General features: G+C 41.9%; 10 protein-coding genes and 3 non-coding genes across 24 annotated transcripts; 2 read left to right on the top strand and 11 right to left on the bottom strand.

Annotated features, from left to right (window-relative positions):
• Positions 1-12,799: 12,799 nt before the first annotated feature.
• On the bottom strand, positions 12,800-12,928 carry LOC116220911. The gene has a single exon (XR_004163948.1). It is a non-coding gene; the product is annotated as a small nucleolar RNA SNORA19 (small nucleolar RNA).
• A 506-nt stretch (positions 12,929-13,434) lies between these two features.
• rps13 (ribosomal protein S13) lies at positions 13,435-15,855 on the bottom strand. The gene is made up of 6 exons (XM_012814951.3): positions 15,752-15,855; positions 15,030-15,078; positions 14,837-14,915; positions 14,472-14,641; positions 13,968-14,068; positions 13,435-13,513 (listed from the first exon to the last, which is right to left on the bottom strand). Exons 1-6 carry the CDS (start codon positions 15,772-15,774, stop codon positions 13,480-13,482), a joined length of 456 nt encoding a protein of 151 aa, XP_012670405.1. The 5' UTR covers positions 15,775-15,855; the 3' UTR covers positions 13,435-13,479.
• Positions 13,673-13,801, bottom strand: LOC116220912. Its single transcript, XR_004163949.1, has one exon. It is a non-coding gene; the product is annotated as a small nucleolar RNA SNORA19 (small nucleolar RNA).
• On the bottom strand, positions 14,153-14,373 carry LOC116220885. The gene has a single exon (XR_004163923.1). It is a non-coding gene; the product is annotated as a small nucleolar RNA SNORA73 family (small nucleolar RNA).
• A 1,071-nt stretch (positions 15,856-16,926) lies between the features above and the next one.
• Positions 16,927-31,172, top strand: cstf3 (cleavage stimulation factor, 3' pre-RNA, subunit 3). The gene is made up of 21 exons (XM_031569499.2): positions 16,927-17,116; positions 18,111-18,212; positions 18,384-18,479; positions 25,145-25,177; positions 25,653-25,750; positions 25,954-26,020; positions 26,112-26,146; positions 26,278-26,404; positions 26,545-26,622; positions 26,738-26,900; positions 27,215-27,324; positions 27,607-27,723; positions 27,892-27,966; positions 28,129-28,272; positions 28,391-28,493; positions 28,911-28,980; positions 29,245-29,440; positions 29,527-29,677; positions 29,885-29,979; positions 30,222-30,282; positions 30,393-31,172. Exons 1-21 carry the CDS (start codon positions 17,090-17,092, stop codon positions 30,593-30,595), a joined length of 2,151 nt encoding a protein of 716 aa, XP_031425359.1. The 5' UTR covers positions 16,927-17,089; the 3' UTR covers positions 30,596-31,172.
• Positions 31,173-36,213: 5,041 nt separating this feature from the next.
• depdc7a (DEP domain containing 7, paralog a) lies at positions 36,214-42,975 on the bottom strand. Its single transcript, XM_012814729.3, has 9 exons — positions 42,866-42,975; positions 40,399-40,828; positions 39,673-39,800; positions 39,145-39,337; positions 38,034-38,254; positions 37,300-37,442; positions 36,940-37,065; positions 36,699-36,777; positions 36,214-36,535 (listed from the first exon to the last, which is right to left on the bottom strand). Exons 1-9 carry the CDS (start codon positions 42,879-42,881, stop codon positions 36,321-36,323), a joined length of 1,551 nt encoding a protein of 516 aa, XP_012670183.2. The 5' UTR covers positions 42,882-42,975; the 3' UTR covers positions 36,214-36,320.
• A 4,416-nt stretch (positions 42,976-47,391) lies between these two features.
• qser1 (glutamine and serine rich 1) lies at positions 47,392-64,134 on the bottom strand. Its single transcript, XM_012814876.3, has 13 exons — positions 63,355-64,134; positions 57,791-57,891; positions 57,530-57,691; positions 53,761-57,339; positions 53,176-53,450; positions 52,687-52,803; positions 52,241-52,374; positions 51,898-52,103; positions 51,572-51,709; positions 51,072-51,169; positions 49,925-50,071; positions 49,395-49,490; positions 47,392-48,677 (listed from the first exon to the last, which is right to left on the bottom strand). The coding sequence occupies exons 1-13, from the start codon at positions 63,459-63,461 to the stop codon at positions 48,537-48,539; spliced, it is 5,301 nt and encodes a 1,766-aa protein (XP_012670330.1). The 5' UTR covers positions 63,462-64,134; the 3' UTR covers positions 47,392-48,536.
• Positions 64,135-64,197: 63 nt separating this feature from the next.
• On the bottom strand, positions 64,198-68,414 carry prrg4 (proline rich Gla (G-carboxyglutamic acid) 4 (transmembrane)). The gene is made up of 7 exons (XM_012814879.3): positions 68,218-68,414; positions 67,829-67,944; positions 67,523-67,686; positions 67,256-67,280; positions 66,897-67,035; positions 65,585-65,767; positions 64,198-65,409 (listed from the first exon to the last, which is right to left on the bottom strand). Exons 2-7 carry the CDS (start codon positions 67,938-67,940, stop codon positions 65,382-65,384), a joined length of 651 nt encoding a protein of 216 aa, XP_012670333.1. The 5' UTR covers positions 67,941-67,944; positions 68,218-68,414; the 3' UTR covers positions 64,198-65,381.
• Positions 68,415-71,039: 2,625 nt separating this feature from the next.
• On the bottom strand, positions 71,040-76,204 carry eif3m (eukaryotic translation initiation factor 3, subunit M). Its single transcript, XM_012814877.3, has 11 exons — positions 76,053-76,204; positions 75,490-75,622; positions 75,191-75,329; positions 74,942-75,065; positions 74,232-74,326; positions 74,046-74,129; positions 73,078-73,177; positions 72,863-72,944; positions 72,007-72,150; positions 71,782-71,842; positions 71,040-71,235 (listed from the first exon to the last, which is right to left on the bottom strand). Exons 1-11 carry the CDS (start codon positions 76,098-76,100, stop codon positions 71,112-71,114), a joined length of 1,134 nt encoding a protein of 377 aa, XP_012670331.2. The 5' UTR covers positions 76,101-76,204; the 3' UTR covers positions 71,040-71,111.
• Positions 76,205-85,896: 9,692 nt separating this feature from the next.
• Positions 85,897-97,434, top strand: wt1b (WT1 transcription factor b). 2 transcript variants are annotated; one of them, XM_012814948.3, is made up of 9 exons: positions 85,897-86,651; positions 88,560-88,682; positions 89,785-89,887; positions 92,145-92,225; positions 94,085-94,193; positions 95,194-95,341; positions 96,111-96,200; positions 96,464-96,547; positions 96,721-97,434. In XM_012814948.3, exons 1-9 carry the CDS (start codon positions 86,246-86,248, stop codon positions 96,840-96,842), a joined length of 1,266 nt encoding a protein of 421 aa, XP_012670402.1. In that variant the 5' UTR covers positions 85,897-86,245; the 3' UTR covers positions 96,843-97,434. The 2 variants fall into 2 exon arrangements, with proteins under 2 accessions (XP_012670402.1, XP_012670401.1); XM_012814947.3 differs by having other exon boundaries at positions 85,898-86,651; positions 96,464-96,556.
• Positions 97,435-98,157: 723 nt separating this feature from the next.
• On the bottom strand, positions 98,158-127,532 carry kifc3 (kinesin family member C3). 8 transcript variants are annotated; one of them, XM_031569496.2, is made up of 24 exons: positions 127,263-127,532; positions 113,925-114,042; positions 112,503-112,645; positions 111,115-111,150; positions 110,326-110,539; positions 110,047-110,186; positions 109,812-109,877; positions 109,440-109,565; positions 108,777-109,058; positions 108,257-108,430; positions 107,578-107,664; positions 106,594-106,741; positions 106,380-106,510; positions 106,166-106,277; positions 105,894-106,075; positions 105,697-105,801; positions 105,475-105,605; positions 104,602-104,725; positions 104,099-104,228; positions 103,694-103,923; positions 102,267-102,413; positions 101,692-101,818; positions 101,364-101,410; positions 98,158-99,856 (listed from the first exon to the last, which is right to left on the bottom strand). In XM_031569496.2, the coding sequence occupies exons 2-24, from the start codon at positions 114,004-114,006 to the stop codon at positions 99,848-99,850; spliced, it is 2,973 nt and encodes a 990-aa protein (XP_031425356.1). In that variant the 5' UTR covers positions 114,007-114,042; positions 127,263-127,532; the 3' UTR covers positions 98,158-99,847. The 8 variants fall into 8 exon arrangements, with proteins under 8 accessions (XP_031425356.1, XP_031425351.1, XP_031425357.1 ...); XM_031569491.2 differs by lacking the exon at positions 127,263-127,532 and adding an exon at positions 122,254-123,494; XM_031569497.2 differs by lacking the exon at positions 127,263-127,532 and adding an exon at positions 119,847-120,155.
• A 627-nt stretch (positions 127,533-128,159) lies between these two features.
• Positions 128,160-148,637, bottom strand: cngb1a (cyclic nucleotide gated channel subunit beta 1a). 4 transcript variants are annotated; one of them, XM_031569487.2, is made up of 38 exons: positions 148,501-148,635; positions 146,327-146,414; positions 146,018-146,057; positions 145,817-145,865; positions 145,324-145,426; positions 145,061-145,080; positions 144,898-144,912; positions 143,655-143,760; positions 141,911-141,935; positions 141,738-141,810; positions 141,550-141,638; positions 141,384-141,438; positions 141,119-141,182; positions 140,954-140,978; positions 138,700-138,979; positions 138,308-138,448; positions 137,941-137,982; positions 137,627-137,683; positions 136,871-136,885; positions 136,207-136,369; positions 136,075-136,105; positions 134,595-134,721; positions 134,218-134,280; positions 133,842-133,996; positions 133,419-133,643; positions 133,034-133,242; positions 132,848-132,898; positions 132,658-132,744; positions 132,439-132,503; positions 132,183-132,305; positions 131,930-132,071; positions 131,642-131,801; positions 131,370-131,467; positions 131,175-131,258; positions 130,949-131,067; positions 130,654-130,800; positions 129,964-130,147; positions 128,160-129,824 (listed from the first exon to the last, which is right to left on the bottom strand). In XM_031569487.2, the coding sequence occupies exons 2-38, from the start codon at positions 146,411-146,413 to the stop codon at positions 129,606-129,608; spliced, it is 3,738 nt and encodes a 1,245-aa protein (XP_031425347.1). In that variant the 5' UTR covers position 146,414; positions 148,501-148,635; the 3' UTR covers positions 128,160-129,605. The 4 variants fall into 4 exon arrangements, with proteins under 4 accessions (XP_031425347.1, XP_031425348.1, XP_031425349.1 ...); XM_031569488.2 differs by having other exon boundaries at positions 138,308-138,445; positions 148,501-148,634; XM_031569489.2 differs by lacking the exon at positions 137,627-137,683 and having other exon boundaries at positions 148,501-148,634.
• A 36,343-nt stretch (positions 148,638-184,980) lies between these two features.
• Positions 184,981-193,150, bottom strand: LOC116220721 (trichohyalin-like). Its single transcript, XM_042708089.1, has 11 exons — positions 190,090-193,150; positions 189,347-189,853; positions 188,605-189,111; positions 187,889-188,368; positions 186,695-186,928; positions 186,346-186,402; positions 186,126-186,188; positions 185,537-185,965; positions 185,375-185,443; positions 185,164-185,231; positions 184,981-185,067 (listed from the first exon to the last, which is right to left on the bottom strand). The coding sequence occupies exons 1-11, from the start codon at positions 192,794-192,796 to the stop codon at positions 185,062-185,064; spliced, it is 5,127 nt and encodes a 1,708-aa protein (XP_042564023.1). The 5' UTR covers positions 192,797-193,150; the 3' UTR covers positions 184,981-185,061.
• Between the last annotated feature and the right edge of the window lie 14,715 nt (positions 193,151-207,865).

Raw genomic sequence — 207,865 nt, 5'->3', positions numbered from 1 at the left:
TGAAGGAATTGGGAGGATTTCGGTATGCACGCCCTAGGATGTAAAAGGCTTAACATTCCGGGTACCAGCTTCAAACTGCAGATCTCACGAGCAGTCTGTAACTGCCCATACTGCGGTAATATTAGTACATGGGATATCGGTCCATTTGCGTCTTGAATTATAAAACGTTAGTCTTAAAACAGCAACGACTTCAGCACGAGAATAATCGTACATGGTAGGTTACTCATTGGGTATGGTTTAAATTAACATAAAACTTTCAAGAAGATGGGAGTTTGAGTTGTGCCATGAGTGACCAAAAACAAAACAAAAGTAGACCTTCTAGTTAAGATAATTTGTACACTAAGTAAACATGGGCTATTTCAGATATTAGAAGCCTAACATTGATCACATATGTATATTTTGAAAAAAGTGTATATAACCTTAGCCATCGCCATTTGGTACAGCCTCAACAGATATTTTTTATCTTTTGTATGTTTTTTGTATGTTTTCATGTTGTCATGTCATCTTTTGTATGTTTTGTATATTGTATCCTCTGTCACACTCACCCAAAATTCTTCTTTTTAGAACCCGCTGTTTTCTCCAGCACCCTATCACTGCTCCGGTCTCAGCACAGATCTTTGTAGTGCTGAATTATTAATCAACATTCTAGGTTACACAGGTTTACTTTCTAAGAATCCTAAGAATGGGGAGATGATCATATTTAATGTCCACTGCCTGCTACTTTTGACGCTCTTTGCCTTGTCAAAACCTGCATGTGGACTTTCACTGTTTGAAAATGTTTGCCATACCAAGCAGCATTGCACATTTTCACTGAATGCATTCATGGTTCTGGTGAGTGTCACTGAACATTTGGAATGAAATCAGTAGTTCACAAAAGAACCAAAAGCAAAACTCCCTCTCTCAAGGGCAGGGCAAGGTTGTCACAAAAGAAAAACAAATAGGTCAACAACAGTCAGAGTCAGTGTGGTGGAAAACGTATTAACGGCAGGCCCCAATTACTTGGTGGCTCACGGCACACATGTGAAGGAGTGTGCACCTTCCTACCACCTACAAGACAAGGGCTTTGACACCTAAAGTGTGTGTGTGTGTGTTTGGCTTTGTGTAGAGGCATGTCAGTCGCTTTGACTACCATCAGTTAGAGTGCCTGTGACCAAGAGACAATTGAGGTGTGCAATGTTCTCCATGTCACCTATACCAAGGCAAGAACTAAAACAAATAACCACTGGGGACCATCAGGGCCAGAGGGGAGAGGGGTATGACAACCATGATAGTGCATTCATTCTTGATCATATAAATCTGGCTTATCTTGTGTAGTTTTTGTGTAATCAACAAAGATAAAAGACAAGCAACAAACAGTATTAAAAAACATAACGTCCTTGGCAGAGGTAACTACAGTAAACAAATGGACCGAAAAGTAGTAACATAGAAAATATTTTATTTAGTCAAACTGAGCTCTCAGCCACCTTTTAAGAGTGTTTTTGTTCAGTTTGACACATCATTTCACTAAAAGCTTAGGGTTGGGTAATGGTATATTACAAAACACCTCTACAACCTCCAAATAAATCTCAGAGAGGGAAATATTTACATGTGAGGCACATCCATCTTTGTTCAAAGCTGCAACAGACCATTTCCAAATTTCCAACATCAAACACCTCAGCGCGGTATAAATATTTGATCACTGAATCACACTCCTGAGAAAAGGCCCTTTTGTTTCCTTGTTCCCAGTTGATCTGAGAATTGCCTATCAAGGCAGAATGGGGAAAAAAACACGGAAGTATCTTTTAAGAGGACAAATGATATATACCATGATGAGTTTATTCACTTACAGATGCCTGAGGTAACACACTGAATCCTTTCAGTTAATGCTCGACATATTGGAACATAACCAGTATCATCTATAAGTAAACTATTATGTATACAGTTTAATACATAATTAGTGTATTTAGTATATGCATGGACCACAACAACCAATGCAGACTTTGTCTCAGTATCCAGTATCCTTACTGACTGCAATAAGACCATCAAATAAAGCCAGCAAAAACACACGCCCTGGCCTTGTGTTCTTTTATCAGGCATCCGTCTTGTCCACATTGCATTCTCAGCAGGAGTACCGTCCCAGGAACCGACTCTCAAGACTGAAGCAGTGAGGATGATGCCAAGTGACTTTGTGAAGTTCTTCAAAACTAAGTTTGGGAGAGGTAGGAAAAGGAATAAAACCACCCACTGAATTGTTATAAAAGATTGTAGGCCGTCCGTTGTCTCACACTCTCATATCATATTATTAGCTATGAAATGTTTGCATAACACACACTGCTAAGCACAAATACACACATACACACACACTTCACTCACTCAGGACGCTGATGCGCAGTCTGCTGCTCTGCAGTGTAAGTACTGTTGATTGCTGCCTGCACACTGCCAGGGGCCCACGATGCAGCAAGGCAAGGTGACTCAATGTTAACTTTCTCTCCTAGGAGAACAGCAGCAGCTACAGTTGAATCACTGCTTGCTGACTGAGCTCTGCAGTACACTTACACAAAGGGATTTTTTCAACCTCTTGCACCATTTCTTATCTTCAGGCCCAAGAAATCAAGAGCATTGAGAAACGGCTTTCCATTCTCAACCGTGGCCAAGCCCGGAAATGCAATACAGATGCTTATGAACTGATACACTTTACAATTTCTTGCTATCATCTTATGCAGACTCCTAATTAATAATGCATGCCTCTATTCCAAAGAAGTGCCCTCCTCAACAATTAAATCAGCAGCCAGGCCGAGAAGCCTATTCCACCCAAATGAATTACTGCAGTGAAGGATTGTTTCACTTTAATAAGCTGTTAAGCTTAAGGTGGAAGAGGGCCAGCTATAGTGATTAGGCCACTGACAACACCATGTAGGGCGTATCATTATTGATTGATGAGCTGCATGAAAAATTATCTTAATTATATAGCATACTGGCAATGCAGACCCTGAAATAAATATGTCCATCTTGGTGATGCACAAATCTATCCCACAATGATACACAAAAGTTGTATTAAACTGTCCATGATATATTTTCGAAAGTCCACAGTCCATTAAGCTGTAAAACTAACTAAGTCCAGTCAGTTGCTGACCTCTTGTGGTGAAATTGTTATATTAGGTTACAGTTTGGCTTCTATTTGCTTATCGAGTAGGCCTACCCTCAGCACATTAAATAGTTTGATTTCAAATTACATTTTATTCATAAATAGTTAAGCTAGAAGAAACTTTAGGCTTTGGTATTTTTTATTAAGTGATTAAAGTGAGTGCCTTTTCAGCCAGTCATTGTCAGTGTTGGGGAGTAACAGAATAGCCTATATGTAATGGTGTACGTATTTAGAATACAAAATACGAGTAACTGTATTCAGATACAATTCACAACAATTTAAATAGGTGGTAATCAGAATACAGTTACATTAATCACTCAAAGGGATTACTTTTTAAATCGTTATGTGTAGGCTCTTAGCTCTCAAACACAAGTAGGCCTTTTTTCCATAAGCCAGTGTTTCTCAAACCGACTCCGGTCTGCGACAAGGAAACTGCTGGTCTGCAGGGCCCCATAGCCTACCCCTCTTACAATCAATGCTCTGTGCTTCTGTCACTCACCAGTACCCCACACCCTTGACTGAACTTAATCAATGCTTGGTGCTTCTGTCACTCACCAGGTCCCCACACCCTTGACTGAACTTAATGCTTCTTAACATTTTATTCCTGTTACCCGACCTCAGTTATTGTTCAGTCATGATGTGTTCAAAGCAATTGGGAATGGATGCCATCTGCCAGCAGCTGATGCACATTTAAACAAAGCACCAGAGGAAAAGAACATCTGTTTACTTGTAATAAGTGTTACGTGCACGGCTCAATGCATGAAACATGAAGGGGAAGCCACGCAGTTTTCAATAGTATTATGAATAGTAACCAAAAATGTAAAGCAAAGTCAGTCTAGGGGTATAACAAAACAAACGACGACGGAGGTCCACAAAAATCCAACGAGCAACGGAGAACCAAAAGCCAAATGCTGGGAGGACCAGAGCTGCCTCGACTGCCGGCTGGTCAGGGCTTTTGTAGCCCAGCCAATCAAGGACGAACCTGTCCCCAATCACCTGCTGCAGAGACAGAGAGAGATTACGAAAACAAGGGAGAGAGAACAGGCATGCCAATATCACAAGGCGGGGCCTAGACCCGCCAGGGTCGTAAAACACAGGGCCCACAACCCATTTTATATCAAATTTCATTTTATTTCCAACGATAGCTTCCTTCCGAAGTGTCATTTACCAAACCATGCTGAGCATACGCAATGAAACTATTAAATTGCGCGGGCAGTAAGAATCAAAACATGCACATCTCAAAGAAAAATCGTAGGACTTCTGTAAATGGAAAAGGGATGAATTGGCTAAAGTAGGCCTACTGACAAAAAGTTGGGAGTTGTGCACTTCCCAGCCTGTGCAAGCAAGCAGCAAGAAGCTAGCGAGAGGCTGTTAAGTGCTCCATAGGTGAACTGGCATCACAGGTGAGATAGAATTTATGGGATGGGGGGGCTCTCAGTGTTGCAGTTAAGTAGGGCACAACTGGAGAGCTACAATTCAGTATCCTTAAAGCAGAGGTCTTCAACCGGGGGTCCACGGAAGTACTGCAGGGGGTCCGCCAAATTATTTCATCTGAAGCATTTTTTCCCTCTTCCAAAAATTAAAAACGTCCAATGGGCTACATAAACATAAACAGAACGTAAAAATTGCTTTCTATTCGTTAAAAATAATACATAGGCTACCCATGAGTCTTCACGTGATCATTTGATCACCATGGCAACATATGCACTTTTAGCTACATTTAGCTATCTGGTGCCAAAACACGTTACCTGCCTCAATCGTTTTGTAATTTCTCGGAACAAAAGCTCCACGTCAGACACCACTGATGGCGGTTCAGATGACCTACATTCAGAGGATGCCAACACCCCTTCCACGAACAGCCAAAAGCGCAAACGGGAGAAGACACGTAAATATTCAGAGAATTATCTGAAGTTTGCCTTCACCTACAAAGAGACCGATGGTGACGAATTACCAGTGTAACCACTACATGGTTTGTCCTTCCGTGCTATCAAACGAAACTATGAAACCATCAAAGCTGCAACGACACTTAAAGACAACCCATGCTCACTTGAAATAATTTTTTAATATATATTTCCTGTTTAAAATCTTTTGAGGGCCAGCAGACATTGATGAGACAATCAGCCAAAGTGTGCGAGCTAGCTTTAAAAGCCTCTTATCAAGTTGCATTACGTGTCGCTCAGACCAAACAGCCATACATAATTGCGGAAAGTTTAATATTGCCAGCAGCTATATGTGCAAAACAATGTTTGGGAAGGATGAGTACGTAAAAAAACTGAAAAGCATCCCAATGCTATTGATGAATTGGCAGCTGATGTGAGGGCACTACTAGTCGCAAAACTCCCAAAGGCAGATTATTTTGCACTACAATTAGTTGAATCCACCGATGTGTCAAACGACGCTCAGCTTTTAGCTTTTTTGTGATTTGTCGACCAAAATGAGATGCAGGAGGAATTTCTATTCTGTAAGCAGCTGCCTGGACGTAAAACAAGTTCCGAGATTTTCAAAGTGATCGACAATTTTTTCCGTGAACATGATATACCCTGACCCTGGTCGGGATGTGCACAGACGGTGCAAGAGCCATGTATGACGCACTGCATGCTTCATAGGGAGAATCTTGTTGCCAAAGACATGAGTGATGAATTCTCAAACGTCAGATCTCTCACTAGGTATGAGATATTTCATCCATACTTAAGCTTCTCAAGTTACTCAATTCTTTGTCCCACCCTAATTGAATACAGAGTGATGGCTAACTGTAAGGGAGAAAAAATGTCAATAATAAACAGAATAAATTGAAACGAGATGATCACAGATGATTTGCAATTATGTTCAAACATGTGTAGGGGAGTGTGTGTGTGTGTGTGTGTGTGTGTGATTGACAGTTCCAAATAAAATATATGAATATCAGGCCCAAATTTGGGGCGGCGGGGGTGGGGGTCCCTGCTCAGTGTCTCTCTCAGCCAAGGGGTCTTTGGGCTGAAAAAGGTTGAAGACCCCTGCCTTAAAGAGTAAAAGTTCGACCATGTTCCTATTGGGTGGACACAGTGATCCCTGCCCTGAATTATGAGATAGGAACAAGCAACCGATTCCACCGCCTCAAAACAATCTGGGGACCCCACTGCAGCCGTGCCATGACCAGGAACCGAGCAAGCCAACGAGCCCGCAGCAGATGAAGGAACCTGTCAAGCCGGGTCCAGCTGCTGCTAAGACTGCTGGACAGCCGAGGACCACCCCCGCGACTGCAGAGGTGCCACACCGGAGCACCGCAAAGCTACCATGCTTCAGAGGAGAGAAGCCACTGAAGACTTACCCCGTACAGGTTCAGCTGGCAGTGAAGTTCAATGGCTGGTCGGCTGAAGCGGTTGCGGTCATCTTGGAGGGCAAGGTGCTTCAGGCATTGGTGGACCTGCAACCGGGCAAGCTGGCCAGCCCTCAAAGGGGCACTCCAAGATTCCAGGTGTTCGCCGATGATGCCGGAGTGAGAGAAAAGGGCTATGTTGCCGACCTTCATCCAGGGTTTGCAGCTGGAGTGACTGGGGGAGCACATTCGCTTTAGTGCCCCCAGCTCTCTGCAGGGCATTAACCCTGGACGAGGCTGTGTGAGTGGAGCTTGTCTTGCAGTCCACCTGCCCAAATAATTGTGTGCGCCAAGCTGACCTGGAGGACAGGGAGGAAGGAGAAGTAACACACCAGCCAGCAGTGGCAGCTCCCCAGCGCCCAAGACAGAATCCCCAGAGAGCAACAGGGCAGTCTGAGGGGTGCTACAGAAGCAGATCATGTGCTTGTCCGCCCCGAAACACTGCCCGCCACCAGAGAGAGGGCACAGATGAAGGGAAAGAAGTCGCTGCAGGTGACAGTTGCTGGGCAGGCGGCCATCATCCGCTTTCGCTGGCCAGCTAAGATCTAAGATCCACGTATCATTGGATTGTATCTGCTGGCCAGGTGATGGGATACGGTGGATGTGTCCAGAGCACAGCTAATTCTGGTCACTAAAACCATAACTCTTCACGCCACTAAAGAAGACAACCCATCAACAAAAGGGGCCACAACATCCATGTCGACAGCCCAGAGAGCCACAACACAGCCCACTAGAGAAGAGCCACCACCAGCTGGAGAGAGGCCAGGAAATGGCCAAGGCAGGCGTTATCGAGCCTAGCAAAAGTCCATGGGCCTGTCCACTGTCCTGGTAAAAAAAAAAGATGGCTCCTGGCATTTCTGTGTCAAACTACCACCGCCTGAATTACATCACAGACACTTATCTGCCCCCACATATTGACAATGATCTCGACCTCTGCAGCAGCTACTGGCAGGTGGAGCTGACGCCAGAGGCACACCCAAGACCGCCTTCTACATCGGCCAGGGGCTCTGGCAGTTCAAACTGCTCCCATTCGGGATCGGCTATGGCCCAGCCATCTCTGAGCGCCTGATGGAGAGAGAGTGCTGTCTGGTGTTCCCCCGAGCCACTCCGTGGTCTTCCTAGATGACCTCTTAGTGCACGCTGGAGACTTCCAAGTGCCCAGGCCAACCTAGGGTTAGTGAAAAGGTTTCAAGTCAAGCACAGGTATTCGGTCCTCCTCCGGAGCCGGAGGTGAGTGGTGAGACCGCACTGGACTATTACCACCCTCTGTGAGGGCGGTTATGGGAGGTGAACGAGCTAGGTGGGCAAGCTGTGGCTCTCCAGAAAACGAGCATATGACACTTGCTGCAGTGGAGAGGACTACCCAGACAGGCTATGAGAATACTGTCCCGAGTGCAAAAAGGGGGTCTCTCTTAAACTTTCTCTCTTTATTTAATTTTTTTAATATATTTTTTTTGACGCATTAACAATGTGTGACTAGCTGAATGTCATTCCCGCCCTTACAACCCGTAAGCTTACACATGGTGAGCGCACCCTCAATTGCCTGCAGTCCCATTTGTCATAACTTTTGGCTATAATAACTTCACACAAGGCCTAAACAAAATAATCACTAAATGTAACTGTAACATCTGCGGTATCAATATAAAGGATCCTAGATCGACCCAATCAAATTTTGTCAGGCACCTGCAAATGCACCCGGATAGGTCAATCACTTGGTAATGTAATAGTTAATGTTAGAGTCTCTTGATTGATAGCAAAAAAATTCAGCTCAGCATCAGCTATCTAATAGGGATGGGAAGTTCGGATCATTTTACTCGAATCTTTGAATCTCGTTCAGTAAAATGAACGAATCTTTCTTCGAGTCATTCGTTCATTTCAACAGGCTTGGGGGGGGGGGGGGGGGGGGGGGGTGTTGCTAAAAATTTTATAGCCAAGTCCCTGGCCTAAATACATCCACTGCAAACACGTATCATATTCTCATGTTAGTGCATGTAAACCAGCAGATACTAATTTAAAAGACATTCCTGCATTAAAATAATATATCATGAACGTTTGGATGAAATGGTCATTTATTATCACACTAGCATTTAATTATCACGGCAAACAATTACGCTGCACTGAACTGTAAGTAAAGTAGCCTACAAAAAAGTTCAAATAACGAAACCTGTAATTATTACTTGTGAACAAATATCTTTCACGTCTTACTAAATCTAGTCACGCGAAAGTGAACGAGGTTAACAAATCCTTTCTGTTTCCTCTTCTGAGCCTATGCAGGTTACGTGAAAAATTATCCAAAGATCCGTATCCGAAGACCGAGTCAAAATGAACGAATCATTTCTGTTTTCTCTAGTTACCAGTGCTGAGCCTATGCAGGTCACGTGAAAAATGATCCAAAGATACGTATCTGAAGACCCAGTCAAAATGAACGAATAATTTCTGTTTTCTCTAGCTACCAGCGCTGAGCCTATGCAGGTCACGTGAAAAATTATCCAAAGACTCGTATCCGGCAGATGAACGAATCGTTCACCTCCCGACCGTGTCTTTGGATCAATGTTTCGTTCTTCTGACAACCGAGTCTTTGGATCAATGATTCGTTCTTCTGACAACCGAGTCTTTGGATCAATGATTCGTTCTTCTGCCAACCAAGGCCGTGTTCGAAATGTCTTAAAATGCCTCTTTCCTTTCTTCCTTTCTTCCTATTAAGAGAGCAGGGACTGTTCGAAATGTCTTAAACCTTCTCTTCCGCTTTAATAAGATACCTTGAAATACGTCACATAACGGTCATTTTTCAAGAGAGCATATGAGCTGCCTTGATGTCTCGATGGCAGCTGCTATTACCCATAACTCTCTGCGCCATTCCCTAACCAGAGACAAATAAAAAAAAAGATGCCGGATGAAATCGGCGAAGTTCCACAAAAGTATTCACCGATGTACGTTTCTTTGCTTTTTTTGGTAATTTTTTTTTAAAGTTACCGAGAAATAAACAGTGTACTATGTACTTATGTCATGATTGATTAACAAAAATAGTCTGATTTCGTTAGCGATGTATCCGTTAGCCAGGTCGCTAACAGTAGCTGCTAGCTAGCAAATAAGCGCACACAGCGTTTTTTGAGATACCTTCCCCCGAAAGGACCTGTCTCGTCAGACACCTGTCCAACAAGAGATCAAGGATTAAGACTGCTATCTAAGAATCCGAACACGGCCCAAGGCTTTGGATCAATGATTCGTTCATCTGCCGGATACGGGTCTTTGGATCCTTTTCCACGTGACCTGCATAGGCTCAGTACTGGTAGCTAGAGGAAACAGAAATGATTCGTTCATTTCCCGACTCGGTCTTTGTACGAGTCTTTTGGATCCTTTTTCACGTGACCTGCATTCAACGAATCATTTCTGTTTCCTTGGCTGAGCCTATGCAAGTCCCGATGCGCGGCCACGAGAAAATTAACGAATCTTTTTTTGAGAGGACTCGTTACTCTCGAGTCCTTGTAAGGATTCGTTCAAAATGAACGAATCGTTCACGAACGACACATCACTACTATCTAACGGTAGCTTGCTTCTAGCTTTGCTGCTACTGGGGTTAGACTAACTTGATTAGATTTGCACTCGCTGAATATTTTGAAAAGATGATTGAGTGTATATGTTTGCCTCTCACACTTGTTCAGTAACAGACAAGTGAGTCCTTTCTTTACAGTTTTTTTTTGTATCCTTGGTACACCTCTCAAATCATCCTTAAAAGTTTTAAAACAGTAAGTGCATTTTCTCCAAACAATTCGTACAAACAATACGACACAATGGATTACCTGCAAAAGCCCGCTACTCTCTCAAAATGCTTAGTTGATAATCACGTCAGTGACTATGTCAGTGCCACCAAAATGCAACTCCTATTGTCATGTTTTGTAACCAAGACAGTCAAAATATTTAATCACTCACAATAATTTATCATCATATCAGATGGATGTTTCCAACTAACTGAATATTATTTTCTAGCAAGTGGAATTTTATGTCACTGACAACAATTTCAATTCAACAAGGCTCCAAGTGATTGTTGAAAAATATTGTAGGAGGATGCAGAAAATCAGTTGAGACTGGACAGAATAGCAACAACTACAACCCGTTGAAAAACAGTGGGACAATGTTACATGCAACATACATTCTTAAGAGAAACAAGACATGATAGAGATAGTTGCAGCCTGAAATCCCTGATTTCGCAGGAGGTTTTCCAAAAAGTTGCGATGAAAGTTGCTGTGTTTTTAGGTGTTTGTTGCGATGAAATTGCCGGAGCAAGTGAAAGTTGCGATAAAAAGTTGCGAATTTTCCTCTTTGTAATTATAATTGAGTTATTTGTTGAAAAATAACTCATTAATAAACAAACATTCATTCATTAAGAACAAAATCATTGAGAAATGGTCCTCTAAATAACCTTACCAATATGCCAAACAAAAGATTACCAAGACTACAAAAATGTAGCAAAATAGGCTTTAAGCTTGATTTATACTTATGCACAACGAAGTGCACCTGTTGGCATTAGAAAAGGAACATTAGTAAGACTGAATAAAATGTTATGAATGTCTCAGCCTTCACATATGACGAAAACAAAAACAGCCTGTGTCACTGTGATCTGTCTCGTCGTCTGACGTCCTGCCTGAGTTTCTGCCGTTCTCATTCTATGCTTATCATTCTGTTTTGCTATCCTTGTTTATTTATTTTATCCGTATAGGTGTTGATGTTGTTCAATTTCATATATTAATTTAAAGTCGTCCAAGGAGCGCCTCCCTAATATAATGGTAGGGGACACACAATGAATAGATACTTCGATTTTTGGGGGACTAAACAGAAGACATATTGCATTTTGTATTGATGTGCAAAAGCATCTCCAAAATTTTCAAAAGAGTAATAAATTATTGTTATCTGCACAAGTAAATAGATGATGTGGAGGTTGAACAGTTTTGATAATTTTAATTCTTATCTAGAAATGTACCGAAGCAACTAAAAAAAACTGTAAGTAGGACCCCAGTACTTGCATACTGTATCTGTATATTCATGTTTGAAGGCAAAATACAGTTATAAACTTTACAGGAAAGCTTTTAGCGTGCATTGCAATATCCTGTTTAAAGTGATCATGTACCAAAAAACTAATCTATGCTGATATTGTATAGTAATACATCCATGAATGAGGCTAATACAGTACATGCTTTGAATTCCTTAGATATAGCTATGGCGCGTTCAAAGCAGATTGGATGGCATGCAGCAGACGATAGAACGCTCATTACAGCTAAGAGACTTGACTTGGACTTGAGCTGAAAGACTTGAGACTTGGACTCGAAAAAAATAGTTTCTCTGCATAGTCTTCAACATGGTTTAGTGCAGTGTTCATTCTTACATTTATATATGCTACTTACTCACCTTAGTTCCCCAGCCTCTAATAAAGACGTGTTCCTGCAACTTTATGGCATTGCAATTGTTTTCTTGAATTGACCTACAGTAAACAAATCAATGAAAATCCAAATCCCAATTGAAATTGAAGGCCGTACTTGAACTTCACCTTACAGATGAGGAAATCTAAGGACCCATTGCCAAGTATAAAAGTAGAGTAATAAAAATAGTCCTGGTCCTGCAAACTAATTTTATAATTCTAGCAAAAGCCCTTCAGCTGTACAAGCAAGGTGCTTCTGAGGCTAAAATTACATTATATACATGTAGGATTCTTCATTTGCATCAGGGAAGAGTATATTGAAGTGTTTTTCCTTTGCAACCTTGGTAGTGTCACTCAACAGTACAGATTCTTCCACAAGTTGCATTACTCATATCTACAGAAGTGAAATACTAACATTAAATAGCATTTCACAGCTGCTGGGCATCTACAAAGAGGCTGGAAGTTACTGAAAATCAAGTTAGTAAAGGCCACAGAATGTTTCCACACCAAAATTAAGTCCCGGCAATTATTTGCCTTGGACTCCATTGCATTAGTAACTGCTAGAATTTGAGTCAAAACATTTCAGAGTTCTAGATAACTTGACGATGCTTAAAACAGGTGGGTGTTCCTAGTGATCTAATATGCAATATATGCCCAGACAAACTAGACGTGTCAATAAAGCAGATCCACACAAAGTACTTCATCAGAAATCCTTTTATTTTCTCAAAATATGCCACCAGAGCAAAAGCTGTTGAGGACTCGCAAGTAGAGAAAGAGAGGTTAAATATAGAATATTAAAATCCTAACATTGAAAATATATGGAAACACCCTGCAGTAAAAATCTTCATTCAGAACATTTCGCAGATGAAGATGAACACTGCAGATACTAATTAGGTTAGTTACAAAAGAGTGTATGAAGGGGACTGGCAGTATTGGCACATCATAGCCACACCGCTAATTTACCTCCAGGGTTTATATAGCACATAAGAAATATCTCAGTTCTTATAGACAAAGAATGGGATAATGAAATGTGCATGTCCATAACTGATTACTTAAAATAAATCAGCAATCTCAAATAATTTAGATTCTTCCACAAGTTGCATTACTCGTATCTACAGAAGTGAAATTCTAACATTAAATGGCATTTCACACCTGCTGGGCATCTATAAAGAGGCTGGAAGTTAGGTGTGGTTCTTTGACAAAACTTTCCCAAGTTTTTCCATCTCACAAATGCATGACTTTATAATCTCAGAGAACATGGTTTGTACCTAGTAAATGTTCGAATTTAAACTAGGAAATGCTGAGGTTTTTCCCCTCAGAATATTACCATCCTTCCTGAGCTCTATACATTTTAACCTACATATGGTCCCAATACGCCATCGTACTTTTGTATGCAACACGTGTGCTCCCTCAAATACACACTACTGTGAAGATCAAAAGATTACTTGACGATGCCTAAACCAGCCGGGCGTTCCTAGTGATCTAAAATGCAACACATGCCCAGACAAACTAGCCGTGTCAATAAAGCAGATCCACACAAAGTACTTTAACAGAAATCCTTTTATTTTCTCAAAAGTTTTGTTGCATTTATGCCACCAGAGCAGATGCTGTTGAGGACTCGCTGCAAGTAGAGAAAGAGAGAGGTTAGATATAGAATAATAAAATCCTAACATTGAAAATATATGGAAACACCCTGCAGTAAAAAGCTTCACATTCAGAACGTTTAGCACATGAAGATGGAGAACACTGCTGATACTAACTAGGTTAGTTACACAAGAGTGTATGTATGAAGGGGACTGGCAGTATTGGCACATCATAGCCACACCGCTAATTTACCTCCAGGGTTTATATAGCACATTCGAAATATCTCAGTTCTTACAGGAAAAGAATGGGACAATGAAATGTGCATGTCCATAACTGATTACCTAAAACAATCAGCAATATCAAATGATGGGCCACACCAGGTTAAATTCAATATTTAAGTTGAATATTGTGGCATGTGTTGACCTAGGCCATCCTTCCTACTAGTTTTTAGAATCACACGTTGTCTTTGTGAAATACAACTTGATACATACTACTTCCAGTTGGGAGCGAGCACTCTCTTGGTCTTGTAGTAACGGGCCAGCCTGTGGATTCTGCTCTCAACCAGAATCAGACGGAACTTGGCATCCTTGTCCTGCGTAGAGAGGGAGAATTTTTTTTTACTGAAATTCTTATGGCCACAAACCATCACTACACCAAAACAGAAACTTTACTTAAGAGATGTGCACTGCATGGTTTTCCCCCCCAGTAATTGCCCATGGGCTCTGGAAAGGTGTAGGAATATGCAGGGCTACGTCCACACCAGCCTGAAAGCCAGGGAGCGTCTCACTTTACAACGTCGTGGAACGGGACTATACATCATTGCACAAAAAGTGCTAAGCTCCCATACGCCACACGGACAGAGCCTTATGAGAGCAACTCACAGGATGACCACGTTGGGCAGTTTAGTTTCAGTAAACAAGGCAATGCAGACAAATGTAAAAATGAGATGAGCATGCCTGTCATCAAGCGGACTTGACAAGACAAAATAAAAGTACCTTTCGGCTCCTCTCCAAGTGCTTCCTCACAGCGACAGCCTTCTTGATCAGGTGGTACAGATCCTCGGGCAGGTCAGGAGCCAAACCCTTGGATTTCAGGATCCTCAGAATTTTGTTGCCAGTGACGAAGCGCACCTGAGCCACACCATGGGAGTCCCTCAGGATCACACCTGCATGGAGCAACAACTCAGGTCCACAACAAGCATGTGTACAGCAAACAGCAACACACTGAAACTTAATATTCCTTTAAGCTGTTCCACCATATATAAAAACACTTATCTGCCCTTTATCTCAGCCATTCATCTTAATTAAGGCCTTTGCTTCATGCAAATGTCAATTTTACAGGCTGCAGCCAAGACACATACCAATCTGAGAGGGGGTCAGACCCTTCTTGGCCAGTTTGAAGATCTGGTCTTTCACGTCATCTGAGGTCAGTTTAAGCCACTATGGAGAAAAATACAGTAATTAATGCTACAGATATATACTGAACTAACAATTGACCTGGCATGAACATTAAAAAAAACAAGCCAGTTAAAGGAGGAAATCCTATACACTTACAGTAGGCACACTGCGTCGGTATGGGAGGGCGGACTGGGACAAGCCCTTTCTGTAACAGGGAACAAAACCAAAAAAAGATACATTATACACTATATGGATTGTCACTCCAGGAACGACAAGGTGCCTATAGGATGCTGTAGGAATATGAAACACGCCGTCCGCAGCAGCGAGAGAGCCAGGGAACATTTCGCGAGCCACGGTTCAATTTGCGGAGCTCCCATAATTCACAGACATAGCCTTACGAGAGCAACCTCATAGGCTGACAACGTTGAGTGAACAGTCTGATGTATTTGACGTGTTGTGCTAAATGTACGTTTGCCAGCCATGTTAACGTTGGCTACCAATAAGTAGCCAAACTAAGCTAACTTTATTGTTAAACATGGAGGCACCATCGCGAACTAAGGGCCAACTGCATATATTTAATGTCTCATCACAAAATCTTATTGAAGTTATTCCATGTGTCGGACAACGGGATTAATAGATATGTCAAAGCGAGTATTTAATACTCTCCGTCTAGTCTGACGCGTTCACATGGTCTGAGCTGCATGGGCGGCCATCCTGTTAGCTTACGTTGAGTATTGGGCCCTCGTTTAATGAGGTCGGTGTAGAAATAAAAGATTCATTGTATGACTCAAATGTTCGCTAAACACTAAATATACGTGTTGAGATTCGTTGAGAACCATATATTTAGGCTATTTTTTTAAATAAAACGAATTGCTTACCCGGGAGCGTGCATACGACCCATGATGGCGCACGGCAGAGCAAAGGGAAAGAAAGAGCAAAACGAGGCTGTGCGGAAGGAACTATTTCAACAGGAAATGACACTTTCAACAGGAAAAGAACTCTATCGGTTTTTTTCGTTTACTGGGAAGGAAAGTAATCGAGTCGCCCCCTGGTGGTAGTGTTTCTAACGCTGAGCGAAAGGAATGGGATTCTCCATAAAGACGTTTTTAGTGGAATGGCTTCCATGACATATTGTATGTTCTGAGATCAACTTTATTGATTCAGGTAGTCATTTTCAGCCACAATTGGAATTGTTTCGATTTTTTGGGAAACGAGGCATACATGATGTTACCGGTTTGCATGCCTCATGAGCCTAACACATGTATAGCTTGGCTGGGTGAATATTTTTTGTAATAACAAAAATGTGTACCGCCTGGTGATAACCATTACAGGTCAGGGCATCTGGAGCAGTCCTGCTACACACAGGGAGAGCTGACAGGTGGTGTCAGGGCTAACATGAAAGACAAGGCTTTGGTTTTGTATCGGCCAAAGCGGACACATGTAACTCCTTTGCTGGTTATTCTTCACTGGCTCCCTGTAGCTGCTAGAATTACATTAATATCCCTCACTCTCGCTGGATTGGTACTAGTTTATTTAAATACCATAATGTAGCGCTATTCACCCTTTCGACCACTTCACTTCATGATAAGCGCCTGTTGTCTTTGCCTTCTCTCAGCAGCAATAAATAAATGTATTTCAAGGCCAAAGGTTGTATTTTCAGTGCATAGTTATTGGCATATACATTTTAGTGTCATCAACATATACATGTATGTATCAATATGTTTTATTAAATGTATTTATTATTATGTTTTTTAACTAGGTATGCCTTTTCATACAAATGTGTCTTGTGGAATATTGCAGCGGCCTTTCTCATAACCCTCAAGTGCACACCAGTGTTAGCGTGCTGGAAGTATTATCTGGCTGTAGCAGTAGATCCACTGAGTGAGTCGTACTGACTGATATTTTATCATTCAAGCAAGACTCTACGTTGGTGTGACTACGTTGGTGTGACAGTCCCTGGACTTCCATGAAAAGTTGAATATCTATTTACATGCCAGCCCACTAGATGGCACATGCATCATTTGAAAATACCATTGTTGCAGGCAAACAGGCGAAATTCTGTGGTGCCGCCATTTTAGTTTGAACGGCCGCTGTAGAGCTTACAAAGGGAAAAGGTGGTAGTCTTGTGATGCAGATCTGTCTTTTAAAACTCCTGATATGTTATTAATCTACGTGTAGTCAGTTTTGTAGTTGCACTGTAAGAAATTAAGCTAATCATGGCTGCGGAAGGAGCGTCCGACCAGGTAATTTTATGTATTAACGTGACACTTTTTCGGGGGTTGATGATTTGCGGCCCTCATGGGTTTCATTCTAAACTACCTTTACTTGTAGCTAACGTTACATTTCAACGAATTTTAAGGTAATTGCAGCCTTCTCCATAGCTTATTTGGAGCAGTAACGTCTATGAACTCGTTAATTAGTATTTTGCTAGTATAGTTACATCTTCAATCTCGGCCTAAATTGTGTCTCGCGAGGCACCTAGTTTATGATGGCTAACTAGCTAGCTAACGTTACATTGAATCTAATATGTTGGGGCCGACTTGGTTCATATAGCTAACGTTAGATGGTCTGATAGCACAACATCTGGCTAGCTGGCCTAGCAAATGAGGCCTCACTGCAGTGTAACGTTAATCTACAGTTAACTCTTAAACTTCATCTAGATGAAAGTTTTCACTTAAATAGCTAGCTATTGACCTTGAGTTCCGGCTTCTGTAAGGCTTGGAGTCTGAGGCTTAAGTTACCAACTGTTGTACCAGCTGGCTAATGTGATATAACTTTGTTTACTGTGGCGCGGCCATACTCGCTAACAACCTCTGCCATTCTTGAGCCTAGAAGTCAGCTAACGTGAGCTATTTGGCTAATTAGCTGACTAGCGAGCGTTGCTTGTTCTAACTAAGGTCTCGATTTACGTGGTGATTCTGATTACACCTATAGCCAGGTGATAACACCCATAGCTGCCAAATCATAAACTGTTAGGCATAGCTATCGCTAAACCAAAAAGGGATTACCCGTTTGTATTTCTTTCGGGGAAGTTTATGCCAGAAAATAATACGACTTTCGTCTGTGAGTAGGGTTAAGGTAGATAAATGATTTCCTTAAAGTTGAATATTGAGCTATTTTGAGCACGTGACGTTGGGTAGTCATTTACAAACGAAGCGCACAACAGTACGCTGCCGATAGTGTCGTAAAAGACAAAGTTAGTGCCTAAGGTAAACATCTCGCTTTTGTGTTTTTCAGGCTGCAGAATACATCCCAGAGAAGGTGAAAAAAGCAGAGAAGAAGTTGGAAGAAAATCCTTATGACCTGGACGCATGGAGCATTCTGATTCGAGAAGCACAGGTTTAGTGACACAGGGTTGCATTCCTTCTACACGGGGTAACCAGCTTGGGCCAGAAAGGGAGGGGAGGGGTTTCTAATCAAAAGCATTTTGCCCATAATGTACTGTGCTCCTCACATTCGTAAGCAGTGTTCTCTTCATAATGTACATGTAAATGCATTCTACTTTTTTAGAATCAACCTATAGACAAAGCAAGGAAGACCTATGAGCGACTTGTCGCCCAATTCCCAAGTTCGGGCAGGTTCTGGAAACTATTCATAGAGGCTGAGGTTAATATACATTTTTTTGAATTCTCTCATATGTTTGCATGGGTGTGCACATCCTAACAAGATCAACAACATGAATTTCACACATTTTAATCTAAACCTCCAAGAGCAAAAGGTTGGTCTTAACCACTTTTTTTCCCAGCAGCAAATTGTAAATAACCTAGGGGGTTCTGTGCCCAAAATCACACTATTCTACAGCATTATGGGGGTTAAGTGCATATTGTTGCATGTTTGGTCTGCAACAGCATTAAAACTGTTTTAATAGTATTGGAGTGCTTTAGCCTTTTATTCCCTTGTCGTGTCAATTTATTGCCTCCTGTGTCATTTCTTTGAGGTCATCCTATTCATAAACAATACTTGATCAAATCTTATAGTGTTTAACATGTCTTCTTGGTTGTGTGGATCCCCTTTTGCGTGTCTTTATTGCACACTAGAACACCTGACTCATCACAAGTTTAGCAATTCAGAGTTCTGTCAAAACATTTGGTTCATGCATTCAGTTCCTCTACTGAAAGAGTATGGGCACAAACTAATAATGGTGGTGCATTATTAGTACATACAGTGGCTTGTATCAAAATATCGGCCTGCATTTTTCATACCACATGCAGCCGTACATGCACTGGTTTACTTGCAACCTTCCACTAGCCCACCAAATTCAATGACAGATGGCCGAAATTGACATTAAAATGTTGCCCTGTTTGATTTTGGTAAGTATTTAGCAGCCTTTCTGAAAGGGCATAGATTGGATGCTTTTCTCACACCGTAGCAAGTTGTAGGGCTTTAGATGTGCCACAGGGTCTCTGGCCAAAAACTGTAAACAGCAACAATGGGACACCAAAATCTCGTTTGGCACTACATTTTTGCTTTTGACCAGGGTTCCTCAATTCCTGAGTTTGGCCTGGATTATCAGATAATTGTTTAATTCACTGGCCAGTGTTGTCACTTTGAAGTAAGGAAGCTGGAAAATGTGCAGAACTATTGAGCTAGAAGAGTGCTGGTTTCTCATAAACACGATGGTGTTACAGTAGAAATCAGTGTTTGGCAGACAGCATTTTATAGCTTGCCTTGCAGTTCCAGTATCATGTGATCCTCTAGAAGATATGTGTTAGGTGTAGGCTGCCTCCCTAAAGTTGAGTTGTCTGGAAGTTTGGATTGAATGAATCCATGGATGTGCAGTGTTCTTTGCTGTCATAGTAACTGTTGAAATGAAGTCTTTTGATAAAATTATCCCTGGCTTTCCCTTGGTGTTCAAAGTAGAATGTCCTACCCCAGTTGTTAAGCGGTTTGCTGTAGCTGCAACAGAAGCAGACTTGCCAGAGTTGGCTTTTCTACTGTTCATTGGTTAAATCTTACTGTGGAATTCTGCTCATGTAGTCTGTTTCTGCACCGCTTCCTTAGTGGCTGTTCTATTACACCCATGCATTCTTTCCCACCGGCATCTATTGAAAGGAAGGAACAAACTTTTCAAAAAGTGGCAAATTAAAGGTTTGTCAGTTGAAAATGAAATACCCCTCCTTTCAATATTTCCCTTTTTCTCACTTATGTGATTTCATAGATTATAGCATAGTAGCCTTAACATCCTTCAGGCTATGTGTACAGCAAATCTCTGACGAAACAAACTGACTTACACACTTCATTGAAGCGTAGTGGCTTTAACTTTAAAATGTAATCTTGATTACATTCTTGTGAAGTTGCAAATACCTTTGGCAGCAGTACCATGTCATTATGTTTGGACTGATCACATTTTAGATTTCTAACAAGAAGTGATTCCTTACTTTTCAAGGTCTATTTTTCTTTCCAAGATATCTTATTTTACAACAAAACAGATCACCTTAGCCTTTTAAAGATCAAGTCCACAATTCTAGCGAGTTTATTTATTTTGATCTACAGCCAATCAAATTACACCCCTACTTTCTGAGCTCCTGAGGCAACAGGCTGGTTCGTGAGGAGTAATTCGCTGAACTTCACCAAAAGTGTATTGGATTACAATCACGGACTGCACCTTTAAACCATATTAGCATGGTATGTGCAGAAAATGCCAAATTTGTATATACACAAAGCAAAAAATACATTGCATTAAGAGATCTGTAAAATGCATATAAGTATAATGGTTTACTAATCCTGCTTCTATACAGCAAAATGTTAATTCGGACAGTTTCCATTAAAGGACAAAACTAGTTTGAGGTTTAAAAGGCCTGTCTATGTTAGTCAGGGTTTAATAAAAAAAATGCACCATAAGAACCAGGAGAATGTATATTCCTGAAGAGAGTCGTCTTATACATAACAGGTTGGTGACTGTTAGTGTGCTTTGTGTCCTTGTCCTTTTTTCTAATGTGGAAACTGGATAGTAAGAGACCCTTGCACTGCTTTTTCCTAAGAAATTGTCCTTTGCCCAGATATCCATCACCAGGGGTGTCTGAAGCACACCTTTTGTGTGTGTGTTCAGACTGATCATGTAAATACTATGAAAGAACTGACGATGGCAACAGATGGGATCATTTTCTCTGCTAGGTCTGCCTTCTTATTTATCCTTATTGACCATGTGGCTCATGGTAGAGGAATTTGGTCAAATGGTGCTAAATTTAGCTCGATTTTTATTCAGCTTGAAAAAACAGCAAGGGAGAGAGGATATATTTGTTTGTAATATTCCTTTTTTGATTTATTGTTTTTGTTTGTATTTTATGTATGTATAATTTCATTAGGATACTAAAAACTCCTTGTAGTTTGTGTCCTGCTACCAAAGTTATGGTCCCTACCCTTCCAAAACAGCATGTCGTATTCTTATTGTTCCTTCAGCTTTTATCCATATGTGAACCTTCAAAGGTTAGGAATTGATTACCAGAAGGTTTTTTTTTTTGCATCAGAAATTATTCAACCTAAAAGCCTTAGGTGTGCCACGGTTGTGTTCTTCAAGAGGAGTGTTCTTTGTTGAACCACTCCTCCGTGAAGCTGGCACCCCAACTAAAGAGAAATTGGATCAAGCAAGTGTAATGCTACATTTTAGGGAAAGCCCATTACGTGTCCGTCATGTTACACGTCAATACAACATGTACATTTCCTGTCTCAAACCTACAACGGGCAAAGATGTGCTTATTTAATACTACACAAGCAATTATCAGTGTCCTCTTTTAATTTCTCTTTAGATGGTTTAATGATACTAAAAAGACTTATCATTATACTCTTATAGATGGATAATAGTATATAATACCTAATCTACTGATTTGTGATGCATCAAACCTATAATCTGCAAACAAGTGGAACACCCAAGCATCCCCACCCTACCCCCGAGTGTTGCCTTGATTGACACGCAGATCATGTACTAAATGTTTTTTTTTAAGTATTTGAAATAAGTATTGTTTAGGTTGGGGTATGTGATTTTGAGTTCTGACACATTCACCAGAAGTTTGGCCAACATGGCATTTATGGGGTATTTTTTCATGGTCATATTTATATATTTGTATACACTCTGAATTGTCATTACAGTTCAATGACCATTCTAGATTTTTCTGAAGCCTGTTTTCTTTGTTTTAAAATGATTTTGACTTCACCTGCCCTTTGTGACTTGAGTGATTTTTCACATTAAATAATAAAACAATTATCATTTGAAATCTTTATGTATCATTTTCAGTCATTATTTGTGGTGTATGGAAATGCCCATAATTTTGCCTGAATGTGTGCTTGTTAACAGAGCGATGCATGTGATTCGGACAGCATTTGTGTATTTCTTATTCATTAGGACAAAATGATTCTATAACTCAAATGACACGTTGCCTGAATTGGTTAGAAAATAGCCCATGGTAATGTAATCCTGACTGCAGGTAATTCAAACAGATTTGTTTCCAAATGTCTGTTGGCTTAACATTTGCTGCAAGACAGATGTTCTGACAAGTTGGTCCTGTCCCCTCTGAGTCCTTTTTGCTGTTGTTGCCCCCCAGTCAGTCATTTAGTGAAATGGGACTCTTAGCTGTCAGCTCTGCTTTGTTGTATGGTTCTGTGAGTGGTGTGCACTTGCTGACTGTGTGTGATTGTTTCTATGGTTATGACCAGGCACAAACTGGGAATGAAAATGGCTGTGTGAATGGGGGGCTGTTTTGGATATGTATATTCCTAGTTCCCAAACCGTTGAGAATGGTAGAACACACTTGGTGGATAAATGAAGGTTCTAGTTTCTGATTTTCAGTGAGGTGTGCAGTGAGAGGTTGTGCTTAAAACAGGACTGTAGAGCCCATTAGTGTGAAGGTATGTGGTGTGTTGCTGAAATCCAGTGAACTGTGCTTAATTTGGATTAATGGTTTCACAATTCACCATGGTCTAAAAGGGCCATCTTGGATAACTAGAAAATGTGTGTGTGTGTGTGTGTGTGTGTGTGTGTGAGAGAGAAGGTGAAGGATGATAAAATAAATGTAACGCCATTGCTGTATAGGTGACCTTTTTACATAGTGTTATATGAATTGCATTACGGTGTATATCCACCCCCGTCAACCAAGTTTATTTGCTGGCATAGCAAGTTGACCTTTTTTTTTTTACTTTTATCTTGATCTAGTACCCTGTCCAAATCTGCCAGTTCCCCTTAGACCATCAGTTAAATATCAAAATGGAAAGTTGACTAATTTAAAATGGAGTCCAAATTTTGGATTTCATACAATTTTAATGAAATCATCTGAAATGCCTCTCATGCAGTAACATGAGTGGGCCACGAGTGACTTTGGTGGGCCAAATCAAAAGACTAAGCCACTTTAAAGGCATCCTTTTGTCCAGTAGAGTGCAGTGTAGCGCAACATGGACCCTCACATATTAATATACATATTTAAATAATATAAATATGATTCTGCTGTGTTGGTGTACATTGATGCTCAGGCCGAGCCCCAAATAGAAGATATGAGTAGTAGAGTAGTTACTGAAAATGAACCTCCGGTTTGTCTGACTCTTCAAATAAAAGTGCAAGCATAATGACAATAGAGTGGCCAGAGAAATGCACACTCATGTTTTCGCAATCGGAATTTGAATCCGTAAATGTTGTGTAATGCTGAACTGAACTTCCTTGCATGGTGAAATGTTCAGCTTTTCAGGCACAGGCACCAGCCAATCAAATAAAATTTTGCAAATATTCCAGCACAGGCATCAGCCAATCAAATTGCATTATGGAAATATTCCAAGACAGCGTTGCGTACACTTAATTAATTATAATTTTCTCATTTAAAATGTATCGTACAGAATAGCTACAGTTTTTGCTGTGCTAGCTAATGCATGATAACTACCCACATGACCGCTAAAGTGAACAGCTAGCCAGTGAACTTAAACAGATGTCAGCAATTCATAGCAGTGTGAATAGTGGTTGACTTGTCAATCTCACTATGACAACTGCGCCAGTAAAAGCTTTCTCAAAATCCCCCTCCAAACGTTGGGCTTGTGTCAAATGCTTTAGCACCGACACTTCTCATGCGCTGCCAAACTGAATTTTGGTTCTGTTGCTTTGCTAATGCTAAAAAGTGGAGTGAAGTACAGTGTTTCAAGCTCCAGTCATTGAAATCACACTATGCAAATATTCCAGCACAAGGGTCAGCCTATGGCATCCGTTCTGTACATTCAGGCAAATTTAAAATTCTACGCATGGAGCATTGGGCTAGATGCATCCTTGTGGCACCACTAGTTAAGTGCTTATTGGTCTCTGTACTGACATCTACTGGGCATACATTATAATTGGATAACATTTTAAATAGATAACAAAGGGTTAATCAGTACAATAGACTGTAAGGAAGTTTTATATGAGGAAGTGTAGACCAGAAAGAGAAATTAATGGGAACCGCATTGATGTTTGTTTGCAGTTTCCAATCTTTTGCCTCTTCTCTCATTAGCCCTTGGGAAGGCTAACCCATTTCACTGTAGTGACCTCATTTAATACATTTCTGTTTTTTTCTGTTTTTTTTTTCCGTCATTCAGTCCTAGTTGAAATTACACTGAGATATTGGTTTGCCAATGTACCACATCACTAACGCCATATAGAAACACAAGCCAAAAATGAGACCTGTACGCCTACTAAAGGGGAAATCCGCGATTCTAATTTAATACACTTTTTTTTTTAAATTCAGCTCATTTTACCTAGCAATCCTCTAGCTTTCCGTTTAGTGTGTGCACTCAAAATAACTCCGGTGTTAGTACACTGACCTGGCTCTGTAAATGGAAAACATAATGGCTTGGCCAGTCAGCATGTTCCCTTAGGAGCACGGAACGGCTGTTCTCAAATATCTCAAATATCACAAATCATTCACCAGAGTCACAGACTGTATCTTCAATAAATCGGAGAGTAGAGAGATACATTTTAACACTCTAAAGACTCATGTTACTCATGTCTTCAACAACAGGCGTATTGTGTCAGCTGAATCTTCTAAAGGTCTTTTCACACCACACTGAAAGGTGGTAGGCAGTACAAAATATCAGGTTATTTTTAGACTGTAATCCTGGATTAAACAAACCCACCTGCTGTTTGAGAACCCAAGTAGACAATTTGGTCAGTCTGTTCAAAGACATACATTTAAAAAGAAATTGTGTGAACTTCACTTTGTTGATCTAGTTGGGTTTGGCTGTGTAGTGTTACTGCTGATGAGTTTAACAGCTCATCAACTGTCCTAATATGTCTGGTTAACTGTACATTTGTGATCTGTCCCCAGATAAAGGCAAAAAACTATGACAAAGTTGAAAAGGTGAGTGTCAGCCATGTTGCCCTTAAAACCCTTGACTGACAGGGGGAAATGGTCAGCCATGTTGCCCTTAAAACCCTTGACTGACAGGGGAAAATTGTGTTGATAAAAAGTTTTAAAGGGTCCCCTCAGAGGGGAAGGTCATCTCCTAAATCACTGTTCCTGTGGCAAAGCCAAATCAATGAAAGTCTCTTAATTGACTCGTGTTTGTCAAGGGACGGTTCAGTGTTTTTCACTTTGTTTAAATTCAGTCCTATGAGTTTCTCAAACTCTTCTGGTTTTAACCACGTTTATCCTGTGTTTTTATTGTTTGCTATAATACACCCTATTATTAAGGCCAATTAATGTAACATGACATGAACATTAAATGTATTCCCAAACCACTACAAGTCTCTGTTGTTACTGTTCATACTGATTGAATTGTGTATTCAGTTGCTGTTACTTCACAGACCATTTTTTAATTATTGTATTGATACAGTTATTTCAAAGGTGCTTGATGAAGGTACTACACATTGACCTATGGAAGTGCTACCTGTCCTATGTCAGAGAAACCAAAGGAAAGCTGCCCAGCTACAAGTGCGTTCATGACCTCACTCAATACTTTTCCAGTCAGAGAATTTGTGTGCTTCTATACTTTTTTTTGTACTTCTGTAGTGTGTTTTATAGTTTTTTTATTGAAATAGTGTTTTTCAGTAATTTCACACATAAATTATATTTTTTTGTGTGAGAATTGAAGCTCTCCCCACCAGTTGTGTAATCACAGCTTTCTTGATTCGCAGAGAAAAAATGGCACAGGCGTATGATTTCGCACTGGACAAAATTGGAATGGAGATCATGTCATACCAGGTAACAATGTTTCTTCAAGCAGGTGACCTTGAATATTACACATGAGAAATTAGTATAATTTACATCACATTTACACGTCCCTTTTCCTCAGATCTGGGTGGACTACATCAACTTCTTAAAAGGAGTGTAAGTGACTCAACATGCTGAAGAATCCCTTTCATACATACTTCTCCATTATCTAACTGATGTACCTCTTCATTACAATGAATGCAGAGGGGGTTCTAACTGGGGTTTAAATTCACTGGGTTGCTCCACAGTGAGGCTGTGGGTTCATACGCAGAGAACCAGCGCATCACTGCTGTGCGGCGAGTTTACCAGAGGGGCTGCGTCAACCCCATGATCAACATTGAGCAACTGTGGCGGGACTACAGTAAATATGAAGAGGTGAGACCGCTTTTAATGGAGGCACATGTATGGCCTGCAATAGCGTGCTGGATTTAGGAGTCGACACAAATGAAGCAATCCAGGATTGATACCCTATTGTGTGTGTTACCCATGTAATACATTACCTGTTGCACCACCAGGGCATCAATGTGCACCTTGCCAAGAAGATGATTGAGGATCGTAGCAGGGACTACATGAATGCCAGGAGGGTGGCTAAGGTCTGTCCCTTTCTCACATAAGTTATGGTGTGGGAATGCAGACACGTGGTGATTTAAGACATGATTGGTCTTTTCATGGGCCATAGAACTGAATTTGTGTGTGTGTGTTTGGCAGGAGTATGAGACCGTGATGAAAGGCCTGGACAGGAACGCCCCCTCAGTGCCTCCCCAGAACTCCCCTCAGGAGGCCCAGCAGGTGGAGATGTGGAAGAAGTACATCCAGTGGGAGAAAAGCAACCCGCTGCGCACTGAAGACCAGACGCTCATTACAAAAAGAGGTGAGCCTGTAGTTCAACTGCCAGACTAACAGTGGTCAGCATTTTTCCCCTGACCACTACATTTATTTCTGAAACATCAGCCTTTATCCTTTCTGAAGCTGTTTTGGGTGAAATGATCCCCCAGCTGACTGGATAACGTGTGAAGATGACCAGTCCGTTTATTAAGACTAAAGCAAGTCTTACTGGGCAGAAATAGTCTTTTAGGGAAGTGAAACGCAGTCTTGTTGTCCACTGTCCTGTACTGTCATACTGATGCGAAACACACTTTGACCCTTACGCCTAATGAGAATGGTTTGTTTTCATCTGTCTTGCAGTTATGTTTGCATATGAGCAGTGCCTGTTGGTCCTGGGCCATCACCCCGATGTGTGGTATGAAGCTGCCCAGTACCTGGAACAGTCCAGCAAGCTGTTGGCAGAGAAAGGAGTAAGTGTAGAACTGCACACTTTCATCTACTTTATGATTGGAAGGGAAAGGGGAGACTTATAAACATAACTGTGGCAGAGACATTATGATAATTGTTACTGATTAGACAATATTAATGTTAAACACAACTGTGTAAAAGGTTGACCTGAAGAGTGCATGAATGTCCTTAATTCGCTATATCGTGAGTGTGACCTGACTACCATTAACATCAAACTGTACTAAAAGACATACAAATCTGAATGGGACACCACTTTAAACAAGAAGCCCTTCTGTCGTACGTAGGACATGAACAACGCCAAGCTGTTCAGCGATGAGGCTGCCAACATCTACGAGCGTGCCATAGGAACCCTGCTGAAGAAGAACATGCTGCTCTACTTTGCCTTTGCTGACTACGAAGAGGTGAGCTCAGTCAAGAGACAACAGACTTGGACCGTGAAATCAGGGGCCACTGTGGCAGACATCACATCACATCAGATAGATCGCGGCCCAAATTCAAATTTCATAATTTGCTTACAGAAAAGACTTTCTCCAATAATGCCATAATCTACTCCTTCTCGTGTCCCTCAGAGTCGAATGAAGTACGAGAAGACACACAGCATATATAACCGTCTGCTGACCATAGAAGACATTGATCCAACATTGGTGAGTTTCTACAGCTAGAACAAGCCAATTTGTTAGAGCTCCACCCAGTGTATATTGTAGCTGTCAAAGCAGACTTGACGTATTTTGAGGTAAGAGCAAAACTGACTCATTTTAGTGAACATGACCGTTTACTGGCTTCTCTGTGTTGTATTTCCTCCTTAGGTTTACATTCAGTACATGAAGTTTGCCAGGAGGGCAGAGGGAATCAAGCATGGCCGCACCGTTTTTAAGAAAGCCAGAGAGGATCTTCGCACACGGCACCACGTCTATGTGACCGCCGCACTGATGGAATACTACTGCAGCAAGGTGAGTGTCACTGGGCAGCTCAGAGACGAGAGGCAGGGTGAGCTTGATATACATGAGCATGTTTGTGCCTGTGGATGCCATTTATATTGGTCTCTTCTGTCATTTTCTCTCTCCACAGGATAAATCTGTGGCCTTTAAGATATTTGAGCTTGGTTTGAAGAAATATGGAGACATACCAGAGTACATCCTCGCCTACATCGATTACCTCTCTCATCTTAATGGTGAGGGTGACCCATCATGCTTGAGAGCTCCTCTTTCTATCCACCCCCCTTCCAGCTCATACCCAGAATCATCATGGCATTAATGGCTCTTATGCCAGTTTATGGAGGGTGTTGGCACAATGCTCGTAGTATCTTGTGTGGCATGGTGTTTACTAATGGATTATCAGAGAGAGAGGGAGAGTGAGCCCTTATCACTATCCATAGAGAGTGAGAGTGAATAACATGGAGACAGTGTTTGCCATGCAGTAAACAGTACACTGTTCATCTTGTAGCTAGGCTATTAGTCTGCAATTCAGAGTGGCTAGCGATTTGGTAGTTTTCAGGAAGGATGGATTGGTTGATAAATGGCCATGGTTTCTTAGTCTCTGACTCTGTCTTGTGTTGTTTTTGTTATTTCTCTCTTCCCGACGGTGACAGAGGACAACAACACTAGGGTGCTGTTTGAGCGGGTGCTGACCTCAGGCAGCCTGTCGCCTGAGAAGTCTGGGTGGGTGACCAACATCTGTCTGCAATCCAACCCGTCCACACAGAAAACAGCCACTGAATTTGAATATAGTTTTAATTATAAAATATATATGTAAATATATATATGTAGTTTACAGAGCTCAGTCTGCCATTGCATGTCTGCGACATAATTGCGTATGTAATTTACTTTGTGAACATCTGAACCCTGACCCACACCCTCAGCTCCATCTCCAGTGCCAGCTCCACCTGTGCCCCGCGCATACTCACCTGTGCCCATTGTCAACAGGGAGATCTGGGCCCGCTTCCTTGCCTTTGAGAGTAACATTGGAGACCTGGCCAGTATCCTGAAGGTGGAGAGGAGGCGATTCACAGCTTTCAAGGATGAATATGAGGGCAAGGAGACTGCATTACTGGTGGACAGATACAAGTTCATGGATCTGTACCCCTGCTCTACCAGCGAGCTGAAGGCCCTTGGGTACAAGGTAAGAACTGATTTGTAACTTTAACCGACTTTACTCATTGGAACCAATATAGAGCTCAGCCTAACCCTTCCCCTGTGTGTTGGCAGGATGTGTCTCGTGCCAAACTGGCAGCTCTGCTCCCGGAGACTGTGGTGACGCCCTCGACTCCTGCGCAGAAAGAAGAGGGCGACCGTAAGCCTGAGTACCCCAAACCCGACACTAACCAGATGATCCCCTTCCAGCCTCGCCACCTGGCCCGTGAGTACCAACCCCATGCTCATCACCTACTGACTACTAGTGTTTACTCTGTGTTTCACAGCGGAGCAAATCACGCTCAGAGCAAGCAGAGTTTGCTTTAGTTTCTCAGAAATGTAATATATTGTGAGTGCACTTGTGGCCTGTGTCTTCTTTGGCCATTCTAGTAGGTGTATGCGTGCGATGTGACACTCTCTCCTCTGCCCTCAGCTCCAGGACTGCACCCTGTCCCAGGCGGTGTGTTCCCTGTGCCTCCAACTGCAGTGCTCCTCATGAAGCTGCTGCCCCCTCCAGCCTGTTTCATGGTCAGTAGACACAACCCGTCCCACACAATACCCCCCCCCTTTAATCTATACTCTTGCACTCTGGTGCCACCTATCAAATTTAATGATGCAAAATCACAAAATGTGAAAGAAATGAAGGGACCTGAACACCTGAGCAACTCTGAATGCGCTATATAGTGGTATCCATATAGATCACGGTAGGAGATTTTTACATGAGTACGTTTACCCAACTTCAACTCTCCTTCATCCCTCTCTTCCAACAGGGTCCTTTTGTGCAGGTGGACGAGCTGATCGAGAACTTCAGAAGATGCACACTACCAGAAAGTATGTGTGTCACACACCTGACCCGACTCAACAGAGTTTGCTAGTTTACTGCCTAATGCCAGATGTTTCTCACCGATGTTCTCCTGCCCTCTTCTCTCCGTCTCCCACAGCTGTCGATGCTGCTGTCGAGCTGATCACTGGCCGACAGCCAGAGCTGACCAGCGAGGGCAACGGGCCGCTGGAGAACCACGCCATGGCCAACAAGTCCTTGAAGAGGCCCAACGCCGACTCAGACGAAGAGGATGACAAGGGCGCCGTGGCCCCGCCCGTCCACGACATCTACAGGGCTCGGCAGCAGAAGAGGATTCGATGAATAGACACACACACATGCAGAAACACACACACACACACACACACACACACACACACACACACACACACACACCTTTCTGAGCCAACCAAGGACGTTAATGCTCTAACATCCCTGTACACAACTCCGCCCTCTCCTCTGAAAGGTTCTCGATAGTAGCGTCTCGGCCCGATACAGGTGGGATGACGGTGAAAGGCACACACCTTCACCCCCGTGCACAATGGACAGGAATGTATGTATCCGTTTCCTCCCCAACTGCTCTTTATGAACACATGTCCATTGGGTTTGTTGCGAGCAAATCATTTTTAAGATCTATCCTTTGAGCCTATCTGCAGATCCATGTGTCTCACCGTCTTGTTCTTGTTTCGTTTTTGAGGGTTTTTTTTTTTTTTTTTTTAACAGTTTTATTTTTAAAAACTGAGTGGCTTATACTGTACAAAGTTTTTAAATCTCAACCTTGATTTGACACAGATTGACAATTGCCTGTGTATACCTGGTGATGGAGAAATCTATTCATTCTGTTTTGTAGACAAATGGAGAATACACAAGTTCCCTCCAATAAAAGGAAAAAAAAAACGAATGTTTTTGGTTTGTGACATTGCGTATATTAAAGCAAAGGATGTATATAGATAGAAGTGTAGAGGATGGATAAGATATATAGGTGGATACATTGATTTTAATTGTATGTACATTCAGTGTTTTGAATACCATGCACACAAACAATATTAGCTGCACTGGACCTCATTTATTTCCTTTTTTTAATAAGTTGAATCTGACCACTAGAGGGCACCACAGAGCCATATGTAGCCAGATATTTTGAGTAGAGCACAGGGAAGAGGATGGAGATGATTGCTTTACCATGTAGTGAACTACTTACTTACTAACCCATCACATCTTTTGTCACAGATGCATTCTTTTCACAGGCTCTTATGTTATTCTAAAATGAGGATATGTAAGAGAGAACGTAATCAGCCTTCCAGTTGCGGTAAAGATGTAACGCAGTTAGGCAGCTAAATTGTCAGACTCGATTTGTGACCTTGTGGATGTGTGTTTCTGGCATAAAACCTTGTTATATCATTAAGGCCTTAATGACATTATCTCTTTGATGGAAAATGACTGGGTGAATGACAACCCACTGAATTGCCTTTGTGACGTTTATCAGAGTCTCTTTCGCTGGCCTGCCCACATCATCACGTCACTGCAGTTCACAGAAAGTCTTTGACCTTTTTCCTGCATCTGTGAATGGGAGGCTAAATGCTAGGCTTTGCAGAGACAACACTGTCCAAACACTAAGAGCACAGACAAAACAGGCCATGGATAAAGCAGTGATCTTCACTCATACGTGGTGTTTTATAACATTAACCCCCATCTCCTTACACAGTTTCAGATTAATGTTAAGTGGTCATTAAACTGCCTTTAAGCAGCTTAGCTCAGTAACCGTGAAGGTAGAATGTATAAATCCATCATGGCAGGTCCCCCCCCCCCCCCCCCCATATGTGATACATAATTCTCCATTTTCTCTTTGGAGAGCTTCCCCGCTGGAGTGTAGCAGTTCCACAGTGCGAGCTGAGGTGCAGCCATGTTGGCTCTGCCTTTGATGTCTATATGCCACACCTCATCTGGCTCGAACCCCCACCCCACCTCCTCTCCCTGTCCTGGCCCCTTTGATGTGTCACAACGAGGATGCCTCCCAAGCACGCTCATTAGAGTGCACTTTGAAGCGGCTGCTAATTGGGTGACGTTGGTCTCTTGATTTTCAGTGTGACCGGGTTTGGACTTTTTTTCCGTGCGGGTCCTGCAATGACTGTTACTTCAAGTAATGGCCATTAGCTTTCAGAATTCCAGTCAGTAACACGGAAACACATAGCTGTCAAATGATTATGGGATCACAGTGGGTGTGGCATTTCTGATTTCTTCACATCCAGTGTTGCTAGTGACCCCCTCCTCCTCATCTTCTACTACACAGTGCTGTAACACAATGCCAGGCGAAGGGGTCTCAAAAGAATTCCATAGTCTATGTTGCCATGAACTGTGCTGTGCATGCCAAATAGGACATTTAAGACTTAATGTGCTTCACCTAATTAAATATGGTTATGGGAATGTTCTGTATAACAAAACCCTGTAAAACAATAGCCAGGGGTAACTTATCCGTTGAATTGCCTGTGTTATGAACTAGACATGCCAAGCATCTGTGATGCATTTCGGTTCAAAATGCTTGACAATGCTTATACTTTTCTTTAAAGATGCTGTTTGGGATGTTGGTGGTAAGTGTACAGAACACTTCCTAAGTCTGAAAATAGAAATGAACAATTAGTGTGTAAAACATATCTGCCTTCTCAGCAACTCACTCATGTTCAATATCAAATCAATAGTGTGTGGAATGTTGCTCCTTGACACTAAGATAGAAGCCACAAGACAGTTGGCATTTCTCCTGCAGTCCATGGAAAAAGTCACATTCCGAACAGTATCCCCATTACATAACTACAAAGAATATATTCATCGTAACAGGATACTGGGGAACTTTTGACCGTGGCGTAGCTGGCTGCAGACAGATAATGTCTGGGAGGGAGACAGTGTGCGTTTTACACACTGTGGGTGTCAAAAGATTGCTTCATGAGCACACAGCCGGGTATGGGAGGATATAGAAATATTACCGCGGTCAACTTTGAAGTTCATTACATTGGAACAGAAATACATTTGTCCCCCTTTTCTAAAGATTCATAGATGTATGATGAAAAACTGCTCATATACAGCAGGTACATTTCTCCAAGGAGAACTGTGAACATACTGTTACTAATATGTGTGCCCTCCAAGAAACCTAACCTTTGACCCTGGGACTGAGGGTGCCATGCTCTACCAGCTAAGCAGGAAGCGATCTGTCTTCGCTATTTTTTAATACATGATGTAACAAGCACAGTATCTTTTGATGTTAAACCCAATTTCCTCATGTGACCTAAACAGGAAAAATAACAAGACTTACAGAGCAAAGATTCAGGATGTGTTCAAATAGTAATCAGGGTGTGATATTTGTGATTTATAATGTCACCTTTAACTCAGATACAATCAGTTTTGGTCAGAAAATTTGAACTGAAACGGTTCTGGGGATTTTTTTCACACCACAGGTTTTATGTTGTGGCCAACCTTAACTAAAAGGTATGGCACCTGGAATTTATTGTGTTTTAATTTCAAGAGACGTTTTAAGGAAATAAGTTACACTTTAAGGAAATAAATATTGTACACTATTACAATATTGTTTGCCTATTCAGCTTTATAGCAGACGGCAGTTTCCCCACACTCACACTCCTCACAAAAGACATGACAAACTACACAATGTCACTATAGAAAGGATGTATAAAATACATTCTAAGACATTTTATATAGCCTAGTCTATGGGATTAAGCCTTGATATTCATCCAAATGCTTTATTTGGTCATCGTGTAACTTTCTAGCAAATGTTTAACATTGTAAGTATTCTTTACTGAGGGACCATTTTCTGCTGTGTTCAGGGGTGTTACACACAAAGGTTACTTGGCCCCTGTTACATGGTATATTATCAGTTTGTTAGGGTATATCTCTGTCTGCATTTGGATTCATATTCAGTGTGTGCATTTGACCAGCAGGGAGATCATGGCTCTTCAGGACTGCGGACTACACATGACCATAAAATCTCTGAGATCCATCCCCTATGCTGAAGGAAGTGTTTACCAGGCATAAGTATCAGTTCCTTCTCACAAATGTAGTCATGAATGAGCGGCCTTTGCCTTATGGATAATGTGTGACTACCAGCCAATAGACCTAAGTTACTATAATTATTATAATGTTATCTTTATAATCATTCATAAGTTAAATTAGTAATTTAGTATGGCAAAAGTTTGCTTAAAGGCAGGGTAGGCGATTTATTTTAGAAGCCTTTTTGTTACATTTCTTGAGATCCTCTTTACATCCTGATGGCAATGAAAAAAGGAAATGCTCTGACAACAAAAGGGGGGGGGGGGGGGATCAGTCATCTGTGACAGGCGTATGGCTGTAAAAAGCCTGTATAGTCATTTAATTCGTCCCAGATCAAATGGCTGGATGACTTACCTGCCTGTCTGCCTACCTACCTGCGTGCACTCATTGCACGTGTCTAGGCAGCCATATTACTATAAAAACTAGCAGGCTAGTCGCACAAGAAAGGCAGTGAAGCCGAAATGTCTAGTTCCACCTATACCCACAGCAGTTTGTACTGCTAAACCAAGCAAGAGCTGTGTACTGCTCTTGGGTCTGCTGTGACAGCTGTGTGGCTCTCCCCTCAGCCACAGAAGTATGTGGGCAGCAATGGAGATAAGGATGAAAGGGTCCAGAAGCCAAGCTTGACAGTTCATTAAAAGCGCCCACCACAGGGAGAGGAAGCCAGGCAGTTGTTGATTTGTTGTTTTTGGTAGTGTGGCAGTTTGCATAACAAGCTTCAACCTAACACAGCCCTAGGAGATCAGGAGGAGCGACAAAAGAGGGAGTTGAAGGGACTGAAAAGTGAGGTTGCTGTATTTCTATTGGACCAGTAATTATCTGTTTTGTTTTGAGGGAAATTTGATATTATTCTGAACTATGTAGCCAAGATAGCTAGCTACTTAAGTAGCTCATGTATTGGCCCAATGCTAGTTCCTTGTTTGTTATCTCTGTGTTCATATTCACAGGTGGTTGCATTGTAGTTGTGAGCAAGTGTCGTTTACTGGTATTTATCTTATGTTAGTGTATATTGGCTTTGATCGGGATTTTGGCTCAGGTGCTTGCACTGCCGCCTCACAGTAAGAAGGTCATGGGTTCGATTCCCGCATGGGGCGCTGTTGGCTCTGGGGGGCAGGTCCTCCCCAGACCTTCAGTGCTCAGGTGGGCTATCTCCCGGGCCTTTCTGTGTGGAGTTTGCATGTTCTCCCCGTGTTCACAAAGGGTTTCCTCCAATAAGAACCCCAACAGAAAAAAACATGCAAAAACAAAACATTCTCCTCTCCACAGGAGACACACACACAAACTCCACACACTCCACAGGACACACACACACAAACACTTGGTCCCCGGGTGCTGAGAAGCTGCCCACTGCTCCTGGGGGGGGGGGGGTCCTGGAGGAAGGACGGTCCGGGATGGGTGAAATGCAGAGCGTACATTTCACAGCGACCTCAGGCCTGCGTGTGCGTGTGTTTGTGTGTGTGTGTCCTGTGTCGCCTCCATAAAATACACGTGTGTGTTGCAGTGTGCCGCTTGTGGCAATAAAGAACTGACTGACGTCAGCCTTGTTTGTTGTTTGTTTGTTTTGTTTGTTGACTGAAGTCAGCCTTGTTTGTTTTACAAATGTGGTGATGTAACTTATTTGTGTGTTTTTGTAGTTGTGGTCATGAGGTAGTTGGGTCTTCTCCCTAATGCTGAACTCCTGCTCCAGTAGCCAGGCAGTGCACGTTCATGTTTTGAAGTTGTGGTTTTGGAGGGGTCTGAAGGAAGTGGCTGGGATTTCTTTGGATCTATACTTTCGAAATCTTACTATTGCTGGTTTCTCAAGGACTGTCTATCCCACCTTTGATAAGGTTTCAGTGATTGATTTGGGCTGCATAAAAAGAATCCTGAAAAAAGTTGTATTTATGCCATCACATTTATCAGTGCATCAGTGATTTATATACAAACATGTACACAACAATTTACAGTAACTTTACATTTTTTACAACATATATACAGAAATGATCATTTACAATTGTTTCTACAGATCGACAGTTGACAGTCTGGATCCAAAATACTCCACAAAGATCTCTGGGTGGCCTCTGTAGAACTGTCCGAGCAGACGTTTCTTCTCCTTCACCGAGAGTTTGGGGTTCTCATGAATGGTTTTGAGTAGGGCCCACAGCTCATCATTGGTAGTTTTCTTGATTGTCTCTGCGTAAGCCTGTCCTGGGATTCTCCTGCAGTAAGCTGACCCTATGACACAAAAAAAGAATGGTCACTCCCGTGTGTCCTACTTTTGTGGTTAGGTGATGAGACTAGTGTAATGGGTCATATCAGACGGAAGCTCTATGTTGTACATTCTTTCAGGGTAGATCACCTTTTATTATTTTATTATTTTATTCCTAAACTTCCTTACCCGTTATCACATCTGGGTCTTTTTTCTTGATGATGTTTGTCATCTTATCACTGACAAGCTTGTGCAAGGACACTGGGATCTGGAGAGGGATAGAACATAAACATGTGTGTTTTCAAGTTCACACTTTACTTCCTATACTGCATAAACATTTTGAATTCTGTGTCCACAGATAATACTGATATTTAATTCATTCATTTTCTGGTGGAATGAAATGAAATGATGAAATATTGGGTAGGCCTACCTTAAAAAGGTCACAGTGCTTGTCCACCATGAACAGTACCATGAGGTCAACCTTCCCCTTGGCGAGTCGTGAACTGTAAACAATGGCACTCGAGAAAGCCCTCTTCACTGCCATCCTGTTATCGATCTGAAAAAGAATGTATTGCTTGTATTGTAACAGTGATATATATTCCTAGTACAATGCTTTGTGATGTGCATCTCTGTCTTCATTGCATTCTGAGTTGTACTATATTTGGAAAGTTATTTTGAGGTCATGAGAAAAACTGCCTCACATTCTACAGCGGTCATGCAAATCTCCATTCTATGTCAATTGTCAGATAAGATAAGGCATCTCCTTGGTAAACAGGTTGTGTCTGCTCACCTCCTTGTGTAACTTCACCTCCTGCGGTTGGGAAGCTGCTGCCATGAAGCGTAGCAGTCTGCGTAGTTCCTCTCGACTGTGTGAGTCCTGGAGCTTCAGACACAGCTGCAGGGCCTCCAAAGCCTGCTCCTGCTTCCCATTCACTGCAATACACACAAACTTGGTCAATGGAGTGACAGGTACTCGTGTACAAAGCACGCAGTGATATTTTTAATTCCCACTGGTATGAAAAGTAAAAAAAAAAAAAAGGGCAAGGCCCTGGAGATACAGTTTTTAAGTCCTCTGTGTCTTTGGGGGACAGAGCTTTAGCAGGGTCCAGTAAATTTAGCTATCTGACTACATTTATTTATTTCCTCACATAAGCTAAAAGACATCCAGCAGCCTCATTCCCCTAGGGGAAATAAAGGCGATCGTGCACTGAAAGGCACTGAAGAGGATCATGAGGGGGTCCCATGGGAAGGTCTCTGTAGACTTCAGTCATTGGGTTTAGGCCAGAAGTGTATCATTTTGTACAATGACCTCACTGAATTTTATTAAAGAACTCTGTTAGATAGAACCAGTTGTATAACTGGCGTATGGTACCCTTTACGGAATAATGTGAATGAAGTGAAGATAAAACATAAAATAGGGCATTCTTGTATTCCTTCTTCATTCACGCAAGGCTTAATCGCACTTCACAGAAATGTCCATCCCCACTCCCATTGTGACTCCCACTGCCAGCTTCCTCTTCTCACCAAGTAGCTCCGAGATGCCGCTGTGAATGTCGAACACATGGTTGCTGAGCAGAGGCGGGTACTGCGGCTCGCCATAGTGCTGCACCAGCACTCTGTAGATCAGCCGCTTGCAGTCGTCTGGATCGTCCGAGCACTTGGGCAGCCCTCGGCTCACGTCCACCACCAGCTGATCAGGGAGGAACTCCAGGCAGTCCACAGCCGCTGAGAGCCAGTTATCCGCCCTAGAACAGGAGCAGAGGGGAGAGACTGAGGTTCTGCAATATTTCAAATAGGAATAGATACAAAGAAACAAACTGGGTAAAATTAGCAATGAGGAGACAGAGAGATGGCCAGGAAATACTCAGTCAGGCCATGAACCTGACCCTCAGACAGCTAGTTATGCTGCACACAGCTGCATGTGTCTTGCAGCCTGAGGGCTTTCTGAACAGAGGGTATCCATCAAGCATGTTACGTAAGAGTGGCGTGAGATGGGGAACTATGAGTCTGGCTGCAACATGTTAGACGGCAGGATACCCGCAAGTTGTTACTTAAAAAAGAGAGAAATTGCTGACTTTCTGGTGAGCAATGTCAACAAAGATGATTCACCAGTGGAGAGACACAGTAACTACATTCAAGCCAGGCCTGTCTTTGTCGTAATCCATCGATGGCGTGCTTTGTGTTGGGGAGACGGGCTGAAATCTCTAGATCATCGTGATGACAGCTAAAATTTCATGGCTTAATGATATCATGCATCTCTGGATTCTTCTCCTAATTCCAAACTTGGAAAAAAGCCTTTCTTCTAAAGATAGTAGGCTACACTCTCATCTGTTCCAGGAAGGTGGCTTTCATGGAGTTGACTCATTTTATTCCGGAAATGGCAAAACCAACAAGAACAGATTAACGTTCTGCGTATCCTTCCTCAACAAGGAAGTTGTTCTCCAATTCCCCCCAAAAATAACAGGTATTTTGGCTACAAGACTATGAATAAACTGTAGCTTTGGTTTGACGATAGAAACCGCAGCCAATATCTGACATTGTTTAACCCAAGGAATGTACAAAATTCAAAGAATTCTAATGAAAACATAAACTGACAGAGATAGCAGTGCGTTTTGGACGAAGTGGCTCCACGTACTGTGATTCGCTGAAGGCTTTGAGGATCTCACGGTCCACATAGTTGCTGGTGTAGAGCAGGTCGGGGTCGCTGTCCATGCCGTGGAGGTAGGGACGGGGTTTCTCGCGACCCTCCAGCAGACTCTCCAGTAGGGGGAGCTCTATCAGCTGCAGCAGCCTCAGCACGGTCTGCTGCTGCCAGACTTCATCCACCACTGGATGGAGGTCAAGAGGAAAAGCACATCAGTCACATTGCCTGCCACCAGGCCGCCACACGCAGGTGTTTTTAGCTGACCTTGCTAAGCAGCTACGTTTGCAGCTTCATTCATACTGCTTTTACTTTCTTTTAAACTGAATGTCTTTCCCGAACATTACCATACTGAGATAATGCATGCCAGATTGGCCAATTGAAAGCAAAGCAGCTTTGATCATTGAAAATATTTACCAAAACCATTATGTAATAATTAATAAACATGGCAATATTGTGTTGTAAAACTATGCCAGTAGCTTTAATTACTTTTTATTCAGAATAATTTATGAATATGCTCACACTCTTGTGATAACCCCAAATCAATCATTTGAGGTGTAATTGTTTTAAAGTTGAAATTTCCTAGAACATCTTCCAAAGTCTTGTCCGTTTTAACAGGGGAGATGTTTGAGCTCACCTGATCGTCCGGCCTGCAATGAAAAACTGACAATTATTTTCACATTATATAAAAATGGTTAGACTATAACAAACCCAGAACATGACCTAACGCACCGAAGACACACTTAAAACACAGCAGACATTAGAGTAGAGGTCTGAAATAATACACTTTAGTATAGCTGTAGTATCATATTGGGTCATATAAACTAACAAATACTGGTCTTTTAGTATTTTACTGAGATTTTTTTTTCAGGGCCATGATCTGCAACCAAATAAGTTAATAGATTGTGACGCATCAAACAATGTCAACACGAAGCAATAGAATCATATCATGGCACATTGCATCCTAGTACTGCAATAGACACATGGCTCTTAGCAACTGGCAGACATCTGCTACTGTTCACCCTCAACATAAGGACATTAGAAATGGCGGACATCAGTCTACTATTGTGAATAATTTGACTATTACATTTTAACCACAATGTATAAATTATTCTACATCCTAACTTCCTCAAACATTGCTTGCGCATTTCTGCACTCTTGCCTTTTTATGCAAAAGCCAAGAATTATAGCATAACTACAAAACATTTCATCAATGTATAGTATGTCACACTAAACAGAACTTCATACCTTCTCGATGGCGATATGTAACTGTCCCTCTGTTTATTAGGAGAGTGATATCCATTCTCAATAGTTTCAGAGTTTGTGGTTGGGGTTTGTGTATTCAGAAACCTGTACAGGCTGCAGCTGCTGTCTTCAAAGGTGACTTTCCTCTTCTCCTTTCCAAACACCTTCGTTCCAACCGCCTCGAACACCCGGGAGTCCATTAGAGCCTGACACAGGCGCACTGCCTTGGTCCGGGGAACCTCGGCATCTCCACAGAACTTGCTCTGGATGATATGAGCCAGAACCACATCCGCCGCCTCGGACCCCAGAAAGCAGTCCTCGTAGGTCTTGAGGTTGTGTCTCCTCCGTTTCACCTCCACACGCATCTGCATGTTGTTGATGATGCTGCTCCATATGTAGGTTGCCCGGAACGGCTTGCCAGCCATCCCCTGGTCTGTGGAGGAGATGGAGAGAGAGAAAGCTGAGTGTAAGAACTTGCCTGAAAATGAACAGCTACGCTCACTCAGTGTGTCTGTTTACAAGGATTACCACTAAAAAAATATGTTGATATCATCAACTAAAATGGTCTAAGTAGCACACCCTTTTTCTCTCAGGGGTCAAATTGAGAGACAACTCTCCAAAGTTTTAACTTGACATCCAAAGTAAAGAGACTATGCTGCCAAAATAAACTCAGAGCAACAGGGATGATCACACTTATGGGATTTATTACTTCATAAGGGCCCTTTTTACACCCCAACCTACACATCCATTTCTTATGCAATGAGAAATAGTGTTCCCCTCGCTTGTTGGATTCCCCCAACACCATCTACTTGCAGGGTGGTCGGCTGTCTTACATCACCAACTCCCTGCACATGCAGATACAATTATGCTGGTTTCTCTATTGCATTTACAACGCCTACTCATCAATACATAGGCCTGCTTCAAGAGCACAATAGTTGGCTGCAGCATAAAGACCCTCTTCTTGTCAGCCACCACAGACAAGGAGGGGAAGTGCGGTGGACGGGGACTTGCTGAAAGCATCTTCAAATCTGGCGGTGGCTTTTGGGAGTTTGTGGCAATGAGGTCTACGCTTGGGCACGGCTTTGATGAGTCCCAGTAAGAGAAACAGAATGTCTGGTACACAAATGTTTGCTTGGCCATAAGAAGAGAGGTAGAGTAATCATCTAGGGTTGAATCTTGACCCATTTCCAACAGTCTGAGACCAACCCTAAAAGTTGAGGACAGAGTGATAATGATTGTTGCCGGCTGGTGGGACATACTGTATCTTGATAACATCAGTTTCCTTATTATGTTCAGCCAAGAGAATGTCACGTAAAAACTATTTGCATACTACTGAACAATTGCATAACCTAATTGTGTGTGTGTTTTTTTTAAGGTGTTGAACTTGATTATTAGGTAATATCTGAAATCATGAGGCTTGTTAAGGAACCCTGTTCCTTATAACTCACATATATAGCATATATAAGTACAATTTCAGCTCAGGAGCAGAACAAAGCACTGAACATAAACTGACAGTGAAAAAGTAAAGAAGGCCCGTAGTGATGGTAATCTTCGGCTGCTTTTAGGTTTAAGGGCAATTAAACAGCCATCTGTAAAGACAGTTGGTAGATCTACTTTAATCCATTAAAAAGTACGGAGCTGAATAATCAAGAGTCTATAAATCAACAAAAGACAAATAAACCAATTCAATTAAGTCTGGCTGAGGTGGGGGTTGGATGCACCCAATGGGACTTCAGTAGGGGGTCCTACCCCCTCTCTTTATCAATGCCTGTGATTATTGTCACCTTCACCTCAAAATGGTGAGGTAATTTAGCTTACACTTCATTTCAGTGTTTGCCAACCCACAAAGGTAAAGGGTAACTCATTAGTGAATTCCGCCTCTCTAAGGGGAAACATTGCATTTGTTTCCACAACATACGATGCAAAATAATCGCAGAGGGAGTAAAAACCAGGGTAGCTTCTCAAATTAATACTCCTGTGCTAACACGGCCACTGATCGTGCATTTCAGACAGAGGGTCCAGGAAAAGCTTACATGAAAGTTAAAAAATAACCAAATTCAAAAAACGCACCAAGGAGGGGGAAGGCTCTGCAAGCACACTGCTGATCATAAACATGCAGACACAGGTTCAACTGACGCACCCTGGAGGGATATGTTAATGTCAAGTCTATAGGATAAGATTATCTCTATTTAAATATGCATACATTGGTATGCGCACGATTGAACTATCAGAACCGCTCACACGAAAGCTGAAGACTAAGAGAAAAGACACGAACATTTATATTTAAAATCTCGTACTCTTTTAGTAAATTACATTAATGTCAATGAGTGAAATCTCAGCCTCTCACATTTCTGTCTAAAACAACAAAACTGTTGCCCTTTGCGTTTAGATTGGGGTTTTAAAAGTGATCACTGTAATGTTAAACACAGTTAAGCTATTGATGCGCACCAAAGAGAAAAGTATAGCTTACCTGGGGGTCGATGCATGCGTAAAGATACTTTCCAGAGCACTGCCGCTTACTGTCCTACTATTAGCTGCGTGATAGAACTACTAGACTACTCCTGATAACTCCGATTTCTAGCCTTGTTCTGACGTGACGTAAGTGGGAAGTCAATCGTGAAGCCGCCACCCTCTTTGTCATACACTGTTGCTCATAAGGCAGTCAGTAGGATACGCCTGAAGACTCAATTAACATAAGAAATACACTGATGGCTTTCGACGAGAAGAAGCTTGTGTAGGCTATAAAACTCAAGAGAGTCAACAAGTGTTTTTGTTTAAATTGAGACAAGGGTAAAGTCAGTTTTAATATATTTTAACATTACAACAGTTATATTCAATACTTTTAGCAGACTTTTTTGTCTATATCCCTTTATTAAGCTAAACCCAGTATCAGGCCACCAAACACACACACACTCTCTCACTCTCTCGCTTTCTCTGTCTGTCTCAAACACACACACACAGTTTTTTTCCTCTTTCTCTCTCTCTCTCTCTCTCTCTCTCTCTCTCTCCGTCTGTCTCACACACACACACACACACTCTCTCTCTCTCTCTCGCTCTCTCTCTCTCTCTCTCTCTCTCTCTCTCTCTCTTTCACACACACTCACACAGACACACACACTTTATCAAACATGAACCACTGATTGCACTTGCACAGATGCTGATATGAACCATTATACTCTTGAGGACATTCAAAGCGTGTGGAAATGGCCCAGTGTGTGCCCAGGGCAGGCTGCCCTGGTGCTGGATAACACACGCCATGCTGTCACCAGTAATGCCAGCAACTTCCTCTTACAGGTAGATCTAAGCTTCACTACATGCACAAGTGGTTAAGGTTTGTCAAATTTCACAGAAAAGCGTGAGTGATGTGTTGTTCCTGTTTGGTTTTTTTGAACTTTTTCATGTGGTTTTAAAACCGCATAGATAACTTAATGGTATTTCTTATGAGGTAAAATAACAATCTCAGCATGGAACAGTCTAGGTAACTACCTCTGCTTTGACCTTTGTTAGGTCATAGATTTTTTATCAACTAAAGCCTACCCCATTGAGTTTATTCAAAAGCCAAAACCAAAAAACCAAGCCAAGAAACCAAAGCATGAATACGACTACCATAGGGGAAATCCCTTTTATATAACTTGAAAAAGTAATTTGCTATTCCAAATCTGATGTACTTATTTATTGATCCATCATTCTCCTCCCCTCTTAAGGGTGAGGGCAAATGCTAATGACTCAACATATCTTATACTGTATGCACTCTGTCAAGCTAAACAACATCCACACCTCATTTTGAAAGGGCAATGGGGCAACCTAATACAACTGGCAACTGGAATAAAAAAAAAGACACAGTTCTAGACACAGATTAGATAAGGAAATGATAATTATGTTTAAGACTGAAAATGACTAATACTCACTGACAACCAACAACAGTAAACAGACTTATATATCATCCCCTGAACCCATATCAGCCAAATACTGACCATGAACTTCCGTCAAATAAGCAGGGCCAGAAGAAATATTGCCTCTTGATGAGACTCAAGTAACACAAATTTAAAAAAAAACATGTAGCTCTTTGACAAAAAGTGTCACAAACTGACATTATCGAATGCTAGTGACCTCTGAAGATTGTAGTATATCCGGTTTTCAAAAGCAAAGACTACTTACTCGTAATAAATCCTACACACTCGCATCACGCGTCAGTAAATCAGGTAAAAGGAGATTCTACTAAGCCCTAGTGCTGCCCTTTGGGCAGGTGACGCAGAGACCGTAATGGAAGACCAGAAAGCATCAACTGCATCTCGTTTTCCCATGCCAGAGACAAGATGGTTACTTCACACTCACTCCTGTCGCTGTCTACTACATATGTGCATGTATTATCAGTTATACTACTGTGTGGACAGTGGTATTGCCTGTTGGCCTGTTCATCTTACTATAGCATGTTTTAATGTATTTACTGAAAGTGAACTGTGAATGTGAGACTATGGGGAAAGATCAGACGGGTTACATTGTATGAATCAAACATTTGTCTTGCACTTGTCATTGGATGTGTTGACCATCTACAGTAAGCATGACAAAAATGACACACATAATTGCTTCAGATTTTCCAGCATTGCTCAATCCTGCACAGCCTCTGTCACGCGCTGGGCAGACTGTGTGAAAGGAGAGTAGACGGGGAGAAACCGGTCAGACCAGGGGCCCGAGAGTAGAGACGAGGCATCTTCAGAGACTCCGCCCTACAGCCAGCACCTTGTTTCCTGCAGTGTGTGCATATTTGGTTTCACACTGCATTCCCTCAAAGGTCCCAGAATGGAAGCATGACGCACCCTGGAAGGTGACGGGGATACACATCATCATTATGTTATGTGGCGTAGTTCTATTAATGATTTTATTTGTCAATAAATATCAACAGCAGGCGTGTTCAGAAACGAGTTCTCACAATGTCAATTTGCCTTTTGTCTTAACCATTTTGTCTTTTAGGCTGAATTGAGTTACTTGCATTGTAGCGTTCAGTAGAAATAATAAGTATGTAATAATAAATATATATTTTTCAGATATCAAAAGAAATGTGAGGAAAAGAATACATTTTTTCTGATTTTTTGCTTTTAACAGTTGAACCAATAAGAACCAATAAGTCTCACCAAATGTCCCAATGCAGAGTGGTGAAAGAGATGCTTTAGAAAAATGCAGTCACTGACAGTCATCAGCAAGGAATCCAAGCTTACACATGGCTGCTAAACCAGTTTGTCTCCTTCAAAAACATTCCTAAATGTTTTTTTTTGTTGTCATTCTGTAAACCTGGGGCTTGTGTAATCAGGTAATCAGCCCCTTACCGGTAAATCTCCTTCTGAACACCATCTACAGAGTTAACAGGAATACTAGATGTGATGGCCCAGGGACAAGGTCAAAGCAATGTTTACTTTTCCTCAATGTTTCCTTATCCCCCCCCCCTTTTAATTCCCATACTGTCACCTCATAATTCACCTCCTGGCACTGCTTATCAGCAAGGTCTGCTCATGTTGCATGTTGACATTCTGATTTTAAACATGACCAACTAAACAGCATTCCTCCAGAGAATGATTATATGTTTTTTTTTCTTTACTTCCTATAACTTCACCACCGATACCAATGCCCACCTAAAAACAGTGAAAGAAATCAGAAAAAAAACCTGACAGCCACTCAACAGTTTGTCCAAGGTGTGTGCTGGATTCCTATAGAATGCATGCTTTCTGTCAGAGGAACTGAAAGGTAGGGCACAAAATGCCACTGCCTGGAAAGCAGCACAAGGTTTCAGCCAAGCTCAAAGAACCCTCTCAGTTGTGCTCCTACGTACAGTGTGCAACTATGCACTTATCAATATTCATATTTTTTTGTTCTCTCGCAGACATTTGTGTTGAACAAACATCCATTTCTCCTAGCAATGAGCGCCCTGGAATCCCCTCCGCCCAGCACCAGATGACATCGGACAGTGCCCTTTTATGAACAGGGAGCCGGGAGGACAGTTGTCGCTTTGTCTCAGTAGACAGAAAAGTTCCCGCCAGTGCGGTCTGCGACAATCATATTTTATTCAACAGGCTGCTGACCCTTTTGGACTGCAGAGGACATGATCTTCGCCACCCGTTCTACAGAACACTTGGTCAGTGAGGCAACAATTGACCAGCTGGGATGTCGCTCATTTCATCTGGGACACTCAACACGTGGACCCAGCACTCTACACCACTGGTTGGGTGTTTGATACAAACACCACACTGGGTTATGCCATGGCGTCTCTGTCGACCGTGGTACAGGTTTAACTGTGACGGTGGTGGGAGGAGGAAATGAGAAACCTGTATCTCCCTGGCTTACATCACCCATGACGTCTGTGTGTGGTTGTGGCATTGGTCTATCACGGAGAGCTAAATGTTGATGAACACAGCGGTCACTTCACAGAGAGAACCAATCTAAGGCCTTGCTTCTTTTATAAGGTCTATACAATTGTCATATTACACAAGAGATAAAACAATAACAGGTCTTTAATATTATTCACGCCAAATTTTACATTCTGGTTAAGCATACTTTATATTCTTTTTAAGAGTTGATGGATTGCCATTCTCCCTTTCCACTTTTGTTGGCAGACTACCACCAGAATGAGCCGCCCTCCTGTTTGCAACTTGCCACAGCATAGACATTTTGTTTTGAATATCAAATGCTTTCAGTACCAACAAGGATGCTTGGCCTGGCCCATCATTAAACCTCTATCCCACATGCAATACACCCACTAGCACTTAGCCCAACACTGGTCTAACATCTGACAATGTAATGAAGGCCTTTACCTTCAGTCTATGAAGGTCTCCTACAGTGAATCATAGGTGTAATGGACACTTATAAGCCCACTCTGTCTGTGAAGGGCTTCTGTGAATCATAGGTGAAACGGACACTCATAGGGCCACTTTTGTCACATGGTGCATCCAACAAAAGAAGAAAAGGTGGTCCGTGCACATGAAAACAGGCATAAAGTTCACTCACTCATTTAGTAAGAAATTTATTTCATTGTATCAGAAAATAATTGCAGTGTGTAACTCAGCTACACTTTAAAAGCAAAACTCTAGTCTGATGCTGTTGGCATAATATTCAGTTTAAAACCGAGGCAAACTTGTAATATTATAAAGACAGGAATTATCTTAGGATATATAGTGTACAATATGTAACCAACATATAAATGTATAGGGATTCTCTTCTGAAAACAAAAAAAGTCTATTACAAAGATGAACATGAAACAAATGACCATAATATTTCCTTCTGTGAAAAATACACCTATTAGTGAGATAAACTGTAGGTTTGTAAAGAAAACAAGAGTACAAAAGCAATGTACTTTTATATCAGAGAAAATAGTTATGGTAATACAATTTATTACAATAAAATATAATAAAAAGCAGTATTAGAATTGCACCAACTCCATGTTCAGATGTATATCCTTTGTTAAAACAGAGTTTCTGAAGCACAAAAGGTATTTAATCTATATTAAGTCAAATTCATCTTTGAGAGAATGTACTGACAAAAAGCTTTCTTTACATAATGTACAGTATTATTTATAAATGTGGCACTCCATTGTAATAATGGATGTCTTACATATATATATTTTATGTATAGATCTACTCATTTACTAATCATCCCAACCTTTTTAAAAAAAGTTGCTGACATCTGATTGGAAGTTTTCAAAGTCCTATGCAATTTGCTTTGTATCTAGTGCATGCTTATCAGTCCTGGTCCATCACAATTAAGCAAAAAAAAAAAAAAGAAAGAAAACAACAACCAACATTTGTGTGTACAAAACGTCAAACTAGAAGCAGCTTAACTAGCTGTAAAACAAATAACGTAATGTGCTACGTTCAAGAAGTGAAAGTCAGTCAATGTTTTTTTTGTTTTGTGCCACACTTCAAGACGGCCTCTCCACACAAAAAAAAAAAAACAAGAAAAAAAAAAAACCAGGTCCGAATTGCTAAGAGCTGTCACACTATGTACCTCAACCCTGTTTCTCCATCTGTATTTAGTGCTATAGAAGCTTACGGGGTGGCAGCTGAAGTCCCCCACCCCTCCACCGTCCCAGTCGTCTGGCCCAGATCACATCCATACGCTGATGGTAACTTCTCTCTTCTCCACCACCCTCTTGACTATAGGCAGGCCTGCTGCACCTGTGTCAGGAGCTCTCCGAACCGGTCAAAGAGGCCCTCCAACCAGACCCTGTTGCTAAGGCAGGTCTGCACAGTCTCCTCCTGCCCCAGGTCCTCCTCCCGAGAGCGCAGAGAAACAATCTGGAAGGGAGGGGAAGAGTGGCATGGCTATCCAAACTGCGCATAGACATGTTTTAACATATTCCCTTTAGTTGATGAAAGCACATTTCTATAAAGCAATCGAAAAGGGAATTTGGTATTCTTCACACATTATTCACGCTCCTTTGGTACAAGTCCAATGTACTGACAGCCACTGCACATCAAAACAGACAAATAGGGCTGTGTGTGTATGTATGTGTGTGTGTGTGTGTGTGTGTGTGTGTGTGTGTGTGTGTGTGTGTGTGCTCTATTAGGCTGTGCATTGGCAAGACTCTGGCCATACGATACGCATCATGATACAGGGGCTACGATTCACTACATTGCAACACAGTAAGCGATATGTTGCGTTTTTATAATCAAATTTTAGGAAAACTGTCATAGTATAAAGCCCTTATGCTACTTCCTGTCTCAGTTTATATTCTTATGTTGGCATTGAAGAGCTGAAGAAAACACAAAATGAACCACTGTCTGCCACGAATCTTTGCATGTAAACTATGAATTAAAAATCGATATAGTGTTTGAAAATTGATAGTTTTCAAAAAGGCAAGTTTAAGCCTATAGAATGCTAGCAGTATGGCATCCATTACCAGTCGGTACATAGTATTCCTGCAGAGACATAGGATGCAATCTGTCACTAAGAGACCCTCCATCATTTTACAAACAAACATGCAGATACAATATGTTACTGTTCTCTCTTACCTCATCCTTACACATAAGGTATGTATGGTACTTGTAATGCTGAAGTGAGTGATAGAGAGAGAACCACGGAGTCTTGTGCTGATCCACAGTATACTCCTACAAAACAAAGGGAAGGGAAAACTCAGCTCTCCACATTCATTCAGTTTAATTCGTGTCCTCTATGGGTATTATGCTGGTGACACACTGGCTGAAAAATGCAAACTATGAAAAACAAACCCCTGGACACCTGATAAGACAACAAAGGATGGATACCATCTAGAAAAACATCAGGGAGGACAATGTGTACAGAGTACAGCCGCACAAACATAGTGTGTAGTGGAAAGAAAGGTATTAGGCGCCCTCTAGTGGTCAGGTTCTTAAGTGCCCATTCCTGTCTGTTCTTGTTTGTAATGGATCACAAACCCATGACAAAACTTCAACTAAACTACAAGAATATCACACTATATATATCTTTTTTTATAATTAGCATTATTTCAGATATCACCAAAAGTAGGTGTACGTTGTACATTGAGTGACATTCAGATTCTTACCAATGGTAATTTGCTTGGGGATTTAGAAGGTTTCATAGTTTTCTTGCTGTAAGCTTTCCCACCTAGGCGCACTTTAAAAGCAGGAGTTTCTCCGTCCTTTTTCAGTTCCGTCACCACCGAGATCTCAGGAAAGCTATCCAGTGCAGTCTGTAGTCACAACAGAGAGAAAAAGGTTACCCAGTCAAAATCAAGTCAAAGTCAAGCTTCCCTTTCCACTGCACTCTTCTGTTCACCCTATGACCATTTCAAACAACCAAACACACAAAGAAATGTACCAGTGGGTTGAAATTCAGTAGCTGTCTAGTAGGGTCTTGTAAAATATTGTTTAGTGCTGGACAGGAAAGTGGTTGTTTTTAGAAAATGATGCTAGGATTGTATTGAGTTATGTGTGATTATTTTAGCCTAGAATTAAAAAAATTAAGATATCAAATTATAAAAGGGATTTAGACAGACGTTATGGGGGGGAAATAATGTACAGCAAAAGTATGCAAAAGCATGTCCTTACATGTTGTAAATAGATGCGCAAGCACAATCCCAACCTGACATATTTCCACATATCCACAGCATAAACACATGTGGTCCACGTCCTCCTGCTAACTCCACATAGATCTCAGAGGCATTGTCTTCCATTCATACATGAAAGAATTCATCGCAGTTGAAATAAAAAATAAAACCAATATTTGTAGATTCCTGAGGTATTTTGTAGTATCCTCACCAAACTACACTCATCAAGTCACAGAGAAAACCACCTCAGGGGTAAATTACTTTTATCCTGCCTTTTGAGACAACTTCCCAAGTGTTAATGGGTACACTGCTAGTGAAAACATGTTTGGCTGATGGTGTTCATTCATCCTCAACAGTTTCCATGTTGCTCCTTTGACAAACAACTTGAACTTTAACCTACAGTTGAAGGTTCAGGTCTAAGTTAAATCCTAATTGATTCTTTGGACAGTAGTTAATATTGAGCTAGAAATAACATTGCTTAAATCTAAATTAGGAAGTCAATGATTATTTGAGTCCATAACACAGGAAGGCAGCTATGGTGACTGTACGGGAGACTATGGTTTAAATGGGCCTTAGTCCGTGACCAGGCTTGATCCATGTGCAGGCACTAGCCTGATTTTCAACCGCTAAACGGTAAGCCGACCTTAAACAGCTGTCCCATGCGTAGTTTGGGGAGTAATCTTCTCCTGTTGTCTGTGATCATGCCATCCATCCTCTTCATGTGAGGCAGCAAAAGCTCATCTGATGAAGAGGAAGAAAAAAATGTCTTCAGTATTTTTAAGGCCATACATGTTCATAAACATGGTTATTAAAAATGGTATGTTGAAAAATGAATGAAGTGTATTAGTTTGGTGTCATATTTCTGTTGTTTCTCACAACTGGTGACATTATGCCAACACAGAAGACCATATAAGTCACAATTCTGACTAGTGTGATGGGATGCCAATGGAATTCGAAGTCGTTTAGCCAACATATTTTATCTATATATAATTAATGCGATGAATACACACACTCATGCATATTATCAAAAGTACTGTTGCCCCCTCATAACTACAACCAAACAGTACTGTTCAGGACAGGCCATGTTAATCTACGTCTTAAGTGTACTTGCATGCTTCCCATTTCATGTAATTTAATGCTCACCATTTTCCTTCTCAAGAGTATTCATGACCTCTGCATCTAAGGCAACGCTGATCAGCAGCTCCACATAGCTCCTGAAGGTCTCCTTCATCATCCTGGTGTTGAGGAACCGTGACGCAAATGGGATTGGAGGTGTGAACTCTGAGAGAGAGGCGAGGAGGGTGAGTGTAAGCAAGACAGGAAAGCAGACCAATCTTTCTCAAAGACCTTTTAAATGCTAGTGGTTATCTACATAGACTATACTGGTCTAGAGTGAAACCTTGACAAACACATCAGCACACTCCAGTAACCACGGGTTCATGCCGCATCACAAAGTAAAAGGTCCTCACCATCATCTTCACTCACTGCCTCAGGGGATGATGCGGAGGGAGAGGTTGAGAATGCCTCTTTCCATTTCTTCCTCTTCTTCGGTGGTGGCTCAGCCTTGGCCTTGGGCTGCTTTGGCCTGGGCTTGGAGAATGCCTTCAGCAAGGAGGAGTCAGAGACAGCAGCAGGACCCATCCGGTGGACGAGCAGAGCCTTGGCCTGAGAGCCTCTGCAAAGAAGAACACACAGAAATGTCAGCGTCACAGGTTTAGAATTAAGACACACAAGTGGGTCTTTAAAAAGGTAAGCTTTGACACGCTGTATACCAAATACTAATGAAGTGACAGGACACTGGCAACTCAGTACCTCATAGAGTGCATTGGCTTGCACCTTGGCTTTCTGCTGCAGACCCGGACATACTCTCTCTTGTTGACTGTGTCAAGGAACTTGACATACACTCTCCGATACATTGTCTTAGCATCTCCAAAGTACCCCAGGTACTAAAATGAAAACACAAACCACATTTAAAGAGCCTCTCCAAAACCATTCTTTAAAAAAAAAAATGGATGAAAGAGCTATTAAAACCATAAGCTCATTATTTCGAAGTCTTATTTCCACAGCATTTCTAATAAAAGTAGCAAAATGAATTGCAGTTAAGATCACAATTCTCTATACACAGTAACAGATCAAGCTAATCCTTACATTTCAATCAATGAACAGTGGTAATGTTTTCCCAGTCTAAGTCAAATTTATGCCCAGTCAGTATTGTTCCATTAATATTTCAGTGTTGGTTTTGGTTGGGCTCCACTCACACTGTTTGTGGCTGAAAACACTCGTCTTCCATCCCGCAGCTCGGGGATAAATTTCTGCAGCAGGGCCTTTTGTACTTTCCAGATGGCTGGAGGGTCCAGTCCTGCTTTCAATGTCACCTAGACCCAAACAAAAACAGAACATGCCACTGACCGGATCAAAAGCTGACAGAGACAAAAGGGCTTAAACTACAAAGTCACACAGATATTGCTCATTCCTTCCGAGAGACTGGAGCGGCAGGGATGATTCATTACTGTCTGATAGAACTCCCAGCTAAAGCCATTTTGGGAGCATTCTTAAGCGGATTGCATGACACATCTGTGAATTGCAGTCACTATTTAATATCTGGTAAAGCTGGTGTCTCACACTGAACCAATGGGTTGTATGAAAGCACTTTCTGGCTTAAGTGTCATGCTGACATTGCTAAAAGGAAGCAAATGCCTGCCAAAGAAAAGTAAACGAACACACGATTACCAAATATAAGAGCTTACCTTCAGGCTCTCGATGTCCTCATTTTTCACTACAAACTCATCCCGCTCACGATACATCCCCTCTCCTCCACTGTCTGACAACTCTTCGTCTGTCAAGCCCTCGATGGCAACAGTGACGAGCTGCACTGCTAATTGGTCAGGGGGAACGCTCTTCAGAAGTTCCTCTGCATTTAGTTCCTGTGGTGCCACTGACTGCTGTTCCTGTGGCTTAACAGCTGATGACTGCATGTTAGAAGATTGTTCCTGCTTTTCCATTGCACTCGTAGATCTATTGTCTGTGTGTGAGAGAATAGACAAAATATCTCTTACATTGCCATTTCCTAAAAATTCAGCTTAATGGAACCAGAACTTTGCAAATTAGTCTGCAATGTGGTTTAGTAAGGTTACATTTGAATTAATATTACCTATGTCATTGTTATGTTGCATTGGGTTTGAAAATAAAAAAAATGTGAATTATAAAAAACATTTGAACTAATATACATGAACTGAATTCATCTTTATTCAAACACACACATTGAATTTTTTTAAATAGCCATTACTTTGTATGCTGCCAAACTACTGAGATGTTACTAAAACCGTCCATACCTATCTTCTGCTTCTTGTCCGATTGCTCATCGAGAGATGAGAGTGCGGAGGTAATGCTCTTCTGAAGATCTTGGTTTTTTCCAGCCGCTTCATCCTCATCAGACGAGAATGATGGAAGAGTTTCCAGGTTTTTGTGTAGGTCCTCATCCAGCCGCTTTGTTGAGCTACCAGGGTGTGCACCCTGCGATATCAATGGAGTTTGGGGATACTGAAGTTTGGGCATGGCCAATGGACATGGGGGTCTTCTGGAGGAAGCAGGGGGTTTTCTTGTGCGATTAGGGCTCCTAACTGGAGGGGAGGAATAATGCTGCTTTGGACCAGACTTCAGAAAATCTAGAAAGGACCCGATGAATCCAGTTTTCACCTCTGGTTGTTTTTCCTCAACTTCCCTTATCTTCTGACGCATCCTCTCCTGCTGCTGGTAGCCGTCGAGGCAGCCTTCAGAGGCGGAGGGTGAGCTTGTGTCACTGCCTTTTGAATTCTGACGCTTAGCTTGGCTGTTTCGTCTCTGAGATCTGAGCTGACCATTTTCTTCATCAACAACCAGCTTGGAGGAGCCTTTTGACCTAGACTTTTTCTTTGGGAGCCCATCAGCAGGACATTCCACAAGGCCATTTTCCATTTTTATGCCCATCACTCTGTTGGACAGGGACACATCTCGGTTCTTGTTCATAAGCCCTGATTGAGGACATTCCTGGCCAGCCAGGTGAAAGTTGGAAGGAGCTCTACTGTTAATATTGCTATTTCCACTGGGGTTAAGAGACACACCATTAATGGGATTCACAGCATGCCCCTTGGGTAATGTCATGCTTCTGTCAAGTGCCTCACGGCCAACACCTCCTACATTCCTGAGGACATTTGTTGCTTCTTCACCAAGTTCCTGTTGGGAGTTAATGATACCAGTGCTGTGTTGTATGTGTGAGTTTGCTAATGTAAATGCTTGATGTCCCCCAATCTCATCTTTGGGGTACCTATGAATGTCTGTTGTGAGTTGACTGCCATTTACCGTTAGTGTCATAGTCGGAGTATTGGACACAATTGTGTGTTGCGATGAATAGTTGGAAGATTCATGCCTGCTCTCATTTGACTGATAGTGGCACTTGGTGTCTGTAGGGTTGGCAATTGAAGGCATGTCCCCTTCAGAGGAAGTGGCTTTAGCAAAGTCTTGTGGAGTCACTCCACAGGCAGCCACTGTAGCAGCCAAAATGTCATCCACATTGGACAGGATGTTCCTCTCGTCTGCCAGCAGCATAGATTCAGGGAAGCAGATGGAGCTAAGGGTAAAGTGTTGCTTTGCATCCTGCTGATTTGATTGGCCGAAACTATCTTTTGGTGACAGGTGCTGCTTGGAGGGGTCTCCTGTGTCAGATCCTTGGTGTGGTCCAGACTGCTGCTGGTTCGGGTTATCAACGTTGAGATTAATCCCATTATTCATATTGAGATAATGGACTGGCTGCATTTGGCTGGCCACTTTGGATGAACTCTGTCCTATGTGAGAAGGTGCTTGCTGAAGGAATATCATTTGTGAGGGTTCTAGAAGGATCTGGGCGCCAGGAACACGGACATACTGTGTTTGACCTTGGGGGGACTGACAGTGATCTTGCTGAATTCTGATGGTCTGTGTCTGATGGTTCTGTTGCTGTGACGCTGGCACCTTCAGCAGTAGAGTGTGCTGCTTGAGTTCCTCTGAGTTCATGGGAACGTGGGAAGACTGCATTAATGTCGAATTGCTTTTTGGGTCAGGCGTCGCCCTCGAATTAGCATTGCTTAGAAGTTGCACGTGTTGGTTCAAGGAACCCATTCTCCCATTCTGCATGGGTTCCATGTTGGAGATCCCCATGACCTGATCCTCAGATCGTGAATTGCTCCGAATAACACTCTGGGTGTTGTACCTATCATCCATTTTGGAGACCACATACACCACATTGTTCTGAGCTCCAATCGCACTACTTGCAATTTGAGTGGAAGTCTCCAGAGAGGCTTGCTGCAATGCTTGCACATCTTGAATGGGAAGCTCTCCACAGTCCTCTTTGGAAGTTAGAAAGGAGTTCTCATCTGGTTTGCTTTTGCCATAGGCTGGCTTCAATTCCACTGAGGGTCTGTTGTTCTGTAAGGCTTGGGCATGAGGGGCAGTGGAAGAGGGAGGTGACTGAACCGGGAGCAAGTATTTCTGAGGCTGCTGTAACAATGAATTCTCAGTCTTACCACTGGGAGGCTGTATGAGGCTGTAGTCCTGGTTGGAGTTTGAGTTTGGTAAACTTGAAGCATGGTTAGAAGAGAAGGAAGGGGTTAGAGTCACAGATTGTCCTGTCGCATAGCTCTGTGAGGAACTGGCAGTTGCTGGCCCTTGGGCATAGTAGCTAACACTTGGCAGACCCTGAGAGTGGCTGGAAGAATAGTTTTGAGAGGGGTTACCTATACAAAGTCCCTGCACCTGTGCGTACTCTTCACTGTGCACCACCAAGGGCAATGCTTGTTGTTGACTGGAAGAGCAAACTAATGACTGACTCACAGATGTCACGTTATCTGACTGGCTAGCAAATGAAGATAATGTCTTGTAAATGGAAGGCAGTTTCTCAGTCTGACTTGTAGAGAAGGTCTGTGAATGGCTGATGCTGTTGGAGAGGGCTTGAGATGTGATGTAGGTCTGTGATGGGTTAATGGACATCAAACTGGGCAGCTGAGTGGATGTGTACGGTTGAGAGTGGGTGGCGATCACAGAGCTCTGCTTCTGCACTGGAGATGAGTAGTTCTGCTGCTGAAGGTCAGACGAGTCTGTCTGTGGTTGTGGTTCAGCCACTGGACCATCAGCGGGATGCGGGGTGATTTTGGAAGCACAGTCTTTGGTTTTCGCTCCGGAGGAGGGCGAAAACACAGGGGAGGAAGGGTAGGCCTGAGTTTGCGTCAGTGTGGTTTGAGATGCTATTTTTTGCTGTGCTCCACCGTTGAGTGCATGAGCTGAATCTCCAACAGGGCTGCAGGGCACAGGGGTTTGGCGTGAAGGCTCTTGCTGGAAGGACACGTCGCTCTCTCCAGCCAGGTAGCCCTGTAAGGAATGCTGCCCACTGCCAGGCAGCTGTTCCTGAACTGACTGGGTACTGGAAGGCCGCTGGTGGTGCTTGATCACACTACATTCACGCTGAAGTGCTCTCTCGATGGAGCCCGAGAAAACTGGGCCACCATAAGGCTGGGGGGCCTGCTGGGAGTTCCCTAGGGCTGAATGCAGCAGGCTGAACTGAGGTTGCAAGAGGTGTGGGGCAGACTCCTGGGCTGAGCGATATGTGGAGGACTGGGGCGGGAGGCCAGCCCCTAAGGAGGAGCCACCCAGGCGGTCAAAGGCCAGAACGGTAGGCACAGTACCTTGGGAAGATTTGATTTGGATTAGGGGGTCAGTCGGGGACATCAGACCATTGGAAGAGCTATAAGTGACATCCTGGACTGTCAGTGAGGGTGTGGTGGTGTAACTCCGGGAGGGGAAGGCAGTGGGGTGCTGATAGGATGATAGGGCAGCTGTAGGGAAGGTTCCAGCTGAAGACAAGGCTCCAGTGAGAAACAGTTCTGTAGTTGAGGAGTTTGCAGCTATGAACACACACACACAAAAACAATTATTATATTAACATGTATACAGGAACATTTTTGTATTTTGGCATATTAAAAGAAACTAGATATAGGTGAAAGTAACACAGAGTAGTGTCTACACAGAAAACATATCAAAATACATGTTTACATAATTACAAAAAATAATTAAAATCAGATTTTCTCAGTATACCTGTCTGCCATGAGGGAGTCCTAAACTGGGGAAGGAGAGAAGCGGTTGCAGGTCCAGCCTGAAGGCTTCTGGACTCGAGGGCAGGAAGAAAATTCATGACCGATGTCTCAGTAGTGTTACTACCTGAAGTATGCAAACTGGTTTCAAAGACCCCAGACAGACCTAAATGGCCAAACAAACATACAAAAAGAACATGGTCAGAAACACACATTTCCAATGCGTTTTAGAGCGGAATCACATGTTGAACTGCCTTGTTCAAACCTGCTGGGTGATGCGTGGTGGTGTAGGCTGGGATTTGGCTGGAAGCATACGTTTGGCGCTGGAGAAGCTCCGACTCCAAGTGCGTGGCACCATAACTGGAACTAATCAGAGAAAAACACAACAAAATGGACACGGGCTTAGTGTGTTTCAACCTATATATACATTAAACTACTTATATGGAAAAAGGTGCTTTAACAGTCCATCCTGCCTCGTCAAATGCCAAGTATTGATGTTTAAGCATTTTTTATGGTATATCTCTCTGTTAAATTTGGGTTGTTGTCAGATAAAGATAAAGAACACTCATAAAACACCCATAAAACAGAAGGCTTTTCAACAGTAGGTCAACAAGGATGTGTACCATATGATGTGCATCGGAGTTGTGCACAGCTTCATTAGACAAATGACCGTCAGTTTGGGCAGATGCGTCTACTACGAAGATCAAACCATGTCCTTGGGTAGAATTCAAGGAAGGGCCCCAAACCCCATATAAGCCCATCAAAAAAGACACTGCTTGGTACATGTGGTAATGATGGTGTTGCAAATTTAAGATGGTGTGAAAATAACCTCCTTTTCTTGCACATTAGTTGATATAATGACAACTGTCTAAGTAATGACTTTGTAGGAAACTATGAATAGCTGTATGCAAAGCAGATGTACTTGCCACTTCCTGGTAATAAAGTTTGTTGACCTGTAGGCTCATAAATATTCTGCTGCAACATGACATTTATGCAGCCTTGGGATTCAACGCAAATTAGTGATGAGAAATCTGTGTGAAATGTAGTATGTGGAGAGGCAGAGGGAGTTAGACTGAGCTGAGAATAATGTATACGTATTCCCCACCTTAACTTTTTAGGCGAACAAAAAGGCTACTTAGAAATGTTGTATACCTATTATTTAGCTTATGGGGACAGACATGTCACTCGTCAGTTTGGAGACACTCGTCAGTTTGGTACATTTCATTGGTACACTCAAAAAGTATTATATGGTATTCCGACAATATTTCTGTTCCTGTTGTAAAACAAACTTGTATGGGGATTTGTGCAGTGCCAAGGCCATAGGTCATTTAGTCTGGTAGAAACTGGCCTGTAAAGATGGTTCCAGGATGAAAATGCATAATAATAATAAAGAAAATAATAATTTTGGACACATGGTACAAAAATCTCGAAGAAATTCGTACGAAGAACACAATCAGGTGTATAAATAATGTAAAAATTGATCCATTTTTTTTAATAAATTAAAGCAATGTGCTACTTTATTAACAATTCACGAGTTGGAATATACTACCCAAGTGCAAGCAAACTATACATTTTAAGGGATGTAGGGCAAGCTTCAAATCACCCATTTATTTCTTATTTTACAGCTGCATGAATACGTGTGTGTAATTTAGCAAATATGTATTTTACTCTCCTCTCTACTCTCTGCCCCTCCAGAGTTGATGTTGAGTGGCAGGTTAGGTCATATCCTGTTCAAGTGTACTCCAAAAATCTATAGCCCACTCCTACACCCCCACCGCCGTTTTGTTTTTGTTCGCATCATTTTTATTTGCTTTATAAGACTTGGGGCACATCGGGTGAAATTGTTTGTGCCCGTCACATGGTCATCGTTTGGACTGTTAGGGTGAAGCATGCAATGCTACCTGTGAGTGTGTGTGAGTATGTGCGTGAGTGAGTGTGGCGATTTAGTGTGTGTGAGTATGTGTGTGAGTGAGTGTGAGTGATTTAACGTGTACGAGTGTAAGTGATTTAGCGTGTGCGAGTGTGAGCGAGAGTTAATATTGTGAGACATTATACTTATTATGTCTTCATAGCTTAAATGTAATGACAACCAGTTCACATTTCCTAGCCTTGATGGAAAAGTTCATGTTGTAAGCAGTAGGTAGCCTACCATGAAAGATACATTTTATTCCACATTACAGGACAGGCAACATTGAAAGCTATGAAAAGGGATTTGTTTTCATGCACCAAATTCAGAATGTACACCGATTTGTTCACCAATAAATCCATTGAATTGTATTTTATTTTTGTAAGAAATTCTTAAGTTATAAAGCATAGCTATATTACGAGTTATAACTATTTTGGGTTTTCTTTGGAATAAAAGTTCTTACACCTTTACTAAATATTTTCCTTCCGTATTTTCAAACACAACATAATTTAAAAGGGTTCAATTCCAAGGTGGAATCCAGCCTTTAATAACCAGATTATTTTAGCCACGAAAATAATTTTGTAAGGAACTTCAATTGAAAAATTATACTTTTTGAAATGTTTACATTATTTATACACCAAACTGTGTACTTTATGGGAATTGATATGGAAGCCTGAAGCCCTCTTTGCAAGACAGATTCTGACAGATTAATCCACATATGGCCTTGAAATGGCACAGATACCCACACAAGTTTGTTATAAATTAAGAGAAAGAATATCAACTTAGTAGATCATTTTTAATACTTTGTGAGCAGTGGATGTTAAACTCATGTGTTTTTGTTCTGGTAGAAATCTGGAAGAAGCTTGCACACAACGTACATATCTGTCCCCATCAGTAAAATGATGATGATACAGCATTTCTAAGTAGCTTCCTAAACTCCCTCTATAATTCAGACGGAAATTACAATTTTGCCCTACCCCCCTTCTGTAAAAGTGGCTGCACTTTAAAAAAAAAAAATTACATCTCAATGGCTTTAATATTTGGGATTTCTCCCTCATATATGTAAGCCTTTGAACAAGAATTAAAAAAAAAATCCGAATACAAAATTGGAGGTGGGAACCCTTGGTTGACTTGTCTTTGAACATCCCTAATGACACCGAGGTACTAGGAACATCCCTAATGACACTGAGGTACTACTGGAACATCCCTAATGACACGGAGGTACTAGGAACATCCCTAATGACACTGAGGTACTAGGAACATCCCTAATGACACTGAGGTACTACTGGAACATCCCTAATGACACTGAGGTACTACTGGAACATCCCTAATGACACTGAGGTACTACTGGAACATCCCTAATGACACTGAGGTACTAGGAACATCCCTAATGACACTGAGGTACTAGGAACATCCCTAACGACACTGAGGTACTAGGAACATCCCTAATGACACGGAGGTACTACTGGAACATTAGTCTGTGCATTATAGCCATGAAATCTCAACTCAAAACACAATCAGGCCTACTTTTAAAGGACACTTGTAAATTAAAGGGTTTTCATGTCCTGAATTTTGAGGAACAAGGCACTTGCACACACTTGTGAAAGTGTAAAAACCACGACCAGATGACCCAGTCATTGACAGGGAAACACACTTTCTTAGCAACAAATCAGCACTATATGTAGAAGGTCATCACTTTTTCTTTACAAATAAGCCCTAAGTTCTGAACTTAAATTTGAAATGAACAGCAAACGGTGTACATTTTTGGACCTCTCCTATCTTTTGAGGCATTCTATCTATTCAGCCTGTTATATCTTGATCTGTACATCTTATTTTCTTATTCACTATAACCAGGGAGACACTAATTACTTTGCTGCCAGCTGGTCTGGGCCAAAGAGTCCTACTCCCAGACTGCCTCCTAAATAAGGACACAGTTTTTGGCAAGAAAATCACAGTTCAGCAAATTCATTTCAGAAAATGAATAACACAAGGTGAATGATTGTCACCAGGAACACATGTTTCCATGCCATGACGATATAACAAAACAAACTATCTAAATACACAACACACATCATCACTCAAACTACCTTGCCAAAATTGATGGAGACATAGTTCAGGTGAAGGATTCAGTGTATAGTGACTGATCAACATTGTGTTGCTTTATTAATGCCAATGAGAGGATAAGGACTAAATAATTGCACATTCACAAGTTCTTCTCAATTGTGCTGGCTTGAATCAGAAACAACTTAACAGGTCTACCCATTTGACTGTAACCGTGTCAAAGACAATTGTTAAAGCACTTATGTAAGTTCACATGACTGTACATCAAACATTTACTGTACATCAAAGGGATGCAGAGTAGAACAGTCTCTTAGTAGCAGGTACAGAGGGGCATGTTTATCAGATCCTGCTAAAAAGCATAACTTAGGTCCAAGCAAACAACTCATCCAAATAGATCATATACCTCGGAAAAACTAAAATAGTACCTAACTTCTGAAACTTTTCGAATGGTTATTGTGACACTATGTTTGGCCCGTTGTGCAAGTGGATTATACCTTAATGTCAATGGGGATTTACAGAGATTATGATTCAGAAGGAAATGGAAAAGTAATTCTGAGGCTAGGTAACTCCTTGAGGCAGGCTGATGGACAGCAAACTCCATGATTAACAGCAATTTCCAAAGACTTGGAAACACCAACACAAAATGACTGCATGCTGAACATTCCCTGATGCAGTTAGTTTCAAGAGACCAAGAAATAAAATGCCAAATAACCAACCAATGTTTAAATAGCTTGATCAGATGATCAGGAAATTCTTTAGACAAACAAAAGAATACACTCACAACACATAGACAGTATAAGGGGGAGGACTAGGCCTACTATTCAGCCCTGGACATATTACACATATTTGGCATTTTGAAAACCTAAATATAAAGAACAATGTATATTATAACTAGTTAATGAGACTACTCACTCAAAACCAATTCAAAATTGAGGTAGGGTATTTGCAATTGTGAAGATTGACACAAAATGATTTGAATGGTTCTCTGCTGAAGTTGACCATTTGACAAAACTTTTTTTTTTTCCAGGCACTACAATCATTGATAAATATTTGGTGGAGATGCCACTGACAGCTTCATGTGCAGCTAACGTCACATTGTAATGCTGGAGCAGGCTATGAGTTACTGTAGTAAACAGAATGACAAGTGGGTCAAGTTAGAAATTATTCAATCATAAGCACTTTCAACCAATGTGAAACGCACGTTGCTTCGAATTAGCCTACTTCCATGATGCTAAACCGCAAGTTCATTGACTTTTTGTTTAGTAAACTGTGGTTTGAGTGCACAACGTGAACAAAGCACTTACATTCGCACTATTCGTCAATACGATTAATAGTTTTCGACCAGGTACCCCGCATGACACGTAGCCCCGTGGTAACACTAACTATGTCTGTCATATTATCGGGAAATAATTTCCAAACAAACCAATCTACATCGTTCAAAATAGTCTAGAGCTATGCAGGAAGGGCTGTATAGTTTTCCAGACTGCCAACACTTAAGTCGTCTCCCTGCAACAGAGAGGGATCTCCACAAATCGAGCGAACATGAGCCTTTTTTCCAAATGCACCCATATGCAGATAATCCATTGTGTTTAATGGCAATTAACGTGCAACAGTGCAATAGCCTACGCATTGTAGCCTAAGTGACGTACCAGTGCTTCGTGGACGACTCGCAATCAGTAAAATAACATCCTACTTTCCTGATACTTTCTTAAGTTCAAAACTGATTTTGACCCATTGACAATTGTTAAGCAAAACGGCGCACACTAACTTCAAAAAACCGTCACATTTATGTTTGTTATGCTAGGCCTCCCATCACCGGAATTTTCTTTGGAAGGTGACCCGCCCTCCCCTTCATCTCTTACCTTGGTTTAATGCATGCGGTGCTACGCTCGTAGGCCCAAGCTGCGGTCTGTGGTGGAGGGGCAAGCGAGTCTGCGAAGCTTGGAGTCGGGTAATTCCTGTCCATCATCCGGTCGAGATTGGGAGTGATGCACTTCCCCGATATAGCTTTGTGAAGTACGCACACATTCAAGTAAGAGGCCGGTTAAAACAATCACATTTTCTCGATGCATACATCGGAGGCGCCGACGAGTTGAGATACCGGTGTATCTGCGGCAGTGACTTCTAGCGAGAGATTAATGTATGATGATTATCACTGTGCATGTCCCCTGAATCAAACATCGTCCTGGCTGTGCATGGTGGTATGGTACTTGGATCGGATCCTCATGTTGGTTTATTTCCCAAGATGCACTTCCGACTAGTTTGAGTTGGAAGTTTTCTGTCTTGATGTTTCCTTCAACGAGGATGAGCACAATGTATGTTTACGAAGTTTGACTGTGTACTATACGAATGCTCTAATATATATACATGTTACTTATGGACCCTACAAATTTGCTTTTATGCAAGGTTATTTCTCCAGTAACTCAACACAGGTAGGCCAACAACATTATCCTATTTCGCTTTCAGTCGTAACCTAAATATTCTCTACCTTACGCCTAATGTGTTTTGATGCAAGCTTTGGTACAAACTTGACCCCTTATCAAATGTTCATATTTTTCAGATGAAATACACATATAAAGTTGCATATTTTCAATATGTAATTTTTAACTTTGACAATTTACATAAATTCTACTTACACAATTCTATTGAAATTAAATTAAGATTGATTTACATGGCTTTATGCAAATATGAGACAGGAAGGATTATTAACAAAACTTTAAACGTTTATTGTAGAATAATCACAGTATCTTCTTAAGCTGATATATGGATCAATGGGGCTGTGCAACCTCAAATACCAAAATAGCTTAAACAGGCAAGAACTAATACATTCTAACCCTTGGTTTATTTGTAGCGTTGCAGAAAATTTCCTCAAGGTCTGAATGATAGTCATTAAATAAGAATGGAGTATGAGATGATTTTGGATCATTTTCAATATCCCCAAGACTAAAAAATCGAATCAAAATATACAGGTATAGATAGACATGCATGTTTAGCAGAGCAGTGACTGTATGTCCAGACATCAGTGAAAGAAGTTGTACATGTATACTGTCTCTTCAGTGTGAGACTATTGTCAATCACCATGTATCAAAAGCTTCATGTAGAAACAAAAAATGGAATGCCATTTTCAAAACATTTTGCTGACATACAAATGATTCAAAGATATATATTCACAAACATTCCTGAAAAATAATTGCACATATGGAATAGCCTCCTCCCAGATAAAAGTGCAGCATTACACAACTTATGGTATATTTAACTAACCTACATGCATGTTATAGATGGTAATGATATGGTAATTGCCTTCTACACAGCAGTTTAGTACCTGCTGTGCTTAAACAGTGCTTAAAGACTAGTGGTCTGTTATTCGGCATACAGCTTATAGGCACTGAAAGTGTTCTCTTCTGTGGAGTTTTAGTTTCAGAAAACAGATGTTTGTCAATAGATAATCAAGTAGATCATTATTGCACTCAATTCAGTCAGTGTCAAACATACTCTTTGTTGTCCGATTCCAAAAACATCCACTGCATATTAAATAATTAGTTATATGCCGCCTTCAAAACATGCTTCATATTGGTTACCTAGCCTCCTCATTCAATCCCTGAAGTGCTATGATTGGACCATGCACCAAGTATTTCAAGTATGCCATCAAAGTTAAAATGTTTAGAAAATTGACTTACACTGAAAAGAACTGGAAAACCGAGGCCAAATCTCTCTCATCAGCACAACTAAACATACAACACTCACAACAATCACAAAGTATCACATTAAATATCAGTGTAAGTTTGTCAAGCAGGTCACTCTGCAACAAGGGCACATCTATAACCCCAGCCTCCTGAAAGTGATCATGACTTCCTTCATAAAATCTTCCCCATTCCTACACATATTGATGCTACCGCCGAAGGGTGCCTGGCCTTGACCTATGGAGAGTCAAAAGAAGCATTTATAAATACTCAAACCTCAAGACTGGTCACATCTCGACATGTATTTTACTACTGGATTTGATGACCACCTGAAGAATGTCATTTGAATAGCGAGCTGTCGGTCCTCAAATGCAAAAGATAAGTGGGTAAAAACAAGTTGTGCAAAGAGTACCCTGGATACGGAGGAGGAGGAGCATCATGTGGTCCTGTGGTTGCTATCGCCTGCTGATATGAGGGCAAGCCAGGGGCATCGAGATCCTCTGGAGGGGATGGTCCCACTGGCTGTAAAGAAATCTCCTCCAGTCGCCGAATGATCAGAGAGGCATTACTCCTTCTGGTGCGCGCACGGCCAGGTCTGAAAGTAATAAACATTACTGTACAACACAGAATGCCACAGCAACAAGGGGAGTTGCTAACAAATCAGTGGACATGCACTACAGTCCAAAAATGAATAATGTCCTTGTTGTAGAAAGAAAATCCCAATTTTGTAACTTGCTGTTAACAAAAACGCCCATCATGGCTGATATTTCATAGAGTATTTAGATAGGTGTACTAAGGCCAGTTTTTTCACTGTCGTGTTTTGTAAAATTATGGCTACTCCATTCAAGAAATTGCCAAGAAACTGAAGGTATCTTAAAGGTGCACTACACTGAACACCACAAACTGTCTATGACCAGGATAGAAGTGGGAGGCCTGAGTGCATAACTGTGCAAGAGGATACAAATATCACTCCCTAATTTGAAAAACCGATGCATCACAGGTCCTCAATTGGCAGTATCATTAAATAGTACCCAGAAAACACCAGTCTGATCTTAAACAGTGACCTTTAAAAAAAAAGAAAAAAAAAAGACATATCTGAGAACATATACACTGGATGGAATAGATTGACCAGCAAAATCACAGGATCTTAACCCTATTGAGCTGTTGGGTGAACAGCTGGACTGAATGGTATTAGAAGATAGCTCATCAAGCCGATTCAACTCGTAGCATGCTTCAGAAATCATGGAATGACATTTTCTTTAGATTACCCCAAGAAATTAGACTACCAAAGGCCTGCAAAGCCATAATTGATGCAAATGTGCATTCTTTGATGAAAGCAAAGTTTCAAGCACAAAATAATTTCAAGTGGGAATCGTCATTTATAACATGGTGAATGTCTCCACTATATTTTCTATTCATACAATTAATTTGAGTCATTTTTGACTGTTAACTAAAAGTTACCTTTATTTTACCATACCTTTTTTTTTTTTTTTTTTACACTTTTTTGTCATGGAAAAAGTGACAGATATTCCAAACTTTAGAACAGTTGTGTAGCACTTACTTCACAATGTTCATCTACAGTTCATCAAAACATACCATACATTATAACACTAAAGAACACTCGCTCAGCAAAAGATTCCCACAAGATGGTGATTAACATTGATACATTTTTGCAATATAGATTGTGAAACTTGGCACCATGTGTCTGCTGTTTTGGTTCTCACCCTGGAGGACCACCGCCCTTGAACCTTCTCTGACAGGCGTACCAGATGAGCAGGCCCATTATAACAAGTGTGACTCCACCTGCTATGAGTCCGACCAACAATGCAGTCACGTCAAAGCGGGATGGGTGTTGTTCCTGGCCTATCAGTATTATACAGAGCAATAATCAGAGATAGCAGTGTGAGTCATTTTACAACTGAGACGGAAACAGCATTACGAAACTCAAACCTTTCTAAAACATTTAAGACTTATTATTCACAATTAACTTATAACTTATTTTAATGAGTGAATGAATGTAGACCAACAACCAAATTATTTTTAACTACCCATAAATACCAATACTAAAAATTATCAGACTTACCAGTGTACGCTTTCCAAAATGTATCCTGTAAAATACACGACTTTATATATTCATATACTCAAAGAAGCAGGCTTGCGGTGCTATCTTACTTAGACTAAATAACTATTAGTGTAGTAGGCATGAACTGATGCACGACCACTGAAAACCTCATGTGGGCGGAACGTGCTTACAGGTAGCCTAAAGCAAACTTATCTTCCCATAACACAGGATAAACTAAGTTCACACATCGCTGTGTAATTTAAAACAAGAGATAAAGCATTACTCAACTGTATCTGGTATGTTTTCGAAGACCTCCCGTGCTTCCTCGTAACTACATACTTCCTCCATACATTCTCTCTCCAAATTACCAGGGGTAAAGATTTCAAAGTCGAACCGATTAAGCAGTAGATGGCGCTTAAAGAATTTGTTAGCATTTTCCCCATCCACAAACACTGAGGAAAAATAAACGTAGACAAAAATACAACAGGATTGAAGCATTAGCCTACTTTTTAAAACACGTATCAAATGGGCAATATACCAGTTTAGCTTATCTTAATACATCGTAGAACGTAGGTGCCTATGTTCTAAATGTACCTGTGTTGGAAATATCTTCAATATCCTGTGTGTGTTCCAACTTTTTCGTACATGCAGGCAGTCCATATGGCACAAGGTGGCATAGTACAAACAAAACTTTATACATCGCCATTCGACTGAAAAGACAAACAATCAGACTGACTTAGCTTGGCATACAGATATCATATTCGAAACCCAGGCACGTTACAAAGACCCACACTGTGTTATCAGGTGGTAAGTACGCTACGACCTTTGACAGGCAACTCTGTAACGTTACATTTGTCTTGGATGTTTTTCCTACCGCTCTGAGTGAACTGAAAAAAAAAGACAACTAGGTAACAAATGTAAACGGGCGTCACCTAGTGCGTCACCCAATGTTGTGGTGCTGGTGAAGCAATGAAACAACCTACCTGGAGACAATTATTAAATGTATAGAGCTAAAGACTAGGATATTTGGGCAACGGAAGCCTTTTCATCGTTGTTGAACAATTGCAGAAGTGGAAATCCTTGTTCAATAGCCGAGCAGTAAAACCCAGGAAATGATTTCGGTTTCTCTCAACTTGCCACAGACCACTCCTGTTCAGTTTACCTGCCAGACCCAATAAATCGATCGGTTCACCTGGATTAGGGTGCATTTTAATGCCAATGCCTACAGCGTGTGGTTTGGAATCAAGGTGATTAAAACTGAAGGGGGGCAATCTGTCGGCAAGTGAAAAACACAAATGTGTCCATATTTATCAGCGACATTTACATTTGTTAAGTGGTCGTATTAATAGATGTTTTTGTTCAAATCGGACATTCAGAATATTGATTAGGCTACCGCACAAGAAAATGTGTTAATGGTTCATTAATAGACCAGTTTGATTAAATTGACTCCTGTCCTTGCTATAGAGACTAGTGCACATGATCCTCAGTCACTGATCTTGCCCCTTACTTTAAAAAAAGACCGTAAGAGAGCAACTTGCTACTCGATTTTGTATGTTGATGCAAGCATTTCCGCAATTTTCTCCATGGAAATGAAAGCAAAACGAATGCTGTGTTGAGATATTTTTTGGAAGAAAGCTTGAAATGAAATTGATAATGATAAGTGGATGTCTAGAACAGATTGTCTGTTCAATTTCTTGTATTTCCGGCTGGGTAAATGGTACAGACCAGTATTTGCTGTTTTGGGCAGTGTTTGGTTCTGCTGGTGTAACTGGTATTAGAACACTCAACGCCTTTGAGCAGGAGTAATGGCCCATGGCTGCCTGATTTGTACTAGCATACAACACACAAGCAGATCCTGCTCTAGCCATGATCTTGGGGAAAGATCCATATTCAGTACCCTCAAGTATAAATATTGATCGATGTTACAATATTGCAGCCTCATGGTAAACTTACCCATAGTGGTGGAGGTGTATGATTATATTGTGTTTTATAAGCAGGTGTCCAACACATACATTTGGCTGTGTGGTGTAACAACATAACAACAGTGTACAACCAAGTGAATCTTTTAACTCGGTATGATTTTCCTGTATGACATATATTAGGATAGCAGGATCTTGAGATCTTCCTCATTCAGTAGATTAGCTCACTGCATCTCTCACATTGTAGCCTATAATTTATAAAATTATCAATCATACTATGGTATTTTAGTAATGGAACTACTACCAAATCCAGGTGTTCATGGAAATCAAGAGATTTAAAAAACAAACTCAGGAAAGATGACAATGAAACTCCATCTAAACAAGCTTACAGACTACATTAATCGTATGTACAGAAATTAAATCTGTTCAGATTTGCAGAGGCTGTACAAGCTTTGGTTATTAGACTATTTTTCAGTCACAGTTTTATGTTGGCTCTTGCAACACTAAAATAAAGACATGAGATATAACCTAAATGAACTAGTAGAAAAAAAGAATGATTGTATTGTCAGTTCAGATGAAGCAATGTATTGTTACTTCCATCAAACTGTGATAAATCCAGGGTCACAGACCATTTATCCAGATTAGAAAATGGACCTGTCATTGCCAAGAGCTGGTGAATCTCAGACTACACATCATCTGAGTGTGAACTACTAACCTGGGCGTTGAGAGGTGAGGGAGAGAGGGGGTGGTGCCAGTATGATGGTGTGTAGCGTCAGCAGTCAGATTGTTTCTCACACTGTTTGTCATGCTCTTTTGTTAGGGTGTAAGCATTGTGTGACAAATTGTGTAGGAATTATGTAGGCCACTAGTTCCATTTAATCAAATAGTTTAGTTGAAGTTTAATTTATCTAACAAGTTCATTCAAATGTTGTGCTGAAATATATGTGCGACCCTTGTTTGGACTTGAAACAAGTGTTTGAGTGATTTGCTCAAATTCTAGGCGATGGGAAAGTTTACTCAAGGGAAAACCTACTCCTTTAATCTAGATCAGTGTATTGCATAGCTTTATACACCATAGATTGATGTGTGAGATGAGACTTTTATGGACTGAGAAGTTAAACCGCAGCCCATTATACCCATTACTAAAGCGACATCTGGATATTAAGGGCATTCCGTATCTCACATACACAAAGAAACCTTGCAGCTATGGAATTCCATTTTGGCTGTGTCCAAAGTGCATTTCACTATCACTTCCTATTTGTCATTCCAATTCCAGGGATTGCTGAATGAATACAGTTGCACTCTTTCCTTGTTTCTGGAGATGGAACAGGCAATGGAATGTTATCATAGTAGTGTCTCTTGTCCCTCCGTATTGCACAAAGAGAGAAAAGGAATGCAGAACTGACCTCCATAGAGTAACAGTAGCACTACAGATAACTGTAGACACATCTGTGCATCGTCAGAGATACATTCTCACAATTTCATGTTTTGTAACCCGTCGCTGTAAAAACACCGTATGGTGGTGTGGAGTATGTTGAGACGTGGCTTACAGGGGCAGCTCACTACTGAATTCATATCCTCCACAGATAATCTGAAATAATCAATTACTCCTGCATCACAAGATCTATTTATTCACGAGGTGGTGGTGTCAGACAGCTTCATGTTTTTAAACCCTGTGGACCGTCATTGCACCTTATTCATTGGAATCAGACCTCTACACTTCAAGTCTTAGCAGTGAGACAAAGCACTATGCTGTTTTATTTCTTATTTAAGGCTTTAGTCATTGCAGTAAATAGCTGAATAAGTTAGCAGATAAACCTACCCATCAGTGTAATGTTTCAAACCACATTCAAAACATTGTCTTTGACACAAAAAGTAAGAGCAAATGGTCTTCATTAACTTTTATTGGTGAATATAAAAATTCATAGCCACAGCTGATGTTTTTAGGAGGGGTTAGTTTAAGAGGAGGTGGAGAGGGCTTGAAGGCTGGTCTTCACAGTGGCCAAGTTTTGCTTCCAGGAGCTGAGGCTGTCGGACAGCTGCTGCCACTGCTGCTTGCCAAAGGTGCGATGTGTACTGTGGCTGTAACAGAGACCACAACGACACATTACAGATAAAGACTTACAGAATCATCACTTTTCCCTGGATTGTTTCTGTCTATCCAAACACTTTTGGGAATTGAATAGAATACTTTTAATTCACATTTAATTCAATTAGCATTCTCTTCATGAATATTTGTACATTTCATAACCCAATCATAATTCATAGTCTTTGTCGTAATTGAGTTTTTGGTCTGCTATTAAAAAAACTGTAAAAAATGTGAATAGATCATGTTTTAATAAAAGTGCAAGAATGTTGATATGCTGTTCATGAATTTATGACTAAGACTCATTGCTGTACACAAAAGGCCACTACTTTTGTCCTAAATCTCCAATAGTAACTTACATTACATAAGTACTTACATAGTAACATAGGAAGTAAGACTTAAAATCTGATAATTTCAAAAAATAAAAAACAATAAAATACTCTAGGGCAGCCTTGGAAGAATATGCAATTCAGATTACGACACATCAGATCATATTTGGGCCTCTGTAAACCTTGTAACCCCAATGATGGGCACAGACTTACCTCACAACAACTTTTCGCTGTGTCTGGTCAATTTTGCAATACACCATCTTGGTCCGAACAGCTAAAAAACAATATCAATGCATAATTTTAGCTGCAGCAGACAAAGATTGCAAAGAAATGCAAAGTGCTGCCAGAAACACAGCTTGTCTACAGTGAATGATAGTTGAACTATACATTTCATTGATATTTTCTTCTTTCACATTTAGAAAATGGAATGGACATTACCATCGATGACAAAGGCCTCCACATCTTCAGCACCGACCTGCAGCTCCTGCTGCATGGTGTCGAAGGAGATCTCCTTAAACTCCACAGCCATACCCATGAAGGTGAGTAGGCGCATCTTTGCCATGTTCTGCTCGTGTGACAGGCCTACAGCGAGAATACCACAGTGTGAAAATAACAGACATGCACTGCAGTCAATATTCAGCAACAGCAGCTTTAGTAATACAGTAGCATACAGTCTGCTAACAGTTTAATTTTGTTAATTGCAGTTTCTACAAGACAAAGATGCCTCCAATTCCAAGCATGTAAGGAGGAATTAGGCCACGTCATAAAATGTCCAACAAAAGTTAATTCTAAAAAAAAATCTAAGTGACATTAGCAAAACTATTACATAACTGAGTAGTTAACACCTGATAGCATCTTTGATTAGCTGTACTGTTTCATATCTGTTTAATTCTGAGTCGAGTCATCGCCGTGTGGTGCAATGACACATTACCTTTAGAGGTTACACAAAGGTCACCTCTGACAAGTTTATTAACACAAACTTTCCCTTTTGACCACTATGAATCAGTAGAGAACGGGAGGGCCCTGTGCTAATTAGCACTTCGGTCACAGGCCAGAGGAAAACATTCAGACTGCTGACACTCATATTCCTGCCGCCTGGCATCTGACTCTTCCATATATTAGTGACTTAATCCATTGGGCCTGTTTCTACAGCCAACAATCACATTTACTTTGACCTGAACAGTTTGAGTGAAGTGTCATGCTTCAACACCTCTTCAAATCTAACTGATATGAAAATGCTCAGTGAACATTTGTGTTCATACAGATTATAGCTATGCATAGAAGATGTACTTACCAAGAGAATCAATGAAATCTTTATTGCTCGTGTAGAATTTCACATATGCGATTAGTTTTCCACTGACAAAAATGGTGAGCAGCTGTGAAGGAGAGAAATGGGAACGGTCAAGTCAATATAAAGATAAAAAGCTTATGCATTTTCTGCATCTGTGTGAGGCTACAGAAATGAACCGAAATAGGCAGTAATAAGTCTAATACTCCATGGGCACTCACATCGTGGATGAGTTCCCCCTCCAGGAAGCGGACAGGTTTCAGAGCCAGGAGGTGGTCGAAAAGGAACGTGTTTTGGTCTTTCAGAGCACGGACAATGCACCTAAAGAGGAAGGCAGGATTGTGGTCAATATAAGAGGTATCCATACATGCTATATGGTAATTTTCAGGACAGTCAGGGGATATCCAGAGCTGTCATCATTTGATAAGATATTATTTGTATACATTTTATATTAGCCTTCATAATAAGGACAAATGATTTTGCGTCTATTAAATTGTAATACTTTTACATCTCTCAAAAGATATTGATGTCAGGAAGAATATCTTTTCAGATATGTTTAGAGAAGAATGACTAATTTGGTGATATCAGAATCATGGTGGTGGGACATTTTACATGTAAAATAGTATACATCGTGCAATAACACTGAATTTTGCTGTAGTTTCAAGACCAGATAACTCCACCATACATTGAACAGACAACTAGCATCCTCTGAAAGGGTGAGTCCTGCTGTTAATATTTATATGCGTTATTTCAGCTATGATGCAAAGGTGTGAAAATGGGTGAAGAAACGACCAACGATTGTGACTGTTGAATTTGATGTGCTTTTAAAACATGATTACTCCTGCCTGCTTTGTTCCACAAGCAGGCTACTAGTGTCATTGCAAAGCATAAGGCCCGCTCTTTCATTTGATACATGTTTGATGTGCACACAATAACGACTTTGTGAGTAATTCAAACAAGTAGAATATGTGTGTACCGAGACAGATGCAGAGCAATTTAATGTCATTTCAAAACCAGATTACTTCACAATAGTTCATTGCACAGACTAACAAGTTGTCATTGGAAAGGGCTAGTCCGATTCATTATGAGGCACAAAGACTAAGAGGTGTTAATTTCCAACCAATAATGGCACACATCTGACTGAGAAGCTGAGTGTAGAGGCAGCTGGAATTAGGCCTGTAGACCCTACCTGTGGGCATCCGTTCTGGCTTGTGAGGCATTGTCCTCTGTGTAACTGCCTAAAAGCTCCACCATCACCTTTGCCGCTGCTTCACTGTGAAAGGTAAAAACATAACAAAGACCAGAGATTCAGAGACCTTCACATAATATCACCATCTCATCCTCTTCAAACAGTAGATGTACAAAAATGGGGTACCTCTTCTTACAGTCCACCAGGGCTTCATACACAAGCCTCAACATAGTGTGTTTTTTGTCTGTGGTCAGGTTCCAGTCGATAATCCACTTCCGAACCTTGATTTGAAAAAAATTAAATAAAGACATAATTATTGACACAATACATAATGTTCTTGTGCCTAAATTTCATATGGGATACCCCACAAAATGTATGTGCCCGGGAAACATGTTGGGCTGTCGATGAGCGTCTGTGGCTCTACGTTTCTGCTGTGTGTCCTGCACCGTTGCCACTAATCGGGCCCCTGTATGCGGCTTTTCAGACAATTGAGCATGCTGAATCGGTGGCAGAGCCCATCGGTGAGAGAGATCACTCTGATTGGTTTAGCGAATCAGTGCAACTGGAACTGAACAGGAATGATCCGAGCGAAATTTTTCAGCTCCCTCACTTATCTAGTACGGTCTTTTCCTTTCTTCTTCCACAACCAAAAGACCAAGGGCTGACAACGCCATTGCAACTTCTTATCAGACACATTCTCAATTAGAAGTAGCTATATTACGAAACCATCAGTGGCAAGCAAGAGTGGTGTGAAAATCGATAACAAAAACTGATTTGTCTTTGGTTTGTCTCCTATCAGGCAGGTGCAGAATGTACGTACTAGTTGGCTGTAGTAGGCCTTTATCCCCATTAGTTCTCTGATGTTAGTTTGGTCTGTAATGAGAAAATCAACATACCTGATCGAGGTCGGTTGGTATGAAGGCAATGGCATGGGAGGTTGCGGCCACTTTAATGAGGCCACAGTACACAGTGTACCTCACGGGGGCGTTCTCGTCCATGCCATGGAACAGGTTACTAAGGCTAAGCCAAAACAAACATTGGACAATTAGAGCCATTATAGAGTTTAACAACAAGGACATTTTCAGTTTTGTATCAAAGAAGCAATTGTGTGACAGGCTGGAGAGCAGTGCACACTCAGGACTCACAGCTGCATCCTGAGGGAAGGACGTTCTCCCTCACGGAACTTCACCAACTTCTCTGCCAGGCTCTCGATTAAGGCCTCCTGTTTCTCCGTCTCCAGAATTAAGAGAAGAGAAACGATGCTGTTCATCACGCTCTCCACATCTGTAGCAGGAAGATAAGAACAAGTCAGACCAAGAAAGAGAACCAAGCAATTGATAACGGTAGAGGCAAATACAAATTATAAACTGCTGTTAGAACAGAAAATTCTTCAAACCAATGGCTGCCCTATGACCGATGGTCTATTGTCAACAACAGCACATACCTTTATCATCATCCTTGAGACAGACGTCACAGGCTTCAATGATCTGAGCCAAGTCAACATGAAGTCCACCCTCTGAGTTCTCCTCTGAGATCTCGGCTCCTTTAGCCTTGATGTAGGCTCTCAGTTCAGACGCCTGGAAGCGCGTACAAACAGTATGCAAACACAGGTACAACAGCTTGTTCAGTCAGTGGCTAGCTCACGTTAGCTCTTTGCCATCATTGCTGAGGCAGTTAACACTACCAACTAGTTTCCATACTACATTAGCTAAATATGACACCAAAACAAAGTAAAAGCACAAAGTGGTAAATGTAATTAACAATGGCAACAGCATAGGCTATTTTAAATTCCAGCTTTACCACTGACATGATATACTATCATCTGAGGTGGGCCCAGGCCCAGCGTGCTAACATCTCTTCCTAGCATTAGCGGCTAAGCTTCCAACGCTTTATTGCTAACAGGTTAGGGTTCCTAGCTGGCAAGCTAACGGTCCGGTTCGTGTATGTATTCGTGGACTTGGGTCATGCTAAGGTTAAATGTTGACATATAGATTACTAAAGTTTTACCTGATCCTCCTCTGTTATGTCGATAAAAGCGGGGACACTCATTTTCATGTATTTTACTGAGCCCAGATGTAATCCACGCTCAAACCACGGCTCCAGCCACCGGAAAAAAGAATGTGCCGACAGTAGAGATTGTATTTCCGGGTTATCTTTTTAAAGTGCCAGTGCTCTATTTTGCCTGTGCTAGTGATCCATGTGTTCTTGAAAGCTATATTCTTTTATATGTTGACACGATCTAGTAGCTTTGTCTTTGACTCACCCACTGCTTATAAATAATGTCACTGTAATCGCATTTTCTCTCATTAAACATTTCTGGTCATATAAAAAGTCTTTGCAAGATGTGCACCTGGCATGCATGCGTTATCATTGTTCTACCATTGTCAATGAGGCCCTATAGACTCACCAGCAATGTGGCTGCCCAAACTCTTGTTGGGCCACCCAATGTATTCGATCTGCTGCTCACACACCAAAATAGCCACTTAATTTTGTGCTCATCATATTTTCACTCTTCATTTCATGTGTAGGTCTATATTGCCCTAACACCAAGTCAAATAAACAGATTTGTGTCCTTTTGGTGCATGTAGGCCTACAAACATGTTTTCAATGTGTTTGCATGCATAAGAATTACCATAAGGAACAATTATAACAGGTCCCTATTTACACACATTACATAATATTGTTTAGGGAAAGTTACATTCTGATTCTAATATAATGTTCTTACTTAACTGTTCTGTTCTTTTTTTCAGTTTTTCTGTTAAATCATCAGATCCTGGTATGCTGAGTTCACTTAATGATTGCCTTTCTGATGTCAAAAACTGGTTGTCAGAGGATTTTCTTCAGCTGATATACTTGCCATTGGGTCCCAGCACAGGCTGGTTTCCTAGTGGATAATATCAAGTCTGTTGCAAAGAATCTGGTTTGACAGTATATCTATGTTTAGAGCAGCACATATATATATACAAATATTTTTAGCATAAGACCTATCTTAACTTTCAGAGAGACCATTTTGCAGCTGATTTACCTGCCTGAACCAAAAATCTATTCATCAGCTTCAGACTGTACAGAACTCAGCTGTCAGGCTTCTAGCCAAAACCAAGAGATATGATCACATCACTCCTGTTTTCGCCTTTCTACACTGGCTCCCTTTATGTTTTAGAATAGATTGTATTGATACTTTTCTACTTTTCTTCATGGCTTCTATGGCTCTTTATGGCCTAGCTATGGCTCTTCGTGGCCTAGCTATATCCCTGACCTCTTAGACTACTAGTACGCAGGTACGTACTTTGAGATCCACTGGCAGAAGTCTTCTGTCTGTTCCCATCTGAAAACTAAAGAGGACATAGCATTTGCACTCAGGGTCCTGAGGCTCTGAAACGATCTACCCAAGGAAATCAAGTTGGCTGAGTCAGTGACTTGCTTGAAGTCCCTTCTACAAAACACACTTTTATGGGAGAGCCTTTCCTGATTTTGCTTGAGTTTTAATTTCCTTTGAATTGTCTCTTATTTCCTTAAAGAAACTCTGTATTTCTGTTCTATGTATTGCATTTTATGAACCTAATTATTTGTATCTGTTTTCTTTTAAAACCTGATGATTTTTTATGACTGTTTTATTTAGCTGCCTCTGTGAAGCACTTTGTAACATGGATTTTGAAAAGTGCTATATAAATAAAGATTATTATTATTATTACTTATTGTGCAGGACCTGGTTTTCTAAACTAGACTATTGCAATTCAATTCATACAGGCCTTCCTGCATGTGTAATGAGATCTTTGCAGATGATTCAGAATGCAATGGCGCGTTTGGTCTTTGATAGGCTAAAGAGGACACATGTAACCCCTCTGCTGGTCACCCTTCACTGGTTCCCTGTAGCTGCTAGAATTACATTTACATTCCTCACTCACACATATAGGACTACCACTGGATCGGTACCAGCCTATTTAAATTCCATGATGAAGTGCTATTCCCGCTCTCGACCACTTCGCTGTTCTGATGAGCATCTGTTGTCTTTGCCTGCTCCCAGCTGCAAGAGATTTTAGTCAAGACTCTTTTCATTCGTGGTACCTCGGTGGTGGAATGACCTAGTGCTGTCCGTTGCAGTAATAGCCAGGAACTTGTTTAAAAAAGTGTTTAAAAAACTCTTTAATCATCTGTCTTATTAGTTAATTTGTTTGAGGCATACTTTATAAATATAACCATAGTTTTAGTATTATTTTTACTTGAAATGTGTACTTTATATTGTTTCTTGTATTTCATTTTTCATTATGCTTATTCATTTTAATCTATTTAAAATAATACATATATCTAATGTTTTGTAAGTTGCTTTGAACAAAAGCTTTAAATAATGTGACTATGACTATAACTATACTTTTTGTCAGCAGGGCTAGTATTTTGCAATTTACAGTACCTCTTCAATGAACATCAAATTAAAATGCAGGCTAGGACATCAGCTCATCAAACATTGAGGCATGGAATTTGGCTAGACATCGCTATTTGGAACCTGTGCCAGTTGGAAGAAGATCATGAACTGTAGGCTGAAGCCTTGATTCTCAACCATCTGTATAGCACTAAGGGCAGTCATAACTTGCTTTGACCATTATTTCTGTGGACCATCACTGTTGAGAAAACAAGCTTGTTATCTTTATGGTCCTCTTCAGTATAAGGTTATTGAAGGGACTTGTTCGGGTGAAAGATAACCTTAAACCAGTGGTTCTCAAAGTGTGGGGCAGGCGCCTCAGGGGGTGCGCAGGGTTACAGCAAGGGGGGGGGGGGGGGGCGAAGGGGGGCCTGAAGGGGGGCCTGTCATGAATAGTTTGGGAACCACTGCCTTAAACCATGTGGTGTCATACAGGTTATGCAGAGTTTAAAGTGTATGATTCACATAATTTGTCTGCCTTCCAGAGAGGCCAGGTTCAATAGTTGTGCACTTATTCTGTCTCTCTTTTAATAATGAGATAGTGCATGACAAGTTTCCTGAGTAGGCTATAAGCACAGACCAATACATTCTCTTGGACCATCATCATTGTCAGTGAAAGCAACAATATGTAGGTTTTACCATTGTAAGGGATGTTTTGTAAGCATTTAGCTTTTAGAACAACCTCATATTCATTTGGATCATGCTATCCAGTCATGTTTAGGAGAAATACACATCAAAGTCAAAGTCAAAGTAGCTTAATTGTCAATTACTTTGCATGTCAAGACATACAAAGGAATCGATAAAACGTTTCCCACTCTCCCACGGTGAAACATATAAAGTGCACAGACACAACAACAGATAAGACAAGACATGTCCTACATATAGATATACATATAGATATATAGATATACATATTGATATAAACATACAGATACACGTACAGCAGCATACGTTTTCTTTAAAGTGAGGTTATGGTAGTGCAAAAAAGGCAATTAGGTAATGGCAGCAAAAAAGACATCCTGTAAGATGTATTTGTTACATTAGCAGTGCAAGTATAACAGTAAGTGGTTATGGTAAACGTAAGTGATAAAAGTGCAAGAGACAGTTTTGTTGCAGAGCACAACATACCAGTTATTCACACATGTTGCCTAGGCCATTTGTTATGTAGTTTCCTGGTCCAGGCATAACACCCCATTCAAATGTAAGAATAGATTTTACAACACAACCTTGCAACATACATCAGTTAGCGTTTATCAATTTCAGTTGTGCTGTTGTTGGTACACAAGGCTAATTAGCTTGCTAGCTTTAGATGACAATTCCTTAATACCTCTTCAAATCTAAATCATTGGAGTGCAATACCATACATTACACCAAACTATCAATACAGTGTGTCATCAGCAGGTCAGATAGAGGTATCATTGTGTGTGATGGTGGGGAACTTTTTCTCTGCATTCATTCAGTGGGGGACTGTGGACCAAAACGACCACAAGTCAGTTTGATCTATCACACGTCTGGATAATCACGACCCCTTCTCAAATGTAGCTGTATGATCCAGTTGTTGTTTTTAGGTTTGTATTTTACACAGATGACATTGTAGAACATTTGAGTTTATTTGGATTATATTCCACATTGAAATAGAAAGGAAGTTGGGTTGGGCAATTCCCCTGTATCTTCACAAAGCCAGAAGCCACTTGTCAAATATTTGATGAAGCAGGTGCGTAGTTTGTGGAGAGTTTCACAATATGGATCACTGAGGTCAGCTATTGAACCTCACCGGTACACAGCGAGTGCATGGTACCAACATTTCCTTGCACTCAGCCATTTAATATGTCAGTGAGGGAAATGTACTTCTCCCTCGGATTGCAGGTGTTGCTCTGAAACTTCACTCTGCTGATTAACAGTTACTGTCAAGCACCCCTCCCATTTTCTTCCCTCATGTCTGGCATAGATGTTTTCCTTTTTATTTCCTTGGTGATGGTTGTCGACAGAGTTGCACAAATCAATTTCCTGTTCAAGCCAGATCCCCATAGATGATTGCAGGAGATGAGTGATGCAATACCTCAGGATGATCATTTGTATAGTCTTCAGAGGAGACATGGTCTCTGTCCACTCAAGTAATACAGCCTAAATGTAACTTGACCATTCCTATAAGTGTCCAGCACCAGGTTTCAAACAGTGTGATTCCCACAGTCCTACTGTGCTCCCTACTTACCTCCCATTACGATGGCTGGTCTCATCTATCAGCTGGGTCAATGACCTCATCAGAAAGCGCCTCGCCTCAGTGATCTTCATGTGCCCTGGGTGACTGATCTCTAGACTGAAGACCCAAATCATTTTGGGAGGAAAGCGGTTCATGTTTTGGGGAGTGCAGGTGAAGATAATAGGAAGTAAATAATCTAGTAGTCTCAGCATAAACCCTACACATGATGAAGTGTACTGTTTTGCTCTCTGTGTCTTTGCGGTCATAATGATAATAGTTGTACCTCCACAGGTCTTTAGCATATGGTCAAGAATGACAGTGGGATTGTGGTCTGCTTTGATGGTAGTTGATTTACTCAGAGTGGCTTATTGTCATATAATCCTGCAACAGAGATTGTGCATGCCTAGTTTGACCATTGTCATTGTCAGTACATTGTCATTTCTTGTTTTGTCTGAAAATGTCCAGCTTATTACAAATGTAAAATCCTGAAACACAACAGAAGACCTGTGATCCAAAACTCTAAACAGCATATTTAGGACATTAATGAGCAAAGTCATCCATCACTTGGTAGGAGGTGGTGGGCATGTGAGATAACATAGCTGTTCATTTTCCCACAGAGGAATGCATTGTCAGTTTTAAACTCACCAGAGGGGCAAAGACGCATGAAGCACAGGAATCCTTACACTTCTGAGTGGATCGGCCATGTCCAGGAATGATGCATTACCTCCCCATTAGCTGAGAAGGTAAAATAAATGCTCATTGCATGCCCTTCTGAGCCTTCTCTTTTCTAAACGGAAATAATACAACCCATGTGAAACAGTTAATTCAGTATCACCTTTTTAGAATTGAATAAGCAAGCAAAAAGCACACAAACAAGAATGGAGTGTTCTTCATGAGCAGATAATCCAGTTGTATACTCAAGCTTGGACTGTGTTATTATTGTTATGATCATTATTATTTTAAACCTTAAATCCTTGGATTATTTCAGTCACTGTAAATTCCCATTTGTGAGCTCCCTTTATGAAACGTTTTACTTAAACTTAGAAATAATAAGAGAGATATCATTCAGATGATTCAGCCTCATGGCTTGGTTAAATGGAGCTGTTTATATAAAATCTAGATACTCCATTAGTTATCAACACACTTGTGGGTGAACCATGTTATAGAGCCTCAGGAGTGTGTGTGTGTGTGTACTGGTGTGGGAGAGACAGACAAAGAGAGAAAAAGGTCAAACCTCTGAAAAAGAATGAGTCTGGGGTTTGCTCTCATGGAAACAGCTGAATCTTGACTGGACTGGAATTTGTGAAATGGACTTCACCTCCTTGTGCCTGATTCATAATTCACCTTCACCCTCTCTACAGGGATAATAGTAGAGTGATTTAGTCAGGTGTTTAAGCACTGGGTTTCCAACTAATACTGTTGGTGTACAGACCATTCCCCAGCAAACAAGTTTTTTTATCGTATTATCTCTCACTATCTTTGCCAATGATCACTGATGTAATCAAAAAGCATGTGGCATGCCTCACTACTAGAAACTCCTCCTAAAACCTCAGTTAGAAACTAGCGCTTCAACATTGGTTTGCTGAAGGTCTTAAAAATCCTATACGCATCAGTGTAACATATGAGGTTAAAATGTGATAACAAGAAGAGTTTAAAAAAAAGACACAGTGGGAGTGGCAGCTGTTAGTTAGTCGCTGGGTGTGGCAGGGTGAAGATACTGAGAGCACTTTTCTGGTAAATCTGCTGATCTTTTCACCTCTGCTCTGTGGCGTGACTCACTGGCACCTGCAGTGCATAGACATGCAATGACCACTGTCAGTAGAGGGAGTTAGAGCCGCGGAAAAACCACAAGAGCATTCCAGTTACACAGCCACAAATTGCACATCGCCGCTCTCACGGCCTTGATGTCGAAGCGCAACATTCATTTATTTTCAACTCACTGTCTACATCCGAGCATGTTTTGTTTCAACGAAGAGAAGCCTCTCCCATTCATACTTCCTTTGGGATAGATTTGTGCCTTGCATTAAAAAAGACACAAGACGTTCTCAAGACCCTCACTGTCAGGAGATAAGTGCCTGGGGTTCTGATTTGTGTTTGTGCTCTGTGAGTCCTTTCATCTGCTGTTAACAGTGTTCAGAACCAGAGCTTGTGAGAAGATAAGAACCTTTTGTCCGATGAACTAGGGCCAGATCTACATGCCTCAATGAGTAGATGGCGAGACTCTAACGTCGTCTCAGCGAGCAGTGCATAAATCTCGTCACTGAGGGGAACACAACATTGCGAGTTGAAAAAATGAACTTTTCCATGACTGTAGCACAGTTGTTATTAACTACCATAGTATACTGTTTTTTAACCACTATCACACTTTTCCAGGAATAGCCCATGTTTTTTTGAACCAGTAAAGATTCTCCCACATGCAATAGACGCAGCCCAGCGGGCTGGCTGTTTGACAGGAAGGCTCTCTATCTATCTGTCTTTTGAAGTGCGGCCAAACAATTCTGAGAGCAATATCCTATACTTATCAATGTTTCATTTGCAAAGAAAAGGTATTGTGATGAAGTATTGTGTTGAACAGCATTCATGGTTATGTATAGGACACACACAAGTGTATTTTAGCAACCTCCTGTCTCCTTATCTTTTCGCTCTCATACCCTGTTCACTTTCAAGTTTGGAAAAAGGATATGAGGACAATGTTTTGGCAGTGATGACCAGAATGAGTGAGGTCTTGTGTGTTTCTGCTTTGGAAGAGCAAGAACTGAAGAAGATAAACATTCCAGGACGTGAACGATGTGGCTTTTCACATGAGATTTGTTTTACATTGTGTGCAATTTGGGTTAGTCTGCAGCTGATAATTTGTGACTAATATGACCACAAACCCTGTGGTGCTGATCAAGCTTGAATGTTTTTTTTTTAACATGCCATTGCATATTGTCATCAGAAAAACACCGGCCTTCTTGACCATTTCATCATGATTGATATGTCAGATTACTTTCCCCTTGCAAGCCCCGAAAAGTTTTAAACAAGTTAAGTTATATATGTCTGTATCAGAATCTGAAAATGAACCTGTGAATAACTCCTAGAGCTACTGCCATGGATAAGCTGTGACATTATCCATTTCCCCCCGTCCCTGTCTAACAACATTGTTGTTTTAAACCATGTGCTCAGTCAGCAGAGAGCAGAGACTGATCAGGGGACAGAGAACGGATTGGACAGCTACCCTATCAATCCTCTCTATCTTGGAGTCTGAAAAAGGTCATGTCTCCTCAGCTTGGAACCTTTGATGGAGAATTGTAGTGTACCTACATGTTGAGAACCAGCATTTTGATCACAGTCACTCATATTTCACTTATGTGTATGTCTTAAGGTGGAGCAATATATAGAACTGCATTATGTGGGCAGAAATATGCCCTGAGACTGCTAGATTGGAAGCAATTACTTTTCTTTGCGGCTAGTTTGAAATGATTTGGATGTCTATGTGTTCCTTAGGGATAAACCAGTCTTATAGCAGTGAACTGAACTAAATGTTAAATTGGATGACACAGCTGGTTTGACTCATGGTTTGACTGACCACCACTAAATCCTCTTTCCAACAGTCTCCAGTTATTGTTAGGGTTAATGTGCTGAGTTTTCATTTTTGCTGCAGTGACTGTAATTCCAGATGTGGGGCATGGAGACAAGGAGGAGAGCCCATTCGGAAATCTGACAGGGGGTATATGACTGGGAGACATCCCAGCTCCTGGGATCCCCTCTTGGCTGTTCCCCCACTGAAGCTTGAGCCCAGAACAAATTGAGATACAACCTCCTTAATTGATTCCAGGAGACCACAGACCACAGTTTATGTTGAGGATCAAGTGGACTACCTTCGATAGTGCAAAGAGGTAGTCTGATTGCTGTCATCTAAAGAAATCACTGTATAGTGGCAGATTTGAAACAGGCACCAAGTGAACATGTATAGATGACATGACACGTCAGTCTGGGCCAGTACTGTTCTGGTAATTGATGCTTTTTGAGGTCAAAGATGCCATGCAAAGTTCAGCTCATTACTAACATTATCTGAACGTTAGCTGTTAGTTAGTTGTGAGTAGATTCCGTCACAGCAGCCTAACTACAGCAGAAATTGTGATGATCCAACAGGAAAGACGATAGATCATGAGAAAGAGAAAGGTTCAAGGGCAAACAGTTTTTTTTTTCTTGTTTAAGTGTTCTGGGTAAGTACTTCTACGATAGCCAATTGACATGTTTGTGTCATTTCCTTCAAACTATTCTAGATTCTGTTAAAATTCTGCCTGTTCTTCTACACATTAGAAACGTCTAACTAATAGTCATGACAAAATCATTTTATTTTATAATTATTTATTCAAATGGAAGAAAAGGTATTCCCTCTGTTCCCAAGAGTGTGGGATGTTCCTAAGTATCTTGTGAATCTTTTGGCTAAGCTTCCAAAGCTATGACAGTGCTCTCCCTGTGGAGAAGAGGGGAGTGATGTGTCAGCTTTGGGGGTGCCTCTGGCCTAATGTAGAAAAAGTCTGAAATTGTTGTGCTCCATAAAACCAAAGTTTTTTTGGTTTATTAACTTCAGCACAGGTTTATGTCAAATGTTATCATCCCTTGATAACGCAGCTAACAGCCTAATGGAAAAATAATAAACCTCACAGCTGAAATACATTTGTCATGGGCAGGCGCTTGACAACAGGGATCTGTGGGATATCACCAGTCTCTCTGAAATCTATGAAAAGTCAACTATCAATCTCTGACAGGCCTTATTGTTGATGTGAGGTCCATCAAAACATCTCAGATTAACACCTACTGTCATGAATTATTGTTATCAGGATTTTTCACATGATCATCATGAACACCATGATTAGTATCTGTTATAAAATATGATTAGTATCTCTTATAAAATACAATACATATGTACGTATTATAATATATTGTAAAACTCTACAACAAACTCAAAACTCACTATTTTACAAACTCAAATTATTGGTGAGATTATTTCATCCGTCAAATCTGTAAATGTGCTATCATGATCACGTCATTATCTCTAGTGTCTGTATGTCGAATGAAGATGTACTACTGACCCCTGGCCTCATGTAACACACACCCACTTAAAGGGTTTCAGCCGGTCTTCTGACATTAGTCAGAGGTCAGCCAGTGTTGCTTAAGCCCATAAGTAAAATTCAAGGACTCATCATTTCTCCTCACTTACTCCAGACTCCTCCTCCGAGGTTGACTGGGGCTGTATTAGAGTCTTCAGAGGAGCCTTCAGAAGCTCCAGTCACAGTAGGAAAGGAGAGGGACTTCTCTCCCACCACTGCCCCATCCTTTTGGTTCTGTGTGGCTCCCCACTACCTCTTGACTCTTCGTACTGTGTTCTTTCCTCATACAGGAGAGAGACCTCAGGGCGCGGCGTTTTATTACACTGGACTATTACAAACGTTTTTTTTTTTCTTCTGAATTTAGTGTTGTCTGGCCACATACTCCTTCTCCTGAGGCAGTTATTTGGGGCGTTCCTCAATTTTTTTTGGAAAGCGCCATTTTCAGGACTGGTTTCTGCGTGTGGAGACAGACGACTGTTTATAAATGCTGACAGAATCAAGTGGGCTGATGGGGTCGGACGTTCGAGACCTAGCAGCCTTGCTGCCCGCTGTTCCTACCCTGCCAGGTGGAAGTGGTGGCTGCTCGCTCCCTGTCGCTGGCGCTCCTCAGTGGAGCCCCATGTTGGACTTCCACCCTAGCTCGGCATATGGTGCCCTGCCCTCCCACTCGCTCATCAAACAGGAGCCGGGATGGGGAACGACCGACCTCCACGAGGACCCCCACTGTGGCCTGGGAGCCTTTACCGTGCACTTCTCTGGCCAGCTCACGGGGGCTGGTGGCTACAGGCATGGGGCGTTTACAGATACCGCTGCCAGCCAGACCAGGATGTTTCCAAATGGGTCTTACCTGCCAGGCTGTGTGGAGAACCCACCAGCTCCTAAAAACCAGGGTAAGTCTGTGCCACCCATGATCTACTCTTCCGTAGTGTAAAATCCTGCTTGACAGTTCAAGGAGTAGTTAGGATGCGTGTATGTGAGGTGGGCTTAAAATTCTTTATTTTTCTATGCTTGCTTGATTATACGTTTGATTGATTTAGTACTCAGACTCTATTGACAAACATCTAAAACTCACATACTAGTTACTTTTAAAGATAGTTTATCACTTCTCAGTATTCTTTAAGACTTGAGAAGATAATACAAGTATTTCAGAGCTTCTTCATTAATTGTTTGATGGACAGGATATTGCTGTGATTTGATTTGCTACTTTTTCAAAGTAATGTATTATTCTTATTGAGTATTTGCCAACTGCTGAACAATATGAGCAACATCAATACATCATTTTTATAGCCCCAAAATATCATCAGGTTTTTTCCCCCCACAATACACGTGTTGGGGCTAAGAATAGTTTTGACGGAGAAAAGCAAACAGTGGGAGTTTTAATAAGAGGGTTTTATTATTTATAATTATATTGATTAACTAGTAGATAACAAGTAGTCTTTTACAAACACTCTTCATAATGTAAGGCCAGGTTACTCAGGAAATGCTATTGTTACAGTTCTCCTGTTACACTGTATTGAACTCTCACTTGTTTTTCGTATAGCTTTTTAATGGAATCGTTTCATGAACTTGGTACATTTCAATGCCTGTTACAGAATGTGCATATGAGGATGAGTGTTACAGTAAATTACAATGCTAGTTTTCAATATGTACTTACTACTGTTTTAAAAGTATTTGTTGGCCCGGTAAAAAAAAAAAATTGTGTTGCTACGACAACTTTTTTTGAGAGTGTGTTTGGATGAGCATGGGTAAAGGAGAAAGGTCACTAAAGATACAGAGCCCTGGGTGACTCACTGTGTTAAAAACTTAGTGGCAATGTTCTTGATTGAGTTTACATAAACTTTTTTGTAATAGATATTGTATGACCTTTCAAAGATTTATGCAACTAAGGTCATCATGAGTTCACATTATTGTTTACACTTCCTGGATTTTACATTTGTCACTACTTTAAACGTAAATATTGAAATGCCAGAATTCCAGTGAATTACAGCGAAGGGTTGTTGCTTGGATAAGTGTTAGTCAGCTCACTATTTTCATGAGATAATTTTGTTATTTTCATATGTGTGCTACAGCTGCATTTCTCAAGGTTTACTGGTTCATTGCATAATCCTTCTCCACCCCCCAGAGTATTTACTGAAGGTGTGATAAGGCTGGAAAGCAATATGGATAAACAAGCAAAACTGGACTGTTTTACATTTGAATAGATATCGTCAGGAAAACAGCAACAGAGTGCCAAGTAGAGGAAACAAGGATGAAGTCATTATGTCCCTTATGGCATGGTGGAGTCATCACACTTGGCCCTAAGTGACCAACTGAGCAGGGTCAATGAGTAACATTCAAGTATACTAGTCAGGTTCAGCCACTGAGAAAGGGCTAAATATTCTGCCCTCTAACACCAATCCCAGAGGTGAGAAAAGCCAAGCTGGTGGTTTCCCTGAAATGACTCCCCTTTCACCTTCATACAGATTTGGCCGTTGTGATAGAGATGTTGTCTGGGGTCACAGGCTAAACTGTAATAGCAAATCATAGGTTTTCGGATCATAAACTTTAGTGGATATCTTTGATGATTCATGCCATGTTTCTATAGAAGCTGAAAGATCTTTTCCTTATTTGAAATTTACATCTTAATTTATTGTTCTGTGAAAGCAAACTGGATGCCAACTTTCCACTCCTGAATGCACTGTTAGCAGTAAATAACAAATTCCTGGGAGATGGATTCAGTGATCCTACCCGGGAATAAGGGATTCGGACAAAAACTCAGTCCTGTTGAAAATAAGCTTGGCTTCCTCTTTTTCACCCAGGATACAGCACTATGGGCCTGGATGGGCCACCAACTTATGGCCACACTCGCTCCCATCTCTCCCCACAGCCCCCCTGCCACCCTTTCAAACATGAAGACTCCATATCACCACCATTAACCATGGGTATGGACACAACTTAAATCTCTCTCTCTTTTTCTCTCCCTACCTCCCTTTCTCTCTCTCTTTCTCTCCCTCTCTCCCTCCCTCCCTCCCTCCCCCCCTCTCTTTCTCTCTCTCTCTCTCTCTCTCTCTCTCTCTCTTTATATATGTATGTGTTTGTGTCTAAGAGGCTTTTCAATTTGTTTGTGTGTGTGTATGTTTGTATTTACCATATCCTTAGTTTGCTGTAATTCCTGTGTGTAAACAAACATGCATGCACACACATGTGTGCGTGTGTGTGTGTGTGTGTGTGTGTGTGTGTGTGTGTATACGAGTGTGTGTGTGTGTGTATACGAGTGTGTGTGTGTGTGTGTGTCCCTTTTTGCATGGGATTACACATCTGTGAGTGTGTGGGAGGGTGTACACAATTTATTACTGTAGAGTTAAACGTCCATTAGTTCCCCAAGAAACTCGAGCCATTTGGTGTGAAGTCACATTAAGGTTAGGTGTCATACAGTTTTCAAATCAAGACAGTAAATGATGGTACCTCTCCATACACAAAGCCATGGGTGATTCACGCTGGTCACTTGGCCGTTGTAAATTTTGTGAAAACGTTCATTTGAGGAAGCAGCCCAGCGAGAGCCTGTTTGGAATGTAATGAGCCACCAGGGGACAAGGTTCCCCGCATGAACTGCTGAGAGAGATGGAGGGAGCGTTCACTGACGCTTTGAATCTGATTCAAGAGGGACAGGTTTAATGGCGTTGGTGTAGACCCCGCTGTTTTGATAACTTAACAAAGCAAGGGGTCGCAGTCAGTTATCCGTGCTCCTCCGAGTCCTCTGTTTGTTCTGTCGTAAAATGGCCTGTTTCACATGTAAACAGTGCTAGTAATTACACTCTCCTGCTACAGGATTGGGGTTTATCAAAGACTAGAGAGTTCACTGAGCTGGTCTGAATTAGATCACTGAAATATTTTACTTTCTTTATTACCATGACATTCTGAATGAGATAATCTTAGGGAATCATGGTTTATTACCTCAATTCGATCTAATCAAAATAGAAGTAGGAAGATAACTAATAACCTCTGTCTTAGTAGAATGCCTGTAATATCTGTTTTATCTGACAGGAGACCCACAGTATTCTGCCCCACCACCTGTGTATGGCTGCCACACACCCTCGGACACTTGTGCAGGCAGCCCAGCTCTTCTCTTAAGAAACACATACAACAGGTAATACTGCATGACTACTATGTCTCCATAAACCAACAGACAACATTTGTGGATAGCAGAATTACTACAGTACACCAGGCTACCTGCTATCTATCTAGCTACCCTATGCTATGCTATGCTATTTTATGCTATGTTATGTGTACTACTGTAGCTGAAGATGAAGTAGTCTGGACACCAGGAGTAACAGGATGTCCTCTCAGCTGCACTGTATCAGACTATGACCTTTGCACTCAAGCAGCAAATGGATGTTTCTATTCAGCATATGTTCAACACCAAACCTCAAACAGCTCAAATATCTGGCTACGATTGAATGGGGGGATATACAGCCAATAACAAAAAAAGGAAGTGACTACAGTTGGAAAGGAAATTCATTCTTTAAAAAGGCATTGGAATGAACGATGGAGTTCTAATAGTTAAACCCTGCCATTTTCTGTTGCCAGGTAACACAAATATAATCATGGGAAATGTTTTTGACCTAGGTATAATAAGTCTGCATGATACCTTCAACTAAATGAGCAGACACCTCACTGCTCGAGTTCACCTCAATCGCTATTTATATCTCAGAAAGTGAATCTGGCCAAACCTGGGCTTCGATTCCTCTCATGTGAGGCACTGCCATTGGGACAGCAGCACATCCCTGTCTGGCTGCCCTGTCTCTCCGTCGCATCCATCAGCAGCCCCTGAGTGCTGAGGCAGTGCGCCGATGGGTCCGATCTGGGCTGGATAGTCAGCGTAAATCCCCACTAAGCCCTGCAGCGCGCTGGGCTGTCTGCTCATAGGTTAAGAGCTGCACAGCAGCCATCAGCAGGCCAAAATAAACTCACAGTGATCTACTACCCGTTTCCTCCAGAATTCCTCATCTCTTTGCCTGGCTTTCCCAAGAGAAACGCAGAGCAGCCTGGAACTGAGGAGGAGGAGGAGGAGAGAGAGGAAGAGTGTGATAGAAAGAGTGTGTGAAGAGTGTGAGATGAGGTGAAGAGGCAAGGAGAAAGGAAAATCGAGTAGAGGTCAGTCAGACAGAGTTGGGAGAGAAGGGAGCGGCATAGTACAGCAACAACATGGCCTTTTCCATCATGACTGCAAATGAGCTTACATTCCATAAATGCTGTTCCCGTTTTGTTTTTAAGAAAGGGGGACACCAAGAACCCAAAATAACGGAACTGGCTTTGATAACAGTAGATAGCCCTTTCCTGCCCGGCAGAAGCCCCCCACCTCATCTTAACTCAAGCTGCTTGGCATCAGGCAGTTGATGGGAACTCTCAAATCGAATAGTCTCATCCTCCGATCACAGCCTGGTACCAGCGGCTGGGCTGAGATGAGTTAATGAAAACAACTACTGAAAGGAGGCTTAAATATGAAAACTAGGACATAGTTTACGCTGATTGTAAATGGCCATCTCACTGGGAAAGATTTCCCTGTAAGATAAATCTGACTTGGCCAGGGGGATGTGGCGCTAAATTAAATAGTCTTTCATAATTTATGATTATTCCCAGTATGGCCCTCTGACAGCAAAGAGACATAATAGCAAAACTAGGGTGATTTAAAAATGTTTTTTAATCCTTTGCAATTACCCTTCCTGGTCCTGCTATGCTGTCATTATAGTATTTAGTATTTAACAGATGGTTTGCTGCGGACTTTAAGTGAGTTTAGAATTAATAAGGAAGTGTCTTGACTTCATAATCACCCCCCCTCATTCAGAACAAACTGTCTCCATCCAAAAATTTCCCCTCCTTTTGACACCGTGCAGCAGGGCTGACATCATGCCTCAACCACTCGGTACCAGGCGCTGAACCGCCCGAGCGAGAAGCGCTCCTAAGTTATTGTGACACGGCAAGGATGTGGTGATGCTTGGCTGCCTGCGGTGACTCCAGGGCTATGAGTTAGTGTAAGCATCTGCCAGGAGGATAATGGACAGCCAACAATATTGTCTTTTTTTTTTAGAAAACGCTGTATGAAGCAGTCGTGATGTAGTTTTGGTCTGGCTTTGGTGATATGTGTTTAGCATTCAGCACTTCATACTCTGAATTCCACTGTGTGTAGAAGAAGCAGCGATGAAACAACTGAGTAGGGGGGAGTAACAAGAGAGTGCTAGAAGCAAGTCTCAATATAATAGTGAAGGAAAACGTATACAGTCATTTATTATTAAGTGTTTTATTATGTTTTTTACGGAATACTTCTGAGGATACAAATGCCATGACAGAGATTTAACTTTCAGTATTACTGTGTTTCATATTTTTGTTTGTTTTGACCCTGACAGTGATAATTTATACCAGATGGCCTCACAGCTTGACTGTGTCACCTGGAATCCCATGAATGCACTGACATCCAGCATCAAGAGGTATGTCACTAGCTTTTGTCACTACTTGGTCCAAATGGTGCCAATGTTAAGGTTATGCATCCAATTGTCAAAGAGCTCACATACTGTGCTGTAAGTTGCTTTGGGTAATGAAAGGGTCTGTTAAAGGGAGAAAATGTAATTGCTCATATTAGAAAAACTAGGTTGGCTACGTGGCTGCCAAGAGATGTTACAAAACCGCCTGTTACTGGCATGCTATATTTAGTCAGTTACAATGCAACAGTTCTCCTTCTACTTCCTTTAAATTTTTTTCAGAATCCACGCAATAACAAAGCCTTAAAGTCAGAGAATATACAGTCATAGTGTGACATCTCAACCCATTGCATTCTTGCTGATATTGCTGACAGCAGTGATAGCCTATCTTTGCCTGCTTCCTAACTTTATCACTTTGGGATTGATTTCAGCAAGTGCTCATGGAGATATGTCCACCACATACAACCTCATGTCCTTATATATATTTTTGTCCAACTACAAAGATCTCTGATCCTGCGTGTTCTTTTAAGTGGTCCCACTCTGTTTGTCTGAGGTGGGGGGGTGGGGGGGTTTCCTGTGCTATATTTCTGAAACGGACCGGTGGCCTTGGCCGCAGCCAAAGACATAATGGGGAAAGGGGTGGGGGGTGAGGTGGTCGGGGAGGATCTGGCGGTTTGTCTGTCCAGGGGAACGGAGGAAACGGATCAGAACACAAAGAAGGATCAGGTCCAGTTCCCCTCCGTTCACTGGACTTGTGCAAACATTGTCCAGAATCCCCTTTCAAAAGGCTGCTTGCTGGCGGAGAAGAGTGTGTGACCCTAAGATCTAACCCACCCACCCACACACATTCACACACCCACACACACAGTCATGCACACACAGTCATGCACACACACACACACACACACACACACACACACACACACACACACACACACACACACACACACACACACACACACACACACACACACACACAAACACACACACACTCAGTCACACTGATGCATGCGCTCAGACTGCATAAAGCAAAGCGTAAAACAGTGATGATTGGTCGACTTATCTACAGTTTAAAAAGAGTTTAGGGTCTTTTCTCTGTGTCAGTGCCTGGATTGTTGGCCACAGATGTGGCTTCTGACCCATTGATGTTGTGATGGGGGTGGTATGCAGTGGTGGGGGATAGATAGTGGGGTACATGGAGGCCAGGGAGGGAGGGAGAGAGGTGGGGGGCGGTTTTGGGTGGAGGGGGATGCTAGCCAGAATATTTATGCTCGCTGTCGAGATAATCGCCATGGTTCCCAACCCCTCTCGCTCCCCGTTGCCATAACCACTGAGGTGTTTATCTCCTAAATGAATGAATGGATGAACTGCGTGATGACTGGTGTGTGTTAACGGACTGTGCAGTCTCCAAAGCGTGGCTGGCAGGACAAAGGGAGCTTTATGGTGTGGTAATCGTTCATCAGGTGCAACCTCCAAGCTCGTAACATCTCTGACCCTGAACTTATTCTCTCCGGTCATAATTTATTCTCTCCGTTCAACACCAGAAACTTCCAGACTGGGGGATTAAGATTGAGATGAATCATGAATTGTAAGGAATTCTGATCATTTGTGAGAGTATAAAACCTAGTTCTGCGCATTTGGATAAAAAGTGACCTAATAACTACATTGCATATTCACGTTGGCATGAAGATAACATGTTGCCATTCTTTAATCGTGTATTGCAGTCAAGCTTTGTGTGAGGTTTTGCTCTTTGACACACATTCAACACAGGCATACTTATTCTGTCACACTTTAAAAAGAAATCAATGTGAGCTCCGGTGAGACTGACTCTTCTGCCTACTGTCTCTGTCGTCTTTCTTATCATGCAGCCAAGGCTCAGGATATGAGGCCGAGCCCACGCCTGCCACAGCCCCCATGGTGTACAGCTGCAGCGCCCAGTATCACATCCACACACACGGACTCTTCAGAGGGCTCCAGGTTTGTGTCGACACCCTTCTGCCTCCCCTTCCCCCTCCACACACACACGCACACACACACACACACACACACACACACACACACACACACACACACACACACACACACACACACACACGCACACACACACCCAAACACTCATTCAAACTCACACCTCTACACAAAGACATTCTTCCATAAACACACACACACACACACACACACACACACGCACACACGCACACACACACACACACACACACACACACACACACACACACACACACACACACACACACACACTCATGCACACACAGACATATGGTTCATCTGAAGGTCATTAACTCCCACTCCCCCACTCCATACCAGTCTTGCCAAGCGCTGGTCCAAGGCTGGGACACACAGGACATATGGCACAGACCACTCAGGTCATGCGTGGAGGAGGAGGAGGAGGAGGAGGAGGAGGAGGAGGAGGAGGGAGCGAGTCTTCAGCAGCCTTTTCAACACTCACCTCATTCTCCCTTTCTAAAGAGCAAAATAACAAACCCCTGCCACATCGGACTCAACCGCGCCATTTAATGAAACAGGGAAGTCGCCAGAACAGTGGAGGTGTTTTAAAACGGGTTATGTCAGACAGGAGGGGAGAAGAGAGATCACCTCTCACAGAGTCCATTAGCAATAAAGATTGAGTTTCCATGCATGGTCCTAGCCCACGCAAATAAATCATCAAGGCTTAATGAATGTCCGTCAGTGACTCAGAAAGGAGAGATTCTCCAGGGAGATGCATGGGGTATTTACTCAAGTTCCTCCTCTCTCCTCTGCTCTGCTACGGTGGCTTGGCTTGTTCTTCACGTAAACATCAGGCAGGCTGAAGGTGCAAAAATAAGCAACCAAAATGATTGCTTGGGTCCTTAATATAAAAAAAAACACATTATGTGGCAGATTGATGATTAAAATATAATTTTTATTGTATTTTAAACATTTAAGTGCATTTTCACCTCTTCTCTGTGCCAATGTTTAGGACGTTCGACGAGTTCCAGGCATCACCCCTTCTATAGTGAGGCCACCCGACAGCAACGAGAAAAGGCCATATATGTGTAATTATCCTGGCTGCAACAAGAGATACTTCAAGCTCTCACATCTCCAGATGCATGGAAGAAAACACACAGGTGGGAAATGCTCTCATTCGAGATGGCTAATGACTAATGATTGCTAATCAACTAATTCCTACAGGGATATTTGGAATATGCACCGCTACTACTACCTCTTGGCTCTTAGCTCAGCAAACCATGGGGGAAGCAAGATTTCCTGTAAACCTTGCGCTGGGCCCAGATTCTTGGGAAAGTGTCTGCGTTTGTCTGTGTTGGTGTGGTGATGGTGACGATTGGGTCTGGTAAATGTGATTCATAGTGTTACAGTCTCTGAGCCCACGCACACACACACACACACAGCAGGCTTCAGGGCTAGCAGGAAGCTGAGCTGTCTCTGAGGCTCTGCTGAAGCCGCACATCATGTAGGCACCTCTGAGAAATGACCTGATCACTCAGAGGCTTGTGCAAGACACTTACGCCTCATGAACTGGGGCACTGGGTCCTTGAGAGTTATCTATAGTACTTCTTTAAAAAAAGCGATGAAATCACACAGGGTCCTTGCACACCACATGCTGAATGCTAGTGTTCTACGTTAAATGGAGGGGGTTTCAGGAAAAATACCATTTTTACCAATGACCAAATTTCTGTTATCTTCAGTCAAAGAGTCTTTCACTCTTTGTTTCACAGTGTTACACTGACGTTGACATGTACAGATAGTTCACTTGACTTATGAATACACGAATCTTCAAAGTAATTGCAAGAATACCTTATATAAAGGACTGAAAGTTATTACATTATTACATTGTACACACTAAGTAATTATCATGGCTTCCCTATCCCTCCCCAGGAGAGAAGCCCTACAGTTGTGATTTTACAGACTGTGGCCGGAGGTTCTCCAGATCTGACCAGCTCAAGAGGCACCAGCGCAGACATACAGGTGAGTTCCTCTCTCTGATTTCTGTTTTATCATTTGTCTCTGCTTGTCTCCCCATACTGGGGACAAACCCTCTGTCTCTGTACCTCCGTCCACCAATGCACCCTAGTGCCCTTCAGTAGTCTCAGCAACACGATGGTCCCTATCATGTGTCCCACTGCTCAACATTAACTGCTTTTTCAGCTTTCCAGTGAGCTACGCTCATACCTATCTCGTCTCCATCTCCCTCTTTCACACCGTATCTCTCTTCCCCTCTCCATATGTAGGAGTGAAACCATTTCAGTGTGAGACGTGTGAGAGAAAGTTTTCACGCTCAGATCACCTTAAGACCCACACCCGGACTCATACAGGTAAAACAAGTGCGTATACTTTTATTACTCAGATTGACTTCTTTCATGCATTCATAAGACATCATCAGCGATGTATTCATTCTTTCACCTTGACCCAAAGTATCGTTTGCTCTCTTTGCACTTTTCTCCGGAGTCAATGCCGTGTCATCTCTCTGTCTTGCTCTCGGTCCCAGGTGAGAAGCCCTTTACCTGTCGCTGGTCCAGCTGTCAGAAGAAGTTTGCCCGCTCTGATGAGCTTGTGCGTCACCACAGCATGCACCAGAGGAACGTCAACAAACTGCAGATGACCCTCTGAGCGGTGGAGTGCTACTGGATTCAGCACATCCACAGTCACCCAGCCCGTATGTGTAGTAACAGGAGAAGGCTCCCGCCATGTCTGAGAAGTCATGAGTGTGTGTGCGATAAGATTACAATTCACTTACAGACCACACAAACACACACACACACACACACACACACACACACACACACACACACACACACACACACAGACACACACCTGTCCACTGACAGTATGTTGCATGAGAGTATTGTATGGCGAGGTTGCAGCATACAGACTGTTTGCAGTTCAACCTTCTGGTGCCTTACGTTTGCGATACGTAAAAGTCATCTCAGTGTTTGATACCTTGTGACTCTATATACAGTTCATATTCTTTTACTAGTTGCACTGGCCATATTTTTAAGTAGATGATATGATGTAGATTACTTCACTGTGTGCTGGGTTTTACACAATAACTATTAAGTAAACACAGAGGTAAAAGTTATAGTTTGATTGCTGGAAGAAAATGTTTTATGAAAATGACAAATTTGGATATTCTACTGTATATATTGCATTTTCTACCATATAACACAAACAGTACATTTTTTATTAAAAATACGTTATCAAAGATGTCCTGATAGTGTTATTATTTGACTACATAAGCATTAATGTACTTCTTGAGGCAATGATAAATAACAGGAGATCTGACACATTAGACCCACGTTACTCATATCTGTTAACTGTGAAATAATGTGTAATATTTGACAAATATTTCAAATTTCCACACTGAAATAAAAGTAAGTCTCTAAAAAAGCTCTAAAATTACAAGTGGGCATAACTAATGTTTAGACTAGTCCTTCATGTGGTAGGTCAAACCATTGGAGGCGTGTGTGTATATTTTCCCCTCACAGTGTCATGGCTGTGAATTATGGAGCAGACCAAATAGAGGTTTGAAAAGATTAGACCCAAAATGTAATGTTCGCCATCACACCTCCTTTAAGTAATCCTTTGTAGGTTCCTTAAATCCTGTGTTACTCATCTTTCTAAAATTGGTATCTATGAGTGAATTTGGTGCCATCTAGTGGACATTGATTCAAATACAAGTAACATCAGGGTAAAGGTCTGACAGTAAATAAGGGCCTCTCTCTAGTGATATCCCAGTAGGAGTAAAATCATTCTACTAGAATGTTCTTTAACTACCAACTTATACTTGCTCCATATCAACTCCATGTCAGTTTCTGACCATTCCGGAATTTGGAGATATAACCTGATTAAGGGTTTATGACATTAAGGCTCTGGACAAACAGAAATTGATGGATACGCATTAATGAGCAACCAATCACTGTGAATATCATTTTCAAAATATTTAATCAGCAAATCATGAAATATCAGCATCAGCGTCATTACCAGTCTGTATGATTTTTGAGCAAAGACAATATAAATGTAAACAACAATCTTATTCATTTATTTGGACATCAAACATTACATTGTATGCAAGTATCCACCAGAGGGCAGACCTGTACTATAGTAACAAGCCTCAATTTAAAAGCAATGTGAATCACACCACTGAATTTGGAAGACGATTCATACTGCTACAACATCTCACTGATTTGCAAAGATCCCTCTTTACAGTTATGATCAATCATGTCAGCTGATGAACTACCACCACGCCTTCAACACATCCAATCACACTCCATAAAGAATCAAGATATTTTGGATTTAGTAAGGGGTGTTTATTAAAAACAGTGTACAAAAACAAAACTGCATCGACATGAACACAAGCAAGCGGGTGACCCACAAACCACAATGACCAAAAGGCTTTCCCCCAAATCCAACGGATGTTGCAGGTTTGGCTACATGGAGGGGTGTCCATCATCTTCACTAAGACAGAGAGCATTCATTATTAGCAGTGACTGTGGGAAGAGGGGTGGTTTAGGTTGGCATGATGAGCCTGGCATTGGAGTGTGGCCAACCCTGTTACCTGCGTGTGTGTGTGTGTGTGTGTGTGTGTGTGTGTGTGTGTGTGTGTGTGTGTGTGTGTATGTGTGTGTGTATGTGTGTGTGTATGTGTGTGTGTATGTGTGTGTGTATGTGTGTGTGTATGTGTGTTCGGTTGTGTACCATGATCACCGGTAAACGATTGTCTTTGAAAGCATTACGCTGCAATGTAAAAACAGAGATTTGAACATCAAAAACACATGCATTGATCAGGAAGACTGGAAAAAGGAAAGAAAAAAAAAATACACAAACACACGAGTTCCTCTACATGAGCAAAGAAATGTGGTCTGGCCTGTAGTTTTGCTTGGGGTTCCCTGCATTGCACAGTTACTCCCAGCTTCTTGACAGAAGTCTGAATTGTCCTTATGCCTGATGGCGGGGAATCACAAAGAGGTGTGTGTAGGGGGAAGGACCGGGGTGGTAGGGAGGGGGTGATAAGGAGTCCTGTATCAAAGTCTTGAATCAAACGAAAGCAGTACAGAATCAAAACGTCCTCCTTCGTCCTTGCCCGTCCTCACACGGATGAACACACAGATTTATATATGATTAGGGAAGTCAATCAGGAGCTGAACTCTGAGTGGCAGGACCAGCAGGGGTGACTGTGGCAGCCTGGTCTAAAGTGCTTCTTCGCTGTCCAGAAATACTGAGATCCGACGACCCACCGCTTACACCCACAGTTCCTTTGTCGCCACAGGAACTGGGACAGGAACTGATGAGTGGAAGAGTGTTCTTCACCTGGGGGGTTGTGGGTAAAGAGTGTGTGAACCAGGCTGCTTTATTCGCTGATCAGAGTCACACCCCACTCCTCTCACTGAGCTCTGGCCCTGATAGGTTGATCAGAGTCTCACACCCCACTTAGCTCTGGCTCTGGTCCACGTCCCTCCTCTGTTTCTGTCACGATGTACGTCACGTCACGTCTTTCAGCGGAAACCCATGGAAGACTGTTCTTCATTGCTGCAGAGGGGAAAAGGTCCACCGGTGGGCACAGGTGCTGGGAGACTCCTCTTAAACTCCCTGCCTGCAGTGCCATCAGGCAGTAAGCTTCATTCGTCCTGTGGAAGAAATGGTGAAACATGAGAGAGAGAGATGTTAGGGATATGGCTGTGTTTTTGTATTTCAGTCCCATGGCTCAACACTCAATTCACAGGGTGAGACAGTTAGTGTGTGAACGGCACAAAGCACTCAAACTGTATCATTATGTCAAACTAATGGCCGAGTGAGTCCTACAAGCAGAGCAAACAATCTACCAGACGGGTTAATATTACTTCCCCCCCTGACAAACAAAGCATGTTGTTTCCACTAGTAATAATGGCAGCTGTCCCACATTCAAAAACAGTATTTGAAAACCACAATAATCTTACTTTGCCCACACCCATCCACTCCTCAAAAACAGCCAGTCACATTATTACTAAATGGCCAACATATGCAAAGAGTTACTCTTGCTTGAAAAACAGCTTTGCTGTTGAGGGGTTATTTGGACGATTGGACTCAAAATCCTGATAAAAAAAATATTTTTTGTTGACGGGCCATTCACTGACCATTGTCAAAGGGTCACTGTAAGTATTTTCAGAAGTACTTAGAAACATAATCCTTTGCCAAATCACTTTAGCTCAAATAGCTCCCAAGGGGCTGTTAATTACAGAGTAACACGCCACCACACATCTCTAGTTAGGGTCCTGTTAATGGCTCGTCACACAGCAAAACATGAAATGTCCAAAGAAACTGGCTCATCATGTGCAGTTTGACTGAACTGCACTAAACTACTGAACTTCCACATTCAAATGTAAAATCAATTTCATCTTAAAGCATCCGGGGTAATCCCTGCTCTTTCATATGCAATGATCTGTAAAGATCACATCCTCTTTGCTGAGTCTGTTGACAATCAAGGGTGCAAAATGAAACAGTGAGGTAAAATTCATACTGTGATTCATCACATCACAACTAAACTAAAGAAAGTGAATGAATGCATTACTAAAGAAAAGTGCACTGTACAACTGTGCAAGAAAGTGATACAACCAGTACTCTTTCACACTTCACACTCACACACACACACTCTGATATATATCCATTAGACTGTTAACATTACCACACTCAGACTCCACACATCCCCCTGAAACTTCACTGCTCCTCTGCAGCGCACTATTCACCACCAAAAGCAGCTCAATCACACACTATCCCAGCCATAGAGCAGACACACACACACACGCACACAATTACACAACAGCAGAGTACAAACAGAGTGCACAAACAAAAAGCACCATGTGCGCACAAAGACACACACAAAAGGCACACTCAACACGTACAGACATACAGCCCTCCAAATACCAGTCAGTTTCACATAGCTTACATTAAAGATGAAGACACACACACACACACACACACACGCACGCACGCACGCACACACGCACACACGCACACACACACACACCACTCCAGCAGCTGCCTTTGGTTAGTGTGTTAGACGGGTGGGCATCGACCAGGTGTCACAAGGGCACCATGCCATGCTGAGCGTTTCCATGCCAAGCGACCAACCAACCAATCAGATAAAACCCCACCTACCTGCCCACCATCCCCAACCAATGGGCTCCTTCTGTCTACCTGTCTATCTGTGAACCAACCAATCATTGAGTCACAACACAGACCATTCAAAGGAGGGAGAGAGGATTAGGGAAAGTGTCAGAAAGACTTATATTAAGAGTTCATGTAGAGGAGATGCAGCTGCAGTGAATGTTTATAAGCATATTTGCCTCTTTTATATTTCATTGCATAATTGCTCTTAGAATGACCTCGTATTTGTGTGTGTGTGTGTGTGTGTGTGTGTGTGTGTGTGTGTGTGTGTGTGTGTGTGTGTGTGTGTGTGTGTGTGTGTGTGTGTGTGTGTCCTCACCGGTGGCAAGCTGACTGTGGGAACGGCGGCGGGTGCTGGGGGTTTTGGAGGTGGAGGAGAGCGTGGAGCCTGCGCTGCTGGCCCTGGAGATGGGCAGTGGCACTGGTGTCACCGGAGGGGAGTCCAACTGTGGGGCCAAAGGACAAGGGTTTTACTCAAGGTCATTCAATGTTCTTAGTGTGTGTGTGTGTGTGTGTGTGTGTGTGTGTGTGTGTGTGTGTGTGTGTGTGTGTGTGTGAGAGAGAGAGTGAGAGAGGATATTTGTAAGTGTCTGTATGTGTGTGTCTACAGAAAACACTTCCTATTAAAAACACAAACTGCATACCTTAATGTGTACGGGTGTGTAAGTAGATTAGCAACAGGTGAACGGTTGAGCAGCTCTTGATAGGGGAACTACAGCCGCAGGGTAAGCTGGCGGCTTAGTGGCCACAACAGACCATGACCTGAATCCCCTGCCTGAGACCTCAGCACCTCAGGCTCAGTGGCTACATTGTACTTGTACAGTGCTTGTGCGTGTGTGTGTGTGTGTGTGTGTGTGTGTGTGTGTGTGTGTGTGGTCTAGAGTGGGGCCTTACCTCCACACTGTCGTGAGTTGGTGAGGAGGAGGTGGAGGAGTTCTCGGTCTGTTTCCGTGAAGAGTAACCCAGCTCCACGTTGCGAACACGCTGCGCAAACTTCAGAGAGCAGACGGACTCACTGACGTTAGTGTCCAGAGGAGACACCTGGGGAGGCGACATCATCAATAAGTCACCGAAAGATTCCAGATGAAGGAATCGAATGGACAAACATAAAGGTCACAGAAAAAAAGGTCCAATAGATGACCTTTAGTTTAGTATCGGAGTTATTATCCTTCCTATTTCTTCAAAGCAGCCTCACTCAAGTCTGCCCTTGTGGCAGGGCTGCCATATAGCTTGCTCAACAAAATGGTTACCTACGGCCAATCAAAATTCAGCAGCTAATACATGCATTGTGAGAATGGCCAATCTTAATGGAATTTTGTAGGCTCATTAATAAAAGCATACAGAAGCTATTTACTCAATTTCAAACATGTCATCCATAAGATGTTGCTACAAGTTACTCCATGTTTTTTCTCTGTTCCTCTGACAGGGTTTGTTCTATTAATTGGACTTTAAATCCTCACAAAACATTTACAAAATCATTCAATCTTCGCTACCTGGGGCAGTTTCCATATTGTGCTTAGAGCCCAATGATTGCTGCTTAAAGCTATTTTAGCATGCACAGGCAGTCATATAGTTTTACTGCTTCACACTCTTTAAGTGAACAGCAGACACAAAGTATAGTTCCTTAACCTAGGGATCTTTCCTATTAAGTGCTATTTCTGTAAAAAGCCCTGGTTTATTGATTCAAAATATTGGTACGGTCTGAAATATATGAGTCAAAATGTAGGAAAGGTAAGTAACTGCAGATTACTTTAAACTACTATTCACTGTGTCTTTACAGAACGATAAAATGGCTTAACCATAACATTTTGGCCTCTTGACACATAACAAATGTAAATGCACCCTGTTGTGTTTACCCAATGTATGGCATGTTTGTTTAACTCAACCCTGTTACAATGCCTGTTGTATCATATTTGCTATATGAGGTTGAGACATCTGTCATCATGATCAATACTTTCCTGAAAAAACTGTCGTAAGCAATCTGACACGTCTTCTGCCCTCAGGTGGATTAGTATTTGGTAGGGAAATATATAAATATATATAATTCTTTTCATACATTTTTCAATACCGTTTTTTATTTCCTAGTTTCATTCAACTGTCACTTTATGCTGTGGTCATATTATGCACCGCTATGCAATACGTTTAGTTCTATTTGAAATTAACTGACAAACATCAAGCAATTTAACCATAATTATAAATTTCCAATGGGTGTGAAGACTGCACTATCCAATTTACCTGGCACCTCTGGTTAAAGCTGAAAGTCTGGTTGACCTACACTATTCTGGCCTGGACTACAAGGGGTCGAGTGTGATCAGGCTGACCTGCACCATCATGAGGGTCTTGCTGTCTCCGCTCAGTGAGTCCTGCAGCAGGTACGTGAGGCGGGAGTTGCGGAAGGGCACGTGGGACTGGCGAGAGCGCAGCGCATTGATGACGTCGCCCAGGGCCGACAGGGACTTGTTGATGCACTGAGCCTCTCGCAGACGGCTGCCCTCTGCGCCGGACTTGGTGATCCGCTCCGAGCCCGCCAGGTCTACCAGGTTCAGCTTCCCTAGAGGCGGCACACATTACAAAAGAAAACAACTTAAGCGTGAATGTGAAACAGGGAAAGGTAGAAATAGATAATGCTAGACCTAAATAGGCGATGAGAGGAATGTGTGGATACATGATGCCTCTGTGTGTCTGTTGAGATACACATCTGTGTGTATCTGTGCATATGGGGGTACCTGTGGTGCGGTGGCCAGTAGAGGAGTTGAACCCAGCCACTGTGACTATGAGCAGTGCGTGGGAGCGGGAGCTGTGGTCATTCAGGTTGGTGCAGGCTGTGGCTCTGTTCATATGGCCCAACTCTAACACCTGTAGGCATCATGATTAGCACACAGCACACAGTTAGAAATATCACCAGCATGCATCGGAAATCAGCTTTCCATGGCCCTCAGAGGATTTGCATTCAGTTACATCTTAGAGGCAATTTGCAGTTTGAATTACAACACAGTACATAAATACCTGAATGAATGCAATACTGTGTGCAAGAGAAGGACTGTACATCCACATCTAATCATCTTAAATCAGTCATTTCAGTATGTTGGGTCACTGAACAAACAGGCAATATACAACCTTGAGCATTAAACTCTTATCCACACAAATATGCAGCCTAAATCCCCACACCTTGCTTAACAAAGACATTTGAGTAAAACACTTGTGTGGAGTGTCTCAATGCTGCCCTCACCTTATTGATGTCCTCTACACTCTTCACAGCCTGGACAGTCAGGCCTGGAACGTAGAGCTGACCGCTGCCATCTGGACACATCTTTATCTCCAGCTTGTCATTAAGGTTCTCCCCAAGCAGGTCCCTGAGGCCAAGCACACATCACAGATCAGATTACTCTCTGCACTGTTGCACAACTCAGTCACGATGGGCGACACGGGCACACAGTGCCATCTCACTGGGCCCAAAGGGCCTCTGGCGAATTATGATCTTGGTAATAGTGTGTCCATTGACCTTCCCTAAAAAAAATCTCGCCCCATAATCCTCCAGAAAACACAGGCCTTTTGACCACGCAGATGTGCAGTGGTTATATAATCAGGGAGAGGGAGGGAAGGAGAGAGAGAGAGAGAGAAAGACTGAAAGACTGCCCATTTCTATTCCACAGATGGCTGTACTTATTAGATGGAATCCATTTTTACGTAATGGCTGACCTGCCCAGCTTAACACGGAACAAGGACACAGCCACAGCAGCAAGGAACACGGAGAATGACCGTCATTGGTTAGGGGATGAATAATGGAGGCCGAGTTATATAAAAGGAGTGATAGAGAGAGGGAGAGGGGGTGGAGTGTGTTTTTGGCAGCACCTGGAATCTTAAAATTGCTTTAGTGTGGCTGGCCGGCACAGCCACTGCCTGTGACTGCACTTTGGCAGTGCCCCAGAGAGGAGCTGAAATTCATTACTGTCTATCTGACTGATGACTGGCTGTTTGTATTTGACTGTGTGTGTGCTGGGTAGGGCTGACAGAATGCTCTTTTTCCGTTTGCCTTTACCATTCAGAATGTAAACAGTGTGTGTGTGTGTGTGTGTGTGTGTGTGCGTGTGCGTGTCCTCACCGTAACGTTTCATTATAGATCTCCACCATGCTAACGGATATGTTGTAATCCCAGTCTGGTTTCTTCTCTGACACCTCAGCGAATAGCAGTCGTAAAGCACGTTGGTTGATGCCAGGGTCCTCAGATATCCCCTGAACACACAAATGCAAGTAAGATACCAAACCAACTGCCTACACAAAGAGCCATCCGATCACAAAACTGTGTTTAAGAGCAGGGCCATACCTCCATGGTGTAAGTCTTTCCTGAGCCAGTCTGACCATAGGCAAAGATGCACACATTGAAACCATCAATACAGGAAGTGACCAGAGACTGAACTTCCTGGAACACCTGTAATAAATAAAGAGAGCGAATGTTATCCACAAGATCACTCTTCTTATCACTCAAATCTTATCTGTTGTTCAGCTAGCTGGAAGACATACCTCTTCTTGTGTGGCGTGAGGGGGAAAGACTTTATCCAGGTCAAAGGTCATGGGCTTGCCCTTATTTGACAGGTAGAGGATTGAGTCATCGTCTGAGTCAAAGGTCACCATGTTCTTTGCATCCACTGAATCCATCTCGTTCTGGCTGACAGGACGCACTCGACAGAATACCCTGATGTTGCCTGGAAGAATGTATGGACATGTGATTTATGGCCGTTACCTGAATGACCCTGATGAAAGACTACATCTCCCAGGTTGTGTGTGTCCCTCACCTTTGAGTCGCACAAGCTCATTGTGACATTTCTTCCTCAGGTTCATCTCTCGTTTGTACTTGCGCAGCAGCTCTTGGTTGGCACTGCTTACCTCCCCAATCACTTGACAGATCTGTGGATGGACACACACGAGGAAAGTGAGGCGTTGATAGCAAACACATTACATGTTGGTGGAAACTCATACATCTTCTCATTAGCTTAAATTTGGACTGACCTCTTGCTTAGCCTCTGCAATGGCCTTATCCAGCAGGAAAGGGAAATCTTGCACTTGCCTCTTTAAGCAGTTGTAGTCACAGGTGAGGGTGCGCAGAGCTGGCTGCAGGGTCAACAGATTCATACGCACACCTGCCCAGAAATGGCTGAGAATCAAACAAACATTCCTTGACCACCAGAAGTAAACTCATTCCTCCTTCCACACTCCAACTTACCTGCTAGGTTCTCGTGCACAGCCTTCATCTCGCTCTCGGCCCGGATGAAGGCATCCTCAATCACCCGGTTCTTCTCCTCCTCCAGACTCTGCATCTCTGCCTCCAGCTGCCCCTGAGCTCTCTCCATCTCCCCCTCATAGACCAGGATCTGGTCAGAGCCAAACATCAGTTAGACCCCATACTTAAAGATGAAAGCACTGTGGCATTGCACAAACACACTCCTCTTCTGCACGCACGCACGCATGCAAACACACAACTGTTTACATTCCACTGGTCTACCATCTGTGGAAACACAAAGAGCTTTACTTCTTCACTCCAAAAACCACTACTGAGCATCAGCTTTGATGCCTGTAGCTGTTAGGTTACGCGTGGATGAAATGTCCACATCACAGATGGTGGGAGATAAACAGGTGAGTCCCGATGCAATCGACACCCTGCCACAGCAGTTTCTGTTAGTCACTCAAAGACTGATCTAGTGGCAGGAATGCTACACTACACCTCTTAGTGGGTCAAAGGAATGGCTCAGTGAGCACACTAAACAAAGAGAGGGGTGAGAGGGTCAGTGACACAGTGATACTGAAGCACATGGGAGAACTATGGTTACAGAACTATGAATCTAGAAACTGACTATACGTTTTCCACAACATACAGTCATTTACTCCACAACATTATGGGATCCAAAGGTGCAAAATGGGCATCAGTATTCCCTAAACTGTGACTTCTGATCATGTTTCAAATTGCTTACACTGCCTAGCCTACAACTGTAATAGAACTGGAGATAAAGCAAAAAAAAAAAAAAAAAAATCAGGTAAAACTGACTAAACTAGTTGATCACACTGTGTGATGTAATATATGCATTATTAGTAATGATGTCTTCTATTTTTATCTCCTGTGACTTCACTCCGGCCCTGTTCTGTCTCCATCACACTGATGACCTCATGTTTGACCTCTGACCCCTGCTAGCTGCAGAGTAAAGTGGCACACCTTCGACAGCCTATGGATGACATCACTGTTGTGCCAGCCGACGGCCTTGGAGAGCAGGCCACACAGGCGGCCGCGATCAGCCCTCAGCTGCGGACGTAAGCGGAGAGAGCGGTTAGCCGTGCTGGGATCACCACACAGCTACCACAGGGTAGAGGGGAGGGCCAATCATACAAGCACCACCACACACGCCAACACCACCATACTGGGAACTAGGGCCAACCACAATCCACAACACTGAGGAAGGGGCCAATCGCAGCTCAAAGCACTGGGAGGTAGGAGCATCCAATAACTGAGAGATTGGGAGAGAGCTCAAGCCGTCACGACAACACTCTGATAGGGGATGGGTAAATCCAAAAGCTCTGTGGCTTAATTTTGGGTCTGCTGCTAAGCTTCCATCACAATTGGAGGATGAATGGTCTCAATTCACAATCCCCACACAGAGCCATGGCTTGAATACACATCAATCCAGTATGTTCACAGTACACACTGAACTCGTCAACACGCAGGGGATTGTAAAGCAGAAGGGAAAGAAACTGAGAAACAGAAAAGATTGAGAGAAACACAAAAAGAAGGGAAAGGCAGATAAGAGAGAGAGAGAGAGAGAGAGGCAGAGAGAGAGGCAGAGAGAGAGGCAGAGAGACAGACAGACAGACAGACAGACAGACAGACAGATGTGTACCTGTTGTCTCAGCTGACCACTGGTCTTCTGGGACTCATGAAGATGGTTTTCCAGCTCACGCAGGAGCTGCCTCTGGACACTCAGCTGCTCCTGCAGGGACAGGTTCCGTGCCTGACACTCAGCGAGAGCCTGCTTACACTGGGCCGACTCCACCTCCACTGTCTTAGTCACATACTGCAGACACAGAAGGATTTGAAACATGACTCGAATAGAACAGAACAGATGAGGTTATGATATGTAATGTGGCCTTATTCCTGAATGTGCACACAGGGTCACTAGACATTACAACATCTTATCAGTTAGATACAAATCTAAAATGATTCGTGATTCATGATTAGCATGGTAATCTTAGTCTTATCTGACAGGTATCTTAGTTATATCTATTAGTTCATCAAAAGAGGTCTTTCTGATGCCATCACATCACAGCTCAGTCAGATTAATTGCTTTTTTCAACTAAACCTGGTTTAGGTTGGTCTAGGCTACTACAAAACACAGAGAAAAACAAAAGTGTACTGCTGACCTTGACCTGCGGGGGCATGGCGGCCTGGCGGGTGAGGGCTTGCTCACACTCCCTGAGCTTGGAGGTGAGCTGCTCCTTTGTGTCCCGTCCATGGCTCGTGGCCTCGTCCAGCCACAGCTGGAGGTCACGCTGGCGCCGCGTGGCCTCTTCCAACTGCTGCTCCAGCTGGGTCACCAGGCCCGTCCGCTCCCTCACCTGCAGCTCCAGTCCCGCCAGGCGTCGCTCCCGCTGCAGACACTCCTCCTCCCGCCGGCACAGCTCGTCCCGCAGCCGCTCCACATCCTGAGGGGGCAGCGGCGAGGGACAGAGGAGACGGAGCAGACACAATGAAGGACAGAGGAAAAACATAAATAATGAATAATGTGCCGTATGTACAAAAAGAAACGTATAGAAATAAAATACAGGCAGACCGACACAGGGGTGTAAGACAAAGTCAAGGGAAGGTGGAAAAGGAACTTGCATTCCTTATCCAAGTCTGTTTGGCTATGCTGTGGCTCACTTGGCTTTACTGATTGCAGGCAGAGTTAGAGCTCTCTGTATGTGTGCACTATAAGTGGTTTACAGTTGCTGTGTGCGGTGTTCATTCTGTGGTTGACCTAGGAGAGTGATTGGATGCTGCTGCTGACGTGGCTCCGGTCTCGTGTGAGAGAGTGAGAGACTGACCTGGCTGTGTGGGCAGTTGCTGCAGGTGGATGGAGAGGCCTGGGCTTGGCCGGCCTTCAGCTCCTGTTTGAGCCGCTGGTTCTCACTCTCCAGCACCTCCAGCTGCTTCTCCAGGTCGGTCGCCCCCTACAATGTAACGGGAAGACACACACACACAGAGTTATTTAACAAAAAATGTGCTGGGAAACCAAACCAGGTCAGTCTGAGACACTTAATTCCTTTCCGTAATAAACTAGGTCAGGACGATTCACAGAATTCAAGACCTTCTCAAATTCTTCAGAAGAAAGTATTTCACTGTAAAACCTGTTTACTGACATTAGGCCCGAATCACATGCTCCTTCAAGCAGCACACACACACACACACACACTCACCAGCTCAGAGCGCAGTCTCTCCACCTCCTGCGTCTGATCCAACAGTTTCTCCTCCAGCTCCTCAATCTGTACGGGAGAAGGCCAGGTCTGAGCTATACACACAGTTATGTTCCCAGGCTCATGTTTTAGATGGCGAGTGGCTCTCGCATCATGCAAACAATGCCACTGTATGGTTCTTATAATGAAAAAGACACTTATGGGAGTAAATCTGACTGTGGTGACTTTGTTTACCTACCTGTGTGTGTAACCCTTTGAGAAGTACCAGCTGTTCTCCTTCCAAGCCCTTCAAGTCTCGTTCTAGTGGGCCTCGGGCGTCCGGCGAAAGGCTTAAAGATTGGGCCAGTCTTTGTGAAACGGAACAAGGCGATCTCCCTCCTGAAACACACGCACACACACACACACACACACACACACAGTTAAGATACATTTTACATAGACAGCCAGACATGTTCGCATCTGGCTTTGTTTTCCATTGCTCCTTCATTACATTCTGCGGTTACTCCATGTCCCTCACCGGTGTTAGTAGCTTCCGTGCGGATTTGGTGGTAGTCTTGCAGCCTGTGCTGGTCTCTGAGGTCCTGTGTCTGTTTGAGGTCTGGGCTCACCAGGCCTCGGTGCTCCCTGCTGAGGCTGTGTGCTTGGTGGCCGCCCTGCTGAAGCTGTAATCTCTTGCCGGCCTCCTCGCCACGCAGACGAGCCTGGAACTCACACACCCGCTCCTGCAGAGTCTGCATCAACATTACACACAAAATAAAAAACACACGGTCATGCTGGTATGTTATGTTTATCCATATCTGTATGGAACTTCAGAAGACATGACATCTTCTGTACATGTAATGGGATCAGGACAGCAAGATTCTAGACAAGAACAAGTGAGATTCAACTACATGATGACACTGTAAAGTATGGTATTAATGTCTACAAAAGTCAAATCCTCTTTAACAAATGTAGTATTGTTAGTCAAATGACTACAAACCACTGCACTGCTCTGATAGCCAACTACTTACATCTCTAGCTAGCTAGCTTGCTACAGTAATCTACAGAAAACACATGCAGACTATCCAACACACTCAGACTAGTATCTCTGACTAATCCCAATAGTACAGACTACCAGTGATGTGCCGCTCATGTAAATCCTTCTTTCCCAAACATGCTCTTAGTATCTGACATGATACAAGGTCATTTATAATGTAATGTAAAATACAGATTGATTTATCATCAACTACTGTATCATTTGATGGATATCAAGAGGCACATCCCTGCCACCCGTCCCCTATACACAGAGAATCTTTGAGAGAATTACATATGCAGATGTCCAGGAACATGACCAAGTAACCTTCTGTAGAGATGGCCAAATGAAAAAAGAAAGATCCAGTACACACAGACAGTGAGAAAGAGAGAAACAGAAACAGAGAGAGAGAGAGAAACAGAGAGAGAGAGAGAAAATATGTTGAAAGAAATGTCAGACGCTTGAGCTCATGTGAAATTCACATGATGCACAGCACAAACGGTAAATAATCTGATTTAGATTAACCAATAATTCCAGCCTGCATAACATGCTGTTGGTTTGCGTTGCAGGCACAACGCCAAGCCTGTTATGTGCCGGCAGAAATACACAAACACTCAGTTTCTTTACCCACATAACTAGTCTCAGAGAAGCTATACGCAATCCAGGTCACATGACAGCCTCTGCCAATCGTGCGTGTGGTTGTGACGCACAGAATGTCGCAGTGTGGGCTACCTCTGCCTGAGCCCTGTCTGAATTTTAATGTCTCCTAGCAGAGCCTCTTTCAATGCCACACATCACTGCTGCCTTTCTGGGCTGCAGTTTTCACATTTGTGCTTAAGAGAGGATTACAAATGTGAATACACTATCTTTGTGTGTGTGTGTGTGTGTGTGTGTGTGTGTAAGAAAAGACAGAGAGACTGTGTGTGTGTGTGTGTGTGTGTGTGTGTGTGTGTGTGTGTGTGTGTGTGTGTGTGTGGGTATGTGAGAAAGAAAGAGAGACAGACAGAGAGTGAGTGACAAGAAGAGAGAGAGAGACAGAATGTGTGTGTGTGTGTGTGTGTGTGTGGCTTGAGTGCCGTCACAAATTATATCTGCCTGGCTATGAAGTTTTAATGTTAGCCTCAATGACTCAGCAACCTGAGAGGTTGAAGCAAACAGTGGGAATTGCAAATAAAGTGCACTAATATCATAGCCTGTTATGGAGTCACACCTTAGAAAAACAGCAAGCCTATGAAATGCTTTCACCTCAAGAGATGGAAGAAAATTTGTGTGGCACTGACCAAACTCAGCATTTTCTCAGAGGCTTGCGTGCTAAACAGTCTTGGGTTCAGCATTGTTCTGCTGTATATGCAGCGTGTGTGTGTGTGTGTGTGTGTGTGTGTGTGTGTGTGTGTGTGTGTGTGTGTGTGTGTGTGTGTGTCTGGGGGGGGGGGGGGGGGGGGGGTGGGGCATGTGATGGTTTTGTCGGTCAGTATCTATGGCCTCTAAAACAACTTGGTCAGAGGCTTTGTGCTAATGCAGAACACTAAATGAAAGGGGACTGGCAGGTCAGTGACCCGATTAACGTCTGCCTGACATGATCGACCAGTTAACAAGTAACATTACCCAATAGCAACACCCCGGCAACCAAAAGAACCAGCTGAGCAGGCTTATCATGAGTCAGAGGATTTGGCGGGACCAACCTGAATAAGCAACTGCTGGTTGTCGGTGGAGTGGGTCTCACTGAGGTCGGAAGAGAGACGGTGGCGTGGGAATACGGAGGGTTGCAGCGGCAGGAAGGAGGTGTCCTCCTCACCATCACTCATCAGGAAATCCACTGAGCTCGCTGGAAACAGCACAAATCAAACAAAAACACAAAGGAGTTGCACACCCAGGTCAGTCAGCAGAACAAGCCTCTCAAAATCACCTCAGGCATAAAACGGCTCGTACATGTAAGAGCATGTGCGTAACCAAACACACACCCACACTCTCAAATGCACTCATTCACTCTCCAAACCATCTCATGCTCTCTGGCTCTATGCCTTAAACTCAGGACAAGGCCACCCCTCTAACCCTTATTTTCCACACCACCATCAAGGTCCTCTGGGCACCATGGCAACCAGCGAAGCCCGATAAGTACACGGATAACAGCCCTCGGCAGGTGACACATTAACCTCACACTGCACAGCGCGAGCGTGTTCACCAGTCAATACATGTCTGTCAACAGAAAGCAACCAACCCTGCTCTGTGTAGGTTCCAGCTGAAACCACAAGACAAAACCACCACTAGCTCCAAACTACGTCCTCCAGCAAACAATCCATAGAAAAGTAGTAAGAGTGCCCATACAGGTGGGTCCTAGGTGACAATCCCAGCAGCAGAGAAAGCACAGTACCTTACCAGCAGCTCAGGGCTCCGCTCGTGTTAGGGGCTTCCGATGACACAGCAGTCGCGGTGGCAGTGTGAGACAAACAGGCTCCAACAGCTGACGTTCAGCCCAGTGCATGACTTGTCACCATGTAATTACACAGCAGGCAACTGCACAGGCAAGCACTTCTCCCACACCTCCCTTCCTGTCCCTTCAGTTTGTCTCGGTAACAAGTGACTGTACTGTCGTTCTTCTTCTCTCATGCTCTCCTTCCCTCTCTCTCCTGCGGCAGCAAAAATCTCAGCTCTGTTCTGTCTGTCACCTTGAGCCGTCCTGCAGCAGTGGTGCGCACACACACACACACACACACACACACACACACACACACACACACACACACACAACACGCAACAATAGTGGCAGTGTTAGAGCCTGGTCTGGTTCTCTAAGTGGATTTAGTGCTCTGTACCTGGTGGGACCTACGTGCCATTCAGTCAGCCGAAACCCCCCTCTCTGTCTTTCTCTTTCTCTCTCCCGCTCTCATTCCCTTCCTGTCACCAAGAATGTGTTCTTTCCCCTCTTCTCATCTCCACTCCTTCCAACACCACTCCTTCTCAGCGTGAGAGACAGCCCTCCCTTAACCCCCCCCCCCCCTCTCATACACACAGGCACACTCACTTTCTCTCCCTCGCAATCTCTGACATTCCAAAAATGTTGCAACGCTGGTTTCTGTATGCAAAGCAGTCAAGGGTCCCCTCACCGTCCAAGGAAACGTCTTTCTTCCAGAGGTCCTGCAGGCAGGGGGCGTGGCCAATGTCCCAGGTCTTGCGTGTGCCGAACATGACCGCAGGGCCCAATGAAGCGGACCGCTGGACCGGCTAAACAGAGGAGAAGAGAGGAGGAAGAGGAGGAGACAATTGGATAAGGACATTTACCAAGGGAAGGAAAAATAGGGGTAACCATATTACAAACTTGTGTTGCCATGAAGACTTATGAATATATATACATCATATCTTCCACTAAACACAGTTTCCGATAATCATGGGCATAGAGGAGGGCATGCAACATAAACTATTAAAATAGTTGAACAAGAAGTGGCCTGTATCGATTGATGTATTATTTGTTTGTAATCCATTTCAACTTGGTGTTGTCTTAATTGGGTTGTAACAACCACAGTGGAATGTTGAGTAGATCATTGTGTTCAACTATGTAAGATATTTACCACCAAGAGCAATGTTGTGGTTAGTAAGACATCACTTAAAATATTTTGCTAACATTAAAACGGCAAAGTGGCAATCACCAAATTAGTTAGAGTGGAACATTTTGAAAGTTGAATAGTGAGAGTGGCTAACAATTAATTTTAATCGCTAAGCTTAAAACACATACATCACACACACAACTGGCATATTTGATAAATAAAGTCACTTAAAGGAACACTGTTCCACTGCCACTTTTTTAGGTATGTTTTTATGAGTATAACTACTTTTGGCAGTAGAGGTGTGAAACTTCACTGGCCGCACGATTCAATTACAATTTAAAGGGTAATGATTCGTTTATAAAATTATTCTGGGTTTTTTCCCATTAATACAAGCAAAGATGATTACCCAAAAGGCCTCTGTCCAAATACTGGATTGGAACTTCAATAGAAATTACATCGTTTTCCCATTAAAGCAAATTCTGCCCTTCTATTAGGCCAACAGGATACAATGCAGTATAAAGAGAAATGCATATGTAGGCCTATATGTGGCCTATAGTAAAACATATTGAAAGAGCCATGGATTGTATTTGGCTGATATGACACCGCAAGAAGAGGTTGCAAGTAAGTATTCAAATATTAAGCTAAGCAGCAGAGCTATATCAAAGCTATGCGTTCTGTGATGTGATGTCTGCGCAATCAGGGTAAAATGCTTTTAAAATATGATCAAACTAAGTTAGCCTTTCATTCACTGTTATCTTGGTCGTGTTGGAATGATCTGTTCAGCTGTACTTGGCCAGCGTCCCTAGACCCTAAGGAACTACTTTCCCTTTCAATGGAAGGTCACTTCAGACCCCAAACAAATGACCAGTGAGATTAGAGGGCAGGGGACACGACTCTGTAGAACTCTCGGACTAATGAGATTATAAGGATGGGTGGGATGCGGTCGTGGCTCCGTAAAGAAGCCGATTATATTTTACACAGACAGACGAGACGAGACAAGGATTCAGCTCCCTGATAAAACCACTAATGCCCTCCGTAGACTCCTCAGCTCTCTGTTAGTGAAACACACATGTACGTAAGCATGCGGATACCACACACACACACACACACACACACACAAACACACACACAGCCCTTAATTAGTGAGTCTACAGTTGGCTTCTAATCAATTAAAATCTGGCAGACGAGATTCCTGAGCACTCCAAGAAACAACCTATTCATTGTATTCGCTTCCATTTTATGTTGTAGTGCAAGACAAACATGTCACTGCCAAACATCATACACACAAACACACACACACCAGGGGAAGAACTTTTGATTCTGTCCATATAATAAAAGGCACAAATGTTGGAATGTGCACCAAAATTGTCACTTACTATCAACTGCCCAGGACCATTCCAGGGATCAATCAAAAGTTATGTTTGCATTTACATTGAGACTGTGTCAGGGTGTCACTTCTGTAGTTTGGCTTTAGGAGAACAACCTGTTCCGGGCAGATAACCCGCTTTAGCCTCTTAGGACTTCAAACAACTCCTCTGCTGGGGTGATCACACCGTGTCCACGTGCATGTGTGTGTGTGTGTGTGTGTGTGTGTGTGTGTGAGTGTGCACGTGCCTATGTATACTTATGCCCACAAAGTCAAGATGTCAATCTTGATGACCCCCAAGATGATAAACTCATTGAACGCAATTCAATATTTGTGAAAAATAAGCAACTCTGAAGTCTGTCTTCCACCTACAGTCGTATTTGTCAAATAACCCAATCAATCAGTTCTTGCCAAGTCCAGGCTGAGAAATGGCTGGAGGGACAACAGTCTGATCAGAAACGGCTCTCCTGTGCACATTGACCTTGATCATGACCTGCTGTACCACACACCAAGGCAGTGCCAAGCGTCACAAGACCCTAAGGAACTACTTCCCCTTTCAATAGATGGACACTTCAGACCCCAAACAAATGACCAGTGCCACACAGTCGTCCTTTCCACACAAAACATTATAACACAAGTGTACGTGAGCCCATCACAGCAGATACAAATATCACACACACACATATATATATTAATATTATATATATATATATATATTTCCCCCCCCCCTGAACCATTACCCTGTATCCTGAGGTCCTACGATCCATCCTGTGGATGTAGCGCTCACGTTCATGGTCCCGGTCCAAGACACTCTTGCTGAGGAATAATCCCATCCATCCCAACATTTTACCACCAGCACCACAATCACCCCTCACTTCAATCACCGACAACAATCCCAACGCCACAATATTTCCATGTCGCGCGGCTGAATTAGGGAAGCGGGAAATGGGAAACAGCGGCACAGGGGGGCGAGGTAAAGGTGAACAGAGGACGTGCAGCGTCTCTACACTACCTGAGGTGTACTGGGACTCTCCAGCCGGTACTAATCCCCTTAAGCCAGTCAGCAGATGGCCTCTTTCTCTCAGACTTCTTCTTGTGACGTGAGAGGCTTGGGCACACTCGGACAGTCCGTGTTGGTCACTCTAGTCTCTCTGGCCATCTGACCTCTGATAGAGACCAAGGACCAGACTTTGGCACATAGTTTTCTCTTTCTGGCCAGAACGTATTTTGATGTAGAGGACACATGCCATTACTAAAATACCTATCATATCATAATATGATAATATTGATCTGCAATAATTCTACATAACCAACAGACAAACAGGAGGCTTAATGACAGTTGATGAAATTAGATTTGAGTGATTGTTCAGTTTTCATTAGCGCTGACTTTCTCCCCAGGCCAGTAGGGGGAAGTGTAGATCTCTGAAGTTGGTAAAAACAGAACAAGCTTAATGAGACTAACTGGTCCGTTTACCAAGGGGTTTCATGAGAACACATGCTGCTGCGCTCTCCCTCTCTTAACACACGTTCACCTCAGACATACACATGCTACTGTGCACACAGCTGGTCAAGAGCCCGATCTGTGCAACCATTCAACGAGTAAACAAACCGAAGGATTATATTTCCTCCCCCTCTGCAAAATATCAGACAATGCTGTGACCTCCCCAGTGCTATCCATTTCAGGGGGGATGAGTGGTCTTTTTGTTTTGGTCTGAATGTGTGATGGTAAGAGGCCAGGGGTTCAACAATGCAAATGTTGCTACAGTACAATCTCCTCTCTTTAAACTGCTTCACACAGACGTGTCTAACAGGATCTGCTTTTAAATGAGCACCAGGCTCCTCTCGCTTGCCTTCACTCTCCCTCTCATGAGGATCCTCTGATCATTTTCATGGGTGTAGAAACGCTCCTCTCTAGAGACGGCTGTTGAATCTCATTAGCCCACTTCTTCCATCTCCCTCTCTCACTCCTCACAGCTTCACCTGGCACCCAAACACACAGCCAATCAACACGTTCACGCCGAGCGAAGACTCCACGGATGTGACGGCAGTCACATGCTCATGCCGTACTAGATCTCCTCTCTATCCAGGACTTCCTACTGGCCTGCGCTGGCTAGTCAGGCTACCGATCTGCATGGAGCCAGCACAGAGCAGGAAATGCGTCAGTTGCATCGTTTTAAATTCATAATGCGCTAAGCTCTCTGTTTGCGTCCACAGGCTGGCATGCTATTCTTAGCCTGCTGATTGTAATAAGTGCATGAGTTGTGCCAATCAGCAGAATTGCATGATAATACTGTTTGCCTGGGGGGAGTAGTCACATATTGCAGCCTTGTCCGCACAATTAGTCATATACTTCAGTACTAGTGGCCTTCAGGGACATAATAGGAGAGAAATAAGGCGCTTTTCCACTGCAGGAAATCGCAGGGCGCCCCTGTAGGACCTCTTTGCGAACTGTGTTCAGGACGAAATAAGTACCTACTCAGGGGGTCTGAAACTGCAGGGAAGCGCTTGCAGTGATGGTTGCCATTAGTTAAACGTGACAGGAGTTTTAGACAACAAAAAGCGCCATTTTTTTAACCAGCAATATTTACTCAAGGTCACGCAGTGAATACAGCAAAATAAATAGTTTACATAGTTAGCTTGCTGAGATTACAGTCACTTAATGAACACAAGCAAAACATCGGCGGAAATATTGGCTTTAATTAATCATAGTGGTGCTGGTATGTTCATTTATCAAGTAAATACAGCTGCCATGAAGCCATTTAATTAAGTGTTAGCCATGGCAAAATTCAACCGTCAACTCGGCCTTGAGGTAATCCTAATTATAACTAGAAAATGTCTGGTGTAACGGTCTAATAATGGTGCTGCCGCTGGTGAAATAGATCATTATTTTGTTGTGCATGGAGATAGTCACGTCCATAGTTCCTGCACCGCAATGGAAGGGCCGATTACGGGGCCGTTCCTGTAAACGTTCGTGCTACCTGGGATGTGCCCAGAGTTCCTGCAGTGGAAAAGTGCCTCTTACATCTCTCCATAATTATAGAGTGAGAGAGAGGAGGAGATAATATGATGACATGGCCGTGCTGTGAGTGTTGGAGTGTTATTTCTCCCATAGCCTGTGGAACATGAGAGGGGCATTGATAAGCTACAAGAGAGCCATTTGCTGAGAAAGACCACTTCATTACCCCACCCCCCATTACTATGAATAATTTAGACATAGAGACACACACAAACACACACACACACACACACACACACACACACACACACACACACACACACACACACACACACACACACACACAGTCTGTCACTGGAGATCAGTATAATGGATCCTGTGGTCAGGCAGTCTGTCGAGATCTGCTACTGTCCCACTCATTTCGCCATCTCCCATATCAAACACACACACAGACGCACACACACACAGACGCACACACACACAGACGCACACACACACAGACGCACACACAGACACACAGACAGACACACATCTATAGCCGTTCTCTACAATCCCAATTTCTAAGCCTTTCCATCAGGCCATAGTCAAAATGGCATAATTTATGCCATTGATTCATGATTCAGTTTCTGCACTGTAACAGTAAGAACATTTAAATATTGCAGTCTCCCCATCCCCCCCCCCTACCCCCATGTACAGAGAAGCATGTCCCTCCTTCCCTCTCTCTCCCTCATCCTCTCGCCATCCCTCGTTCAGTGAAGGTTAAATCTCTCCCTTCCTCTCTAGCATAAACACTGAGGCTTCTGTGTCAACATCTGCCGATGCTGGATCTCTCAACAACCTTAAATACCTCTGGAAAAAAATATGCACACAATGTACTGGGACCACAGTCATACACCAGCAGCATGTGCTCTGCACAAAGATACCAGCAGAGTACTGGTAGGTGTGTGACTGCTCAACTATGCTGGAGCTTAAGATCTGACTTTAAGCCCAACATCAGCTTAATCCATGAACAAGAACACGGCATCTGTGATCTTATTGACACAATGGCCAAACAGCACCATAAATGGTGGTGAGCGACAGAGAAAAACAGGAAGAGAGTCTGCACTTGCAGACACACACACACACACACACACACACCTCCCTCTCCCTTTGGTGTACTCACCTCCCTGCCTGCGGTCCCATGGCCCCGATCATCCCTGCATCGCCGTGTCTTTAACGAGCACCTCCAGCACAAGCACTCCTGCAGAGCCCAGGGCTCTCGCTGCAAGTTACGTGTCGGACTGTGTCTGCCAACCAGCCCTTTCTCCCTCCCTCTCTATCCCTCACTTGTTCTCTCTCTCCCTCTTTCATACACACACTCATAAGCGCATTCCTCTTTGAGATAGCGCTCCCCTCACACAGGGTGACACAAACTCTCTGCTCACGCTCAGTTCCTTAGTAACGGTGGAATCTGAGCCAGCATCGCAGCCCCCCCCTTCCTGCATCTCCCCCCTCCTCCTTTCCCCCTCAGCTATCCTCTCCTCACCACCCCTCCCCTCTTTGCTCCCTCTCTCTCTCTACTGTTTCCCCCTCTCGCCACCAGTGAAATAAATATTTCAGCCACAAATCAAGCGTAGAGTTGCTCTCCCCCGTCTTCCTATGGCACTAGTTATTTGTGAGTGACTGCTGCTCTGTGTAGGAATTGCAGTTGGCTCCTCCTACTGTCTGAAATATTAACCAGAGCACTCTCTAAGCTGTCTGTGTGTGGGAACATGTGCGAGCGAGCGTGCGTGCGTGCGTGCGTGTATGTAATTCCATACTAACGGGTGTAAAATTCACTGCTCCTCCCACTTACTGTTCTATAAAAGAACATTAAAGGAGGATGGCCCAGAAAGTAGTACAGTAAAAAACCCAGTGCATTCAGGCCAGCAAGCACCCTCCACCAGTCCCTTTGTTGCTGTGGGAAAACAATGTGCTTCATCACAAAAGAGGGTTCTCTCTAATGATCAAAAATAGATGTTTGTAAGGAGTTGTAAAGATGATTTGATTGACGGATGAAGCCTGGTTCAGATTCGGACTAGTACACTGACACCATTCTTCTGCTCAGACACCAAACACCAGTGTGAGAACAGAGCCTCTCTCTCAGCATCCGAGGGGCTGCGGGGGAAACTGGGTGTCTGTGCAAAAGACAGACAGTGGGCTTTATGGAGATAGTCATTTACTTTTGCTCTCTTTGTGCTGTATGAGGGTGACAGTGATCTAGTGATCTAAGTGAATCTATTACAGAAATATGAATGTCCAGACTAATCAGTTAGATACATGAGTAAGCCTCAGTGTTCAAACACTCATCACCCCACTTCAATGAAAACCTTGCCATTATGAAAATGCTAGCATTAATATATTTCAAAACAGTGTTTTGGATAATACTGAAAATGGATGATACTCTGCCATACAATACAAAAATGACATAATCCTATTACAGTATCTTGACTCATCTATCTATCTATCTATCTATCTATCTATGACTCCTCTTGACTCAGCACAGGAATATAATGTTCAGGTAACACCAGGTCCATCAAAGGTCAAACGGAAGTCATTACATCGAAGAGGTTTATTGCAGAGGTGTGCGTCATGAATGATATTCAGTCGGCACTGAGGGAGTGTTTGTGTTTGTGTGTGGGTTTGTATGGCTAAAAGAGAGATAGTGTAGGTGCATGGGCACATATGGGTGGGTTGATAACGCATCCAGGTTTGGGTCAGGAGCCAAATGGATGGCCTGAATTAAAGTGGGATTAGAGAGAGGAAGAAAGAGAAAGCGAGAGAGAGAGAGGGGGGGGGAGAGAAAGAAACACTGTGACAGAAACAGGAGTCGAGGTCGGGGAGAGATGGAGGGAGAGACGGAGATTAACGAAGCCCTGTTTACATAACCAATGATCTGGGTCTGTTTACTGTGATGGCACGCTAACGGGATTTTCACAGGGGGCAGCGAAACAGGCCAGCACTCAACTCAACAACTGGTACATCTTTCACTTGAAGGACAAAAGGGACAACATCATGGACAGATCCAGACAGGAAGGAATGTGCGTAGTTTGCACGCAAATACCAATAATCTACATACAATACCCATAGCCACCATTGTCCTGTAAGAAATCAGCATAAAATATCTGATTAACCAAATACACAAAGATTGTTGAATATGCTGAGTGTGGCAGAACTGCAGCAGAAATGCTTCCACAAACCTTAGATGACATCCGGCCATCTGTAGATCTGCTAATCAATAATACATCAGCTATACATTATTAAACTATGACCTGTTCACAGTAGGGTACTGGAAGAGTTGCTGCTCAAACTAGATAGCCATTGGAAAAGCATTTCATTTAATGCGTTTTATAGCAAATTCACCAAACCAAAAACCTACCGTAAAGGTTTTCCATAGGAGTCAACCACTTTGCAGTATTAAAAACATGTTACTAATGACTGGTGCTCTCTACCACCAAGTCCATTACTCTGTATCTATCTGTGCATCGTCCATCCAATTTCTTATGTTCCTCTGTGCTATCTGATAAGACCCTACATTCTCTCTCGCTCACCTGTACTTTCTTGCTGCTGGTGGGCACATTGCCTTTGCCGTAGTGGGGACTCTCACTGCGCTGTTCATGCTGGTGCGACTCAGAGCAGTGATGGATCACACAACCGTAGGGGCTCTGTGATATACCGCCCTGTGTCGGTGCCGAGCCTCCATGCCAGGGGGGCTTGGCCCTCTGCCCTTGCCCAGGCTGCACCGCCTCATCACTGGACTGCTCGGGCCCCTCGTTGGCCCCTGGTTCACCCAGCTCCAGTCTCTTTAATAGGTTCTGGAGGGTCAGCAGCACCAGCGTGCACAGAACGTACATGATCCGCCACACGCAGATGGTCTCCCCTTCCTTCCCAACACACTCAGCCCGAAGAAGAACGGAGACGGCAACACACAGACATCCTGAGGGGTCTCGGTTTCCAGTCTGGGAGTCCAGAGAAGTGTCCTCTCAGTGCACAGACGCCTTTAACACAACATACAACCCATGGATATGACTAGAAGTCATTCCGGCAGTCAGTGTGCACATCCTTATCGGCGTTCTACATCAAGCAAAAGCTCTTCATGCTCATATGGAAAATCCCCAAATGAGCCAAAAACACAAACTTGGAAAAACTGGAAAAGAAAATCAAAACTCTTCCGAGCAGTATATTGCCTTCATGTTTACCCAAATCATACCAAACATACAAAGCCTAGATAGCAGGGTGTTGAGTCTCTTCTCAGCAGTCCACTAGACTAACTGTATGTGTAGTCTGTCAGACAAGGGTAGTGTTCTAATGCTAATTTAAACTGATAATCCTTTAGCTCTCAGCAAATGAGATGGCTTCCTGCCTCTCTCTTTCTCTCCCATTCACTCTTTGTATGTAACTTGTAGGCAATCCACACCTGTTTATAGACAGAGTTTGCACATTGACTTTCCAAGCCTCGCCCATTTTCTTGATAAACTATTAATCTCCTGTTAACGGTCACGTACACACTTCCCATGAAAAGATACAAAGTTCAACCAGGAAATCCCTGTCTAGACAAACCCCTGGAGACAAATGTGACACAGCCAAAATAAATTAATAAAAAAGATAACAGAATTCAATGTGTCTAATTCTGTGTAAATCCAAAAGGTCTGCGTGGTTACAGCTCTTCACTTCCTCCAAGAAACACATGGAAAGTCCCTCTTCAGTCCCCGTCCCATTCCTTCAAAAGAGTTCCTGGACCAGTGCTGGAGAAAAACAGAACAGACTCACTGCCCTCCGCCCACCTTGGGGTTTGTCTCAGAGTGTCCGGAAAGTCCTGAGAAAAAGAGCTATGGAGTTTGCCATCCTCCCTCTCTCTACGTTGCCCATCTGTTACACCAAGGGACAGATAATGCTGGATCATGAAAGCCCCTCCACGCTGATGACGTAATATTTTGATTTGAATTCATGTAATGTGAAAAGAAAAATCAACTAAATCTGCCGCTGCATCTGCTTAGACATGCTGCAGCGGAGAGATGCCAGGCTGTGATTGGTGGTCACCATGGCGAGACGACCTCATTATTTCGTGTCCTGAATGCCTTCCCCGTTCCACCCGCTGTGTGTCCGTCCAGCGTAAAAGCAATGGCAGCAGAGCAGGGCATCATGGGAATGTTTCCCAGCAGGAACATGACAATGGTGATAACTGGGGTTCAATGATGATCGGTGGCAGTCACAACGGGAACTTTTGTGTGGAGAGGACCGCAGCTCTCCATGCTAAAAACATGGCTAAAGCCCTCAGTGATAAGGACATTCAGTCAGTGATTGGACAATGGGGTCACCTTCCAGCTCATTAGTTGCTTTGGACCAGAGACAGAGGGGGACAAGAAAAGGCAATGACAGGACAGACTATGCAGAGGGCCAGCCAGAAGTCCAAAGGCAGGGCCCTGCAGCTTCATGCATGCCATCATGTTGCATAGAGACCACACAATAACAACTGTGATTCTAGGCCCTGCCCGAGAATAAATAAACATACAGCTATGGGTGGACAGTCATAAGAGGAAAGTTAATATAAAATCTAAAGTCTCTAATCTGAAGGAGGTAAAAGAAGCGATAAGGTTCCAGAGAACATTTTATAGTCAATCATTAAGACAGTTTAGTGAGCAAGAACTTTTGATGTTAACCAAAACCAAATAAGTTTTTTAATTGGGATCATGGGGTTATACAATATGTTTTTCCTGAAAGGACCAACACTATTTTTATTTACCTCAGAGGGAATGTGCATTTGACCACTTTAACTCTCTCTCTCTCTCTGCTACATCTGCCACTGGTGGCAATTGGTGACTCAATATTACCTCTTTTTAAGAGATATTATTGCATTAAAAGTGTTTGCATTCCTCTCTCCTTTTCTCTGTATGTTTGTGGTCACGCAAGAGGAAGACGGGTCTATTTAAAAAGCTAAGACCACCACGTAATCAGTTTAGCACTGAAATATGCACGTCTTCACGTTAGGCCATTGACGATTTAAGCCCGTCATCTCATTCAAAACATGCACTCAGTAGAAGTGAGTGAGCCTGTGTGTGTGTGTGAGAGTGAGTGACTCTGTGTGTGTGTGAGAGTATGTGTGTGTGAGTATGTGTGTGTGAGTATGTGTGTGTGAGTATGTGTGTGTGTGTGTGTGTGAGAGAGAGAGTAGGTGTGTGTGTGTGTGTGTGTGTGTGTGTGTGTGTGTGAGTATGTGTGTGTGAATGTGAGTGAGAGAGTGAGAGTGAGAGTGAGAGTGAGAGTGAGAGAGAAGCAGCAGCAGCTAATGTCCTCTGACCGCCCACTGCCCACAGCACACTATACACACCCATCCCATAATTCCTTATGCAGACTATTTTAAGAATAAATTATAGTGCTCATAGAAGAGCTAGAAATAATGGTAAAAGTAAAACATGGGGTTGGTGACAGACAGCAGTGTGTTATATTGTAAAGGAGGCATCACAGAAACTGCCCCCTCATGTCCCAGGAAAGTGAGAGGGTGAATAAGTAAGAATATAGTAAATGCATGAAATTGAATAAAAGTCCAGTTGTTACATTGTTTTTTTGCAATTTTTTCCTGGACCACTCGGGAAACAAACAAAGCATTTTACAGTGGGTTAGGAAACAACACTGTCTATAACACGAAAAACAGCCATGAGGATGGAGGCATGAGGCGCAACATCTGGTATACACATGTTCCAGCTGCTAAAAAACTCCACTCGCCTGAGGTCTCTCACTAATGCAAATTTAGCTGATTTAGCCTATTAGCTGACAACAAATTAAAAACAGTAGGCCTAGTAGACACACTGCTTTCCATCCACAATGTTGCCAATGGTAAACATCTTTACTGAGCCAATAGCATTCCAAGGCAAAATGGGTTTCCTTTTTTTCTTGGACAGTGAAAAAGATGAGTAATGATCGAAGCCATTCTCGAACAGCTGCCTCGAAGCGTTTCAACTATCTCTCCAAATCTGTGACATTGGAAAGAGTTAGTGAGTCCATCTTTCACACAGAAACAAAAAGCAAAAATGGTATAGCGCGCCCTCTGCTGTTTGTGTCTGGGCCTGTTCACTCGTCACGGTCTGTTTTCAACTATGACTAGAAAAATCCGTCATGGTTTTACATAACATGGTTCATGAACACGTGGTGAATAACGCGTCCCTTTCAAAGAGGGAGTTTGGGGAACATACTGCACTTTCATTGAGTAAACATACAGATCGATTTTGGCAGCAAGACAGATCAGTACGTAGAGCTTTGACCTATAAAAAAGCCTATAGGCATTTATTGGCAAAAGACCACATTAATGCGGCAGAAGAGTGACTGGGCTATGAAAAACAAACATCTCAAAGTACTAGACGTTTCTCTATGATAGAACACCATGAATATGAAAACCTTATATGCTAAATCTATAGGCTTAGCAGTAAATGGCCTATATCCTATAGTTGGCTAATGATATTACAGGCCACTCACGTCTCTCCTGTGAAATTCCATAGCCTCTGCGTCTAGTAAGAATATCCTGACAAGTCAAGCTCGAATACTTGTAGTAACTGTTGTCTGTTTGATGTCATAGGCATAATGCTTTTAGGGTGATTGTGTGTAAGGAAAGTTGTGGGCCCCACTGGCTGTTTTCTGTGTTTTGTTGGTTACGCCTGTATACTCCATACACGGGCCCCATTCCATACAAAACAACTGGTAAGCATAAAAACAACAGTGGTTCTGTCAAAAGTCAGAAAGAACCATGTCGAGCTTTCTACAACCTCACCAGAGCGCAAGTGAAAGCCCTGGAGGCTTTATCGTTTGGTAGCCTAACCCCGATTTCTTACTGCCTTCCCAAAAGTTGAGATATGGCTACACTGTTTCAGAGACGATTGTAGCAAGAACATCTCGCCTCAATCGGTTACGCCGTTATTCCGAAATGAGTAGTCTTAGCCTATTCACTTGAGTATTTTTAGAACATCCGCCTGACGGACCGCTCTTTTCTGGACACACCCGAACCGCGGAGTTTTTTCAAATAATAGCTTAATAATAATAATAATAATAATAATAATAGTAGTAGTATGTTTGTATTATCTTGCATTCAGCAAATAAGTGGCGCACGACTAAGTTTAAAATAAACCTCGAGTTCCATATTAAGCAACTTAGTATGTAGAGTGGGGTAGAAAAAGTCACTGTAGTCTACAATCTCCGTCTGAAGTCTTGATTTTCCATTTCCTTTCCCAAGGGCACTTCTTTAAAACACCAACACCAACAAAGACCGACAACACGGCCTTTGACATAAGGGGTAATTAGCATAAAGCTCCGAAGTTGCTGGATGTTGCAGTCCACAATTCGACAGATACACATTTGTGTAGCTTTGTAAGTTATAACAAAAGGGCACATTCCCTTTGACTAGTTACTGGTCTAGTCAAGTCTAGGATGCCTAGAGAGCTGGGCATCACTACAGACAACACATAAAACGTAAACGTTATCTGTGTATGGGGTAAAATAACCAATTGTAGAAATAAAAGTAGTATTGCCAGCCACAGCGAAGTCGCAGGCTAACATCAGATCAAGCACTTACTTGAGGTCCAGCACGCCAAACTTCTCGTGAGTTCTGGCTTTTTCCACTTCGTTGACGTGTTTCTTGTACTCCTGACAATACACTGAACTGCTCCTCAAAATCCTACCACGAATGTGATATTGAAGTCCTTGTACCACGTTCACTTAAACGCAGTAAACCATGCCAGGTATGAGAGCATGATGATTAACTAATGACATTAAAATCTGTGAAAAGCAAGAGCGGAGACGGACGGATAAAACATTGAGTGGACCCTGCCGCGCGCACAGCTGACTGGAGTCAGAAACAGTGACGTATTCTGATCTCCCATCAAGTGAAAAAAAGAGGCGCGAGGTGGAATCAGTCCAACAAAGTTTCAGCTACCAAAAATACAGCAACGCATGTGAGCCCATTTCATTAAATGTGAGCATGAGAAAGAGACATTCTTCAGGAAGACAACTTTGGTTTGTTGAGTAGCCGACAGGCTCCGGTTGTCAGTCGTATGGATCAGCCTAATTGACAGGGTGATGTGCGTTATTGTTTACTTGACGTCTTACATTAACATTAACCAGTACGAAAGACCTGTCACGAGTTATAGAGAGTGAATCTTTTATTTTTTCCACCATATTCTTACTGTCGGTGAATTGCGCAATGACTAATGAAAAAATGATGGGCCTTCTCATGGACCGCGGAACTGATGGTAGGGCCGATAGGATCTAAGCCTGTTTCACATATTGTGTAGGCTATATTGTAACTTATATATGGTAATGGTCAAAAACCATAAGTAATGTACTCGTCTCTCCCTTGTACGTCGCTTTGGACAAAAGCGTCTGCTAAATGACTAAATGTAATGTATTCTGATTTGGCAAGGTAGGGATGGAAACAGGGTTATGTGTCAAATGATCAGAAGAACAGCAATTATATGGAACAACACATTATGAGATTTATTGCGCACAAAATGTAATTGTGTGGAAACATTACATTTTCTCTCTGCCTCTGTATGAATTAGGCCATACAATGTAACTGTGCTTTAAATGCCTTCAGTGAATATATATCCACTGTCTGTCTGCTGCCTACATTGATTGGGCCTGCACTGACTGGATGTTGCTAATGGTTGGCTCGGGCCTGCCTAGTGTGCGTGGTCTGCACTGCTTCCGAATCAGTGCATTTTCTCACTTCCTCCCTTTCGTTTGTTAGAGGGAATTACAAACAATGTGAACCTCAAGTCATCCTGTCCTCTTCCTGTGTGTCATTCTCTGAGAAAACGCTCCATTCCTTCTCTCTCTTTTACACAGAGACTTAAAAAGAAAAGTAACGTAATGGATATTTGAGGTTTTAACTGAATATAAAAAAAAGTCTTGCAGTGATTTGCAGATGCTGATGCTGTAATACTAATATAGATTTAAGTACAATTTAAAAAACAGTAAATAACATGCTATGTAGCAATGTATTACTTATTTATTTCCATTTGAGCCATACCAGATGTACTTTCAGTAAGCCGTGTTTTACAATGAGCTGACCTGAAAACTCTGTTATCATGTGATTGACCAGAGAGAGAGTACAGGGACTGATCACAGGCATTGATTCTCACTCCCATAGTGGAAAACATTTGACTGAACTAACATCCTGTTCCATTTCGGCTGCTGTCCTAATGGTATTGTCCTCTAGTCAGTAGCCACTAGGACATCCAATTAAGTCTCTAGAACACAATGACAAGTAGTATCATAACACATTATTTCTATGAGCTTCTTTAACACTGATTACAATTGTAGACTAGAGTAGAGATACATGCAATCACAATCAATGAAGACCCCCTGTGGGAGGAGTTGTAAAGTGATTGATGCTTCTCTGTAATGCATATCTACATTATGTGTTAACATGTAGTGTGGTGTGTGAGTGTGTGGGTGTAGATCAGTTTTGTGCTGTGAGAAGAGTGTTAGCTTTTTGAGTGGTGTGTGCAATAGGCCTTATTTTTTGTCAGTAAAGGGTACAGCTAAGGCCATAGTGAAACTGACACATATCCCTAGAGTTGTGTCAGTGGAATAAAAAGCAGAGTAGTAGACCTGGAGTTAGAGCCTGGGCAGTTTATCAATCCTGTGCACTCAGTTGATGGCCACAGGGCGATAAAAGACTAATAGATATTCTGAAAAACACACAAAATATAACAGGGTCTTGTTATGTTCATACAACAATGGATCCCCCCCCCCCCCCAAACTTGACCATGGTGAGGACCACTGTTTGCAAGCCCTGTAGTGGGCAGATGCACTGGGGCTATTCTCTGGGGTGTGATCTTGAGATTAGATTATGTCATTTCCTGTGTTTGAGATCACTTGTGACAGAGTTCTACTTCTACTTCCTTCCTTTGCTTTATTTCCCCTTCCCTTTTGCATCGCCACCCTCCTTCTCTCCTGCTCCCTGCTCCACAGAGAGGACCTCCTCTCCTCCTTGTCGCGGGGTCATACGGATGACCACACTGCTGTCGGCTGTCTCAGATACTGTGTCATCCACGTCCTGGGCCATAATCTTTGGGATAGGAGAGCGCCGACGCACAGGCGTGGAGGGTGGCATGGAAGTTAAAGAGGATGGCTGAGGTGGAGGGAAGGAGGCAAGGGGAAAGAGAGAAATGAAGATGATTGCTTGAGTTTGGGCTCTGGCATGTTCAGCGAAGACTTTCTTGTGTCTGTCACAGTTTTTTCAGAGATGTGTTTGCTAATTGAGTAAGTACCTCCAGCCCAGGTTCTTTGTATGTTTCCTTTAGCTTGGCGAAGGTGCCTTTGATGCCAGCGTGCTCCGTTACGACCAGGGCAGCTTTGAAGAGCTTGGGCGTCTCTGGGCGTGTTGGGATCACTTCTTCACCTTTTTTGCCTGCACCTCCAGCTTCAGGCTTCTTATCCTTTGTCAACATTACCCTGTGTGGCAACGAGAGGGTTAGGGGAATGTGAAGTCATATTTGATAATCAAATACAAAAACAAAAGGCTAAAAGGAAAGCAAAACACAGTCACCATTAGTTCATTTACACCCCTCCCCCCCCCCCCCCCCCCGCCCCCGCCCACACTCACACACATGTTATTCAGTTGTTCATAAATTGGATCCACGAGTAAAGAACGGCCAGAATCATGAGACATACATCTAATGCCATCGCACTCATTCCCCCCTCTCTCTCAGAACATAGCAAGGCTCCAGCACAGTTCGAAAGAGGAGGAGGGACAGAAACTGGCACACACACCACTCCATACACACACACACACACACACACACGATTTAGAGATCTGGAGGTGTGATGGAAAGCATAGGGTTAGCGTGTTCTACTCCCATGCTGGGTCTGTAAGCACGCGTGTGTTTGTTAAGCTGTGTCAGTAGGTGCGCTGGAAACTCTTGGCCGGGATCAGGGGGTCGGGCAGCCGTCTCCCTCACTTGGCCTTCTTGCGAAGCAGCTTCTGGGACTCAGGATAGTGCACCATGATATCAGTCAGGTCCTTTTTATCCAGGATCATTAGGTTAGCAAACCCGTGAGCCTTGACATTCGCGGTACGTCTGTTACCTCCACCCCCTGCCAAGAGGCTGAACAGACACAGGGAGATATCATGACATCACAGGTAGATATCATGACATCACAGGGAGATATCATGACATCACAGGTAGAATGACTCAAATCCACCCACAGATGCAACTCCCCAAAAGCTGTGTGGCAATGTGTCACAATGCTCACCTGATTTCTCCAAACACAGAACCTGCCCTCAGTGTCACAAACACAGTCTTCAAATCAGGACCACCCACCACTTGCACCTCTCCTGCTTTTATGATATACATTTCACGACCAATCTCTCCCTGGCAAATGAGATGGGCACATGTCCTGTCAGCGTCAATTGACAAAACTGAGGAAATAGCAGGATGGCAAAATAATGGTGGCCTGAGAAGGTAAGAAGCATATTTACCTTTTTACAGACAAAATCTCCTGGTAGATAGACTACAGACTTAAGCCTTGTGAGCATGTCAAATATCAACTGTCTGTCACAACCCTAAGGAAGCAGAAAATAGAGAACTTGTTAGTCACCTGAATTTAGATAGTGATTATGATAGTATTTCCAAAAAAACCTTCTATTGAGAGATGCTACAATTCAGTGCTTCACCTGAAAGAGGGCAACTTTGCTGACAATGGAATAGTTCACATCCACTGCCATATCAAGCCTCATCTTATCTGGCAGCTCTATAAGCAATTCCTGCTCATCTACAGGTAGAAACAGACAAAACAAGAAGGAATGAGGGCCATTTTTGTATTGATTTAATACAGAGAGAGAGAAATACTGTTAATCCCTAATGTCTTCGCCACAGCCATATTTGTCAAGTAACAGACTCCCTTATTAGAGTTCAGCCATTTGGCTGTGTAGAAGCCGATACTTACCCAGCATGCCTTGAGCTGTGTAGGTGTAGTCATACCAGGTTTTGACCCGGTTCTGAACTTCACTAGGAATGCGATAGGTTGTCATGTACTTGATGGTGCTGTCCATACAAGATCTATAGTATGTCTGTCCTGCTGTAGCTGCTCCGATGACATCTCTCATCTGCAAAATAAATTAAACAATCAGTACAATCCACTTGCAGAAACACACATCATAACTAATACTAAGGCCTAGGGTTACACTACATGTCATTAATTATACAAAAGAAGAGAAACAAATTATTGACCAACCTGACCAATCATGATAGAAAAGATGAACACACCCACAAAGTAATTGACCCCTTGAAAGGTAATTTCAAAAACTGAGGTGGGATCTGGTAAACCACCGATAGTGATCAGGGTCTTCACTGCGAAGTAGTAACAACGTATGTACCTGTGTGGGAACAAATACAAATAGAGAGGGTCACAGGAGACAGGATTAAACAGGCGGACTCATTATTGATCGTAATTGGCATGCCATATAATACAATTTGGGATCACTCACTTGTTCCCTTTGCCATTATAAACCCACTTAGTGGAGCCCAGGCCTTGATAGTCTGAGCCCCAATAAAACAGACATGCATTGATATGCAAGGAGTACAGCAGGTAGGCGGTAGTCCTGATTACTCTGTGAAAATGAAAGAGAATGAACATGGGTGAATCCAAAGAAAGACACATTGCAGCCTGTCCAGTATCCAGTACAAAGTTTCTCAGAAGTCCCATGTGGCCCTTTTCCACCTGCTGGTAGTATGTGGTATTACCTGTAAATGTAGGCTTTACTCATGACCGCCTCCAAGCGGTCATTAAACTCGAAGAATGCCATGTACTGTCATTGGAAGAGAGAGGAGAGACATAAATAGAAGATAACATAACCCAACAGTACCAAATTGAGTCCAAATCAACCAATGGTTTGACGCACGTTTCTAGGATGGATGGATCATTGATACATGGGGTTTCATATCAGTGCCATGCTGTCTTACCTTAAGCATGCGAGGGAAGCGCAGAAGGGAGTTAACACCTGTTTTGAAGTACAGCAGGTCCATAGGGAACAGACTGATCACATCCATCTGAAATATCCCAGAGGATACAATACCAACATATGGTGTTAATGCTGAGGTAGATCTGGTGTAATCACAGGGTAATGAAATGTGTCCTCCATTTTCACCTCACCTTGAATCTCAAAGTTGACATGTAGTTCTCTCTCATGTCCTTTTTGACACACTGAAATGAATAAATACATTTCATTATAGGATCGCTATTCAAACATTAGAAGACTATGCTTTTAATATCTGAGAGTAGCCTGTGTTGTCTGCTGGGGTATGTGCATTTTATTCATGTAATGAGTCTCCCACACACCACTATGTCTCCAGCACGGACAAACTGGAGTCTGGGCTGGAAGATAAGAATATCCAGAATGTAGATGAGGTCGCAAGAGTAGTCAATGAGTAGCCACCAGTGAAGATTGTCTGAGGTCTGATACGGGAAGGCCCAGCGAACGGGGATAAGCCAAACATTCCAGTTCCAAGCGCATGTCACAAAGAACAGCCACAACACGTAGACCAAGTCTGGGGTGGTAAAAACAGACAAGGCCCTGGTTTGTGTGACATACAGAAAAGTGAAAACAAGGCCTCACTCCTGCAATATCCCTGGATGTCCACCTCAAACTTTCTTTAAAACTTAAAGTATGTAAACCTATTCTCTCTCCCTGTGTTTGTCCTTAATACTAATACAAAAAACTTACTGGTAACAGGGTCAATACTGTCAGGGAAGCGGTAGTCGACGATGGTTCTAGCCCAGCCTGGCAGTGGAGGAAGTTTGAGTTTGGGTAATTTAATTTGATGGCCCATGAATTCAAAGAATTGCTCTTTCTCCTCTTCCTCCACCGCCTGTTCAGCAGGGGCATCTTTTGTCTCCTCGGGGGGTGGAGGAGGAGGAGGATCCCCTGGTGCGGCCTTCTTCACAGGAGCTACAGAGGGCAGACAAGACATCAGAGGAGCCAATTTGGCCTGGGTACACTTGGCTCTGCCCAAGGTTTAGGCAACTCGACCCCACTCATTAATGCAATGATTCAATAAATGTTTTAATTAGCATTCAGGTTACAATGCTCTTATCTAGAAACCCACACTTGAGGACTCTACAGTTGAGTTTGGGGTGGGTGACTCACAGGAGGATGGACTCTCTTCGTCAGACTCATCTGGGTCTATGAGTCTATCTCGGGCGCGTTCTGAACGCTCCTTGAACAGCTTAACCAGCTCCTGCAGCCGTTCGTTCACATCGATGCCGGTGTGGCTAGCCGATGAGTGCGGCCGCTCCTTCATTCTGTTGGAAACCACATCAAAGCACACCAGACCAGAGTGAGCTGCAGCAGCAGCACTGCCCAGCAAGTCATACTGACATCCAACGTCATATACTCCTCCCTGCATGCTCTCACTGCCTTGGCATGGTCACAGCTGCTGTAATTACTTGGCGACATTCTTAAGTTTCCCCTTCACCATGTTGGGTGTGGCTGGCAGAGCAGTGGCACAATGTGTGTTACTCACTCGTCATCCAAGCCGAGGAGACTCTTGGTCTTTAGCTCTCCATCTTCTGGGTCGACTGTCTTTCTAAGAAGGGAAAGAGTTAAGAGGCATGCGGTGTTATACAGTTGAGTAGCTAGAGATGTACATGGTTGAAAAGGTTAGACATATAGTGCACATTACTGCATTCAGTAGCTTACTAGTTGTATTTTTAAATGTTTTATTGGGTACTATAAATTAACTGATCTTTTCTTTATTCACTCTGCAGCTTTGGCAAAACAAAATGCAGTGAGGGTAACAGACACAGTTAGATTTATTTTGTTATTTTGTCTGCATTATCTTGCACCAGTTGTGTTTACGGCATATCTCCATCTTGAGGACAGGAGGCACCATAAGCTCACCCATTGGCTGCCAGCATAGGCACACTGATGCCCATTAGCTCAGGGTCATCGGGGATGATGATCTGGGGAATGGACGGAGCTTTTACATCCAGATTTTCCACATTTACCACAACCTCAAGGATGACATCTGAAAGATACAAAGAAACACTCTGTCAGAATGGAATAGCTATTGGACCACACCCTGGGCTTTTGAGCTGTAGGCTATGCTAGAAAGATGAAATGTGTATTTGCCTGGTTCATCAGTGCCAGACTTTGCTGACATATCCAGAGATAGGTCAAATGTACTTCTTGGATTCAACAAGTAAAGGCCTTTAATCAGTGGCCTACGTGAACTGTGTCTCAAAAAGTAGGCCACTCAGCAGCCATATTTACTGTGAAACTGATCAATTGGCACGTGCATGACTTTACTGGAATGTGTTTGTCAACAGCAGTGTTACTTTGCCATCGCCTGGGACCAATAGCCATTTGCCAATAGCTTGTTCAAAAATAAACATTCTACACTGGGAACAGTGTATTTGTTTGATTCAATACATTGTTCCTTGATATCTATGTGATTGGGATACTGATGTGATCACCTTTTGAGAACCTATCCCTACTCGGGTATGAGTTACTTCATCAACTTACTTATTGTTGTATTTGTGCTAATCAAACATAAAACACAAGCACAACACAAGGCACTCCATAAAACAGTATGACACAGCACAACACGACACGGCACGGCACGGCACGGCACAGCACGGCACAGACCCTCCAAAGAGTGGTGAGTTCACCTGAATGATGGCAAGTTGAGCAGGGCCTTGGCGGGATGCGGGCTGGATGCTAATGAGAGGCTCTGAAATGTATCTAATGATTGGCAAGCACGGGATGGAGTTTTGTTTTGTTATTTTGTTATTTTATTTGTATTTCTTTTTTTTTTTGGGGGGGGGGGGGGGACTACAGGCTCTAACTCCAGGTCTTGGCAGGTCTACTTAGGCAGTCTTTAGGGGATTAAGGGTGTTGAGGCGGTTGACGACGTTAAGGTAGTACTGGTGGGCATCGTTGGGCAGCTGGGAGATTTCTTCGGCTAACTCGTGGATTTCAGGGGACAGCGAGGGCAGTATGGGCATGCTGATGTCATACTTCTTCAGCAGCAGACTGAAGCGGTCAAGGCACTGAGAAGCGTGCGGAATGCGCAGGAACCAGGTTTTTACCGCTGAGCAGTTAGCAGGTGCTGCAGGACACAGAGCATCTTAGAGCATATGTACATCATGTCCAAGTGAACCACTACATTAAGTTACCGTAGCAATGCTAAATGCAAAGGCCAAGACAGTTGACTGTACATAGAGGGACATCTTATCAAGATGATGCCAAAATTAGAGCATATTAAAAAAATATATCTTTGAACATTAACAACAACAATACTCATATCACAATGCATGACTTCACAATGCATACCCTTATAATGAGCATTCCAATTGAGCAAGCAAAAACACACACTAACCTCCACAGCCCCCCTCTGTCTTGTCTTCTTCCTGTAGTTGAACAAGAATATCCATGATTGATCATCTGAAGTGTGTGCAGTTGTCTGAAAATGATTCCTCACATATCTCAAAAATCCATGGGTCAGACATACCTGGTTAGCAGGTGGAGTGGGCTCTTTGCTAGCTGGCTGAGGCTGAGTGGTCACTGGTGCCTTATCAGGAATTGAGGCTTTCTTTGCCGTGACCTTGGGTGGCTCTGGGGATGGAACCTCAGGAAGTTCTTCTTCCTCAGCAGCAACTATTTCTAGTAAGCAACTGAAATGAGGATTCAAGCAGAACATAATGTCAAAGCCAGGGAACTGAAGTATTTTGTCCAAATGAAAAAGAGGAGCACACCATCCGATTTTAGTTTGACCAAGGACACACACACACACACACACATAGGCATGCACGCACGCACGCACGCACACACGCACACACACACACACACACACCAGGGAGAAAGAGTTTTCCAAGCCTTCTTATCCATCAAACTAGCTCTTGTGTTTAGATTATTGTATTTCCTGAAAAACACCTGATAAATATATCATAAAGCATGAGCATAAATCTGAAGTACACTTTCCTTATGAGGACATTTAATCCAATTGTGTGTGTGCTGGAATGCATTGTCTGGGTTCTGTTACCAATGCAGTTGTCAGAGGTATGTCAACCTTCTATAGGTTCAATAGCAAGCAGTCAAAAAATAATTGCTTCTGGTATGAATTAGTCTGATGTATTACGTGATAAAAGGCAGGCGCTTCCAAATGTGCAACCTACCTCTTCATTTCTGCTCTGTTAGAGGTTGTAAGGTGGATACAAAAAGTAATGACAAGGCATTAACATGGCGATAAACTTGATTATAAACAATATGTTTTTATTTAAAAATGATGTAAAGCCAAGCATATTCTATTTCTCCTAAGTCTCCTATGTTTTGAAGCAGTGGGTTTTGGCTTGTGGCAAAAGCGTACTGTGCATATGAGTGATCTAATATTTAAAAAAAATCATGGCCAATTTGGAATGGCCAGTTTATGTGAAGGCAGCTAAGGGGTTGTAGAGTATAAAGGAATTAAGTATTATTTCTTTTATTTGCTAATTAACCTGAACTAAAGCGATGAAGGGAATACAGAAAATATGAAACTAAGAGGGAAAACCTTTTTCCTCACAAGCTTATTTGGTACCCAGGAAGTAAGGGCAAATTTCTTACATTTGACTTTTCTGCATTCCATGGGATATCGCAATCAAGCATTGGTGTCATAGTCAATTGCCTATGTCGCCTACACCAAAAGTCACTATTGTTGACGCTTGTAAGAAGTTGCATGCACACTTGCTTCGCCTAAAGAAGGGCGCTGAGATGTCCAGCACAAGTTGTTCAAGCACTCCTTAGCAGCCAAAGCTTGGACTAAGAATGAACCCATACTGTCTGAAAGACTTGTTCATTTTAGGGATAAGATGTGCTCCACAAAAAGCTCAAATGAAGGGGATTGTATGGGTACTCATATGCAGGCAAAGCACCCTGCAGAGGATAGATCTTACTCAGTGGTCTTATTCTGCACACTCTCCTCCTCACTCTCCTCAAGCAGCCCCTGCAGCCTGTACAGCGTGCCAGAGAGGACAAACATAGCCTTAGCTCTCACATAGACATGGGGCAGACATAAAAAGCAAGTGCAGGGAACGACAGATAGAGAGGAGGCAAGACACACAGTAACTGGCCACACAGTGTGCTCTCCTGTAAACGCATGCACACAGCATCACACATACACGAACAAGCAGAATCTGAGACGGAACAGAGATGAGCGCATGGAATAGAGAGATGATAAAAAAAAGAGAGAGAGAGAGAGTGCACTTACTCTGGGTCTTCCTCATTCTCTTCCTCCTGGATATCGGGCAGTCTTTGTGAAACAAACAGTGAGCAGGTGAAAACGGATCCACATCTCACATGCTTCAGGATGGGCCTTGTGTCGTGTTTGGTTGTGTGTGTTGGTGAGTTTGTGTGTGTGTGTGTGTGCACGTGTCTGAGCATTAACCATCAGTCCGCTAATCATGCACTGCTTCAATCACAATCCCAGATCTCAAAATCAACACACACAGCTCAACCAAGTATGTCTGCAAAGGACATGAAAGGGTGAAGCACATCCCAAACCCCCCTAAGGGGCGTGTCATTGCCTTGATTATGTCCTTTGACCCTGGTGGGCTGTGTGTTCCTATATGACTTACTGCTCTCCATCGTCAGGCTCTGCTAGCGGGGCTATCGGGGTGCCCTGGTCCTTCTCCAGCTGTCTGACAGCCTGCTGTGCCGCCTGCCGGGCCAGATCCTCAGCCGCGCGGGCCGCCTCCAGACGCTGTTTCTGCAGCCTGCTGTCACACATCAGCAGTGTCGTACAGTGAGTTGTGAACAGAACGTCAGCATGAAAGCATGAAAACTAAAGCAGAGATGGACATTCTGGGTGCAAATAGTCAAAATCCTCCTCAGGATGTGGGTGTGGTAATTATCCTTAACGCAGAGGTAGAACATGTGCAGGTTAAGCATGTTGCCTACTAGATGAGATCTGAGACTTTCCTGAGATTCTCACAAAGAATGAGAAAAAATGAGTGAAAATCGATATCACCTCTCCTCCAGACTGGCCATTGCAATCTGCTCTGCCTCTTTCCTGATGTTGACTATGCGGGGTGTCAATCTCTCCGTCTGGGTCTCAGCATCCTCCTGATCCTCCATGGCCAGCACATGTGGCATCATCTGAGGCAGGGCTTGCAGCAGGGACATGCCCAGGGTCTTGGGCTGTGTGGCCTCCTCAGCCGGCTGGGCAGTGCCCTGCTCCTTCTGTTCAGTCTCCCAATCAGACTCTACCTCCTCCAGGACCATGTCCTCTGGGTCCTGCAGCAGACAGACTGAATAGGGAGCAGTGCCAGGTCAGAGCTTACATGTGCTAAAACCAGGGCTGTCAGGGGACCTATTGCATAGGTCATCTTAATAAAAGGCCTGGGAAGGTGCTGCTTATTATGATAAATAACTATCGATAAATGAAGCGGCTCTCATCAATCATAAATAATTACACTTATTATGCCATTTCTTTGTCTGTAGTATTATAAAAGAAGGGAAAGTTTGTGGCATCCTGCTTGATAAGTAGCAGAGATACCTTGAAGGATTCACTGATTAAAGTTTGTGAGGGTTTCAAAGGGATTTTCTTTGATTCCCAACCTATCCTAATTATTTTGTGACTTTTGATGACAAAAGTAATCATCAATCACAATCCATACTAATGTACTTACCACCTGTAAACACATTACATCCACTGCGTGCACATTTATTGTCCCTAAAATGAAACTATCCCTGATCCCTCTAGTGGGTCTGATGAGACTAGTGATAAGAAGTTCCTTTTTCAGAAATAGGATGATATGTGTTGTTTCATACTGTAGTTCTTTACAGTGAGACAGCCATGTTTATAAACAAATACATAAAGCCTTAATCACACACAGCATTCTCTGCTCATTTATTTAATTAAAACATACTGCACAATATCTGATACATGGCAAAACCTTGAATGTTCATTGATCTTTGCATATACTTATTCACAAATGTTCTTCATCTTGCTGTTTTTTTTACTTGGCAATAACTCTCAGTTGTGTAACCAGTAATCATCATACAATATTCTGTCATTGAATTCATTGTATAATAAAAAATGGATTAGTTGCCTGAACTGTGCTAGCAATATTTCCAGTGATGACTTTCATTATGTGAAATCTGATATGAGCATATGCAATGCCTGTATTATGCAATTACATGACCAGTTCAAGGCGCAAGGTGAAAGCAGTTAAATTGTTTTCCTGCTTCACGGATAAAGCATGCTATTGATGGATTTGGGTAACAGTATGTGCTTAAACAAGTTCCTCTGATGGCAACAACGTCATAGGATAAACTGAATACTTGAATTATAAATATTACTTTCAAACAAAGTGCAAATGTTACAATGTAAACAGTGAAAGCCTCACAATGAAGACTAATTTTATATTTTTCCTGATTCCAAACAAACCGTAGCACTGAATAATCTCCTATGCAAAGCCAAGCATTACTTCACACTGCACCACTATCCATGAAAAACAAAGTGCTTGATACACAGCTGCGCTCATAAAGCTGCCTGTTTGTAATTGCTGCATCTGTCTGTCTGTCTGTCTGTCTGTCTGTCTGTCTGTTTGTCAGTTTGCCATTCTTTCTGCCACTGTCTCTGTGTATCTGTAGGTGCATGTGAGTGACTCTCCCAGTCCTCTCCTCCTTTTGTTTAGGGGGCTTTCCCTGAAACAGAAGGAGAAGAAGGGCCGAGTTAGAGTCTATCCCACAGCTAAGCACCTCACCTTTGGTCCAGTGTTTCCCAAACGTGTTGCTGGCACCTCATGGCATTGCATGTTTTGGGTCTCTCCTGTTCTCTAATCACCCTGATTGGACTCATCTGATGACTTGTAATGCACTTAATTAGCTGAGTTAGGTGAGTATGAGCTGGTAGGGAAGCGAGTCAGGCTTGGAGCAGGGTTGGGAAACAGTGCTTTAGTGCTGACCTTACTAGTATCAGGTCATGTCTACCCTTTCCACGTAAATCTTGCAAAAGCCAATGTTCCTTTGCTAATTCAACATGTGGACTTCTTGCCTTATGTTAGGAGTCTCTAAACCTCAATCCACCTGTACCTTGCAATTTCATATGGCATCTACTCTCAAGGTCACTTTCATATGGCACCTACTCTCAAGGTCCCTTTTACCTCCGTTGCTGTCCTCTGTGCATCACCTATGGCCTACATTCAAATAGCACAAGCATGGCATACTATACCAATGAACAAGAATGATCATGGTGGCGAATTAGAAGGACTACTCACCATTTTGCATTGATTCACAGTTCTCCTGCAAAGTAAAGCAAATTTCAAATTAGCTGGAGCCTTCGTTTTGTGAAAAAAAAGGAAAGAAAAAAAGAGCCGCTTGCAATACATTCAAGAGCTGGGTCTTTGGGTAGGCCCATTAGAACAGTCTATAGAGGCACTTACCCCAGTTTTCAGCACAGGTTGAGGCATGATGCGGCCAAAGCCCGACACAATCCAGCCGACCATACTAAAATGAAAGAAGCGCAGAAAGAGAGAGGAGAAATTTCACGAATCCATCCACAGTGTACAGGCCCCATGAAGCAGTAGCTCACACTGATATTGCTGGTATGATATAAAAAATCTTGAAATATTGACAGCATGACGGGATATGAAGATGATCCTGCACAGTGATGCTTTACTGAATAATGTCCCTCAATGTTTCTCTTACTTCGAGCTAATAGATTCCTCCTCAGCCTTGGAGATTTCAGGAGGAGGGGATATCACTATATGACAAAGCAGAGAAGGGTACAGTTTTAAACAAACAAACACACAAAGTTTTTTTGTAAAAGTTTTGTGGAATGCTGTTATTGATTAAAGTTCTCCTAGTCTACTACCTGATTCCTTCTTTACTGTGACCTCTGAGTGACCATCAACTGGCTGTGGGACCACCTTCTCTAAGCCTTGCTTTATCCAATTAATGACACTGTGAGAGACAAACACTGTGAGAGGTGACCATGGACAGGACAGGAGGAGACAGGGAGACAGAGAGGGAGATAGAGAAGGAGAGAGATGGAGAGCACACCTTGGAGGGGCAGCTTTGTTATCCTCCTCGTCATCTGACACAAGCTCCACAACAGGGATGAGAGGCTCAGCGTCTACAAAGCAGAAAAGATTAAAACAAAATTGTCTTTGTAAAACCATCATGTCATGTCAAGGAAACCTAATCCATACCATAAACTATACAAATGCACTCACCAGGGACATCTTTCATTTCATGCACCTGAGGGGAGAGCAAGATTCAGTGGAAATTAGTAACATAAACTGAACTAAACTAAATTTCATTCTGCATACCATTATGAGTATTTATATGTCACTCAGCTGCAATATATGCGTCAAATATGCAGATATTTTTTTCTCTTGTATTTTTGGAGAGGAAAAAAGTTTTGTCAAGACCCTGACTAGTGATTGGGAAGTTTTGTTTCTGTTATCTGCTTACATTACAATACATGAAAACCATTTCATTTGGTTTGTAAATGAATGAGATTGCAGAAGCAGTTGGGTAAAACCATAATACATCAGTAAGCCTCTCTGTTCCTAATCTGTTGTTGAATCATTATTTTGGAAATCACATTTTGTGATGTTTGCTACCCCAGTAGCACCACATTTCAATCACTAGGTGTATTTAGGATAATTAATAGCTCATAGATTAAGCTGCAAATAATCTGAACAGTTCATTGCAATGCTAATTCCATGTTAGAATCAGTATAATTATTTTCACTGTTACCAAATAACTACGACAACAAGAACAGTAATACGTTTTGGTTGTCAGATCATAATAAATTGTCAGATCATAATAAATAAGGAACATAGTCTACTGTTTAATACAAACAATCACATAATGTAATTTAAAAAATGAAAATAGACCAGCTATTCTTCAACACATGAAGCTTCAAATGTCCATCCTGAGGATGATATGAATGGAAAGGCAGTGTTCCATTCCAAGCAGCCACAGCTGGGTTTACTCTCTGTAGTAAATTATGCACTTCCTTCTGGGGGAAGAGCACTGTCTTCCTATCCTGCTCCAGAACAAAACTTGGGCAGGATATTTTCATCCTTTTTTTTAAACTGGTGCTGTCCTGTCACATGTACAGTATAGTAGGTCAACCAAACGTATGACTTCAGAAACCTGCATAAGACATTCTGGAGCAGAGATCAGAAAATAAGCTAACCGTTTAGAGAAAACCCTGTTGTAGAAAAAAAGGCACAGCTGTGGTCAGTGGGGAGGGGTGGGGGTTGGGAAACCAGGGCCTTCTGGCATGAGGGAACAGCATTTCCACTGAGATCCACCAGGGTCTTGGTCTGGCTGAGACCACCATACTTAATCAGATAGCTAAAATAGGTCAAGCACATGGATCACCCAGTGATCTGATTATGGTGAGTTCCATGGCAAGTTGGTGTCTTTTGAACCCCTCTTTGTGGAGATGTGGATTGGGGACAGAAGGAGAGCATTGTGGCTGGAAATCTGTTAGCCTAAATTTGCCAGAATTGCTCCCACTTTACTTACACTGGGCTGCACCTGAATTTCCACTACTTCTGAAACCTAAATGAGATGTCTATTAAACCCAGAGCAAGTAAATTGCTTCAGATGCCATCTCAAAGAGGCCATCTCAGACTAAGATGTTCTTCATTTGTCTTTTTTTTTAATGAAGAACCCTTAGCTTGCCCCCCAAAAAATATTTCATAAGGCTAACAAATGAAACTGACTAACAACTACAGTATATCAGGTAAACAACTTTAAAACTGATCACAAGAAGGTACTTTCAAAGAACATTTAATTGCAGGACTGAACCTATAAAAGTTCTTTGTGACCTAACACAGGGTAATATTTAAAAGTTTCCCTACAGGGGAAAACTGGAAAAACTACTATAACACACACAAGCTAAGCTCATGACAATGGGCAGGAAGCCAGTGAGTGGATGGCCAGAGTTCTTCTGAGTACCTCTGTGCTCTCTTCCGCTTCCGCTGTTTCTTTATACTTGTCATCTGGTTGAGGAACCACTTTTCCCAGTCCCTGCACGAACCAGCCCATGACTCCGCTGCCTTCACTATGTAAACAAAAAACGGAATAGTGTGAAGCTGCCACCTATTGGACAACTGAAATCATCTGAGCACCATGCCGTCACTAGGGGGCAGCAGAAGGCAACGCACAGCCACAAGCCTGTCACAGCTAAGCATTGGTCTAAAAGTGGATCATGGGGTCAGGGGTCAATTTCCTTCATGACAATCTCTTTGGTAAATTGTAGTCATTAAATGAGATTTTACCATACTTTGTGCAAGATTGTCAGTTTGAAGAGTATTAACATTTCCTGTTAAACTAGCTGGAAAGAATGGATGACAAGCCTGATCTCTTATGCTAAGCTGTCCAATGTTTTTTTCAACCATCTTCCTTCAACTGAAAAACAATGACTTTATAATGAATACTTCTTAGAATTACTTTCTGACATTCTGATACCGACATTGTTTCATCCACAGTAGGAGGTTGGTTTATCAGGTAATTTGAGCTCAGTTATCTTTGCTCAGAAAATGCCATGGCTGGATTGTTTATTTTTTTTTTCAAATTGATTGACAAGTGAAGCAATTACATATGAAAGCAGATTTATGTTGTGGGCTATTGTGAAGCTTATTACAAGCCATTTAAATGCATGAACAGAGTGACTGTGAAAGAAAACAACAGGTAGAAATAAGGTGTGGAAAAAAGGCTTGTGGATACTGTCATTTGATCATTGTGATCTATATATTTCTGAATGGATGGCAATAGCACAAATTAAATGCAAGGTAATAATCATTGTAGGGAAATGTTTGAACTTTCTTGAATATAAGCCAGCTGGCCAGAGCTACAATAAGAGCTGCCATGACCTTGATATTTATTTTGGTAGAATGAATGGACTCGGGTATGGACATTCCTGATAAATGTTTTTGTATACAAAGCTAAGTTAATGTGATTTGCTACTGCAGTATTTTGTGTATGGATATGCACATCATAATGTCCCTTAGTATGCAAACTCTGTTTATAATTTGCATAACATTATGCTTGCATTAAAGGAGCATGCCATTCATTTACATACTAACCTGCCAGCATTATATATCATGAAGAGATGCAACATACGCTAATGGATTCTTGGATAATTTGGCATTAGCTATATTAGCAAAAGCAGAGCTAGAATGGGACTGGGTGTACTCACGCTTCATCTGCCTTACTGGGGTCAGTGAGAGGAGGGTAAGAATATGTCAAAGTCAGTTTCAGATATATTCACTCACATACACTAATGTACACTGAACACTCTGGGACATTCTTGGTGTACTGAGAAACAAATATAATGATACATAATGTAGAAAAAATCCTACCTGGTGCCCGATGCATCATCCTGAAGAAAAAAGGAAAATAGTAATATATTAAATATATATCATCAACGTGTATTTTTTGTCTCTCTGCTCAGCTTCTCATGTAGCCAAGGCAACGTGAGGCTATAAGATTCAGCAGGCTATCATACACAGGTGCTTTGGAAGTTCTTCCAAAGGTATCACCATAAGGGCATTTATCATGTATTAGTTAGCTGGGCTTGGATGATCATGAAAGGATGTCATGTTCTGGTCTGGATATACTTTACCTTCACCTCTGAATTTGCTCTGGACAGCCTCGGGCTTCCTGCTGGCTGGGGCAGAGCACTAGAGAAGCCATGAGAGAGCCAGGTCAACACTCCACTCTGGTTACTGTAGAGAGTAGAGTAGAGTAGAGAGAGAGAAAGAGAGAGAGAGAGAGAGAGAGAGAGAGAGAGAGACAGAGAGAGAGAGAGAGAGAGAGAGAGAGGCGGTTAGAGGCAGACAGGCAGATGAAACCTGCCTCAGGCAGTAAGCTTATGCAAGGTTTGATAGGATTTTCCCCCGATCATCTCGGGCAGCCTGTACAGGCCTCTGTGTCACAATCCCAACAGGTCATTAGAACATGGCAGTGCTCCAGGATCAGGGAGCACACAGACAAACACAGGCCTAACACAAACAACACCTCCGCACATCCCACACAAAAAACACAGGTGTCTGCTTTAGCACCTGCTTAGATACTAACAACAACGGATTTAGATCTGTCCATTTCAATTCACATACCCAGTTTCCTGTGAGACTTCTTCCTCTTTAGGCTTGACTGGTTTGGGGCCTGTTGATTTAATATGATTAGTTATGAGCAAAACCACTCATGTTGTATAAAAGTGATATTGCGACATTTAAAAATGCTGTATACTGTTATCGTTGTTTCTTTTGTGACTTAATAGGATTAAGCTGTAGAGTAGTATAGTGTGTAGCCATTACCTTCCTTTGGAGCTTCCTCTTTAAATGACACTTTCTTGTCCTGTGTTAAAAGGATTACATTAACATTAAGTTACGTGAGTTAATTGGGAGGTGTGCAGAAACACAGACACAAACACAGACACACACAGACACACACAGACACACAGACACACACACACACACACAGACACAGACACACACACACACACACACACACACACACACACACACACACACACACACAGACACAGACACACACACACACACACACACACACACACACACACACACACACACACACACACAGACACACACAGATTTCTTACGTACTGGAGGTGGTATGGGCTTGTCTTCCTCCCCAAGTTTTCCTGGAGGATCAGGAGGCTGGGGAACCACTTTCACCACCCAGCTGAACATCCTAAGCACAACAAAACAGACTCTAAATCAAAATGTTCACTTTATTACCAGTAGAAGGTCTACACAAATCTACTTATCTAAAAATATATCTGTTAAAAGTTCAATACGTAGATATCAAAAGTGAAATGAGTGAAAAATGAAAATGCTGTTTATAACTAACTGAATTGCGCATTTGTTTAACAAAAAGTTGGGGATTTTTGATAATCTTGTGGATTCTATCCATCTTGTGTCTTTGTTTAAGGTGATTATATTTCTCCAGACCAGGAATAATTGTCTCTTTTCAGTCTTTTGTCTCTGGGTCCAAAAGATTTAAAACAAATATTTTTGTCAAGAATAAAATATATATTAGAACTTTAAATCTAATTTCTTGCCACATAAATTAATGTTTGTGATTGGTTTATTGGTTGTGTCTCTCAGCATGTTTTGCTGCCATAGCAGTAGTTGCTGGGCAGCATGACTAGGGAACTGTCAGCTATGATCAGTGAATTAATGTTGTTGACCCTAATCTCTCCAGACCAGTGGAGTAGCAGAAATAGACACCTCCGCCAGCTGGCAATACAAATTCATATCTGAAAAGATGCGAGATTCCTTTCCAGGTAGAATCAAGAACCCTTGGGCTCACCCTTTTGAGGTAATCATTGTATTGTCCTCTAAAGAGGCACTTAAAGGTAATTAACACATTTCTCATTCTCACAGAGAAAGTGGAGTCACTGTGTCACACACAGCCAAATAACCTATTCATTACCTATGTTGGCTCCGATCTTTCTATAGGCATTTATACTGTAATTTAACAAAATGCTTAATTTCTTGTTGGCACCAGCACCCTAGCCTGTGTCTTTAAAACCCATAGATTCAGACAAACAAGAACGAATGGCAGCAGGATCTCAACTATCCTCCAGAACAGGGGTGGGCAATTAATTTCCCCAAGGGGCCACACCAGATAGTGGGACTGTTGTGGAGGGCCGGACCAATAGGCTGGACTCAATTCTGCTCAATATAAGTTGTATCTCTTTATAAAAAAAACATTACATTGTATGGTTTTGATTAACTGCTACTGGTAAGAGTAGATGTTACATTTAGGCTATCAAAAAAAATTGGTGCAGGCATAGTAAAAACGCCAACATTATTTAATCAACATTTAATCAACATTCACCAAAACGATTTTGAAAATGAGCATGTTTTTGCAGTATTAAAGGTGTTCCCAGACGATCAATACACATGGCACACACACACACACACGAGAGCAAGCTTGCAATGCAATAGTATACAAATTAATAGTAATATCAATTTTTATCAGCGCAAATGGTCGCAGTGACGCACACACGCACGAATGTAGGCCTACGGAAATAAAAAAAACATCCCGCTTATTATACGGTTACTTGCCAAAACAATAGAAGACATTTCTCCAAAATACCTCTTTTTAATGATTTTGTTCCCGTTTAGTTCTTCACGCAAATGCGAAGCAACCCACCTTCTGACTTCAAGTTTCAATGACTTTCAGTTGCGTTAAATGACCGGACTACTTGCGTTGCGGAATGATATGAAAGATGTGAATTATAAGCACAAAACCCGTTGCCAATGACAGCAGTCATACATTTTTCGCAGCAGTGAATATAAAGAAATTACAGACCTGCGAACGTTGGGATGGCCCATTCAAATCAACGGAACTTTTTGGAACATTCTGAAGAGCCGTATAATAAGTACAGGTTTTACGTTTGATTCCTAATTTACAATTGACCTCCGCGGGCCGCACAGGGACAGCCAAAGGGCCGCAAATTGCCCTTGGGCCGCACTTTGCCCAGGTCTGCTCCAGAAGATCATAGTCATAACCATGCACTGACTGCACCAAATACTGACTGACAGAGTACTTAAAATGATGCACAAAGAGAAAACGTAATAATAAAACACTAAAACATTGTTGGCCACAGAGATCTCCCTATGGGAAATACAGTGACTGGAGACCTTCAGACAGACACAACTGGGGACCAGGGGAAGTGAGCAGGGAAGCTAAACTGACATAAGTATATGAATTAGCTGCCTTTCTCCAATTGCAAGTGGACAGAATTTGATAAAGACTGATCACTTACCTGATTTTTCAGTTGTATGCTAACATTCCAGAGGCAGTCTGCAGGACTGGAGGCAAAGGAGAAGAAGAAGAGGTGGATTAGAGGAAAAGACGTTCTGCTAACAGGATTATGAGTTAAGGGACAGTGCTAGTACACTACAGTGGGTAGGGCCGAACCCAGCCAAGATTAACCCCGGGAGAATCCTGCACACTGAGCCCATTGCTGCCCGGGAAGAACACAAGAAACCGGAACACAACAAACAGCCAATAACCCACTTACTGAAAACAACTGGTGTCAGTCTACAATCCAAAGTTTAGAGCCACAACTCACAAGATCAGATTTCCTGGAGTACTTACAGATGAAGAACATCTGTGTCACAATATGAATATTGATTTATATTATTCACTGACCCACATCCCATGTTGCTAGACATAAAGAGGCAGTAATGCTCCCTACTTTAAGCAAACTATTAACTATTCTCTGAGTCATGTACTACACATTTTCACCGGCTTTTCAAAATCTTTTCATGTTATAGTACCTGCACACTCCCTTTCATGTTTGATGGCGTTATGTGTGTGTATTTGTGTGTGCGCGTTATGTATTATTATGAGAGTCTGATAGTGCCTCAGTATCAAACATTTCCCTTCCTAAATGTCTGTCTCCTATCTGCTTTCAACAGTTTCTCTGATCTCTTCATCTGTCAGTTTCCAATCCTTTGATTCACCCCCTCCCCCGACTTTATTTCTCATTAATGACTTTTGTCATAAAATGTGATCCTCTTCTGATTGAACGGCATTTCATCTGCTTGCTATTCAATCCTTTGAGTCGTATCAGCTCATTGTGGCTATTCTGTCTTTCCAGTGAAACGGTGGCATACAAAAAAGCTCAGTGTGTCTGCCAGTGTGTCCATTTCCCCTAATATTACATGGGCTGTACATTAGACACTCATCATCTATAGAAGTAATGTAGAGTAGCTGCAGTGCCCTCCAGAATGGTTGACACCCCTATTCAATATGAGTGGAAAAGGCTTACTGTTACTGTCCCTTACTGTTTATCAAATGTCGAAAATAAAGCAAATAAAGAAAACATATCCATGCCATATGAGCGCATTACCACAAGAACAAAAGAGAACACAGAAGAATGGTTTTCGACCATTCCTCAATGCCGAATCTCCCCAAAGTCCTGGGTCAGGGGACTGGGATAAAAGCTTGATTTTGTGTTGATTTACTTGATCATTTTTGAGTGGATTTTGATGTGTGCTTTGGACTGTTGTCTTGCTGGAAGATCCACCCGCGACCAGGTTTTTACAATAATACACTTGATAATAGGTCCTTTTTCTCAGTTGCCAACCTTGAGCGTTTAGAGTCAAAGAGCTCAATGTAACCACCACACCCTGTCCCCAGTTACAGTTACAGTGGTGTCTGGCCAAATATACCTTGTGGATTTGGAGACATGCTAGGAGAGATGCTACCAAACTTTATAATTCTGAAACTGTGGCCTTTGGAGATTTGTCTGTACTTCTCTGACTGTCCTCCTCACTGACAAAATAGCCTTGCATCCTGTTCTAGGCTGGTTTATGACAGATTTGAATTTCATTAACTTCTTAATGATTGCCCTAACTGTTGATATGGGCATTTTAAGTTGAGCAGCTATTTTCTTGTATCCATTCCCTGACTTGTACAAGTCAGCACACCTTTGTCTTATTACAGTAGAATACCCTGAACCTTTCCCATGGTGATGGATTACAAAGGTAAATGATCCCTGTCTCACCTTTATTAGGTATACACAGGACAAGATGTAAAATCTCTTGTGCTATTGGTTTGATTAATTCACAACCCCATGAAGTCTGTGAGCGCAGCCAGTCAGCCACAACCACTAGCTTATTTTTTTCAGCAGCCTAACACAACTCCTTTAAAGCTCCTTTGAGTGAACGTCCTCGAAAAGCAAAATCCAACATAAGTGCTGTGGTTGATTTACCTACAAAGCCTCCAACACCTATCTCCACTGGTCTTGTATGTGCTAGCGAACCTTGTTCCTTCGCTTCCGCTATTCAGTTCCACATACTTTATCTTTTTCCTTTCAAAGGCTTCCTCAATCGCACATTCAAAGAGAATCGTTAACTCAATAAAGTAAACAATGTGCTCACACTCAGAATACAAAACACCTAATTTGTATACCCCAGTGAAACAAATCATTGATGACTGCTTACAATTTCCTAAACACTTCACTAATTTGTTAAATATGCAGGGGATCACACTTCACTTCAAATTTCATGGTGTGCCAATAATTGTGACATGATTATGTTTTAAATATTTATTTTTCACTAATGGTTGCTTTATTCTCAGACTAAACTAACCTAAAATAAAGGTAAGATTATTTTCAATTTTAAATATAATATTTTATATTATATGAATAATTGATACAATTATTTTTATTTTTTAGCAAGGGTGCCACTGATTCTGGAGGGCACTGTAATAGATTAAAACTGAAGGGGAAATGAATAGATTACCGTGTTGTTTGCCTTTTGGTCTGGATGAGGAGTGCTTTCTCTGAAAGGAGGACACCCAGGGCACAAATGGTTTGTGAGCAATTGTAAGGTCAGGGGTCACTGTTACAGACCTCTGTCCTGTTATGGTGTTTAAGACCTTGCCACCACCCATATGGAGTCAGACATCAGAAATCAGGCCTGCTGGGGTGAGGGATTGGGGTCCATATGCCAGCCATGTGGCAATGACCTTGTTGCACTCATTAGTGCTTTCAGGAGGTTTACTGTTTAGGGTCTTACCAACATCATCCTATTGTCAGTTCAGGTAAAATCCTAACTTTTGGAGCATTATGTATTTATGTTTTTGGAGCCATATGTACAGGTTCTGCCCAAATGCATTGTTATCATGTGCAGGTGAGATTGTCAGGTGTACTGTATGCCAAGCAGAGCCAGAGGTCATCAGCGCAGCCAGGAAGATTAGATGCTAACAAAGCCAGCGGGGCTAATTCCAGTGTCAGCAAAAAGGTAGACTGATCATCCATCAGTCCTGCCAGCAGTGGCAGCCCTGTTGAGGCTCTACGTCTGCTGAGAATCTATTTTCAGTTTAAATACACACAGAATGTTAATCTAACACCTGGTCTAGACACCCAACATAGACTAAAGCAGACAGAACAGCGTTGGGGAAAAAAGGAGGAAAGATGATGACATGGAATTAGTGCACTGCTGAGTGCCATACTGGTAATTTAACGTACTGTTAAGTGTTTAATGTACCAAGTCTCTCACTTTTGCTCTCGTACTCTTTCTCTCTGTTCTATTCCCTCTCCCTTTCACACACTTTACAGCCATAGACACAGACACACAGACACACAGAAACACACACACACACACACACACACACACACACACACACACACACACACACACACACACACACAAACACACATGATATCTCCTTAAGGGATAAGGAGATGTAATCTTGCTAGGGTTTAAGTCTGTGATGAGGATGCAAGTAGGAGGAGGAAGGGGGAGAGCAGAACATGACTGTGAGCCTCACACACACAGCCTGTGAGCCTCACAGCACAGAGGCATTACATGGTTGAATATATATTACTGCACAGGAACTGCACTCATAGATACTGCTGTATGCAGAATGTGCTGCATACTTAGCCATCAGACTTTCATTTCATGGCAAAGATGTCTATAAATGTCTTAAATGTGACATTATGAATTACACCATCAGTAGTCTAGGTGACAGGTGGCTTGTCCAACAAAAATAATTATACAACAGAAAAATATCTCACATGACTCCTCTAAGCAGAAACAAGGACAGGTGGATAACAATGAATGTTTTGGTTTTAGGTACTTTAAAGAGAACCATTCTGTGTTTTAGTTTTATCCACTAGCTAGTTTAGTATATTAATTATTGGACAAATTATCATTGTTTGTCATAAAATTCTCCTAGGTGTCATAAAATATGCATTGTCTTGGAATATTGTAGTTTTTAAATGTTACTGAAGACTAAGCAAGAGTTTTACTGTTAAATCTGTTGCCAGTAGATGGAGACAGATTCTTCGGTCATTGTATCTCAATCTGGCTAGATAAGCTGTGACATGCAAAGCCAGTGACATGGGCCATGGCATAATGTGTTTTTGACAGGCTATTCAATATGCTAATTCATCCTGCATTGAGAATATCTAGCACAACCTATGAATGAATGCCTATTTAAGTTGGAAGATCAGAGACTGTCCCAAATCTGACCCAAATCTCTTTCATAGCTCAGAGCAACTGAGGTCACATATTCAAACTGTTGTTGTCTGAGTGAAAGCAGACAGTGCTAAATACTCCCCATCTCTCTATGAAACAACATTCAGTGGCGAGGTGCAAGGCCATGACTCCTTATTGACAGGAAGCTGTTGAGTGTCTTAGATAATGTTATCTTGTCAAGCTTGTAATGAAGAAACTCCAGAATAATGGGAAATCCTCAGGGAAATTAACGTCTTGGTGATGAACAAGCTTCTGGGGTGATAACATGTGTTTAATCAAATGAGGGGTTTAAACTAGAAAATCATGAATGGACTGTTGTTTACTTCTATTTAAAATATGTAGTTTGCATAACAGGATTGGAAATGTAACAGTTTAATTGTGCTATTTGTTTAAAAAAAGTAATTCATTCCATTGCCTTGTGAAAGATTTGCTTTATTGATATACACTTTTGAAATTGACAAAAGAGAGATCCACAAAATGTCATCTCTGAGGATTCCCAAATGTTTTCCATCTATATTGGAGATCTTCAGAGGGTAATTATCTAGACTGGAGGGGCCTGTAATTGTCTCGGTGAATCAAATCAAATCAAATCGAAAGTCCATTTCTGATGACATGCATGACGATGCCTCTGGCCATGACCTTCATTTTTCATTAATCAAGGCTGGCTCCTATTTTATATAGAGATAAACACATTGTCAGAAGTAGTCATCAGTACACTGATGCAAATGTTTAGCAACACTTATTGTTTATTGGTAGGTTGTTTAAGACCCTTCTTACAAGCCAGACACACAGTCAAAGCCTCACGAGGAGAACCCTTTATGTAAAAACACACTGCTGCTTTCACAGAGTTCAGTTGAGGTAACAAATACAGGAGCTGCATTGAAGCCCAAAATGTGTAGCAGGTAATCCCCCACTTGAGTCTAAAAAAGGCAATGTTTCAACAAAGGATGACTGTGTCATGACAGGGTGAGGACTTTATTGTGAAAGACATATCAAGTACAGAGATTTGTTCAGATGCGACACAGGAAATTATTCTGCGATACACAGGAGACCAGGTTTTCTGTATACGTTCTCCTTGAAATGGAAGTCTGATACTGCTTTCATATTTCTGTAGTATTGATATTATTTCTGTATTTGACACGCTTGGGGGTAATGAATTCTAGTGGATCGTGTGACTGTTAAACCCCACCACCACTGGAAAAAAATCAATATGAAAAAGAAAGAGCTATTTGGAAAAGCTAAATACTGTGCACACACACTGTAGCAAATCAGGCAAGCAACAGACAATGGGTGGTTCAGTAGCCTGGTGACAGGCCTCTCTCTAGCAAAAGTGTAATTTGACCATTCACAACACAATAGACACAAGGGAGTTTTTTCGTGTTTTCCAGGTGGGTGGTAAAGGTGCTGAGTGCATGTGCTCACAGGTGAAGTCAGGGGTTCTCAGCCAGCACGGTCCTCGTGGCCAAATTCTGTGGGACAGCACAACCATCAGTTTTCCTCCTCCTCCTCCTCCTGCCTGTCCCTTTTTTCTATCTCTGGGAACGTGCCCAGATGTGAGGCAGGTGGTGTTGATGGTGCCCTTAAAAAAAGGGAAAAGAGGGATTGGCAAAATGTACTAAGCCACACTTCACTGGAATTACACAAACTAGCCTTGTTTCGCTTTAAAACACAATGTTATTACTTTGAACTTAGGTATTTTGTCACAACATCCAACTGAATCATGTAAGATGAGAGAAGAACAATAAAGTAAGTTCACATGGGGTTTCTGGAAAACCTTGCTACCACCACTTCCTTGTTAAATGGATTCCTGTAAGCCTTTGCAAGAACATTTGAATAATCAAGCCTAGCTGTTAGCGTTGCCAAAAGTTTTCATATTTGTTAATAGTTCTTAGAAACCAATAGAATTTGGGAGATGGGTTGTGTCTTGTATTACGCTCTGACATGTGCCATGCTTTATTCTCACCATGAGTATGTCAGGTATTGATAATGCTCAAGATCTCAGTGATTCCTTTGCCCTGTTTCCTAACGTAATGAATGCCTCTTAATATTGCAGGACAACTCCTGACTGGCTATGATCTCCAGTCTCTCAGTGCTGAAGCTGCTTCTGCCTGCCAGGACTGGACACAAAACTGATGCCATGGTGCTGGTGGCATCAGAGCAAACAAACATAAACTGATAGGCTGACACACACAAACTGTTAAGGCAACAATTGCATGTGTGTTATTTTCACATTCACCATATATCAAAAGCTTCCACACACTATGTGAAAACATATTCACTCTCAAGTATGATCCACTAATTTATGAAAACACCGCCCCCCTAAAGGTAGACATCTGTTACAATAGAGAGATTAAAGAATAGATCCCCACTCCTTGTATCCTTCCTCTCCTCTCAGCTTGAATCATTTCTCTATTCTTCCCACACTAAATTAGATCAGCACCCAACAGTGTTATTCCATATAGCCCATTATTTGCAGTTCAGAGTGTAAATAGCCTCCTGCCATCTTCAATTTCTGTGCTAATCTCCATTCGGAAACACATTATCTATTCTCCACTGTATCCCATTGAAAAATGCAATGTGAATCCTCCATTAGCCCAAGGGATAAGCAGAACCAAGAGCTGCCTCGGTGGAGTTATGTATGTTAGTGTTAGGCCAAAGATTTTAGAATTTTATTTGACTCAGATGATGATCTTATTTAATGGGTATTTTTATTCCAGTGCAAGGTTAGTTTTTATTTCTATGCACATATATAAAAAACAACATAGCTGCATCAACTCTGTTTGCATGTGTGTCAATACTGAGAGAGAGAGAGAGAGAGAGAGAGAGATTCCCAAGCACACAAAGGATATTTGGAACACATACACCTAATGCAATCACTACTGTTCTGTGGAGGTAACATTGAGACAGTAGTTGGGATTGATGGCAAATGTAATAGAGTAAAAGAATACCATTTCAAAGAATGTGTGTGGCAGAGAGCAGGAGTGATTCTTTAAAGAACTTTGGAGTCTTTTAAAGAACTCTTTCAGACATTTTGAGGACCTTGTGCATTTTGCTTGTCAGCCAAACGAGGAAAATGTAGAGCTTGACTGAGAAAATCTCAATAAGTCTAATTAAGATGCAATACTTTTGTTCCCTTTCCACAGCACTTTAACATGCTGAAAATCAATCAGCAGCCTTTTCCTGGTGCCAAAGGAATGAAAGGACATTCAATGGCCAGCTTTACTGATGACATGGGTGGGATTATGCTGAGCCTAATTCTTAATCCAACTGACATACCAATTAATTTGTGTCCCTAACAAAGCTTTGGAAGGCTGTATGTGGGTGTTGTGGAAACATGGGCGAGGGGTGATGGATCCACCCAAAACAATGTCTCATTTATTCACGTCCATGTCTGCATGTGTCCCTCCCAGGAAGAGTCGCATATAAAATCACTCTGCAGCAGAGGCCTGCATGGGTGTTATATGAAACCGAATGTATGTGAAACATGTCACATGTTATGTGATACACATAATGCAAGAAAACACTATCTGTGAAGAGACTGCGAGGTTTAACTCTGCTCAGATTTTGCTTTATTTTTATTTGAACATCAATAAAAGGGGAAACACTTGGATTTTTCACAATGTGTAATTCAAAATGATGAAGGCATTGTATATGTGATGATTTTGCAGAATGAAATTGTTTGATATTGTTGTAAATGCCATATGCTGATAATTAGTCGGTGATGATCGGGAGACTACCTTTGAAGGCTTCTGTTGTGTTCTGAGAGATAAGCTAATTTCTTTTGTTTACCAGCAATGTAGTTCTCAGCTCGCCTCAAAAAGCTTCTCGGAGAATTCAAAGACATCTCTATTCTATTCAACATATTTACACTGCCAAAATCATGTTAGTTTTTGTTTTGTTCCCAATCTCAATTTGTATGTGTTTGACCAGTCTCTGCTATTGGGGAAGACTTGTGTTTGCCACATTCTTGTTTTCCACAAAGTCAAACTACTCTGTTTTTGGTTATCTCTGTTTGCTGTGGATTATATCAGTGAAGAATTGGAGATAATATGGCAGGGAAAATTTGCCAGGCAGCCTAAAAGGGTTTTGATGGTCTCTAATCTCAATACAAAACCACATTAATATTCTCAAGCAGAGCAGCTTTTATACATTTGCTTTGAGCAAAGATGGGCTGTTTGTAACACTAATCAAACAGAAATGTTCAGACTGATTTTGTAACCGACGTATAAACCCTTTGGTTCATCATTTATTAGATGAATCTTTCACCAAATGAGTCTAGAACTGATTCATCAGATAGTGACAGGCATTTGGTAATTCGGAGAAAAAAGGGACGAAAGATGACCTCCTAGAAATCTCAAAATCTAAAACCTAAAAAAATCAAATGGAAACACATGTGAATAAACCAAACGTTAATGGCAATGTTTGAATTTAACTTTCTTTGGTAATTACTTTTCTTTAAATGGCTGAAATGTCCATCTACCATGTCGGAATGGCTTGTTCTATCCATCTCGCTCCTGTGTCTATCTCTACAGACTCACTCTCCTACTCACACTGAGTGTTTTTTTTTTACATATAGCCAAGGCTCAGTCAGTTCTGTTGAGTGTGTGCAGATAGGAATATGCATATAGGATGGTATTAACTCTCCCTGTTTCAATCAAAACTGAGTTGGACTCACTGGTCTGTAGTTTGCTGTCAGGGTTTTATGTTTCTGAGTCAGGCTTCCTCTGCATAAAAGACAAAGGCCAGACATTTCTTTGTGAGCTCTGTGTTCTTGGTTCAGTCGGGTAGATAGCAGAATCCCCGAGCTTCACTTCAGAAAACGTCCCTCAGGACCATGGTTCTATTTTTACTCATGAAAGACGTTTAGTCTTCTGCAGCTTACACACCGCTGCCAAATGAATTATTGAAACGTTTGAGTCATTCAGCCAAAAGACAGGTGTAACTGCTCGAGCGTGTGTGTGGAAATCCATATGCATCAATACCAAAGCTGCACTTATAACATCAAAGCATAGGTGGCACCAGTAGGCAGGCAATTGCTTTTTTTCAAACTTCCTTTACATTTCAAGCTATTTTAAACCACATTTATCAAATAAAACTACCAGTATAGAAATTGTTAGGTAAAAAAAACAACAACAACAAAAGTAGGCCTAATTTCATGTCAATAAAATATCTATATTCAGTGTTGCAGTCATGGTCAACACAGTCTGGATATTAGAGTCTTACTCAGACATCAGAAGCACTCTCCGAAGCACTCTTACTCAGACATTCAGAAGCACTCAGTTCACTTCAACAACATATAGCAGAGCATGAACCCCCTGAGTTTGACTCTGTGACATATTGTAGCAAAGAAAACAAGCACTTTGGCAAGTCCTTGGTAGAAACTCATGACAAAACATGACAAAATAAGGGAGTAAATGCTTCCTGGTGGCCTAGGTTCTTGTTTTTTATAAACTTTTTTTCATTCCTGTTAACACACAGATCCACACCACAGAGAACCCAAGAGGTACTAAGAAAGTTCTGATGGTTCGTATTTGCTCTTGTAACTTTCTGTTCTTAATGAAAATGAAAGGAGTAGTCTTAAACATTTACCACCCCAACACCACGCCACATTTACATTCAAACATAGCTTAGCTTCGGCGGCTTTCATTTATTTGAATTTAAATTAATTGCCACTGCTATATTTAATGCAATACATGAAGGCTGAATTGAAGAAACCATCTATCGGAATGCTAATGGTAGTCAGTCGGATTCAGCCTTTCCCTGAATAAACAGCTATATCACCGCATGCAGGGCAGGATTAGAGCTCGTTAATTCTTGACTAAATTGCTGTGTTAATTTGGTGGACGAGCATTCAGATGCATCTGCGGTGAGAAGAAAAATGACAGTTTTTCACTACAGCCTTCAGCACCAGCAACCTCAAGCGAGTTATCCATCCAAAACCATCCTCAGACTAATGCTATAGTTACTGGTGGTAAGGACAAATTGTTTAAACTATTCTGAAAAGACAGTGAACATAGACCAGTGCTGGTCATGTGCTGATCTATGACCTGAAGAAATCTGCCAGGTGGTTCCCGAACTGGCCCCATGGCTGCCAGCTCACTTTGTAAAGACCTTTGGGGCTAGCAATTAAAATGAAAGAACTGTGAACCGGTGTGTTATTCCACCAGTCTGCACACCCTGCTTTAGGTCAAGCCACTACATCACGCAGGAAACAACCTTGGCAAGAAGTGTAAGCAAAGAGCATATTCAAAAAATATCAGTAAAACATGTAGTGAACTATGGAGTTAGAGCGGCACTTCAGTATGATAGCAGTGTTCACATTTGATCCAACGATGTGTAGTGAGTGCCGTAGATTGGAAACTATTTGATAAAGATTACAAATTACAGAGGCAATTTAATGCTTTACTCATACTCATCTCAACTTATTATGACTTCATGGTCCCGTACGTTTCTGTAACAAAGTTTTTCATGGAGTGGGGTTGCTAGCCCTACACCCAACCCTCCTCCCTTCTCACCAAGAATTGGGGCCAGCCATGGCGACTCCAACCCTGGTAGAGCAATGTTCTTCACTAAGAAGCATGATGCTGTGGGATGAAAGCCACAAAGTCACAGAAGCAACAGATCCAAAACCCATTCTGTCAACCAGGGACATCCGGATCGGAACTTGGAACGTCAGGACCATGTGCAGTGGAAAAGAGAAGATACAACCTAGACCTGTTGGGAATCAATTTCCTGTTGGGAATCTGGATTCCATCTAGACAACAAAGGCTGTTCTGCACAGTGAGGAGTCTTCTCCTATCAAGAACAGCACAGAGAACCGAGATTGGATGGGAAGCACATGGGCTGAGAATCAGCTTCCTTTAGAACCAAGAAGTGGAACATAAAAATGAATGTGGTACAGTGCTATGCACCAACAAATGACAGCAATGATGAAAATGAGGATGACTTTTACACCAGAACATCCTGGAACATCTCAGTGAGTGCAAGCTAAATCTGAAGAACAGATCCCAAGTATTGCAAAAACTAAGCAGCAAAGAAGAAGACCAATGATGCAAGACCAATGGGAAAAGATAAAAGAGGTCATCACGACAACATGTCAGGAAGAGACTGGACTAAAGAAGTGCCAGCAGAAAGAATGGCTATCAGCAGAAAAGGCACAACCCAACCCTCAAGACATTGCTCATCAGCTGTGGAAAGCGCCCCAAGTTGGAAAAAAAGGACTCACACAACTGAAAAACGGCAAGGCGGCATGACCAGACAACATCCCTGCAGAAGTGCTGGCTTCAAATGCTGCATCCACTATTTGAGAAGATCTGGGTTAAAGAGGAATTACCAACAGATTGGAAAGAAGGCTAGCTGGTCAAGCTCCCCAAGAAAGACCTCATCAAATGCCCTAACAACACAGGAATCGTGCTTCTCTCCAGGAAAGATCTTCTACAGAACTAATTGGAACTAATGAAGAAAGATAGGAGACCAGCAAGCAGGCTTTTGGCAGAATACATCACATGTGGACCAGATTGCAGCGTCAACGAAACACCCTCTGGAAAATTGCTCAGACACTATAGCATTCCATTGGTCAACATGATCAGGAACTGTCAGGAACTCACTCAAAGCTTCCAAGTAAAGACTGGCTTCAGGCAAGACTGTTTACTGTCCCCTTTCCTCTTCCTCCTGGCTATCGATTGAGTAATGAAGACCACAATAGCACAGTGGAGTAACGGGATTCAGTGGACACTCACAACACAGTTAGAAGACAACAGGAGTACTGGCAGACACCTCATCACAAGTACGCCATCCATCCATCAACATCCATAAAGGGAAAACTAAAGTCCTCAATGTCAGCACAGCACATGAAGACCCATTGACCCTGGAGGGAAAAGCCTTTAAAGAAGTAGAAGCCTTCACTTTTCGTTGACAGGCAGGGCAGCAAGGATGCAGATGTCAGAGCCAGAATCAACTAGGCAAGGGCTTCATTCATTCAATTGAAAAACATTTGGAGCTCCAAAGAAATCAGCCAGCGGACAAAGCTCAGACTCTTCAGCCCCAATATCAGGCCTATACTATGGATCAGAGACGTGGAGGTCAACCAAGACCAAAATGACGAAAGCACGAACATTAATCAACAGTTACACTGGCCAGATACCATCAGCAACAATGACCTTGTGTAGAGAACGGGCCAACAACCAATGGAACAGGATATCAAGAGAAGAAGATGGGGATGGATCGGCCACACACTCCAGAAACCCACAGCCAGCACTACCAGGCAGGCCCTTAGATGGAACCCCCAGACACAAGAAAGAGAGGCCAGCCCAAGAACACCTGGCGCACAGACCTTGAGACTGACATCAAACCAAGCGGGCTGACATGGTGGACAGCTGGAGAGCAAAGCCCAGGAAAAAAGAGTCTGGCAGAGTGCGGTAAACAGCCTGTGCTCCATGAAAAAGGAACAATAGACATAATGGAATGGGTGGTCCAGTACGACTTTCTGAACCTTCGCACAATCTGTACTGAGCTGCACTTGAAGGCAGACTTGGGGTGACCCAAAACACAGCCATCCGGTTCGGGGGGGGGGGCATTCATTATCAGTATGATTATATCTCATCAGGGTGAGAGGCTAAGAGCAGCTCATCTCCATATTGCATTGCAAAGCCACACAGGTCCTGCCAGAGCCACTGAAAAGTGAAATATTATAATTATCACCGGGCTCTCTTCCAAATGTAATATATAAAAAAAAAGGAAGGAAAATGGCAAAACACTAGTGAAAATGTACAAAAGTGGAAATGTAGAACAAAGATAAGCAGCTCACCATTAAGTATCTCTCTCATGGATTTGTTAAAATAGAATACTTTTTTACAAACCTGTCTATCACACTATCGATTGTCTTATTTGCAATCATAATACAAATATAATTTTTGGTTGAAAATGGCAGCAAATCCTTATTGTGACATTATACTGGCGGAGAAATCTATTGCTACGAGCATTTTTATTAGTATTATCATTTTATTATTTTATTTATTAGTAAAGTCTTTTTCTGAGATCCTTAGGAGCTTTCATCCATCACCATCTCAAACATAGTTTCTCCAATGTTTCTCTTGTTACTTCATTCAAAACATGGTAACGACAAATGTAATGTTCATCCTGTGTGGTTTATTAAACATTGAGTCAGTTCAAAGTATTAGCCTCATCAAACACAGGCGATTTGTCTTTTAAAGCTGCTATAGGCTAAGTGACCTTGCTGCAGTATTTAAGAAAACTGGCTTTACACCTCAATAGCTAATGAAAACTGTCTGTCCTGAGACTTTCCTAAACTCTGTAATCAGCAATTACATTTCCAACATGGTACAGCTGTAAAAACCAATCAGGAAACTTCCAAACACATCTCATCTGGCCAATCATTTTGCATGTCCGACACACATTGGAAGGAGGGGCTGGAACTGTAGGGGGGGCCGCATATGGCAGACGTTAACAAGACCGACAAACCCTTACTTACAGCATCTCAGACACATTTCCTACAGTTGGATGCCCACATCATACATCTGTGACCCTGTCAAAGTCTGCACAGTGCAATCACCCTGCAGTCATGCGGCAGAGCCAATCGCACCTGAGCGAAAGGTCCAAACAGTTTACTTCCCTGATGGTCACAACATGGTGAAGTCATCAGAGAAAATGTCAGTCATCATTTGTCATTTGTCCCACAACTGCAAATTAGCCTGGCCCTGATCACACAGCCATTACAGTCTACAGGCGGTGTCCAGGCAGTCGTGAAATAAGGTTCATGGTTGTCATTCGCTGCCATGTGTTACACTGAATTTCTGCTCAACTATACTGTATTAGGCAGGCAGTGATGGAAACATGGAAGACTTTATAATGAGCTAAATAAGTGATCTTGTATGCAGAGACATTGGGTGATATTTTTCAGTAAATTAACTAAATGTGTCCTAATGGAAAAGTGTTGTTTTCATATGGGCTATTATATTTTACAGGAAAATGGGAGACAAAGGAGGATATGTTTTCCCACAAACATCAGCCAACCTTTTCTATTTGTTACCATTTTAGACTGCTGTCTATGAAAAAGCAATGAAGTTAGATTTTCTTTCACTAATATTTCACTGAAGGCAGACAAAACTTGCTTGAGGAAAAAAGCAGCCCTCCATCTCCCCTGAGCCAATAGGACCTTGTAGTGATCATTGCTCATCGCTTAGTCAGGTCTGAGACTTGGGGAGAAAAAATGGAATGGTTGAGTGAGCAGCCAACAGCTGCCAGGCAGGAATGGTTCCACTGTGAGATCTGAGCAATTAGTCAGTCTGCACTCTCAATGGAGTCCATGGATACAGAGAAGTTTGTTCGTCCTCTTAGTGTCAGTTCACACACACACACACACACACACACACACACACACACACACACACACACACACACACACACACACACACACACACACACACACACACACACACACAATCAGAAGGGGGTTAACCTGTCTTTCCAGCTGTTCATTGTGACAGATAGACAGGACAGAATCCACAGGCAAAGAGTCTCTGCTCCCCTGTGTGAAGTCAAGAGCTGGGCTGACACTCATGTATCAGAGTGTCCAATGAAACCTCTTTTGCAACCCGCATGGTGAGAGTCCAAAGTTGATTTATTTCAGCTGTGCCAAAACTGTTTAAATGCCCATGATAGTCCTCCATAGATACTGATGTTTAAATGTATGCATTTTATATTGAAATATGTCACTGGAGTTGATGTTCCTTTTACGTACTGAGTTAAAAATAACACATTTTTTAAATATGGGTTCTGCGATTTTAAAAATGGTCACTCATGTAGCTATGCACGCATTTTGATAATGGCCTTTAATTAACGCAGTTAGCACAGCCCCAGTAATTGCATGTATAAAGGGTGATTTCAAAACGTGTGATTTTCATTGCACCAGATGTCATCCAACCATCAATTGTTGTCCATCTAACATTTCAGAGAACCATTAGCAACAAATACATCTACATTCCCTCTACAGCCTCTTCTCCTAAGTTTGAGTTGTTCTCCTCCCCACCATCTCGCTTATTCTTATTTTCAGTCAGTCTCATCAAATTTCCTTTGTCAAAAGTAAGCTGTCTTGACAATGACATTAAAGATACACTGATGTACTGTATGAAGACACTTTAAATGGAGTATATCTTAAAATCGTGAAAATAGAAATAGCAGGTCTGTATGCTCGTGTTGGAAGTATAAGACATAGCAGCCGGATGCCAAGAAGGCTTTGCTTGATGTATCGCATAGAACACAGCATTTCATAATAAAGAGGCAAATGTCAAAATAGACATGATTTATTGCATCTGCTTTGCAACGGCAAGTAACTTTTCATATTTTCATCACTCAGTACAATATGTGAATTTACCTATTGTTCAGTTTACCCTTTGTGGACTTGATGTATGATATCATTTTTATTGCATGCCTATACTTTCTTGGTATTGCAATGATGGTGACACTCACATCTCTGCAAGAGAAATAAAGAAACCCCACCATTATAGTGGTTCAGTAATAAGCAGACAGAAACAGAGCCAGAGACATCAGAGCCAGAGACACAGAGAGGTGAAGACGGGAGGAGATCTGAGTGAAAGGCTGCAGGCCCTTTGTCTCTGTTATTTCCTCTTCATCTGATTGCCTTCTTCAGCTCTTCAAGCGAGACAGACCATGTGGGCATTGCAGCCGTCCTCAGATACGTGTGACGGTGGCGCTGTGTTTTTGTTGCAGGAAGTGTGAGTGTGAACGTGTGTAAATACATGTCTGTGTGTGCGTGAGTGTCTCTCTCTCTCTCTCTCTCTCTCTCCCTCTCTGTGTGTGTGTGTGTGTGAGAGAGAGAGTGAGTGTATGGTAATTGGAGCATTCCAACAACATCAGTTCAAAAACAACAATTATAAAATGTATAGAATAGTTATAGAAAACCTAACTGGCCATTTTTAATGAGGGCTGAACATTGAAAACTGTTAAACTGATGCTGAGTCTAGCAACGGTGCAGCAGATGGACACTTGGCTTTCTGCATTTATTAATGAGGCAGATCATTTCTCACCTGTAGTGCCGCAAGTCTGTTCACCCACTTCGCTGATCATTGCAATTAATATCTGAATTATGTTATTTTTCCAGCCTACTCAAACGGCGTGAAAGAGTGTAGTTTCTCATAAAAAGAGACAAGGTTCGGGAAGTTGTCAGATTCTGCACTGCAAATATCAGTCCTTGTTTTTGTTAGGAGAACAGATGGATAGATGTCTTTCCTTGTTCCAAAAGGGCAAACAGAGATGATGTTCTCATTACTGATCTGACCAAAACTGTGAACACCATACAATCCAATTGTCTCCCAAATCACAAGGGTAGGCATACTCACAATAGTCATAAAACAACGCAGAGTTAGTATTATTAATGACTTTCTTCTCATCTTTACTCATTTGCTGAAGTTGACAACAGGCACAGTGCTTTTCTGAAATATGAATGTGTAATATGCAGCATGCAGTATGCATTTCTTCTACCTTTCATGTCTTGTTCAAGATGGACACAAATACAGAAGCCAAACAGCCCGTCATCATTCATGTAATTTACATACTGAGGAATAACACCCTCAGGGCTTGACTTCTCTTCACCAGAGTGAGTGGATGAATGTGTGGATGAGCCCGATTTCATCGTTGTGATTGTGAAAGCAGTGTGTACCTTATTAAATGTCACCCTTGGTGCAAACACATCTTATCACTAGCATGGCATTTGTCTGCTGCGCTAGTGAATCCCATGCTGAAAGACTCGTTTTCCCTCTTATCACTTAATAGGCAAGATGGGAAACCTCACTATTAAACTCTGCAATCTGTTGTGGTATTTCAGCACCATCAAAACCAAGAATCAATATGCAAAGCCTCCACCACTGAAACCAACACAGATGCCTCAGTCAACTATGAAATTAAGGTCTCCTGAAAAGCATTCATGAACGTTAGTTGAAACAGTAATGCAATTTGCCAATGTATTTATTCACACATTCAGGTAATTTGAAAAACATCATGTATATTTCATCGAAGTCCCTCTATGAATGCAAATACAATACAAAACCAGGTGCCATGAATCCTGTAGGAAACAGCACAGCCATTGCCATTGCCACTGCCATTTAATACCTGAACTTTAGTGAGTCTGTCTGTAGGGCAGTGAAGAAACAATTGCTGATTCAATGGAATCCATGTAAATAGTTTTCAGAAAGTTTGCCTTTGAATAGTAAAGCGATTACACTTGGCAGCTGTGATGGGTGTGGATGTTGCGTCTCAAGTATTGATAAGCATGAATTGACCTCCCTATTGTATGAGCATATGTCAAATAAGATTACTGTATCTAGGCTACAAGTAATACACACTTTTTAATATCACTTGAATACCTAACTGGCAGAACTCAAACACACGGCAACGTTTTTGGGTCATGCCGCTTAACAAATGCATGAAAGCCCCATGCCTCAGGGTTATTTTAATATAGCCAGGTAAACCAGATAGCAGACTTTGTAATTATGATGTAGACAATCAGCTGTCTGGGGCACAGGTTTAAACAGAAATATTAAATGTAAAAGTAGCTTTGTCTACATGTGGACGGGCAGATAAGGCCAGGTGAAATAATGAAGTCTCTCTGTGGTTGACCTGCAGATAGCCTTCCCTCAGTCTCTATTTGCAGTGCTTTCACATTAAATCTTCTGATAAGACATAACGTGTGATTACCTTATTTTGTCCCCAAATATGACCTGTGAGAAAGTTTTTATCAAACTTAGATAAATGAGGAAGGATATTTTCCCCCAAATAACTTTGCAAAGTGAAAAAAAGAAACAGGAACAGGAAAGAAGCCTGAGCAGCATAAATGCTGAATGGTACCAGAACCCTACAAACCCACATTTGAAAACTGACATCACTTTTGCTTGTTCTTTCTTGACGCTGTGGTTTTTGCAAAATCATGGCAGAAAGGTGAACTGTGCATTACACTTGTCTTCATTTGCATGCCTTTGCTTACCATGCTTATATAAGTTCAGGAATAAAAAGTCTTTCATGACTCAGACAAAGAGGTCATTGGTGAGAGCTTCCCACTGTTTTTCTCCACACCATCTGGGCTCCAAAGCTGTCAGTGACCCTCTGTCAGAAGGGAAAAAAGCAGACAAAAGCATTGTCCACTCTTTGACATATCTTATCTGCTGTGAAACCCTGACAACACAAGGATTGCGAGTACTCTGTATAAGAGTGGTTATAGGAAGTCTCTTACATTTTCATCTGAATTGTCTCACCTGTCACTGAGAGACACACACACACACACACACACACACACACACACACACACACACACACACACACACACACACACACACACACACACACACACACACACACAAACACACACACACACACACACACACACAGATACTCTCTCTCTCTTTCTCTCACACATAGACACACACACACATCTAAGGGGAAGCAGTTTCATGAGGTTATGAATAGAAACATCAATAACCATCACAAGTCGGTATATGGTGAGGGCATAGTTGCATGTTTGTGACAAAGTTGTCTTTATCTACAAAAACTCTCTCAAAATTGAAGTGAGACATAATATATGTCCAACAGAGTATAACCCTAGAAAGATGCAGCGCAGCCATCTCCTATGTGACACCACACAGCTTTTTCACACTCAGAGCAACACAAAGCTATTTCATGGGTTCCTTCATTTCAGTAATGGCACTGAACTGGATGCTGGGTGCTTGGCCATTCGAGGTCTTCACCCTCTATTCTCTGACATTCAATGCCAAGGTCAGCTTAATAGGTTTTGAGAAGGGAGCAAAAAGTGGAAGGGGAATAGGTCTTTCAGCAGTGACAAATGTGCAGGGCTTGTGAGAGGGGAATTTACCTCAGGTGAGTGTCATTAGTGAGAGGGCAGAAATATCAGCATCTGTAAGCCTCACAGCTCAGGCGACGTACACAGTGATTCAGCTGCCTGCAGCCGATGACCCGAACAATAGCTTTGCTATTGGTATGTACTTGTACACATATGTGGGTACGTGTTTTCTGTATGTGTGTTTGGATGTGAGCATGTTTCACAGAATGATGGACTAAAACAACAGAATGATTTTCTGTTCTGGCTCCAACAGTGCTTGGTGCATTTGAGATGTAGATTCACACTTACATCCAGAGAGAATGACTCCGGTGAAGGCTGATGACAGAGCTGCCTGAGGCATGGAGAGAAATGCTCCCCCAAAAGACCCTCACACAGACCTGGCAGACACACTTGCATAAATATACAGGTTTTATGGAAATTATTTAGCAATAGGGCTCCATTTTCAGTGCCCAATGGAAAATAAAACAGGCATAAAAAACACATCAATATTGGATGTTGGCATATCGGCATATATGTTCTCAGACATGGGGTATATAACAGTGGAGTATCATTGCATCTAAGGACACCAATGAAAGATGTGAACGGTATGGTAAACAGCGTGTCTCATGCCATTCCAAAATTCTCACCTGTTTCCACTCTGTCTGTTTTACTCACTGTCTGAGGCTGACTGCAAGCTGTAAGGTCTGTTTGTAGTCAGAGTCATTCTTGTCACTCCACTGATAAACTGTAGATAAACCGTATCTCCTGCAGCCCAACCTTTCAGAACAGCTAGAGCAACACATACTGAGGGGAAACCAATATAGCTCATTTTAAAAAGGCTTGCCAATGATTTATAGCAGTGACAATATGACAGACTAAATAATATATCATGCTTTGATAGAATTGTTACCTACCAATGCCTAAAAAAAAAAATCTGAATTAATTTACAGTACAGCATGATTCCTTGGTTCCACGGTTCCAAAAATAGCTTGCTGTCTGGGCAGAAATGGTACATTGTGCTGTTCACTCAAAGGGAGACGGTCTGGCATCCTTATGTGGCAATGTGGAGATGGATATTCATTTCACTGTGGATCTGGTGGTGTTTGGCCTCTTTCAGACCTTGTGATTGTGTGGTCTTATTTATTGACACTGATGAGCAATAACCACAGTGGTTTTATTTTCTTGTGAAAAACTCATCATGTGAAATATGTGATGTGCTTGTGACACTATGGGTTTGATTTCATCATTCAATTTTTATTGCACCGTGGATCCTCATACAAATGACTGTTTTGTGGTTATTGCATGGATTGTAATTCTGAACGTGACAGTGATGTTTCAGTGGTCTAGAACCAAATATGCATGAATCGTATAGTTCATAAAAGGCACATTTCTCCTGAGGAATTAGTGATACCCCCTCTCATTTAATCCAGTAATTATGCTAGTTAGTCTTAACTGATTTCATGCCAATGGGAAGAAATCCCCCCCTAGTGGAGTCAGATGTGTCTTAATCAGGTGGAACACAGCAGTTGGAAATAACGTATGCAGAAAGATCCAAGAGCAGCCATTTGCAGAGGGCTGTTGTACTAATTCTGTTGCTACGGGGAGTGTTCTAATTTATTTAAGACATACAAACAATCATTACCAAGTCATTCTTCCTCTCCTTGTCTCAGGTGAGGCATTCATCTACTGCGCAGAATGGATTCCAAATGCCCAAAAGCTGCATGTGATAGTTCTCGACCAATCTCCCTTTCTACAATCCATTCCCTTTTTTTCAATGGGTATTAAGATTTAATTTCTTTTCAGCCTTCACTGAACTAGAAAGCCATGGAGCATGAACAAAGAGATTGGGCTTCTTGATTGGCTGATCAATAATGGTTATTATTATGTGTTTGTCTCTGCATGTGATTTTTTATGAATAAAATGTCATGCTTGGATAAATATATAGATTGATAAATAAGTGTAAGCAGTGGTAGTATGCTTTTGTCCAACCTAACTTTAAAGGACTCAGAAATGTTGGACTGGAATTCAATCAATTGACTCTATACTTCTATACTTGTAAGACAAAATACAGAATGTGTATTCTACAGTGGCATAAACTGAAACTGACTGCAACTTTAACATTTGTTTTTTGTGGAACTACTTGAAAAAAGTAGTCAAGAAAACAAAAACAAGAAAAAAACAACTGTAATTTACTTTCCTATTCTTAAGCATGGCATACAAATACATTTCCCATACTTTCAAGGCACAGCAAATGTATTTGTATATCACAGATGAAATCAATTAAGGCAATACAAATAATTAATATAGGAAAATAATTCACATTACTATAATAGTACGAGTAATTAAAAGAAGAGAAAATAAACAGTAACTTTAGACTTTTAAGCCTAGATTAAAAAATAACTAGAAAGGGCCCTCTAGTGTCCTCTGGGATGGAGGTGGTTTCTGCTGTGGGTGGTGTAAAACGCTGCTTCACTAGATCTACTTCTAACTCTAGTTACTTTAAGCTGACCCATTCCTGATGAGCTGAGGACAGTTCTCGGGCTATAGTCAACAAGCACGTTAAAAATATATCTTAGCTATATGATTTATAAACAACCAGTGCATGTTTAAAGTCAGTTCTGAAGCTGACGGAGAATCAAGGCAATCTAAGATTTGGGATAATGGGTTGAGGGCCTTTTATCCTTGTGAGTACCGTAGCAGTGTAGCCATGGTACAACTGATGTGATGGCAAAGGGGAGTTGCGTAGGGGTACAGTTGCAACATAGGGACATGATTAATTTCTCAGCTAGTGTCTAACGTAATGTGATGAAACTCACAGAAAACGTGTGATGGCATCAGCATGCCATGTTCAAACTTTCAGCTTTTGTCTCAATCTCTGCCAAAAGATGTACACAGGGGTCGGGGTTTCGCACTTCTGGTGAGAGGGTGAGAGCTGCGGTGAAAGTGTTTACCTCGGTTTGTAAGCAACTATCTCACTGGCAACACATGCTGTGAAGAATTAAACTTAGAAAAAACCCTTATCTACCTCTATTTTGATTTGAATAATGCAGTGCTGTTGCAGTACATTTGACTTAACCCCTTCAAACTGGCATGTTACAGTTGGAACAATGGAATTCACTGCATTAACATTAAAAATTACAGAAAAAAATAAGACATAGTATGTGCTTGAAATAGTGAAATAAATATAGAGAGGAGAGGTGTGTTGCATATATGTTTAAATAAAAGGTGTCACTTCTGCTGATTTCTTGCAACAAGGCAAATTACAAAAAGTGTTTGAACTGTACCCGGTCTCCCTTATATGGGTAGGCTGGAGAAGAGAGTGCTGCATTAACAGTCGCTGTTCTCGTCTTCTGGAGATAAAGGTGTGCTTGAAGTCTATTCTTTGGACAGCAGTCCTCTCATTCTGCCAGTGTTTTTAAATGTTAATTTAGCTAATGCTTTGATATACTTGCTAATGTTGAAGTCTGATCCATTGGAACACGATTTTTTTGTTTGCTTTTGGCTTTTGAAGCCCTAGATTTGAGGTGTGCTGGTCCTCCGTGTTACCAAACACAATTATCTGTTATCCTTGTTCAGGTGTGGGAAATTTTGGCACATCAAACTACTGATTTGCTGAAGACATAAGAGAGAATGAATCCAGGGGACAATTGTAATTAGGAGAGACAGCCAGGTAAATCTCTTTGTTGTATGCATAACTATGATAAGACATATTCATGTCTTAGTGGATGCAGCCAAGTGGGAACAAAACAGGATTAAACAAGAAGGGGCCAAGTATCTAATCCTTGGGGACTCCCTTTTTAACTTTTCCGATATCAGCAAATTAAACACCATTCTGGAGAGAGAAAAAGATGCAAACTCTCAGTGGTGGATCTAAGTATGGGTGACATGGGCACTCGCTCAGGGCAGCATCCTGCCTTAGGCGGAACGGGGTGCCCACACAAAATAATTCGGAATGGTGACATTTGCACAATCTTTTCATTTGCATGTCACGTCAAAGATATCATGTCACTGTGTGGATCAATTGACCTTGTCAGACTGGTCACTCTGATTCTAGTTTGTGAGCTATAGGCAGGCTACTGCCTGGGAAGGTCTATAACTCTTATGTACAAGATGGGGAAGGAAGCGGGGTAGGCTGACCTCAGGTCTACTCACTGGAAGCCTGATGAAGAACTGTATTAATGCAACTAATAAAATCAGTCACACTATGAAAATCTACCCAATAACACACAAATTCATTATATTGTGAATATATAGTTTCACAAACATGTTGTTGCATGTTGTTGTAGGCCCTGATATCATACTGGATCTGGAAGTTGACCATTACCCCACCACTCCATTTATGGAGTCAGCTTTTCCGCTGTCTACCTCTTATTATAATGTCTGAAATTAACTTGGCTTTACTGAGTGTGAGTAACATACACAATTTTCTGATTAAAATGATCACCCTGGATATCAACAGACTGATCAGGTATATCTGGTGATTCAGACCGTCAAGAACACTAACAATCAGCAAGGGAGGAGAGATTTTTAGAGTTTATAACTGCGCTCATTTTCAGGAAGCATTTATCTCCACTGAGGCAAAATTTCAGTGGGCTGATTCTAACATCCAATTAACACATTACTGTCAGCAGATGGTTAATGCACTATTTCAGAGGTAATTCAAATTCTTTTCATTTTTTTTTTCACAGCAAGGGTGACAATTTTCAAGTTGCGGTCACATTTATGTCATCAGTTTGGTATTTTAGTATTTCTTTTCTTTGTTTTGTATAATTATTCTTTTTTTTTACGATGGGTCACTATTGTAGTTGCGTTTTTACTAAAGCAGAAAGGACAATGATGGGTTCATTCCTCTAGGTCAACTGGTCGAACAAGAGCCTAAAAATACTATGTCATGGTTTTGATTCCTGATGTATCAGAACAGTTGTTCGCTGGATAAAAGCATCAGCTCAGTAAATAAATGTAAATATCTTTTAGGTGTACCCAAACAGCAGCTAGAGGTCTCTGATACTTCACTGTTACACTGTCTCGCAATCCACACATCGAAGTAGTAAACTATGTTCTGGCAGAGGTGCAGTATACTTTATAATCCCATGATTGCTGGCTGAAAAAGAGCAAATAGCTAAGTGACTGTATGTGAAGCTGCACTGAATGGAGTTAATGACTTCCCATCAATAACACACGATCAATGCTGGAGTCATCAATAATCTTCCCTCAGTGGAAAAGGCAGCGTTCTCTGTATTGGCCCTCTGTGTGTGGGAAATGATATCCTGCTTCTAACATGATCATATTTCTGTCCCAGGTGCACCAGAGGGCACAGTGAAGTTGAAGAGAAATAACGCATGAGACATCTTTCATCATTTCAGTCAGGGGGGTTGTTGCATTATTCATGCTGGGCTTTTTACACATGAGTTATTGTGTTACACAGCCCACGTGCTGTCTATGGAAACAGAACAAAAACTCACTCTGACACAGTTAAGTGCATTTAGGAGAGTGTCACAGAAATGTTGGGTATCAGCTCCAATGGTTAATTTAATTCACTTCTTGCTACTAAATAGTGGTGGGTGTATGCTAATGCTACAACATAGTTGAAAAAAGAGAAAAGACAGAGAGCGCACACACACACAAACACACATTCATCATTTATATGTATTGGATCTGGATACTTGATTTTGAAAGCTGATAATAAGCATATTTGGCTTGGTAGCTGGCCATGGTCCTGGAATGCCTATATGCGTGCCAATGAATAAGGGGCAATGCAATGTAATTACAATGACAAGTAAGAGGCACAGTGTTCTGCAATATGTTGCATGACAATCACCTGAAGTACAACTAAAGAATGTAAAGACTTCTATGCAGGAGAGTAGTCTCCCAAAGCTGTTTCCCTCCCTCGGCCTCGGCCACTGCTACATCACCGCGACATACTGCCAGTAAAACATCCAGATTATTGCGCATGTTGCACATATTGGAATAAAGACAGGGAATTGCATGCAGAACTGTTTACTGGAAAATTATCTCCACAGACAGAAAAAGTTCTGGTGAAACCAGGGGAGGGAAATTCACTTAACTTCAGGAACAGACACATCAGCAACAAATTCTTCATGAGTCTGCATCCCGGTCTCCTCCTTTCAATATGACTCAATATTGAAGATATTAATGTTCATCCCGTCTCTCAACCCCTTTGGCTCCAAGGGAGAGACAGAAAACAGGAGCTGAATCCTGAACCTGAAACCATTTAGCTGTTTATGTGCAAACTTTAAACAATAACAACAGCACTCTTCATATTAAACGTTCAACATGTTAAAGAACATTATCCAAACACATACAAACCGACAGTCCTCATACACCTACAAAGAAAGGCCACTAACTGTGCCTTTCCCCCTTTAAACTCTGGATTTACTTGTATGTAGGACTAAATATGCAAATATACAACAAACACCCTTTCCATAACAAAAACAGTGGTGTAACACCAATTACTGAAGCAGAGCCTCTGAATACAATTTCCGTACAACCTCCTTTGGCTTCCCACTTTTTGTTATTTGCCACCTTTTTTAAATGTATTAATTTACAATAAGGATGACTTGGAAAATAACAGAAAAAGGTACCCACTTAACATGAAGCCTAAATCATCATCGGTCCTACATCGAATAGAAGTCATAAACAAACAAACTCACTCATATCAAATGTGGACTCAAAATTGAGACAATTCTTGGAATGTCTGGATCATCTGAGCAGCAGCTTAAGGCATGTAGCTTGGGGCTCTATTATATTTAGAGAGGCTAGTATATCTCCTGTGTTTATTACAGTAGCATCACTACCTTTATGGATTACTCAGTTCTATTCATGCTGAGGTATCAGTGTGTTCCCAGTGTGTAAGTTCACTGAAGAGTGAATCACACATTGGACATGTTAGGTGTGAGCTTGAAGAGGGACTGGGAGGAACCCATCACTTTGGTCTCCATGTGAACCAGTCACACTCATATCTCACCTACTTTGGTGTGTGAAACTCTTTTTGGATGTGTGAATGCATGGGGAAGGACAGGCTTTAACAAGCCATTTTGTCTGCTTTATTCCAAGCCAGAGAAATGGAATGACAATGTTTTTTAACACACTGTTGAAACACACACACTATGATCATCATTCAAGTAGGAATGTTATATTGTACCACTATATGCCATAAATAAGTAATCACCGTCAATGGTAGTCCAAACCTGGGCATTCATACATTTGCCTGCTCTCCGACCCTCACTTACAAAATGGCAGTCCATTCATTTCAGATACGTATCAGGTCTATCTTATTCCATAAGTCTTAAAGCACAGTGTGTACATTCCCTCTTTTGTACGTGAGCCGAAAGTGCACTTAAAATTCCATTAGACGTTTATGCTAATAGCTCCCTGAGATTGCTGCTGTGTCTACATGACGGGCGGAAATTGGTGACATCACTTAGCGAAGGGCCGGAGAAACACGAGACACTAATCAGAGGGTGCTCAAACTGTGGCATTGTTTTCAGGAAATGCATTTCCATTTCAAAAGCATTTCCTCTAGAAAACAGAAAGATATAATTGGAAACTGATGGAAGAGTGAATGAGAGGGAGTAAAAGGGAAGATAAAAGTAATAAATAAATAAAGCGTTTCTCTATTTAAAGTCTTGGCAGCGGCGCTGACTCTACATATTTTCTTAGACATCTCCGCCTCCTCATTAAAAAAGCGGTAAGGCAAATGAACCAGGAAAGGCAACTTTAAGATACAGTGTGTGATCAGATAAACCTGCCCTGTTCTTTTTGACTTGTGTGTGTGTGTGTGTGTGTGTGTGTGTGTGGACTGATCTGAGCATGTGTACTAATGTGCATCACTACTCCCAGCTCCTATTATCTGCTGTACTGTTTGATCTTTTTTAAGGAACACTCCCCAGACAGATGAAGTAAATAATATTAAACAATCTTTTTACGAGCATCACAGGATTTCTTTTTCTTCTTCTTTTTTAAATGCTTGAATAGAATGTAGAATATAACATGTGTTGTAAAAGAGGCAATCATGACAAAGGCAGGCAATAACAACGGCATTGTTAATCTATTCATGAACCATGTAATGAACCACAGTGCAGAGGAAATTGCAGGATAACAAACAAAAATTGATCTCTGGAATAAAAGAGCCACAGAAAAAGACTGTATGAGAGAGAGAGAGTGAGAGAGAGTGAGAGAGAAAGAGAGAGAGAGAGAGAGAGAGCTTGAAATGCAGGACACAGGAATAGAGACGACAGGTGATGGGGTATTATGACATGCCCTGGTAAAAAAAAAAGATATATTTGACGCAGATTAGGAGAAAGTTAATCTGTGTCCTACTGCAGCAAATAAGAGATTTGAGGGAAAGTGGTAGAGTTCCATTGGCAAGAGGAACTTAGAAGTGTTTAGGTGCTATCACATTACCTGAGAACATTTATTTAATGGCTGATTGGAGGTCATATTCTCTAATGCTCTGGATGCCACACTAAAAATGTTTGCAAGTGACTGAAGAAGGCAAGCACTGCACAGCATGCGTTCAGGCTGTCAGCTGTCAAGCAGGATCATATGACTACTAAATGTTGAAGAACGTTTTTTTCAGTTACTTTTAAATGACAGAGGTTAGACATCTAGACTAGAGTGAGCAAGTGTGTGTTTAAAGTCCCTGTGAGCATATATTTCCTGATTTCTGCCAAGTACACTAACATGATTCATTTCTTAAAAGCAAGAAGACGGTTGATGCTAAAGATAAACACACTGACAAATAGAACAGAAACAGATGGCAGATAGATAGGATATTAGATGGAAAAATCTCTTTACAAGTAAGATTGACATACATTGGTAAGCACAATTTCCTTAAAGATGAAACCAGCATTCCATTTTTACAAATCAGCATTGTGTGTGTAAAAACAACAACAGAGTCCATCAACGGCTAAATAAACCGTCCCTTCAGTTTCCCGCAATTTGCACATCAGCAATTTACCGCATTTGTCTTGCAGCACTGCATATTTTCTTATTTACCATATAAGTTGTGCATAAAAATGCAGAAAATAAGTCTAGATGTTAAATTGCAACTTATATCCACTTCTTCTGGACGCCTGATGATGGGTTAAGGTTATGTACTGTCTGTCTCAACTACTGCCACTGCTTAATGTCCCACTTGTTTGGTGTCAGGTGTGTGATGCATGGACAACCACAGTGAAGTTAGCTTGGTATTTGACATTCGCGCAACATAGCTGGATCTACAACTGTTATCTCATTAAAAGGTACAGCATGGTCTAAAAAGGCAGTAACAGAGGAATATCCCCATTCTAAAACACACATTCAACTCTACCTGACAGTACCTTCCCTCCTTCTCTCTCTCCAACCCCCCCCCCCACACACACACATGCACATGCAATAATACTAACGTGCCTTCCATCATAATGAGAAGTAATTGGTATGCTTTAAGTGTTGTGGCCACCTGATTTAATAGGTTACTTGGGGTGGGCTCACCAGGGGTCTTTTGCAAGGGGTAATATGTCACAGTCATGGGACAGTGGTCACAAACAAAGACTCGGAATTCTGGGTAAAGGATGATAGACAGCAGGCAGGACCGCCAGAGCGTAGAAAGTCTACTCCACTGCATGCTGAAATTCATCACTGTGTTAACGATTCCTGATTTATGGAATTAGCCTGCAGTCGGGCCATGAAGTATATTTCAATAATATTATAATTTTGGGACGGAGATATAAGATGGCTAAAAGAATACAATAGCAGAACGGAATAATAAGGTATTATAACATAAAACTGGACAATACAGTTGTATGATTCTTCCAATGTTTTCATTTAGTGTCATATAAGCCTAATTACCATCTCATGGTAACCCTGTTGGCTTTAAAAGAACTAGAATTAGTCAAATAAAATACGATATGGTAGAGTGGACAAAAAATAAACAGAATCTGGAAGGGATTAATCTGTGCACTCATGCACTAATGAAAGAAGATAAAACACACTTCTGGAAAATTGTAGGAATGCATAAATCTCACACTGGCAGCGGTTTCTGACACAGACCTCTGGCATGGGAAGAAACATTACCCTAGAGAGCTGAGGTTAATGATGTGTTTAAGAGCTTAGGGTTGTTATGTGCTCCTGGCTCTATTACATTCAGAGCCTCTTGTCAATACCAGGCCACACATAGACTGTCAGCTCCAGACAGTGATTTTATCCCACGCAGAATAAAGTTTAATAGAATAAAGTTCCTATTTTTCAGGTTATAAAATAACAGGTTACACGATAATGCTTGTATCACATACCTGTATAGGCCAAATATTTCTGGAAAGATATACTTTGAAGTTGATTTCCAAAGTTACAAAAAGCCTATTACACTTTACTGACACAGTGGAGTTTGAAGTGGGACTGTGAAGCAGAAAACACTGTCGATCCTAACAATAGCCATCCAGATTTCTGATTCTTTGAGCAGGGGGTCACAGAGTCAACTTCTCAGAGGACCTATCTCTGATCTTCTCACAACAAAGGACTTTAAGCCCGTGACACACCAGGCTGACGGTTGGCCAATGTCAGGCCATTGGTGAGTGTCTGTGGCTCTAGGTTTTGTGGCGAGTCCCTCACCATTGGCAGTTATCAAAACCCTGTTGCCAGATCTTAGGTTGATTAAGCGTGTTGAATTGGCGGACAAGGGTGTTGATGAGAGAATTCACTCTGATTGGCTGTTCAGATTATTGGACTGATAATTCCTTCAACATGTGGAACTGAATACGAAAGAGCAGAGTGAAATGTTTTAAATCATTCATTTATCTTTCGACACAGGTTTGGGAAAGCCCCTTGAGCCTGTTGCTGTAATATCCGTGATTTCACCCATTTAGTGCGTTCTCTCTTTATTTTCTGCCTCTGCGTCTTCCTTTCTTCTTCCACAACCAAAAAAAACAAGGGCTTACAGCGCCAGTGGCATTTGCAACTTCTTATCTGACACATTGTCTATGTTATGAAACCATTATATTATTATTGACATTGTGAAACCATCTGTGGTGAGCATGAGTGGTGTGAAAATGATATTTGAAAATGGTGTGAAATACATACATACACACACACACACACACACACACACACACACACACATATATTGTGTATGCATTCCTCACCAACCAAGGTACAGAGTTGATCTTAAAATGACTATACTACCTCAAATGATCTGTACATTTATATGAACATCACATATTCATGTTTAGTCTTGAATTGATCCTTACAATATGGGCAGTAGTCCGATCATGATTTTGTGGCAATCTGAAGTACTGGACTTAGCGGTATAACATGACTAGAGTCTTCTTTTAGTTCCATATGTAACACAGACCCCTTGGGAATGACCAATCAGAGTTGTTGGGGAGATTATTTTAGGGCATCAGGGGCAGAATGTGGACTTAAAGTATTGGCTTGTGGGATGTGCATAGCAACGGGTCTTGAGGTAAAAAGACAGTGTTTGGTCTCTTTTTTCCTGCCGCTGCTTCTCTCCTCTTCCCTGGATCTCTAACTCCATCAATCTGTCTGTCTGTCTCTTCCTAACCATTTGTCTCACTCATTCATCTCAGGTTTGGGGTCATGTTATTTCTGCCTTATACATTGAGGTTTATTAGGCTTATTTGGTCATTCCATAAATGTGGTCTAATCGGTATACCTGTTTACTTCATTGTTATTATTTACTGTTGTACTTATCCATTTGCTTTTTTACCTTACATTCAGTTGGACTGACACTTGTAACCTTTAAGCTTACTGTTTAATGTCTTAAAAACGGTTCATTCTTTAACCATTCATAACTCCTCGTGTGCCATTACGTCTAACAACTGGATTATATACTGCTTGGTAATATTGTAGACCAGGGGTTCTCAAACTTTTGCAAGCTGGGCCCCCCCAAAGCTGGTTAGGGGTAGTTGGGGCCCCCCCATCCACCCGCGGCCCGCCGCCACCGCCCTCAACTACACCACCATATATAGATAGATAGATAGATAGTGTATTGTTATTGATAGGCCTGACATGTCAAGGTTAGGCTATTGTTATTGTTAGGCCCATACAGACAATTATTATAACTATTTATTTTTATTATTGTTATTATTATTATCAGTAATAGTAGGTATTATTATAATTAATGATTATCGACCAATTATTATTATTGTATTATTATTATTATCATAATAATAATAAGTGGTATTATTGCTATCATTAGGATACTGTTATTATTATGGGCCTCTTGTGATCTTTACAAAAAAAAGAATGACGAAAGAGGGGAGATGCTTAAGTCTACTGTCACTCTTCAGCTGCTCTTTCATGTCTAGTGACAGCTCATCTGCTGAGCAGAGAAATGGATCCCGAACTCAGGCGAATGAACGGTAGTCCTCTTTGAAATAGGACCCAAACTGATTTCTGATATTCGGCGTGATACAGTGTAATTTGACATAGGAGCTAAACTCAGCACAATACCTATCATTATTCTAAACGTGTTGCGTGGCCGGCAAAATCAGTTTTTCGGCAATTGTATGGGGTTTGCCAAGCTTAGCAATTCTATGAGCAACTACATAAGATGCTCCAGACACTGCTTGGAGATAGTGCTATGCTTGGACATGGTGGTTCGTTGTTGCTGGAGGCCATCACGTTTATGTTTAAATAAGTCCACAGGCTTCTCTTTCTGACTTTTACGAATCAGAAACTTGTCCATGTTGTGTTTGTTTGCTGATACAGCGTATGAAGTTAATAAAGTTCTAATTTCAACGTCGTGTTCTTGTATGTGTGGTTGTGAACGACTTGCACACGAACAATGGATAAGGCTGTGCTAGGCAATGATTCCTAACCAAACGAACTGTACACAATGTAGACAGGGACAGCACAAAATAGTATTCAAGTGCTGGTGTTTTATTTGTTGCGGTGGATGATCAAAAAATGTAAAGGTAGGCTAGGTGTTAAGGAGAAAAGGGCTAGCTGTAGTTGGAAAAGGTAGCTAGCTAGGCTAGCTCTCGGGGCTACGAGCTTTTCTAAAAGATTGTGGAGCAAATTACTCCTTAGAATAGGCTACGAATAGACCTACTGCAAGTGCAGTAAGGTATTACTAAGGAAGGAGTGAGTCTTTAAAAATACTGTTTATAAAGCAATGAATATCTGAAAGATAGAGGAAACAAGAGAAATTGCACAAACTCTGCAAAGTGTCGTCTCAGGGTGAGCGCTTACCTCCATGCCTGCGTTTTGTTTTTATACTCGGAAGCGGAGGTGCTACTCGCGTTGAAATGATAATACTCCGTTTTGATTGGTGGATCAGGAGCAAAACAGTATTTGATTTGTTTGGGTCAGTCCAGCCCCTTGCATTTCGCTACTGAGGGAGCTTTCACTAACCAGTGACAGGTCGGCGGTTTTTTTTTCTTTCTCCGTCTGTGACATCGCGCCCCCCCTGGAGAGTGTTCGCGCCCCCTCAGGGGGGCGCGCCCCCCACTTTGAGAACCACTGTTGTAGACCATTTAATAATTGAATGGAGACAGATTCAATGTATGTTTCAGCAATATTTACCACTCTACTGCATTCTACTGTCCCATTATGTTCAGACACGTATAGACCTTCCTGCCAGGTGTTTTTCGTCGTTGGTAACATTCTGACTGCCCTTTCAGGATTTGACATAAACAAATCTATACATCTTGAAGGCAACAATATACAGCAGGTTGATTAAATGAAAAATATTCAGCCTATAGCCATGCAACCACAAATGTTTGCTGAGATTATACAGTAGTTCAGCTAAAACACTGGAAAGAGTGAATAACTGCCCTGAGGAATGGCATAACCTCATCAACTGTGATCAATCTGTCTTTTTTTAAATAATACCCCTGATGGATTCTGATGCAAATGCCAACACTTGTAGATGGGCCAGGGAGATGAAGTCAAGGATTTGAAGGTTTATTTCAGCATACAGCCTGTACAGGGAGCCACCTCCTCCAGCATATGATCAAGAAGTGACTGCCTGACAGTCAGAAGGCAGGTAGTAAAGTCTACATAAATCAGTCAGTCATGGTGTAAACAGAGATGATTGACATCTGCACAGACAGTTACATTGATGATGCCATGAACTCTAATCTAGGCACAGAACAGACTGTCCCTTTCCTGAGAACCAGATGAGCCCTGTGGTGTCACCCTGGGACAGGGGGATGCCGTTGGATGTGATAAGACAGCTAGAGGGAGCATTACTTCATTACCTGATAGTACTGTAGGGGGATTATTTATGACAGGCTAGTTTCTTGGGCTTTAATAAAGCACTTCCCATTTCACAGGCGGCACACCCCAAAAAACAGCAGTAGTTCGGGTGTCTCATCCCTAAGATTCCCCATTGCTGTTATGACACCTAACTCCAGAACCCTTCTCCCATTCTCTACCCATTTCTCATCGCCACAAACATCTTTCAGGTAAGGTAAAAAGAGCACTGCAACACAATCCATTAGCAAGTAGGGATATAGGAGAACACCACTGAAATGATTCCACTGGCTTTGAGAAAATAAAATCTATTAGAACCTCCCTCGAGTCTCACCTACTGAGAGTAGCTGCTCTAAAATCACTTATGCCTCTCCGTTCCAACGGACCGAACCATTCAAATATGCACTGTGGGTGAAACATCAGAGCAGAAGGTCCAAGGCCAAACAGAGTGAAGACAGTGGGCCTACGTTGGAATGTCTTTTCCTTTTCATTTGAATCGCCCGTCAAAAAAGGAAACATGAAAAAAGAATATGAAAACATAACATAAGCGGTGTTGATGTTTTGTGTGTACTTTTGACTGTAACTTTTCCAAAAATAAGCCCAATATACAATTTTTTTGGGGCATAGGTGAATTTAAGTTTGCAGACTGCAAAAGTTGATCAGCCTCCAATGAAATAGCGAAGACAATAGTTCTACATGACCATATACAGAAAATTACCACAGCACTGCAGAAATGAGAAACTGAGAAAGCAAATAATCCAAACAGGTTTTTAAAGAGAAAGACCTTCAGGTAGGCCAGTGCCATTGCAAGCTGCTAGCTACTGTATGGCAGTGGGTATCAACAAACGGCTCTTCTCCAACCCTCGAAGCAGTAGGAAGGCGATAATGTGCCAGGTGGTCATGATGGAGAATCGTAGCTGTCATCCCACCATGGATATATCACTCATCCTCCTCTTTAATACCTAGTAGGGGCAGATCTTGAGCTTGGGAAGACCCCCTTGTCCATTTCACAGGAATGTGTATCCACACCATATTTTTTCTACAAAAGGGGGTGAGATATGCCCACTTCTGTCTGAAGGTCACAGGAGGATGATGATGCCGGGGCGTTGAGTTGAAAACATTCAGGACTTAGTCCTGACTACGGTGGTTTTTATTCTGGCAGCTAAATACACCATTTTCATGCAATTTACACATCATACTGTTTTACTAGCAGAAAACACGTTTGTTTGGTTAACCGAGGTTTAGATAGACCTATAAAGAGAGCCGTCGATAAACAGTGAGATATGAAAGATGAGTTTAAATGGCTCTCATAATTGAATTCCCTTACCAAAGTTGTTAGGCTCAGCCTAAATCCTCTTTGCTTTTGCCCTGCTCTTGCCCAAATGGTCAGCAACAGGAGATAACTCTTCTTTCACCTCCTCTAGCCTCGCCTGCCCCTCGTAATCTTCATTCTTTATGTACATAACACAAATAAACAAGTTTAACTCAAAGTATTTAAATGTTTTAGTCCCCCCCTCCCCCCTCCCAGATTTTCATTCAGGAAAATATGATGTTTGAGAAAACTGTTTTAAATATTTGGTTTATCCATGCTTCTGAGCGCTCCCTCTCAGCAGGGATTCAAGGGCAACCCTGGCTTGTCTCTCCTTCTGTTTGTGTATCCAATGGCTCAGAAACTCTCAGGCATGACTGATAAAGTGGATTAACAAACCTGGAAGAAAAGCAACACATGTGTTTGGCTGATAGGCAATTCGAAGCATGTTTTGCTGGGTGCTGCCTAATTCATGATGTGAGAAGCATACTATAAATACACTTTTAATATAAGGTTTGCGCCAGACACTGATGAGAGGAAAAATAATGACAATAACGATAACATATCTTTTCAAATATTATGGTAGTTTATATTTTCAACACAGAGATTTGTTTACGGATACCAAGACTTGCTGAATCAATCTAAGATATAATTTATACAGAATACAAACATGTGTGCAGGCACATTTTGCAATGAGACAATTTATACGTCGTTGACAATGGGCATTTTGTCATGGCACTTTAATTGAGGCCAAATCAAATCAAGTGCAAGCACATGATAATAGGAGCAAGAATCAACCAACAAAGGTGGTTATTGTCAAGAGATCTGAAAAATGACTCATTGTTCCATTGTTATGTTCCTCTCTTCTATTTCAAAACTACAGTCCTCTTTTTAATGTGAAATGCAGAAACTCAGTCATATTATTATTTTATAATGGGCAGAACACAAAAAAGTCACAAGTAAAAGGTCTGGGGACAGAGACCAGGAAAACTGCTATGATCTGAGCACAATTACGAACATAAAATATAATGTTTCAGAGCAGAAGAGAATTATGTTTATCTGGGATAGACTAGTCAAATGAGTTAGGGTGTGGATTACTATTAAAGATGAACAAATGACAAAATCCTATTAATAACAATCTAACTGTTTAATACTGACCCTCCAATTAGTAGCTTTGTTTATGTAATGTATGTATATGAATGTGTATGCCAGAATAAACATGTTTTAGAAGTCCTGTCCCATAGCTAGGACCTGTGATACATTGTTGTATTATTTTGCCATTTTTGTTTTGTAGTTATTATTAAGATCCTAGGATGTGTTTTATATTTTATGAAACACAGCTAAAAAGTATGACCCCAAAAAAAGAAACAAGTAATGGAGAGATTTGTAATGAGGTGTCTCTTCGACAGACCTTGTCATGTCAGCGCCGGATGTGAGGGTTCACCAGCAGAACGTGTAGATTACCTTCAAAGGGATAATATTGGGGGTAAACAGTGTGAGGTTTGAGTTAGCATCCACCCGGCTCTTTCATATCATCGGATGCCTGAATGCAGGTGGTCCACAGTGGGTGGCATCTAATGAGAATCACTGTGGTGGCACTGATGTGATACAGTAATGTGAGAAAACCACCTAGGGTGTTTGGGTGCTAAGAATGTGCTGTATTAAGCTCATAATAGAGGAGAAAGTCACTGCTGTATGCAGATTTCTTGCTTTTCCTTGACTTTGCATTTCACTTTACAGTGAAGGATTCATGCATTTCCTGACTGTGAAGCATCTAAGGCGCACATAATGGCATTTGGATGTCCCCAAAATGCTTGTGTAAACACTATTGTATTAAAGAGACACTGAAACCACTTTTATTCTCATGCTTTTTTATTGTTTGTTGTTTTTAGGATTTTAAAATGCAAATATATGTAGATGGTTGTCAACTGTTACGGAAAATAGTCAAATCTGAAAAAAGAAGGAATCAAGCAATTGTTAGGAAATATTCTGTTAACACATAATCAATACTGTGTGAATCTATAAATGACCAGAGTACTGTCATACCTGGGGAATCCCTGGTCTTTTCCCAAGGGGCTGCAGCCTCCTAGGAGGTCTATTATTAATTGTGGCATCTGAAGAAAGGACAAAGTGGATTGAAACAGCATTTGACACTAACATGGATGATGTTTAAGGGTCTAGAAAGCCATTACTTGTTTCTGTTGGACACACAAACAAATCTGCCCAAACATACATGAACAGTGATCTTTTTTGTTACCTTGGAATGTACTTTGTAAAGGGCGCAAGGTTTGGGGCATCACATTTTCCACCGAGAGAGAGGGAAGCCCTATGGAGGATTGACAAAAAATAGATGTAAATTGATCTAAAAGATGTAACTCGGCCCTACTGTCTCAAAGAAATGTCATATAATGACATTTACCTTTATGTTGTGTTAACTGCTGTCCAAGCTGCTCTGCATGAGCAGGTGGCCAAGTCTCTCGGGGCATCACGTGGTGTACGGAATCTGAGGTGCTCTCAGGACTAAGGTTACCCTTGTCAGAGGAAGGCCCTGCCAATAGTGTTCCTTCGCAACTATTTGTTCTCATTTTCTCCATTTCTCTCCTCTTCCACTCTTCTTCCAAAGCCCTCAGTCTCTCCTCCTCTAGTCTTTTTAGGAGACTGGCTCTCTTATTCTGTTCATCCATCATCTTTTTGTCTTCTTTTGTTGTCTTCTTGTCTACCTCCAACCTTGTTACCTCTTGCTCCTGCCTTTTGTTATCCTCCTTTTTTCTTTTTCTTTGGTCTTTTACCTTCTTTTTAGGTTTCTTTGTGGTCTTAGCACCATCACTTTGCTGGTCCATGCCCATGTCTTTTTAAAGGATCACAAAACATGGAGAGGGACTTCAGGCAATTTGTACATTAATGTTACAATAACATATTACAGCACCTGTTTCAAACACAATTTAACACCAGTTTCTACAATGAGTCACTGGGTGTGCGATATATATAGACTAAATGAGTTCTCATACATGATGGAACTGTTGGTCTTTCTCCAAGTGGCTCCAGAGATCCGAGAGGCCTACCGATGATACCTACGAGGAGAGACAAAGACACACTGAAATGACTGAAAAACTACTGAACTGAGAAATGAAAATAAATGACACTGAATGCACCGAGGAAGTCATTAATATAATCAATACGGCAGGTAAACACAACTCAAAACATTCCAACAGTAATGTGTGAAGATACCTCGTGCTGGAGACAGAGTCTTTGGTGACATGTTTCCCACAATAGTAGAGAGGAGATCTGTGTAAGGTTAAATATAAATGTGAACATTGTGCATGATTTTCAAGCACAGTTAAGTCAAATCAGATTTGTCATTATGTCCCGTTTTGTAAAGGTGACTGCAGCAGTATATTCTCTGAGTTTCCATGTACTGTCTTTTCAAGCTTTATCATAGGTTCTTTGTAGAGAATGACAACATTTGAATGATGAAAAAGGGCCATGGTAATCTTAAAGTCAAAGTAGTCAAGAAGTTTTTGAAGTCATATATACATACAGTATATGTACATACTGTATCTGTTAAATGCACACATACCTTTGTCCTCCTTGTCCTTGCCTATCTTGACCTTGCCTTTTTCCCCACATTCCTCTGGGCGTCTCAAGTCTTTCTCACCGGGGTGTCTTTCACTGTCTTTCACTGTTTTTGTCCAAATTTCATCTTTCAGAGCCATCATTCTCTCTTCCTCCAGACTCTTTCTGTCCATATCTAATTTCCTTCGCTCCTCATTCCTTATCATTTGTGCCCTCCCACCATCACTCTGCTGGTCATCTTTTTTAGGATAATAAAACATGTTCAAGGATATTAGATGATTTGAAAATCAATCAGTTAAAACAGTACATATTTTAAATACTAAAGTTTTGATTGTATGAACCACTAGAAGTGGGCGGCCTTTAAATTAATTCATACATGAAGGAATTGCTGGTGTTTTTCCAAGTGGTTCCAATGATATGGCAGGTCTACCAATCATCTCTTAAGGAAGAGGATTAGGAGTAACAGAAAATCACTGATGAACTCTAAACATAAAATGAATGCCACCTGGATATCATTAAGCAAAGTCATTTTGTCTATGATGTTCCTATTAACGCAAACAAATCTGCTCGAAACTTTTTAACGGAGACAATTTTTTTGGTCTCACTACAGGAGATGGGAGATCTGTTTAACTACTCCGTAATTTCCCAACTATTAACCGCAGTTTATACATTGATTTTGCAAACATTCTGCAGCCCTGTGGCTAATACTCAGGTGCGTCCTATACACGGGAATGCATTTCTTTTAGTTAGTAATGCATACAGTAACTAACTGAATGGATCTCTCTTTTATTCACACTCTCACAGTCTTCCATAACAATAAAGTAACAGGTGTTGTGTATTCCCACCAGACTGTATTTAATGGGATGCTAGGGAGCGCTTATCTCTGCGAGAGGTGTGAGAAGTCTCATGCCAGCTAACCTGGCTATGAAATATCTTAGTTATCATTAAGCACCTTAACTGCTGGCAGCTGCTAACGTATGATGAACAGGTTATTTAAAAGTTTCCTTAGCTAGCTCATAGCAACAAGACAACCATGGCAACCTGGAAACACGTTTGCTGCAAAGTTTGATTTCTTAAAATCAGCTCACCAATAAAAGGCAGCTGTGGGTTCAAAGTGATCACAACCACTTGCGGGTCATGTTAAAAATGTTATGATTAATCAAGTCATTGTGAAAAATACTCATATCAGTATATTTACCTTTTGGCCTAGTTGACTGTTGCTCAGACTGGTCCTCATGGACTGCTGCGCTTGCCGCTGGTTTCCTCATATTGGTGAAGCTGCTGATGTTGCTTTCAACTTCCACTAAATGTACCGTCTCAATGTCAATGTCACTCTGATCATCTTGGCTCAGTTCTTCAACAATGCTGTCCTCAGAGTTGTGGTCAATGTCCTCAGTCTGTATCTCTTGAGCTTTCTGGATCTTACATGAATCCTCCAACTTCTCAGAGGCTGGCAGGTCAATGCCATCTGAGTGTTCCTCTTCTGAATAGAAGGGTTCCCCATCCATCGCCTCTGCCCAAATGTCTGTCAGCATTTCTCTCTTTGCTTGTTTCTTCTCCTCTTCCATTCGCCTTAACAGAATGGCTCTCTCTTTTTCTGCATCCATCTTCTTTTTCTCTTCCTCCATTCGCAACATTTCTGCTTTCAAACCATCATCCTCATTGTCCTCATCCATGCCTTGTTGTGTTAGCAAGAAACAAGGTAGAGGTGGTTAGATGGACTGTGTAGTAATATAGGGACTTTCACAATATGAATTACAAACACAATGTTGACAGTGTGAGAATTACTCAATGAGAGGCACAAATAACTGGTGTCATACCCAAATAACTAGCTGTTGTTTATTACTTTGATATATTTGTATTGTAGTTTACAAAAGATGTAATAGTGATAAATACTTGTATCAGTATAATTACCTTTCGGTTTAGTTGACTGTTGCTCAGACTGGTCCTCATGGACTGCTGCGCTTGCCGCTGGTTTCCTCATATTGGTGAAGCTGCTGATGTTGCTTTCAACCTCCACTAAATGTACCGTCTCAATGTCAATGTCACTCTGATCATCTTGGCTCAGTTCTTTAACTATGCTGTCCTCAGACTCGTGGTCAATGTCCTCAGTCTGGTTCTCTTGAGCTTTCTGGATCTTCCATGAATCCTCCAACTTCTCAGAGGCTGGCAGGTCAATGCCATCTGAGTGTTCCTCTTCTGAATAGAACGGTTCCCCATCCATCGCCTCTGCCCAAATGTCTGTCAGCATTTCTCTCTTTGCTTGTTTCTTTTCCTCTTCCTCAACAGCTCTCATTTTTGCCTCCTCCATTCGCCTTAACAGAATGTCTCTCTCTTTTTCTGCATCCATCCTCTTTTTCTCTTTCTCCGTTCGTAACATTTCTGCCTTCAAACTATCATTCTCATTGTCCTCATCCATGCCTTGTTGTGTTAGCAAGAAACAAGATAGAGGTGGTTAGATGGACTGTGTAGTAATATAGGGATTACACAATATGAATTTCAAAAACTATTTTGACAGTGTGATAATTACTCAATGAGGGGCACAAATAACTGGTGTCATACCCAAATAGCTAGCTGTTGTTTATTATTTTGATATATTTGTATTGTAGTTTACAAAATATGTAATAGTGATAAATACTTGTATCAGTATAATTACCTTTCGGTTTAGTTGACTGTTGCTCAGACTGGTCCTCATGGACTGCTGCGCTTGCCGCTGGTTTCCTCATATTGGTGAAGCTGCTGATGTTGTTTTCAACCTCCACTAAATGTACCGTCTCAATGTCAATGTCACTCTGATCATCTTGGCTCAGTTCTTTAACTATGCTGTCCTCAGACTCGTGGTCAATGTCCTCAGTCTGGATCTCTTGAGCTTTCTGGATCTTACATGAATCCTCCAACTTCTCAGAGGCTGGCAGGTCAATGCCATCTGAGTGTTCCTCTTCTGAATAGAAGGGTTCCCCATCCATCGCCTCTGCCCAAATGTCTGTCAGCATTTCTCTCTTTGCTTGTTTCTTTTCCTCTTCCTCAACAGCTCTCATTTTTGCCTCTTCCATTCGCCTTAACAAAATGTCTCTCTCTTTTTCTGTATCCATCATCTTTTTCTCTTCCTCCATTCGCAACATTTCTGCCTTCAAACCATCATCCTCATTGTCCTCATCCATGCCTTGTTGTGTTAGCAAGAAACAAGATAGAGGTGGTTAGATGGACTGTGTAGTAATATAGGGACTTACACAATATGAATTTCAAACACAATGTTGACAGTGTGATAATTACTCAATGAGGGGCACAAATAACTTGTGTCATACCAAAAGTACTAGCTGTTGTTTATTACTCTGACATATTTGTATTGCAGTTCACAAAATATGTAATAGTGATAAATACTTGTATCAGTATAATTACCTTTCGGCTTAGTTGACTGTTGCCAAGACTGGTCCTCATGGACTGCTGCGCTTGCCGCTGGTTTCCTCATATTGGTGAAGCTGCTGATGTTGCTTTCAACCTCCACTAAATGTACCGTCTCAATGTCAATGTCACTCTGATCTTCTTGGCTCAGTTCTTCAACAATGCGGTCCTCAGAGTTGTGGTCAATGTCCTCAGTCTGGATCTCTTGAGCTTTCTGGATCTTACATGAATCCTCCATCTTCTCAGAAGCTGGCAGGTCCTCACCACTTGAGTGTTCCTCTTCAGAATAAAAGGGTTCCCCATCTATAGTGTCTGCTCTGATTTTATCCTTTTCTTTCAGGACGCTCATTCTCTCTTTCTCCAATCGACTTAACAGATTGTCTCTCTCACTTTTTGCAACCATCATCTTTTTCTCTTCCTCCATTTTCTCTCTGTTCATCTCCAACCTCATCACATCTTGCTTACTCTTCTCATTCACCGTTATTTTCTCTTCCTCTCTCTTCCTTTGCTCCTCCATTCTAATCACCTCACCCTTTCTTATTTCTTCTTCTACCCATGACCTTTCTTGCTCCTCCATCGTTTTTCTCTCTTCCTCCAGTCTAATTTTCTCTTCCTCCATCTCATTCCTCTCCTCCAGTGTTGGCTTGTGAATAGCGATGTCTTGGGAGTATGCAGAGATGGTCTCAGTGTCCTTCAGAGAAATATCATCCTCAGTTTCTGGGTCACTTAAATCAGATTCGATCACAGGAATGTCCTCTTGGTACTGAGTCACATCTCTTTGGATAATCTCTTCAATCTTTACTTCCCCTGTGTCTGTTAAGTTTGCAGCTTCATCAGGAGATGGCCCTTTCTCCACTGCTTCGGTGAGTTTATGCAGATGGCGTGTCAGGTCTTCCTTTCCAATGGCAATTTTCTCTTCCTCTCTCAAACATTTTTGTTCTTTGTCTAGTTTTTTTCTATTCTCCTCTAATCTCTTTTCTCCCTCTGTCTTCCTTTGCTCCTCCATTCTGATCACCTCACCCTTTCTTATTTCTTCTTCTACCCATTTCCTTTCTTGCTCCTCCATCTTTTTTCTCTCTTCCTCTAGTTTATTTTTCTCTTCCTCCATCTCATTCCTCTCCTCCAGTGTTGGCTTGTGAATAGCGATGTCTTGGGAGTATGCAGAGATGGTCTCGGTGTCCTTCAGAGAAATATCATCCTCAGTTTCTGGGTCACTTAAATCAGATTCGATCACAGGAATGTCCTCTCGGTATTCATTCAAATCTTTTTGGATCATCTCTTTAATCTCATCTCCCCCAGTATGCATATGGTGTATGAAGTGTTCCTTTTCTATGACCATTGTATTTTCCTCTTCCCCACATTTTTGTTCTTTTTGGATAATTTTTCTATTCTCCGACCTTTTTTCTTCCTCCATATTTATTTGCATATCAATTCTCATATTTTCCAATACTCTTATTTCCTCTTCCACACCTTTCATTTCTTCCTCCACCATTCTCTGTCTTTCTACATCAAATCTGACTCTTTCTTCCTCCTCCATTTTGATTATATTAATGTTTAGACAGTCTTCATTTTCTATGTCACCCACAGATTTGGCCACAATAATGTCCCTCTGGTCCTCACCAGCACTTTTTCTGTCATCATTCATTCTAGGTTTCCCTTCCAAGTTGACCTCCTCCCGTCTTCTTTCCTCTTTCATTTGAACTCTCACTGCGTCCTGTCTTCTCTCTTCTACTGTTTTGCTTGCCAATTCCTCAAATCGTTTTAGATCATTAGCCAAATATCTCTCCTTTTCATATTTCTCCCTGTAATATTCCATCATTTTAATCATCTTTTCCATCTCCACCATTCTGTTTGGTTTCATCATCTCTCTCTCCAGTAGCTCCATTTCCCTCCAATTTTCCCTCTCTTGTTTCATAAGTAGAATCTCTGTCTCCAGTTTTCTCACCTTCTGAATCAATTCCTCATTTGTGGTCTTGAAAAAAGCCATCTCTTGTTGAGATAACTTTACTTGTTTTTCCAGGAATGTAATCTCCTGCGTCGCAAGAACATATTTTTTCAGGTAAAGATTCTCCTCTGTCAGTCTAGCTCTGTCCCTCTCATCCATCTCTCTTCTCAGTTCTTGTTTTATGCTGTCCAATTCTCCTGTCATCCATTCTTTCATTTCCATAGCCTTCAAAAGTTGAAAGGTTTCCAGCCATCTCCTGTCATCCTCCTTGTCCTCATAAAACTTTGCTTGAAGGTCTTTCCTTCGAGGCTCTTTCACTACTTTAGGCTTATCCGTGGTTGGCATGATGTTCTTTTCATTTGGAAGCCCACGTTCTCTCTGCTCTTTCCAACTGTCCAACAACATATTTTTTATTTTAATCCAATCCACCCTCTGTTCCGTCTTTCTTCTTGTTCTCCTTTCAGCAACATCATCTTTGCTGGTTACCATTTTTAACATCATGTCCAGGGGCACACCTTTTCCAGTGCATTCACATGTCTTCTCATCTGGTTTCAGTTTTATTTGCTGAAACTCTTGAGGTGATCTGCTTTGTTCCCTGTCCATTACTTCTCTTTTAAAATCCAGAAAGCAAGCAGACACTTCCTGCTTTAAAAGGCGATGTTCAGCCTCAAGTTTATCATCAAGTCTGATTCGGTCCCGTAACAGTCCTGTCTCCAACCCTTCCTGCCATGACACCTCACCGCTACTGTTATCCGTCATGTCACATTGTTATGAACAGAAACTGTAGAAAGAAAGGAGTAAAGTAGAACTAGTAACAATCGTGGTCGTGTAGAGGTACTCTTACTTTTTATGTTAAAACAACACTAACACCACATTCAGATATATAGCCGTTTGATTAAAGGTGCCTTTCCACTGCAGAAACTAGTGGGACTTTTTAGTGGCTCGAACATTTATAGGAACGGCCCACTTCTCAGTCCAATTTGGCTTTTCACCATGGTGCAGGAACTACCAAACCAACACGCTGACGTAGCCATTGCTCTTCGATCGCGATCACCTCCAAGCACACAAAATCCCTAGATGCAGTACCAACAAAAGATCGCTAAACCAACACTACCCACACCAAAATCTATATTTCAGCTGACGTTTTGATTGTGTTCCTTTAGCGACAGTAAGGTCAACATGATAACTCCTTAAACTATAATTCATTTTACTGTATTCACTTTGTAATGTCTAGTAAAAAATATTGTGGCAGGTTTTAAATTAAGTAAATCCAATCTGATTTCAAAGAGACAGAAATTGTTACTTACCAGTGCTGAATGTATTATGAAATGATACTGTATTGTGTTCCCCTTTTGTCAAAGGGCAGCAATGATGTGATGTCATAGTAGCCTCTACTAACATCTTATTGTTACATCATTAAAGTTCTAACTGGATGAATATTTATCTAACTCCCTATAGGCTAGAGACAGACAGTGTATAACACGTCATAAATACACGCCAAAGCTACCCTCAGGGCCATGTCTACATCTACTGTACATGGCTACATGGCTCTGGCTACCCCTATCTTCCATAGACTTGAATGTAAAAGAAACAGCTTTCTCTACATAATTAACTTTACCACCTTTCTATGACATCACAGGTACAATTTTTAGTCAAGCAGTCGTATACTCTCTTCCCATCAACATGATCAAACGACTCACTGTATAATTTCTAAAAGGAAGATGGGTTTATAACCAAATTAAATTCTAAATGGTGCTAAAAATGGTGCTTGTTGTTGTCTTTTACTCACATTAGGTGTAACCAATAAGCATCAACCATCACTGCAAACCCCAACCAGCAGTTTTGGGGCCGCACATTAAGCACCTACCCCAGTATAGGTATTTATTTCTCCACGCTCAAAGGTGCGTGCAGTGGAAAGGCACCTTATCTTTGGTCGTGGACCAGGACCAGAAACCCAGCAGCAATACACAAAACAGCATCAAGTACAGTAACTCCATGTTAAAATTGTGTCAGGAGGTTTTGAAAACATAGTGGGACATTTAAATTTGGAAAGCTTGCCAATCAACTAATATATGGGCTGATTTACTAAGACAGCTGGCAGTTCCTGGCAAATGTGTGACAAAGTGCAAAGTGTAAGAGTTAGCGACATATTTGTCAACTAAGTTAAGTGTGGGAATTTTTTTCCTGCAGAAAATGCATAGTTCTTTTATTTTTCATTTCATTGCAGTAATTTAGAAAATCACACACTCCAGAGATTCTTCTCAGAAACAAAATAGATGTGTAAAGAACATACTCATAATTTGTTGTCTCTGTGGACATTGATGTGTTCAACAATAACTATGTCAATAATATGACACTACATTAGGCCTACAAGCTGCATTATGACATGATGTGATCTACTATCTCTGCTGTATCATTTAGTATTTCTTTTTTTTTGCACCTTTGAAAGGACAAATCGAAAAATGCATATGCACTACCCCAAAAAAGGCTAAATATCAGTTACCTCCCCTCCTGTCTTACAGCTGCAAGAGCTCTGTTGCAACCCTTGCGACTCACTTTTCAATGCCCAAAAAAGAACAAAACAATGGTTTCTATGGATATTCCAATTTGTTGTCATGGAAACCAAAATTGCACCTGGCTTGTACAGCTGAAAAAGGACTTTCGTCTGACACATTCTATTTTTTTACATAAACATGTGTGCTGGATTGGGATTACTTTATGTCTTCGCCTGCCTCTGCATACAGCATTTGCACCCTGGATTTGTATATATATATATATCAACTGATGGACAGTATTTTAGTGGCTGTTGAGGTTGAAACAAATTTGTTGCCTTACATATTTTTAACAGACTATTTCCTCATGTTGTAACGTATGTGTAATTTATTTCCTGTGAAGGCATCTGCCAAATAAAGCACATTTAATTTATTGAATTCAATAGTCTTTCGAATGAAGCTGTGAGACAGCTTTCTGACTGACATTGCAAGTTCTACACACTTTCTTTTGGCATTTTACCTTAAATATATTTTCTTAAAAGTTATGTGTTTGTGTATTTCATTTCTAATTTGCTTCGATGACAACAACCAATAATAACAGTAAAATGTATTTTATTTCAGATTTCTACATATTTCTACGTTTCATTCAAATACAGGTATCTTCATGAAGCATAGCTTATGACGCTGAACTCCTTTAAAGCTGGACTAAAAACATTTTTATTCAGGAAGGCATTTCTGGCCTTGTGTTAAATCTTATGTTAAAATGTTAAAAAAATTAAATTATGCTTATGTTAACTCATTTTAATTTTTTTGTATTATTATAATTTCTAATATGTTGGCACTCTGAGATTCTTCTGAATGAAGAGTGCATTACAAATTAAATGAATTATTATTATTATTATGTTGAAAACTAATAACACTTTATTTTTAAAAGCTTTAGGTAATATTTATTTAGCACTTTGTTTCTTTGTTTGTAAAGTATACTTCAAAGAAGACCATGTTTTTAAAATACGTAGGCCCACTACTGGTTAGAGCTAGCAGCAAGAACACAGATATATTAACACACCTCTCCTGCTTATACCTACTTTACACTAGTGGCAATTGAATAATAAAGTCACCAGGACTTGTAATGGAAATAGTTGTTTAGTCTGACCTTCAATACTAATTTGGGTTCATCTTGTAAAATGTTAGAACAGTATGATATCAAATATATCAGTTTGAATACAATTTGATTTGAAGGAGACAAAAATCGCTACTTACCATTGCTGCATGTATTCTGAAATGGTACTGTATTGTGTTCCCCTTCTCCCAAAGGGCAGCAACGACGTTATGTCATAGTAGCGTCTAGTGACATCATATTGTTCTTATTACAGTTCTAACTGAATCCTAGAGACAGAGGCTGGGTTGCACCAACATGGATTAACTCTTAAACTAGGTTTAAACCAGGTTTGTCTTTTAATCCAGTTGCACCTAACTTTAAACCTAGTTTAACCTTAGTTTACAAATCTGTTGCACCAGTCATTTTAAACCTAGTCTAAACCTGGATTAGCATTTATATTTAAACCACCCCTGGAGGAGGTTTATCTCTGTTTTGTTGACAACAAATTATAGCCTACTTTCGTCATTTTTGTCACGTTATTGCTGCAACTAACGGCGTTGGACAGAGTGATAACTTACTTGGGGTGACAGCAATTATTGTAACCTGCTATTCATAATATTTACACCCTATTTACCTGTTCACAGTCACAGTAGTACATAATCAACACAACGATTATAAGCTAGCGACGTCATCTAGTTCGTAGTAACTTACTTGCAGCTTCTGTGGCTGTACTGTCATCTAATACGCCGTCATCGTCGTAGGGGTTGGGTAGGGGAAATCTGCTGCGGGATCATATCTATTATCTTCTTTGACAGAGGATCCGTAGTCATTGGTGGTGGTCCTCCGCCAGTTTGAAATTGACCGCCACATCTTTTTTGACTTTAGCCTTCACATTTTCCAACAGGCTTTCAGTTGTGCCCTGTCCCTCGTCTCTTTGATACTGGTAGAGCCATTGAAGCGCTCAGCTATCTGGACCCAGTTCCTCTCCTTCTTCTCTAGTGTACTGCTGTCAGTCCTCATATCCTCAATTGTAACCCCAAACTCCTCCATCAACTCGGTCAGCAACATCTTTTCAAATGTTGAAAAGTTTGACCCTCTTTGACGTGCCATAATAGCTAGCTAGCTGGCTAAAGTAACTGTGTTTATTAGCTATAGCCGCTGTAGTGGTAGGCTAAACGGTAACTAACGGTATCAGTAACGCCATTTATTCAACAAGCAGCTAGTTTAGGAAAAAGAGTGGATGCGTTTATTTAGGGCTATTTAGTTCCGTATTTGTTAAACGTATTGTGAATTTGTTTACATTTCGTCGGAATCCATCATGGCGGACATTGAACATAAACTAATCCTGATTTAACCCTGGTTTAAACTGGTTTAACTAATCCAGGGTTAAAATTAAGATGTGCAACATAACGCTGATTAATTATAAACCAGTTTAAACCTGGATTTACTAAACCTAGATTAACTCTAAACCAGGATTAATTTAATCCATGTGGGTGCAACCCAGCCAGAGAGTGTATGACGCGCCACAAATACATGCCAAAGCTACCCCCCAGGGCCATGCCAAGTCTCTAGCTACCCATATCTTCCTCAGACTTGCTAAGCGGCTATAACTATTTGTAATCAAAGCTGCTGTAGCCTACTCTACGAATCAGATACATTAACAGCAGCCTTTACACAGAATAACTGCTGAAGACAAGCATTAAGACCCACTGAACAGTAAGCTTGTTAAAAAAGTTAATGTTAAGCCTATTCACGTTACCAACATTAAGTTGCTTGATTGGTCTCTCATTTGTACGTCGCTTTGGATTATCATTATCCTATCTAACTTAGCAACATGCTAATATATTAAAACATCTTCAGAATGAATATTATTCATCAGTACTCATAATATCATATATTTCATGAGCATCAAATTAAGTAAAATTACAACTAACACTAGGAAATCGATGATTAAGAATAAAGTGACTAAGTTAACTGAAGAGGTGAGAACATAAACGTTAAGCACTTTGGTGGTAGGCTATAGCAATTTCCTGTTTCAGGCATCTTCAAAATAAGATGTCCACACAATGATCATGTCGTAGAATACAACGGTGTTAGGCCACATTAAGGGAAATAAATGAATACATTGTAACGTTGCATTTCGAGAATAAAGTCGGAATGTCGAGAATAAACTAAAACTTTCAGTTTAGTGCCAGGCATAAGAAAAAATAAATCAAGAGTTTTTTATTTCATTTTGAGAATAAAGTCGAAATGTTGGGGAAAAAAGTAGAAATGAAGAGAATGAAATTGAAATACAATGTCGGGACTAAAGAGTATATTAGCATGCTAGTAACGTTTAGCTAACTGAGCTACATTAAAAACCAGTCGGAGAATTTATTTTACTGTTCGTGTATGTACACTGTAAACCTGAACAAGTTCAGAGTACTTAAAACTTTTGATGTAACCGATTACATAATACAATTTGAATACATATATTATTATTTTTAAGTAAACTTAACTTAAAAATGATACATCAGCTATACTGATTTATTTTGTTATCGTTTTCATAATTTTTAAGTTCTCTGAACTTATATTCAAATATTTTTATACTTAAATCTTTTAACCTCTATGTACTAAATTATTTTCACTCAACAACACAAAATAAAATTAAGTTTTAAGCCTTAAAAATCAAGTTCAGTGCACTTAATAGTGGTGAAAGAGTTCAACTTAATTATTCTGAGTAGGTAATACTTAAATAGCTAACTTTTTTAAATGAGCACTACTTATTTTCAATTATTGACCACATATACTGATTTTCTGGTTCTGTTTACTAAAACTGTTTTGTTAAACTGACTTTAAACTGAAAGTTACTCTACAAGAAACATTCAAATCTATGTAAGATTTCTATTAAAAAGAGTGAGATGAGAAAAACTTAAGAGGTATCACATTCTTTATATTTCTTGTAAAACAACTGACAAAATAAAAGATTACATCAAAGCTTTAAAGAACAGCGTTACAAAGTTAACAAGTCAACAAATCGTTTATTTCAACAAATTATTTTTTAAGGTGAGTAAGGACGGTTTCAGAGGTTTGTTGTCATCCAGACACATAAAAATGTTCTGTATGAGAATGTGTGCGTGAGTTTTTTGGGATATTCTAAATTGAAAGCATATTTCAGGCCAAACAACAACATAAATGCCTCAGAAAAACCCAATTCAGAAGATGTTCTCGCAGCTGAAGAGGTCGGGACCCGATGTAAGGAGAGCAACAGGAGCATCATCAAACTCTGGCTCCTCTTCCTCCTGCAAAACACCATCAATACAATTACCAGGAGAGTTTCAATGGAAACACTTACAAAAAAACCGACAGACAGACTTGGAACAAAAATGCAAATATATTCTGGAATTATTTTCATTATGTAAAATACCTGAAGACACAATCAGATTTTGTTATATTTATGGATATTAACAGGGCTTACATTGCAGGTCTTGAACACCGAAACATCCTCACGCAGGTAGACAGGAAGTGCACGAAGGGACAAAGTGCGTCTCAAATTGACATCATGTTCTTCCTTGATTGACAAATTAAAATAATAATTATTGCAGGAATATATTTGTATTTGTATTTGTGTTTGTATTATGTGGCGGAGGGCAAAGTGCAAATGTAAAACAAATATTGTTTGTGGCATTTAGTCCAGCGCTTCTTTAATGTGTCCTGTCCATATATTGAAGCAATAATGATAACAAATACAAAATTCTAAATAATAAATACTTTATATAGCCACATATTAAAATAAGAAAATGAAGACACTTTTCAGTCCTCCTCATATATTAAAGCAATAATAATAACAAATACAAAATTCGAAATAATAAATACAAAATTCTTTATATGGCCACATATTAAAATAAGAAAATTAAGACACTTTTCAGTCCTCCTCATGTGGTTGGGCATATTTCTCTGAAGACTGAATCAAATAGGTATGAAAGTCCTTGCAGGTCATGTGTTTGAAATTGTACTGGGTGCACCGTGCACAGAATCCCCTTCAGCACTTGAGATTTTTTGAGCTGTCACCGAATCTGGGAAAATCTTTCTTAGCAAACCAGATGTGCAGTCCATTGATCTGTAGCTGTTGTGATGCTTTATTGTATGAAAAGCAAGGGTACCCTCTGCAGCCGTAACAGAAGTGTCTGTTTTACTCACAAAAAAGTCTGTCACTTTACTCTATGAGCTCTCTCCTCTTGCTGCAGTTTTGTGTTTTGCAGAGTGCACGTGAGCTTCCAAATCGCTGCCACCTTTATTTGCCACCGACACGTAAAAGTGCCTGCTCTGCATGTCATGCACTCAGCTTCCGAAGCATCACGGCCGAGGCAAAAACATGGGTATTTTTTTTTGAGTTCGTCCGTGAACTTACATTTACGTTTCGGCATGGCTGCAGATGTCATGTGCTGTAAACAATGCAACTAGTGGAGGCGGCAAGGTGCTCAGTGTTGCCAGATTGGAAATGGTGAAGTATCGTACCAAAGGCTCAAAATGGTCGTATTTGGAGGATAATTATCGTGTATCTGGCAACACTGAGATCGGTCGACCAATGACTGTTCACTCTACAGTCACAGCTCGCGCAAGAAGGTGGAACGTAAGGGAGATACCATTTCCAAAACGTGTAAGGGCGTAATGACTAGTTTGTGAAAGACCCAGAGAAACACAAATATCCGACGAAGCAAAATCCCGGACGTTTTTGGAATCCCTGCCGGACGCATTTTTTAGGTCTTGAAAAGAGGACATGTCCGGGGAAAAGAGGACGTCTGGTCACCCTATCTTAACTGAAGTTCTCGACCATTATTGTTAGCTTGCTGCTAACACTTTTATCCATCAGATCCATTAAAACACATAGAAGCTAGCTAGCTGCTAAAAAGTTACATATAACATTAGCATGCTGATACGAATTATATGGTGTTTCTGTAGAACATGAGTTGTTTTCAACATAAACAATTGATTGTTGTTTACTTTGCACATGAACATATTTGGGGGGAAATAACCCACTAACTAGCTCTTTAGCTCTTTAGCTTCCTAGCCGCCAGCGCCAACAGTCGTGCAACTGAACTTGCTACTTGACAGCCAAAACGTGATTACTCAATAATAATTACAAAGAGGGAAATTCTCCACTTCTTATCGCAATTTCACTTGCTCCCACAATTTTGTCGCAACAAACACCTAAAAAACACTGTTTACTTACCAGATAAGGACACTTAGCAGCAATAGGATTACTAAAATATCTCCTTTGGTGGGGTGACCAGACGTCCTCTTTTACCCGGACATGTCCTCTTTTCGAGACCTAAAAAATGCGTCCGGCAGTGATAGCAAAATCGTCCGGGATTTTGCCTCGTCGGATATTTGTGTTTCTCTGGGTCCTTCACACACTAGCTTTTACGCCCTTACAAGTTTAGGAAAGGGTATCTCCCTTACGATCCACCTTCTAGCACAAGCTCTGACTGTAGCGAGAACTGTCATTGGTCGACCGGCCTCTCAAGTGTTGCCAGGGGGGTATTCGTCGTAGCTCGCTAAACGGTTTAGCGAGCTAATTTTCAGGCTAAGATAAAAAACGCCCCTCTTTTTGGTTCGTGGAAGCAACTTTTGATAAATCACCATAGTTACATATCGATTAGCACTAACCTGCTCCAGGGGGGTATTCGTCGTAGCTCGCTAAACGGTTTAGCGAGCTAATTTTCAGGCTAAGATAAAAAACGCCCCTCTTTTTGGTTCGTGGAAGCAACTTTTGATAAATCACCATAGTTACATATCGATTAGCACTAACCTGCTCCAGGGCAGGCTAACTTAAGTGTAGCTGGATAAGCTTGCCACACCCCCGGAAAAGGGAGGGATCCCATTGACCAAGGACTGATATTAGAGTTAGATTAGCGGAGGGAGAGAGTTCTTTGCGATCGCCAAGATCCATTATTCTTGTATGAGCGCTACCGATTCAGCCGACAAGGAATCATTCATTTACAAGACCTTCTCGAGTCATTTATTGCAAACACCACATTGACTGTCTTGCGCTTTTTTGCGAGTGGTACATTTTTGTATTGTCGGTGATGCGGAGAACAAAGCACTCATAATTATATGAGTGTTATTAGTACACCATAGCATATCATTATTGTAGAAAATGATTACGGTGGACTCATGATAAGAATAGAGAGAAATACAGACAATTTATTTTCACTGCTTCAATTTATTGCATTTGTTATTAATACATTTAGTCATTTAACAGACGCTTTTATTCAAAGCGACTTCCAAGGAAATGTAAAACTACATCGAGGAAGGAGGTGAGGGGATTTGAACTAGCAACCATGCAGATGCAAACCGGTAGATGAAACCTCTGTACCAGCTGACACTTGGCGTCAGGTATTCATACATAGATATCACCCTATAAACATCCCAACACGCCTTGCTCTCACAGCGGTGGTGGTGTTGAATTTTGCCATGATTATGGTCTTGTATTCTTCATAAGCGTTCATGTTCATCTCCTACTCGCCAGCGGAGAAAAAAAGAGCCCTTTTCTTTGAGTTTAGAACCATTATACCGTTAGAAAATCATGGTTTTGGTGATCGACCTTTCCTGCCTTTTGAAGTAGGACGTGCACACGCAAATGGCATGATAACTTTAGCCTGCTTGAAATTAACCACATGATTAGGATGCGGGTCAGCCGTTAACGAACCGATATTTGCTGTTCTCAATCAGCTCGCTAATCTTAACGGGCTAAAAGGCCAATTGATTAACTTAGCTTCAATCCTACGACGAACGTACCCCTGATGCACGATAATTATCCTCCAAAGACGATCATTTTGAGCATTTGGTACGATACTTCATAATTTCCAATCTGGCAACACTGAGCACCGTGACGCTTCCACTAGTTGCATTGTTTACAACAGCACATGACATCTGCATGTGGAAAAGATGTCAAAATTTCGTCGCGGGGGGAGGGGGTGGGGTCATCTGTATGCTATACACTACCACGCCCCTCCCCGCGACGAAGTGTCCTCTTTTTCACAAACTCAAATATGGTCACCCTACAAGTTGGTCGACTCCTCTTCTACAGGAGGAACATGTTTAAAGAAGTCTAACTGATACTATACAATTATTAAGTCTGCTGTCTCAGTCTCTCATCACAAGATCTCTGATTCTGTTCTGAACTAGTCCTGCGACGACGTTGATGACGTCAGACGTCACGTTTGAATGAAACAAAAAAAAAAATTTCAGGCAATGTTTACTCAAACAAATACATTCCAATACAATTAAAACGTCTTCACTTATTCAGAAAACTTATACATTTAAAGTTGGGTCAACTAAATACCAGGTTTTAAGTACTGAATACATAATGTTAATAAGTTAGTAGAACTGTTTGGGTTTACAGTGTGGGAACGCCTACACGTAGGTGGAACGCCCTCTCTGTCGTCTCCGGGGCCCTCGGAGAGCCCTCCCGTGCACCATTGAAATTCCTGTCGGTCCGTCATGACGTGCTGTACAACGACGGATACCCCTTGGCCGTGATTGGTCCGCTACGACATCATTTCCGAACGACATCATTTCCGGAATCTCACATTTCTGGATCTTGCGTTTCCTGTTTTATTCCCTATATATCACAATACTTAAAACATAATATTTAAAACCCACATGAGCGCCAGCATCTGACAGAGTAGTGCCAGAGCCCAGCAGGAGCAGACAGCAATTAAAATATTTTGTCCAAACGACCTTTGGACATATTCATTCATATCATATCATGGGACATATCCAACAGCCTCATTAGAATCTGCATCGACTATGATGCCATCTGACAGAAATATCTCCATACAGTTAATTTCTTTTAAACTTGCTTTATGATGCATTTGCCGCCTGTAATCGCGTTGTCACAGCTCGGACACAAAAAAATTCCCGCAACCGGAAGAAGGCTGTTATCCTAAATGTGAAGTTATTTTATTCTCAAAAACGCCGACAGCAAGTAAAATATTTAGTCCGAACCCCAATGAGTCAATGTCTCAACTGTTCATACTACTGACACATTTACGTACGTTTTTTATGAATAGCCTGCCTTTTATTAAACTCGAGCATCAACAGATGCACAGATAAATGCACTCGCTCACACAAACAAGCCCCGTTAAACGCACAAGCGCGCACAAGAGGGAGATAAGCATATTGAAATTCAATTATTCACATTGCAAGAACGGAATGAAATGGCTTACACATTACACACGCTAGGCATCTGATATGCCTAAATAAAACTCAAGTTATATGCTACACCAGAAGAGGCACGAATAAAACAAGTCTTACCATTGAAGATCAGTTTTTTTCTTGAAAAATGTAAGTACACGGCCACGTTCGTTATAAAACTATCTACATAGTCCAACCATCGAGGTTTAATCCATGTTGTTGTGGAGAAAGAGGATGGCATCCTAAATGTGATTGATTTTACTCTCAAAAACGAACTTCTACATTATATGAAGCAGACATGTTCCAGTGTTGGGAAAGTTCACTTTCTACATGAACTAGTTCAGTTCATAGTTCACACATTTTAAAATAAACTAGTTCAGTTCATAGTTTATAATTAAAAAAACTCAGCTTGTCGGTCTTGACGTTCAGATGCTGTGCCTAAACTAGCTATACCATCGTCTCGTCACATGATCAAATAGAGACTTGACATTGGACCACAACATACATATTACCCAGCAATCATCATTGCAAATCTGAATATGACAAAAATACCAAAGAAAAAAGGAACGTATTCATTTCATGGAATCGTTTTTTAATAGTTTCTATAGTGTATATGTCAGCCTACTGGGAATGTATGGGTGAATGTAAGGGTGTGTTTCTGGGTTGCGGTGATTAGCGTGCGGTGACATTTATTGATTGTGGTGGCATTTATGTGTTTGCTGTGATCTTGCATGTTCACTACATATTGCGTGATCTTTTGTGCACCGTATGAGTGGCATGGACTACCATGACCTGGCAAATCACCTAATCACTTCCACCTGGACTAATTACCTGGACTAATGATCAACCTACCACTGAACGGGATCGAGGGGCAAGAGGACAACTATAAAAGGAGGGAGCTGCAACCACACTGGGTGCCCGGCGGGGACCACGAGTCAACGGACGGACGAACGAGTCAACGGACGGACGAACGAGTCAACGAACGAACAAGCTGCAACATAGAAGCAGACGAGAGCACGCCAACATACCGGAGAACGTCTCGGGTTACTTACGTAACCTCGGTTCCTTAAGCAGGAACAAGATATAACAGTATGGTACATGACGTCAGTCATGGGGTACAAATCGAAGCATTTATCTATTCACGCCTGAAAGGCCGCGAGATCTGTCAGCGCGCGCTCCTGGCCCCGCCTGCCAGGAGTACTATAATATCATTACGCGCCCTCAGATCTGCCTTGGAAAGAAACTGAGCAAGACAATCAATCCAAGGTAACACTGTACACGCCAACTTTGTTATATCTGGTTCCTGCTTAAGGAACCGAGGTTACGTAAGTAACCGAGACGTTCCTTATCGCAGTTCACTGCGATATAACAGTATGGGACCCTATACATTCCCGCGTGATAATACAGTGGCAGCCAATTACACACACCAGCTTTACTGAAGCCTTTGCCCTCATAGAGGTTCATACGGCCGCTGGCGTTGAACATATTAACAGGGCAACCTTTGTCATAGGCGGCAAGGATCGCGATCCTGCGCCTGTAGGAAACCACCCTGGAGTGTTTCATGTGCAACAAACATGTAGACACCGATGAACACACTTATCATATACATCGTTCTCAGGTCAGGGGATTCAGAGATCGCTTGCCTGCAGAACACCATGAATTTAACAGGGCCACCTTTATCATAGGTGACAGGGATCAGTGATCCTGCGCCCGTAAGAAAACCCTGGGATGTTTCATGTGCAACATAACATGTAGACACTAATGAACACACTTATCATATATATCGTTCTCAGGCCAAGGGATTCAGAGATCGCTTGCCCGCAGAACGCTATGAAGAAAACTAGGTTCAGCCACATCTAACATATAGAATCTAATGAAAGTGTGGCGAGAACTCCAGCTTGCAGCTTTGCAAATATCTTCCACTGAGACGCCCTTTAGTAAGGCCCAGGAAGACGAGACCCCCCGCGTAGAGTGCGCATGCAACTTCTCCGGGGGATCTAAAGACAAGCTCTTATAAGACAACACGATAGCCTCTACTATCCAACGGGAGAGGCTCGGTTTTGATAGAGGTCTGCCTTTTGCGCGTGCACCGAAGCACACGAATAGCTGATCTGACTGTCTGAAAGCTCTAGTGCGCTCTGCGTAACATCGGAGAGCGCGCACTGGACAGAGCTTATTCAAACGTTCCTCCTCTGCTGACGCAAAAGGAGGAGGCGAGAAAACTGCCAATTCAATCACCTGATTGCGGAATGGGGTTACCACCACTTTAGGTGTGTAAGAAGCATTAGGTCGCATAACCACTCTGTCACCAGCGATCGAGAACTGAAGGCACGATGGACTGACTGACAGGGCTTGCATGTCACCAACGCGTTTTGCTGACGTTAACGCCAGCAGCAGCGCGGTCTTTAAAGAGACAAACTTTATGTCCACTGTCTCCAGGGGCTCGAACAGAGGCCCTGTGAGAGCACGTAACACCACCAGCAGATCCCAAGAGGGTATGAGGTGTCTCTCTGGCACCCTGAGCCGTCTCACCCCCGCCCTAAAGCGTGACGCTAGTGGGTGACTGCCAGGAGAACTGCCATTAATGCCTGCGTGGCAGGCTGAAATGGCAGCCATGTACACTTTGAGAGTAGAGGCCGCCTTCCCCTCATCAAACAACTGCTGTAGGAATTCTAGAATAACGCCCAGCGTGCAGTTAATGGGGTCGTGCTGACGCGCAGCACACCACCGCTTAAAACTGCGCCACTTCAGCGTATACAAAGCCCGTGTTGATACAGCTCGGGCACTCTGTATTGTAGCCACCACCGCGTCCGACAAGCCTGACGCTATGAGCCTGCACCTTTCAGGTGCCAGGCTCTGAGACGCCACCACTCCGTATGGGGGTGCCACACTGTCCTGTGCGCCTGCGTTAGGAGGTCTCTCCGCAGAGGCAGCTCCCAAGGCTGCTGCACTGACATATTGACCAGATCTGCCGCCCACGGCTGATTGGGCCAGTGGGGGGCTATCAATATCAATTCCCTGCCCTCGTCCGCAATCCTGCACAGCACCTGCTGGAGGAGCGGGATCGGGGGAAAAGCATATAGGGGTAGAGAAAGCTAGAGGGCTTTAAGGACTGTGTGTGTAGTTATGTACTGCTTTGCTAGTTAAATTGTACTTAGATTACTTGGATTACTCTGAATTTGCACTATCTTGGCAATTACCCTGTTTGCCAAGTTAGTTTCACTCACTGGCTGGTTTGTCAAGCCACACCTCCAACAATCAGCCACTTTTGTGTAATCAAGATCTGGGAGGGCCTTCAGCCAGGTGCAATCAGTGAGCATGCTACTTCCATAGGGCTGCTGCCGAAGCGTCAGCAGAAGTGTCAGCCCTCGTGCTCAGCCCTTTTCGTGTGAAGACCTTTTTGGGTAAAGACGTACAAGTCTACCTGCACAAGTCCACCGAAACAAGGTTCACAAACAAGGTAAACTTTTTTTCATTTTGACTCTGCCATAGCCATGTGTCACAGTAGCATCTCTGTTGTCACTGGTTGTCAAAAAAGATCACAGCGCAGCAGACGGCAGCGCAACCTGGGTAACCTCCGCTCACTTCAACAAACCTCATCTACTGTAACCTCTTTCTCTGTTGGCCTGTGGAACTGTCAGTCTGCAGTCAAGAAAGCTGATTTCATCTCAGGTTATGCCAACCACCTCTCCCTAGGGCTCTTAGCTCTCACGGAGACATGGATCACACCTGAAGACAATGCTACCCCGGCAGCACTCTCCACCAACTATGCCTTCTCCCATACTCCCCGGCCATCTGGTCGTGGAGGTGGGACGGGGCTGCTGATTTCAGACAACTGGAAATTCACTCCACTGCTGCCTTCAAACAGGTATGCCTACTTTATATATTATATATATTTATATTTATATTTAGTCATTTAGCAGACGCTTTTATCCAAAGCGACTTACAAGGATGTATACACATTTACACTGATGGCACACTGCACATCAGGAGCAATTAAGGGTTCAGTGTCTTGCTCAAGGACGCTTCGACAGGGAATCGAACTAGCAACCTTCT

This window comes from Clupea harengus, chromosome 6 (assembly GCF_900700415.2).
Source record: "Clupea harengus chromosome 6, Ch_v2.0.2, whole genome shotgun sequence".
Taxonomy (NCBI): Eukaryota; Metazoa; Chordata; class Actinopteri; order Clupeiformes; family Clupeidae; genus Clupea; species Clupea harengus.
This window is presented reverse-complemented; position numbering and strand designations above follow the sequence as displayed.

Coding starts and splice junctions, on each gene's coding strand:
- wt1b (XM_012814947.3), top strand. CDS start 86,246: ATGCTGACAGAATCAAGTGGGCTGATGGGGTCGGACGTTCGAGACCTA. Junction 86,652..88,559: donor ACCAGCTCCTAAAAACCAGG/GTAAGTCTGTGC, acceptor TTTTTCACCCAG/GATACAGCACTATGGGCCTG. Junction 88,683..89,784: donor ATCACCACCATTAACCATGG/GTATGGACACAA, acceptor TTTATCTGACAG/GAGACCCACAGTATTCTGCC.
- eif3m (XM_012814877.3), bottom strand. CDS start 76,100: ATGAAAATGAGTGTCCCCGCTTTTATCGACATAACAGAGGAGGATCAG. Junction 75,623..76,052: donor ACATAACAGAGGAGGATCAG/GTAAAACTTTAG, acceptor ACGCGCTTCCAG/GCGTCTGAACTGAGAGCCTA. Junction 71,236..71,781: donor CAGCGAAAAGTTGTTGTGAG/GTAAGTCTGTGC, acceptor TCTCTGTTACAG/CCACAGTACACATCGCACCT.
- qser1 (XM_012814876.3), bottom strand. CDS start 63,461: ATGATGGACAGGAATTACCCGACTCCAAGCTTCGCAGACTCGCTTGCC. Junction 51,170..51,571: donor TACTCTTGAGAAGGAAAATG/GTGAGCATTAAA, acceptor CCTCTTCATCAG/ATGAGCTTTTGCTGCCTCAC. Junction 48,678..49,394: donor ACCTTATGTGTAAGGATGAG/GTAAGAGAGAAC, acceptor CCTCCCTTCCAG/ATTGTTTCTCTGCGCTCTCG.
- cstf3 (XM_031569499.2), top strand. CDS start 17,090: ATGGCTGCGGAAGGAGCGTCCGACCAG. Junction 26,021..26,111: donor TGGAGATCATGTCATACCAG/GTAACAATGTTT, acceptor CCTTTTCCTCAG/ATCTGGGTGGACTACATCAA. Junction 29,441..29,526: donor TGAAGGCCCTTGGGTACAAG/GTAAGAACTGAT, acceptor GTGTGTTGGCAG/GATGTGTCTCGTGCCAAACT.
- depdc7a (XM_012814729.3), bottom strand. Junction 39,338..39,672: donor TTTGGGGTTATCACAAGAGT/GTGAGCATATTC, acceptor ACCTCCATCCAG/TGGTGGATGAAGTCTGGCAG. Junction 37,443..38,033: donor CGGCATCTCGGAGCTACTTG/GTGAGAAGAGGA, acceptor TGTGTATTGCAG/TGAATGGGAAGCAGGAGCAG.
- rps13 (XM_012814951.3), bottom strand. CDS start 15,774: ATGGGTCGTATGCACGCTCCCGG. Junction 14,642..14,836: donor TCTGACCCCCTCTCAGATTG/GTATGTGTCTTG, acceptor TGCTCCATGCAG/GTGTGATCCTGAGGGACTCC. Junction 14,069..14,471: donor ACTTGGAGAGGAGCCGAAAG/GTACTTTTATTT, acceptor CTCTCTACGCAG/GACAAGGATGCCAAGTTCCG.
- prrg4 (XM_012814879.3), bottom strand. CDS start 67,940: ATGGCGATGTATAAAGTTTTGTTTGTACTATGCCACCTTGTGCCATAT. Junction 67,036..67,255: donor ATTTTGGAAAGCGTACACTG/GTAAGTCTGATA, acceptor TAATACTGATAG/GCCAGGAACAACACCCATCC. Junction 65,768..66,896: donor AAGGGCGGTGGTCCTCCAGG/GTGAGAACCAAA, acceptor TATTACTTTCAG/ACCTGGCCGTGCGCGCACCA.
- kifc3 (XM_031569491.2), bottom strand. CDS start 122,556: ATGTACGTTCTGTGCACGCTGGTGCTGCTGACCCTCCAGAACCTATTA. Junction 105,606..105,696: donor GAAAGACTTACACCATGGAG/GTATGGCCCTGC, acceptor TTGTGTGTTCAG/GGGATATCTGAGGACCCTGG. Junction 104,726..105,474: donor ATCTATAATGAAACGTTACG/GTGAGGACACGC, acceptor GCTTGGCCTCAG/GGACCTGCTTGGGGAGAACC.
- cngb1a (XM_031569487.2), bottom strand. CDS start 146,413: ATGTTCAGCTGGGTGGTGAAAGTGGTTCCCCAGCCTCCTGATCCTCCA. Junction 131,802..131,929: donor TTTCTATCATGATTGGTCAG/GTTGGTCAATAA, acceptor TTTATTTTGCAG/ATGAGAGATGTCATCGGAGC. Junction 131,259..131,369: donor GCAAAGTTGCCCTCTTTCAG/GTGAAGCACTGA, acceptor CTGCTTCCTTAG/GGTTGTGACAGACAGTTGAT.
- LOC116220721 (XM_042708089.1), bottom strand. CDS start 192,796: ATGACGGATAACAGTAGCGGTGAGGTGTCATGGCAGGAAGGGTTGGAG. Junction 186,929..187,888: donor ACAGTCAACTAGGCCAAAAG/GTAAATATACTG, acceptor ATCCTAAAAAAG/ATGACCAGCAGAGTGATGGT. Junction 185,444..185,536: donor GCAGTTAACACAACATAAAG/GTAAATGTCATT, acceptor AATCCTCCATAG/GGCTTCCCTCTCTCTCGGTG.